The sequence below is a fragment of the Ovis canadensis genome, chromosome 11, assembly GCF_042477335.2.
Source record: "Ovis canadensis isolate MfBH-ARS-UI-01 breed Bighorn chromosome 11, ARS-UI_OviCan_v2, whole genome shotgun sequence".
Taxonomy (NCBI): domain Eukaryota; kingdom Metazoa; phylum Chordata; class Mammalia; order Artiodactyla; family Bovidae; genus Ovis; species Ovis canadensis.
The window spans coordinates 28228146-28513422 of NC_091255.1; the positions used below are offsets into that span (position 1 = coordinate 28228146).

General features: G+C 43.4%; 10 protein-coding genes, 2 long non-coding RNA genes, 1 other non-coding gene and 1 pseudogene across 21 annotated transcripts; 6 read left to right on the forward strand and 8 right to left on the reverse strand.

Annotated features, from left to right (window-relative positions):
- Positions 1 to 15932: 15932 nt before the first annotated feature.
- Positions 15933 to 143206, forward strand: NLK (nemo like kinase). 5 transcript variants are annotated; one of them, XM_069602949.1, is made up of 12 exons: positions 15933 to 15998; positions 17133 to 17570; positions 82217 to 82346; positions 91968 to 92023; positions 115376 to 115482; positions 116939 to 117024; positions 121273 to 121482; positions 125090 to 125191; positions 131359 to 131445; positions 138318 to 138516; positions 139438 to 139531; positions 141435 to 143206. In XM_069602949.1, the coding sequence occupies exons 2-12, from the start codon at positions 17146 to 17148 to the stop codon at positions 141487 to 141489; spliced, it is 1551 nt and encodes a 516-aa protein (XP_069459050.1). In that variant the 5' UTR covers positions 15933 to 15998; positions 17133 to 17145; the 3' UTR covers positions 141490 to 143206. The 5 variants fall into 5 exon arrangements, 3 of the variants coding, with proteins under 3 accessions (XP_069459050.1, XP_069459049.1, XP_069459051.1); XR_011259765.1 differs by lacking the exon at positions 15933 to 15998 and having other exon boundaries at positions 16670 to 17570; positions 141435 to 141561; positions 142451 to 143206; XR_011259766.1 differs by lacking the exon at positions 15933 to 15998 and having other exon boundaries at positions 16670 to 17570; positions 141435 to 141561; positions 142650 to 143206.
- Positions 108502 to 108574, forward strand: TRNAG-UCC (transfer RNA glycine (anticodon UCC)). Its single transcript has one exon. It is a non-coding gene; the product is annotated as a tRNA-Gly (tRNA).
- A 15568-nt stretch (positions 143207 to 158774) lies between the features above and the next one.
- On the reverse strand, positions 158775 to 170907 carry LOC138414883 (uncharacterized). Its single transcript, XR_011247009.1, has 2 exons — positions 169162 to 170907; positions 158775 to 159782 (listed from the first exon to the last, which is right to left on the reverse strand). It is a non-coding gene; the product is annotated as an uncharacterized lncRNA (long non-coding RNA).
- Positions 170908 to 171005: 98 nt separating this feature from the next.
- TMEM97 (transmembrane protein 97) lies at positions 171006 to 179489 on the forward strand. Its single transcript, XM_069602954.1, has 3 exons — positions 171006 to 171292; positions 177168 to 177312; positions 178164 to 179489. The coding sequence occupies exons 1-3, from the start codon at positions 171167 to 171169 to the stop codon at positions 178421 to 178423; spliced, it is 531 nt and encodes a 176-aa protein (XP_069459055.1). The 5' UTR covers positions 171006 to 171166; the 3' UTR covers positions 178424 to 179489.
- A 99-nt stretch (positions 179490 to 179588) lies between these two features.
- Positions 179589 to 186731, reverse strand: IFT20 (intraflagellar transport 20). 2 transcript variants are annotated; one of them, XM_069602955.1, is made up of 6 exons: positions 186473 to 186731; positions 183028 to 183257; positions 182740 to 182868; positions 181521 to 181606; positions 180453 to 180556; positions 179589 to 180008 (listed from the first exon to the last, which is right to left on the reverse strand). In XM_069602955.1, exons 2-6 carry the CDS (start codon positions 183095 to 183097, stop codon positions 179927 to 179929), a joined length of 471 nt encoding a protein of 156 aa, XP_069459056.1. In that variant the 5' UTR covers positions 183098 to 183257; positions 186473 to 186731; the 3' UTR covers positions 179589 to 179926. The 2 variants fall into 2 exon arrangements, with proteins under 2 accessions (XP_069459056.1, XP_069459057.1); XM_069602956.1 differs by lacking the exon at positions 183028 to 183257.
- A 79-nt stretch (positions 186732 to 186810) lies between these two features.
- On the forward strand, positions 186811 to 197156 carry TNFAIP1 (TNF alpha induced protein 1). Its single transcript, XM_069602952.1, has 7 exons — positions 186811 to 186965; positions 190268 to 190585; positions 191132 to 191301; positions 191930 to 192019; positions 192104 to 192156; positions 192934 to 193129; positions 194525 to 197156. The coding sequence occupies exons 2-7, from the start codon at positions 190381 to 190383 to the stop codon at positions 194759 to 194761; spliced, it is 951 nt and encodes a 316-aa protein (XP_069459053.1). The 5' UTR covers positions 186811 to 186965; positions 190268 to 190380; the 3' UTR covers positions 194762 to 197156.
- On the reverse strand, positions 189062 to 193646 carry LOC138447285 (uncharacterized). The gene is made up of 3 exons (XR_011259767.1): positions 192923 to 193646; positions 191260 to 191375; positions 189062 to 189231 (listed from the first exon to the last, which is right to left on the reverse strand). It is a non-coding gene; the product is annotated as an uncharacterized lncRNA (long non-coding RNA).
- A 1022-nt stretch (positions 197157 to 198178) lies between the features above and the next one.
- On the reverse strand, positions 198179 to 206100 carry POLDIP2 (DNA polymerase delta interacting protein 2). The gene is made up of 11 exons (XM_069602951.1): positions 205815 to 206100; positions 204402 to 204483; positions 203461 to 203558; positions 202672 to 202768; positions 202417 to 202492; positions 202077 to 202184; positions 201547 to 201683; positions 200743 to 200769; positions 200410 to 200535; positions 199386 to 199465; positions 198179 to 198637 (listed from the first exon to the last, which is right to left on the reverse strand). The coding sequence occupies exons 1-11, from the start codon at positions 205973 to 205975 to the stop codon at positions 198523 to 198525; spliced, it is 1107 nt and encodes a 368-aa protein (XP_069459052.1). The 5' UTR covers positions 205976 to 206100; the 3' UTR covers positions 198179 to 198522.
- Positions 206101 to 206106: 6 nt separating this feature from the next.
- TMEM199 (transmembrane protein 199) lies at positions 206107 to 211342 on the forward strand. Of its 2 annotated transcripts, none has more exons than XM_069602958.1 (6): positions 206107 to 206376; positions 208354 to 208427; positions 208749 to 208838; positions 209339 to 209381; positions 209594 to 209706; positions 210005 to 211342. In XM_069602958.1, the coding sequence occupies exons 1-6, from the start codon at positions 206175 to 206177 to the stop codon at positions 210098 to 210100; spliced, it is 618 nt and encodes a 205-aa protein (XP_069459059.1). In that variant the 5' UTR covers positions 206107 to 206174; the 3' UTR covers positions 210101 to 211342. The 2 variants fall into 2 exon arrangements, with proteins under 2 accessions (XP_069459059.1, XP_069459060.1); XM_069602959.1 differs by having other exon boundaries at positions 206117 to 206376; positions 209940 to 211342.
- Positions 211343 to 218326: 6984 nt separating this feature from the next.
- Positions 218327 to 219900, reverse strand: SEBOX (SEBOX homeobox). Its single transcript, XM_069542569.1, has 2 exons — positions 219622 to 219900; positions 218327 to 219454 (listed from the first exon to the last, which is right to left on the reverse strand). The coding sequence occupies exons 1-2, from the start codon at positions 219898 to 219900 to the stop codon at positions 219074 to 219076; spliced, it is 660 nt and encodes a 219-aa protein (XP_069398670.1). The 3' UTR covers positions 218327 to 219073.
- A 1417-nt stretch (positions 219901 to 221317) lies between these two features.
- VTN (vitronectin) lies at positions 221318 to 224494 on the reverse strand. The gene is made up of 8 exons (XM_069602960.1): positions 224080 to 224494; positions 223867 to 223986; positions 223467 to 223790; positions 223253 to 223392; positions 222832 to 222988; positions 222484 to 222636; positions 221731 to 222087; positions 221318 to 221513 (listed from the first exon to the last, which is right to left on the reverse strand). The coding sequence occupies exons 1-8, from the start codon at positions 224141 to 224143 to the stop codon at positions 221401 to 221403; spliced, it is 1428 nt and encodes a 475-aa protein (XP_069459061.1). The 5' UTR covers positions 224144 to 224494; the 3' UTR covers positions 221318 to 221400.
- A 2130-nt stretch (positions 224495 to 226624) lies between these two features.
- SARM1 (sterile alpha and TIR motif containing 1) lies at positions 226625 to 251671 on the forward strand. Its single transcript, XM_069602961.1, has 9 exons — positions 226625 to 227458; positions 236247 to 236865; positions 239437 to 239649; positions 239955 to 240046; positions 240130 to 240365; positions 242842 to 242944; positions 243020 to 243209; positions 248454 to 248575; positions 248665 to 251671. Exons 1-9 carry the CDS (start codon positions 226989 to 226991, stop codon positions 248804 to 248806), a joined length of 2187 nt encoding a protein of 728 aa, XP_069459062.1. The 5' UTR covers positions 226625 to 226988; the 3' UTR covers positions 248807 to 251671.
- Positions 241000 to 259258, reverse strand: SLC46A1 (solute carrier family 46 member 1). Of its 3 annotated transcripts, none has more exons than XR_011259769.1 (7): positions 258953 to 259258; positions 257019 to 257871; positions 255617 to 255700; positions 253709 to 253865; positions 253098 to 253193; positions 245202 to 245794; positions 241000 to 241837 (listed from the first exon to the last, which is right to left on the reverse strand). XR_011259769.1 is itself a non-coding variant. In XM_069602962.1 (5 exons), exons 1-5 carry the CDS (start codon positions 259178 to 259180, stop codon positions 253136 to 253138), a joined length of 1380 nt encoding a protein of 459 aa, XP_069459063.1. In that variant the 5' UTR covers positions 259181 to 259258; the 3' UTR covers positions 251132 to 253135. The 3 variants fall into 3 exon arrangements, 1 of the variants encoding a protein (XP_069459063.1); XR_011259768.1 differs by having other exon boundaries at positions 241000 to 243084; XM_069602962.1 differs by lacking the exons at positions 241000 to 241837; positions 245202 to 245794 and having other exon boundaries at positions 251132 to 253193.
- Positions 259259 to 270994: 11736 nt separating this feature from the next.
- On the reverse strand, positions 270995 to 271120 carry LOC138415536 (small nucleolar RNA SNORA70; annotated as a pseudogene).
- Between the last annotated feature and the right edge of the window lie 14157 nt (positions 271121 to 285277).

Below are 285277 nucleotides of genomic sequence, written 5' to 3' on the forward strand. Positions count from 1 at the left end.
ATATACTGTGTTCATGAGTTGGAAGACTCAGTGTTAAGATGTCAATTTTCCTCGAATTGATCTGTGAACTCGGTGAAATACCAATCAAAGTACTTGAAGGCTATATATATATATATATGTGTATATATATATATATATTTTTTTTTTTTTGGCTAGAATTTGACAAGGTGATTTCAAAATCTATGTGAACATGCAAATGTCCAAAAACAAACAAAATAATTTTGGAAAAAAAGAACCAAATTGGAAGATTCAAATTACCTGATTTCAAGATGTAAATTTAAATCTATGTTAATCAAGACAATATGGTATTGGCATAAGGACAGACACACAGTTCCATGAAACAGAATAGAGTTTTGAGAAATAGACCTATACATATTTGGTAAAATTATCTTTTAACAAAGGTACTAAGGTAATTCAATGGAAAAAAGATAATCTTTTCAACAAATGATGCTGGAACGACCAGCTATCCAAAGAAGGGGGACCACTCCCCCAAAAACCCTTGACCTTTACCTCACATCACATGCAAAAATAAACTCTAAGTGAATCATAGACTTAAATGTAAATAATAAAAATATAAGAAAAAATACTATGGCCCTAAGGTAGGCAAAAATCTTAAGATTATTGGCATCCAGAGAGGATGCCAAAACCCAAAGCATACAAGAAAAAAAAGGATGAACTGAACTTTATCAAAATTTAATACTACTATTCATCAAAAATGCTGTTAAGAAAAGTTGAAAGGAAATCTGTAGACTGGGGTAAAATATTCACAATACATATATACAACAAAAGACTTGTATACAGAATATATAAAGGATATCTACCCTCAACTTTTCAAATGGGCACTTCACCAAAAAAGTTATATACAAATAACCAATGAGAATATGAAAACATGTTTACCATCATTAGTAAGAAGGGAAATACAGATTAAGACCACTAGATGATATCACCATGCATCCATTAGAATGGCTAAAATTAAGATTATGGTCCCAAGTGTTGGTGAGGATGAGCAACTGGAACTGTCATTCTTTGTTGGTGAAAAAGTAAAATGTTACAATAACTTTGAAAATAGTTGACTGTGTCTTATAAAAGTAAACATACACTTACATTATGATCCAGCAGCCCTATTTCTAGGTCTTCACTCAACAGAATGTCTACACAAAAATCTATACACAGAAACTTTTGGCAGCTTTATTTATAATTGCCCAAAGCTGAAAATAACCCCAAAGTTCATCAGTTGATGAAATAAACTGATAAGCAAATTGTGTGATCCACCAATGCAATGGAATATTCCTCAATAATAATAATAATAAAAGGATCTACTCATACATGCAACAACATGGGTGAATCTCAAAAACAGTTTGAGTTATATGTGAGTAAGTTCTGTATAATTCAATTTATATGAAATTGTAAAGGCAAAACTAATCTACAGGGATGAGAAACAAAAAAAAAAGTGTTTTCTTGGGTCAAGGGTGGAAGGATTGACTGCAAGGGGACACAGATAGAAGTGTTCTGTATTTTGATTGGGGTAGCGATTACATGGTGTCACTATGTATGTTTGCCAAAATTCACTGAAGTTAAAATATTTATTGCATGTACACTACAGACCAATAATGGATATAAAAAGTAAAAATCTAAATTGGTTTTTGGAATTGAAACTTTTTATTAAGTCCTAAGTGTGACTTTGTGCCAGAGACTGTATAAAAAAGATTGCCTAGATGCTGTCTCAGGTTGTAAACAAGTGCTCTTTATTTGGAAATGATGACCTGTCTAGGCAAGTAAATAGAGGAGAAGTATCAGACCAAATAGAGGCATTTACTCTAAAATTTTATTTTTATTACTAGAAGACAACTTACAATCTTAAACATACCAGAAGCAATAGGTTTTGGAGGCAGAAGACAAGAGTTAAGTCATAGGGATGCCTGTAGAGGAAAAAGGCGAGGCCACAGGAAGCCCAATCAGTGCTCTAGGAAAGTCATTAGATGCCCCGATCACTTCAGTCATGGGAAAATTCATGAAAGGGCAGATTGAAAGATATGGTAGAGAGGACATTCACATTCTGGCAGCCTGGCGTTCAGAGTGGGTCACAGTAGGCTTTTTCTCACCTGGGAAAGTAAAAATAGAAACATTGTATGATGGATGGACCTACTTGCAGGCATCTATCCTAAAGAAATATTTGCATATGTGTAAGCAGCATGAATAGGAACACTTGTGGAAGCCTTGTTTATAGAAGATAAAAAAAGGTAACAACTTAAATGGGGAATGAGATAATAAAGTCAGGCACCCCTGCTCCACAGCAGACCTCATCAGTGCTCTATCCACCTGTGTTGTCATGTCCAGCTCTTTGTTACCCCTTGGACTGGGGCCCACCAGACTGCTCTGTCCATGGGATTTTTCAGGCAAGAATACTGGAGTGGGTTGACAATTTCCTCCTGCAGGGGATCTTTCTGACCCATGGATCGAACCCACGTCTCCTGCATTGCCAGGCAGATTCTTTACCACTGAGCCACTCTTTACCATAGAAGCCCACTCTGTCTGTAGAACCTGGGATTTATGGTGTTTCTGTTCTACCCTCAGACTTTCAACTGCTAGCACCTGCCCCAGTTGTCTAAGGACTTTGGCTGCCAGAGCACTCTCTGCCCAGGTGCATGACAAATCAAAAGTATGGAGAAATTAATCCCTATCTGAAAAGAGCCCTCAAAAAGTGAAAGTGAAGTCCCTCAGTCGTGTCCGACTCTTTGTGACCCCGTGGACTGTAGCCCACCAGGCTCCTCTGTCTATGGGATTACTCCAGGCAAGAGTACTGGAGTGGGTTGCCATTTCCTTCGCCAGGGGAGCTTCCCAACCCAGGGATCGAACCCAGGTCTCCCTCATTGCGGGCAGATGCTTTAACCTCTGAGCTACCAGGGAAGTAGCTAGTAAATGGGAGGTGATGGATAGATGCCCCAGCTCTCTTTGGTTAGAGGGTTCCACACCCAGGTCATACACCGATTCCCAGAGTTCCCCCTGGATTTGAACTCTGATTACCTACAGAGATCACTTGTTTGACACTTTTCACTGGCTTCTTTCCCTTCCTTGTCTCACTTCTCTATCCCTCTACCACTATTTTCTGAGATCACCTCTCACATAAAGTACTTGTGCTTAAATCCTTGTTTCAGGGTCTCCTTTTGAACACATGTTGAAAGAACAAAAGAGAACAATAAATAGATAATTATGAAAAGATATCCAAAACATATTGTTAAGTGAGAAAGCATGTCATAAAGACTAGATGTGTAGTATAATAGCACATATTTTTAATTTTTTTTAATTTCTTTTTTTATTTTATTATTGGGTCTTCTGGGTCTTCATTGCTACATGGGCTTTCCTCTAGCTGAGGAGAGCCAGGGCTACTCTCCAGTCACCATGTTCCGGCTTTTTATTGCAGTGGCATCTCTTGTGGAGCACGGGCTCTCGGTGTTCTCTTCAGTAGTTGGAGCACGTGGGCTCAGTAGCTGCGGCTGCTGGGCTTTAGAGCACAGGCTCAATAGTTGTGGCGCACGGACTTAGCCGCTCCTTGGATCTTCCAGATCAGAGACTGAACCTTCATCTTCTGCATTGGCAGGCAGATTCTTTACCACTGAGCCAGCAGGGAAGCCCAGCATGTATTTTTAAGACACACAAAAATAAAACCGTATATTTCTAATTGTGTCTGTGTGTGTATGTATGTGTGTGTGTGTGTAAATGTCCATAAAGTAGGCTAGTTGGCATGCACACTTAACTGAGAATAGTGGTGACCTCCGAGGAGAGTAGGACTAGACGACAGGGTTAAGGGAGAATTTTCTTAAATAGAAAACTGAAAAGTTTAAAACAAGAATCTATTTGTGAATTGCTTGTGTTTTTTAAAAATAAGATAAAAAATACTTCATAATGTGATGGATGAGTTCATTTCACTTCAGCTTAAGAACCAACTCTGGGCACTGGGGATGTGGAGAAAAATAGGAACATAGTCTCTGCCCTTAGGGAGCTCCCAGAGCATCAGACAAGTAAACATCTGTAATGCTGTGTGATAAGCACCATGATGGAAATAAGCAGAAGGGGCTATGGGAAGCCAGTGGGGCCCAGTCAGCTATCTCTAGAAGAAAACACCATTCCTGCCTTACCTCCCCTGTGGAGAGTTAGGAACACGTCAACTGAAATGACTAGGGTCCAGTCAGCACAGCTGAAAGGGAACAATTAAGAATTAAGCAAATCAAGTGCTTGCCACCCAGTCAGAATAAAGATGGTTTTAAAAGAAGATTTGTGACATCCCTGGAGGGAGAATTTCAGTGTTTCCAGCACCACTAGGAATCTCCAGTCAGACAATTACATTGGTGAAAGGACCTTGGGCCTTAGAGGGCCACCAGCCAGAGGTCCTACCAGCCTCCCCTCCACACCTCCACCCTGTGCCCTGAGACCATGCCCACTGAGCGACCTTCTGCCAATGATTTAGTTTCCTGTGGAACATTGCCTAGAGGAAGAAAATGTACTGACATGAGGAGGCAACTGTTACATTTGAGTTGTCACATTTTTTACTGAAAGATAGTCCTATGGGGTCACACAGAGTCGGACACGACTGAAATGACTTAGCAGCAGCAGCAGCAGTCAAGTGGCCTATTTCTTGCCTCTGGGTCTTTATTATGGGGCCCCTTAGCCTAGTGGTTCTAAGCTTGCTGCACACACATTAAAATCTCCTGGGAAGCTTTTAAAAATACTGATACCCAGGCCAGAGCCCATATCGGTTAAATGAGAGTGAACACCAGGCAGTGGTCAGCTGCCACGTGCCTTAGGAGGCACTCTTCCCAGGTCCACCTTCAGCAAACTCATTTTGGTAGCTTGAAACCAACCATGGTGGAAGTTTTTAACCATGAAAATGGGTTAAAAAAATCACTTTTTTCCCCCTCTTCCTTTCTCAGGACCTGAGTGGTAAACATTTACCACCACACCACTGAAGCTAGGCATCAGTAATTTTTAAAGATCCTCAGATGATTCCAATTTGCAGCAAGACTTGGAAATCAGTCTTAGTCTTTGCCTACGCAGTGCTCATTGTGGTTCTTGAAGAATTTGGTTTCACCTGCTATTCTAGGACCAGAGAAGGCAATGGCACCCCACTCCAGTACTCTTGCCTGGAAATTCCCATGGACGGAGGAGCCTGGTGGGCTGCAGTCCATGGGGTCGCTGAGAGTTGGACACGACTCAGTGACTTCAGTTTCACTTTTCACTTTCATGCATTGGAGAAGGAAATGGCAACCCACTCCAGTGTTCTTGCCTGGAGAATCCCAGGGACAGCAGAGCCTGGTGAGCTGCCATCTATGGGACTGCACAGTCAGACACGACTGAAGTGACTAGCAGCAGCAGCTACTCTAGGAATGGGTATTTAAGGCTGCAGCTCTCTTTCTAACCTGGGACCACTGCTTTAAGGGTTTTTTGTTGTTGTATAGTCGCTAAGTCGTGTCTGACTCTTTGCAACCCACCAGACTCCTCTGTCCATAGGATTTCCCTTGCAAGAATACTGGAGTGGGCTGCCATTTTCTTCTCCATGGAATCTTCCTGAACCAGGGATCAAACCTGCATCTTCTGCATTGCAAGTGGATTCTTTACTGTTGAGCCATCAGGAAAGCTCAGTTAAGGGCTTTTAGGGAGAACAACTTTTATTCTATTCTGGACACTGATCTCTGCAACTTGATATCTTGGGAGTGGGAAGGTGAAAGTTTTGTACAAGGCTCATTGTTGTCCTTTTAGTGAAAAGTATCTTGTCACATTTGGAGTCCAAGCTGAAAATGAATCCATAGGATATTTCCTATACAGCATTATGAAATATGCTTTATTTTATTGTATGTCCAGTGCATGTGAGTTATACTTTCATTTATTGATTTAAGAAGTCAAAATGACAAAAGGCACCTACAACTGCTAAACACTGCAATTTTATCACATAGTTTTAAACTTTTTAATAAAACTAATTTTAAGAGAAAATGTTCATCACTTAGTAACCTGGGAAGGAGAAAATTGTTGGACATTGCCTGGTTCTCTCGGCCAAGGACATGATTCAGGGCTAAGGTATGGTTCTCAGGTTTGGAGTTGGGATGAACATTTCACCTCAGGCCTAAAAGATGGAGAAGGGTAGGCTAAGTCACTTCAGTCATGTCCAACTCTGTGCAACCCCATAGACGGCAGCCCACCAGGCTCCTCCGTCCCTGGGATTCTCCAGGCAAGAACCCTGGAGGGGGTTGCCATTTCCTTCTCCAATGCATGAAAGTGAAAAGTGAAAGTGAAGTCGCTTTGTTGTATCCGACTCTTAGAGACCCCATGGACTGCAGCCTACCAGGCTCCTCCGTCCGTGGGATTTTCCAGGCAAGAGGACTGGAGTGGGGTGCCATTGCCTTCTCCGGGAGAGGGGTAAGATGAGGCCAAAGTTCTCAGATTCGTGCAAAGGGAGCAGGAGCTCTCTTGGGGTTTAAGCTATGTTGTTGACTTGAGTGGGAGCCTGGCTTTGGGGGAAAAAGGCCCAAAGCTTCAGGGGGCCTGGACAACACATGAACTTGGATTTGTCTGGCCTTACCTAGTCCTAGCTTCTTACCATGCCCCATTTCTCTGAAAAGCCCTGGAAATGGAGACACCAGGGGAAAAAAATTGATCAGTAACCAAAACATAGAAGTGGGAAGGAAGCTACCTGATCGAGCGGGTCATCTTTGTTGGGCACTGTGCTTGGTCTTTCATATGTTAATACATGGCTCTAGTTAATGCTCTCAATATCTCTTTGAAGTAGATATTATTTTCTATTTCAAAACAGATGAAGAAAACTAAAGCTCAAAAATGTTAACTGCCCAAAGTCGCATAGCCTCCTCAGACAACTCATGAGGGGAGCCAGTTCTTGGAAGAAAGGGAAGATCACCTCCCACTTCCTGCACATTCTATTCCTGCTTATGCATTCTGATGTCCTGCTTGCTTTTTTAGGCGTTAAGTGCTATCCTGCTGAGTCACTTCCGACTTCTTGTTCATCATGCTCAGCTCCTGAAAATGGAATGGGATGGAAAGGGCTGGATATTGTACTGTCTGGTGTTGCGTTTAAGGGGAACTGAGTGTCCGTCAGGCCAGCTCTCCATGGATGGAATGCTGGGGACGTGAACTGAGCAGTGCCTGAAGTATGTTTCTCATCTGACACATACGACACTTTGCCTTGGATTGTAATGCTAATAATAACCACTCCTCTTACTGCCACCCAAGAGGAGCCAGGCAAGCCCTGGGCTTGTGCTTTCCATGACTGTCTATTTGAATCATCACAACAGTTGGAGAAGTCAGGGTTCCTCTGTATTTTATGGGCAAGGAAATTCAGACTAAGACAGGTTAGGGAATTTGCCCTAGATCATACAGCTAGTAGGTGGCAGAGCAGGGATTCAAATTCATAATCTAGATCTGTGCTGTTTCATAAGATAACCACTAGCCACATGAGGCTGTGTGGGTGCACTCAGTTACTCAGTCGTGTCCAACTCTTTGTGACCCCATGGACTGCAGCCTGCCATGCTCCTCTGTCCATGGGATTCTCCAGCAAGAATAGTGGAGTACGTTGCCCTTTCCAGGGGATCTTCCCAATGCAGGGATCAAACCTGCGTCTCCTGCATTGGCAGGCAAATTCTTCATCTCTGCGCCACCTGGGAAGCCCCACATGAGTCTATAGAGCACTTGAAACGTGAGCAGTATGATAGAAGAAATCGAATTTTTAAATCAGTTGAGATGTGCTATTAATGCAAAATATGTACCAGATTTCAAAGACTTAGTATCTATATGAATATCTATATATACACTATCTTTTTTTACATTGATTATATATTTAACACAACAAATTTTGCATGTTATATAAAAATATTAAATTACAAATAGAATTAGTTTTTTAAACTTTTTAAAACTTAATTGTTATTGGAGTATAGTTGTTTTACAATGTTGTGCTAGTTTCTACAGTATAGCAAAGTGAATGAGCTATACGTATTATACACCCCCTTTTTTTGGATTTCCTTCCCATTTAAGTCATCACAGAGTACTGTCTTTTTAATGTGACTACTAGAACATTAAAAATTTTTTATGTTACTCTTATTATATTTCTACTGGACAGTGCTGACCTAAATGACCTAATGGTCACTAGACTAGTGATTTCCCAATACTTTTGATAAATTTTTGGAGCACAAATCTCCAATTTACATACTTTTATTTATAGATAATATACATGAACACTACTCTGTATATTATGTACATTATAAAACACTGACCAAATGGATGCTTTAAAAAGATGAAATAAAAAAGAGCAGAAATAGAAGTTGTACTAATTTCTTTCTGGAGCCCAGAAAGTGGTGCATTTTGTGCACCACTGAGAGCCTGCACACATCATTTTGGAAACTCTTGCATCAGACACTGAGAGCTCCTTCCTGAAAGAGACTATTAATTTGCATCTCCCTGGGGTTCCCTGGTTGCTCAGACAGTGAAGAATCTGACTGTGGTACAGGAGACCCAGGGTAAATCCCTGGGTCGGGAAGACCCCCTGAAAATGGAATGGCTACCCACTCCAGTATTCTTGCCTGCAGAATCCCAGTGACAGAGAAGATGAGGGGGCTACAATCCATGGAGTCACAAAGAGTCAGACACGACTGAATGATTAACACTTCACTGTTTATTTTTGTATTGTTGAACCTAGTACAATACCTAGATATAGTTGGTGTTCAGCAAATATTTGTGGCAGGAATAAATAGCTCTTCATATGCAATAACTTTCTGGTGGTTTGGATGTATTTCTTTATTTCACATGCACTGAGCCCTTTCTAGGTGCCAGGTGCTATACTAGAGAGTGAAAAGTAAACAAAGTTTCAGTCAGTCAGTCAGTTCAGTCCCGCAGTCGTGTCCGACTCTGCGACCCCATGAATTGCAGCACGCCAGGCCTCCCTGTCCATCACCAACTCCCAGAGTTCACTCAAACTCATGTTCATCGAGTCGGTGATTTCATCGAGTTGGTGATGCCATCCAGCCATTTCATCCTCTGTCGTCCCCTTCTCCTCCTGCCCCCAATCCCTCCCAGCATCAGAGTCTTTTCAGATGAGTCGACTCTTCGCATGAGGTGGCCAAAGTACTGGAGTTCAGCTTTAGCATCAGTCCTTCCATTGAACACCCAGGACTGGTCTCCTTTAGGATGGATTGGTTGGATCTCCTTGCAATCCAAGGGACTCTCAAGAGTCTTCTCCAGCATCTCAGTTCAAAGGCATCAATTCTTTGGCACTCAGCTTTCTTCACAGTCCAACTCTCACATCCATACATGACCACTGGAAAAACCATAGCCTTGACTAAATGGACATTTGTTGGCAAAGTAATATCTCTGCTTTTTAATATGCAGAGTATATTTTCCAGGAGAATCTCAGTATGCCTAGATTGTGTCATGATAACAGATTATCAGTCAGTTCAGTTCAGTTGCTCAGTCATGTCCAACTCTTTGCGACCCCATGAACTGCAGCATGCCAGGCCTCCCTGTCCATCACCAACTCCCAGAGTTCACTCAAACTCATGTCCATCGAGTCGGTGATACTATCCAGCCATGTCATCCTCTGTCGTCCCCTTCTCCTCCTGCCCCCAACCCCTCCCAGCATCAGTCTTTTCCAATGAGTCAGCTCTTCGCATGAAGTGGCCAAAGTACTGAAGTTTCAGCATCAGTCCTTCCAAAGAACACCTAGGACTGATCTCCTTTAGAATGGACTGGTTGGATCTCCTTGCAGTCGAAGAGACTCTCAAGAGTTTTCTCCAACACCTTAGGAAGACTCAAAAAAAAAAAAAAAAAAAGGAATATAGCCCCTTTGCTCTAGGCCAGTGCTTCTCAAACTTTAGTGTATATAAGAATCACCTGGAGTGCTTATTAAACAGATCCCTGGCGCCCCCACACCCCGAGATTCTGATTGAAAGAGAATGAACATATATTGTCAGGAACTTTAAAGTTAGTTAAATTGCCTAAATCATACAGCTAGTAAATAGCAGAGCTTGGATTGGCACCCACTTCTGCTCTCAGAAATGCACACAAATCTTTATTGCCTTCACCTTTTAGACACGGCTCAAGGAACCAGACTCAAGGAACACTGAGTGGAACAGAGAAGCTTCCTGTCCTGGTCAAACTCAGTAAACAATGAAAATTAAAAGAGTTCTCAAAATAAATAAACAGTTCTCAGTGCTATGAGGGATGTAGTGCCATGGAAATATTTAACAGAAACACGTATTCTACCATAGGGTTAGGGAAATCTTTTCAGAAAGAGAAGTGAAGACCAGAAGTATTAGTTAGAATGGGAGTGGGGAGTGTTTGGAGCTGATGGTATGCATGGAGGCAACAAACCATTTGAGAAACTGAAAGAAATGCAGAATGTCTGGAGTATATAAGCCTGTGAAGGGAGACGGGAAGCAGATTCAGCTGGGCTATTTAGACTTATTGACCTTTTCAAGGATAGGGGTGTGGTCAGACTTGTGTTTTTAAAAGATTGCAATGCTCTCAGTGGATGATGGATTAAAGGACAGCTACCATACTCACAGAAAACTAATTAATCTAATCACACTAGGACCACAGCCTTGTCTAACTCAATGAAACTAAGCCATGTCCACGGGACAACCCAAGATGGGCAGGTCATGGTGCAGAGGTCTGACAGAATGTGGTCCACTGGAGAAGGGAATGGCAAGCCACTTCAGTATTCTTGCCTTGAGAACCCCATGAACAGTATGAAAAGGCAAAATGATAGGATACTGAAAGAGGAACTCCCCAGGTCAGTAGGTGCCCAATATGCTACTGGAGATCAGTGGAGAAATAACTCCAGAAAGAATGAAGGGATGGAGCCAAAGCAAAAACAATACCCAGCTGTGGATGTGACTGGTGATAGAAGCAAGGTCCAATGCTGTAAAGAGCAATATTGCATAGGAACCTGGAATGTCAGTTCCATGAATTAAGGCAAACTGGAAATGGTCAAACAAGAGATGGCAAGGGTGAACATCGACATTCTAGGAATCAGCGAACTAAAATGGACTGGAATGGGTGAATTTAACTCAGATGACCATTATATCTACTACTGCGGTCAGGAATCCCTCAGAAGAAATGGAGTAGCCATCATGGTCAACAAAAGAGTCTGAAATGCAGTACTTGGATGCAATCTCAAAAACGACAGAATGATCTCTGTTCGTTTCCAAGGCAAACCATTCAATATCACAGTAATCCAAGTCTATGTCCCAACCAGTAATGCTGAAGAAACTGAAGTTGAACGGTTCTATGAAGACCTACAAGACCTTTTAGAACTAACACCCAAAAAGATGTCTTTTTCATTATAGGGGACTGGAATGCAAAAGTAGGAAGTCAAGAAATACCTGGAGTAACAGGCAAATTTGGCCTTGGAATGCGGAATGAAGCAGGGCAAAGACTAATAGAGTTTTGCCAAGAAAATGCACTGGTCATAGCAAACACCCTCTTCCAACAACACAAGAGAAGACTCTACACATGGACATCACCAGATGGTCAACACCGAAATCAGATTGAGTATATTCTTTGCAGCCAAAGATGGAGAAGCTCTATACAGTCAACAAAAACAAGACCAGGAGCTGACTGTGACTCAGATCATGAACTCCTTGTTATCAAATTCAGACTTAAATTAAAGAAAGCAGGGAAAACCGCTAGACCATTCAGGTATGACCTAAATCAAATCCCTTATGATTATACAGTGGAAGTGAAAAATAGATTTAAGGGCCTAGATCTGATAGACAGAGTGCCTAATGAACTATGGAATGAGGTTCATGACATTGTACAGGAGACAGGGATCAAGACCATCCCCATGGAAAAGAAATGCAAAAAAGCAAAATGGCTGTCTGGGGAGGCCTTACAAATAGCTGTGAAAAGAAGAGAGGTGAAAAGCAAAGGAGAAAAAGAAAGATATAAGCATCTGAATGCAGAGTTCTAAAGAATAGCAAGAAGAGATAAGAAAGCCTTCTTCAGTGATCAATGCAAAGAAATAGAGGAAAACAACAGAATGGGAAAGACTAGAGATCTCTTCAAGAAAATTAGAGATACCAAGGGAATATTTCATGCAAAGATGGGCTTGATAAAGGACAGAAATGGTATGGATCTAACAGAAGCAGAAGATATTAAGAAGAGGTGGCAAGAATACACAGGAGAACTGTACAAAAAAGATCTTCACGACCCGGATAATCACGATGGTGTGATCACTCATCTAGAGCCAGACATCTTGGAACGTGAAGTCAAGTGGGCCTTAGAAAGCATCACTATGAACAAAGCTAGTGGAGGTGATGGAATTCCACTTGAGCTAGTTCAAACCCTGAAAGATGATGCTGTGAAAGGGCTGCACTCACTATGCCAGCAAACTTGGAAAACTCAGCAGAGGCCACAGGACTGGAAAAGGTCATTTTTCATTCCAATCCCAAAGAAAGGCAATGCCAAAGAATGCTCAAACTACCGCACAATTGCACTCATCTCACATGCTAGTAAAGTAATGCTCAAAATTCTCCAAGCCAGGCTTCAGTAATATGTGAACCGTGAACATCCTGATGTTCAAGCTGGCTTTAGAAAAGGCAGAGGAACCAGAGATCAAACTGCCAACATCTGCTGGATCATGGAAAAAGCAAGAGAGTTCCAGAAAAACATCTATTTCTGCTTTATTGACTATGCCAAAGCCTTTGACTGTGTGGATCACAATCAACTGTGGAAAATTCTGAAAGAGTTGGGAATATCAGACCACCTAACCTGCCTCTTGAGAAATCTGTATGCAGGTCAGGAAGTAACAGTTAGAACTGGACATGGAACAACAGACTGGTTCCAAATAGGAAAAGGAGTACGTCAAGGCTGTATATTGTCACCCTACTTATTTAACTTATACGCAGAGTACATCATGAGAAATGCTGGACTGGAAGAAACACAAGCTGGAATCAAGATTGCTGGGAGAAATATCAATAACCTCAGATATGCAGATGACACCACCCTTATGGCAGAAAGTGAAGAGGAACTAAAAAGCCTCTTGATGAAAGTGAAAGAGGAGAGTGACAAAGTTGGCTTAAAGCTCAACATTCAGAAAACAAAGATCATGGTATCCAGTCCCATCACTTCATGGGAAATAGATGGGGAAACAGTGGAAACAGAGTCAGACTTTATTTTGGGGGGCTCCAAAATCACTGCAGATGGTGATTGCAGCCATGAAATTAAAAGACACTTACTCCTTGGAAGAAAAGTTATGACCAACCTAGATAGTATATTCAAAAGCACAGACATTACTTTGCCGACTAAGGTCCGTCTTGTCAAGGCTATGGTTTTTCCAGTAGTCATGTATGGATGTGAGAGTTGGACTGTGAAGAAAGCTGAGTGCTGAAGAATTGATGCTTTTGAACTGTTGTGTTGGAGAAGACTCTTGAGAGTCCGTTGGACTGCAAGGAGATCCAACCAGTCCGTTCTGAAGCAGATCAGCCCTGGGATTTCTTTGGAAGGACTGATGCTAAAGCTGAAACTCCAGTACTTTGGCCACCTCATGCGAAGAGTTGACTCATCTGATAAGACTCTGATGCTGGGAGGGATTGGGGGCAGGAGGAGAAGGGGACGACAGAGGATGAGATGGCTGGATGGCATCACTGACTCAATGGACGCGAGTCTGAGTGAACTCCGGGAGTTGGTGATGGACAGGGAGGCCTGGCGTGCTGAGATTCATGGGGTCGCAAAGAGTTGGACACGACTGAGCGACTGAACTGACTGATCCTATAGGCAGGGAAAGTGAAAGTTGCTCCGCTGTGTCTGACTCCTTGGGACCCAGGCCAGAGAATGGAGTGGGTACCCATTCCCTTTGGAGAAGGCAGTGGCACCCCACTCCAGTACTCTTGCCTGGAAAATCCCATGGATGGAGGAGCCTGGTAGGCTGCAGTCCATGGGGTCGCTAAGAGTCAGACACGACTGAGCGACTTCACACTCACTTTTCACTTTCATGCATTGGAGAAGGAAATGGCAACCCACTCCAGCGTTCTTGCCTGGAGAATCCCAGGGACGGAGGAGCCTGGTGGGCTGCTGTGTATGGGTCGCACAGAGTCAGACACGACTGACTTAGCAGCAGCAGTAGCAGCCATTCCCTTCTCCAGGGGATCTTCCCCAACCAGGGATGGAACCCAGGTTCCTGTGATCTCCCACATTGCAGGCAGAGTCTGTACTAGCTGAGCCACCTGGGAAGCCCTGTAGACAGGGAGTCATAATTAAAGATTCTAGTGGCGTGCATTTAGGTAATACCATGGTAACTGTGGGCTTCCCTGGTGGCTCAGATGGTAAAGTGTCTGCCTGCAATGCGGGAGACCTGGGTTCAATTCCTGGGTCGGGTAGATCCCCTGGAGAAGGAAATGGCAATCCACTCCAGCACTCTTGCCTGGAAAATCCCATGGCTGGAGGAGCCTGACAGGCTACAGTCTATGGGGTCGCAAAGAGTCAGACACCACTGAGCGACTTCACTTCACTTCACTTCATGGTAACTGCGGAGAAGGGTGTGTGTATGTATGTGTGTGTTTGATAGAAAGTGACACTGTTAGTCGCTCCATTGTGTCTGACTCTTTGCGACCCCATGAACTCTAGCCAGCCGGAGTTGAATTCTCAAGGCAAGAATACTGGAGTGGGTTGTCATTCCCCTCTCCAGGGGATCTTCCCGAGCCAGGGGTCAGACCTGAGTCTCCCGCATTGCGGGTACAGTCTTCACCATCTAAGCCACAAGGGAAGCCCGTGTGTTTAAGTGTTCAGAAGTGTTTAAGACTTGATGATTGATTAGAAGGGGAGGAGTGAGCAGGCAAGAGAGAAATCAATGATGATTTCCAGGGTTCTGAGTGCACAGTTTTAGTAAGGGTAAGGTTCTATAAGCTTATTATTTCCTAGTTTTAAAGAAAAGTAGATTTATGCAAGTGAGGTTATGTGAAAGTGAAAGGCTTATTTTAGTAAACTTTCAATGACTAGAATTTATTAGAAAGATGGGATAAAATTACAGTCTTTGTGGTTAGGTTTAATATTTTTGTTGTTTTAATTATATCTATAGGCCTATTGTTCCATGAGCGTGTTAGTTGTGAAAACTGGAAAAATGTCTTTTTGCCACTGAGGATTAGCCATGGAAGACCAGCTATAGGTTATGAACCATTAGTCTGAGTTTCTTTTGTGATTGCCCTGATGAGTAACCTTGATTGAGTGTCTGAAGCTCGACATCCCCTCTTGGCGCCACCTATTTCTCCACACCTGAAGTCTCTAAAAGGGATAGTAGATGGTTCCTATCAATGGATAATTTGGACTCCGCCTTCTTTCTCTAGGTCCCGCCCCCTTCTCTGAAACCACACCCCCTATCACTTGGCCCGCCCCTTGAGGAGGTCGTCGTTGATATGACAGCGATTCTCCACAATCCTGACCTATAGGAGATCGGAAGGGTGGGACCGAAATCAATTTCCTCTTTCATTTGTCAAATGAAATGTCTATCTGGTTCCAGTCTCATCCCACTTCCTCTTCAAGCCAATGATTGGTTGCTCTGTTCTTGCTCCCCAGCTCACGATTGGTTCTTTCGTTCCAACCCTCTCCTCCAGCTTTTGCAGGCGGGATTAGCACGCAGCTTCCTGCTCCTGCCAAAAAAATAAAAAGGAGAAAAAGAAAAGAGAGAGGCGAAAGAAAATGTCACGGAGATCTTTGGTGTTTAATTCGCTTTTGGCCTTGTCGGTCAGGCCCAACTCTGCCTTTTGATTGGTTTTTCTATCTGCCCATCCTGGGTCGGGGGCGGGATTTCCCCAGGAGACCCACATCTTGTCGCCACTGGCCGAACAGTGCGCCTGTCTGAAGCTGCCGGCCCAGGATTGGAGGCGGACGCGGACAGGTGGGCGTGGATTGGCTAGGGCAGCCGGTCAGTGTGAGGCGGGGGCGGGGCCTCGGCGGCTGGTTGCGCGTGTCCGCCACTGGCTCCGCTCTATCCGGCTTTGCTAGGGGAGGTGAGTCCGGCCGCGGCGGCACCGGCGGCTGAGGAGGCGGCGGCTGAGGAGAAAGCGGCCACAGCGGCTAAGGAGAAAGCGGCCGCGGGGACGGAAGCCGGGTGGGGGGGAGGGGGGGAGACGGAGCAGCCTTGAGCCCTGCGGGGGCCGTCGCGCGGGGGGACCCACCCGCTCTCCCCCCCAACCCTCCTCAGCAGAAGCGGCCGGCGGCGGGGGCAGGAGTCAGTCCGCTTCCGACTGCACCCCGCCCGCCTCCCGGGGGTCCCATTCTTTGGCCCCGGGACCCTAACCTCCTCCCGGGGCGGTTCCCTCTGTCTCGGCGTCCGAGTGCTGCCCACCTCTCTTTCATTCCTCCCCGCACCTCCTTACCTTCACTTTGCCCCGGTTCTCTTTCTCCTCTCTGTCCTGCCCTGTCGCCTCCTCTGCTCACTCTGTCCCTCTTGCCTCCTTCCCTGGCTCTTTTCTGTTCGGGAAAGTTTAGTGCCCACCCCCCCCAACCTCCAATCAGGTCAACCTGACGAGGAGTAGGGGGAGATGTAGGAAGGCCTGAGAGTTCGAGGGGGGGGGAAGCTGGTTTCCCTGAACATTTCCCCCCATCTTTTCACTTTGGGGTGGTGGAATTTTTTTCAGTTGCATTTTTGAGGAGGTGGTAGGTGTTTAGAAAAGGATGTTGGAATGGAAGGGGTAGATGAGTCAAGCCTCTTACAAGATTCCAAGGGTGGTGTGTTACCTGATCCTTTTCGCGTGTGGAGTTCAGGAGGTCGGGAGGTTTGGCCTTCATTCCCACATTCAAAGTTGGAACCTCCCCCGAATTAAGGATGGAGTTTTAGTATCCACTTGTGGCAGGAAACCTGGGGGGAAGGGGTCCCTTTTTCCTTTTTCTTTTTCTTTTATTTTTTTTTGGGGGGGCAACCCACACCCTTCCACACACGCTCACCCCCAACTTAAACACCAAGATCCTCTAACTTGTCTGGATTGACTGATGAAGACATAAAGCCAGTTCCGCTCCATGTTTTTTGGAGGTGGAGTGAGTGGTTTTTTCCTTCATTTTTAAATGGCCAAATGACAGCTTGACCCAGTTTGCTTTCCAATCAAAGGGCATTTTTTTTTTTGAATGTCTCTTTGTGGCGCAAGAGCCAACGCAAAAATGATGGCGGCTTACAATGGCGGTACATCTGCGGCAGCAGCAGGGCACCACCACCACCATCACCACCACCTTCCACACCTCCCTCCTCCTCACCTTCACCACCACCACCACCCTCAGCACCATCTTCATCCCGGGTCGGCTGCTGCGGTCCACCCCGTGCAGCAGCATACTTCCTCGGCAGCTGCGGCAGCCGCCGCCGCGGCCGCAGCTGCAGCCATGTTAAACCCTGGGCAACAGCAGCCTTACTTCCCATCACCGGCACCGGGTCAGGCTCCAGGACCAGCTGCAGCAGCCCCAGCTCAGGTACAGGCTGCCGCAGCTGCCACAGTTAAGGCGCACCATCATCAGCACTCGCATCATCCACAACAGCAGCTGGATATTGAGCCGGATAGACCTATTGGATATGGAGCCTTTGGTGTCGTCTGGTGAGTATCCAAGGAAGAGTGACGACTTCTGGTTTCTTCTCAAGGTTGCTGGGCAAGGCCTTTTCTCATGGTTTTTCTCCATGTCGACCCACGTGGAACAAGCTGCTCAACTCCACTATAGGAAGTCACCCTTCATTACCTGGTAAAAGAGGCCTGATGGCATTGGCTGTCTAGGCTTAAGCTTTGAAGTCCTGGCCAGTTTTGGTGGAGCACCCTCTGTTGAGGAACTCACAGAAGTTTGTTGTCTACCAGACTTACAGCGTAGAACCTAAGGAAGCCACTGAATGGAGAATCAGTAAATAGGTGAATGCATGGAACGCTTATCCCTCCACAGACCTTGGCCATCCCTTATGTTTGATTGAGTTTGAATCAGTTGCCCAACTGGAGCATATGTCACAACTGACCCAAACTGGATTCCTTACCATAGTCTGGTCATTGGGGTATACTTTCAACAACTATTTTGCTCTTTCTCTCTTTTCATTCCGTAATTTGTGATTGCGATCCCCAAAGGAAGATAGGGTTCATACTTGAACCAGTTAAGTCGTTTCATGAGTGAGTGGTTTATTTTAAACCTATAAAGCTACAGTTGGGAAGTATGTAGCTTTAGCCTTTTGATAAGAATGCATTAAATATAGCATCACACATGAGTACCACAATTGAGGTCAGTAGACTGTAACTATGCAGTGGCCCACATTCAGTGTAATGGTTTAGTGTCATTTAGTGGCTTGTGAGTTGCTCTTATCCCTTGGTTGGTTGCTGTAGTAGGGAGTGTACTCTTAAAACATGAAACTGCTCTATTTTGCTAGTGCTAGTATATATTTTTTTAAAGTCTGAGGGCTTCTTAAATGCAACATTTTGTCATTTTGTCTATTCTTTTTAGGAAGATTAGTAGTTTATAGTAAAATGTATTTATCATTGTAGCGTCCTGTTTCTATCAAAACTAGAGTGAACTGAGTTTTTAATCCCCAAGGAGTTTAAGTATTCTGGTGTGAATAGATGAATTGATGTTTTCAGTGCTTCAAAAATAGATTCCTTCAACTATACCCTGATTTAAAAAAAGATTCTTGTTAATGTCTAGAAAAGCCCCCATCACCTAGGGAAAATGAACTCTTTGGAACTAGCCTGGTAAGCGTCTCCTTTCATCATTGCTTTTCAGGCTGTAATTGATATGAATTTCATTTTTGCATTACATCTGGCCATCTTTATTTACATTTCAGATTTTATAAACTAGGCTACTAAGTGATCCGATCCATCTTTTTTTAACCTGGTAAAGTCCAGTGTCTTCCCAGTGAGCTCTCCAAGGAGGTTGCTGCTGCAGTCCTCTGTTCTCCAAGGTGTGTGGGATTCCTGGTGGGAAAGAGGGTAGCCGGCAATGGTGCCTCTTCAGTCTCTGCTCAGGGACCTGCCTGTTCTTGCCTTCCTGTCTTCCCTTCCACATCCTATCCTCAGGGACTACACGGTGAACTGCTGTTCCTTGTCTAACCCTGGAGGATTTCAAAGCTGAGGGGAAGAAAAAGATTGCAATTTTGTCATTGATTTACTGAGAATTTGTTTGGATTTTCTTCGACCTGGATGCTCTGTCATTTTAGTGCTTTGCATACAGTGCTAGGAACTGGAGATGTGCTGACAGGGAAATGGGTTGCAGGATTCTTGACTATGTTCTAAAGGTTTTATTTTCTCTTCATTTCTATCAACTGGTGATGGGGTTTGTAGAAGTTTTAACTTTAAGTTGGTGCTAAGGGAATTTCTTTTTTCTTTTTTTTTTTTTCAAGGGAAGGGAGATAAGGAACTGGAGTGCTGAAACATATCCCACCTAGTAGTGGTATTCTAAATTACCAGTACATGAAAATCCAAATGTTTCATTTGAATCCATTCTAGAGTCTTTCCTTGATTGACCCCTTCTACCACCCATGGAGTTCATTCCATGTACTTGAAGCACCTCCATTTGTGACTCTTCCACTGTGCACCACTGGTTTTGTACTTGCCCTGTCTGATCACATTTGTAAGCCCAATGAGGGTAGTGACTGGGCCTGCTAGAGTACTTTTTCTCTCCCCAGCACAGTGCTGTGGCATCTTTGTGCTTGGTTACTTGATCTGGTCAGATCCTTCTTTGTTCTTTAACCAAGTTTTTCTATTTAGCTGCATTGAATGTTTTTATCAGCTGTTACAGGTGAAATACAGTTCGGTATGAAAAAAAAGGAAAAGAGTTCCAGGTGTGTGTTTTAGTATGCAAATACTCTTCTATTTTTGTATTTACATATTTATAACTTGCTGTCTGAATTGCTTATTATATTTGAAATTTAATTGCTGTATGACCCAAGTAAGATTGTTAAAACTAGAAATTTGAATGACAGACCACAGTGAATTGCGCTAGTATTTTCAAACCCAAGCTAAAGATGTTAGTGAGCTTTTTTTACTTTTTAACTAACTGTGTGAAGATTTTTCTTTTTAATTTAGAAGGCACTTAATGACTCTGAAACAACTATTTTCTAAAGTGGTTAAAATAGAACATAAAAATATTCTCCTAATGACACATCATTTAATTCAAAGCACCATATAACTACTTGGGCATTATAAGATTCACTTAGGCTCAAATATGTCTAATGCATTTTGCAAGTATTTTCCTTCTGTCATGGCATATGAGGGGAAACTGTATGCGCTCTCGTTTCTTTTTCTGGACGTGTACCCAGTGGTACTAAACTGATAGCTAAGTGTTGCTTATAATTTTGAGGGATATTGTTGTTCCTCCATGTAGACAAGGAGAGATATTTGTAGAGGTGATGCAGCATTTTACCATTCTGATTTCTCACTGAACAGTTTAGTCTACCAGGCTTGATTTATCTTTCTGCCGAATATAACTATTGGAATAACTTATCAGTATTGGACAGTTGTGTAAAAGTAGTGAATTACCTATTAGCTTGCTGGTAAAGGTGGTGCTTTGACAGTTCAATTAAGGTTTCATTAACAACTGTCTGCTGTGCTTTATCTCAAAGTAAGGATTCCAGTTTACCTAGTAATATGATCATGGGGTAGCCTGAGATACATTCATTGCCAGCGATAGAATATTGTTTATGGGTTATCAAAAAGCATCGTATTTCATTTTACCTTCTTTATCAGATAACAAGGCTTCCAAATGCCCTTATGGATATTTTCACAATGCAAAACCAAAGCACAAAACAACTCACAGACAGAACCTCACTTTTTCTGTGAGAATAATGTCAGTACCTTTTTGTCTGTAGTTAACATTTGCCAGATGGAAAGTAAGTTAGGTTGTTCTTAAAGATGTAACACCTTTGGGACAAAGAGTGTTACAACATAAAGCCTTCAGGGGCTCATGAAGTGTATACTTTTGAGAATTGGAGGAAACTGACCACATGAGAAAGGTTTGAGAACTGCAGAACCCAAGCAGCTTTGACTGGCAGCCAAAAATATCAGACTGAATTAATGGTACACATTGCCACCTTGATGATAATCTGAGAAAGGCTTCTACTATATGAAATCAGCATTTTTTTACTTGTCTGGGATTGCATTCAGTTCGTTGCCTTTGTTCTCCAAGTTAAGCTGGAGAACTTTGAATTGTATTACTCTAATACTTTCAGCAGGTTACTTTTATATGAAGTTTGAAACTCAAGCATCACTGTAGTGATACTTAGTTACTTACTAGTTGTGTGATCGTGACATATTGTTTAACCTCTCTCTGTTACTCATCTATAAAGTAAGGATAATAATAGCTTTCATTTCATTCCATTGGTTTGAGGAGTAAATGAAGGTAATCCTTGTAAACCATTGAGTATACTGTGTAGCACACAGTAAGCACTCAATAAATGTTAGCCGTTTTTTATTGTGGTTATTATTGGTAGGGAAATCAAACTTTGTGTAAATGTGCATAGATGTGGCTTCACATATGGTCAGGTTAATCAGGTAAAATCAACATGCAGACTGTGAAATTCTCCAAGCAAGAATACTGGAGTGGGTAGCCATTCCTTTTTTCCAGGGGAGTCTTCCAGACCCAGGGATTGAACCCAGGTCTCCTGCACTGCAGGCAGGTTCTTTACCGTTTGAGCCACCAGAGAAACCCACTGTTTTTTAGAGGCATGACTTTAAATACCATAGTGTCCCCTTAGTTCTGCTGTATGCCAAGGGCTTGAATTTAGAGTTAGGGTTAAGTATTCTGTTCTCTCAATTAATTAAAAGCAACCATTTTTTTAAAAGCATAATATATATGTTTACATGGACTTGGTGGATGTTCTAGCCAGATCATCTGTACTCGTTTAGGCAGTATTATAGATTTCTATACCTGGAAGGAAATTAATTTTTTTTTTCTCAGAATGTAACAAATGAAGGACATCCTTGTTGTCAAAGTTCACCTTTAGTGGAAATTCATTTTACTTGAGTATGGATGAACAGGTGTGAATTGTTAAAGACGATCCCAGTGAGGTGGGGGAAATATGTGTGGTTTAATGAAAAATTATTCAGTGTAAATCCTTATGCGTGGCAGAGATTGTCTGGCTTCCTCATCTTGTGAAAATTAGAGGCATCATGTATTTTCTGATGTTTTCTCCAGTCCTCTTACTCCCCAAGTAGCAAACTAAAATTTGGAAAATTGGGGGATGCTTTGGGGATAATTTTAGGAAAATGCTGGCGTTAGTTGCATCAGAAAGAGTAGTAGACTAAAGTGTATTTTGTTATTAGCTGCCTTTTCCAGGTTAGGAATCTGTAGTTTTGAGAAGTTGCTCTATCAGCCAAGATTAACAGCCACAGCTGGATTCTTTGGGGGCGGGGGGGACCCTGCTTTGTGAAAAGAGCTTTGAAGAACCAGAGCCTGCACCATAAAAAGGAAACGGTTGCTCTTCTAGACATAACAAAGCATCCGTGTGAAACTAGAAATGTGGAAATCTATATTGTTAGTTTTAACTACAAACGAACTTACTTTTAGAAACTGCAGGTTCATGGTGATAAAGTCGAGGAGGCAGAGAGAGAATAAAAGGAACACAGTCTTAATGACAGTGAACTGGTTTCTTGGTCACTGAAAGTCCATAACCTGTAACATTGGAAGTCGTGTTATAGTTGGGCTCCTGGACAAGATTATGCAGATTTTATTCAAAAACAGAAAATGAAACAAAACCTAAACACAACAAAAGAAATTTGACTTATTCTTAGGGGAAATTTTTATGTTCTATTGACTATCAGCTTGGAAGAAAAATTTATTTTTTCCTAAAAAAAAATACATTTCAGAAGGAATTGCCTTTTCAAACAAGCTAAAACAACAGTCTCCCTCAGAACTACTTGCAACTTCTTATAGCTATCAGTTGTTACCACTGGTGTATGTCCTGAAAAAGAAATAGTGGTATATATAGTTCTCTTTTATATGCTATGCTAGGAGAATATTTGCAAAATACATTAACTGAATATTTGAGTTCTGGAATTTAACCCTCAAAGCCTAGGCAACTGTAGTGTTGTTCCTTATACAAAAGGCTGTCTTCTAATGGAATACTAGAGTATTTTATTATCTTCACAACTTGGAGCATTAGGGTTTCACTGACTTTTATATTTAGAATTGAGTGTCTATTCTTGGTGGTTTTTATTAGATTTGTTGCTGTCCTAGCATTTCAAGCATCAACTGTTTATATAATATGCCGATTTGATTTCTTTGATGCAAATTGTCAAGGCCAAAGAAACTTTTCCATTTGTCATCCAACCAAACAGAAAAAAGTCGTTGAGTAGTAGTTCTTGACATTATATTTGGGTTTTACTTGCGATTCCCTGTGCTTCCCTAATACTCAGGTGCATTATTTGTTGATTGGGTCATCTAATGCAGATCAACATTGATTTTCTAACTAAAATAGCTTGTCAGTTTGATCCTTTTGTTGCTTGGGGTTAACACACAGGGTGCCTGAGGCAACAGTTGTAATACTGTCAATAAGCCATGTGACAGACTGTCATAGACCTAGCTGATAGTTCTGAGGTACCTAGCTCAGAACTTCTTAAGAAAAAAATCTGACACTCTGGCATTATGAAAAGATGAACTCTCTCAGGAAACTGTAGTGAGTTCAGATTTAATAGTTAATTGTAGTGGTGTGAGTAGAGAGACTCTGTACAGGGATGTCTGCCTTTGATCATGATTGGTGATCTCTACCTAAACCCAGTTTCACATCTGTGTTTTGAATAAGTTTGACTAATTGAATCATACAGAAGGTTTTGGCATGGCTGGAGGTCACTGGTCTTGTCAACCTGCTACAGAGCAGCACTGTTGTAGGCTTTAATGAGGATATTTAGTTGTATAAATAATTTCACAAACTTCTTTCAAGTTTCTGCTGTGCTTGGGATATAAAGATGTTTAAGTCATGATATTGCCCTGAAGGTGTTTACAGTTAAAGAAACAGTATGAACTGATACATCCTTGCTCTCAAGAGAGTCTTGATGGAGAATTGAAACCAAATTTGAAACCGTCAAATAAAAATATAAGGATAGATTATTTTCACTTGTTCTTATAATACTCATTGACTGTGTGTTGACTGTTTGCCAGGCACTGTGCTGGATGATAAAGATTTAAAGGTGATTATGATCTAGTGGGGGAGAGAGATTTGTAAATGGTTAGTTACAATTCACTGCCGTAGGTGCAGCAATAGAGATACTCCCTAGGAATACATAGGAGGGATTTCTGTGCAAGGTATGGATGCTTCCTCGAAGAGATAAATACCTCAACAGAGTTTTAAGAATAAAAGTTTAAAAAAGAAGAGAGAGTCAACTAATGGGGAAGGGAATTATTGGTGGACAGGTCCTTATAAGGGAGACTTACAGGGCTGGGGCTGCTGAATATCCGTTGCAGTGCAGGTGACAGGAGATGAGGGTGGAGATGCAAGCTTGAGCTGAATCCTGAAGAGGTTGGAGTGTCCTGCTGAAGAGATAAGATACCATTGGTACAGGGGAGAGGGGAAAAAGAAAACTTTTTTTTTTTTAATTTAAAGACCCTTTACAACATACAGTACCTAAACAGATATGCAGCATATCTGTGGTATTAAAATTTCATTGAGGGGAGAGCAATTGGAGGGGAAAATGTCTGAAAACACTCCTGGGGGCAGGAAATAATGAAAAAGGTTGAAACATTAGGAATGGCAACCACTGAAAGTTTTTGAGTGAAAGAGTGACCATTCAGAGTGAATTTTTTTTTTTTCCAAGGCTATGTAAGTGGAAGTAGAGATAGCTGAGATCTGGGCCAAGGGAATGTTCTCAGTTGTAGGTGAAAGAAATTATTGGAGATGGAACTCTTAAGGGTAATCAGATAGGAAATATTAGTGATTGACAACCTGCACATGGGAGAAGATTGTTAGGAAGATGGTAGTAATCTTTGATGCAGATAAAGTCAAAGAAAATGAGGATGGAGAAAAGCCATTAAATTTTGCAAGTAGATCATAGGAGAGAATGTGTATGATTTTTTTTCCCCCCTCTGACATATATACATGTTTGATTCTAAAGAATGTCTCCAATATTAGCACTTTTATTGTTAATAAAATTCTCCCAAATTCCAAGTTGTTATTTCTAGTTTATTAAACCAGAGAATTTGATGTTTATCATGTTCAAGGTACCATTTCCTTGGCAAGATTATTTCTTTTTAATGACAAGGTAGTAAAGTACTAACTAAGGAGACAAGGTTCTGGTCCCTGCCTTGCTACCAACAGCTGTATGACATTGATTAAGTTATTTGACTTTTCTGAGTCTTGGTTTCCTTGTTTATAAAATCCTGCGTTGCCTCAATACACAGTTGATCCTTGAACAACAAGGGTTTGAACTGTATAGGTCTACTTAATATGAAGATTTTAAAAAATAAATATATTGGAAGCTTGAGATTTGTGACAGTTTGAAAAACTCCCAGAGGAAGCCTGTAGTTTAGAAATATCAAAAGAATTAAGTAAAAGGTATGTCATGAAGGTGTAAGATAGGTATAGATACTAGTCTTTCCTTATACAGGCTAAGGTGAATGATATTAATATAGAATTAATAGTGTATTAGTTTTCTTGTTGTTTTAACTTTGCTTTCAAATAATTACTGTACAGTATGCGCCACCCCCTTTCACTCATAGTTGGAGAAACAATATCAACCTAGCATCACAGGTAAGTGTCTTTTTAAAACGTGTGTTTCCAGCACTCATTTTGGTTAAACTAGTCTGCTATAAAGCTACCATTTTACTGCTTCTTTGTTATCAATGCGTGAATAGTTATTCCTGTAAATAAATGTTTCTTTTTCACATTGTCTTTTCATTTTGGATGTCTAATATTAGTGATACATATAATACCGACAGTGTTTTGTATCATATAAGACAATATTGATGAAGGTACTGACAGATGATTAATTTTGTAAATGGCACTACAAATATATTTTCTCTTCTTTATGATTTTCTTAACATTTTCTTTAATTTGCTTTGTTGTAAGAATTCAGTATATTGTATGTATAACATACAAAAAGTGCTAATCGATTTTTTAGATTATCAGTAAGGCTTCCTTTCAGTCATCCATAGGCTACTAGAAGTTAAGTCTAGGGGGAATCAGAAGTTAATACATAGATTTTTTACTGCACTGGGCAGGGATCAGCACCCTTAACCTTCACATTGTTCAAGGGCCAACTATATAATGCAAGCCACATAACACAGTGTTAAATTTTCTATGTTAAAAATGTAAAAAGAAACAAATGAAATTAATTTTAGTAATCTATTTTATTTAACTCAATATATCCAAAATATTATCATTTCAACATGTTACTACTATAAAAATCATTAGATATTTTACATTTTTTTCCATATAAAATGTACTAGACCCAGTGTGTATGTTAGCACTTAAACACTTCTCAGTTTGGACTGACCAAATTTCAAGTGTTCAGTAGCCCAGTGACTATTGACTGGCTTATTGACCAGCCCAGTTCTAGAGTGTCTTTAGCCTTTATTGAATTGTGTGCTCGTCTCTGAACCCGTCACTGTCAGTATGGATAAGGTTACTTTAAAGCAGTCAGGTCCACTCCTGGACTGGAGATGGAGTCAGTTATAAGTGGGATGGATGAATTCCAGCAACGAATGCTGGGAAAATAGTCATTAAATGAGCAAGAACACATTCATCTAACTTATGTCAGACTCAGAAGAACTTGACCCGGTCTGTCTATAGAGCAAAGTGGAGTAATGTTCTTTGTAGAGGTGTCCTGCCTGCCCTGAATTATTTGGAGTAATTTCCTTTTCTGAAGCCCTGTTTGCTTAAAGTAGCAGAAGGTAGAATTGGTACCTGATCCTTGTCATGTTTGCTTTCTTTGCCAGTTAGATCAGATATCCTCCATTGATTTCTTTTCTTTCCTCTCTCAGTGTTGTGGTTTTGTTATCTAAAGTTCTCAGTCTTGTTTTCAGTTTAAGTAATATAGAGCTCAGTATTGTCAGGCAGCAAACTTCTTACAGGTGAATGGACAACACAGATACTTTTTTGTTTATCCATTCCTTGACCTAAAATTCTTGCTCTGAGCTACAGAGAAAAGGTGAAGGGAGACTTTTGAACAAATAGATAAAATTAGTCATTTGACCCAGATTGCAGCTATTTTTTTTCTGCCTGTATAGATAAAAACCATCCTCCAATTTACATAAGCAGGTGATTTTTCTTACATGCTAATTTTCTTAATCTACCATGGCAGAGAGCTACAGATTTGCAAATTGTGTAAGTAAATTGAAATAAAGGTGACTTTATTTCACTTTATTATCTTACCAGTACAGAAGTACCCAAAGGGTGCAATTATCAGGTGATTGTCAGATTGCACATCTAAGCTAACAGGCAACCCAGTGCAAAGTTTTTTTTCTCACTTCTCTTCCTTCTCTTTTTAATTTTTAAAATAGGAAACTATTGATTTCTGTATTTACTTTGACAGAGCTAGACATTTAGTAACACAGATGTGAGGAAATTTGAGCTTTTATTAAAGGTAACCCAGAAACCGTAAAAATTGACAGGTGATGGTACTGGCCAGAAAAAGCATACTTGGTTTGGATTTGAATTGCCTAAGAATTAGGTGAGAACCTTCAGCTGCATTTAATTGGTGGCTTCCTTTGTGTTCCCTGTCCCAGGTTCTGCATGTTGATAGTATTTGAGGTTATTGTGAAGAGAACTGGGTGTGTACTAAGGCCAGTGTTCAAAATAAATATTGATGCATTCTTTTAGAAACCAAACCATGTTAATTACGACATGGTTTAAAATGGCATTTCAGTAAGACTGAAATTTTAGAAAGGTCCAACATTTGGTTTTAAGGGCTCTTTTCACAGATGATTCATGAGGACAAATTAATGTCAATCAATAGTGTCTTCTTTTATTAAGATATTCCAATTTTAACTTAGTAATTAATGCTACATATTTAATCCCTCAGATGTTATCATATTGTTTACCTTGTGATGTATGTGGAGATTAAATTATACTTCCTGTACCTTTGACGTAATGACTTAAAAATGAATCATAATTTTCAGCTAGCAAGTTAAAAGGTTGGCCAATCTTTTTATCCCAGTACTTAAATATTACTTCTTTGTAGGTTAAAGAAAAGTAGTTTAGATGAACTTTGAGAGCGAAAGGCAGTTAAAGAATGACCTGAGCAGAGCATTTAAGTACAAAAGGACAGGATGGTTAAATAGTTAAGAGGCTGTACTCTGATGACTGCCTGGATATAAATCTTAACTCTGCCCCTTATTAGTTGTGGGCAAATTATTTAACCTCTGGTTGTCGTGTGTAAAATGGAGATAGTAAATAATGGTATATCTGTTGCATAGGGTTGTGTGAGGATCCAGTGAATGAATGTATATGTAAAGTCTTAGAACTGTGCTTGGCACTTAGGTATACATTAGTTGTCATTATTATTACCAGTTTCAGTACGCGTGTTTATGCAGTACCTCCTTAAGTTTACTAACCTAGGGCAGGTAACCAACAGCTTTTCAATGATTATGATAGGTATCAAGTTAATGACTATACCAGAGATTTTTTTTCTGATTAACACCCAACTGTTTTCAAAAAATTCTTTCCAATTCTAGAATGCCTTCCAAAGGTAAAATTTCCTTTAGCACATAAGAGGAGGGTTTTTCCTTGCTTATCAACTCCCTCCTTTCACTCTACTATCAAAGTAATAATATGTTTGTTGTAGGAAACTTGGAGAATACAGAAAAGCTGTATTTAACCTGTAGCTCAGAGATAGCCACTAATAGTATTTTGGTATAATTTTTTTTCAATTTTTAAAATCTGGAATGTGTGCATTTATAATAATGTTAAAGTTTTAAAGTTTGAGATCATGATTATTACATGGTGTGCTTACAATTTGGTATCCTGTTTGTTTCACCAACATTACAAAGGTAGATTTTGGCCATATTTTTCCTCTTTGAGGGCTAGTTTTTCTTTCTCACAAGCCTAGAGCTCTGTCTGAACGGAATTACAGAGTTGGGAGATACTTTAGAATGCATCTAGTGTAACTGCCTCATTTTATGTGGGAAAATTGAGACGCAGAGAAGCTAAGAGGTTTGTTCAAGGTCATACAACTGGTAGGAGGCTGAGCCAGAACCTTTGCTCCTTTGCTGTTTTACCAGTAATACCTGTCCAAGTTAATGCCCATTGAAAGTGGAGGAGGTGTTCTTCTAAAAGCAAACAAACAAACAAAAAGGAAAACAAAAATCCTATAAATGAAACTAAGAACAATGCTTCTGAAAGAAAAAACGACGATATTGAGAATACTCTGTTGGGCAGTTTTTGTGTGCCAGTGACTAAGGTTTCTGGTAAAAGTTTAATGTTACGAGCTACAGGGCTTTTGAAAATAGCTCACTCTTCATGTATGTAATCATGTTCTGTATCTGCTTTGAGGCTATCATGCCTCTCCCCCTTTTATTTTTTGAAAAATTTTAAGCCTCAGAAAACTTGAAAGAATTGCACAGTGATACTCCCATAAACCTTTCTTCTAGATTAACATTTTGTGACTTTTTGCTTTATATACTTCAAGGCTGTTTTTACAGAACTTTCTGAGATTGGGTTTCGATTAAATTTAGACTTACAGTGTTAAGAAATTTATGGTCTCTGCATCAGCTCACTGTTCCATGTAATAAGTTTTGTAAGATCTCCAACTAGAGAAGGAACTGGAAGTTTTCAAGCTTGTGACTTTTTGGAATGCTATTTATTCTCTTAATACTTAAAACAAAATTCAGTGTGAATCAAATGTGCAACTGAAACATACCAGTCAAAACTAGGCTTCAGGCAGAATAGAAATATTCCATTCAGCAGAGTTTTTTCTTTTTTGTGGTATTTATCTCAAATTGAGAATTAAAGGGACATTTTCAAATTAAGAACCTAAGATCTGGTTTCACAGTTTTATGACAGGACATGATTGAGGATATTAGATTGTTGAAGCTAAATTTTAAGTTACTGTATTTTTTTTTTAAGGAAATTACCCTAATGCAGTCACATGAGCTGATGATGTTGTGATTTGTGTCACCCAATTCACTGCTCTGTATTTTTCAGTACCAAATAATTCCTTTGTTAAACTCATTTTCAGTAAATGAGCCATTGTTTCCCAAAGGGTAATGATTATTTCTATATATAGCACAAATCCCTAAGAGATAGATTTTAAAGTTTAAAATATTAACAGTTAGAAATGGTTGAAATCATCACTGTGTATATGAAAAGGGCGGCTGCTGTGTTTGCTCCTTGGGCTACAATATGAGATATTTTGTTAACCAGAAACCCCAGCTGGACAGCAAGTCTTTGAAAGTATTTTGGCTTATGTGCAAAAGTGAGTTGTTTTATTGCATCCACCCAATTTTTACATTGTATAGCTTCATAACATAAACACCTAGAAGGAGGTACTGGAGTCTAAATCTAGATGACCCGAGACAGGTAAGGAAGATACGTGCAACTGACACTGGTTTACTTGATGGCACTTGGTAGTAGTGTCTGCGGATAAACCACTGACTTCCTAAAGTACCTCAGCGGGAAGGACATTAAAATAGGGACACTGGTGTTTTAACTGGTGTAAGATACTGAAGATGTTATCAACGAGCATCAGGTTGTCTCTGTAGGTGGGCAGACTTTTTTTTTTAATTTTGATTTTCTTTTAAGTGAGAATCTGTTTCTGTCTCTCTTTCCCTCTCAGTATTAATCAAAGCAAATGCTTATAATCACTTAGGACACATTCTGTACCCACTAATCCACTAAAAATGATGTGAGCTTCAAAGGCTGGGGCCATGTCTCATTTGTGTCTCCAGAACCTATTGTGGTCATTGGTGGATACTTATTACGTGTTTGTTGTTGAATGTTGCTAATGCTAAGTTTGTACGTGATGGTGACTGTCAAAGAAGAGTAGTATCGCTGGCCCTTGCCATTTTGTGGATCCCTATTTCCTCATGAAATGAATTTTTATGAGAAAACAGTGATGTTTAGACTGTTTGATAGTAGTGATTTTTGTATTATGTTTGGATTTTTTTTTCTTAAGAGTAAAGAGCCCTAATCTAAAAATAATATACAATAACCAACTATTTACAAAAATAGCCCTTCATTTTTATAATCTACATTAAAGTAAGAATGCTGTTAAATTGTTTAGGAAAAATAACATTCTCAGTGCAGTACTGTCATCTTATGTTGAGAAATAGAAACTGTATCTCAAGTGTCACTTAATACATCAAAACATTCCAAAGCAGTCTGATGCTAGCACCACCCCCCCAAAAAATACTAAGCTCCTTATTCTGTTCTGTAACTTTATGAATAAATTGCAGATTAGTGTGTACTAGAGATCTTCTTAAAGTTAGTGAGAAAGAATGGCTTATTTCTGTGTTGTGCTGGTTTACGCTTAACAGCAGGGTCTCTGAAAAATTAAAAAGTTTGTAGGGCTTGCCAGTTCCTGTGGTCCTATAATGGCCGGTTTCAGGCTACCAAGCTGAAGTCACTAAATGCTGAATTGGAAAAACAGTAGCACATCATTGTGTGCTTTCACCATACAGATGAAGTCGATGTTAACCATGAGAACATAAATCATTCTGAAATAATTAGGAATTGTTATTTCTGAGTATTTATTACCTTTATTTTGATTATAACTTGTTTCCTTATTAGTTTATATAATTTAACTTTTTATAATTTTTCACAGTCAGCTTTGCAGAATTCCAGAAAATGTGACTGTCTCTCAGGAGCCAGTCTGAGCCAGCTCCAGTGAACCACTGATTTATTTCATGTGTGTGTTGGGGTGTTTAGCTGGTGGTGGGGAGTGAGGAGGTTGCATCTCTACTCATCAATAAAGTCCAAGTGGATTAAAAATTTAAATGGAAAAAAAGCCAAAAAGTGAGAAGAAAGTAATATATAATTATTTATCATATTGGAAAAGATGCATTGCCTTGATTTCAAAGCAAGAAAAAGAACATCAGGTTTGTCTGTGTAGAAATTTAAGATGTATGTTGGTAAAATACATTATTAAAAAAGTCTCAAAGAAAAGACAAAAAGACCCCCAGAAAAACGTCCCAGATTGAAAGCAACCTAAATGTCTATGAATGGTGAAGTGGTTAACTTTGAAAGATGCTCATAATTTATTACATGAAAATCAGTGTCAAAGATCATCCCCTTTAAAAAAAAATTCACTCCTATGTTCAAGGAAAGTCTGAAAAGATTTCTACCAACAATGGTCATTATAGTGAGGTGGCAGTAAAGTGGGTTTTCATTTTGGATTTTATAATAATAGGGCTTTAATGGTGGCTCAGACAGTAAAGAATCTGCCTGCAGTAGAGAAGACCTGGGCTCAATTCCTGGGTCAGGAAGATCCCCTGGAGAAGGGAATGGCAACCCACTCCAGTATTACTGCCTGGGAAATCCCATGGACAGAGTGGCCTGGCAGGCTGCAGCCCATGGGATCACAAAGAGTCAACCTTCTACTTAAAAGAAACACTAAGAATTTCTTTATTGTAAACATGAAGTACAATGATAGCATCCCTCTTTTTAGAGGAGGAAGCTATAGCTCAGAAAGGTCTAACTGACTTGTCTCGGTGTTCATAGCTAACAAAATGATAGAAAAGGCCTCACCCAGGCATGTGCTCTTTAAACAAACAAATGTAATATTGATATATATAAAAGATACATGATAGAAGTTAAAAGAATAATTAAAAAGTATACATGAACCCACAGCCTAGCCTAAGAAATAGAACATAAAATCAACCCTGTTGAGGCTGCCCTTAAAACATATCCACCCCATCGCTCTGCCTTACTTCCCCTGCCAAGGGGAAACCACTATTCTGGGTTTTGTGTTTATTATTACTTGCTTTTTTAAAAATGGCTTTCTTGAGATATAATTCACATTATGCAATTTGCCTACTTAAACTATACAATTTAATGTTTTTCTAAAGCATATTTACAGTAAATTAGACCATTTTTATCACCACTAAAAGAAACCTCATACCTATTAGCAAATTGCTTCCATTACCCCTTCCCCTGGCAACTGTTAACCTCTCTATCTCTCTAGATTTGCCTATTCTGGACATTTGAAGTTAAGTTCTTTATGTATTCTAGATACCAGTCCTTTATCAAATAGATGATTTGTAAATATATTCTCCTATTCTTTAACTTTCTTGATGGTGTCTTTTGAAGCATAGTTGTTTTTTTTTTTTAATTTTTATGAAGTCCAATTTATCTATTTGTCTTTTGCTCTTTCGGTGTCATATTTAAGAAGCTTTTGCATAATCCAGGATCATGAAGATTTATACTTCTGTTTTCTTCTAAGAGTTTTATAGTTCTAGCTCTTAAATAGTTAGGTCTGTGATCCATTTTGAGTTACTTTCTGTATGGTGTGAGGTAGGGAGTACAGCTTCATTGTTTTGCATGTGGGTATCTACTTGTCTCATTGCCATTTGTCGAAAAGACTAATTATTTCCTAATTGAATGACCTTGGCCCTCTTGTTGAAAATTAGTTGACCATAAGACGCTCCCAACTTTGGTTGTTTTAAGATTGTCTTGACTTACTCTAGGTCTCTACACTTTCATATGAATTTTAGGATCAGCTTGCCACTTGCTACAAAAGAGAGAGATGGCATTTTGTTGGGGATTACATTGAACTGTAAATCAGTTTGGGGAATTTTGTCATTTTAGCAATATTAAGTCTTCTAATCCAGAATACAGGATATTTTTCTGTTTGTTTAGATCTTCTTTAATTTCTTCAACAATTTTGCTTTCAGAATATGTTTTTATACTTTGTTCAATTTATTCTTCAGGTTTTTTTAATTATTGTTTTGAATGATATTGTAATTGCTTTCTTAATTTCATTTAATCTTGCCCTGCAACCTGGTTGAACAGGTTTTTGTTAGTGCTAATGGTTTATAAATGTATTTCTCATGATTTCCTATGTACAGTGTCATGTCATCTGCAGAGTTTTACTTTTTCTTTCCAGTTTTGCTGCTTTATTTTCTTGCCTGATTTCTAGGGCAAGAGTAGACTTCCCTGTTTGTTCCTGATCTTAAGGAGAACTCATTCAATCTTTCCCTGCTGAGTGTGTTAGCTGTCGGTTTTTCCAGACACTCCATATCAGATTGAGAAAGTTCTCTTTTATCCCTCATTTAATTGTTTTTTATCATAAATGGATGTTAAACATTAATTTAAAAAAATTTTTTTAGAATGTAGTTGATTTACAATGTCATGTTAGTTTCTCCTGTACTGCAGAGTATATCAATTATATATATATCCACTCTTTTTTAGATTCTTTTCCCATATAGGTCATTGTTGTGCTTAGTCGCTCAGTCATGTCCAACTCTTTGCAACCCCATGGACTGTAGCCCGCCAGGCTCCTCTGTCCATGGGGATTCTCCAGGCAAATCCACTGGAGTGGATTGCCATGCCCTCCTCCAGGGGAATCTTCCCAGCCCAGGGATTGAACCCAGGTCTCCCACATTGCAGGTAGATTCTTTATCTTCTGAGCCACCAGGGAAACCCATGAATATTAGAGTGAGCCTATCCCTTCTCCAGGCATTCTTCCCTACACAGGAATCGAACTGGGATCTCCTGCACTGCAGGCAGAGTCTTTACCAGCTGAGCTACCAGGAAAGCCCCATGTAGGTCATTACAGAATATTAAGAAGTGTTCCCTGTGCTATGCAGTAGGTCCTTATTAGTTATCTATTTTATGTATAATGAACATTAATTGATTTTTAAATATTGATTCAACCTCACTTTCCTGATAAGTCCCAGTTAATCACCTTTTATAATCTGCTTTAGCTTTTTGTTTGTTTTACATAGACTTCAGTTTTTAGGTTTTAGTTTAAAACCTAAACCTTGACTTTGACTGCAAAGTTAAACAGAAAGTACAGAGAGTTCCTATAAACTCACTGATCCTGCTCATGCACAGCCTCCTCCACTAAGAACATCCTGAACCAGAGTGATAACATTTGTTACAGTTGATGAACCCACATTGACACATCATATCCCCCAAAGTGTGTATTTTTTTACATTAGGTACTACTTACTCTTGGTAAGGTACTACTCTTGGTAGTACAGTAAATGGATTTTGACAAATGTATTCAGCATTGTAGTATCATACAGAATAGTTTCACTGCCCTAAAAATCCTCTATGCTGCATGCATTCATTATCCCTCCTTCCGAACCCCCAACAACTGCTGATCTTTTATTGCCTCCATAGTTTTCCTTTTTTGTGTTATGTAGTTAGAATCATGTGATATGAAGCCTTTTCAGACTGACTTCTTTCACTTCCTCATATGCAGGTAAGGTTCTTCGATGTCTATGGCTTGACAGCTCATTTCTTTGAGTGCTAAATAATATTCTGTTTAGTCCCTGCCCAAGGAACTAAAATCTCGCATACTGCAATAAATAAAGCACTTTGAATTCCATAAAAAAGGTACAAATAGAGAATGCGATATAAGCAAATTTGGTTCCTTTTCCTAATTAAAAAATATGACAAAGAATTGAGATGAATTTGTTTTATTCTTTGTCAGTATTTTAATGAATCTTTGAGGGAACTGATGATAAAAGTTTATGCAGAATCTTTATACTTTAGAGCATGTTGTCCCATTTATTCAGGCTCCTCAAGCCAGAGGAAACTTTGAACAGGGTTTAATATAAACATGGTTCTTTGCAGTATGCTTTTAAAGTTCTTCTCTCGCTAACTTTATTGTGTCCATGATAGATTCAAAGATATTTACATAAGTTTAACCACTTTATTTACATTACCAAATACAAATGATTCTTTTCTATTAAAATAAATGTTTTTCTCTTAATTTAAACTATAATTATTCTGAACCTGAGTTTTCTGAACCTGAGTTCTGAGAAATTTCATTTTAGGGAATAACCCCTGACTTTTAATACTGAGCACCTGCTGTTATTTAAAAGCTGCATCCTCAGATAACAACTAATTCTTAATAAACATGGCCTATAAGAGATGGTGGTAGAAATAGTTTTATATAGATTTCCCCAGTGGTTCCATCTGTTGAGAGTTGGATGTTTGAAGTACTAGTTTTTCCAGTTTTAGCATTTAACTGTTCTGTAATTCTATGGTATATTTATAGTTAGAAAATTGAAAAAAGACATTTTAAAAATAATGGTTTTGAATGATCCCGGAGATAATATTTCTGATGCCTTAGTTTTGATGAAAGTGGCACCAGCTAATTTGTATGAAATTTCTGTATCACTTGAGTTCCTAACCTATATGCGTGCATGGTTAGTCATGTTTGACTCTTTGCAATTCCCTGGACAGCAGCCTGCCAGGCTCCTCTGTCCATGGGTTTTTTTCAGGCAAGAGTACTGGAGTTGGGTTGCCATTTCCTCCTCCAGAGGATCTTCCCAACCCAGGGATCGAACCCAGGTCTCCTGCATTGGCAGGCGGATTCTTTACCACTGAGCCACCTGGGAGACTGTCCTAACTTAAATGAGAGTAGTTAAAGTTCAGGTGGCTTATGGGGGGTCTCTATACTTCATGTAACTATCTAATGAAGATCCATTCTTCCTCAAAACTAGAAAAGCTTCTTTCCTTAGAGGCTTTATTTTTTAGTTGTAGATGTAGAAGGGGCAGAAGGATCACTTACCCAGCACGCTCAGTTAATGCTCCAGTAGTTGATGATGCATTCTTTCAGTTTGGCTATACAGGGCATATTTTGGATTTCTCAACTTGTTTTAAAATTAATCTTTTAGAAAATAATCCCATGTAATTTAGTGGGGAAGATTTGAGGGGTAATGCCTATTGAAACTGCATAAATAAGAATAGGGTATTGAACTCCCAGAAAGAGAGAAAGAGAAAGAGATGGGGTGAGTTATTGGCATTTTTTTCTTAGAATCCCTGCAGTAATGACTCTCTAGTCTTCATTTAGTGGCTTAATTCTAAGTTTTATTGCCCTCTTGCCCTTTTGGTCAAAAGTTCTGTGTCTAATACTACTAACTTTATCTCATCTCCTTCCATTTGGTTCTCTTTCACAGAATGTATCTTTGTTAAGCTTCCTATGACACTTAGATCTTGGGGGTGGAGGGGTGAGGGTGACTGGGGATTCTTTAAGTGAATAGATTTTTAAAAAATCCTTACTTATTAGAAAGTGAAAAACTTGGAATTGTATAATGTTTTAGGTAGACATTTTAAATTTTATCAAAATGAACTATGGTATCTCTGGATAATGATGAAAAGTTTAATATTGGAGCCACATGTGTTGAATAATTAGCATAATAAACCATGGAATAAACACTTTTAGCAAAAATTGTTAAATTATGACACATTGATGACTGTTTTGTTAAGACAATAATCAATCCACCCCTTATCTTTTTTTTCTGTTACGTTGCCAGTTTTGTAACACAACTGGCACACTTTACACCCAAATAAACTTCATGGGTGAGTAATATTCGTATCTGATGCTAGCATACTTAAATTATAAAGCTTAATACAGTCTCCAAGAGAAAGTGATTTAAAATTGAAGATTTATATATGTATCCAGTTTTTTCCTGTCTAATCATTTTCTTATTTTGTTTCTCAGGGTTTGGGTTTTAAAAGCAAATCGGTTTATTGCATCTTTCTTAGTGAACTTCTTATTTTAAAACATTTCCTAAAATGCTTTCCTGAAAGAAGAGAGAATTTTACAGCCTGAAAGTCCTTTTATATTTTATCTATGTGTGTCTGTATAAAGAAAACTACTAATTCTTTTCTTCAGAGATGTTTGTAGAGTCCAACTCGTGGAAGATTTACCCCTTTACCCTCATAAAAGTTCAGTTAGTAATAGGGAACATCTTATTCCCTACTGTTTCTTCTGGAGCTTTTACGACAGAGAGGAAGTTAGTGAAAAGGAATCATGACAAAATGAAAAGCCCTGAGAAGTGCATTTGAAAACTAATATTTAATTAAGCTGAATCAAATGAGAAAAGAGTGTTCATTTACCCCTTGAAAGACTGCACCATGAGAAAGGTCAAGGCAGAATAATGTTTTAGCTCTTTGTATCTCAGTCTTCTCTTTGATATAGTAGGCATTATGATGGTACCTATCTCAGGTTCCTGCAAGAGTTTGAATGAGATAGTACATGTGAAAGACTGAGTATAGTACTTTGCCCATAGGAAACACTCAATAAATACTAGTTGTTTTTATTGTTGTCTATCAGCACTTAGCATCTTTGTTTTATGGAGGAAAACAGAGTGGTTATAGTACCTAGTCCAATTTGTGAGGCCAAGGAGGCTTCCCTAACACAGTTCTTACTTTGAAGAAGCTTGTACTTGAATCTTTGTAAACAAATTATGGTTAAGGTATACATACAAACAGGTCCAGGATGCTGACAGTGGGAAGATGTAGGTGGGTTACCCAGGGCCTCACTTTGTCCGATTCTAAGGGGATGGTTCTTAGAGCATTGTATTGTGAATGGTAGCTTGTGTCGTTATGCAGAGCATTTTTTGTAGTACGCCTAATTAGGGAAGTGACAACTAAGTTAAATTTTAATGGTGAAAAGTCAAAGGATGAAGGGGGAAGGAAAGCACGACAGAATTTCATGTACTAAGTCATAGGGACATAAGAGACCATAGTACTTTTGGGGACTCAGAATTAGTTTAAGTGAAAGATGAGCTAGATGAGAGAGTGATTACTAAGAAATGAGATTAAGAAGGACCTTGTTTGTATTTTAATATCTTCAGATTTTATTTGAATCTAGGAAGCTGTTGAGTAAGTTAAACTGATGATTAAAATGATCAGATTTCTTTTTATGAGGTGCAGAGGCAGTACTGAGGAGAATGGTTTGCAGTAGGAACAGAAGTTGGGAGAAGGCAATTGTAGTACGAGGTCAATACTTCTCGTGCAGACCGCAAACTTTATTACAAGACGGCAGTGATGAAAGTACCTTTCTCTTTACTTGCTTGAGGCTCATCCCTCGACATTCAGAAACTTTTATATGGCAGTTCAACATAGTACATGGTTTATAACTTTTGCTGGCCTTTCAGTGTTCTCGAGTCTTATACAGGTCAGTTTTTTCCTTCACTTCCCACAACAGCTATTTCAAATCTCTTTCACTCTTCTTAAGTTTCTACTCCATCTCTTCCTCACTTTCCGCAGATGGCACCATTCTGTTTCACAGGGAACATAAAACCAAAGGATGGAAGACTTCCTTTTCTGCCCACAGACAAATGTGTGTCAACATTATTCAGCTTCCTTCTACTTTTCTGTCCCTGGATCCTATAGTCTCTTCCAGTTTTTCCAGGGGCTTTGTTCCATGTATTATCTTCTCTCAGATTGTCAGTCATTGTCTCTTTGTAGTACTTTTCCCCACAGCCTATAAACTTGTTCAAAACTTACCCCGAAATTCAATCCTTACCGTCTTTCTAGATTACAAACCTAATCTTGTTTCTCTTCACAGCCAAGCTCCTTGAAAGGTTGGTCTTCAATTATTTTCTCTGCTTCTTCACTTCTCATTTACTCCCAGTCAACTCTAACTGCTCTGACAAGTAAATGACCAGTGAGCTGTTAAATATTAACTAGCAGCTAGGTACCAAATCCAGTGTGCATATTTCAGTCCTTAAGATTTATGTTGCATGGGTCAATAGTTTGTTCCTTTTTTCTGTTGGATAGTATTGCACTGTATTTATATAGCACAATTTTTTAATCCATTCTCATGTTAAAGAGGGACGTTTGGGTTTCCAGTTTTTGTCTATTATAAATGAAACTGCAGTGAACATTAGTAGGCAAATGTGTGTGGATGTATGCTTTCATTTCTCTTCAGAAAATGCTTAGGAGAAAGTACGGGGTCAAATAATAAGTGTATGTTTAACTTCATAAGAAATGCCAAACTATTTAACAAAGTGATTGCAATTCTGTGTTCCCGTAAGCAGTGTTTGAGAGTTCCAGTGGCTCCACGTGCTTATGAGCATTTGGTATTGTCTGCCACCACCCCTGTCTGGATAGACATCTTCTTTCAAATATGTGACTTACAAATATTTTCTCCTATAGTTCTTTTTTTTTTTTTTTAAATTCTCAACAGTGTCTTTTGTGCTATAGACATGATTTTGATGAAGCCAGTTGATCATTTTTTTCTTTTATGGATCATACTTTTCTCCCTGTTTCTTCAAGCATATTAAAAATATTTATTTCATGTTGTGCATCTGATAAATGAATTATCTGCGGTCTTTGTTGGTCTAATTCTATAATTTGCTCTTCATTGACTGTGACTCATAAGTGCTTGTTTCTTCCTGTGATTTTTTTTTTTTTTTAACTGTGAGCTCACTGTGAGCTCATGGTCTTTGAAACTTGTAATTTTTTGAGGCTATAAATCAGATTTTTTTTCAGAGATAATTTGATTGTCTAGGAGTACACCTATTTCTAAGTAAATATTTTACCTTAGTTGTTCAAGCCACACAACCATTTGGAAGTCTCTAGCCCCACAGCAGTGAAGACTATGGCTAAGAATTATAGTTGAGATATATTTCCATTTAACTGTTCTTCCATGAGCCAAAGCCAGTAAAGATTTTGATTCCCATCATCTCCCTCTGCAGAACGAGTTTTCTCCTGTTTTACCCGCTAAGGATGTAGCCTTTTGGGAAGTCTTGGTGTATTTATAGATGTGCTTTTAACCCAGTCTGTCTCTATGGTAGGACCCAAGGTGGCCTCCTGTCATCTCAGCAAGTAGCCCATTAAAACCTAAGACTTTTGTCCCCCAAGGATTGGCCAGTAACGTCAGAGAAAGCTTTGGCTATAGTGTTCCTCACTCTTGTGAATTTATGCTTTCTCCTTGTTTCTGCCTTCAGGAATTCCTTTGCTTTCCCCTCAAGGTTCCATAGTCATTTTGTAGCTCTTACGTACTTGTCCTACAATAGGAAAAAATAAAGGAGTCTATTGGAGAATCTAATTTTGTGAACACATATCCCTTCTGCCTAGCATTCTTTCTCATAATTGAAGATGTTCAGATGAGGAAAAGAATTAAGTAGTAGTTGGAAAAAGAGATGGGAGAGTAGAGAGTGGAGATTAGGGAATACAGACAGGTTGGCGAGAAGACCAGCTAGAGCAGAAGTGGGAATACAACAATTAGAGAAAGGCCCAGGTCAGAGAAGGCAAGAGGAAGTGCTGGTAACAGTGGACGGACAGCAAGCTGACTCGTGTTGCTCAAAGGAGCATGGCTCACATGTAAACATTCTTCTCATATCCACTTATACTGTAACATCTCCACAATCAGGATGTTTCTTACAGTCAGTCGTATCCCACAACTTAATAAGCAGCGTGCGTGGTTTTCCTTTTTGATGGTACATCAAATAATGGCACATTTACCATTGATGGCATCTTACAGTTAATGAAATATGGTATAATTTACATTGCTCATAAGGGGGAGTATTGGCTGTATTAGCCTGTGAGCCTACGTTATGTGATCTGGCAGATGAATCAGTTTTTTTTAAATGTTAAGAAACAGACTGAGCATTAAAGCTCATCCAGACAACTGACTCTTGATGTTGTTCCAGTAGAAGTCTCCTCTTTCTAAGGTGATTTATGTGAAACTAGCAGTTCCTTTTGTAAAAGGTCTGCCACTGAACTGGTTTGCAATTGCCAGAAATTGTGAATCAAATGTTAAGTAATTACTAGAAATGAAAGTAACTTTTCCCCATTTGCGTTAGTTATGGGGCTGTTTCCATGCAGCACCTAAATACATAGGCAAGAACAACTTTTGTATGGCAGCGTCTTAGCACTGCTTAAACAACAGCGTCTCTACAGTGTGTGACTCAAGTTCATCTCTGTTTTATATTCTTGAATCTCTTTGGAACTTTAAACAGAACTATCGTGCTTACAGATTTGTTTGACAAAATTGGGCAGTTGAGCGAAAATACCTTTGGTTTTCTGATTCTTTTTCTTTTTTACTGCTCTTAAGGGTCACAGCCAAATGTACAGCCTCCTTGGTTAAGAAATGTAGACTATTTTACCTGATGTTTTTTGTACACACCATCTTCTAGGCTCCCCCCATCCTTACTTCATAACTTTCCTATTTTTTTCCCCCTTTCCCAGACTCTTATTTCTTCTCTTTTTTTTTTTTAATCTTTTTCCTTTGATATTTCTCATTTGTTTTGGAATGGGGTGGATATAAATACAGACTAAAGCAATCAACAAACAAAATCTATCTTTTAAAAACTTTTTCTCAGGTAGCAATAACAACAAATTATTGTTATTATTTTAACTTATTTTTTAATTAAATATGTGTAGTATTTCCACATCTATATGTGGAAAGTTCATTTTTGTTTTCCTTCTTCATATGTGTCATAAATCAAGTGAGTTGTTTTGAGGAAAGAAGAATTTTGTTTTGCTGACATTTGTGATAGTTCCAGTGTTTGGGGGCTAAAAAGGATCGTGAGTCCTTTCAGGTTATTTCTGATTTAGAGACTGGGTTTTTAAAAAAAATGATAACTTAAAATTTGAATACTTTTAAAGTTAGTGTGATTCACTTAAATAATTAGGAGAGACCTATATTCTTTTCTAACAGAAAAGGGGCTTTTTTCCTTGGTATTCTGCCTGAGAATGGAAAAGATGCACAAAAATGAAGAGTACCCTCGTTTTTGTGCATCTGTGTATATGTGTTTTAAGCTGAAAGTTAAATACAGAGAACCTGTGGTTTATAGAGCAATGGAAGGAAAGAACTAGGGCTGAATAGGGTTGGTGGTCACTGCATTTTAGTTAAATATTTGTCCTGTATCTTACCAAATTGAGTCCAAAGTGGTACTTGAACTCACTCGTCATTGACATATTTTATTCTCTCTCCTTATTTCTTCTGCCTCCGAACTAAAAATGTAGCTTGAAAGAGTGAGGATTATAGTCAGAGATATACATAGAATTACACTGATTTAATGCCGTGTGTCATGCCTGCCCTTTCTCTGTTGTTTCCTCTTCTTGGTGCTTTCTTTTGTTAGCATTACACCCCCTTTCCTTCCTTTTCCTATTCTTACTTTGCTTTGCTTTGCACTTCTCTTTCTGAGATGAATTCTTTCTAACAAATAGAGTCACAGAAAATTCCAGTCTTTCTCTAGCATCTTATAATTTGGATTTATGAAACAGTTCTTACCAGGATGTTCTACCTTAAAGTGTACATTTGTTATTTAAACACTGAAAATAATAAGCAAATAAAATGGTATTAAATACAAACCTCCTTTCCCTTCCTTCCCCTGTTTGCCAGCCCTTGGGGACAAAAGTCATTCTGGTGAATTGTCTTGGAATACTTAAATTATAACTGCTTCTAAGCTTATTAGGCATCTGGCACTGTAAATTAATCTAAAACATTAATCTAGAGATTAAAATTGGGCGTCTTGATCGATTTGATGCAGAGAATACTGTTACATTAAACCTTGCATTAGTATGGAGAGGAGTAATAAGATAATGTTTGGAAACTTCACCTTCTTCTTGTCAGTGATGTGTTATTATTCATTCATACCAGAGATGATAAATGAATTCTAGATTTTCATGTTTTTTAACATTAACCTTACATTATGTTACTAGCACAGTTCTCTTCCTGTAAGCCTTGAAAGGAGATTATTTTTTAACAAATAGAGTCACAAAATTCCAGTCTTTCTCTAGCATCTTGTAATTTAGCTTTATGAAACAATTCTTACCAGGATGTTCTACCTTAAAGTGTGCATTTATTATTTAAACACTAAAAAGAATAAGCAGCTGAAGTGGTATTGAATGAAGCATATTAATACTTCTGTTCATTCAGTCAGCTAAAATTATGAAAGGAGTGCTTCAAGAGGTACTATTTTTTTTTCTCCTGTAAAACATATGTAATTATTTTTGGTGAAGATAGCTAAATGGAAGTTAACATCATTGTATACCCAACAGAAGAAAATTAAAATGTGTGTGTGTGTGTGACTTTTAAGAAAATGATCCATTAACTGTCATCTGATTCTGAAAGTATCCCTAATACCCCACCCCCAATCCCACAAAGCTAGGGCTGTGACCATCTGAAAGAAGTCATTATTTACGTTGAAATTTATCATTTAGTCTGGCTAGGGAAAATTATGGTTATTATCGGACCGTAGTACACTTATGAATGCAGGGTAAGTTCATGCTGCTAATGTTTTAATAGTAGAGAACCCCTGTGAGCAGCACTATGAGGAGAGTATCAAGTGTAGCATCTGCGGGTATGTTAATTCTTCTGTTAGTTTGAATTATTTCATAAACCATATTGGTAGATCAGCATAGTACATATCTTGCTCTATATTTTGGCAGTTTGTTGAAAACAGAAAACCAAGCATCCAAATGTTGGAACTAGTTTTTTTTTTTTTTTTTCATTTTATTTATGTTTTTAATTGTGTGCTTTTAATCAATGGACTTGATTCCTTGAAGTAATCAGTTTTTAGATCTGGATTTTTAAAGAAAAAGTGGTGATTATTACACTTGCTTGCTTGGGGCAGATAATTATCATACAACATTAAATGAATTTTAAAAATTAGAATATCGACCCTTCCCCCAAAAGTAATTAATATAAACCACAGAGAACAGGTGGGAAGTCTTTTCCATTCTGGGGCAAGATTGAATAAAGCTTACCTTTGAGCTTTATCCTAAAGCCTCTCTTGTTAACCCTTCACACAGACTGATGATGTATATATACTGTGAAAGCAAAGGCTTTTATGTTGATTTGAAAGTTTCTTGTTAACCGGGTTTAATTTGATACTGACATCTCCAAGCAAATTCTGAGTCCCTAAGCAAATTGCTTAGTCAAAGCTATGGCTTTTTCATTAGTCATATATGAATGTGAGAGTTGGACTGTGAAGAAGGCTGAGAAGAATTGATGCTTTCAAATTGTGCTGGAGAAGACTCTTGAGAGTCCCTGGGACTGCATGGAGATCAAACCAGTCAATCCTAAAGGAAATCAACCGTGGATATTCATTGGAAGGACTGATGCTGAAGCTCCAGTACTTTGGCCACCTGATGCAAAGAACTGACTCATTGGAAAAGACCCTGATGCTGAGAAGGATTGAAGACTGAAGGAGATGAGGGCAGCAGAGGATGAGATGGTTAGATAGCATAGCATCACCAACTCATTGAACATGAATTTGAGCAAACTCCAGGAGATAGGGAAGGACAGGGAAGCCTGACATGCTGCAGTTCATGGGGTCACGAAGAGTCGGACATGACTTGATGACTGAGCAACAGCAAAGCAAATCACCATTCAAGAGCATGTGTTAGGGATGCTTTTATATCCCTCATCACTGAAAGCTTGTCAGCCACGCAAGACGAAATGTCCCCCTTCCCCCAAAATTCATACATAGTGCATCTGCAATATATTATAATTGGCTTTTTTCTGAGAGCTCAGCCAAAGAAAATAGTTCTCTAAGCAGTCTTGTATTTTTTAAACAGTATTAGGTGTTAAAGGGTGCTAGCATATCAGATTAAAATTCACTTGGATTACCTGGATCGTAAGAAGATACTTTAGCAAAATGCATCTTTACAAGGCCAGATACCTAATTGTAAGTTTCTGCTAATATGTTCATCTAATTTTTATCAGTTCCTTTTGTGTGAGACTGGGATACCTCCCTATCTTTGCGAATAGGAAGCTGGGGAAAAGTATAGGTGGGGTGAAACGGGAAGCACAGTCCCCTGGGTTTCCTGTGGCTTTTCTTATTGCAGGATCAGTTTGGATTGTGAGATGAAATTGAAGAGCAGAATTTAATGTTGACCTCTACAGTTGATGGTCCAAAGGGGTTTATTTGTCTTTCCTAAAGCCTGTCAGTTTTTGAATTGAGTAGAGTGCTTTTGGCTGTAAAAGCTTTAAAAGGTAAACATTGAGGAAATAGCATGTTTGTAATGACTAAGTAACATAACATATGCAGGTGCACATTTCAGAGTTTTCTCATTTATCCTAAAAGTTACACCTAAATAGTCATCTAGAAGGAAATTTTTAACCATTAAGATGGGTTGTACTGTGTAATTAAATGCAGTGGTTTCTGTGGTGGCCCTTCCTAAAAGGATTTTGGTTGATCATGATAACTGTATGCAGAGAACTGTTTGAAATAATAGTCACATGGTTTAGAAATAAATGGAGGAAAAGAACATCTATATGTTGTATGTTAAATCTGCTTTTCCCCATTTAGATACTATCCTTTGTATTGTTTGATAAGAAAATTGTCTTGTGTTAGTAAGTCTAACATTTGTTTTCAGTATTGTGTGTACCAGTGAAGAGGCTTGATTTCTAGAGTCAGGTCTGAAAGTCTGAGTGGTATAAGTTGGGAACAGAAAGAACTCAGCCATTTAACTGCTAATCCAGAAAGAGGGGAGTGGTGTTAAAAGTCTTTCAGGCTCTGAACTGTCTAGGCTGTGACTTGTCAACAGGACTAAATGTTCTGTATCATTGCTCTTCATATCTTTTGCAGTATTGTGACTGCTACACAAAATTGATCAGAGTTCAAAAATGACTGATCAGAAATGTGTTGCTAGGAAAATTGCTTTATTTCAACTGTTTAAAATTTTAATTTATCTGATTCAGTAAGAAGTTCATGTTTTCTGGTTTTTTTATCCTTTGGCATATCCTCTTAGCAAGTTTCTGACTGATATTCTTGGAATAAATAAAGTTAACCTCAACCTGCAAAATGGGAGTTTTGAGTACTCCCTTCCCCCACCAAAAAAGGGGTATTTTCACAGCATCATTCACAAATAAATAAATACATTTAAACTTAAACGGTAGGGGGTAGTTTTTTTTTATCATGTTCTGAGCTTAGATATACTAATTTGGAATATATTTTTGTAATGTAAGATTTTTTTCACTAAACAAGTTCTTTTAATAGCTTTTAAAAGTCACTATAGTTTTTAAAAATTAATGTGGGTTTTTTTTCAAGATATTTATGGTTTAAGATTCAAAAGCTACAAAAGGGTTTATAAGATTTTTTCTTTTATCTGTCTCCCCAGTCACTCAGTTATACCCCTCTTAGAGGCAAAGAAAAACACATTACTAGTTTGCTTTTAAGGATCCTTCCTGGAAATCACACAATTCCATCTATATTTTATTGGACAAAATCAAATCACCTGACCACAGTAGCTGCAGAAAAGAAGGGAAATGTAGTCTTTCAGGTAAATAATGCTGCGTTGACCGTAAAGAAAGCTGAGTGCCGAAGAATTGATTCCTTTGAATTGTGGTGTTGGAGTTCCTTGGGCTGCAAGGAGATAAAACCAGTCAATCCTAAAGGAAATCAGTCCTGAATATTCATTGGAAGGACTGATGCTGAAGCTCCAATACTTTGGCCACCTGATGCAAAGAACTGACTCATTAGAAAAGACCCTGATGCTGGGAAAGATTGAAGGCAGGAGGGTGAGATGATCGGATGGCATCACTGACTCAGTGGACATGAGTTTGAATAAACTCCAGGAGTTTGTGATGGACAGAGAAGCCTGGTGTGCTGCAGTCCATGGGGCCGCGAAGAGTCGGACGCAACTGAGCAACTGAACTGAATTGAATTGCTGCCTTGAAGAAAAAGTGGTATATTTCTCAGGAAAAGGAGAATTACTATTACGTAAAAGTTACTACCCCATTTCTAGCATGCCTAAAACTTATAACTTCAAAAATTATCTGATTTGATTTTTTAACCTTGATTTAAGTATGTACCAAATGAGAGTTTGGGAAATTTGGAACAGAGCATTAACAATTGGTATTTGATTTAAACTTGGAAAGAAAGATTTGGTTATACCTTTTGTGTGTTTTATACTGTATCCTTAACATCAGTGTACTAGAGGAATGCTAATCATTCACCACTTATTGTTGTACAGAGGAATGTAAATTAGAAAAGAAAATCATTCATGGTCCCATGAATGGGACTGTTCCAGCTAATGAAAGTAGTTGGGGCTGTAGTAGGGAAACAGATGAGGTAAGGGCATGTAAACATATTTGGGGAACAGCTGTTGCCTAGTTTGGCAGTGAAAGTGAAAGTGAAGTCGCTCGGTTGTGTCTGACTCTTTGTGACCCCGTAGACTGTAACCTACCAGGCTCCTCCATCCATGGGATTCTCCAGGCAAGAATACTGGAGTGGGTTGCCATTTCCTTCTCCAAGTTTGGCAGTAGAATAGGATATTTGGAGAGAAGAGAGAAAACTAGAAACAGAGATTGGGCTTTGAATGTTAAGAAATTTGGATTTTATTCATTTTTGTTTTGTTTGCCTTAGGTGAATACTTTAGATGGTTAGACTGGATGATATCTAAGATTTTGTTTTAGTGCTATAATCTGTGATGAGGCCATGTCACGTCTGTGGTGTCAGCTCTAAGAGATTTAGTCATCAGTTCTCAGGTTTATAGCTTAATACAGTGGATGAAGTCATCAAGGAGAAAAGGTTAGAATACTTTAAGAATGCCCCACATCAAGGGGGTGATTACCTCTCTGTATTTCTCTCTTTTTTCTTATTTAATTTTAAGCAGTCTAGATGGTTTTTTTCTTAGTTTACTGAGATTTACTAGTTGCATCCTTGTGGTTTAACATGTTATTCTCCTGTGCTTTCTGTTCATTAGTAGTTGGATCTAGAGACTTTGATTTTTTTTCCCCCCCTTATTTCCATGGGTGGGCATGACTACTAGGTAGTGGTTTGTACTTAAGCAGGAGGCACATAATATGGGTTGACTCTCCTCTTGTGGTATTAGTAGGCATGGATGATTAAAGCTGAGACACATTTGATTTGTTAATGTTTACAAAATGGTAATATTCTAATTCTACCATTTCCTCTTCATTTATTAGCTGAAATACTGCTGTAAAGTAAAACTTCCTCTTCTCTTTGATTACCTATTCGTAGGTATAGATGGTATAGGTTTAAATGCGTGATTTGTCCCCATTATCTGTTTTCCGAATAATGAATTGGTTCACTGCCATCCTCCAACATTGGCCAATTAATATTATTAACTTACGGATTTATGGTAAATGAACCATGGTGATAGTGGTAAAGAACCCGCCTACAAATGTAGGATAAATTAAGAGACTTGGGTTCGATTCCTGGGTCGGGATTTCCTACCCTAAATTTGGAATCAGCCATTTATTCAAAGTCTCCTGGGCAGTAGAGATAGTCATTCTTTTTGGGTTGGTCATTGTTTCTAAGGCTTTTTGAGTGGACAGGCTTTTTAAGATAAAATAACACCAGGAGTTTATACTGATACTTCAAAATTAATTATTAAAATTCTGATCTTATACTTGTATCTCCCTTCTGACATTGACATATAATCTTCAATGGCATATGAAATGATAGAAGTAAAACATAAGTGTACAAAGTGATGGTTTAATATACGTTTACTTCGTGGAGGGCTTCCCTGGTAGCTCAACTGGTCAAGAATCCTCCTGCAATGCAGGAGACCCCAGTTTGATTCCTGGGTTGGGAATATCCCCTGGAGAAGGGATAGGCTACCTACTCCAGTATTCTTGAGCTTCCCTCGTTGCTCAGATGGTAAAGAATTCTGCAACATGAGAGACCTGGATTTGATCCCTGGGTTGGGAAGATCCCCTGGAGAAGGGCATGGCAACCCAGTCCAGTATTCTTGCCTGGAGAATCCCCATGCACAGAGGAGCCTGGCGGGCTGCAGTCCATGGGGTTCCAAAGAGTCAAGCATGACTGGGTGACTAAGCATAGCATAGCACATACTTTGTGGAAGGATTACGACAATTGAATTAACACGTCTATCACCTCATATATTTACTCTTTTTTTTTGCTGAAAATATTAAAGTTTTTTAGAAAATTTTAATTATATAATACAGTATTAACAACTGTAGTCCGCATTCTTCAGAATTATCTTACAACAGCAAGTTTGTAACTTTTTTAGAAAACAGGTTAAGATTACTGACATACAAAAAAACTACATATTTAAATTGTATAGTATGATAAGTTTGACATATGTTTACACTCAGGAAGCTATCACCTCAGTCAAGATTCTGAACATATTCATCACCACGAAAAGATTGCTTTACCTCTCTGTAATCTTTCCTGTCCATGCCTCCCTATCTCACCCACCCCACCTCCAGGCTTTTGATCACTATAAATTAGTTTGCATTTAGAAAACGTATTTACATAAAGTTGAATTTTATATAAATGAAGTCATAGAATGTACTATATTTCATATATTTATAGTCATATATTTTACTTACACATAGACTTTTTTTTGTTTTTTTCTTTGTTTTATATAGATATTTTAAATCCTGCACCACAGTGTTCTTATTTTGTTTTGTATGCTGATTATCTTTTAAGGAGATTTAAATAATACTAACAGATCTTTGTATTTACCTGTGTTATTATTCCTGTGCTCTTCATGCCTTTGAGTAGATCCAGGTTTTCATCTGGTTATCATTTTCCTTCTGCTTAAGGACTTCCTTTGTCCTTTCTTAGAGTGCAAGTCTTCTGATGATGAATTCTTTCAGCTTTTGCATGCCTGAAAATGTTTTTATTTCACCTTTGGTTTTGAAAGTTATTTTTGTTGGATGTGAAGTTCTAGGGTGACTTTTTTTCATTTAAGTACTTTTAAGATGATGTTCCAGTGTCGTCTTCATGTCGTCATTTTCATTGAGGAGTAGGCTGTAATCCTTACTTTTGTTCTTCTGTATGTAGTGTGTCTTTATTTTCTTACTGCTTTTAAGATTTTCTCTTTATCAATAGTTTTAAGCAGTTCTTCCCCCATCCCAGTTTTATTGAGATATAATTGGCATACAGGACTGTATAAGTTTAAGGTGTGCAGTGTGATAAAATTTTTTCCCCTATGATGAGAACTTTTAGGATCTCCTCTCTCAGCAGTGTTCAAACACATGATACATCAGGATTAACTGTAGTCATCATGTATGTTACATCCTCAGTATTTTATTTATTTGCAGTTTATGCCTTTTGACCATACTTGAATCCAGTTCCCCCATGCTCCTCTGGTTTTAAACAATTTTATTATCTGTCTTGATATCATTTTCTCCTACTTGGGGTTCAGTGAATTTCTCAGTTATGTGGGCTTACAGTTTATTCATATGATAGAATACTATGCTGCACATAAAATGAGTGAACTCTATCTAGATGGATTGACATGGATAAATTTTAAAAATAAGACTGATTATGGAGGAAAAGCAATTTGTATGTGAAAGCTTGGGCCAGTGTGATACCATTTATGTAAAATTTTAAGACAATAATTATATCTGTTTTTATGGAGATGGTCACATATATCAAAAATTTTAAGTATGAATATCAAGGATTCACAACAGAGTCAGGATGTTGGTTAACTCAGGGAGAAAGTAAGAGGCAGTCTTTTGATATATCTGTATAACATTTAATATTTTAACAAAAGTATCTGAAGCAGATGTGGCAAGCATTTTATCTGGGCAGTGAGTAGTGTCTAATTTCTGTTTATATTTGTGTCTAAAATATAAGGTCAGGATAGTTCTTACAGTTTCCGTGGCTTCCATTTTATTAAATATAAGTGCACCCATATAAATCTCATCCACATCATTAGCTACATTCTGGTAATCTACCAAATAAAATTATTCCCATAGATTTAAGACCTATTTCCAGTTAGTATTCTTTAAAAAGTAATGATCAAAGTTTTCATACCACTCTGTGAAATGAGTGTTTTGTGGGACCATTCTTTTTCCTCTTAGGAGACCCTTGTTGATTATCCTTGAGGTATCCCAAAGACACATTGCAAGTTTTATGGCATTTAATCCAAGTAAAATAGATCATACAGGGCAGTGTCCCCTTCTTAACCTTTTTTTTTTTTTTAAGTAATGCACTTGTTACATATCTTCCAAAATAAAAAGCCTTTGTCGTGCTAGGATCAGATTTTTTTCTCTTTTTGACAGCTAGCCTATCTTCTGTGCCCTGAATGTCATTTTATCATCTCTTGAAATATTGCCAGGTAGATGCCCCTTGTTGAACAAGACTTAGAACTCATTGTAACTAACAGTATACACATTTTTCTTAAATGTGCTGCCGAAGAACAAACCTCTTTGGATTGGTGACATACAGCACCTGCACAGCAGCTTTTCCTTCCTGTTTCTAAAGTACAGTATACCTCTATGAGGATCAGCTTTTTTTTTTTTGCTCTTATGCTTCTGGTCTTATTACATTAAGTTTGGTATGTTGTTTATAGCTTAAAAAAAAAAAAGAAGGAGGTGGGGAAGGGGAGGATGAAGGGGAAGAGAAGGCTTTCAGCATGTTTGTCTTGAAAAAAAGAAACTTAGATAATCGAAATGTAACATTTAATATGTTAATTTCAGAAAAATTTATGGATATACATGTTTCTTTACAACAAATGAAAACCAGACTAGAACATTTTCTTAGTGTGTGGTAATTCTTCTGTTTTGGTGATACTTACTTTTCTCTTTGGAGGAAACCATAGTTTGCAAAGGAATTTTCTTATTCACATTAACTACATCAATATTTTGGAACAGTATTTTAGGATTTATCTTTCCGTTAACTAAGGTTTTTGTATCCGCAGCTCACTGAACAATATTCTATAAAGCTTCTTTTTTTCTAACCTTGTGTACATTAGTAGAGCCGTCCCTTTCAACAAACACCTACTATGTAACAAGTGGTAGAGAGATAAAGGTGAAACAGGTTGTCCTGTCCTTGTGTAGAATCAGCTAAGAAACTAAATGATTTGATTTTTGTTATAAAATTTTCCTAATCTTGATTTCTGAGAAATGCTGTCTCCCAACTAGTAATAATAACTGGCTGGGAAGGGAGTTGGGGGGAGGTGGGAACATACAATAATGAAACAAAGGACTTTGATTTCTTTGAAATATTCTTGTGACCAAATGCTGGAAAAGTATACAGTGTGTTTCTTAAATATAGTTCTGGCTCTCAAATACATACATACTTAATGAAACCAAAATTGAGCACTCTTAAAGTAGGCTGATCTATATATAATAGCATTTCCAAAAGTAGAGCTTTTGTGGGCGGTCCCCATTAACTCTCCCTCCCTGTCCTCACTGCATATTCCCTTAACTTCCTCTATAAGCATATCAAGAGTGATTTATAAAAAAAAATTTTTTTGTGAAATGTGATTGTGATCAGAGGTGTCCTTAGAAGGTGTAGAGGAACAGCTTTGGAATTGCTGCCTCATAGACCTTCAGAGTTCAGAGAAAGCAGCCTGGTGTAGAAAACAGGACACATACTGTCTGAGTTTAACAGACTTTAATCCAGTCTCAGTACTGCCATTTATTCTCTGTGACCCAAGGCAAATTTCTTAACTTCTCTGTGCATCAGTTCTCCCTTTTGTAAAATGAAGGTAACAGTCTTCCCCATGAAAATTGCACATCAAAGGCTCTCACTATTCATTTATTTCATTTGTTCGGTTCATTTATTGATGTTGCACTAGACTCGTTAATGGTTCCTGCTAGTGTTAATAATTGATGAACGTTGTGCCAGGCCTTATTCAGCTGTCAGACTACCTAAGTCAGGATATGGTCTGCATTAAAACACATTAGAATTTTAACTTGACATCTCTAAAAAGAGAATGACAAGAAAGATTGAAAAAAAGTGACTATTGCTCAGTAACAAGGATAGCAGAAAGAAGCTGTAATATTTTTACTAGAACATGATAGATTCACAAGTTTTGCCAGTAGTAGTTATATCCTCATCAGATGATACTTAATAACCTCTGAACAAGTAAAATGATTTGTTTTTATTTATATGAAGTGAAATTAAGCTCTCTGAAAAGGCTATAATTTTCCACAAGTTTCTAGGATTTGCTATATAGGGAATGGTTAGATTCTTTCTTCAGATTTCTAAACAAATAACACCAGGAAAACAAATCCAAAAGTAGTTTGCAGCCTAAATAGTTTGAAAGTTGATGTCAAATTGTTCCTGTCCTGAATCTAAGAACAAGAACACATTTCAAAAAGGCTGCTTTTCTCTTTTGCACCTTTGAAATGACTGTCATGGGTATATTTATAAATTGTGCATAATTAACCCAGCTATAGCCACTTGTCCTTTGCTAGCTGAATTCAAGGCTTACATACCAGAAATGGAAGTAGTTTGGGAAGAAATATGGGGAGTTCACAAAGAAGCTACTGATTTGCATCCATGATAGTATATAATGGGAGTCATAAAGAGATTAAATATCTGAAAAAGATTATTTTAGACAGTGACATCTAGGGGTTTGCTGGAGGGGCAAATGACAATGTTTATGATCTGTGAGGGGATGGGAAGGAGAGACAAAAGCTGATATTTTTATACAGGTGAAAATGAGCATCTAGTAAAAGTTGGTGTAAGAGCTGAGTCTTTTGGATTATAAAAGTTCAACTCAATGAAAAAGATTTGTTGGTTCACATAACCACACCTCAGGATGGATAGAAGTAGAACTAGTCTTAGATACAAATGAAATTTTAGAGTTGAAAATGATCAGGATTCTTGTCTCCTTTCTCTTTCTCTTCATATTGTGATTAGTTTCTTGATTTGGTTTCTCTGTGTGGTAGAGGAAGCTCTCAGTACACACCCTTACAGCTCTTCTTTAATGAAAGAGGAAAAGGAACCTCTCCTAACTCTGCTTTTTCAGTTTCCTAAGTCTTTTTGGATGGTGGGGAATGTGATCTGCTATCAGAATAAGATGAGAAAGAACACTGGGAAGACACAAGTAACAGCCATCAGCCACCTCAAGTGGAAATTGTTGCTTTGTGCACCAAGAGAGGACTGTATTCATGGGAGAAGAGACTTGAGTTATATCTGGTGCTGTTAAATGTCACACTACACTGCTGTTACTGCCTCCAGGTCCTCGTTCTTCTGTTTTATCTCCCTCTCTCCCCTAGCATTACCTTCAAACTAGAAGGATAGTCAGCTTAGACACCTGGACCTTAGGAAAGAGTCTGCTGACCATTCTACATGGCAGTATATCCAATTCATTCCATTTCTAACACAGATTAGTAGCTTCTACTAGTGATGGGATTATTTAGTTTTTTCTTTCTTCCCCAGACTATAACTCACATAGTTAAAGAGATTTTAGAGTTCTTTGGAAAATGTGCATCTCTATCCAAGGCTCACTTCTAGAGACAAAGATCCTACTGCTATTTTGTAATTCCTTAATCTTCAAGGGCTTTATTATAAAGCAAGGTGTCCATAAAATTCACTTTATCAGGATGTTAAGTATCATATGATGCCAAATCTGCAGTTGAAATAAATATCATTGAAGTGATTATCCCGTAGGCTTTCCCTCCCCTCTACTTCCCCCTGGATTGCATCAATCCTTAAAGTTACATTTAAAAATTACATCAATAGTACAGCCAGATGGTATTCTGACACTCACTGTAAGTATTCTAGGATTTTCTAAAATAGCTGGCTCAAACAGAAAAGTCATCTCCCCTCAAGTATGTTCCTGTGCTTTTCTCTTCATTGTGTGCTGTAACTCTTGCTCTTAAAGTCATAAAACCAGAATGGAGAATTTACTTTCTGAAAATTTCCCTTGTTTCTCCACCTAAATCTCTCTCATAGATGAAACATAATTGCATATTCATGGTGATGCTTTACTTATTGCAGATATTCAAGCAGTTGTCAGCACAAGCATTCTTTTATAGGTAAGAATATATCAATACTTCTTCAGAAAAAGTTGAAAAAGCATGATAGCTGCTTAACTGGTTTCAGAAGAATCTAGTTTAAACAGCATTCTGTGACATGAACATGCTAGCCACTGTCCTAGAAACAAGGCTCAGAGAGCATTCTGAGCTTCACACCGACTCACTGAACATAGGCATTGTTTTTGAAGAGGATCACAAAATATGTAAGTCCATGATTCTACTGTGTAAAATTATAATTTCACATATGAGAAAAAAGTACAATATATAATAGTTTGCTTTTGGCCCTACTTTACATAATCAAGCCTAAAAAATGTGCTGTCCAATAACAGAACTGTTATTATTGTGCCTTACTTGGAATAGACTTGAGTTGTTCAAATGTTCTTAAATTTTAAAAAATCCTTCTACAGTATATCCTCAGATCTCTGGACCTAAGGAGATATAATCAAAGAAGTCCTGAAGGAGAACGTGTTGTTAACCATTGCATCTGGACTGAGAGGTTGCCTTAACTTTAATGTTAGAATCCTGACACCTAGGCATCAAAAGACAAACTTTCAGTGGGCCCCTGATATGTCAGTCAAAAGCCCCTCTAGATCTTGAAGACAGTTCTCTAGTTCCACACTCCCACCTCTATTTCCAAACAGCAGAGAGAGAAAAAAAATAAAGAAACATCTTTGTCTTCAATAAAGAAATGAGACGCTAATAAAAATTTACTTTTACGAATCACTAATGTCAGGAAAGGGCCTCCCAAGTGGCACTAGGGGTAAAGAGCTTCCCTGCCAATGCAGGAGACTTTAGAGACTCAGGTTTGATACCTAGGTCAAGAAGATCCCCTGGAGGAGGGCATGACAACCCACTCCAGTATTCTTGCCAGGAGAATCCCCCATGGACAGAGGACCCCGGTGGGCTACCGTCCATAGGGTCGCGAAGAGTCGGACATGACTGAAGCAACTTAGCACAGCACAATACAATGTCAGGAAAATAAGAAGTCCCTTACTATTGACAGATAAAGAAATCATTTCCTTTTCTGTTGGAAAATAAGAGGTGCATTCTTCTCCCAGTAGTAGCCTTGCAGAATGCATAAATGAGACAGTACGGGGTCTAAACAGTGTTAGGATGGCACCTTTCCCTTGTTTTATGCTTTGCTTTGTCTGGCTGTGTTATGTGTTGCAGCATGACATCCCCTCATCACCATCCACGGCCACACTTAACGATAGTTTTATTCTTTTTCCACCTGATAGAACTTTGCTTGAGCCAACTGCTTGTATTTCACTTTGGGTTGTTTTGTTTATTTTCCTTGTTTAATTTTTATTTTATGTTGGAGTATAGTTTATTTACAGTGTTACATTAGTTTCGGGTACAGTAAAGTGATTCAGTTATATCTATTCTTTTTCAGATTCCTTTCCCATATAAGTTATTCTAGAATACTGAGTAGAGTTCCCTGTGCTCTACAGTAGATCCTTATTATCCATATATAGTAGTGTGTATATGCTCATCCCAAACTCCTAATTTATCCCTCCACCCTCCACCTTTCCCCTTTGGGAACCAAAGCTTTCAAAGTCTGTGAGTCTGTTTCTGTTTTATAAATAAGTTTACTTGTATCATCTTCTTAGATTGCACATTGGGGAATTCTCTGGTGGTCCAGTGGTTAGGGCACTGCAAGGTGTGCCCCCCCCCCCCAAAAAAAAATTCCACATTGTATTTCACTTTGGTTTGGAATATATTAATAATTTAACTTAAAATTGAGGCACCAAAGTAAAAGGACCTTGCTACAAGTTATTTTTATCGCATAATTTCTGAAGGCAACTGTACATACACACAGAAATGCTTATATTGTGAAGATAGTTCAGATAGTTGGTTGATTATGGAAAAATTTAATGTGTAATATTTATACATTAGTTGTAATTATTAAGGTTTAATAAATGAGTTTCATTTCTTATGTATTTGTATATTTAAACTTGATTTGGCATTAAATGAATGAAATTCAAATCTTTCTTGACAGTCAAATTTATGTTTTCCATAGGTTATTTACTGTCTTTGAGTTACACTGAGTTGCAGGGCAGATTTGTTACACATGATACTATTTGTTAGGTAGAAATCCAAGCTGTGTTACCATTTTTATAAATTAATTATCCTTTCTTTGAATGCCTGAATATATACTGGAAGGTATGAACCTCATTGAATTGGGAAACATAAAGCAGACACAATAAATTATTAGGCTTTAATAACTATTAGTATATTGGTTTTTTTCTGTTTGAAATTACCTGTTAATAATAATTGAGGGACTATTAGACATCTTATTTCCTGATGCTGATGTGGTTATAATGACAGATGTTATACATTTACACTGTCTTCAAGTAAGATAATTGACTTTAAATTTTAGCAACTAGGAAACCATTGAGGATCTATCACCTGTTAGTTGTGATTCCTGCCTTTGTTACTCTCGTTGACAGATTGATAGTGAATGTTCCCTGGGTTTAAATTCACCAGGATTTAATAAGGATCTTATTGTTTCTCCCCCCTGCCCCCCGCCCCGCTTAAATGAATGTTTACATGGTATCCGCGACTAGCTGACAAAGCTTTCTTTCTTGGCACTTTGCATTTTCTGATTCTATAATTTTTTAAATCATTGACTGATTTTTAGTGTATTAGTCTTCCTTAGAACTAGAAATGACCTAATCCTGCACCTTGCAATTTTTCCTTAATAGATAAGGAACTGAGGCCCAAGTAATACAAACCTAAAAAGTGTGTACTAGAATCTTCTGCTACTCCTTTATCTTTTACAGAGCAAACTGTAAGTAAATTATTAAAATAACTAATTAAATGTGTGGATCGGAGCTCTTTTTAAATGAAATAGTTGCTCATATCAGATCTTTTGTGACAATACAGAGTAAAGTCCAAAGGTTCTTTTTTTCTTTTCATTAATCATCATAAGAATTAAATAGAAACTATAGTCTCATATGCCCACACTGGGGTAAAAGAGGACAGGAATGATTAGTTTTCTTCTAATGTCAGAAATCTGACTGTTGTGATAGTTTCTGAACCATAACTGACACAGGTAGAGGATAAACATTTTTGTGAAAGATACCAACATAGAAGCAATTAAGCGTATTTTTGTATATCAGTCAGGATATGTATATTATTGGGTACATCATTTTAATTGAATGGATGTCTTCTCATTTATCCGATCACCTGTTGTTGGACATACAAGACTTTTCCCAGTTATTTGTCGTCATTATGAAAAATTTTGTGGTACCATTCTTGTATATAGTCTTAGTTAATTTATCTGATTATTTCTTGGTTAAAAAAATTCCTGGAAATAGAATTACTGAGTCAAAAGGTCCACTTGTTTTTAAAGAATTTAGGTATACAATGCCAAATTACTCTTAGTGCTCTTCATCATAGGGTAATTTTTGCAAAGTCAGTTTCAGAAAAAATAATAGCTCCTAGTTTCAATACCAATTTTTGTACTAGTGGAGTACTGTATCTTTTGTTTTCTGATAGTGTGTTCTTAAAGTTAGTTTATGTACAATAAAATTCACTCATTTTAATGATAGAGTTTGATGAATTTTGTAATTATATTTGTGCAGCCACAATCAAGACGTTAGAATGGGTCTGTAACCTGAGGAGTTTTTCCCCGTTGCTTTGTGGTTGGTCCCCTCTCCCACGTGCAGCCTCAGGCAACCACTGGGCTTCGGCTGTCACTGTAGTCTTGTTTCTTCCAGAGTTTCAGCCAGGTGGACTCAAATAGTACATCATCTTTTGTGTTTGACTTCTTTGACTTAGCATAATGTTTTGAGATTCAACATGTTGTGTAATGTTTTGAGATTCAACATGTTGTTTATTAATATTTCATTTGTAATATTGAGTTGTATTATATATACTATGTATGTACTAAAATTTACCATTCATCACTTGATAGACATTTGGAGGGCACTGAATTTTTGGCTATTATGAATCATGCTGTTATGAATTTTTGTGTGCACGTCTTTATGTGGATATATATTTTCATTGTTCTCAGGTAAATACCTAGAAGTGGAGTTGTTCAGTCACGTGTTAAGTATACGCTTACTTATAAGACACTGCTGTACTGCTTTTCAAAATGTCTGTATATTCTACATTCCTACCAGCAATGTATGAGAGTTCAGGTGCTCCAAGTCCTCACCACCCCTCTTGTCAGTCCCTTTTCTTTTCCCACTCCCTTATGAGCTTGCATTTTATTGGAATAGAGAAACATATCCATAATCACAGTGTGATGTGGTTAGTGCTAAAAATGTCAGTCTTGTTACACTTTCACCATTCTAGTGCGAGTGTGTAGTAGACTCTCACTGTCGCTTTAATTTGCATTTCTTTGACTACGAATGTTGAATATTTTTTCTTGTGCACATTCCCCATCTGCATATCTTCTTTTATAAAGTATGCAGATCTTTTACCCATTTTAAATTGTTAATCTTATTACTATTGAAAGAAATATATGTATTCTGCATACAGGCCTTTCGTCAGGTCCCATTTAGTAACTTGCCTTTTCATTTTCTCAGCAGTGTCTTTAGAAGAGGAGAAACTTTTTGGTTTTGGTTTGTTTGTTTTTCTTTTCCAGTATGGTTTATTATTGCGGCCATTTTTGGAAAATACAATCTGCTACACTCTTCTTTTTCGAGAACATGGTTTATTCTGTTTGTTCAAGTTATCTTTTGTGTTTTTCAGTAAAATTTACATGTTTATCCATCTATAACCACTCATTATCTAGCCTCACCTTTATTAGATTTATTCCTGCATATCTTGAATCATTGAGGATCTATTTTATATGATTTTGACATTGAAAAAGGTTTTGTCCTTGCAAAGCAGATTAGTAGAACATTTCCAGTGTTATATAAATTTATTCTACCTTCCTATGTACTATAGTACCTCTTTAGAAGACTTTAAGAACAGCCATTTGAAAAGGCAAGTAGCACTTAAGAGAATTTAGAAGTTGTCATTCTGTTCTAAACAACCATGCTGAAGTAGAAGGAAGTTTTATTTTGTATCATTCTTGCAACTTTATATACAGTGTTAAAAATGTTGTGAGAGTGACAGGTCCTGTAGCTTTCTCTCCAGAAGTTTAGACATAGAGATTATGCATTGCATGCCTTTTTCCTTGAGTTCAAATCTTTCTGCACTCACTTTTTAAGGTTATGCTTTACTCTCTTTTCGGAAGTTTGAAACTGTTTTATGAAAACTTTTGTTTGAAAGTTAATTTGTATTCAGCCATATATTAACTTATTTAAAAGTCCTAGAGATTTAATTAAGGAAATTTTTGTGTATATTTGCAGATGATGTAATAATGGATTTGGAAATATGCTTACATTTAAAATTTTGTCTGTTTGTCACAGTGGTAGCAAACTAATGTCATTGAACTTTTGAAACTAAGTTCTGAATGAATACTTTAGAAAACAGGCAAAAAAATCTACTCTCTTCCTAAACTTACTAGTGTTCCAAGGGAGATACTTTTGGTTTTTTAAATTTATTTCTTTGGCTGCATTGGGTCTTCCTTGGGGCACGCAGAATCTTTAGTTGTGGCACACAGACTCTCTAGTTGTGGCACATGGTCTCTGGAGTGTGCGGGCTCACTCGTTGCAGCTTGGGGAGCTTAGTTGTTCCAAGGCCCATGGGATGTTAGTTCCCTGACCAGGAATTGAGCCCACGTCCGTTGCATTGCAAGACAGATTCTTAACCACTGGAGTAGTTGTAAAGCTGCTTTTCTAACTTCTTTCTGAGAGTAGGCCTTGGGTAGTTCTTATATCTCTGGTTTGTTTCTCCTGGGAATTTGTGTGACCTGATAACAAACTGCTATATATAAACAATCATTTTTACTTTATCAAAGTGGGGCCAGTCATTGGAAGACGGGGGCTAGGTTTTAGTTATCATTATTAGATGTTGTAAGTGGTAGTTTTCAGATAGACTTTTTTTGGCAAACGAACTTGACATTTCTCATCCTCCTGACTTTGATGGTTAGTTTCATCTTTCCTGAAGTGAAACTGACAACAAGCAGAGCAAGGCTCTCAAGGAGCAACTCAGGATTCATGCAGAAGTAATTTGCAGTTATTTGATAGGCAACGGTAGTAATAGTTTTGAAATCTTTTTACATGGACTCTCATAGTTTTAGGAAAGCCTTTCTTTTCCATGGGGTACCGTTTGGATATGAGTAGCAAAAGAAACTCTCTGAAAACAAACTCTCGTTGTCCTCCTTTTAAATTCATTTTACAGTTTTCTGTGGTCACCTTCTCTGACCTTCCACTACTAAAACTGTTGCACCATTGAATCCCAGTTCAGTTCCACTAGCCTTCTGTTCTTCAGGTGTTGTTTTTTTTTTAAGGTGTTCTCAGTAAAATGCCAGGCAGCAGACCATTGTCTTTTATTCAGCTACATTCTGCATGACTGTCTCTTAATTGCTATACTGAACCTTCACCTTGGTTCAAAGTTTTCTGTCTTAGCTGAATGGAAAGGAAATAGGTACCTCCTTTTACCCAATGCTGTCTTTCAAATTCATATCCCAGAGGAAGATTGAAAATCTTCCTACTATGTAATAATTTACACCTGATATTCTAGCTGTGGTGTAACAGGTGGCTTTCAAACATGGCTAATGACCTGTGGCGGAAGCAAATACATTCCTCTTTATCTGAGATTTTATAGTTTGTAATTGTATAATCTATGTATTATATATAAACTGGCAACATAAAACTTTAAAATCATTTTTTGGTCCAAAGGCTAGAATGCTTTCAGATCTAAACTTAGGATGGTGTTTTCTTCCCTTCTGCTGTCTTTTCAAGTAGGAGAAAATATGGATTACTTTTCAAAGGGTACAGATGTCATTTGCTGGTGAAAAATAGATTTGGGAAAAAGTAAGGAGTCAGTCATCAGTTACACCCCTGCCAGGTGTTTGGGCAGCCAGATCCTCCCCCTGCCCTCTCTTAAGTGAGTGATAAAGAAGACCTGGTGATTTACCGATCCATTGGCCATAGAAGAAAGCCCTTGTTATCTGTTACTAGCAACATATGATTCCACCCTCATTTCCCCAGGTGGATCTGGGGTAGACATTGATAGCTAATTATGATCACCCTGCTCATCTAGAGCCGGTTTGCTCCCTGCATCATGCCAGCAGGTTTTACTGCCCAGAGCCAAGGCTGAATTTAGCACTCTATTAGAATACCAAGATAGGAAAAACGTTAGTTTGCAATGTTGATGTTTCCGTGGGGATGATTTATTTCATTTCCTTTATTGCACTGTTTATCACAGTTAAAAACAAAAAATAGAGTATATTATAGTCTTTACATCTTTTTCAAATACAATATGTTTTCTAAAAATTATCCTGCATCTAAAACATCCATATTATGGTTGAAGAAGCTAGCATAAGATATGTCAAATTATGATTTGTGTACCTCATTATATCTATTTTATTGAAAACATACCTCAAATTACTTACTTCTTAAATTGTCTTAGTTTGGGAATTCCCTAGCAGTGCAGTGGTTAGTACTCTGTTTTTACTGCCAAGGGCGTGGGTGCAACCCCTGGTCGGGGAACTAAGATCCCACAAGCCACTCTGTGCGGCACCCCAAAAAAAATCTTAGTTTTTATAATATTTCTGCATATTCAGAGCTTATTATCCTCAACTAAATTGTTTGTTATGCAGTGTGCTTTATATGAACAAAAGTGTTTTCATGCACATTACTGTTTTAAAATCACTTTTAATTCATATATAATGGAAATACAAAAGCGGTTGTCTCCAAATTTCCTTTGTAAAATTGGGATGTCTTACACACCATTCTTACATGCCTGCAGATGCTTTCTAGGTTACATACAGGAAACAATGGGAAACAAAATCTGATAAATGCAAGAGCTATATACCAGAGTACTCAATTAGGACACAGCATCTCACCATTAAAATTTCAAATCTAATAAATCAAAAGTTGTTCTCAGTAACAATAAGATAAATTTTTGAGAGAATGAAATGAATAGTAGGCATATGTGCTTTAGTGTACAGATTTGAATACATGACTGAGCAACTGAACTGAATTTTTTAGTAAATACTTTCAGCATAAATTTAAATACAGCATCTTCAGATTATGGTACAATAAACTAAGAAGTAGCAAAGCATAGCAGGTTTTCAGCTAGATGAAAAGGAGAAATACTTACTACAAAAGGTTATGTACTACTTGGTAAACATAAAAAAACCCCTCACCAATTATTCAGCTCATGAGACTGGCAAAGCTAAACTTATTTGTTCAATTCTACCTGTTTATTTCGATAAGAAAAAAAAATTATGTATATAATAGTTAATCTCAAAAGGATCTATGAAAACAATAGAGCAATAAGGTAGACAAAATTAAGATAACTAGGGAAATGGATGAAAATGAAAGTGAAGTCCTTTAGTCATGTCTGGCTCTTTTCGGCCCCATGGATGATAGTCTACCAGACTTCTCTGTCCATAGGATTTCCAGCAAGAGTACCGGAGTGGGTTGCCATTTCCTTCTCCAAGGGATCTTCCTGACCCAGGGATCGAACCCAGGTCTCCCACATTGCAGGCAGATGCTTTACGCTCTGAGCCACCAGGGAAATGGATAGCGTTTATAAAACTTAGAAACTAGGCTTTAAAATTTTAGAACATTATACAGCTATATATTTTGAATAGCTCAATTGTAATAGGAAACACAGGATAAGTTATTAGGATCACTAGTGAGTATTTTATAACACATAATATCTACATTATATAAATAGCTACCAAACACTGAAGGCTACTAATTTATTTTGTGAGGCAGACAGATGCGGTGCCTGATAAGGACAGAATATAAAAATGAAGGCCAGTCTTCCAACAGGAACATGAAATGATGCTCAGCATCACTAATTTTTAGACAAATGCAAATCAGAACTACAGTGAGGTACCATCTCAAGCTGGTCAGAATGGCCATCATTAAAAAAAAAAAAAAAACACAAAAATCTACAAATAACGGATGCTGTAGAGAAAGGGGAATGCTCCTACATTGTTGGTGGGAAAATAAATTGATGCAGCCACTGTGGAAAACCGTACCATGATTCCTCAAAAAAAAACAAAAACAAAAAAGAGTTGCCGGATGATCCAGTGGTCCCACTCCTGGGCATATATCCAGACACAACTATAGTTCAAAAAGATGCATGTACCCACTATGTTCACAGCAGCACTATTTGCAGCAGCCAAGACATGGGCTTGTGTGTGCGTGTTCTTTCGCTTCAGTCATGTCCGACTCTTTTCAAGTCTATGGACTGTAGCCCATCAGGAGCCTCAGTCCATGGATTCTCCAGGCAAGAATACTGGATTGGGTTGCCACGTCCTCCTCCAAGGGATCTTCCCGACCCAGGAATCAAACCCACATCTCCTGCATTGCAGGTGGATTCTTTACGGCTGAGCCACCGGGGAAGCCCAGCCAAGGTATGGAAACAACCTAAGTGCCCATCAACAAATGAATGAATAAAGAAGATGTGGTCCATATATACAATGGAATACCATAGAAAGAATGAAATAATGCCATTTGCAGCAACATGAATGGACCTAGAGATTATAGTAAGTGAAGTAAGTCAGAAAGACAAATACCATATGATATCACTTATATGTGGAATCTGAAATATGACACAAATGAACATATATACAAAACAGAAACAGACCCACGGACACAGAGAACAGACTTGTGGTTGCTAAGAGGGAGGGTGGGTAAGTGAGGGATGGATTGGGAGTTCAGGATTACCTGATGCAAATTATTATATATGGAATGGATAAACAAGATCCTGCATCCAGCAGGGAATTAGGTTCAGTATTCTGTGATAAGCCATAGTGAAAAACAATATGGAAAACTGTGTGTATATACATATGTATAACTAACTCACTTGACTTTACAGCAGAAATTAACACAACATTGTAACTCTTAAAAAGCCCAGTCTTGATGAATGGAAAAAGTGTACTAAAATAATGTAAATAGAATGCATATCAAAAGGTATTCAACATTAAAAAAAATTACCAAGATCAAGTGAGATTTAGTATGGAAATTCATGATTGCTTTAGTGTAAGAAAAACTGTTACCTTAGTTCATTTCATTATTGGGAGAAGTGGTAAAACCAGTTAAACCAACATTCAGGGTATAATATTCTAGGCACTGAGCAGATACACTAAAACGTTTAGTAGAATCCTTGCTCTCAAGGATTTTATAACCTGATAACTTAAAAGTGAAAATTAGTGGAAATGATTACGCCTCCAAAATATTTTTAAGAGGTTCTAAAAATATAAAAATCACTCACTTTTGACAACTCTAAAATATATAAAGGAAATGTTTTCTTTATATTAAAAAGTTTTCCCTATGTATTTTGTCACTAAAACTTGACATCAGCCCAAATGGAAAAGAAGAGGCATCTTCCATTAAAAAACAAAACAAAAATCTTGTATCAATTGTCAGCCAGTTATGTGTTAAAAAAAAATGATGTAAAGATAAACATAGGAAGGAAATTAAATGATCACAATGCACGTAATAATTACATACCTAGAAAATTTAAAGAATTCAACAGCATAGTGATTGAATTTAGTGAAGTTACAGTTTTTCAATTAATGTATATTACTGTATTTTAACAATAGATTATATAACAATAAACATACACTTATTTACAATGTTACATACTAAATACTTTTTTGGCAATGCATTTCTAGTGTTTTTAAAAAACAACATTTACATAGTTACCACTGCAGATGGTAATTGCAGCCATGAAATTAAAAGATGCCTACTCCTTGAAAGTCAAGTTATGACCAACCTAGACAGCATATTAAAAAGCAGAGACATTACTTTGCCAACAAAGGTCCGTCTAGTCAAGACTATGGTTTTTCCAGTAGTCATGTATGGATGTGAGAGTTGGACTATAAAGAAAACTGAGCACTGAAGAATTGATGCTTTTGAACTGTGGTGTTGGAGAAGACTCTTGAGAGTCCCTTGGACTGCAAGGAGATCTAACCAGTCCATCCTAAAGGAAATCAGTCCTGGGTGTTCATTGGAAGGACTGATGTTGAAGCTGAAACACTCCAATACTTTGGCCACTCAATGCAAAGAGCTGACTCATTTGAAAAGACCCTGATGCTGGGAAAGATGGAAGGCAGGAGGCGAAGGGGACAACAGAGGATGGGATGGTTGGATGGCATCACTGACTCAATAGACATGCATCTGGATAAACTCTGGGAGTTGGTGATGGACAGGGAGGCCTGGCGTGCTACAGTCCATGGGGTCTCAAAGAGTTGGACACGACTGAGCAACTGAACTGAACATTATCTATTTTATGTATTCTCATATAAGAAGGATTATATACAGTATTCATCTTTCTTTGCAAGTTTACTTGGCCAGGTGAGGTAGAAATGTCCCCAGCAGCAGTAACAAAAATCAAAGCACTAGATGGAGTATGAGTTTCTTTCTAGATGACACCACCCATGACAGTCCCACAGGACCAGGACACAAAATCCCTTGCCCCCCCGAGTCATTTGAAACCTTCCCTATTTGGCAGTCATGAAGATCGGGGCACTAGATATGATACTTTCGCCTAGTGTGTATATGTGAACAACAAAACTTCAATGGCAAACATCAAAGAATTTAGAATAAATGAAGTCTTATACCCTGGCTCAGGGGAGGGCCAGATATACTAAGATCCCATGTTTCCCTGAGGTGTTTAGTTTTTAACCAAACAAGATACATATCTTATAAGATACATATACATACCTTGCCACCAGCAACATCAGTATCACGTAGAAGCTTGTTATAATTTGCAGAACCTCATTTCACCACCCCATACATAGCAAATCAGTCTTCACTCTAAGACTTTAAGAATCATGGGTAATTCTTATGCACCTTAAGTTACAAAAGCACTGTGATTAAAGCAGTAGTTCTTGAATCTGGGTAAAAGTCAAAGTCAGCTGGTATTCTTTGAATTGACATATGAAATCTATGTGGGTAAATGGAAAAACTGTATAAATATCAAGGGGGAAAAGTATGTAGCATGAAATCACAGTGGGGCCTAAAATATTGTAAACAGTATTCTGAGTTGATGATTTGTTTTAACAGTGTTAATGAGGCATAATTTACATGCTAAAACATTCATCCATCATGAGTATATAATTCTGTAATTTTTAGTAAATTTCCACAGTTATGCAATTTTGGAACATTTTCATCACCCCCCAAAGTTAACCATTTTGTAGTCAGTCACTCATTCCATTTCCCAACCCTGAGCAACCACTGATATCCTTTCTGTCTCTCTGAAAGTCTCATCCAAAAATTTCTTATAAGTGATATTCTATATTGTGTGGTCTTTTATGTTTGGCTTCTCCCGGTAGCATAATGCTTGAGGTTTAGCCATTTGAGTAGTAGTTTATAAGGAAGTGGCAACCGCTCCAGTATTCTTGCCTAGAGAATCCCATGGAGGGAAGAGCCTGGTAGGCTACAGTCCACGGGGTTGCAAAGAGTCGGACACGACTGAGCTACTTCTTTCACTTACAAGGAAGTAGTAGTTTGTTCCTTTTTATTCTGTTGTATAGATGTAGTATAGCTTGTTTATCCATTCACTAGTTGATGGATTTGACTCCAGTTTTTTAGGCTATAATACTGCTATGAATATTCACATAGAAATCTTTGTGTGAACATATATTTTCATTTCCCTTATGTAAATATATGAGTAGATTTGCTGGATCATATGGTAAGTTTATTTTATCTTTTTCAGAAACAACCAAACTGCTTTCCAAAGTGGATGCTTTCCAAAGTGGATTTTACATTTCCACCGGTCATATGTGAGGGTTCCAGTTTTGATTGGAATTACACTGAATCTGTAGATCACTATGGGAAGATTGCTATTTAACATTGAATTTCCCAATTCATGAATATGAAGTATTCTCTGTCTTTTTAAATCTTTTGTAATTTATTTCAGCAGTATTTTGTAGTTTGCAGTATGTACATCTTACATTTCTTTTGTCAAACTTCTTCAAGTATTTTATTCGATTCTGTTGTGAATGGAATTGTCTTCTTAATTTCATTTTCAGACTGTTTATTGCTGTCATGTAGAAAAAAATGGGTTTTGTATAACAATCTTGTATCCTGCAACCTTGATAAACCTGTTTGTTCAAGTACTGTTTTTGTGTATTTGTGTGGTGTTGGAGAAAACTCTTTGAGAGTCCCTTGGACTGCAAGGAGATCCAGCCAGTCCATTCTAAAGGAGATCAATCCTAGGTGTTCTTTGGAAGGAATGATGCTAAAGCTGAAACTCCAGTACTTTGGCCACCTCATGCGAAGAGTTGACTCATTGGAAAAGACTCTGATGCTGGGAGGGATTGGGGGCAGGAGGAGAAGGGGATGACAGAGGATGAGATGGCTGGATGACATCACTGACTCGATGGACATGAGTTTGAGTGAACTCTGGGAGTTGGTGATGGACAGGGAGGCCTGGCATGCTGCGAATCATGGGGTCGCAAAGAGTCGGACATGACTGAGCAACTGAACTGAGGATTTTTTACATAGAGGATCATGTCATCTGCAAATAAAACCAGTTTTACTTCTTCCTTTCCAATTCAGATGTTTTTGGTTTGTTTTTTTTTTTAAATGGAGGTGTGCTTTTTCCGCTGAGGAGAACCTCCAGTAAAATTCGGATAGACATGGCTGGAGCAGACATCTTTGCCTTATTCCTTGACCTTAGGGTGAAGCATTCAGTCTCATTTTGAAGAAAAGTATTAGCTCTGTTTTTCATGTGCCCTTTATCAGGTTGAAGAATTTTTCTGTATTTAGTCTGTTGAATGTTTGTTTTTATCATGAATAGAAATTGGATTTCATGTTACTGGATTGGATTTCCTACTTGTGGGCAAAATGATGTCTCTGCTAGGTTTGTCATAGTTTTCCTCAAAGGAGTAAGCATCACTTCTTTTAATTCTGTCTTTGAGAGTGGGTATTGAAACCTCCACTTCAGTTCAGTCGCTCAGTTGTGTCTGATTCTTTGGGACCCCATGGACTGCAGCACGCCAGGCCTCCCTGTCCATCACCAACTCCCGGAGTTTACTCAAACTCATGTCCATTGAGTCAGTGATGCCATCCAACCATCTCATCCTCTGTCGTCCCCTTCTTCTCTTGCCTTCAGTCTTTCCCAGCATCAGGGTCTTTTCCAGTGAGTCAGTTCTTTGCATCAGGTGGCCAAAGTATTGGAGTTTGAGCTTTATCATCAGTCCTTCCAATGAATATTCAGGACTGATTTCCTTTATGATGGACTGGATCTTCTTGCAGTCCAAGGGACTCTCAGGAGTCTTCTCCAACACCACAGTTCAAAAGCATCAGTTCTTTGGCACTCAGCTTTCTTCATAGCCCAACTCTCACATCCATACATGACTACTGGAAAAACCTTAGCTTTGACTAGACAGACCTTTGTTGGCAAAGTAATGTCTCTGCTTTTTAATATGCTGTCATAGTATTTCTTCAAAGAGTAAGCATCTTTTAATTTCATGACTGCAGTCACCATCTGCAGTGATTTTTGAGCCCCCCAAAATAAAGTCTATCACTGTTTCCATTGTTTCCCCATCTGTTTGTGGTGGGACCTGATGCCATGATCTTAGTTTTCTGAATGCTGAGTTTTAAGCCAACTTTTTCACTCTCCTCTTTCACTTTCATGACGAAGCTCTTTAATTCCTCTGCTTTCTGCCATAAGGGTGGTGTCATCTGCATATCTGAAGTTATTGATATTTCTCACAGCAATCTTGATTCCAGCTTGTGCTTCATCCAGCCTGGCACTTTGCATGATGTACTCTGCATTAAAGTTAAATGAGCAGGGTGACAGTACAGCCTTGATGTACTCCTTTCCCGATTTGGAACCAGTCTGTTCCATGTCCAGTTCTAACAGTTGCTTCTTGACCTGCATACAAATTTCTCAGGAGGCAGGTAAGGTGGTCCCATCTTTTGAAGAGTTTTCCACAGTTTGTTGTGATTCACACAGTCAAAGGCTTTGGTGTAATCAATAAAGCAGATGTTTTTCTGGAACTCTCTTGCTTTTTTGATGATACAGCAGATGTTGCCAATTTGATTTCTGTTTCCTCTGTCTTTTCTAAATCCAGCTTGAATATCTGGAAGTTCATAGTTCACATACTGTTAAAGCCTGGTTTGGAGAATTTTGAGCATTACTTTGCTAGCACGTGAGATGAGTGTAACTGTATGGTAATTTGAGCGTTCTTTGGCATTGCCTTTCTTTGGGATTGGAATGAAAACTGACCTTTGAGATTCCTGTGGCCACTGCTGAGTTTTCCAAGTTTTCTGGCTTGTTGAGTGGAGCACTTTTACAGCATCATCTTTTAGGATTTGAAATAGCTCAACTGGAATTCCATCAGCTCCACTAACTTTGTCCATAGTGCTGCTTCCAAATATGATTGATTGATTGATTGATTGATTGTATTTGCCTTTTTGCTATAGTATTTGTTGTCTACGTATCTCATGTTTCTTTTGTTGCTACAATCTTCCTTTATATCTTTTGTCTTAAGTTCATATTTCAAAAACGTATTGTGTTAACTGTTTTTCATTTCACTATTAACACTTGATTTTTTTTAATCCTCTTTTGGTTTTTTAGTTATTTTTTTTATGGATTGTTCCCGGAATTGCAGTATGCATCTTAATTGATGAACTGTCTGTATCAGATTAATACCCTTTTAATTCTAGTAAAATGCAACAACTTTGCTCCAGTATAGCTCAGTTTCCTCCCCGATTGTGCTATTATTATCATAGATATATTACATCTGTGTTTATTAAAACCAGCAGTTGTTCTGTTTATGCACATATTTGCTATTTTGCTGCCCCCCCCCCCCCCGCCACTACTACCACTGCAGTTAGTATTCCACTGCTATCTAGTCTCTATTATATCTGATGAAAAGTCAATCATTAATGGTCTTCGTTTTCTCGTTATTTTCTTTGTATTTCAATTATTAACCTTTGTCTTTAACTTGATCTGTGGTTGACTGTGAAGTGCCTGGGTACAGAACTCTTGTGTCTCTCCTACTTGGGAGTGTTTGAGCTTTGTATATTGTTCTTCATCAGATTTGGACATTTTGAAACCATTATTTCTTCCATTTTTCTTTTCCTGCCCCTTCCTCTCCCATTTTTTCATGGTACTCCCATTAGATGTATGTTGGTACACTCACTTTTACTGCATAGGTCTCTGAGTCTGTTCATTTTTTTTTCAAACTTTTTCCTCTCTTGAGACAAATAGTTCTTGAGATTGTGTAATTTCTATGGATCTGTCTTTTATGTTCACTATTTATTTTATTTTTTTCTTTCTTCTGCTATCTCAAATCTGCTTTGGGTCCATATAATAAGTTTTTCATTCCTAATATTGTACTTTTCAACTTTTAGAGTTTGATTTCGTTTTTTGTAACTTTCTATTTTTTTATTGAGATTTTGTCATTGTCATCATATTTTTCTTTAATTCTTTGAACATGTTTATAATTGCTTTTGAAATTTTTCTGAGTACAATATCTGGATCCACTCAGAAATAGTTTTCTTTTGGCTGCTTTTCCCTCTGAGTGGGTCACATTTTCCTCTGTGCGTGTGTGTGTGTGTGTGTGTGTGTTTTAACATGTAATTTCTTTTGTTAAAACTGGACATATTTGATAATACATTGTAACAATCCTGGCAGAGAAGGCAATGGCACCCCACTCCAGTACTCTTGCCTGGAAAATCCCATGGATGGAAGAGCCTGGAAGGCTGCAGTCCATGGGGTCGCTGAGGGTCAGACACGACTGAGTGACTTCACTTTCACTTTTCACTTTCACGCATTGGAGAAGAAAATGGCAACCCACTCCAGTGTTCTTGCCTGGAGAATCCCAGGGACAGGGCAGCCTGGTGGGCTGCCGTCTATGGGGTCGCACAGAGTCGGACACAACTGAAGCAACTTAGCAGCAGCAGCAGCAGCAGCAGCAACAACAATCCCGGATCTGATTTCTCTTTAGCCCTCCTCCCTCCTCTCTCTGAAGATTGTCATTATTGCTGTTATTATATTTGTTTGCTTAATATCTAAGTAACTTGACTTAATATGCCAGGTCTTTTTTTATTTTTCACCCTAGCCTTCTTGGGGTCCCATAGCTTAGCAGTCAGCAAAGTTAAAAGTTGTGCTCAAAACATTGTTCCAGTAAGGCTTCTACCCTATGCTGAGCATCTGTGAGTGTCTTAGGGTGCTTATCAGGTTTTCAAGTATGCCTCAGTTTTTACTTTCTGCTAAGCTTCCATTTTCCCCTTTATATGTAGGAAGCCACCTAGTCAGCCCTCGATAGGTAGCTTAGGACCTCTGCAGTCAACCTGCAGAGTTTACGAAGCCCCCTGTGACTCTCATTTCTAAAGTCTCATTAAATTTCTGGATTTCTGTTAGTCTGTACCTCTTCCCAACTGAGACAGCAGGCTCAGGCTAGCAGAGCGGTAAACTTTATCTGTTCTTTTCTAGCTGGGTTTAATCGTTTTACTGTCAGTGCCCCTGGGTGTGAGGTTTTGCCTTCCATTTCAGATTACTTCAGCAGTCGCAGACAGGGAAGCCGCTGGTTTCTATGGCCAGCCCTGCTCAGGTACAGCTGCTGCAGAGAGTGTCTTGGGGTGGGGGGTGGATAAGGAGTAACCCCAAACAGTAACACCTCTGACACCCTCTGTTCTTACCCAAAACTCCACATTTTTCAAAACACTTTCAAATTTGTCACTTGACTTTAGTTATTTTCTGGAGCCTGGTAATGGTTGTTTCTGGCACATTTGTCCAGTTTCGTAGTAGTTTTGTTAGAAGATTTGCTGATTTCTTCAGTTTGCCGCAGCTGGGAATCTTGCCTCCTGTTTTGTATTTGCAGTATTTTGGGGTTTGGTTATTTTTAAAAGGCCAACTAATTAGAAACCTGAAGCACATCTATATATTGTAGCTGCTTCAGCATTTTGCTTCACAATAGAAGTTAGGAGATTGTGATTAGATTAGGGGTGGGACTGTAGTTCTGCTATAATTCTGCTGACAGCATTCTGTGGAATGCTCCTTAATAGCATATTCTTGTGTAATGATGAAGAAAACGTTTGTGTTTTTTTTTAAAGCAAGCAAATTCTTTTGGAATTCTATCAAAACATAAGGAAGATATTATGTATACTCCTCTCTTCAGAATGAACCAGTGGCACAAAGAAAGGTACGACAGAATCTGTTGGGCTAGTGTAGATGTGTATCTTTATGGGGAGGGGGAAGGAAGAATCACTCTCTTTAAAAATTGCTCATTATATAGATTTCAATCTAAAATGCTTTTTTAATGCCCAGATTTAATTGGGAGGTTAGCCTTTACCTTTTTACTTATAACACACAGAAAGAATACTAAATAAAACATACAACTCAGTGATCTATCACAGAGCACACACCTCTAGCCAGCATCCATATGAGAAATAGGACATTGGCAGCACCCAGTCCTCTCTGCTCCACCCCCATCATTAAGTAACCCCCTTCAAGATAACCATTGTACTTACTTTTTTGGTAACCACTTCCTTTTTTAATAGTTTCTATTGCCTAAGTATGTATGCCTAAACCTTTAGAGTTTAACTTTGCTTATACTTTTTATATAGAAATCTTACTGTTCATTTGTGACTGTTTTCTTTGGCTCAGAATTGTGTTTGTGAGATTTGTCTGTGTTGCTGCATATAGCAGTAGTTCATTTCAGTTGCTGTAAAATATTCCATTATGTGAATGTACAACAATTTGTTTATCTGTTTTACTGTGCATGGGTATTTGAGTTATTTCCAGTTTTAAGGGTATTACAAATGTGGCTGCAAACACAAACACACTTGTTTGTGTTTTAGTGTATAGGTACACACATTCCTTTTGGGTGTATGCCTAAGAGTCAGATTGCTGGGTTCCAGTGTGGATTTATTTCCTTTTTAGTATATAAAGCCAACCTGATTCCCACAGTGATTCTATAAATTTACACTTCTACTAGCAATGTATTAGGATTGACATTGCATCACATCTTCACCAAACATTTGGTATTATCAGGCTTTTAAACATCAGCCATTTTGGTGGTTAAGTCATACTTTCTCTTTGGTTTTAATTTTCATTTCCCAAATGACTAATGAGGTTAAGCTCCTTTTCATGTTTATTAGCCATTTGAATTAATCCAGGGTTCTGTATGTAACTGGATAAGAGCCCTTTGTTCCTTTTTTGCTACCCTAGCCTTGCTCCTATGGAGGAGACAATGGCACCGCACCCCAGTACTCTTGCCTGGAAAATCCCATGGACAGAGGAGCCTGGTAGGCTGCAGGCCATGGGATCGCTAAGAGTCGGACACGACTGAGCGACTTCACTTTGACTTTTCACTTTCATGCATTGGAGAAGGAAATGGCAACCCACTCCAGTGTTCTTGCCTGGAGAATCCCAGGGACAGGGGAGCCTGGTGGGCTGCCGTCTATGGGATCGCACAGAGTCAGACACGACTAAAGCAACTTAGCAGCAACTTAAAGCCCTTTATTAGCAGAGTCTTAACATGGATCTAGTTGGAAAAACCAAAACATGGTTTGCAGACTCTGAACCTCAGTATTATAGAGCAATGTTTAGTTTTGAAGCTGAGAAGAACTTGCTTAAGACGGCTGTTCTGTCTGCATAGCCAGCTTTATGATAAGCCAAATGTCTATATATGGGAGAATCTGTTTCTGCGCCATATTTCTGTTTCATTGGACTATTAGACTGGCTAAATTACCATGGCTTTATAGTAAATCTTCATGTCTGGGAGAACAATTTTCCCTTCTCATTCTTTTCAAGAGTGTCTTTCCTTTTAGCTTTCCTTGGCATATTTTCATTTCCATAAAAACTTTTATACTAATTTGTCCAGTTGTACAAAATGAAAACCATTTTATGTTTTGAATTTCAACTTGAGTCTATAAATCAATTTGGGGAGAATTGAAATTTTCACAGTATTAAATAGCTTTCTAATTCATGAATATGGTATATCTCTTCATTATTTATGTCTTTAATTTCTCTCGATGTGTTTTCAGTACTTTTATGTAGAAATCTTGCATAACTTTTCTTTAATCCCAGTTTTGGCTATTTCTAGCATTATTATAAAATTTAAATATTTTTTCATTTTAATTTTTTATTTGGCAATTTTGCAAACATACTTTTTCTTTACTTATGAATAATTAGATCCCATTAACCAGGCTTCCAAGGTGGCTCAGTGGTAAAGAAACTGCCTGCCAGTGTAGGAGACATAGATTCGATCCCTGGGTCAGGAAGATCCCCTGGAAAAGGAAATGGCAACCCACTCCAATATTCTTGCCTGGGAAATCCCGTGGGCAGAGAAGCTTGGTGGGTTACAGTCCACAGGGTCCTAAAAGAGTAGAACTTGACACAGCGACTAAACAATGACAACTTACCACTCAGGTTCAGTAACTCTTAAGATTTGCTTCATTTCAACAGTCTTTATTGCTGAAGTATTTTAAAACAAATCTTAGATCTCATATCATTTCACTTATGTATATATAAGAATATGTGTCTCTAGAAGATAGGGAAATTTAATTTATAATCATAATTTTAAACCATATTCAGATTTTCCCTTTTATTCCAAAAAAGACTTTATTGTTGGTGTGTTCAGTTTGCTTTTAACTAATAGCACATTGAGACTTATAGTTTATGTTATTAAAATATTAGCTTAACCACTAAATGGTAAAGCATTCTCTTTGGCAATTAAAAACCAAACTTTTTCTGATGTGCACAATTTATTACAGTTTTTGACATTAGTAAAGCCATAATCCTATAAACATACCACATGAATAGAACTGTCCTTTTCTTTCATTTTATATCTTCTACACTTATAAAACTAATGTGTAACAAAAATTGCCATTCTTTAATTTAAAAATCTTTATAGTCATCATTGATCCTGTTACTGAATACATATCTTTCATGAAGTCATCAATGGGATTAAAAGTAAGTACATTTTTGTATGACATAGTTTTAGTTTTGGTTACCCTTTGTGACCTCCTCTTGCCCGAAGTTGTTAAAATGCAAGCAGGAGTTGCAGTTGTGAATTATTTTCCTTTGTGGCTTTGTACAGATACCTTTCCTTCATTGCAACTGGTTTCCTCCCCATACGATATTCACAGGTCTGTTTCTAGGAGAAATGGTAGCTAGTGGACCCTGAAAATTTCCTAGACTTGGCAGACTAGGATGTGTCATGATCACCCTCTAACATTGGAAAGACAATGTGGCAGCTTTTGTGCAGGCAGGTCAGACTCTTACAGAGGTATTTGACAGTGACTGAGAGGGAAAGAGTCTCTATGTCTTTTAGCATCTACAGTAAAGATGGAACTAATTCATGATCTCAGGCACCATAAAATATTCCCAAGACAATAATTTGCATTAGATAATTTTTCACCTATAGTTTAACTTATTCAGTGACTATTGGAATGGGGAGTTGATGAGGCCTTAAAGTTAGATCTTACAATAACAAGTATTTGAAAGTAAATATGACTGCTTGGTATTGGGTGGCTTCAGTTCAGTTCAGTTCAGTCGCTCAGTCGTGTCCGACTCTTTGCGACCCCATGAATTGCAGCAGCACGCCAGGCCTCCGTGTCCATCACCAACTCCTGGAGTTCACTCAAACTCATGTCCATCGAGTTGGTGATGCCATCCAGCCGTCTCATCCTCTGTCGTCCCCTTCTCCTCCTGCCCCCAATCCCTCCCAGCATCAGAGTCTTTTCCAATGAGTCAACTCTTCACATGAGGTGGCCAAAGTATTGGAGTTTCAGCTTTAGCATCAGTCCTTCCAAAGAACACCCAGGACTGATCTCCTTTAGAATGGACTGGTTGGATCTTCTTGCAGTCCAAGGGACTCTCAAGAGTCTTCTCCAACACCACAGTTCAAAAGCATCAATTCTTCGGCGCTCAGCCTTCTTCACAGTCCAACTCTCACATCCATACATGACCCCTGGAAAAACCATAGCCTTGACTAGATGGACCTTTGTTGGCAAAGTAGTGTCTCTGCTTGGATGGCTTGCCTATTCTTTATTCTTCCTCCCTTATTAGCACCCCTGGGTGTCTCACTATAGATCAGAATGGCTCAGCGCTCGCTCTCATCTGCTGGGATCATTGCTGTTTATACTTACTTAAGCAGAGTTAGAGGATGTTTAAGTTCCCCTTTAACTCTTTCTGTTAAATGTAGCTATTTTGCTTCTCCCAATCAGTAATATTAGGATATGAGAAAAAAGAATGAACTGTTTCACTGCTTGGTTTGGCTACTGTATAATACCTTTTTTCCTTGTAATTTTCAGATTAAAAAATTGGAGGATCGTTTATTTTATAAATATTTTGAATAAAATGAAAAAGTTGCTTTCTCATGTATAGAGCTAACTCAGCAAATACTAAATTTGGATAAACATTTTAAAAGAAAAACCAACAGCAGAAAAACCCAACTGATGGAACAGATTATCTAAATATGAAAGATGAGAAACCTTTTTAATGTGTTTTTGGGTGGGGGTCAGGAAAGCTTAGGAGATTTGTTCTTCTAAATACTATAGTTTTCAACTATATGTCAGAGTGCACACAGACTAGAGCTTGTTGAAGATCTGGTTAGAAAAACGAAAGAGTCATATAAATAATATTCCATATTCTTTAACCTGTAGTGTCCATGAACATATAATAAGTACTGAGGACAACTAAACATTTTCTAGCCTTATTTGTTGTCAAAAATTTTGTCTCATAGTTTTTGCTATTGTTTTCTCAACAGACTTCATCTAAATACAAGTAAAAATAACTTTTAAGGAAGTGAATCCCGTGAATGTGAAGGCAATAATCTAAACATTTAGAGTGTAGTTAGGAAGTTCTCCTGAAGAGAAGGGTTGGCTACCCTCTCCAGTATTCTTGCCTAGAGAATTCCATAGACAGAGTAGCCTGGTGGGCTGGAGTGTAGGGGGTTGCAAAGAGTCGAACACGGCTGAGTGACTAACACTTAGGAGGTTCTGTTACTGAGATGTGTATTGTATTGGTACAGTTGACATAGTAATTGTAGTATATAACAAAAAAATAGAGGATTGCTGATTACAAGTTAATGTGGCCAGAATTAGAAGAAAAATTTCTTAACCAAATTGAAGCATTCTCATTAAAAATTATTATTATTTTTGTTGGAGAGTTAAAAACCTGTATCAGAGCCATGAACTTTAAAACTGCTAAAATATATAGAGGGGAAAGATTCTTCACATAAAGTGAATGAGGAGCATTAATTTCTAGGAGATTCTTGCTGATTAGTTATACTAATTAAAAGATGTTGTAACGTAACATTCTAGTACCTGAAAAGTATCCCCAGCAGTAACTTTTACTCTTGTTTCATTTCAACCCTTCTGCTTGTCAGTAATACAAGCAGATTTGTGGCACTGGTCTCAGCTTTCTGGGATTAAGAAAACTCTACCACAAAACAACCACACCAGATCTAAAAGGCTTCCTGTTTTGGTAGTGGACTCTTTTGACTGACTGTATCTCTGTGAAGAATGGCTCATGGATTCTTCTGGCTGTTTAAAAAACAGTTGAACTTATATTCTAAGTTCAGAGAAGGATTGATGAACCCGAGAAGATATAAGAAAGGATTCTTTCTCACAACCCTTAAAACTTTGTTTTTCTTTTTCTCTTTTGAAAACTTCTAAGTGTTTACAGAATCAAACGTTAATTTAAAACTGAGGAAGTGCCTGTTAGTATAACTGGAATGCCTGTGAAGGTAAGCAGATGAAAGGACAGATGCACTGTTTTATTTAGAGCATGTAGTATTTTAGAGAAAGTAACTGGTCATAACTGAATTGTAGGGAGAAGGATAACTTCCTTTTTCTGAAAGGAGGAAAGTTGCCTAAATATTGTTCATTATCTCTATAGCAGGAGCTTCATTAACAAGTGCAGTCGAAATAACCAGGGTATTGCAGCAGCAGAGAAACTAAGCACAGCAAGCCATTCAGTAACAAAGAAAATAAAAGAATTCCTGTATAACAGGCTTCCACACTTATCTGTGTTCTGTGCTACTGTTTGTGCTGAACTAAAGCATCTGCTACCTCAAGTTAAGAGAGAACAAACTCAACGTGGTGTGAAATTACTGCACTGCCATTCACATTCATTAGAGTTATATTGTTACCAGCCACAGGCATGACTGGCTTTTGCATGAATAATAAAATAAAATGCTGCTTTTGAATTTTACCTTAAAACATCACCAGGAATGGTACTAACCTTGAGCCAAGAATGGGTTTATCTTAGAACAGCTTTCCTCACCATGGTAGGGTCAAGAAGTCAGTGAAGTCAGAAGTTGCAAAGAATTTTTGCTGCATGAGGCCTTTGGAAAGGGTATTGTGTTAAATCAGTTTACTCATTTTTTAAAATTAATATTGTGCAGGCTAGCTATTATTAGACATTAAAAATTACTAAAGTGCCATTTGGCAACATCGTAGTGATCATTGATTGAGGCAATAAAGCCGTCAATGGATGCTAAATGTAGTGGGTCAGAGTTTGATGAGGAGTATTTACAGTTAGACAGAAAGAAAAAATAACTTTACAATGTAGAAGCCTAAAGAACACTTCATCCGAATCATCACAGTTATCATCAGTCATGGGAAAAACTGACTTCATGTGCCTACTAAAGTTATGCACTGAGAAGACATCTGGGTCATTCCCGTTAAAAAATACATTCCCTAGTGGCTCAGATGGTAAAGAATCTGCCTGCAATGCAGGAGACCCCAGTTAGATCCCAGAGTCAGGAAGATCCCCTGGAGAAGGGAATGGCTTCCCACTCTCAGTATTCTTGCCTGGAGAATGCCATGGACAGAGGAGCCTGGTGACCTACAGCCCATGGGCTTGCAGAGTCGACACAATAGCAGCCAACAGCATCAACTTGAATCTGATCTTAAGAAAATGTCAGACCCAAATTGAGGAGTGGTCTACAGAATATGGCCTGTGCTCTTCCAAAATAGCAATGTCATAAGAGACAAATGCTCATTTATTGTCCTCCATTAAAGAAGACTCAAGAGGCAGTGACTACTATGCAGTGTGTGACCCAGAATTTCCTTTCCTTGCTGTTTCATTGACTTTTTATTTTCTGGTATCTAGGTACCAGATATTTAAATACAAAAAAAAATGTAATAGTCAATATAATATTATATTTGGTTTCCTTCGTATTTTGCTTTCCTGGATTATGTGGATTCTAAGCAGTGTTGTGGATTTTGCTTGGTGTTTTTTTAAACAACAGTCAAAAATGTTAGGTCTCTTAGTGTAGTTGACTTACATTTCAAGGTATTGAAGGGTTAAAAATGATAATACTTGTTTTACCAAATTTTCTGTCAGTGGGAGAAAGTAGAGTCCTCATGCTGTTTTAAAAATACTAGGATGCACCATTTAAGAGTAACGAGAACTCAGGAAATGAAGTAGCAATCACTAAGATAAATTTGTAAAGAAGTGATGATATTCATAAAGAAGTTTGGTATGATTTTTAGACAGTTAAATGAAAGGAATGCTTTATTTTCAGAAAAATAATTTGATGAGTGTCTTATTTCTTCCTGGACAAGAGGAAGAAATAAACTGAGTGATTGTAGTTAAGTAAATAATTAATTGAATAAAGATGGCTTCTAGAATTATATCTGTTGAAGAGCTTTGTCCTCAGTCCTGTTCTAAACTTTAATTAATAACTTAGATAAAGGCATTGGTGACATACAGACCAGATTTCAAAACGATAGAAATATGGGAAGAAGAACGACATCATTGAATGACTGAAAGAGAAAATGAAAGATAACAGTAGCCGAGAGTGATAATTATCTAGCAAAATAAATCTGACAGGAATGAATTCTACAAAGACAACCAGTCACCCATGATGGATAGAAGGCAAAAAAGCTTTAGATTAATTCATGGAAGCTCAGTTAGCCAAATGGCCAATTGGCCGTAATTACCAAAAACTTTGAATTAATATGTATCAGTTGGGTCCAGTCAGAAAAATAGAAAACATGTTAGAACTTCATACACAGGGAACTGTAATGTGAGGAATTGGCGATTTAGATGTTAGAAGGCAGAGAGAAAAGGCAGACACTGAGACACGGAGTTATTAAAGAGAGAGTAACTGCAGGAGGCAGCTATCATACCAAGAACTGAGAAACAAAAGGACAGACGTTATCATAACCAAGATGCCACACCCCTAAACTCCCACTCAGACTTAGGAGGGGACACGCTTGTGTCCTGAAATGTCCTAGAAACCGTATTACTAAAAGGTGTTCCTTTACATAAGAAATACTGCAGTTGTAGTCTCTACACTGAATTAAAAGTCACCACGTTTGGTTCTGAAAATAAAGCATAACACTAATTTGACTCCAGTCACGTTACTGTTCTATACTTTTCCCCTCATGTTTAAAATAGCTTTACCATTAATAGCCCTTCTACCTCAGATGTGTCACTAAATGACCTCTCCGGAAGATTAAAGTTTTTATAGAAATTTAGGGATTTAAAAAAAGGAGCAGCATGGCAAATGAGTTGGGTGAGCTAAACATTCTGTTTGGTTATACTTTTTTTAATTTTTCTCACTGATACCTTAAGCATTATTAAGTGGATTTAATATTGAGTGTTTCAATATATAGGTATCTGTCATAGGATGAAACGTTGAAGAGCAAAGTTTGGAATTGATTTCTCTGTCTTTTTTTCCTCTCCCCCTAAATATTGTGTCTTTAGGTCAGTAACAGATCCAAGAGATGGAAAGAGAGTAGCACTCAAAAAGATGCCCAACGTCTTCCAGAATCTGGTCTCTTGCAAAAGGGTCTTCCGGGAATTGAAGATGTTGTGTTTTTTTAAACATGATAATGTAAGTGAAGTTGGTGTTTGGGATAACTGTTAAGCATGTTTAATTATGTTAGTAAAGAGCACTTAAAAAGGGTACATTAAAACGGGTACGTTACCATATTAAGGGATTTGGAAACCTGAGACAAAATAGACCTTTTTTGTGAATGAGCAAATTTAAATGAATTCTAGGATTTATTGATTGACAGAAATATTAATTGATATAAAGCAAATGTTAAAACTTAGCTTGGGAACAGTACTAATACTCGATGTAAAAATAGAGTATAATATGTAGTCTGAGTGATTTAAATAGAAGTGACTGGCCCCTGGTTTTAAATGCCTTATTTTTATCTTTTAGTATTTTCAATCAGTTAAGTTAAAGATATAAGAAAACAGTTTTTCCTCTGAAAAAAAAAATACAGCTCTTAAAGATAATATGGGTTATCTTATTTATTGCTCTGCTTAGAGATGTCAGGACTCATGGGGAAAGAGAATCATAGTGGTTTGAGAGAGCTTCTCTTCAACTAATCCTGAATTAAAAGTCTGATATATGTAAAATTTACCTGGCAGATGTTAGTGTTAGACCGTTAATTTCATATGAAAAGAAAAACTGCCTGAAATTCTGCATTTGGTTTTCAACCTGTGCTGTTTTAATTGCTGAAATAAAAGTCAGGAAAATAATAATTGCTTGTGAATCTGACTGCTGGTTTGCACAGGAACTTTAAGAACTTTGGCCAAAGTATGAATCACACTTTAAGAGAAAAATTTATAGAAGTTTGAAGTATTTGGTAAAACTGGGAATATCAGACTTAAAATGTGTTTTTATTTGAAGCTCCTTGGTTTGACATATTTCATTTTACTGATTCCCCCACCCCCAATCCATTTTCCTTAAACTTTTTTAGAAAGTTATTGTTTTGTCGTTTATTCAGTTGGAACTGCTTAACAATGTGTGTGTTTGTTTCAGTAACTTTCAAAACATCATTCTGGTCGCTATTTCATGACTAGTTCCTGAAATTTTGGAAGTGATTTTAGATTGATGTCTAGTGCTTGCTTTGTTATTTATTTCTCAAATTTGCATTGTGAATACCAACCCATGTTGTATACACTGTCAGAGACTCAAGTAAAGGGATCCATGGGAAAGAAATATTTTGCAGGTGGCATCAGAAATTCACTTACTATAGGTTTCAATGGTTTATTATATTCAGACCTATCTTGGCTTCTTTCATAAAGGAGGGATGGTGTAATAGGCCACTGTCTGTATATATTGCTATCTTTGCTCATGACTCATTCCTACGGAGCAGCTAATTAAGTTACAGAGATAGTGTCAGAGTGAGTAATGTGAGAAAAGAAACTGCATTTTTGAAAATCACACATATTAACACACAGCAACAACTGTTCAGAAAAGAGTGCGTAGACTTCTTTGGGAATGTTCGAAAGTGAGGCAGATAGTTGGAGCTGAAGACATCATGGCACCACTATTTTATACATAATGAATTTATGCCGTGCTCTGAAATCTACAGAAGTATCTCTGGGCCAGCATACCTGGTATGTGTGGAATGCCAATCTAAGAGGCAACTGGTATTTGATGTAGTTAAGGCAACAGATGTTTATTAATTGTGTCCTGTGTACAGAGTGTAGTGCTAAGGTCATATGGAGAATACCAAAAAAAAAACAAAGAAAAGTTTGAAATATGGTCCTTTTTTAAAGGAAGTAGACCAGATGCTTGAGCATTTGTTACTGAGTGTCAGGAAGTATGTAGACGCTTTACGTATATTAATATGTAAAAATCTTGTCAGATAGGGCTTGCTATCCCTACTCTGCCGAGAAGGAAACCAAAGCTTAGAGTTAAGTAACTTGCCCAAGGTCAAGGTGGCACAAGATTGGAATTTAAATCTGTCTTGCTTCAGAGCCCATATTCATTACTTCAGTAAACATTTATTGTGCGCATCCTATATCCCTAAACTCCATCAGCTCCTAGGGGTTGCTACCCTCAGGGAGTTTAGTAATGTGATAAATACTCTGATAACAGTGCTGGGGGAGGACTACCTGCATGGTTAAACATTAACACAGGACACTCTGCTCTGTGCAGAGTGAAAAGCTGGGCAACCAAACCTCAAAGTATATTTGAATCACCAGGTAAGTCTTAAAAAATGCAAATTCATAGGTTTCATCCTAGACCTACTAAATTGTAATCTCTAGGGTTGAGATTACAGGTAGCAGTACTTTTTTTTTAAAGCTTCTCAGGTGAAAGATGACACATAAGTATTGTACTGTTAAGAAAAAGAGAGTAATTGTCCTGGTCTTAGACTCTCAAAGATGATTTTAACAGGGAGAAGGTAAACCTTAAGATGAGCCTTTTGAGATTAATATTTGATTGACTAGAAGAAGAAGAAAGGAATGTCATGATGAAAATGGCATTTAGAAAGATTCACCTGGCCGTTGCCGGAAGGTGGGGTTTTAATTTGAATGACTTTGTATGTGTCAGAGAATAGCTGCAGAGGCCTGGAAGACTTTGGATTTTCTTTTGAACAGAACCTTCAAAGTCAATGTATCATATTCATTGATTTCAGGTGATTTGACTGATTGAGATACACACACACACATTGTTTTTCCATTAAAGTTTGTTCATCTTATAGGATAAATTCACTGTGATATAGTAACTTAGTGTGCCAGAAATGGGTTTAACTTTCTAAAGATCGATGTTGTTCAGCAGTTTAGTAGCATCTCAGTAGTATCTAGTTAGAATTTGAGCTGTGCCTGTATATTCTCTACTTCACAGACATGGTTGTCATTTTAACAGCATGGAAGAGGGGTGAGTGAGGGTTTTTTCAGTCTTTGAGAACCTGATGAATGCTAGATACCCTCTTTTGGAAAAATACATATGCACACAATTTTTATTTCATTTTAGACATTAGCTAGTCCTCTAAAGCCCATCCAGAGCCTCCTTAAGACCCACTGGTTCCTGCCGTGAGCCCTTGTTATACAGTTCTTAGGTTTTTTTTGTCCTTAGGTAATAACACTAAGCACACAGTAGGTAGACAGTCTATTGAAGAGTAAGTGAGTAAGTGAAAGTGATAGGAAAAAGATACGAAATCTTGAAGTCTAGAATGATATCCTCAGTGATCTTTCTTGGAGTTACTTCTTTCCAACCTTTTAGTTCCGGAGTAGAGGAGGCCAAAGAGGAGGTAGAGAAAGCAAAGAAGAATCATTTGTTTTCCTTTGTATAGTCTGGCTAAACTCAAACAAGGCCTTTCTGGGTTCATAAGTAGGAAAAAGAATCATACCAATAGGACCCTTCTCTGAATGCCAACAAGCTGTTTGGCTACAGACATTATTAGTGCTAATGGTTCTGCTGCTAAGGAGTATGAAAGGGCAAAGGATAATTAGAATAGGTTACTTATCAGTGGATTTGGTTTTGTTTGTTCTGTGCCTGAATCTTGTGGTACTCTTGATGCATTTATAATAATACAGTAGCTTGTATTCATGGACTGAAATACTCACTGTGGTTAATATGCATGCTTTACCCAAGTTGAGCTATATATTCAAGGTAATCCCAGTGAGCATCCCAGCAAGGTTTTATGTGTGTGTGTGTGTGTGTGTGTGTTTGGAAATTGACAAACACTCTAAAGTTTATGGAAATGGAAAAGACCTAAACTAGTCAAGACAATCCTGAAGAAGTTAAACAAATTTGGAGATTCAGACATCCAGGTATTGAAACATATGAAGCTATAATAATCAAGGCAGTACAAGGATAGACAGATAAATGGAATAGAGTCTATAAACTGACATACACATATGTGTTCACCTGATTTATAAGATAGGTGCCACTGCAATCCAGAGGGGAGTGGATGGCAATTTCAGTATATCAAAATCAATCAGATACCCATTTGGAAAAATCTGGGTTTCCCTGGTGGGTCAGTGGTAAAGAATCCACCTGCCAATGTAGGAGACAAGGGTTTGATCCTTGGGTGGGGAAGATCCCCTGGAGAAGGAAATGGCAACCCACTCCAGTATTCTGGCCCGGGAAATCCCATGGACAAAGAAGCCTGATGGGCTATAGTCCATAGGGTCGCAAAAGATTCAGACACGACCTAACAACTGAACCGTAACAACAAGAACAATGAAAGAGGTCTACTTCATGACATATACATAAGTTAATTCAAAATGGATCAGAGACTTAAATGTGAAAGGTAAAATAACAAAGCTTCTGGAATGAAACACAGGAAAATGTCTTCACGACTTTGAGATAAGCAAAGATTTCTTAACTAGACAAGTAAAGCATTGACCATTTTTTTGAAAAATGTTCACTAGGACGCCATTGACATTAAAAATTGATGCTCATCAGAAGTTTAAGGGACTTCCCTGGTGGCTCAGATGGTAAAGAATCTGCCTGCAGTGCAGGAAACCTGGGTTCGATCCCTGGGTTGGGAAGATTCCCTGGAGGAGGGCATGGCAACTCACTCCAGTATTCTTGGACAGAATTCCATGGACAGAGGAGCCTGGCGGGCAAGGATCGCAAAGAGTTGGATGACTGAAGTGACTGTATGTGCAACACAGAAGTTTAAGAGAAAGAAAAGGACAGACCTCAGACATCATCCAGCAAAAAACTTGTTTCTAGAATTTATTATGTAATAGAACAATTTTTAAAATAAATGTTTAGCATTTGAGGAAAACCATTAGAAATAAATATTTTACTTGTTTTTTCAGACTGTAAATTCTGTATCCAAACATCATACATCTTATAAAGAGCTCCTCCAAATCAAAAATTTTTGCCCATCAGTAAAAGACTTAAGAATTTCACCAATAATAGGATAACCAAATGGCTAATAAGCCTGTGACAAATTGCTCAAAGTTATTAGTCATCAGGGGGATGTAAATTAAGATCAGTGAAATGTAAATTAAGATTAGTGAGATACTACTATATACCCACCAGAATGGCTGAAGTGAAAGACTGACAATACCCAGTGTGGACGAGAATGTGAATCAACTGAAGCTTATTGTTGCTGGTAAGAATGTAGATTTGTAAAACCACTTAGGAAAACTGGTTATTTGTTACCGAGTCCAAGCTTGCTCTGCTCCTCGCACTACAGATCAATGAATCAGAGACAAGGTGCTGAGGCAAGGAATACGAGTTTGTTAAGCCGACTGACCGAAAAGATGGCAAACTAATATCTCAAAGTAACCATCTTGTTGGGATCTAGATGCCAGATTCTTTTATAGAACCAGAGAGAAAAGTGCTGAGGAACTAAAGTCAAAAGGCAGAACAGAGAGGGAGAGCCAGTGAGGGAGTAAAGTAAAAAAGACCATCAGTCTTGTAAAACATCTGCTGGAATGGCCTGCCTGTGGAAGAGATGTGTTAATCTCTTGTAACCATTCACAGTGGGCAGAGCCAGATTATCTCTGTGAGCTGAACAAAGGCACTTTAGTTTAACAGTCAGGCAGAAGGCCAGGGTCCTCTGAGACAGGTCGTTGATGTATGATTATAACAACAACAGCAACGAACAACAAGTCAAAGAAACAGTCAACACGGAGTCAGAATTGGTTGCTCTCTGCCACAGTTTCTGCTAAAGCTGAATATACACCTGCACAGTGACCCAGCAGTTCTCCTCTTTGGTATACCCAAAGCAAATGATCGCACATATCTACCAAAGGACATGTACAGAAATGTTCATAGCAGCTTTATTCGTAATAACATGTAGAAACAACCACCAAGTTTGCCAGCAGTACTCTGGATAAATACTTTGTGTTATATTCCATTGATATGTTGGTATCCTACACAAAAATGAAAAGGATGAAGATTCATACATGGGTGAATCTCACAGGCATAACAGTAAATGGGAGAAACCATATACAAAGACTTGATTTTTTGATTCAATTTATGTAAAGTTCAAGGACAGGCAAAAGGAATCCATGGTGATGGAAGTGAGAATAGTGGTAACCTCTTAGCAGGTATGGGTTTTGACTAGAAAGGAGTAAGGGGACCTTCTGGGATGTTGAAAAATCCTTAATTTCTTAATCTAGCTTTTAACCATGGAATAAAAATTTATTGTTATATACTTTATGTGTATAAAAATTATTCAGATTATACACTGCAATCTGTATATTTTACTATATGTTACAGCTCAAAAAAATAACATTCTCTACCTTAAACAACTTAAAATCTATTGGGGGTAAGGGTAGGTGAGAAAATGGAGAGGTGGTGGGAGCTCCTTTGCTTAAATTTGGGATTAAATTAATTAAATTTGAATTCCACAAACAGTTACATTTTAGGACAGATTATTTACAGCAATTGTTTTATTGATAAAGGGTTAACTTAAACCCCACTAAGCCATTTACTAATGTAACCAATTTTAGTGAATCTTCTAACATCACAGAGGTTAAAATTCTGAAAAGCAGCCACCACAATGAGCTTTTGTCAAGCTCTTAAAAGATTTGAGAAATGTGCTGAGACACTGGTAATGACCACTATTTCAGGACGGAGCTTTAGTTCATTTTTTAATTAGACAAATCAGCTTGCTTTTTGTGTGTTTGAGATCCTCAGAGTCTTGAGTCTGGTATTTTGGGATACTTTGACTCTTTACAAGTGACCTCCTATTTACATCATAAGGTTAATCTCACATACTTTATTCCCATAAATAATAGAGGGGTTATAGAAGGACTTGGACTATTTAAATAGTGAGTCAGGCATTAAGTCTGGGGTTTGAAACTCTGCTAATGTTCCTTCTCACTTAACTCATTTACATCACTTCTGAGATTCCTGAATCATCTCTAAGCACTGTTTTTGCCACCTGGAAACACTGAATGCTGTCATCTGATAAACATTTGACGTAGAAAGAACAGGAATATAAGATACTGGGCATTTAAAAAATTCTAGACAGAGTTTAAAGTAGTATACCTTCAAAGCCAAGAATCACAGCTAAATGCTTTGGTGCAAATGTCTAACCCTATTTTATGGCTGTTGTACAGAAAGCCTCATTCTTCTCTATCAAGGTTTAAAATGTATGGTTGTCACTTTCCTTTAGATAACCTCTAATTATAGCAGATAGATTTGAAGTGTAAAATAGCTTTGTCTAATGGACGCTGTCACTAACTGCATTCTGTTTCCCCCCAAGACAGGATGTATGTTGTTCAGATACAGAGCTTAGAGTCCAAAAGATGTCAAGTAAAACACTAATTTCTAACTGCCTTCCTCAAAGCATCAAATATTCATGTTAAAAATTGTTCTGTCACATAATGAGAAATGAATTTATGTGAATTTGTGACACCAGCTAATTATAGGTGTTTAAAAATATAGAAATGAAGTAATTTATCTTTCATATGGTAAAAATTATTCTTTGAAGAAACTAGAAAATCTGTTATTTTCCATTTATACCAAGATTTCCAAGTATAAACATTTTAATTCAGAAAGGAAATATAGATATTCTTCATAAACTAAAGATACTCTTTATAAACATCTAAACTATTTTAAAACCTTTATACTTAACTGGTATTAAAGTGAGTGAAAGTGAAAGTCACTCAGTCGTGTCCAACTCTTTGGGACCCCATGGACAGTCCATGGAATTCTCCAGGCCAGAATACTGGAGTGGGTAAGCCTTTCCCTTCTCCAGAGGATCTTCCCAACCCAGGGATCAAACCCAGGTCTCCTGCATTGCAGGTGGTTCTTTACCAGCTGAGCCACAAAGGAAGCCCAAGAATACTGGAGTGGGTAGCCTATCCCTTCTCCAGCAGATCTTCCCGACCCAGGAATCAAACCGGGGTCTCCTGCGTTGCAGGCAGATTCTTTACCAACTGAGCTATGAGGGAAGCCCTAAGTGAGTGAAGGCTTTTTCGGTAAAGGAGGTTTCATTTAATGAAAAACTTAATAAAGTAACAAATTATTGGCTAAAAAATTAATAATAACCTTTAAAATGAACAAGGGACTTCCCTGGTGGCCCAGTGGCTAAGATTCTGTGCTCCCAATGCAGAAGGCCTGGCTCAATTCCTGGTCAGGGAACTAGAGCCCACATGCCACTGCTCGGAGTTCACATGCTAAAGATCGAAGATCCTGTGTACCACAACTAAGAGCCGACACAGCCAAATAAATAAAAATAGTAAAATGAACAAAATGTCTTCCATACATAAATCGCAAGGGGAAAAGAGAAAGAAATAGAGGAGAAATTTATAGGTAAAACTTGCTAGATATGCATCAACCATAATATGTAAATTATTTACATATTTTACATAATAGCTCCTAATTTAGATTAACACTTTTTTTTTCCCAAAAAAAAATAAGAAACTTAGAAATTTGAGCACTGGGTATTTAATGGTGTTGAAAAACATTAAATTTTCAGATTTGTTCATTGTATTTTTTAAAAGTTTTTAGCTTTTAGAGATGCTTACTGATGTACAGCTGATAATTTCTTCAAAATTATACAGGGAGATTGGAGGGTATAGATGAATGGAGAAAGGTCACATGTAGATAACTACTAAGGCCAAGTCTTGATTACATGAGTATTCTTTTATATCATTCTACCCACTTTTATATATTTGAAGTTCTCCATAATAAATTTTTTCTTGAAAAACTAAGCTAAATATCAGGAGATATGAACTTGTACTACTAAATAAATAAACTTGTACTAAATAAATAACAATTTATTTTCTGTTAAATACCTTATTCTGTATCCTTTGAGCTTGATATTTCTCATTAGCAAGATAGGTTTGAATTCTTAGGTGTGACATCATAGGTGGGGCTTAAAGGAGTTGGTAGACAGTTGGTAGGGGAAGAAGGCCTATTTGTTACATTTCTATGGCAGAAGTCACATTGGTAGTGTGCAGCTTTTATAAAGGACTTGAATTTCAGATACTTTAAAGTCTTTCTTTTTTCCACCCTAGTGACTTCCGTTTCTGTAACTTGGAATAAAATCCAAAACCCTTACCGTAATTTAGAGATTTTGTGATATAACTCCTGCCTTTGTCTTCTGTTTTATCCCAGTCTGTTTTCCTCCCACCCTCTGTGTTCCATAAGCACTGGCATTTCTGTTTCTAGAATCCTCCAGGTTCTTTCTTGCTTCAGTGCTTTCACACTGCCTGACCAAGTCGTATTCACCCTGCCATTCTTAGTGTTCCTTCAGGGAAGCTTTTTCTTCCACAGCTCTGTACTTTTTCCCTTCATGATAATAAATCAGCTCCGTTTTTGTTAACTATTTAATGCCTTCCTCTCCCCTGGTCAAGAGAGTGGGGTGGTTATTTTTATTCATCAGTTTTACTGAAGAGCCTCCCAAAGTGCCTACCAGATAAAATACACACAGTAAACATTTTTGAGCAGAGGAATAAAGGACGAATGGTAGATAGAGCTCTCAGGCTCTTAGAGCAAATCCTGTTTCTTTCCCGCATTCTTCTGTGCAGGTGTTCTGGTGGCATGTAGTATATCCCAGTTGCCTCTCTCCTATTGGTGTAGCTAAAGTTGTCTTTGATAGTAATTTTACAAAGCCTGTCTTAATGTTTCTGTGTTTCTTGATTGATAAATTTAGTTCATCTTAGTGGGCAATTATAATGAAGCCTGAAATCATTAATGAGTTAAGAGTACTTTTTTGCATTTATGTCGTATTTTGGTTCTTTTTTTTTTTTCCCTCTAAATTTTGCTTTTTTTTTTTTTTCCTTTCCCCAGGTACTCTCTGCCCTTGACATACTCCAACCTCCACACATTGACTATTTTGAAGAAATGTATCCTAACCAGGGAATGTGAAAGAAGGGAACAACTTTTTAATTAATTTGTTCCTCTAGCACCTTCTGGGGTTCATGCCTTGAAGTATATTAAATCTCATCCTTGCAGAAGTGGTTGAGTACCTAGAACCAGGTAATTTTGAAATCCCAAGTATCTGAAAAAGCTCAGCGTTATCAATATATCCTGAGTGGTGATACCACAAAACAAGACTTCTGAATAGATGTTTCACTTCATCCCCACATCCTTTTGAGATAGGTTATTGCTATTCCTTTTTTGCTGATGAAACCATTGAGGCAGCTTTGTTGTAACAGAATTTGGTAAAGTCCTTTGTCACTGTACAACTGCCAGTCAAGAAGATAATACTGATCTTTTTTTTTAACCACTTGGGTAAGGTGAAAATTAAAGAGAGCTCTTGAATACTATAATTCTTGGTGATACTTCAACCTACTAGTCCCTTATGGAACTCATCCCTCTGTGCAGTAAAGGGTTAACTCAGCGAATTTGGGGCGCCCTACTCCTACACATTCTCGAGAAATGACTGACCTTTGACCAGCTCCTGGCTGATAGAGTGTCTTTGTAAACCTCTTAGTATTCAGAAATGAGATCTTGGGCCAGGCAAGATGGTTCTGACATACTTTTTCTTTAAACGTATATAAACAATTAGGGGTTTCTCTGGTGGTCCATTGGTTAAAAGACAATGCAGGGGACACCGGTTCAGTCCGACATGCTGCAAGAAATCTTAAGGAGAAAGCTACATGAGGCAGAGTCCAAGAGAAACCAGACACAAAGTTCCAGTTGTGCTCTGCTAGTGAGGCTGCACAGATGGTGCTTAATTCTCCCAGCGGAAGTGTGTGGCAACAGGAGTGAAGTGTCGCCTATCGACCAGCAAAGCTCACCTCAGCGTTGGTGTCCAGGGTTTTTGCTGGAGGTCAGGGAGCCTTCAGGACTGACCTTAGCTACTCAGTCTCTAGCCCTCCTCCTTTCTCACCCAGAGGTTGAACTAATACAGCTGGCCCAGGGGCCCAGGTGAACGAAAACAGGTGTTCACCATAAATCACATTGTTAGCATAAGCCATCTGGTGTGGCCAAAGCATCAGGTATGCTAAGACATTCTTATGAGGCAGGATATTGCAAGAGTTCAAAGGTTATTTCTCAGGGGCCAGTCAGTCCTAAAGACTTATGGAATGTGTAAGTTTGGGGCAACCCAGAGCTGCTGTTAACCCTTTATTGCACTTAGGCCATCTGTGGGGAAAGAATGTTTTCATATAATTGGTGAATATGGGTATTTTTAATAAATATCAAGTATTTGCAGATTTTCTTCACTGAAAACGTAGCTAATTCATTATATTCTTGTCTGTTTTGTCTTATAGTTCAAGCATCAGTTCTTTATATCAGGCATTAATTTTTTATACTTGGGTTTGTTATTCCTTTAAAATGTTTACTATTATAAGGTAGGAATTCTCAATGCTTATTATTATTGTTCATAATTTGAGTCTGGGAGATCCTAGATTCATTATTATTTCAAATACTTTAAGAGCAACGGAAATTTAGCACCGTTACGGTTTAAAACCATGGGTGGCATAGGTGATATAATAGCTGTTGGTAGCTGATTTCAGCCATTTCATTAGCTAGCAGAATGTTTCTATGAAATTCCTTTCCCTAAAATTGTTCATGAATGTTTGTATTAAAAGCCTTTGTCATGAAATATTTGTGGAACCCTCTAGTACACCATTTACTTAAATGTTTTACTTTATTTACCTTTAGGTTAAAAGATTGACACCTGTGCTTTCACAGTTACTAGCTGGCTACAGATGGAAAAACCTTCAAACCTAAAACCTCGGCATTCTTTTTTCTGTTGTACAATTTTTAGCTATATGTAGAAGGATGCACAGAAAAAAAGGTGCTTTTCAGTGGTTGTGCCATTTGGGAAAAAAAAAAAATCCTGTTACCATAAAAAGAGTTAAACCAAAGCTGCCACAGGATTATAAAGACTTTTTTTTAATAAAGAAGACATGGTGAAGTTTGGGGTACAAAAATACTGAAATTACTTGTTTTAGAACAGCTAAATGGAAACATTTAGCTGCTAAATGGAAACGTAAGAAATGCCTTAGTTGCATTTGTGCTCTGCCTGATTTTTCTAATATCCTAAAGAGAACATTTTCTATGTCCAGTGCTTTTTAATACAAATAAATTTGTTGTAGCCAAAGCAAAAAAAAAAAAAAAATATTTCCCTCTGAAAAATAAGAAAACTTCTGCCTAAAACACAAAAGTATTGAATGGTTAATAGGATCTCAAGTTCCTATTTGATTTCAATGTAATACATTATCCATCTGTGCCAGCAGCTCCCTCTGTAGTAGCTCAGAATCATGGCATATACATTAAACATGGTTTTAGACAGTGCCTTTTTTTTTAAGTTGAAGGCTTTTGGAATATATATTTTGAATTTTAAATATGTGATCTTGGAATTGTGCTTTGAAGAAACTATTTTGGAGGCTCTGTTGTTTTAGGTAAGTTCTAAATACATATATTGCTAGGCATCTAATGGATGTCTGATATTTCATCGATGAAAGAGCCCATTTATGGAGTCAAAAATATGTATAAAGGGAAAGAAATAATCTTTAGTAATCTTAAACATAGAGTACCATATCATTACACTTTTTTCTAAGACTAGAAAATTGGGATGTTATAGTACATATGTAAGTTTCAGCAGGCAATATATTAAACCAGAAGATCTTTTTAAAGCTAATAGAATAGTTAACATCATTTTAGAATATCTGAGGTCTGTGAACATTTTGATGTAATCAAGTGTACAATAAGTGTCAACGTGTATATCATGCAGTTGCTGCTGCTGCTATGTTGCTTCAGTCATGTCCGACTCTGTGCGACCCCATAGACGGCAGCCCACCAGGCTCCCCCGTCCCTGGGATTCTCCAGGCGAGAACACTGCAGTTAATCATCCGTTTTTCACTAAAACTGTAATAAAATGACTATATCAGTGCCCACCAAAAATTTAGCTTGGGTTTTGAAAGACCATGCTTCTTTAAATAACTCCTTATGCAACTTTTAAAAAGACAGTATCTAGATTATAACTGTTTACAAACCTTCCTACAGAGTTCAGCAGATGAATCAGGTATGGAAAGAGCAATAAGTTCTACCCTGACCTCTGTATCTTTTAGCTTTTGTGTTTTCACAGTTTTAAAGTCTAATGTATCCACCAAAAAATATATTCTCTAATAATTAAGGAAAAATTATTTTTTAACTTGAAACACAGTCTTAACATTTTATGGAGAAGAATATGCATGGTATAAGTCTTCCGTGCTAGACAATTACAGCCTAAAACCAGTAGAAATGAGAAGTCTAATGGGATGACAGTGTGCTGCAGTTTGCCAGGACTCCTGGATTTTACCTGATGTCCTGGTATTAATAAGTTTCTCCTTTTACTTTCTGGAGTGTCCCTATTTGAATAATAGGTTTGGCTTGTGCAGGCAGTGTTTACACAGGAATTTCTTGTCACAAAGGCAGCAAGGGAACCTACATATCCACTTCAGCCAGTTAAAGTCTTTGGTAGGCAGTAATGTAATACTGTCGAATAAACTACTCCCAGATGCAGTGGTTTAATTGATAGTATTAGTAGACTGTATTTTATATACACAATATGTAATTCCCTAGTGCTGTGAAAGAGCTCTGTAACCCTCAGGGAACCTTAGGAGCCAGTAAAAAGCTAAGAACAAGCAAAATAAAATGTGTAAATGCAGATATAAGTGCACTCTTCCTGTAGCAAAAGTACCAGCAAGGACCGGAAATCTACATCTTAAGAATTTTGAAGATTTCCATATTGTTAAAATTTCCTCTTCATTTATTCTATAAACATAAGCATCAACTATGTTCCTAAAACCAGGATTTTTTTTTTTCTGTTTTGCTCACTGTGGTGTTCCCAGCACTTAGAACAGTACCTAACATATAGTAGGTGCTAAATAGATATTTGTTGAATAAGATAGTGTCTGACTTAACAGGTTTGTAATCTAGTGGATGATACAATCATATAAATAATATAGATTGTAAAGTACAGTGATAGAAAAAAATCTACATATCCTGAGAGCACTGAGGATCTGATTTTCACTCTTTCCCATTTTAGTTTCCAAGCTGATTACTTGAAAAGCATTTGATGTTTTTAAACAAAAACTTTCATTTACCCACCATCACCAGTTCTGGCTCCTTAGCACTGAAGCCTAAGACAGACACTTAGAAAGGCAAAACAGAGGAAAAGTTAGGTAGAACAATCCAAGAACAGCAAAATTCTTAACTTTAACCACCTTAGTCAATATCTCCTCAGCTTTATTTATTAATGTGGCCAAACATTAGCACTGTTATATATTTAACATTGTATTAATACTAATCCCTGTGGAGGTTATAGAGATAAATTGATGAAATGTTTAATTTTTTAAAATTTAGTGTGTCAGAAATTATTCTCAATACTTCACTCTCATTTTAAAGATGAAGAAACTATAGCTCAGAGAGGTAGATAACTTGATCAAGGGATTTGAATCCATGTTGACTGGTCTGGTGGGTCAAGAATGCTCTTAACTCACTACTGCCTCTTAATGTTTTCCCTCAAGAAAAATGTTCTCCTTCCAGTCAGTGGGGTGAGATAAGAACTAAAGAAATAACTATTATGTATGGTAGATTGTGTCAGAAGATTTAAAAGAAGAGATTGCCTCACACAGAAAAAACCATAAGAAGATTTCATGTAGGAAAAGACATTTTAGTTGAGTATTGATGGATGAGAAGGATTTGGATCTGTAACATTGAGGAGGATGGATATTCCAAATGGATGGAGTAAGTATAAGCATGTTCTAGGGAATGACTAGAGTTTAGAATGTGTGGATAGTGAGAAATTAAGCTAGTTGGAGCCAAGTCATGGAGGGCCTTGAAAGCTGAACTAAGGAAATTCATCTTTATTCAGTAGGCACTTTAGAATCCAGTGAAGGATTTTTGTGGTGAGGAATGACAGAATCAGAAGTGTATTCTGTAAACTTAACAAAGAGTTTCTGTTGGGGTGTTGAGAAAGTTCTAGAATCAGAAGTGGTGATAGTTGCATAACATTGTGAATGTGCTTAATACCATTGAATTAAGAGGTTTCTGAGCATAGCAGTGGGACCAGCCATAGTCTAGAGAAGGTAGGAGAAAAGGCAGCTTACTCCTCCACTTACCAGCTCTTTAAATGGAGACCATGTTACCCAAATCATGTTGATGCTGTTCATATAAATCCATTATACATGTTTTTTGATGGCCAAATTAACTAAATCTTAAAAATGTCAACACCTAATTCATTTGCTGTTAAACTTTAGAAAATGAGAATATATATTTTTTAGGTCTCAAATTCCAATGTTATTTTCATGCTGACGCATAAGCAGTGGAAAAAGCAGAATTCAAAGTCAGGTGTGAGAAGTTTAAAGATATTTTCCTTTGACTCTGCCTTGAGCTAATCACCCAAAATCTCTGCATCACTCATTCTCTGTACAGTGAGTTTTTAAACTTACGGTGGAGTCACAGTCCTGCATTTAAACTGAAACATATGCAACACAGTTTTTTAAATTTAACATGGTTAAAAGAGAGAATGTAGTTTGTGCCCAATTCCACTCTTTTACCTTCTTTTCCAGAATGAGTATGAGACAGAAACCAAGATGTACTGTACCCTCAGTTAGTTTCAGCTCCCATATGCTTCCCACAGTGAGAGCATTTCACCAAACTGAGTGTGACACTGGTGTTAAGAGAGGTGCTTTTATGTGGCATGACCCCTTAACACAAGCCGTCTGTTTCATATGGGGTTCAATCAAAGGAAACAGCACTCTGTTCCAATGCCAGAGAATACAATACTGTTGAATTAATGAGAGTTTGATATGTTGGTCTCCAACATGGTATCTTCCCAGGTGACTTTTTTTTTTGTGATACTTGGTGTTCATTTTATGCCTTAACTTTAGAACTTTACCCTCAGGAAAGAAGTACCAGCAGGTAGTATCAAGTATAGTGGCAATTGCTGTTACCCTTAAGGAGTTCATGGTTCAAAAGAGATGATTGACGATAGTGAAATAATTATAATACCAGAGCAATCAAGTTTACAATAGAGATGTTAACCACATTTTCTTATGTATGAAAACTTCCCTGCCCTCCATCCCTCTCCCACAAAAGAAGAGTTTGGAGGACTTACCTGGAACTTAAAATTTTCATAGAATAAAACATTTTCCTACATCAATTCATATGAGATCAATTGCATATTAGTAGGATAGATATGGGGCTTTCCTGATAGCTCAGCTGATAAAAAAATCTGCCTGCAGTGTGGGAGACCTGGATTCAATCCCTGGGTTGGAAAGACCGTCTGGAGAAGGGAATAGCTACCCACTCCAGTATTCTGGCCTAGAGAATTCCATGGACTGTATACTCCATGGGGTCACGAAGAGTCGGACATGACAGCAACTTTCACTTCTCTTCAGGATAGATATATTTTCCATATTTTTTCACAGAATTTTGGGCGGTTTCTGGTTTCTATTTGTGGGTCCATATAACCCTTTTTGTATAGCTATTCTAATGAAATAGCAGTATGGAACAGTGCTGAAGGTGGTACATCTAATTGCATGATAGAGTATTTGTTCCATAAATGTTAGAAAGTAAGTACTCTGAACAAGTGGATAAGGTACTCGTATCTTTTTTCCCAAAATTCATTAAAATATAATTTGATACATAGCAGATCTTATATCTTGACAGAGGAGGCAAATCCCTTTAAATGGACCATTGTTTTAGTTTTTGTCTCTTCCCAGTTGCCATAGAAAATACTCAGAAACAGACTTTTGATATACCTCTCAGATTATTCTAGATTTTTGTTCTCTGTGTGTTTTGAATCCTCTCTGCCCTATTCCTTTTAATAACTTAGCTTTTTAAAATCTTCAACCAAAAATGAATTTCACTGTGATGGGTGGCACTGGGCAGGTGTATTAAGGAAGCATCTGTAGCTTGGCATATTGAGAGGCTTGTCCTCCCTTCAGAATGCTGTTTGTGGTGGTTTATACTGCTGATAGCAATCTACTCTCAGGTTTTAATGACATCATTCTTGCACCTTTTCAATAGATCAGACTGGAGTAAGTTGCTCTCCAAGTCTGTTGGGTGAAGGACATTAGAAACCAGATCGTCTGGACATAGAAGTAAGGTTTTCAGACCCATTGCGAAAGGGTATGTGTGCTTAGTTGCTCAGTCGTGTCCGACTCTTTGCAACCCATGGACTGCAGCCCACCAGGCTTCTCTGTCCATGGGGATTCTCCAGGCAAAAATACTGGAGTGGATTGCCATGCCCTCTTCCAGAAGATCTTCTCAACCCAGGGATCGAAGCCAGGTCTCCTGCATTGTGGGTGGATTCTTTACCATCTGAGCCACCAGGGAAGCCTTAAGAAAGGGTGGCTAGGTCTAATTTGAGGACCCATTGGCAATAAGAAGCATGAGGCAGTTTATACGACTGATAATGTGCATCTTTATCCTCTGAAGGGGTTAAGTGGGGATTGAAGCATTTGTCCCTTCTCTTCATTAATTAAAAAAAAAAAAAATTGGAAAAGTAAAATGTTTCTCATTTTGGGGAGAGACTCTTCTCTCAAATATATATATTATGTCCAGAAAAAGTAGTGACTATTTCGGTCATTAATTCTGCTTCTGTTCCTTGCTCTTAATGTCTGGGTTTGTGTGTCTCTGCATTTATTTACTTTGGGGGCTATGATGACAAAAGATTAATAACCCCAGACTCTACTACCAACATTTGACAGATACAGAAACTTGCCTTTGCCTTCTGTAGGGCACTTTGAAAAGACAAGACTGAGGTTTGAAATAATATCACATATTCTAGGATGCTTTTTCTGTCATTGCATATGTGGTTATAGCTTGTGACAAGGACTCAGTGAACAGGATATAGAATGACAGCTTTCCAGTTTTCTTTTTTTGTTTTTTCTTTTTTCATATGGTAGAATTGACTCTTTTTTTTTAGTCAATTTAAAATTTCGAGTTAAAGGTGGTTTTAATTTTTTTGATTTTTGAAGTTCTATACAACAAATTAGTTACCTTGAAAAGAAGAGGAATTTGCCTTAGCCTGGGAAAGAGATTGTTATATTCAAGCATTTTAACACCATGACCTTTTATTCCATTGATTTCTATAGAGAAGCACAGGCATGCTTCAGAAAAGGTCAGTGATTCTAATTGAAGCACACACCAATTTTTTTCTAGTTGCAAAGGCGCCCATGCTTTTTGTTGCAAAAAAGATGATGAGATTTAGAGCTGACCATTTGTTACGAGAAAGCAATTTTCTCTGTGATGCATTGCTGTTTTTCTTTCACTTGGAAGGCATTGTTTGAAATCAACAATATCCAAAAACCAGATTTTTCCTTATTCATGCTATTTAATACCCCTCATTTTTATTTCTGAGGCCATTACATATCTGAGATCTCAATTGAAATTTCCCTCTGTGGACCTGATTTTTTTTTTTTTTTAGCTCTTTTAACTTTTATTTTTTATTTTTATTTATTTATTTTTATTTTTACTTTATTTTACTTTACAATACTGTATTGCTTTTGCCATACATTGACATGAATCTGCCACAGGTCCTGATTTTGAAAGAAAAAAATGTGAGGAAAATGATACCTATTAAGTCTCACATATTTATGGTTAAAAGATTTTCCTTCCAACAAGAATGGCAGGATTTCAGAATTAGTGCTTAACATGAGTTTAAACATGTTTTAACTGTCATTCTTGGACTTTTCATAGAGAATCTTTGGCTTTAGGAACCAAACTTGAGTATCTACATACTATAGTTTGTTAAACCAAAAATTCACTGTGTCCTTTTGGAAAAGTCACCTGATCTTCATATTTGTTCTAACTTATATTGCATGAAGACGGAAGACTTTTCTTTTTTAAATGGTTGTTAAATTGTTGGCCAACTTAATATTTAATATTGCAAGAGTTCTTTTTTATAATCTGGTTTAGTGTTGGTCTTTGTCCAGTATGAAGTGGAAGAAAGAATTGCCCACGTTTTAATATCTGAAGTCAGGGATTAAAATTGTGTTTTCAAAGCTTTCTGTCTATATTCATTCTGGAGGAAATAATTTGTGTTCTCCATTTTATTCTCCCAACTCAGCTAAACCAGCTAAATACCTTTACTTTGCTTTCGGAAAGCTTTTAACACATCATTAATAGTTTCTCACACAACTTCAGTTGCTCATTGCACATAGAACATTAAATGTGTTCTCAGACTTAAGTTAAGCAGGCATTTCAACCCACTGTAGTTCTGAACTTTAGATGGTGAGAGTTTTTGAACCTGATAGGGTAGTTTTTAACATAAGACCACATCACAGATTTTCACACGTATGCACACCTTGAGCTGTCCAGAATGATTAACTCTCTATTATTAAAGTGCTTATATAGTAGTGCTTTCTTATGACATTTGCATAACCTTTATCTATAGCAGTCATTTATTTGTAATAGTTTATAAACTCCCCTGGTTCTTACTGACTCTAGGAACTGGGTAATGAGTTTATTCTTACCTTTATTCTCTTTTGTCTGAGAGGTGGAAACAATCTAAGTCGTAGACTGATTGGCAGGCTCAAACATGGGATTATGGAAAATTGACCATCATTGCAGGATTATTATATTAGGAAATTGACAAGCAAGTATCTCCCTTTCTTCACCTTCAAAGCCTTGATGGCTCCTCCAATATCTGTTCTCGGTTAGAGCCTAAATAACAGCACTCTAAAATCAGTCCCATTCTCTGCTCCTTCTCCTTACCATGCTCTCATCATCTGTTAGTTCTGCCTGACAAGAGCGATCTTGACCTCAGTGACTGTCATGTCATAAAATGGGAACAAGCTCCCTATCTCCTGTTTATTTCAAAATCTTTTGATCAGTCCAGGGCCAACCTTGTCAGCATTCTTGCTAGCTTGAGGTAATAGAAAATCTATCATAGTGGCAAAGAGCATGGAACCAGACAACCTAGATTTGAATCCCGGCTTTGCCTTTTACTTGTGTTTTCTTGGACAAGTTACTTAACCTCTCTGTGCCTCAATTTCCTGGTTAATAAAATGAAAATATTTAGTAGTGCCATAAAGAAGGCTGAGTGCCGAAGAATTGATGCTTTTGAGCTGTGGTATTGGAGAAGACTCTTCAGAGTCCCTTGAACTGCAAGATCAAACCAGTCAATCCTAAAGGAAATCAATATTGAATATTCATTTGAAGGATTGATACTGAAGCTCCAATACTTTGGCCACCTGATGTGAAGAGCCAACTCATTGGAAAAGACGCTGATGCTGGGAAAGATTGAAAGCAGGAGGAGAAGGGGACGACAGAGGATGAGATGGTTGGATGGCATCACTTGACTCAATTGACATGAGTTTGAGCAAGCTCCAGGAGATGCAGAAGGACAGGGAAGCCTGGCATGCTGCAATCCATGGGGTTGCAAAGAGTTGGGCATGACTGAGCAAATGAGCAACAACCACCCCATAGAGTTATTTTGAGGAATAAATTGGGAAAGAGAGTTAGAACAGTACTTAACAAGTGCAAAAAAATAGTAAGGAAAGGCCTTATAGATGAAGTAGAACTTAGTGAAGTTGGAAGACAATAGAAACTCCTATGGACTTTGTGATGCAAAGTGCGCCAAGCCAGCTGTGAACAGATGGTATTAGCAAGTCCTCATCACAAATGGACTTTCGTAATGGCTGATCAGTAACTACCTAGCCCATTTATAGAGAGGTGTGTTTTTTTTAATGTTAACTGTTAATGAAGTGTGGGTTGTCAACCTCAGTACCTCATATTCTCTTACCTGGTCTCTTCTAGCTTTAGTTTTTTTTGCCATTTAGTTTTTTTTCAGATCTTTGAAACACTGTTTCAGGATGTATACAGAAAATCTATTCTGTATACATCTCGCCGGCACCTCCAAGCCTTCCATCCAGACTGCATCTACATTATAGCTTTCTTACTACTTTTTCCATTACCTTAACCAAACTCTTCTTATTAATTAGAAAGACATAATTTCCTCCTTCAACCTATCATCCCACAACCACTCACCTTGGGTCTTCCTGGTGGTGCAGTGACTAATACTCTGCACAAAGACCACTCCCCTGTGATGCCCTGAAGTAGGAGTCACATCTCCTGGTAGTAGCCCCCTCATGGCTACAGAAAGATTACTTTGGCCTTTTATATTTTAGGGTTTGCCCCATGGCTCAGTGGTAAAGAATCCACCTGCAATGCAGGAGCTGTGGGTTCAATTCCTGAGTGGGGAAGATCCCCTGGAGGAGGAAATGGAAACCCACTCCAGTATTCTTGCCTGGGAAATTCCACAGACAGAGGAGCCTTGTGGGCTACAATCCATAGGGTCACAAAGCGTTGGACACAACTCAGACGACTTAGCAGCAGTAGTATATGTGCAAATCCTGAGGTTGTTTTAAAAGAACTGTTTCAAGTTCCAACTCACAGTTGGAATTTTTTTCCCTCTGCTTTGAAGAGAGTTGCTATAGTAGGAACAACTTACTCACACCAGCTCTTTGAAACACCTGTGTTTCAGGTGACGCCAAAAACACTAAAGCTAGAATCTAGTCTTTCCACCTCTATTACAAAATAAATATACCTCTAAAACTTCCCAGCTGGTGGGGAATGAAATGCTGCCAGCCTTCCCAACTATTTGAGGGTAATAATGAATAACAACAAAGCCATACCTCATTTGAGCCCCTGAAAAGCCTCATAACCCCATTATCATTCTCTTGAACTGCTTAACCTTCTGGTTAACCTTCTGATTATTAGCCTCTTTAATCCAGGTGTGAGGATTTGGGGACGCTCTTAGGGCTATTTATTTGATCTTTTTGTCCTATTCCACTGTTCTGACTTTATTTTTTAAGGTTGGTAGACACCAGGGAGACGTGTTACATAGAGACCCAGAGGTTTCAGAAGTCACTAAATTTATCAGACCTGCCTTAATTGGAGGATATAGGGAAGCAGTGGGGCTTTTACCCACTTCATAGACCAGCTGAGTCTCCTGCTGCCAGCTCAGTTTATTTGAGAGCAATACTTCAGGGAACTTAATAAACCTGTAGCACACTAGCATGAATCTGAATTTTAACCAGAGTATAATTTATGTACTACTTATTAATACATCAGTTTGCTCTGTGTATAATATATAATGCCATTATTAAAAGTTAAGTGCACTGAATTGTTGGTGTAGGTTTAATAATTACATGTTTAATTAACAGTTTTCCTCTTACTGATACATCACTCAGAGGTGGCAAGAGAACCCAGATGGTTCAGTTCAGCTCAGTCATGTCCAACTATGCGACCCCATGAATCGCAGCACGCCAGGCCTCCCTGTCCATCACCAACTCCCAGAGTTCACTCAGACTCACGTCCATCGAGTCACTGATGCCATCCAGCCATCTCATCCTCTGTTGTCCCCTTCTCCTCCTGCCCCCAATCCCTCCCAGCATCAGAGTCTTTTCCAATGAGTCAACTCTTCGCATCAGGTGGCCAAAGTACTGGAGTTTCAGCTTCAGCATCATTCCTTCCAAAGAAATCCCAGGGCTGATCTCCTTTAGAATGGACTGGTTGGATCTCCTTGCAGTCCAAGGGACTCTCAAGAGTCTTCTCCAACAGCACAGTTCAAAAGCATCAATTCTTCAGTGCTCAGCTTCTTTCACAGTCCAACTCTCACATCCATACATAACCACTGGAAAAACCAGAACCTTGACTAGGCGGACCTTAGTCGGCAAAGGAATGTCTCTGCTTTTGAATATGCTATCTAGGTTGGTCATAAATTTTCTTCCAAGGAGTAAGCGTCTTTTAATTTCATGGCTGCAATCACCATCTGCAGTGACTTTGGAGCCCAAAAAAATAAAGTCTGACACTGTTTCCACTGTTTCCCCATCTATTTCCCATGAAGTGATGGGACCAGATGCCATGATCTTCATTTTCGGAATGTTGAGCTTTAAAAGCCAACTTTTTCACTCTCCACTTACACTTTCATCAAGAGGCTTTTTAGTTCCTCTTCACTTTCTGCCATAAGGGTGGTGTCATCTGCATATCCGAAGTTACTGATATTTCTCCTGGCAATCTTGATTCCGGCTTGTGCTTCTTCCAGCCCAGCGTTTCTCATGATGTACTCTGCATAGAAGTTAAATAAGCAGGGTGACAATATACAGCCTTGACGTACTCCTTTCCCTATTTGGAACCAGTCTGTTGTTCCATGTCCAGTTCTAACTGTTTCTTCCTGACCTGCATATAGGTTTCTCAAGAGGCAGGTCAGGTGGTCTGGTATTCCCATCTCTTTCAGAATTTTCCACAGTTTATTGTGATCCACACAGTCAAAGGCTTTGGCATAGTCAATAAAGCAGAAATAGATGTTTTTTTGGAACTCTCTTGCTTTTTCCATGATCCAGCGGATGTTGGCAATTTGATCTCTGGTTCCTCTGCCTTTTCTAAAACCAGCTTGAACATCTGGAAGTTCACGGTTCACGTATTGCTGAAGCCTGGCTTGAAGAATTTTGAGCATTACTTTACTAGTGTGTGAGATGAGTATAATTGTGCGGTAGTTTGAACATTCTTTGGCATTGCCTTTCTTTGGGATTGGAATGAAAACTGACCTTTTCCGGTCCTGTGGCCACTACTGAGTTTTCCAAATTTGCTGGCATATTGAGTGCAGCACTTTCACAGCATCATCTTTCAGGATTTGAAACAGCTCAACTGGAATTCCATTACCTCCACTAGCTTTGTTCGTAGTGATGCTTCCTAAGGCCCACTTGACTTCACATTCCAGGATGTCTGTCTCTAGGTGAGTGATCACACCATCGTGATTATCTGGGTCGTGAAGATCTTTTTTGTACAGTTCTTCTGTGTATTCTTGCCACCTCCTCTTAATATCTTTTGCTTCAGTTAGGTCCATACCATTTCTGTCCAGATGATAGATAATAGAATTAGGTTGAAGTGACGTTTTTCCAAAGGAAATATGATATGCACAAGCCTAGCAGAGTTTTGTTTCTTGTGTGTTGTTCTGGATATGTGGTATACTAACCAGTTAGGAGATGCCAATCTAATAGTTAATTTTTGCCACCCTGAGTTCAAGTCTGAGAAACTCCAGGTGACTAGAAGTTCTTTACCAAAACCAGGAGTCCCATGGGTAGAGGTCTCACAGCGATTAACACTTTTAATTGCTCCCTTGAGTTTCCAGTCCTTCCAGAACCAACCCTCTCTCAAAAGTAGTATGCAGTATGCCAAGAAAACTGCATGAGACCTGTTAATAAGAAGTGAATATAATTTTCCTTTTCAGCAGTGATATCCTTTTAGGATTCTGATCTTAAGATCAGTACCTTAAAGGAACTTTTTTAATTGGTTGCCTGTTTTGTTTTTTTCTTTTTTTCTTAACTTAGGTTCTTTTGGCTTTCCCTTGGGTAGGGACAGGGAAATGTTAGGAGGAGATAAGAATAAAGTTACATGTTCTTCCCATAACAGTGATGATGGTAGCAGCAGCTATGTGTCAGACATTTATATGTGATTCACATACAGCATCTGGACCCAGCAGTGTAGTAGATGTCATTGTGTTTCTTTTATAAATGCAAAAACAAACTCAAGAGAGGTTATTTAACTTGTCTGATGTTACCAAGCCAGTAAGTGACCAAGTCAAGATTCTAACCTGGTCTTTAATTCCAAAGCCTACACCACACTGTCTCCAACTACCAAATTCTGTTTTAACTCCTCATTCTAAAAAATCTCCCCTCTTCTCAAGTAGAATTATTTTGTTCACCTTTTTTGATGTTTCATCTATTGAAAGACAAAGCACAGGTTAAGAGCAAAAGCTGGGGTTTAGCACCAACTCTGCTGTGTACAAGCTATGACTTCTGGCTGCTTTCTTCACCTTTCTAACCCTCTTTGCTTATTTGTATAATGGGAATGTTAATAGGACTTAGAGTAATTATGAATAGATGAGACAAATTAACTTTAAGCTGGAGGTCTGACACATAGAAAACTAAATAGCAATTTTTTAAAATCAAGGTCCTGTGGCCATGTACATTAAAATCTTTTTGCTTCCTTCTTACTTTTTCTACCTGATTTTTACTTGTCAGTCTTAACACTTTTTCTAATCTCTTGAATGTTGCTTTGCATTCATTCATCTTTTTCCTCTGTTTTGTCATTGAGTTAGCGTGCTCTCTACACCCCTTGGTACCCAGTCAGTATTTATTGATGCTAATGATAATGGTTAAACAGTGATGGTGTTGGCACCAGTCCTGCAGCCTCTGAGACTGCCTGAGTAATCATGACTTCCTAAAAACAGAGACAGACTCAATCATCTTTCTCATAATTGAAGGTCAGAATTTGATGTCAGCATTTGTTTCTGTGGTGACTGTGTAGCTTTTTCTGTGGAATTACCTTTGACAGTTGGAGTAGCCGGGCTTTCTGGCGTGAGACTGATTGTCATGCATTCTTAAATTACTTTCTAAAGTAGATGCAGCATCATAAAGGTAGGTAAACAAATACTGATTGTGGTACAGATTTGTTTTTCTTGAATCGAGAGGTCAGGGGAGGCCTACCATTGAGGGGCAGTTGACGACCAGACTCTATCTACATTAGTTGCCTAGTTTTCTTCCCATAATCCTTTCTGGCATCAAAGAACATTGTACAAAACTGTGTTTAATCCTAAACATGCCCCTCTTTTCTCCAACTTCTGGTATCTCTAATATATTCCTACCTCATTTCTTTGATTCTCAGAAGATTTCTTATTTTTGCTTTTTCTGCTTCAAACTCTGTCCTCATAAACACATTTTATTCCACAGCAACCCTTTGTGGGTGTCCTGCATGATTGATACTTGGGCCCTATGCACTAACAACTCAGCTACTAACACTGATGGCCATTATTCTAAAGAATATCATGTTATTAAGGCTGAATTTTATAATTCATTAATGATAACATGCTTCCATAATTTAGAAATCCAGATTTTTTTTAATAACAAAAGGAAAGAAATAGAAAAAAGACTTAATTAAAAAAAGAAAAACTTTGTACAAGAAAAAGAAGATTGTAAGCAGAAGCAAAATTAATGCCCTGTCTGTGGCAGATTTCATTTAGTAGTAATTACATGTTACTATGTCTAATGTAATATAATATATAAACTTATATTTTTAGTTTAATCTCCCACTAAAACCTGTCCTATATTTCCAGCAATCTATAGTTCAGACTTGTTTTCTTCCTCATTTTCTTCTCAAGGAATACCACTACACAAAGTTAGCTGGGCTTCTTTTACACACACACACACACACGTTAATGTGCATATGCTAATTTTTTTTGTGTTTTCCTTGTCCATTTAAAGAAATAGAGAATATGAAGCTATTCAAGTAAGTGTGTATGGTTCGTTAGTATAGGAAAGTGTTAATTGAATTGTCAATTTTAGTTTTGTAGCTTAAGAAAGGTGAAATAAGAAGTTCCCTGACAGTCCAGTGGTTAGGACTCTGCTCTTCCAATGCAGGGGGCAAGGGTTCAATCCCCACTCAGGGAACTAAGATCCCACGTGCCACATGGCATGGCCAAAATACAAATTTTTTAAAAAAGGGAAAAAGATGTGTGAAAGGAATAAAATTTGAATGAAGTAACAGGGGAGAGAGAGTATGAGGTAGAAAAACTTGTGTCCATCATTTTTTTTTTAACCTTTGTGTTATTTTTCAGTTGCTGGCAAAAGGAGTATCATTATTTAGCTTGTCAACCTGACATTCGTTCACCCCCAACGTAGATCTGTTGCATGGGAGTGGTACGAGGTTGTTATGAGGATTAAATGAGGTGATCTGTATTAAGAGTAGCACATAGTAGGCTCAAGGGTGCTTTATTTGAGGTCTGACCTGTTAGTAACAGAACCAAGGTTACAGTTCAGGTACTAGAGGAAATGAGTAAGAGCGTGGCAGTTACTTCAGACACCTTTGGATTCAGTTCCTCCAGAATGAAAGCCTAAAACTCAAATAGAGAACAGTTCTTTAGAATAACCTAACTTGTGCTGTGAGAAATCAAGGAGATAATTCATAGCAAGTTCTTCCAAAGTGCCTCACATATAGAGGGAACTCAATAAATGTTCATTGCTTTTATTTTTGTTATTTCTTGGTTTTTTGTTTGTTTTTTTTTTTAATTCTTAAGGTAAACCATTTTAGGAAACCTAATGCATGACTTCCCTGGTGGCTCAGTGGCAAAGAATCCACCTGCCAATGCAGGAGTTGCAAGAGACACAGGTTCCATCCCTGGGTTGGGAAGATCCCTTGGAGTAGGAAATGGCAACCCACTCCAGTGTTCTTGCCTGAAAAATCCCATGGACAGAGGAGCCTGGGGGCTACAGTCCATGGGGTCTCAAAGAGTTGGATGCAACTGAGCACAATGCATGTTTGTGTGTTTTTATAGATATAGGTAAATTGCCAATTAGAATGTGCATCTAATGAGAAGTTCAGTATGAGCCAAGGAAACCTGGATGGTTTCTCACATGTTTCACTGATGGTGTAAATCTCTGCAGTTACTGGCATTTAGCAATTCTAATAATTTAGAGGTTTATCTTTTTAGAAGCATGTGTCTTGGTTGTGCTGCTTTGCTTCTCTTAACTCCTCTTGGCCCTGTGATGGCAGATCTGCCTTATTCAGTCCCAGAGCAGTGCCTAAGGGGCTTTATGAGATCAACAGCCATGACATTGTTGTGATCTTTGAGTGAATCTGTTGTAATTGCTTGTTTGATTATCCACTTGCCTTGGTGGGCTATGAACTCAATCTTGGCAGTGACGCTCTTACACTCCATCACATTTTCAGTGCCCAGAACGGAGCCCATGTCTGGCACATGCTGCTATTCTGGGTATTTGTTGGAGAACGAGGAGAGTGACTTCTCATTTTAAGACACATAGTGAGGGAGGGATTCTAAAAGCTCCACCAAGTAACCCAGTCCAGAATTTGATGTTTTTTGGAATCTGGTTTTTTCGAGGTGCAAAGTAGATCCGTCTTAGGAATTTCATTTTCTCTCTTGACAGTAAACAGAGTGAGGCAGAATTTCACAGAAAGGGTCCGACTTAGGGATCATTACAATCTAGGTGTGAATCCAAGCTCTGTGTCGGCAGCTGAACCTCTCCCAGCCTCGATGTGCTCATATCTTAATAGAAATAGTTACAAATTAGATATTGTATACAGGGATTAAATGAGGTGATAAAGTGGCACATAAGTAGCTTCAACAGGAAGTTAGCTTCCTTTCTTCTTTTCTTCTCATAGCACTTAATTAAAAGTAATTCAGCTTTTCTTTATTGTAAAGTAGTGTGCATGCTGTGTGACATGTGGTTAAGAAATGGGAATAGTAGGCAAGCAGGAAGTGGCTTTGTGGGATAGAGCATGCGCTGGGCTGGGAGTTGGGAAGCATAAGGTAGTAAGGCTTTTTGCAAACTTGGAATGTGACCTTGGGTAAATCCCATAACCTCTCTGTGACTAAGTTTGTGTTTCTGTTAACTGATGTTCTCCATTGACTAGTAATATTTGAGAAAGCAGTGAAGGGACTGTTTTCTACCCCGATATATATAAAGAAGTTTCTGAAATGTCAGTATTACAAAAAAAAAAAAAAAACACCTACACAAAATTAACTCTTTAAAACAACACAGATACACTTGTGCCTCTTGGGCACCTTCAGGTATCAAGAGCTGCTACCGTCCCCTGCCTTGCATTTCTAATTGTTAATTTGCATCATTCGTTTTTCTGAAGCAAATCAGTACATTTTGAAATCCATATTTCATGGAGCTACTTAACTAATTGCTGCAATCAGCAGCAATTTATTTTATAGCAGGGCTGTTCAAATCACTGTGAGGTTGGCATAGCATGCACAGTGTGTTTTTTACAACCGTATTTTTAATGATGAGTTTTAATAAGGGAGAGTGGTTAATCTGCTAATATTCTCCTGTAAGTCCTAACTTTGGTCCTGTGATTTACCTTTACCCAATGCTAACTTTAAAGGCCATAGCAGAGTCACTGACCCAGTGGGCACACCAGCTGTTGGAGAGGCTGTCCCATTTAGAAGGACAGAGAGAGGGAAAGAGCACCCTGTTTTTCTTACTTGGAGACCCTCATTAAATTACTCAGAAACAATAATCAGATAGCTGCTGTTCAAGTTAATGGCACCTCTGAGTCCCTGTCAAGAGAGCTTTATTTAATGTGTGACAGACCTGGAGTGGTGCAGGTGCCTTTTCAGGCCCTCATTTAATTTAAGCTGCTTTAGTTGGCATGGCAACTAGTTGAGACATCTGGGAGACATTATGTTGGGGATTGAGACTTTAGAGGATTTCTGCTAGAGCAAAGCAGAAACCTTATCATAAAGTGGTGTGTGTTGCTTCTAAATTTCTGCAGCTCTGTTGTTCAATCGCCAATTCAGGAATTGTATTTTTCCAGAGAAGTAAAATTTTTAAAGGTTGGCCTGGCCATTGGCTTGTTTTCTGAGAAGAAAAAATTTGCTTTATCCCTGAGGTGAAACATATTTCTTTCAACCCTGAAGACTTTATTTTGCTAAACTAAAGCTTGACAAAACTTATTCTGTGCAGAGTGGTTGTTGTGATTACTTTGTAAAAAGTATATTTTTAAAATTTCTCAGACTTTTATATTTAAAAGATATTAGAGGAAGGGAAATATCTCTGTACAAAGGTAAATGAAATTGTCAAGGTAGACTGGGCTATATGTGGTTTTCCCTGGACTTTCTGATTAAATTAAGAGATTATTAAACACTACCCTCATTTTTTTTTTAATGCTGACTGTCATCTTCTCAAGAAGCAGAGACATGAAAGTAACACTCGTTTAAACTCTCTTAAATATTATAACAGGAGATTAAATGAAAGGTTTTTTAAATTCACAGATCCTGAAGACAAGTAACATGATAATCTGGTCATTTGTGTTTAGCAGAGGGAGTACCTGCTGGTTTATATTTTGTAAGAAATTATGCACATAATGTGCTCTTAGTATAGAAGAGTTGACTTACTATTTGAAGTCATCCTTTATATTCATTTTGAACACCTTGTCTTTCAGGTTCATTTTGGTTTTGGGGGGCTTGTTTGTTTTGTTTTTGCTGTCTGTTAATACCTTGCTCTGTATTAGGTTGAACCATGTGAAATAATCATTTTTGTTGGTCAAAATGGTTGAACATTATCAGTTCAAATCCAGTAGGTCTAAGGTGGGAACAACACCCTGATCTGGAAGTACTTGTTTCATAATACTAGGTTAAATATAAGAGTGTTTTCTGAAATTAGTAATTATTTGTAAAATATCTGGTTAGAATAGTACCCATTCCAGCCAGACAATGTTTTCCTTTTCCCTTTTCTTTGAAAATGTAGTCACTGTTAGAAGAAAGCATATGATATTATTTCATGCTTATTCTCTGTTTTTGGCTTTTGTATCAGTTTTTTTCCTTTTATAAGTCAAAGCAAGATCTTTCAAGTGCCAGCACCATGAATTCAATCAACCCGATAACTTGAAAATTAAGATGTTTTCTCTCTGCTGTTTGTATGCATACCAGCTGTCACCAGTCACAGTAAAGATTCTGGCATTACAGCTTGGCACCTGTTTTGTAGATATGTGAAACAGAATAGAATGTAACCTGCTCTTTACTTCCATGCAAGAACTTTTCAATCCTGGCAGGAAGAAGAAAATTGTCAGTAAACTCAAAAGACATGACTGACATCCCATACAGATAAGTACTCTGTTTAGGAGTTTTCTTTTCCTGAGTAAAACCAGAAGATGACAATACGGGGATGTCAGTTGTGAAGTTTTTCTGTGTTTGCTCTGTAGTTCTGTTTTTCCCTGTGTAATGTTCCTTTGTTTTCATCCCTTGAGATTTCTGGAACCAACTCAAGAATATTAGAACCTCTGATTAAAGCTTAATGGTGCAAATAGAAAATTTTTTCCCCTATCTCTATCCTATGATTAAGATTTCCCAGTGGGGGAAAAAAACTTTTTAGTATATGTAAGAGGGTTAATATCCTTAATATGTAAGGCACTTCTATAAATAAAATTATCACCCCAGTAGAAAACTGAGTTAAAGAAAGAATTCTCTCTTCACTCCTCCTCTCTTTTTTCTCCTCTCATACTCACACATATATGTGGCCAATAAACATGTAAACAGTTTCCATCTGAAAACACGTTTGATAAAACACAGATCTTTATTGCTAAAATCCTTCCTACAGTCCCCAAGAATTCATACTAGAAGAGGCAGAAACCTCTACTGGCAGTAATGAGAACCCAGAAGCAGGTTACTTTTTGCTCAGAACATAAAAGCAGCTAAGGAATTGGAGCCATCAGGTATCTTAGAAAGTAGGGATGCACGTAGGTCTAAACCCAGAATTGCTTTCAGGCCTTCGTTAGAAGTAGTAAAGATGTTCAGCTGTCTTTTCCTGTCCCACAGGAGACCAAATAAAGCCTTATTCCCCAGTGACAGCAGGAGCTAAGCTATGGTGTCTTTGGCTCTTCCCCTGCTCTTACAGACTATCTTGGACATGTTATTTTGAGCCGTCAGTGAGTCATCCATTGGAGATGATGAGTAGACAGTTAAATATACAAGGCTGGAATTGAGGCAAGAAAATTACTAGAGATGTAAAGTTGGGAGTCGTCAGCATGGATGTTTATTTAAAGTCATGGGACTCTCTTCGATTACCCTAGAGAGTGAGTATCTGAAGAGAAGAGGACCAAGCCCTGGGGCATTTCAACAGTAAGTGGTTGGGAAGGATCACCAACAAAGGGAATGAGAGGAAACAAACAGAAAGGGAGAAGGAAAGTCAGAGCTGAATGTTCCACTAGCCATTTGGAGAAAATATCTCACAAAGGAAGGGTTGTCCAACTATGTATGTCAGCTGTTACCAATATTTCATTCTCCCTATGCCCAAGTTGTCCCTTTTCCTACTTGTTTGTGCTGAAACATTAAATTCAAAGTGTTTTTAAGTCCCCAAATAATCACTTACTACAAGAGACTTTTTAAAGCTCAGAAAGGTAAGATACAAAACCTGTCACTCTTTGAAAATGTAAGTTGTGTCCAGCACTTACCCTTCCAATGAGCATGCCAGTTTTGAAACAAGAGCCCCTGCCCCGGATCCTTTTAGTTTTTTATAGCTAATGGTGAGCACCCAAAGACTCCAGCCTCCATAATATCTTTCTCATAGAAAAATTTTAGGATCTGAGGAAATATGTAAGAAAGCAAACTAACTCTGCTGTTTTTTGTCTTGCCTTTCCCTGCTTTCAGGTGCACAGGGCTGGGGAAGAAGCCTTAGTGTTTTACTCAGAATGTGAAACTAACTTTTACAAGGTGTCAAAAGAATTTGTTTGGGTTATTTTTCTTGTTTATTCATTTGTCTTTATTAAGTTTTATTGGAATACAGTTGATTTACAGTGTTGTGTTAATTTCCGCTGTATAGTAAAGTGAATCATTCACAATATACCCACCCTTTTTAAGATTCTTTTCACATATAGAATGTGTCAAAAGAATTTAAATCATGTAAGAGCCTCCTAAACTCAAAGGCCCTCTTCTCTTGTCTGAAGAAAGCTTTTATATCATAAAACTTGCCTAAAATTTTAAGGAGTTGTTACTGAAGGCAGGGGTAAGTCACGAATCTGTCCTTTTCTAAATAAGCAAAAGACTGTGTCTTTACCAAGAGAGTTCCACATCTCCGTTATTCCCTGGGCCCTAGCCTTCGGTCATCTGCCTCATGTTAATTGTGCAAAACCCTGAGGATATACTGAGTACAAAGCACAGGAAGCTTAAAATTAAGTACGGGAGGTATACATGTATAAGAAGTTAAATAATAAAAGTTCAGTTGTGAAGACTGTAGAGACTGAGATACGAACTAACCATTGTGCGTGTCTTTCGGAGTACCATGCTTTACAAGGTAATTGAAGCCACTGTTAATGGATGGATTACACCTTTTGCTTTGGTACCATGGTGGCCTAGCATGAGACCAGCACTCTTTCTTGTTCGGATTCAGAGGACACTCCAGGAACATGTCTGAATAGACCCTGAGACTGCTGGTCTTCACATTTCTCCTGATCTGACTGTCTTTGAAGATATTTTCCCTTATTTTTCTCTTTTATAGTGCTAATTGTAGTCACTTGATTGTTAACTTCTAACTTTTTAAAATTTTGTTTTGGCAGTGTTTTCATCTTAGGAGGGCTGGAACCTATCACCTCTCTTCCTGCTGTCCTGAACCTTTCTTTCCTTAAAGCTTTTTCCAGCCTTAAAAAGAGAAGTTATTTATTTAGAGTTGGTACCTAATTTATAGGGTTTCGGGGCTGAATTCTCTGAACTCTCCTTAACTAAAAACCTCAAGATATGTTGTCACAGAACTGATGCAGAGTGACCTGCATAAAATTATCGTCTCTCCTCAACCACTCAGCTCAGATCATGTCAAAGTTTTTCTTTATCAGATTTTGCGAGGTAAGACTTTCTCTGTGAAGAAAAAGGTAGTGTCACTGTATAAATGAAATGTTTTGCTTTTCATTTGAACTAATCTGACCTTCCAAGGCTAACTTCTTACCCACAACTGTTTTTCTTCTGACCAAAGTATATTTAATACTCTCTATACTTGATGTTAAATAAGAAGCTTTTAAGGGTAGCCGAATGGTTCTTATTTTCAGTGATGGAAGAGAAGGTCCTATCTAATTCATTAGGTAGTCAAGGGGGTTAATCTCGGGGGGTACATAAGCAGGATGTTTTGCCACAAAGCTTCCACTGAATAGCCTTTAGTAGGAGTATGTGGCTGGCATCAGATGATTAACTGAAAAGGAACTGTGTTTCCTATGGATGACATACATTCTTTAAGCCGGCAGTAGGTGGGCCTAGTCTGAGAGTTGGCAGGCATGCCTGAGTTCCACTCTAGAAAAGCAAAATGAGTTTTAAAGTCAAAGCATGGAGAAGACTGACAGAAACAGCCAGCTCACTCACCCTCATTAAGGAGCTCTGATGTGATGGAGAAACAGTTTGGGCTGACATTGTTGGGGCTTCCTCCGGCCATCTGGTGTCCTTCAGAATTTTGGCATTACACCTGTTTAAAGCTGAAACAGTTTTCTTACCTAGTAAAATGTTTTCTCCCATAGGATTCAAAGAATTAAGACATTCCTTATAAAAATTGAAAAGCATCTGCCAAAGGAACTAAAACACATACACAGTGTCAAAACTAGAAAGTTCACCTTCTGTAGATTTGTTGATATTTGGGAGTGGGGGAGGTGGCAGAGGGAAGATACTGGATAGAGGATCTTTAACATTGTAGAAAATGTGATTTGCTTTCTTTTATTCAGAAGACTCAGCCTTGAAGCTGTGCCTTTTATCTAGCACTGCTAAAGCCCACAGACTTTATAAAGATATCAAAAATATTTTTAAAGTAATTAATTACCTTCCTGATTCTCAGTGGTAGAGAATACTACCAACAGACCTGGGCAAGTTTCTGAATTTTGTCTCATCAGTGAAAATCTGTCCTGGAAAAGGCTTGCTGTTGGTTAATGGGAACTATTTTGTGGCAGCAGCTCACAATAAGCTTGAGAGTATCCAGAATATCCAGAGCTCCAGGAGCCACACTTAGAAACTGTTCAAGGTTATTGGTCTGGTCAGCCTTAACTCCAGGGCTTGGAATGCTTATCTATACTTAAACCTAAATAATCTTTCAAATTATAGACATTATCTCTAGACTGTGCAAACCTTTGATGACATTTTATTTTACTGTAGCGAAATTACAGTTTTTTGAGGTAGGACTAAGTCAAGCTTTTAATAATGTTCACTATGCAGTTATTTAGAGAACAATTTAAAATCCTTTACTCTTGTTTCTATGGTTTTCCCCAAAATCATTGGTTGAGTAAAGGAATTAAATATCTGCAGTTAAATCTGTTTGTTATTTCAGGTTTGAAATATCTCCATTCAGCTGGCATTTTACATCGAGACATTAAGCCAGGGAATCTCCTTGTGAACAGCAACTGTGTTCTAAAGGTAGCTTTTCATTTTATTTAAACATCTAGGAAACAAGTGGAATGTCAGAGTGTGTTTAAGAACACATTTTTGTGAGAGAAATGGTTAAATTTATTCTCATCACTTTACCAGAAATAAAAGAACCCAGTGTTCTCCACCAATATCACTAGTCATGGACAAAACAGTAACTTAATTTGTAGTTTTGGCTCATGGTTTCTTCATGATATTTTGCACATATTTTGGAAACATTGGAATCGGAATTGCAGTGTGACTAGAAAGAAGACTAGAGAAGGTGATTTCTTTTCAGCTTGTTCCATTACAGAGAAAGTATACATCAGAAAAAAGATTGGAAGACCAGTAAGCATCTACTTACATGACAATCAAGTGTGGCTTTTAAGAAGACTGTATGTTTTTGCACAGCTGATGTTTTTATGTGCTGTTTGCCTGAGGCAGCAAAGTAGGGAAATAGAAGCATTTAAAAGTGAAAATACTAAGCCAGAAAAGGGTCAAAGGTACTTCTACAGTATGTAGTGGCCAATCCTCAGTTACCCCTCTGAAGGGGTATTGATTTCAGGGTTTATTATGGTTAGCAGCCCCCATATCTCAAGACATCAATTTCAGTTTTACTCTCGCCGCAGTACCACCCCCATAGTCTTTTCTTAGAGTGCCTCACAAATAGCAAAATCCACATGTGTGCATTGCCCTCTCCCTAACAGAAATCTTTTAACAGACCTCCTAAATAGTGAAGGGCCCACCATCTTTCCCCATTATAGAAATTAGAGGTAAGGGCCTTCCTAGAGCTGAGTCATCTCTGAGAAGGCAAATTAAAATTCCACTTATTTTATGAGCGGCTGCAGTATTATATGGTGCTTCAGTCTACAGTAAATATTCTTAACATTTCAATTGATATATTTGAAAAAGAAAAGAACTGTTTATAAACGTTGCCTACTATAAATGTAATCAACTGTCATTAGTACTTATCCTGTTGGCAGTTAAACTAAACCTTAAAACCAAGTATATAAATGAATTTCATTTTTTATTTTAAATGCTTTCTTTAAACTGTGGGCCAGTTTTCTTTAAAAACTAGTGTGTTAAACTGCTTTTGAATAAAAAAGAAAAAACTCCCTTCACTCTATATGTAAAGAACTCTGATCCTGTTTTAAGTCTAGAAAGATTAAAAACACCTATTTTTCATATTTTCCTTGAAAACATCTAATATTATACTTAATTCTTTTTGTTTCCACAGATAATTAATTGTCCCAAAAACCATTAAGTAAAAACTACCAAAGTAAATTTTCCTTTTATAGGTCATTGAGTTCACTGCTTTTCACTGTGAGACTTCCCTGGTGGTCCAGTGGCTAAGACTGAACTTTCAGTGCAGGGGGCCCAGGTTCAATCTGTAGTCAGGAAACTAGATCCCATTTGCCACAGCTAAGACCGACTGCAGCCCAATAAATTAATTAAAAAATAAATAAATAAAAAGAGTTGTGATCAGGCTTCCCGGGTGGCTCAGTGGTAAAGAATCCACCTGCCAATGCAGAAGACACGGGTTTGATCCCTGCTCTGGGAAGATCCCACATGCGATGGAGCAACTCAGACCGTATGCCACAACTGTTGAGCCTATACTCTAGAGCCCCGGAGCCACAACTTCTGAGCCCATGTGCCGCAACTGCTAAACCCCACACACCCTAGAGCCCGTGCTCTGCAACAAGAGAAACCAACGTAATGAAACCCATGCACCACAGCTAGAGAGTAGCCCTTGGTCACCTCAACTAGAGAAAAGCCCACACAGCAATGAAGTCCCCGCACAGCCAAAAATAAATAAATAGAGTAGTGGCAAGCTATTAAAACACAGTGTGATAAACATCTTCAGACCTTATCTCCATAACCCATTTTAATTCTTTTTTAAAAATAATCAAAAACCTTAGAGTCAGAAATTCTTTGACTTATGCAGACCAAGTCACTTATATGACAGTTTAAACCAGTTTCTGCTTATTTCAGTTTCTGGTTGGAAAACTTCACAAAGCATTTGTGTAGAGCCTGTCATGCTTGATGCCGTTAACTACTTGCAGTCCATTTTCTAAATTGTCTTTCATGGTATTGTAACCTCCACCTACATGAGAGAGTAACAAAGAAAATGTCATTTATGAATAAACAACATACAGATCAGAACAAATTGAAATTTTGCTCTGCTCCTTTAACTTGTCTTAGCAGCCTACTTTTAAAAGCCAGAGTAGATTGCCAATCTACTGATGCTAATTCTCTCTTCTCAAATGTAAAAATTTGTAGAAAATAATTATGACAAAACATTTTTAAAAATCATTTTGTTTACTGTTAGGCACAAAGCAGATAATTTTGCTGGAAATTGCAATATCTTTAGTTACCTGATCATGTAAGCTTCTTACTTTGGATTTAGCGTGTCTTCCAGATAAATTGCCAAAAAATGAATCCAGATCTTTTTTTTTTTTTTTAAACAAAAGGCCTGCTTTATAAGAGAAAACATTTTCTGTTGGTTAAGGTGGTGTTTTCTTTTGTTTTAATACCAGAGAAATAAAGTGGATTTTTAGTTTTCTTTGTTTTGTTTTAAAAGATAGCCTAAAAATTTTTGGTCAAGTAATAGAGTTTTAAAATATTATGTGTTATTTGAACACTGGTCTTTGGGAGGATTTGATAAACAACATATGCCTGTTTTCCTTTTTGGTATAGTTTTTCTGTGTGGTTGGAAAATGTACTTTCATTTTAAGTTTCAAAGATGTTGGTTTCATTCTGATTTGTCCCCACATACAGACATGCATTCATTTGATGTGACCAGACATAGTAGATTCAAGATAAAAAGATAAGATTGCCAAAAATTAGGGGTAAAATATGTTTTCTTTAAAGCAGTAGTTTTCCATTGCTTTTTTAAGCTACGAGATCCTTTTTTCAAATAAAATATGTTAGGACCTCAACTTAGAAGGCAGATAAGTATTATTTTGTCAGTTATATTAATAATATTGACTCAGACTTAATCAGTGAGAACACTGGAGCTTAGATGGTCATTCCTCTCTTATCTGTTCCTCAGTGCTCCCAGTTTCTGTTTTGGTTGCCTAGTATCAAGAAAGCCTCAATTCCTGAAAATAAGCAAAATTTGCTGGTGGTGGCACTGCTGCCGTTTACTAACAGCTCACCTTGCAGCCTCCAAAAACTTTTCACTTAAACAGAAAGGGCAAGACTTCGCTGGTGGTCCAGTGGTTAAGAATCTGCCTGCCAATGCAGGCATGGCTTCGATCCCTGGTCCCTGGTCCCGGAACTAAGATACCACGTGCTGCAGGGGAACCAAGCCCATGAGCTATAACTAGAGGAGAGAAAAAAGCCTGTGTGATGCAACAGAGACCCAGCACAGCCAAAAATAAACAGAAAGCATAAGATTCATTCCTAGGTTTGTAGGTGAATTAACCAGTCTTTCTCATTTACCGTCATGTTCTAGCATACTGCCTAAAATATAATAGGCATTCAGTTAATTAAATGTTTATGGCATGAAGAATTGAAGGGACCTGTTAGCATTAGTATTCTACAGTGTGCTACTTTTTGACAAATTCACATATTGGAATGTGGATTAATATTTTAAATATTTATAGATTCATATGAAATTTAGGTAAAATGTTCATGGAACTCCTGAAGTACCTCAGGATTCAGCAGGACTCTGAAACCCATAGCTTTGAAGAAATTTTACTGTGTATATTCCATAAAGATAGTGAACATATGGGAATTCCCTGGTGGTGTAAGTGGCTGGGGCTTGATGGCTTCACTGCCAAGGCCTGGGGTTCATCTCTGATCAGGGAGCAAAGATCCCACGAGCCATGCAGTGCAGCCAAAAACAAACAAAAAAATAGTGAACATAGTTAGCTCAGGAGGTCGTTTTCTTCCCTTATAATATCTTCCTCCATAAGCAGCCTTGAAAATAAATTAGCTTGGTTTCTTCATTAAACCTAAAAGTATACATTCAACTGCTTTTTGTTTGTTTCATTAATTACCAGTTAAAAACAAATGAAAGTGAAAAGCTTGTCTTTAAGATAATTCTGTATAGAAATAAGGAAGTTTGAGACTTTCTTCCCTCTCATCCAAATAATATCAAAATATACTGACACAATGTACTCCACCTGTATCATTGAAAACTTTGCAAAGTTCAGAGGTCTGTCAAGGTTTTAGTTTTTTATTATTTTGTTCTCCTATTCCACTTGTAAATATATTTGTCTATTTGACAACATTTTGATAATCTCTTCTGTTTAGATTTGTGATTTTGGATTGGCCAGAGTGGAAGAATTAGATGAATCCCGTCATATGACTCAGGAAGTTGTTACTCAGTATTATCGGGCTCCAGAAATCCTGATGGGCAGCCGCCATTACAGCAATGCTATTGACATCTGGTCTGTCGGATGTATCTTTGCAGAACTACTAGGACGAAGAATACTGTTTCAGGCACAGAGTCCCATTCAGCAGGTATGATTTCACTCTAGGCTTTAGGAACTTTCCATTCTATTACAGATTTAAAGGAAAGACCATCTTGTGCACACCTTGGGCTTATTCACTGTACTGTCTACATTGCTTTTAGCAAATTCAAGTTCTCTTAAAATTCAAAAAGTTAGGAAGATTACAGAGAGATTGATTTTGCAGCTTACGAGCCTATTAGAGGGAATGTTGGCTTTATTACATGCACTGATGCATGGCAGCAGACTCCGCTGTAACAGTTTGCACAGGTGTAATCTTCAGTGGTTCAAGAGCCTCTGTTCTTTCTAACTGAATGGATCTGACTTGAAAATGTATTTGGTGACTTAATGTACTTACACTTTGTGCTTAGAATATAAATTTTGAGTGTTGACTTCTTTAAATATGAACATTTAGAACCCTTTCCAACCTTTATTGGACTAAATTATTTAAATATGGCAGAGAATATCAGAAGCTGATTAAAATGTTGGAAACCATTTGTGGTACTTTAACTGTCTGCCTTTATAAACTAATTCGTTACCCACATTTTCTTTGGTCTAATTCTTAAGTATTTTTTATTCATAAAAATTTTAACAGTCTTGTTTGCATGAGAAGAATGTATCAATGGTGAGTCAGGCTGTACAATCCAATTGGTGGATTCAAATCCTCCTCTGCCACTTGCTATCAGTCAAATTCTGGGCAAGTTAAACTGCTCTGAGGATTGTTGTGCAGAACAAATGAGGTAGCAGAGCCAACACTAAGGCCTGGAGTCTGGTAAGCACTCCATAAATGTTAGCACTTATGGTGGTGGTGGTGGCAGTGTGCCAGGGTATGAGGGGTACAGCTATAAATAAGACAAAGCTTTCTGAAACTTTCATGTGAGACAGAAAATAAATAAGTATGGGGGGCTTCCCTGATGGTCCAGTGGTTAAGGCTCTGCACTTCCAGTGCAAGGGACATGGATTCGATCCCTGGCCGGGGAACTGAGATCCACATGCCTCAGAGCATCTAAGCCTGTGAGCCACAGCTGCTGAGCTCATGACCCACAACTAGAGAGCTTGTGCGCCACAGTGGAAGATCCCAGATGATACAAACTAAGACCTGACGTGTTCAAACAAATTTCTTTTCAAAGAAAATAAATATAATCCCAAGTAATGATAAGTACTATCAAAAAGAATTAAACCAGGTTAGGGAGAGAGAATGATGATGGAGCCAGAGCAGTGCTAAAAAGCCGTCTGAGGGAGTAACATTTGAGGAGGGACTCAAGTGAAATGAGGGAGCCAGATATCGGGAACAGATATTCCAGGCACAGGGACAGCCGGAAGGTGCCTGGATGCAGGCAACACCGGGAGCACGCCTGGGACAAAAGGGACAACCAGCATCAGAGAACCCTCTGAGGCAGGAAGAAGCGTGGGTGTATTGGAGTGATGGCTTGATTAAGGAAGAGTGTATAGGAGATGAGGTCACAGAAAAAGAGCCTGCCTGACTTTGGCAACCTGATAAGGACTTTGGGTTCTATTCGGTCCAAAGTGTGATGGAGAGCTGTCTGTTTTTGAGCAAGAGAGTGTTAAGATTTGATTGATCACATTTGAAAAGATCACCCTACCTACTGTGTATCTTTGTAAATAATTCATGCACTTGACGAAAAATGAAGCCATCTCCTTTATGCTCTGTCTACCAAGAGTTGTTAACTGATACATTAGAAACTGTATATGCTCTGATCAACATTTAAATTTATTTCTCTGCTATACATCCAGTCATTTTTGTTTAAGTCTACATCTTTTAAAATTGATGGTGGTGATAAAATTATCATATATAAATTTAATGTTGGGTTGTATTGATAATATCCACTTTATTACTCAATTTCTTTAGAAAGTAGAGTTTAACAGCCTTACCTATAAGATGACATGTCATATATGGACATAAGCTGCCATACAGAAGAGCTTAAGTAGGGACTTCCCTGGTGGCAGAGAGGGTAAGAATCCGCCTGCTAATGCAGGGGCCTCAAGTTTGATCACTGATCTGATCCAGGAAGACTCCACAGGCCTCGGAGCAACAGAGTCCACGCACCACGACTACTGAGCCCACAGTCTAGAACCCGAGAGCTCTAGCTGCTAAAGCCCGTGCACCTAGAGCCTGTGCTCTGCAACAAGGGAAGCCCGAGCCAGGGAGTAGCCCCGCTCTCCACGGCGGAGGAAAGCCCCCTGCACAGTGACAAAGACCCAGTGCTGAAAAGAACGTACAGAGGAGAATGTGAAGCAACCAGAACGGGATTCAAACACCTCATTTGCTAGAGAAATAACAGAGGTCTTGAGTTTTTCAGTCTGATGTAGCCACTGAAGGAGAACTCACATCTGTCAGTCACCGTTGTATTTTGGAGTGAGAAATCAAGATCTATAACGAAAACAGAGTCTAACTTATAAATGGAAGTATTAATAGATATTTGCTGAAGCATTTTCTCTTTGAGAAATAAATATCCTATGTGCTGTAGTATCAGCAGACTTCATTAAAATGTTTCTTATCCAAAGATCTGAGCCATTTTAATAATTTTATTTATTTTTGGCTGTGCTGGGTCTTCATTGCTGCCTGGGCTTTTTTCTAGTTTTGGCAAGCAGGGGCTTCTCTTTGGGGTGGCTTCTCTTGTTACAGAGCCCAGGCTCTAGGGCACAGACTCAACAGTTGTGGCACACAAACTTAGGTGTTTCAAGACATGTGGGATTTTCCCGAATCAGGGATAAAACCTGTGTCTCATGCATTAGCAGGCAGATTCTTTACCACTGAGCCATCAGGGAAGCCTGGATCTGACCCATTTTGGACAACTTTCTCAGTATTTCCACTTGTTTTCATGAACTGCTCGTTTCCTTTTGTGTTTATTAGAGGTCCAAACGTATCGCCAAGTCACTTTTCCCAGAAAGCTTTTGCACAGAGATATTTAATTCTGTGCAAAACAAGCCACTTGACAAACTCCATTATCCTGGAGGGCAGTGATACTGAGGGCCACCCCATGGTTTAGTTAAGTGCAGGAAATAGTGCTTTATATTTGGAAATCCCAGAACCAGGAGAAGTATTCTCTAGGTAAGAATTTTCCATCCTGGAAGAATTAGAATGAGATGTCATTGCTAATTGGGTTAGAATAATCATAGCACTTACAGAAAATTGTTAAGGCAGTTTGCTATCTACAAGGGCTTGTTTGTGAGAAGACCGTTTTTTGGTCTCTTTTATTGGGCCCAGCTGACTAGACGTGGCCTTACACAGTGTCACAGTTTCCTGGGCACCACAGCTTTCACCAGTGTAAAAGATTGTGTATGGCGTGAAGACACACAGCAGACACATGCAGACTTAAAAATTACTGTCACCTTGGAATGCCATGGTGGCCAAAACCATTTTCTTTATTTCTGTCATATACATCCCAAGTGAACATTTTCCTGTTTTGTTTCGTTTTGTTTTGTTTTTTATAGTCCACAAAGTGAAAATAGAGGCTCCTACCAGTTAATCTGGAACTTTCCTTAAGTTTTCTGCTCCCCTCCATATTTGGTCCTCATCTTTCAGGCTATGACACAAGAGTAATGAAAGGTTGTTTCCATGAGCTTACTAACCATCTGTATTTCCTGTTTGTTCATAGTTGGATTTGATCACAGATCTCTTGGGCACACCATCACTGGAAGCAATGAGGACGGCTTGTGAAGGCGCTAAGGCACACATACTCAGGGGTCCTCATAAACAGGTGAGACGAGTCAGGGGGGCCTTGTATTTGGTCACCATCTGTTTGGGCAGAGTTTCCCTCCCACAGAATAGCAAGATGAGAATTTTTAAACAAAAACATTACATGTAGGTTTTATTAATTTTTTTTTTTTATAATGTCATGGCCGTAGGTAAAATGTTAAAATATTTGTCAAACCCAATAGGATATAGTAATTCCCGGTGCTGTAGGAGAAAGTATTTTTGTAGCACCTTTGCTAGTAAATGACCTCTGGCTTTGGTCTCCTGGTTTTTGCCTTGTTGGAGACAAGTTACCGGGGATGGAGCCTTGACCTCCGTACCATAACCTCGTATATGTGTATCAAGCTGTCATTTTCACATACTAAGCTGAAATACCCAGTATCTCTTATTCCAGCGAGGAATGTGAAGCTATTTCTATTGCACTCTTTCCACTAACACAGAATTAGATGTGAATGTTATTAGAAAAGAAGTATGAAGAGAGATTGCCAGATTTGCACTGATCAATATTACTTGCAACCAGCCAAGTCACTGCTGAGAAAGATGAGATGGTTATTATCTCCACCCTGTTGATTGAGCAGCATTTTTTAGAAGCACTTTCCTAATCTCCATGGGAAAACAGCTTAATGATGTGAAGAGTGAGTAAGGGGAATACTTTTCCTAGGAACAACAAACCGAGACAGAAGGGAGAAGGCTTGACCAGGGAGCCTCGGCAACTCTTCCCTGGGCCTTCACCTTGCTTTCTTTTACGATGGGCATTGAGATGATCTGATTGATCGTTAGACGATCTGGTTGATGTAATTGATAGACCAAGTGACAGACCGAGTTTGGCAGTCCTCAGATTACCTGCCAGACATTTGATCAAGGCATTGCCTTTTCTTTGGAGTTCCCTGTCTATGATTCTGGTGTGAATCTGGAGCTTCCATTTTTACAGGCAAAAAAGGCAATGGGTAAAGCGTGTTATATTCTAAAACCAGCCTGAATTGTAGATTTACTACTGGAGATGGTGTTTTAAACAGCCTCCTGCTGGTCACATCTTTCTGAAATGATGGCGCTGACTCCCTTAGAAGAGCACAGTCTCAACCTAGAGGAAGGTTTATATTCAAAGAAAGATCTAACAAGATCTGTTATATTCAATTTACTGGCCAGTATCAGGGATATTAAACTAGTTTATCAATACCTGGCATGTATACCTACAAAGCAGATTTTTGAAACATTTTGTTTGTATATTTGCAAGTAAATACGGGTACATGTAAAATAAAAATTGTACAGACTTAGTCATTTTCAGCTACCTCCACATCATCCTAGTCTCCTCTGGATTAATTTGAGAATATCTTTCCAGACATTTTTCTATGCATTTACATATATTTGTACAAACAAATATATCCTATTGTTTGTTGGGATTTTTTTAAAAATACACATATACAGAAGGAAAACCTAATTGGCTATCTTCTTAAAGTCACAGGTTACTGCCTCAAATTAATATTCTTGTGTTGGTTGATTAATATACATCCTTCCAGGTGGTTTATCAGTCAGGATTCTTTCCACTGAAACTCAGTTAAAGTTGACTGAAGCCAAAAAGGATACTTAACTTAGGGCTCATGTAACTGAAAAGTCTTGAGCTACCACTGACTTTGGGCTCTGCTGGATTCAGGTAGTCAGATGATATTTCATACCAGAACTTTGCCTCTCTTCTGTTCTGTTTTCCTATATTTTGGCTTCATTTTCAGAACAGGCTTTCCCTCATGAGTTGGCCAAAATGGAGCCAACAGTCTAGGCCTACATTCTATTAGCATATCAATCCTTCAGGAAAGAGCTTTCACAACTAGATTCATAAAAATATTCGGAGGGTCTCTGATTCTGTTAGGAATGTACTTGGTCATGAGGAATGGAAAACCTTGCTTGTGTGTTAGTCGCTTAGTCGTGTCCAACTCTGTGCGACCCCATAGACTATAGCCTACTAGGCTCCTCTGTCTGTGGGATTCTCCAGGCAAGAATACTGGAGTGGGTTGCTGTTTTCTTCTCCAGGGGATCTTCTGACCCAGGGATTGAACCTGAGTCTCCTGCATTGCAGACAGATTCCTTACTATCTGAGCTACAGGGAAATCCCAAAAACCTTGCTTATAGTGGTTTAAAGAAATAGAAGTTTATTTTTTCCTCATATCAAAAAGTCCCAGAGATAGGCAGTCTGGTGATGGCATCGCAGCTCAATTATGTCATCGAGGATCTATTTTTTTTCTTTTTTCACCTTTGGCATGTGACTTCATACTCTCTTTCCTATTGCCTCGTAGTCACAAAATGACAATAGCTTGTCCACAACCATATCCATATTCAACACAAGAAAACGGAGCAAAGAGGGAGCACTAGCAGTATCTGCTCCTTTTCTCAGGAAAGCAAACGTTTACCCAGAAGCCTGCCTAGCAAACCTCTGCTTATGTGTTATTGTCCAGAACTGTATGGCATGTGGCCTCTCAGAAGGCAAGAAAGGCTTTAAAAAAAAAAAAGAAAGAAAAAAGTGTCTTTTCTATCCCAGTTAATAAAGGGTAGAGATAAAGGATAAAAGGGTTGGGAGGGTGCGTTAGGTTAGCCAGCCATTAACTGTTCCAACCTGTTTTACTGTGTACATCATCCTGGTAGCAGAGGTGGTGCTCAGGACATCATTTGATTGGCCAAGCCCTCTGCTCATCTTTGCAGTTGGGAGACTGAAATCAAGCCCCACTGAATCACTTGACCTGAGAGTGAGAAAGGAAGTTGGGTCCCTTAAGGTCAGGAAATAATGGGCAGACAAGAACACTGGTATTTTCTATATATTGACTCTTTTCTACAACTCATGACGTGAGTTTGAGTAGGCTCCGGGAGTTGGTGATGGATAGGGAAGTCTGGCATGCTGCAGTCCATGGGGTCACAAAGAGTCGGATGGACTGAATTGAACTACAACTCAAGATCTTGGATGAAGGGAATCTTAGCTGCCATGGCCCCGGAATCTTATTCAGATACTTGTTGAGGCTCTGCCGTGTTGATGGGATTGAGAAGTCTCCTACCAGCCCTTAGTCCCTTTGTTCATCTCATAAGGTTTAGAGCTTCATTTTTCCCCAGATTGTTCTCAGCTAATTGTGTCAGGTACAGGTGAAATATTTCCACTGAGGTGAAAATAGCTCCATCTCCTGTCAGGGACTTTATCTTCCGGTTAAGAGAATCAGAGTACTCTAGAGAGTTCACGCAGTCCAGACTTCTTATTTTTCGGATGGGGGTGTCTTTTGAATAACCCCAAAGTGCTTACTGTACTGCACGTGCACCGTGCAGTTCAGCTCATGCTGCCGACTGATGAGCACGGCTTCTCTGCTGCCAGGTAAAGACTATCAGGAATCTCCAACAGGCCTTGCACAGCCTGGCTGACTGCTGCGGTGACCACAGTCTGAAGTTGGCTCTTGATAACTGGCGTCTATCACCCAGGGCCTCTCGCTCGAGCCAGAGGCTAATCCTTGCTTCATTTCACTGGCAATTACTCATAGTCGTTACTGGAGCACTCTTCATAACCCTTCCTGTGCTCGTGACTCGGCACAGCACCCGCTCACTCCTACATGGCCTGAGTGACTTATAAACCTGAAGAACAACAGAAAATGGACCCATATATAATGGATCCATATATTTCAGAGGGAGAAAAGTAATGTGTGTGAGTACTGGGGGAATTGGCAGAACCTTTTTCCAAAGGAAATGTTTAAGGCATATTTCTAAGCATTCTGGGCTTCCTCATGGTTCAGCAGTAAAGAATCCACCCACAATGCAGGAGATGCAGGTCGAGAAGATCTCTAGAGCAGGGCATGGCCACCCACTCCAGTATTCTTGCCTGGAGAATCCCATGGACAGAGGAGCCTGTTGGGCTACACTCCGTGGGGTTGCAAAGAGTTGGACATGACTGAAGCAACTGAGCAGCAGCAGCTGAACTTCTACTTTTTCTTATTCAAATTGATTCTGTTGCACTTGAGGAGAAACATAAACTTCTTAGCATTGGCTCCACAGAGTGCAGAAAAAAAAAAGAAATGCAGCATTTGTAGTATTGCATCTTTCCTGTGGAGCCAAGGCTAAGTTATTGATAGTTATCGTTTGGGAAAGATACTGGCATGACTGAACTGACTCTTCTTTTTCTCTGGGCCTCTTTTTAACATCCATTTATAAACACAGAAAAGAAGAAAGCGTACCAAATTATTGTTAAGGCTGAAATGAAACTTAGGGTTATTTTTAATATATCTGTTGGGGTGTACTTCTATAAAGAAAAGTAATATTGGGGGAGGGTGGATTTGTAATATTTCAGGTAGCCTTAAACATCCACTCTCGATTTTCACAAATTCCCCATCCCATATGCATTTGTCCTCCAGTCATAAATTTTGCTTTCTAATTTATCTAAGATCCTCTATTCAGTGGCCTCTAGAACTGCTTGTTCATGTTTTCCTTGCCCACCAGAGAGGTGTTAATCATCTCTGTTGTCTCAGCATCTAGCCCAGGACCTGGCACTTCGTGGATGTCAGGATTAGCAGCGATGTTGGTAGGTAGGCAGGTCTGTACTGGAGTAGTCTAATGGATGAGAGAGCCAAAGCAAGTCACTTACCTGAGTCTAGTGATGGCAGAGTTCGAATTTGAAGCCACATTTTCTAGTACTTATTCCAGTATTTAGTATTCCCTTCCTTAAGCTATAACCTGCCTCCACCACAAAAATGGGATGAGGGGTAGATTCACTTTGAGAGTGGAAGGAAAAGAATTACTTATGGGAAGACATTTTGGTCAGTAAAAACTGACTGGAATTTGGCTGTCAGCCTACACAAATCAGTGAAAAAGAGGACAACTATTCAGTTAAACCAAGAATCAGAGTCTTTCAAGATTATCAAATGACTTCATTTTATACAATAAAAAAACTCTTATAGAAAATATGTGTAAGTTAAATCATAGGTTAAAACCTTTTCCCTACACTCTCCACAACCCCCCCTCCTTCTCTTGACTAACACAAATAATTTTAGAGCTGCCATAGGCTTGCATATTTACTCCTTGGTAAATGCACCCAGGAGTAGTAAACTGGTCTACAAATATCTGAATGCCAACTATATATGAGTTCTGTGAGCATAGTGCTTTTTATCTGTAGTAATCCTATCAAGTATTGTACAGTTAGAGCAAAACTTCAGAGATTGTTTAGTCCAGCCTCCTCTTTTTAGGGAACTGAGATTCAGACATGTTGATCTAGTTAGTGAAGTAGAACTCCCATCTCCTTTTATCTCCTGTTAACTCGTGATCCTAAAGAAACCATCTGTAAGGTGAATAATTACCCCCTGATGATTCTGAGGTGTCTTCTTGTTCTTGTTGGATTTTCCTATACGGCTTAACTGTTGCAAGAAGGCAGATGCATAGAATACTTGATGCTAGTAGTTGTCATAGCAGGATTCTAAGGCTGTGGTCAAGATACAAGGGGACCTTTCAGTGTTACTTGAGTGAGAGAGCAGTGACACCATTCATCTGCCAAGCAGCAAAATTACAGCTTTATAAGCTCTGTGGCTTCCAGGCTCATTAGAATCATCTCCCTGCCTCAGTGCAAAAGGGTTAGATATGGGTGTGTGGATATGCCTGCCACTTATTAATACAAAAGACAATAATTGAGTGAGTAATCAGTGCTAAAGGCAGTATGGCTGGAACCAGCAAAAGCAGTGTCATGCTTTCTTAGAAGACTGTAAATTCCTAAGTGTCCTAAAGCTCCTTCAGCGTTTTGGCAACTTTATGGTAATATTGACATAAGACATCGTTCACATGCTTACTTGCGCAGTTTACTTGCAAGTGGCTGAGGCTGTAAATCTTTTCTCCCATCCCTTGGCATGTTTGGTCTTCCCTTGCCAAAGCGTGTATAATATAAGGCTAATAGGGGTTTCGTATTTGCAGGATTACCTTTCAGTTTTCATAGGCTCTTTTGTGCTCTGACCTTCAATGGGTAATCATGCAATATAAAATATGCACTGAAAGTCAGTTGTTGCTTTTGAAGACTGGTTAATGAGGGGAAGACTCATCTCCTTTGAGTTGAGATTTCTCTGCACACATCTTTAGAGCTGGGTACTTAACTTGTCATAAATTGGCTGTATTCCACATCTACTTACACAAAGACTCGTTCACATATTTGAATTCTTTATTTTTTTGCAGCCATCTCTTCCTGTACTTTATACCCTGTCTAGCCAGGCTACACATGAAGCTGTTCATCTCCTTTGTAGGATGTTGGTCTTTGATCCAGTAAGTAGTGTTTGTTTTTATGTTATTTTAATGAATTAAAAATGTGTTCTAAGAAAAATATCCTGGCTTTGAATAGATGGGCAATGTAAATAATGACTTTTTAAAAGATAACTCATGTAATTGGGGCCTGAAGTTTATCATGCTCCCCCATGACAAAGAAGTTCCAGTAGTAACACACAATACTACGTGAAGAGAGATAAGGAAGGGCATCATCCTTATTTATCTCAATATTTGTAAAAGGAGTTTGACACCAGGCTAAATTAGGGGAAATTTTTTTAACATTATTTGAAAAAAAGTCTGCCCGTTGTATTGCATAAGGAAGTATTTACTCTGGGTTTTCAGTTCAGTCGCTCAGTTGTGTCCAGTTCTTTGCAACCCTGTGGACAGCATGCCAGGCTTCCCTGTCCTTCACCAACTCCCGGAGCTTGCTCAAACTCATGTCCTTCGAGTTGGTGATGCCATCCAGTCATCTTATCCTCTGTCATCCCCTTCTCCTCCTGCCTTCAGTCTTTCCCAGCATCAGGGTCTTTTCCAGTGAGTCAGTTCTTTGCATCAGGAGGCCAACGTATTGAAGCTTCAGCTTCAGCATCAGTCCTTCCAGTGAATATTCAGGGCCAATTTCCTTTAGGATGGACTGGTTGGATCTCCTTGCAGTCCAGGGGACTTTCAGGAGTCTTCTCCAACACCACAGTTCAGAAGCATCAATTCTCTGGCGCTCAGCTTTCTTTATGGTCCAGCTGTCATGTCCATACATGACTACTGGAAAAACCATAGCTTTGACTAGACAGACCTTTGTTGGTAAAGTAGTATCTCTGCACTTGAATATGCTGTCTAGGTTTATCATAACATTTCAAATGGTGGCTTTTCTAAATGCCATTTCTAGACTTGACTCCTCTGGGGCAAAGTTCAGTTCTTCATTTATTCATTCATCTGAAGAATGTTTATCACATCTGTGCCAGTAACTATTGTCAAAGAAGATTTTTTTTAATGAAAGCATTTAGAAAATTTTACTTACCAAGAGTACATGGAAGTCACCAAATACAAAACACAACAGATATTTAAAGGGAAAAAATACCCACAAAATTACCAGTTAGGTTTACACTGGTTTGTTCACAGTGAGAAACAGCAACTTTGTCACCTGATTATTAAATCTGCAAAGGTTAGAACAAAGATTAGGGATAAAAATGATTTGTTAGGGAGTCCAGGTCTATAGGAAACAGGGTTTTTTTATTTGAGGGACCAGAATGCTGGCAAGGTCATGCTCAAAATCCTCCAAGCCAGGCTTCAATAGTATGTGAACGAAGAACTTCCAGATGTCCAAGCTGGATTTAGAAAAGGCAGAGGAACCAGAGCTCAAATTGCCAACTTCTGCTGGATCATAGAAAAAGCATGAGAATTCCAAAAAAACATCTACTTTGCTTCGCTGACTACACTAAAGCCTTTGACTATGTGGATCACAACAAACTGGAAAATTCTTCAAGTGATGAGAATAGCAGACCACCTTACCTGCCTCCTGAGAAACCTGTATGCAGGCCAAGAAGCATCAGTTAGAACTGGACATGGAAGAGCAGACTGATTCCAGATTGGGAAAGGAGTACATAAAGGCTGTATATTGTCACCCTGCTTATTTAATTTACATGCAGAGTACATCATGCAAAATGCTGGACTGGATGAAGCACAAGCTGGAGTCAAGACTGCTGGGAGAGATATCAACAGCCTCAGATATGCAGATGACATGACCCTTACAGCAGAAAGTGAAGAGAAACTAAAAGAGCCTCTTGATGAAGGTGAAAGAGGAGGAGAGTGAAAAAGCTGCCTCAAAACTCAACATTCAAAAAACAAAGATCATGCCATCTGGTCCCATCACTTCATGGCAAATGCATGGGGAAACAATGGAAACAGTAAAAGACTTATTTTCTTGGGCTCCAAAATCACTGCAGATGGTGACTGGAGCCATGAAATTAAAAGATCCTTACTCCTTGGAAGGAAAGCTAAGACAAACGTGGACAGTGTACTAAAAAGCAGAGACATCATTTTACCAACAAAAGTCTGTCTAGTCAAAGCTATGTGTTTTCCAGTAGTCATGAATGGATTTAAGAGTTGGTCCATAAAGAAGGCTGAGCACCAGAGAACTGATACCTTTGATCCATGGTGTTGGAGAAGACTCTTGAGAGTCCCTTGGACTGCAAGGAAATCCAACCAGTCTCCTAAAGGAAATCAGTCCTGAATAATTATTGAAGGACTGATGCAGAAACTCCCAATACTTTGGCCACCTGATGTGAAGAACTGACTCATTGGAAAAGACCCTGATGCTGGGGAAGATTGAAGGCAGGAGGAGATGGGGACAACAGAGGATGAGATGGTTGGATAGCATCACCAATTCAATAGGCATGAATTTGAGCAAATTCTGGGAGATGGTGAAGGACAGGGAAGCCTGGCGTGCTGCAGTCCATGTGGTCGCAGAGAGTCAGGCACAACTAAGTGGCTGAACAAGAAGCAATCAGAGTGATCAAGTTACTTCTATGACATCTCCTGGTACAAAGTGGATGTTTTGTCTGGTGTTTTCCTTTTGTTTGTTTACTTTGGTATATGAGGTTCTTAGTGATCAGGGAGCAAGACAAAGTGGCAGTTCTTTTGCACAGTCCCTCCTTGTGGTCAAGTTCCTGCCATTAAGGACAGTTTCAGCCACATAACTTGCTGAATGAGCTGGTGATTTAGTGTCAGTAGTTTGATATTTTATTTGGCAAGTTTATCTGTATAGCTTTCACAGGAGATTTTGATTAATACATAAAGACCTTTTGTATGGTTAACAAAACAAGAGGCACATGAATTTCAGGTTTCAAAGGTAATTTCTGTCTGCCCATAGAGGATTTTCTAAAGGCCCTGAGGTTAAATTTATTTGTCAAGCATATGTTACTCTCTTTATTAGTTCTACTTAGATTAGGAATGAGGAACCATGTAATTCACCTGTCCCAGGTTTTACCTGCAGTTCTTGTAGCTGTAAGGTATCCTCTTTCTCTGAGCTCCCACGTTTATTAATGACCATGACCTGCTGAGAGCTCATAGTCTTTACAGCTCTAGGACCCTTTTCCTAAGCCACAGAGTGGATGCCACGCTCATTTCCCCAGAGGCCTTTCGGATATCAGTTCTGCATGTGAAATGTAGTCCTTATTCTTCAACAGTGGGATTGTCACACTTAATTAAATGAAACTTCTGGTGTGGTCATAGTTACAAATTAGATTTATGTACAAAAAGGAGGTTTGATTTATCTAGTAAGGAGGATAGGGTCTTACTGAATTTAGTTTATGAATGATTTATTAGGGATTCTTTTCTTTCTAGTTACAAGAGCTCCGTATCTAGCTTAAAGAATGTTTCATTCTGATTTTGTCCTGTTAAATTTGAGAGTTAATGATACATTAGAAAGAAATGAGATTTTTTTAAGCCATTAAAATAGAACATTAGCCATAATTAAATAAGTTTATTTAATCCATTTAGTCTGAAGTAGTTAATTCTTATTTTGTTGATCTTGGGTTAAGCAGTCTATTACCTCGCGTCTGCTCCTTGTGGCTGTCTGTAGTGATGATAAGCAGCTGTACCCATGAGTTTGAATCCCAGAGACAACAGTCAGGAGTACCTGATCACATTTCTTTACGGAGATCCTTGTCATGGTTCATATGGAAGACTCAACTCCTAATCTTTATCTTGTAGCAGGAGCCTTTAGGCAAATATAAGGAAAAAGCAGAAACAACCAGGGGATGATGAGATGAAAAGGTGCTGGTTCTTTTATTATAATAATACCAACAATACTGAAAAGGATGGAGTACAATAAATAATTTTAAAAGATGTGATTAACTATTACCTCAACATAGTGAAGACATTAAACAAATCTCCAGAGACCTTAATTTATCTAAAGACAACAAACCTTATAAGCAATATTTTAAAAGTACAACAATAATTATTAGGAATTTAGACAATTATTCACTTTTTTCTCTTGAACAAAAGCATATCTCTTAATACACACATCTTTCTTTCATCACACATTTCTTTTATGCTTTTTAAATACATATGTACTTTAATGCAAAGGTATTTGCCATCTTTTTTTTTAACTGTTTGTTGATGGCTGCTAAATAATATATTAATTAAGAGCCTGGGTATATTAAAATTATGTTGCCCATATATCCAAGACCACATATTAACTCAATATTAGTAAGGTCTTAATGTTAACTAAGAATTAGGAGTTTACATTTTAAGTTGACTCATTAAGTCTTTAGAATTTTTAGCATACAAAAAACTAATTTCTTTTAAGAAACACATTACCTATTATAATTTATCTAATTTAGTTGAACACATAATTTTTCCAGTAGGAAAAAAATTCAAAATGATTAGGCTTTTTATGAAGGGAAAAAACCTAAAATTTATATAAACCAGAATATAGTATTAGCATTATTTGTACATGACTGTAAAATCAGAAAGAAAACAGGTGGGTGTTTTTAAATTTTTATTAACTATTAACTCATACTGATTTGTCCAAAGAGTCATCTTGTATACAATTACTAAAACTTTTTAAGTTATGAGAAGTATTTTGCTTACTTTGTGGTCTAGGAATTAAGTAATAGTATTATTTTAACTCACAAAGCTTTTTTAATCTTTGAGTTACAACTTGAGCAAGAAAAAATTTATGAAGAGCCAAAATACTTCATTCATAGGGAAGAATAATGTTTTTATATCTTTCCATTTCTTTTTATAGTCTTTAACATGCTATTGTTTCTAAAAGCCAGTTGCAATAGGAGTTTGCTTCATTTGATTTTAAGAGATCTCATAATATGATGTATTAACTCCTCTCAGAAGTATACAAAGTATATCCATTTATATTTGTAAAATGGAAAATTTTATCACTCTTATTCAAAACTTAGAAGAGCCAATTTTGATAAAGCAACAGAATCTCATAAAAACAAGTATCCATACCTATTACAGATGTTGATCAAGAAACAAGATGTAATTATGACATAGAGGACATAATTATGTAACACCAGATACTTCAAAAAGAACATCACTATTAAATCTGAGAAGTTTTGTGATTTTTTTTTTTCACTTCAAAGAGACTTTAGTTTGTTTAGAGAAATGAAAATTGATCACTGCATGCTAGGGATTTGATTTACTTTTTGTTCAAAGGCTTTTCTTTTATAAACTCTCTGAGACACTTCAGAGGACCCAGGCCTAGTACACACAGAACATACAACATACAGAATGCCATCCATAGTTAGGAAAACACCAAAATCTCTCCAGGCATGCATCTGAAATTTAGGAAATACCAGAATCCCCAGACAGACAAGACTAACAGTGAAACCAGATTCCATCTGCTGGTTCACAGCTGACAGGGACCCAGTTTCTGACATCTGCCACCTGACAGAAATGACTTAATGGTTGTATGATAAAACCCAGATTCAGTCACTGCTGCTACCAGTTTGGACATGATCAGCCATGCTCACTCAGAAACAGAAATAGACTTGGCCAGTAACCAGTGAGCAAAAGCCAAAGAGCTCTCGACCCTGCACGTGAGCCGGGCTGGAGATGCTGTGGCCTCAGAAGGGTCCAGAACCAGGCAAGGTGCACTGTCCTGTATTTTTTGGTTCTGACAGTAGACCTTGATCCCAGTAGAGCCTCTGGGAATAGTTGGACTCATTTAGGAAAAAAGAAAAGGTTTAGTTGCTAAGCATGTTAGTGTGTCAGACTTCAGAAACGCTGTCACCAAATAACAAAACACAAGAAGCAGCAAAAGGAACAAAACCGGGTTGTAAAGTTCACATTCAACTCTTCTTGGTAGGTCAACAGCCGATTTCTCTTGTTACCGTATCCCAAAAGGTCATGACATGGCTTTTTAATATTAGCATAGCAAAAAATCAGAGATAATGTGTTTTTCTAGGGAATCCAGGTTTAGTGAAATACTTAACATTCCATTATTTGAGGGACCAGAATCAGTTGGAGGATCCAGTTATTTTGGGTTTGAATGCAAACGGTTTTCTCTTTTTTAGTTGTGTTATGTGAAGTGCTGGCAGACTGGAAGCAGGGCAAAGGGTCAGTTTGTGTTCTCCTCTCTACTACTGAGTCATCCTTAAATCCTTTAAAATCACTTTGTCTCAGTAGTACTGACATATCCACTGAGCTACAAGAAGGGACGGCTTTATTCTTTTTTCATGGAGAAGCAAGTTTAAAAGTTTATGGTGTATGTAACTGGAAACTAGTACATTCAGTATTCTGAAGTGCCAGAAAACCCCAGGCTGCTGATACTCACACTGGGATGGATATCAAAACATGGCATGCAGGCTATTAGCTGCTGCCTAACCCCAGCAGCTTTCAGTCAGGCTTTTGCTCAAGTTGATTTGGTGTCCAGGAGGATAAAAGTTTCAAACAGCTTTGTAAAATTGCCACCATGCTCACATCTAAGTGCTAAAACATATTTAGAAAATACAACTGTTACTTAAAATGTAAATGTATCCCTTCCAAAGCATTGCATATTTAAATGTCATGATATTTCTCATTTTTGACCCCACACACATCCATTTCAAGGTAGGAAACTTTTCAGGATTTTAGCAGAAAGTCATTTCTAAGTGCTTTCTGGCAGCGTGTGGTGGTTTATACCAGTAGCTTCTTGTCTTATGTCAAAAACTGCCTTTACTGCTATATTACCTGCCTCTAAATTCAATTATCCTCTTACCCTCAACCATCTGCAGTCACTCCTCTATGCAGGATGTGCCGCACGTAAATTAAGTGTAAAGTTGTATAAAGCAGCCACTGTGGCTCATGAAAGATCCTGTATGGACAGTTCTGTTTATCTGTAGTGTTGATGTGCTGGTCTCTCAATTTGATTTCAGTCCAAAAGAATATCCGCTAAGGATGCCTTAGCCCACCCCTACCTAGATGAAGGGCGACTACGATATCACACGTGTATGTGTAAATGTTGCTTTTCCACCTCTACTGGAAGAGTTTATACCAGTGACTTTGAGCCCGTCACCAACCCCAAATTCGATGACACTTTTGAGAAGAACCTCAGTTCTGTTCGACAGGTTAAAGGTGAGTGTTTTTTTGGCTTTCTGCCAGGTGGGATGACTCTAACATTTTCATAACTTATGTGACTGTGGAAAGCTGAGGTCTGGATGGTGATCAAAGCTCCTTTATATGTTTATTTTTAAAAACTTGCATATAGCCATTTGTCCAGAGTATATAAGCCAAGAAAGCTATGTGTGTTATAAAAACACTGATTTTATATCCAAGGGAAGGTCTGGCAGAGGAATGAACATTTTGTTCTTGTTTTTAGAGCTGACTTACTGTGACTCAATATATTTCATATGTATTCACTCAGTGTGAGTGCATGGAATGAAACATATTGGACTTTTTTATATAACATGCAAAGCTTTAAAAAGAATAAACAGCCACTGAGGGAATCATTCCTTAGATGATGACAAGAAGAGGATTTCTGATAGTCTAGTCATAAAATATCCTGACACAATCTTCTCTTGGGTTGGGGGTTAATGACATCCAAAATTCTGAGTGATTTTAAGTGTCTGCTCTAGGACATTTTAGAAAAGGATTGTCCCCAAAGTGACCAGCCTGAAACTATGTACCTAAATACCAACTCAGGTTTTTTAAGTGATTTTCAAAAAGGCAATAATTACCAGCAGTTTAGAAGAGTTCATGTATAATGCCAACCCAGTAGAGGCACGCTCAGATTTATACACTATTTTACACCTCCCACGGGTGGGATTTCCAGCCCCTGTAATGCCACTTTGGGAGGGTTGGCCTGCATTTAGCAGCACCTGTCGTCTTGGTTTCAGGAAAGTTCCATTGAATTCTGCCTGAGAGATGACGTGTGTGCTTGGTTTAACTAAACCACTAGGAAATGCCGTTCAGATGCTGACTAGAGTTAAGCCAAGAATCCACTGCTCCCAGGCCTGCAAATTGGCATGGGTTGTATGATGTTTGTTTTCTCCACAGAAATCATTCACCAGTTCATTTTGGAACAGCAGAAAGGAAACCGAGTGCCTCTCTGCATCAACCCTCAGTCCGCTGCTTTTAAGAGCTTTATTAGGTAACTGTGTAACTCGAACTTCCTTGTTAGAATTGAAAGGATGCCACTGTGAGTTTATTATTCAGCGTATTTCTTGTTTTATTTAGATTAGATAACATGAATAAAAGGTCCAACAGAAAGTTTCTGAGTTTTGGCTTTACTCAAAAGCACATGTAAAACGTGAACGTGCGTTTCCACTCTCACCTCAGTTCACTGTGGTTGCCTTGGCAGTTCCCCCCAGATGACCATTATGCTGCCTGCTCAAGTGCGTGGGCATCGTCCTTCTGCAGCAGCCACTGTCCTGGGGTTGGACGTGGTCACCTCAGTTCCCACTACCAGCCCCACCACCTTAATGATAACTGCAAGCAAGAAAATCATATTTTATAGGTGGACTGCTGATAGATCCTCTTTAGGAAAGAAGCCAACAGTCTGATTGGCTCAAGAGCTATAAGCCTCCTCTAGAACCTAGCAAGCCTCATGCTCTGTTTGTCCTTTCCTTCTTCATTTCTTTTCCCTGACTCCTTGGATCAATCATGGTCCAACAGGAGAAAGAAGCCTGCCTAGTAATACGAACAGGGAAAATTTAATAACAAGCATTAACTAGGAAAAGATGGCAAACCACTCAAAGGCCTGGAAGAGGATGCTGAGGAGTCCGAAGTAGCAAATGCAGAAAAGCAAGCACTCCCTCTGGACCAAGGGAGAGTGAACAGAGAGAAACTGAGAACTCAGAGGAAGCCCCTCCACCCCAGGCTAATAAGATTTGGACCTCTTTGGAGAGTAGCTAGCTGCCTCAGGAACACAGCATTGAGGGTGGTGAAGAAACTTTTCAAAAGGGGTGGGCTGAGCTGGTGCATCACATAGCCTGCTGGGAGCAGAGAAAGTTTGGGTAGACCGAAGCCCCCCCCCCACCCCCCCCAAAAAAAGGCACACCAGAACCTGGAAGGAAAGCAGCTTCCTAACGCCGTGGCCTTGCAGCGCCCCTCGAGCGCCCTCTGTTGACAAAGGCTCACATCAGGCCAGGCGGCAAAGGAAAAAGGTGCACAGGTCTGGCTGGGGTATCAGAGAGCAGCGTGTAGGGGTCTTTGACCTGAGAGGCCATGCTCTTCCTGCCCTTCTCCCACTCCTTTTTCCCCTCCTCCTCGCTTCTCTTTCCCTTCCCCTCACACTTCCTCCTTTTAAGTGGCCTGGATATAGTGTTGAAGGGGATTGAATTTACTGAACCAAGGTCAAGAATTTTTTAGTCATCTTTCATTCCTTCCATGTATGTTTCCATAGAAAGAAGGAATGAAGTTGCATTTTTACTTCTCTATGGTTTTAAATTACTGTTTTAAATTTTTCCCTAAGAGTCAGTGACCCAGTCAGGTGTTCTAATGCCTTTCAGGTGCAAGTTATTCATTATCCTGGGCCCCGAGGAAGCAGGGTGACACCAGCCGCCTCGATGCTGTAATCTTAGTTGGCAACATTAGACAGACCTGTGAAATAACCAACAAAACAGATCTGTGGATAACAAGTGCTAAATGATTATCAATTAAAACTTGATAAAAGAATGCTTATGAGGCTCATTCAAAATAGGTCCCCACTTAAAATCACCTTATTTTGAGAAGCTACTTTTACATAATTCTGTATCCTTTAAGATTATTTTCCCAGTTGATTATAGGTATTATTATTTATAATAGCTTCCATTCGTATTATGAAGTAGGCACCGTGGAAAGCACTTTACACAGACTATCTCACTTATTCACCCCCATATCCTCTGGAGGTGGATAGATAGATGCACCGCTAGAGAAGTGAAACAGGTAAAACTCCAGGAATGGACTTGACCCTTTGTTGTTGTTTTTTTAGAGGAAGAGGGGGAAACAGGCAGCAGTGAGCTGCCCTTTCGTGGTGCTCACAGCCGGCTCACCGTGTCTCTGTTCTCTTCCAGTTCCACTGTTGCTCAGCCGTCTGAGATGCCCCCATCTCCTCTGGTGTGGGAGTGACGGTGGAAGATAATGTACTACTGAAGATGTTATGTAGCTCTCCACTGGAGTCTGGGATTTGCAATTCTGGAGGTTAATCATGCTTGTACTGTAATTTTACTAATGAAGTTTTAAATTAACAACCACTACTTGTATGATAGGAATAATATTTAGAAATGTTACTAGACTTTTAATCTTGTAAAGTGGTTGTGCTTTTAGAAAAAATATTTTACCCAGAGTTGCACATGTTTTATGAATTTAGTGCAGCTGTTATGGCTCACCTCAGAACAAAAGAGAATTGAACCAAATTTGGGAGTTTGGGGTTTTTGTGTTTGTTTTTTCTTTTTTAAAAATATGAAGTGAGATTGTTCACACACACACGCAAAGGACAGTCATACATTTTGATATTTGAGCCATTCCTGAAAATTGGGGGTTTTCTAAAACAAAAGAATCTAGAAACCTTGCCTGCAACCAATCATGGAGCCACGTGAGCTGATCGTGGCTGCACCTGGGGGGTGGGGGAGGGGGGCATGCCACCTAATGATCAAGCCCTATAATTAGCTTCTCATTAGAGCCGTGACGGTGATGTGTGCTGTCTAAAATCCAATGTTGTGGGTAGAGAGAATGAGTTTGTGACTAGGAGAGACTAAACTTTTGTTTTCCTTACCCAGTATAAATATATATATATATATTTAATCTATTTTTATTAGAAGTTTTTCTGCTCTTTCTTACATAAAAGAATCCCCAAGCATGCATCGTTCATGTGTGTAAATAATTCATTTCTGGGCTAATTTCAAAAGAATCCCAACATTGCTGTATAGAGAGAGAACTAGCTTGCACATTTTAGGTCTGTGAAATTTTGTGAGACTTTTCCTGCACTGGACAGTAAAAAAAAAATAAAGATAAAAACAAATTTAAAAAAAATTTTAAGCCACAAAAAAAGGCACATAGGGAATTATGTCAAATGTGTTTGTGTCCTTAGGCAAAGCTGTGGGAGTCTTGAAGTGTCACAGTAGTAAATAACTTATTACTTTTTGACAAATTCTTTTTTCTGTTGGAACACTGAATCCTTCTGTGCATATGTATATATGAATACAAATTGAAGGCCTCTACCTCCTGGAGTTATACAACTTGGCTTGTTTACCTCCACATGCTGATGATGACTATTTTTTTTTTTTAAGTTCAATGTGGAGACTTGAAACTTGAATGTCCCTTCCAACTTTTATATTAAAAATAAAAAGACAAGAAAATTGAAGATCGTTTTTCACCTGTACAAGGAATACTAATGGATCGTCTTAAAATTGGTCTAGGAAAAACCTTGGTGTGTGTTATGGACAATTAACTGTTAAAGTTATTGTAAGTTATCTGTATTTAGCAGAGTATTTTCATCTTGAGTGATCTGAGCTGAATTTGAAGACTATTAATAAGTTATGTTTGGAAGTTTTAACTTCAATGAAGTAATTATTTGCTGTGAAAGAAACAAACATTGAATTACTAAACAAAGATGGTGCAATATCTTTGTTTTCTTTTTACGAGGCTCCTGAGAATCAACCCAACTGAAGCATTTCAATTCACTTGAATGAGAAACGTGTTTAGTATCAAAAGAGCCCAAGAAGACACTGGTGTGAAAGGTACAATCTCAGAGGTTGGTCAATTACCGTGGCACACTTACTGGTCACTTTGTACAATGTAGATTTGAAGTACAGTGGTGAAAACATTAAATGTGACATTTGAAAAAGATGTGTCAGCCGTTTTATTTCCTTTATTTTCTCTTCAGTATAACTCGCAGCCCGCATTTGCAAAGTTTTGAGACATTACCTATTTATATTTCCATTTCAATTTTTGAGGAAATTAGTTGAGTTTTTTTTTAACCTTCTCAGAGACTTTAGATTGCCAAAAACATAACTGAAAACTTATTAACTGATTTCAGAGATACTATTTATATGTAATTTGAACCTTAGAGTCAATCTAATCCAGTGGTTTTCGAACTTTTCTTAATCCTATTTTCTTGTGAAATCAAACTCCAATATAGTAGAGTCCATTATATTAAACAAACAAAAGTGGACTGCTCCAAAGCAGCAGACTGCTCAGGGGGCTTAACCTCTCCCTCCACTTCCTTTCTGCCTCCTGTCCCTGGCATCCCAGTGGTACTTCTGGCTAAAGAAGAAGTCTCAGCTGGGTGGTGATGTGATCAAGACTCAATGCCAGACTGCCTGTCTGGTACCAGCCTATGGTGTTAGACTGCCTAACTTCAGAATACTTCCCCTGAGGCTGGATACGGCAAGAATACGCTTGGGGTTGTAGATACCATGTGTACTTCTTCATAGGTAAGTATTAGAGAAAACTTGTTTGAGCTATTCCCACTAAAACCTGTTCATCTAACCAGGGGGGTTGTGCCTTATTCTTTAATTTAAAATTGTTGGTAATTGCAAAAATGTGCAGTGTGTACAGCCAGTAGTCAGTATGGACAGAAAGTCAGGGCTGGAAGCAGCTGCAGTTTGCAATTTAAGTTATAAGAAGCTGGAATATGAAGATAATCTCTTGAGCTAGCTCATAAGATTTGGATTTTCTTTTTCTGTATGCTAAGTAATTTTAAATATTATATTAAAATATATTAAAGAATAGGATGCATAACTTGCATGGGTTTTAAATTAAGACGGCTTGCGGTGTGGGCTGTTGTCTAGACAGCACAGCAGTAAGTGGACACGTTTAGTGTCTTCCCTGCAATGACTCTTCCACCTCTCCTTCCTCAGATCTTTCCTTGGCTTCTGAAACACAACTCTTTTTTCCTCTTAGGGGCCACAACTCTCCCTTACAGGCTCCTTCCTTTATCCTAACGTGTTGTGTTCTCTGGGCTAGGGATCAGTCCTGGGTTTTCATCCTAAACTCAAAGGTTCTTGACTTGGTCACTTGGTAGAATCACCTGAAGAACTTTCAGAAATTTCACGGCTGCACTCCAGAATCTGGAGGCGAGGTCAGGCATCAGTTTGTTGTAGTTTGGTTCTGTCTAAGTCCTTCCAGTGTGCAGCCAAGATCCATTGCTGGACACACTCTCCTTGTGACCTCATCTACCCTCCTGCCTTCGTTGACTGCAAGAGAATGACCCCAAATCTTATCTCTATACCCAGATTCTTTTAGGTAGCTACTAGAAATTTCTACTTGGGTATCTCATAGGCCCTCACCCATGTCAAAAATGAAATTAAGGGACTTCCCTGGAAGTCCAATGGCTAAGATCCCAATGCAGGGGGGCTTGGGTTCAGTCCCTGGTCAGGGAACTGTATCCCACATGCCACAACTAAGATGCAGTGCAGCCAAATAAGTTATTTATTTCTTATTGCCCCATTAGCTCTTTTTCCCACTTCCTTGACTAGCAAAATAGTTGAGGCTTAACAAGCTAGGGCCATCCTGAGCACTTCATGAGGAATTGTGGAAGGGAAGCGACTTGCTTGGGGGCAAGGGGGTCAGAGTCGTGCCCTGAGTCAGCCTATTCACATTCAGGAGGACCACTGCCAAGGGAGGGCCCCTGACAGCGCAGCAGCAGGCCTTTCTTTTTTGGCAGGTGAGATGGAAGTGGATGACTCCAGTTACCGTCCTCTGTCTGCTCCCTACCCCTCAACCCTGGGCTTCACCATCCACCCACTTAAGCCCAAAATCAGAGTCGTCCTCACTCCCCTCTCAGCTCCAGAATTCATGCACATTTTGCATTCCATTCTTTGATATAGTTTTATCTCTGTTTTAAATGACACGCCATTAAGGAAAAAAACAGTAAAAAATTCCAGTGAATAAGCTAGATGCTGTTCAGTCTTGTTTTCCATTTTGGGGCCAGGGCTGAACTGAAGGGACTGACGCTACTCACTGATTTAACACCTAGTCTTTGTCTCTCAGGTTTAAAATATTTTGAGAATCAAACACCTAAGCGATAACATTTTCTTGTGACCTTTGCCAGTGAGTGAACAATGCCCAGATACTTGGAAAGAAGTGGTAAATGACGTTTTCAGGTTGCTGTTGGTAGAATGTTTAACACAGAAATCTTCTTGCTAAGAGTTCAGTGTTTATCTTAAGCAGCCGACCTAACAGATTCAGTGTTCAGCCTCCTGCTGTCTCAGGGAAATACTCAAAGATCTCTAAGTAATAAAAATGGGTTTATTTTTACTTATGTTTTGATAGTACTCATTTTCACAGCTCTTCATCGCCACAGCCAACTGTTTTATCCATTTCTTAATTATAGCAATTACACTTTTTTTTTAATGAGTGGCTTTACCTTAGAGTTTCTGAGAATGCTTATCCTTGAGAAGAAAAATCTTAATAAAGACAATATTGTGATTTCTTTTTAAAAACTATATTGTGGGGGCTTCCCTGGTGAATCAGTGGTAAAGAATCTGCCTGCTACTGCAGGAGACACAGGTTTTGATCCCTGGTCCGGGAGGATCCCACATGCCCCAGAGCAGCTAAGCCCATGAGTCACAACTACTGGAGCCTGTGCACCTAGAACCCGTGCTCCACAACAGGAGAAGCAACAGCAATGAGAAGCCTGCCCACCGCAACTAGAGGAGCCTCTGCTTGCCTCCTGTCCTGTGCCTGCCCTGTCCTGTCCACTGGACTGCTGTGGAAGGTTGTTCCACATGAATACAGAGCTAAAGCTTTTAATTTGAGCCACTTCCTTATTATGAAAGCAAACAATGAGTAACTTGAATTTATTACCTCTTATCTATAGTTTTATTTCTTTGTCATGACTTTTCCATGAAGAAAAATAACTCAAGGTAGAACCAACTAACCAATTTCCCCCAGATAAGCCACTGCTCTTATGTGTAGTAGTAGTAGTACAGAATTTCTAAATCATTTTTCACTTTACTGCACGTGTTTTAAAAGCAAAATATTCAAAACACATTTTAAAAAACTAACCGTTTTTTTCCATCCGGGAGTTGATGGTGGACAGGGAGGCCTGGCGTGCTGGGATTCATGGGGTCGCCAAGAGTTGGACACACGACATCCTACAGATTGCAAATAAAGACCAGTAGAATGACCAGATAATTAACACCCATGCTTTTCCATCTAACTATCAAGAATCAGGTTAAGCTGAGTTTTGCAACTGGTCCTGTTCAGACCTTATTAAGTGCAGCAAAAATATTTGAACTTTTGTTTCAAGCAATGTAGATATTTACAAACAACTATACAGAAAACGTGGAGGTTCCTTAAGAAACTATAAATAGTTACCATATGATTCAGCAATCCCAATCCTGGGCATACATCCAGAAAAGACAAAAGCTCTAATTCACACAGATACAAGCACCCCAGTGTTCACAGCAGCTCTGTTTACAACAGCCAAGACATGGAAGCAACCTAAGTGGCCGTCAGATGAACGGATAAAGAAGATGTGCATATGCACAATGGGAAATTACTCAGAAGTGAAATACCATTCGCAGCAACATGGATGGACCTGCAGATTAGCATACAGTGAAGTCAGAAACAAATACGGTATCACTTATATGTAGAATCTGACAAAAAGCACAAATGTACAAAACACCGACACGGTAAGGAGAATGGGGGGAGGGATAAATTGGGAGTGAGCTATGAATAGATGTACATTACCATAGAACAAAAGATTTACTGTACTACACGGAACTATATTCAATATGTTCTAATAAACCATATATATGGATGCATGTATATAACTGAGTCACTTTGCTGTACACCTGAAACACTATTATAAATCAGCTATACATCACCAACAATAAAAAATTACATAAACACCCAGGATTTCTTGATGATATAACAAACATTAAGTAAATAGCTGAGCTTACAGAAAGGGGCGATTCGTTAAAGACCTAAAAGATCACGAGCCACTACTTCCCTAAGGCCTTTTGCCAACTGGTGAAAATAACAGCTAACACTAATAGTTAGTGTTTATTGACTGATTACTATATGCCAAACCAGGCAGTGGCACCCCACTCCAGTCCTCTTGCCTGGAAAATCCCATGGACGGGGGAGCCTGGTGGGCTGCAGTCCATGGGGTCGCTAAGAGTCAGACACGACTGAGCGACTTCACTTTCACTTTCCACTTTCATGCACTGGAGAAGGAAATGGCAAACCACTCCAGTGTTCTTTCCTGGAGAATCCCAGGGACTGGGGAACCTAGTGGGCTGCCCTCTACAGGGTCGCACAGAGTCGGACACGACTGAAGCGACTTAGCAGCAGCAGCAGACCCTGCTCCAAGTACTTTACAACAACCCTGTAACATGGGTACCATTAGCTCTATCTTTCAGAGAAAGACACAAAGAAGTCAAAATCTTGGCTAATAACAGCTACAAGGAAGACAACATAAGTGGCCTTGAGCAAGATACGGAATTAAAACAGGCTCCCACAAGTAGTTGAGACGTTAACAGGGCTTTACCTTCAGTAAGAGCTCTGTCGGGGGAAAAAATAATCCTACCTGCCACAGTGAAATGTGTCTGTTACAGCCTCAGCTTCTGGTGGGGAAAAAGTCCTCCACATAAATTTAAACCACAAATGTGCCCTTACATGTCATCAGATTTATGCTGCCATCAAGGCTTAGGAAACTCAAATCAAGATATTAACCTAAAATGCCCTCAGTTGGTAGTGCCCTGGGGTGTCTGGCAAAAGCAAACACAGATGCTCTTTTGAGGGAAATGCATCCTTAACTCGGGCTGCAGAGATTCTCATAGACAGAGCCCACCCAAACAGGAACTCACAACCCAAATTACAAAGCACAGAGAAATAAGCCACTATACGTAAGAGCGTCCCCAGTGGCTCAGCTGGTGAAGAATCCACCTCGAATGCGGGTTCAATCCCTGGGTTGGGAAGATTCCCTGAAGGAAGGCATGGCAACCCACTCGAATATTCTTGCCTGGAGAACCCCCGTGGACAGAGAAGTCTGGCGGGCTACATCCATGGGGTGGCAAAGAGTCAGACACAAGTGAGCTACTGAGCACAGCATGACTAAACACATTCATAAGAGACAATTACAGCCCAAGCACTTCAGATACTGGAAGTACTGGATGCAGAATACAAACTGATTATGCCTGAAGAATATCTAGAGGGTTTCCCTGGTGACTCAGTGGTAAGGAATCCGCATGCCAATGCAGGGACACGGGTTTGATCTCTGATCTGGGAAGACCCTACATGCCACGGAGTGACTAAGCCTGTACACCACGACTACTGGGCCTGCGCGCTAGAGCCGGGGAGCCGCAGCTGCTGAAGGCCACGCCCTAGAGCCTGCGCTCTGCAGCAAGAGAAGCCACAGTTAGAAGTCCACGCACTGAAACTAGGGAGGAGCCTCCACCTGCCACAACGAGAGAAGCCCACCCAGCAATGAAGACCCAGTACAGCCAAAATTAAATTTAAAACAAAGTCCTAATGAGGCGAGTGAGCCTAGAGCCTATTGTACAGAGTGACGTTAAGTCAGAAAGAGAAAAATATATATTAACGCATATAGGCAGAATCTAGAAAGATGGTACTGATGAACCTATTGGCAGGACAGCAATGGAGAAGAGACTTGTGGACACAGTGGGGGAAGGACGGATTGAGAGAACAGTGTGGAAACATACACATCACGGTATGTAAAATAGACAGCCAGTGGGAATTTGCTACCTGACACAGGGGGCTCAAATCAGGTACTCTGACAACCTAGAGCGGTGGGATGGGGTGGGGGGTCGGAGGGAGGGGACATATGTATACCTATGGCTGATTCACGTTGATGTAGGTAGGGCAGAAGCAAACAATATTGTAAAGCAATTATCCTCCAATTAAAAATAGATAAAAAAAATTTTTAATGAAGGTATCCAAAAGTCAATCAAGGACTAAAATCACTGAAATATCACCAGGCAAATCTGAAAGGAAATCAACTCACACAGATGAAAAATAAAGTCATTGAAAGTAAAAACAAACAGCAGATTGAACACAATGAAAGGAAAACTAAAACTTGTAAAAATTTACCCAGTATACACTGCCTCATATACAGCAGAAATAACAAAAATACACAGAAAATAATAAAAGATATTGACACGAGGGGTAGAGTGAAAAAGGTCTATATAAAATTAGAGTTCCAAAGATAAAAGGATGCAAGAGGGGCAATATTAAATAATAGCTGAAATTGTCTTACATTTGATCATAGTCAGGAATCACTGAATTTAGGAAGCACAGCAAATCATAAGCAGCATAGACAGTTCATGGCAGCTCTATTGACAACAGCAAGATATAGAAGCCACTAAAGTGTCTATCAGTTGGCAAACCAGGCAAAGCAAGCAGACTGGCCAAGGGAAACATAAAAGATGTGCCCCATAAAAGTGACTCACACTACCGCAGGGATGCCCATACATGCTCATTTGCCTCCTGATAAACACTTGGCTTCACTACTTTCCATCTCTATGTGGAAATTCATTTCTACATGGCTCACTGGCCCCTAGTGGTCTAGTAGCTAGGATTCTGCGCTCTCACTGCCATGGCTGGACTTCAATCTCTGCCCGGGAACCAAAATCCTGCTTCAAGCTGAGACCATCTGAGGTCAGTCTTAGCCTTGAGCACACGAGCATGTGCTGAGCCTGGTGAGCCTTCCTCCTAGCAAGTCTGCTCCTTCCCTTCCAGTAGTAGGTAGAAGAACCACTTCTTTTTGCCATTCTGGGCAAGGTCCTGGGGTTTCGCAGGCTGAGCCCCTGTCTATATCCCCACTCCCTGACAACAGCACCCAGAACACGCTGTTTGCCCTGCTGCCTGAGTGCCCCTCAATGTTCTCAGCAAAGAACTCGGGTTTTCCCGGCAGCATCTGCACCCACACAGAGAGCCTTCCCTGACCTCATGCCGCCTCCGCATGCTGGCCCCAGGTGTCAGACCGACCACCTGCCCATCTTATAAGGGACAGTAGTCTGCCCGTGGCATGGGCGGAGGGCACAGCCACAGCACTGGCTCCGTGGACGGCTGACCCATTGGGGGGCTGGACCACTCGCTCTCCTCCCCCCACACCTGACACACGGTCATGACAAGGTGACGCTGGCAGCCAGGTGCCCGGTCAGGAGGGGGCCCAGAGGCCAGCACCAGGCGCCAAATCGGACGTGCCTTTCCACCGGCCGTGGATACACAGGATGTTGGGACTTTGTGTCTAGAAAATAATCCGAGCCCACTAGAAGCGGAACCCCATGTGCAGGGTGAGAGCTCCCTCTGGACACAGGCTCGGAAGCTTGCGCACAGGTGCTGGCCACACCAGCGCTTCCTGCCCACTCCCTCCAGCCTCCCTGAGGGGCACGGCTGGACTGGCACTCCATGGGCTTCCCTCCAAGAGCCTGAGGAACCAATCCTGGGGACAAAAGTTGTCACTCCACCAACGCCCGTCAGCGCCTCTTTCCCAGTGACCAGGAGAAGGAAGGCTGGCGAAGCTTGAGGCCCAGCTTCAGCAAAGCTCGACCCACCCCCACCACGGGACCCCCCAAGCCTGCTCACTCCGGCCCACCAGCTGCACCTCCTGGTGCCCAAGTACCCCCCGCACGGACCCACATTCCTGGTGTGGACGTCCACATACACAAGCTGCCCCGTCATGTCCTCTTCCCACATGGGACGCCCCCTCCACCTCTGTCCTTCCTGACAACAGCCTGGACCTCGCACGTCCTGGGGAGGAAGGAGGCGGCCAGCCTGTCCTACCTGCCCCCTGGGGGTCCAGACACAGGGGTGGGGGGCTGCTGGGCCTTGGGGTCCAGATGATTCTGAGGTGGGATGAACCTGCCACTGCCCACTGGGGCTTCCCCATCTCCAATTCAGGAAACAGGAGGACCCGCCAAACCGAGCCCATCCCTGGGCTCCTCTGCAAAGTGCTTCAATTCCCTGATTCCCTCTGCCAACCCCGCAGATCCCCACAAGACCCCCACTACCCTGTTCTGAGCAACTCACTAGTCAATCCACACTGCCGTCATCCCTCGAACAGACCGGGAAGGTGCAGCTCTGAGAAGGCAAGTAACCTGTTCAGAAGCACAGACGTGGGGCCACCAGAGCAGGGACTGCACCCCCAACCCCCGACCAGGGCCCACTCCCGGCAGCTTCCACTTCCCGGTTCTGAGGGGACGAGCTCACAGAGCCTCCTCTTAGGGGGATTAGCTTCGCAAAACCTCCTCCTCAGTGGGACTCATGTTACAAGACCTTCTTTTAACAGGATTTGTCTTATAATCCTGTTTTGGGGGTCACCTGGGAGATTTGTCACCCAGAAGGGGGTTCAGCCTCATGTCATCAGGGAGGCTTTTTTGGGTCATGCTCAGCACTGTTTACCACTGCTCGTCCACTCCTAAGACCTAAGGAGACCCCCTGGGGCCCTAAGCCCCATGGCTCTGCCTGGGTGCCCACTCCCCTCCCTGGTCCCTCCCTCCAATGTCCCCTGCAGGGTCACCAGGAACTCTTAGCCACCTAGGGCAGGCTGGCCCCTCTGTCCTGGGTGGGGAGCTCCCCAGCGTCAGTGGAAAAAAACAAGAGGTAGCCGTGGGGCCTCCCTCATGCAGCTCAACAGCCAGCACGCACCTGCCGACCTCGTCGCTCTCGCCCAGGCCCAGGTGGGGGTTCAGGGACTTGCAGCCTCCCCTTGTTTCATCTCACCCCAGTGGTGTCCATGGAGGAGTTGCTAGGCAGCTCCGTGCCAGCTGCAAAGAGAGAACATTAGTTCACACACCCCTCCCAGGGCGTGGGGCTCTCTCAGGCAGGCACTTCCAGGATTTTGGAGCTCACCTGGGCAGGCACCCAGTAGCCCATGCGGCTCACGTGGGCAGACACATTCAAGAGCATAGGACTCACCTGGGCAGCCCATGATGCTCCCCTGGGGAGACTCCTCTCAGGGTTCGGGCCCACCTGCGCAGGCAGCCCAGCAGGGCTGAGCACACAGGAACCCCATGCAGAGCCCTGGTTGCAGAGCCCCTCCTGCCACACCTGTTGGTCAGAGCTGACCCTGAGCGCCTCAGAGAAGGACCTGAACAAACAGCAGCCCCTGGACATGTCAGTGACCCTGGGTGGCCTCCCTCCACTGGCTCTTCTAGAGGCTTCCACTGCACCCAGGCATCAGGCCTTGTCTCCGGCCCTCCTTGACCCCTCCTCGCCGTGACTCCTAGATCCTGGGCAGGCACCCAGCACCCCATGGGGCTCTCATGGGTAGCCCCCTCCAGGGCACAGGGTCCATCTGGGCAGGCACCTCAACAGAGCTCAGCACAGAGCCCTCACGGCAGAGGGTCCCAGCCCACCTGTTGGTCAGACCTGACCACGAGCACCTCAGAGCAGGATTTCAGCTAACAGCAGTTCCTGGACAGTCTGTGACCTGGGCTTCACTCTGTGCCACCTCCCTCCATTGGGTCTTCCAAAGGCTTCCACAGCACCCAGGGTACCAGGCCCCTGCCTCCACCCGCTACCTCGCCTCTCCTGACACTCAGATCCGTCTCAGGAGGAGAGGGTCTTCTTGAAATTGTCTCCCACTGGTGGGCCAGTTAAAATGATTAGCAAACAAGCCAGAGCTGCAGTCCCATATCCATCCTGACCCTGAGGACCTACACCTGTTTCTTGGACCTGGCTGGTGTAGCAAGCTCCATTTTTCTGCAACTATGAGCTGGTGGCTCAGTTTTAAAGAAGCCACCTGCAATGCAGGAGACCAGGGTTTGACCCCTGGGTTGGGAAGATCCCCTGGAGAAGGGAATAGTTACCCACTCCAGTATTCTTGCCTGGAGAATCCCATGGACAGGGGAGCCTGGTGGGCTACAATTCATTTGTAGTTTCTTAAGGAACCTCCACACTGTTTCCCATTTAGCTTATTAAAAAAAAAAATCTAATTACCTAAATCGCCTGTCTACATAGGACCTCAGTCATCTCCTAAAATGAGAGGACCATTTTATACAAACATAGTGGGTTGAATGGTGGCCCCAAAAGATGTGTCCCCTAGAGTGCATGAAGGGACGTTACCTGAAAAAAAGGTCTTTGCAGAATGAGTGACGGATCTGAGATTAAGGTCATCCCAGATCAGGGTGGAGGAAAGGACTTGGAAACACACCAGAGGCAGCATGCACGCAGAGCTGCAGGCTGCAGGGGATGGCCCTGGTCTGGGTGTTTCCATTCACCTATCTCCGCTATCCCTCCTTCCGTGGCTCCCACTGCCTTTTTTCTTGCTTCCTCACTTCTGTCTGGACAGAACTGACAGCAGCAGGTGACAGCTCCTCTTCGTTAGCAGGTGTCAGCCCAGCAACACCTGCAGAAAGTCCGGCAGAGGCCCGCTCAGACCGGGCCACACCCTCGGCCATGGCCCCTCCTGCCAAACTCCAGCCCCGGCCGGCCCCGCCCACCCGCAGCCGCTGGCAGGACAGGGGGCGTGGCCTGAGGAGCACCGGCATCTCTCGCAGCCTACTGTGTGTTAGCTCGCTCAGTCGTGTCCCACTCTGTGCGACCCCATGGACTACAGCCCGCCAGGCTCCTCCGTCCATGCGATTTCCCAGGCAAGAATACTGGAGTGGACTGCCATTTCCCTCTCCAGGGGATCTTCCCGACCCAGGAATTGACCCCGAGTCTCCCTCATTGCAGGCAGACTCTACGCGTGAGCCACCAGACGGAGGGGCTGGAGGGGGTTTCCAGACCTCGCTCCAGTACACCCGGGAAGGGCTGACTGGCTGAGTCAGACTGCCCATGTTAGCCAATTCTCGCCCATCAGGGCCTCCGGAAAAGTGAAAGTCGCTCAGTCGTGTGGGACTCTGCGACCCCACGGACTGTAGCCTACCAGGGAAGCCCTACAAATCCTGCCTTTCCTTTGTTAAATTTACCTCCAGTAATTTTGATGGAATTGTTTTCAGATTTTTCACTGCTAATATATAAATTACAACTGATTTTTGTATATTATTAATTATCCTAAAATCTGGATGAACTCATTAATTAGTCATAATAGTTTTTTAAACGTATTCCACTTAGGATCTTATAATAAAGTTTAATGTCCTCTGGAAAAACACTGTTATCAAATTTTTATATAGTTTTCATGTTTTTCTTGAGGGGAAATAATTAATTTCATTATTCTTGAGGCATAAAGAAAAGTTTTCACTTATTCTTTTAAATTGATGATGCCATTTAATAAGGAAAACTTTTATTTGGGGGCAGTTAGTCTTGGCTATCTGTGTCCTGGCAAAAACTTCTGAAAAAATGTCAAATCTACTGAAAAACAGAGGAAGCAGAGGTGGTCCAGTGGCTAAGATTCCAAGCTCCCGGTGCAAGTTGCCTGCTTTCCATCCCTGGTCAGAAAACTAGATCCCATGTGCTACAACTAAGAACTGGTGCGACCAAATAGATAAAGGAAGGAAGGAAATATGTGTAAATTAAGAAGTAGAAAGGGAAGAGTAAAAATCCATACATGCTTCATCTAGGCTCATCAGTTTTAAACCCTTACCACATTTGCTTTATTGCTTATATACTTTTTGCTAAAACATAACACTTCACTCCTAATGTATCTCCTAATAACATAATTACAATTATCATACTTAAGAAATTTAACAATTAGTATATTACCTAATGTGCAAGATATACTCAAATTTCTCCAGCTATCCCCCAAATTTTAAATTTTCATTTTTAGCTTTTACTTTTCCAATTCAGAATCTAGCCAGGATGTCTTTTTTTTTTTTTTTTTTTTAGCCAGGATGTCTTGGCACTTGGTTCTCGTGTCTTTTTAGCACCTTTAATATAGACGTGTCCTTCTGCCTTCTCTTTCATGGCATTTGGCATTTATGAAGGTGCAAGGCTAATTATCATGTAGAATTTTCCCTACAAAGATTTGGATTTTTGTGACTGTTTCCTCATGATTCAGTTCAGTTCAGTTCAGTCTCTCAGTAGTGACTGTTTGCGACCCCATGAATTGCAGCACGCCAGGCCTCCCTGTCCATCACCAACTCCTGGAGTTCACCCAAACTCATGTCCATCAAGTCCGTGATGCCATCCAGCCATCTCATCCTCTGTCATCCCCTTCTCCTGCCCACAATCCCTCCCAGCATCAGAGTCTTTTCCAATGAGTCAACTCTTCACATCAGGTGGCCAAAGTACTGGAGTTTCAGCTTTAGCATCATTCCTTCCAATGAACACCCAGGACTGATCTCCTTTAGGATGGACTGGTTGGATCTCCTTGCAGTCCAAGGGACTCTCAAGAGTCTTCTCCAACACCACACTTCAAAAGCATCAATTCTTCGGCACTCAGCTTTCTTCACAGTCCAACTCTCATATCCATACATGATCATTGGAAAAACCAGAGCCTTGACTAGACGGACCTTTGTTGGCAAAGTAATGTCTCTGCTTTTGAATATGCTATCTAGGTTGGTCATAACCTTCCTTCCAAGGAGTAAGAGTCTTTTAATTTCATGGCTGCAATCACCATCTGCAGTGATTTTGGAGCCCCCCCCCCCAAAATAAAGTCAGCCACTGTTTCCACTGTTTCCCCATCTATTTCCCATGAAGTGATGGGACCAGATCCTCATGATTAGATTTTGGTTAAACATTTCTGGAAAGATTTATTACAGAGATGATGTATTCCATCAAACCTGGAGACACAAATGTTTGTCACACTTTTGATGATACTAAATTTGATCACTTGATGAAAGTGGTGGTCGCCAGACTGCTCCGTGGTGAAGACACCTTTTCTCTTTGTAATTAAGTGATCTATGGAGAGAGATGCTGAGACCACATCTTGTTCCTCCGTAAATTGCATCCAGTGCCATCTATTGATGATCTCTGCCCCAGTTATTTATCACATTAGTGGTTGGATAATAGTGATCCCCTAACTCTATCCTTCCTTCTACACTATGCTTGCTTAATCTTTTGAGTCATGTCCAACTCTTTGTGACCCCATGGACTGTAGCCCGCCAGTCTCCTCTGTCCATGGGATTTCCCAGGCAAGAATACTACAATGGGTGGCCATTTCCTTCTCCACTTCTACACTATAGATTCAGACGTATAGTGAAGGACTCATCAGAATTTCTGAGTATGTGGACATACCTTCCAAAAAGATTCTGAAAATGCCCCTAACGGAGCTGTGGTAATGTTGCAGGAAAGGGGACCCTTTCCAGGGCCCAAAACTGGGCTGTTGTCTAACATTCGGAAATGAATTGTCCGAGGAGACACATGTGCTGACAAAGCAAGAGATTTTACTGGGAAAGGGAACCCAGGAGTACTGCTCTGCCATGTGGCTTGCAGTCTCAGGTTTTATGGTGATGGGATTCGTTTCTGGGTTATCTTTGGCCAATCATTCCAATTCAGAGTCTTTCCTGGTGGCGCACGCACTGCTCAGCCAAGATGGATGCTAGCAAGAGGGATTCTGGGAAGTGGACGGACATGCGGTGTCTCCTTTTGACCTTTCCCAAACTCCTCTGGTTGGTGGTGGCTTATTAGTTCCGTATTCCTTACCAGGATCTCCTGTCATAAAACAACTCATGCGAATGGTTACTAAAGGGCCTGGCCAGGGTGGGCGGTTTCAGTCAGTGTGCTTCCCCTAACAACTCTCTCTTGAGAGACTTTATACTCAAGATACTTCTTGGGAATTGGGGCTGAGGTCTCTTTCTTTTAACTTCTTTTTGTTGTGCATGGGCATAGGCCTGTCTAGTAGAGCAGAAGTCTCTTTTTACCTGATCTAATTCAAGGTATTTTTTTGCCTGAAACCAGCATTCACCCTTGTAATAACAGTAATTTAGTTCGAAACTGTTGGCCCCTTTCAGAGATGAAATAGACAGGGGCCAAACAGGAGACCTAACAGGATGGTCATCTCTGGTCCCCGGAAACAGAAGGCAACATTTGGGGTGAGGGTTGCAGGGTCTGTGACCCTTTTGGATTGGTTGGTGGTGAGGCAACAGAGCTGTGTTCCAGGAATCTTGTGTTCAGTCTGAAGTTTTCATCTTTTACCTGGGTGGGGGCTCCAGTTCCATAGAAGAACTCAAAGATATTATGTTATGTATATTTTTTTGAGTAGGAACCAAGACCCTATCTGGAGGCTGTACCAACCTTTGACTGTTTTTTCTGTTTCTGTATCCCCTCCCTTCCCTGATTAGCAATTGTTTGAATCCACCCTTTGGAACTCAGGGAAGGTCAAAGAGGCTAAAAGAAGCCTATATCCTACAGACAAAAAATGGAGAACACAGAACAGTTCTGTACTCCAGAGCCCCACAGAGTCCTGCTCAGTTTTAATTTAGGGAACTGGGCAACTATGGCTGTGATAACTTCCTATCAAAATGGGGCATAGGACTGCCCCAGCTTGGAGAATAGACACTGAATTGTAAGTATTCCTGAGTTCCAAGTCCTAGATCTGAGTCTTGTATAATTAAAATCCTAATCCCTTGGTCTGCCATTTTGGTGTAACAGACCCAATTAGAAGTAGCTGGAGGAGGGATGACTGGAATTTTAATAGACAAAATAAATCTCATTTATTTTTAGAATAATAGGCCTGAAACCCAGTCTGGACCTGGCACTTGGGGGAGACTTGTAGCCAGGTAGCCAGTTGCCTAGTTTTACAAAAAGTAAGGTTGCAGTTACTAGCTTTCAGCAGACATTGTTTTGAGAATGGTGGCATTTAAGCCTGACACAACTCAGAAAACTCAACTGTTAGCAATACAACGTCTAATCTGAAATTACACCATAGTGTCACCTAGTTATATTCCAGGATGTCTGAACCATACCCACTCTATTTTGACTTTTTAACTGTAAAATTTTTTTTAATAGCCAAAGTTGATGTCACCACTAATGACATCAGTGCTCCTCTAGGTATGAAAAGATGTAAGAATTGGAACTCATAAAATCTTTTCTTGACAGGATCTAACTATCGGAAGACCTGTTCTGCCGATTTTTTCCAGAGCACAGCGTGCCTCATTCTTAATTTTAACCCTGAACTCTTTTCAGGGGCATTGAAAGTCAGCAGTTGCAGTGGCCATGATTTAATCTTTGTAGACGTAGATGGCAAGTCTCAGTTTTCAGTTGGCAGAGCCCTTTTTTGTTCATAAACTTGACCATGATTTTGAGTGGGGCATTTCATGACCATTTTATCTCATGGTGCTGAGAATGTCCATTCTCAGGTTTGGCAAAGATTTTGTTGATAAGCCACTCAATGTGTTGTTACTGGACTAGGCCATAAAACAGTATCCAAAATTTTCTGGACCACCTGTCTTACTAGCCTCTTGGTCCAGGAAAATACCTCCTCTTGTTGCTTTTTTCATATATAGAGTTACACTGTTACCATCATTGATCTCATATGGAACTATATATTATTTTATCAGAGGCCTCAGTCATACATTTGGCAGTGTAAGAAATAGCAATTTTGTAAAACAGGTGAATGTTTTACAAATAATATATTTGTTATGTTACAAATAACATAGCCAGAAGTATTAGTAAAGTCACAAGTAAGACTTAAGAGCTTTCATTAGATATGGCCCAGTATATCTCAGGTCATCTAACTTAGACTGCTCTGTAGAATCTTTATCTTTTCTATAAGGCACATAGTCCAGTTTTTTAGTGTTCCTAGACTGATTATCTTACAGTTCAGTTCAGTCGCTCAGTCCTGTCCGACTCTTTGCGACCCCATGAATCGCAGCATGCCAGGCCTCCCTGTTCATCACCATCTCCTGGAGTTCACTCAGACTCACGTCCATCAAGTCCGTGATGCCATCCAGCCATCTCATCCTCGGTCGTCCCCTTCTCCTCCTGCCCCCAATCCCTCCCAGCATCAGAGTCTTTTGCAATGAGTCAACTCTTCGCATGAGGTGGCCAAATTACTGGAGTTTCAGCTTCAGCATCATTCCTTCCAAAGAAATCCCAGGGTTGAGCTCCTTCAGAATGGACTGGTTGGATCTCCTTGCAGTCCAAGGGACTCTCAAGAGTCTTCTCCAACACCACAGTTCAAAAGCATCAATTCTTCGGTGCTCAGCCTTCTTCACTTCTTAGCACTAAGCGCCGGCAGCGGCGAGCTGGCGCACTAAGCACGGCTGAGAGGAGCTACTCCAGGTCCGAGGTCAGGGGCAGCGGCCTAGAGTGCCAGGCTGCGACAGCGCGGGAACGGCCAAGAGGAGCTACCCCGCGTCCGAGGTCAGGGGTGGCGGCTGGGAGGAGACACCCCGCATCCGAGGTCAGGGGTGGCAGCTGGGAGGAGCCACCCACGCCCGAGGCCAGGGCCTGCGGCCAGGAGGAGCATCCCGAGGAGCGGTGGCTGCCCAGGCACAGGAGGGCCTAGAGGACCCACGTTGAAGGTCAGGAACGGCGGTGGTAAGGAGATACCCCTCATCCGTGGTAAGGAGATACCCCTCATCCAAGGTAAGGAGCAGCGGCTGTGCTTTGCTGGAGCAGCCCTGAAGAGATACCGCACGCCCAAGTTAAGGGAAACCCAAGTAAGATGGTAGGTGTTCCAAGAGGGCATCAGAGGGCAGACACACTGAAACCATGCTCACAGAAAACTAGTCAATCTAATCACACTAGGACCACAGCCTTGTCTAACTCAGTGAAACCAAGCCATGCCTGCGGGGCAACCCAAAATGGGCGGGTCATGGTGGAGAGGTCTGACAGGGCGTGGTCCACTGGAGAAGGGAATGGCAAACCACTTCAGTATTCTTGCCTTGAGAACCCCATGAACAGTGTGAAAAGGCAAAATGGTAGGATACCAAAAGAGGAACTCCCCAGGTCTGTAGGTGCCCAATATGCTACTGGAGGTCAGTGGAGAAATAACTCCAGAAAGAATGAAGGGATGGAGCCACAGCAAAAACAATACCCAGTTGTGGATGTGACTGGTGATAGAAGCAAGGTCCAATGCTGTAAAGAGCAATATTGCATAGGAACCTGGAATGTCAGGTCCATGAATCAAGGCAAATTGGAAGTGGTCAAACAAGAGATGGCAAGAGTGAACGTCGACATTCTAGGAATCAGCGAACTAAAATGGACTGGAATGACTGAATTTAACTCAGATGACCATTATATCCACTACTGTGGGCAGGAATCCCTCAGAAGAAATGGAGTAGCTATCATGGTCAACCAAAGAGTCCAAAATGCAGTACTTGGATGCAATCTCAAAAACGACAGAATGATCTCTGTTCGTCTCCAAGGCAAACCATTCAATATCACAGTTATCCAAGTCTATGCCCCAACCAGTGACGCTGAAGAAGCTGAAGTTGAACGGTTTTATGATTATCTTTAGTATGCTTTAATTGTTTTCAACACAGAGGAGACTTTAAACCTAAATTACCATATCCTGGTGTTATCTATATAAATCTATCTCATAATTGTGGGAGATTTTTGTTGTTGTTGTTGAAACTTTTCTTGTTGCTCTGATTGAGCTTGAGTAATAGAAGAAAGCTCAAATTCATGGCCAGAGTCAGAGAAGAGATTATTAATTGGCCCAATGAGGGGATCCCATCTAGTAATATCATAGTGACCTGAATATGACTATAATTTTTTTTAAGTAAAGTTTTTCAGGGCCAACCATTTAGAGTCTTGTAGAGAATTTTGCAAAGGTAACCCAGAACTAGACACAGATAATTGGCCACAAACCCAACAACTGGATTGATTTTTAAAACTAGCATAGGATCAGGCCTATGATAGAAAAGCACTTGATTTATATGCAAAGGTCTAAGAAGTCAAGGAAACATTACAAATGATCATACGAATCAGGTCCAGCATCTTGGGGAAGCTGTCTACCTCTGATGTCATTGTGTTCTCACCCTGGTATAGTGTAGTTTCTCCTCTGTTTGAGCATCCTTTTAAGTGAGATCGGGTCAGCTATCTTCTCTATAGACCAATCCAGTGTAGGGGCCTTTGAAAGTGAGAATTAGTCTAAGAGTTAATTTTTCTTTAGTTTCATTGTGCATGAGCTAGTTAAGAGTACCTGATAAAAAAGTCCTTCCATCCAGATTGGAGACAGTCCCTTAAACTATGTCTTTTTTCAGTCCTGGTTGCAGGTCATGAGGCATCTGATCTTCATCCAAAGATAGATTACTAAGATAAGCTTCAGAAACAAATTTAGGGTGTTCTTTAAGAATTTAATTAAATTTTACATTAATATCACATAACAGCAAAGATCTATCTAAGAAATGAGTTTTACTATATGCAGACCTCCATTAACAAACTGGGATTTAACATTTATTGAGACATCTTTTTCTCCCTAAAATTACCCTCATTTTTATCAAATATAACCAAATTAAGCCTAGTTTGTTTGCAAAATAGATCTGTTTTCACTAATTTTGGTCTGATGATTTATATAACCATAATTGATCATAGCGGAGAAAGCAATGGCACCCCACTCCAGTACTCTTGCCTGGAAAGTCCCATGGATGGAGGAGCCTGGTGGGCTGCAGTCCATGGGGTTGCTAAGAGTCGGACACGACTGAAGCGACTTAGCAGCAGCAGCAGCAGCAGCAGCAGCAGCAGCAGCAGCAGCAATTGATCATAGACTTTTTATTTTGCTGAAACATTTATGGAGTCTCAGACTGAACTTTTAAAATAAAACAGGGCTGGGAAACTCACACCAAAGGCTTATCACAGATTTTGCCTAACAACTCTAAGTGAATTTTTTCTTTTTTAAGGTCTCAAAATTTCTTGAGATTTTTTGTACCTGTTAGTGAGATAACCTTCCTAATTCATTTCATAAACTTACTAGAAACCTAAAAGTTTCCAATTTTTGGAGGAGTCAGAGAGAAAATATAATTGTTTCATTTATAATGTATAATTTTACCAAATATTGTCATAATTAGAGAGGAAGGTTTTCTCTACCCCTGGAAAACATAAGATTTAAACCCGTAATTTTTCAGACAGAAACCATAAAAGTTATAAGCATATTCTCTGGTTTATTCAGTCCTTTTGTTAACTTTTGTGAAGTCATCAGGTTTTCCATTAGAATACCAGGACATATCAGAATGTTAAGAACTCCATATAATTTCTAGGATATCTGTATTAGTAATTTTACCATACATTATAACATAAGTGGATTTATTACTCATTTGATAATCTTCTTCATGTAATTTAACCAACCAAATAAGCATAGTTTAATATCTCTCTTTGGGATGTTTCAGGGGGCCTCTGAAGTTAGCTAGAGGTCAAAAGAACTTTAAAAGAATTTGATTTAGGAAATTTTATCAAAAAGATAAAAGAGTTTAGAACATTTGGTCAGATTTAGTTGATGGGTGTATCATTTAGCTTGTTGATATGTCACAATGGGTATAAACACCAAGGCTCAAGGTCTAGTGAAAGTCAGCTCTGCCATCTTGGACCTATTTGGCTCTAACCAGTTTTCTGATGGCTGTGTCATTCCTAACAAAATCCATTTACCTAACTGATTGTAATCCAATTTTAGAAAATCCTGATCATGCAGAACTCTTTTTAGTATTTTTCATATCTTTTTTTTTTAACTGAAAACATACTTTTTACTTTCCTTTAGCAACCAAGAACTAACTTTTATATTAGCATTTTATAGATTGGTGAGCATAAATACCAGTGATAATTTCTAAAACCCTTGCTTTCTTAGAACATTTTAGGATGGCACCAAACATTATTTACTTATAGTCCCAAATCTCTTAGTTTCTCTATAAAAGGAAATTAGTGTTTATAGTAAATGTTTCAAAATCTTATTTTACTTGGAAATGGCCTAACTAGTCAATAGACTTCTAACACTTAGCACACTTAGCACAACCCTTAGGAATTCAAGTTATGCCAATCTGGAGAGACTATTTTAGACAGATATTTTTAAAGAATAATTTTTTTAATAGAATTTATATAAAAGCTCATGTCTCATTTACATTTTTTTAGAAGTTTTTTCACTCGAGGTAATTTTCTTGTTGACAAATTTGTAACAGATATGATAATATTTAACTTATATTAAACCGAGGTACAATGAAAATATTTTGCTTAATGTTAATTACTCTAAGACATGTCTATATTAGATAGGTCAACAAACATTAATATCAGGTATTTAACACTGAATATTTACCAGTTCACATGAACCTGGAATTAATTTAGAATTATTTGATTTGTAAGCACTTACCTTTTTTAAGCCAATTAAATAGAGCTCATTTACAAATTAATCTCAAAAATATTATCCAGAGATAAAAACACACTGAGACATATTTAGACAGACACAATGCAAGATCTAACTTCATTTTCTAAGTTTAGTCATTAATTAGATATTATAATATGAATTTTACTAGTTTATAAAAAACAGAATAAAACTTTTAAAGGCTTTTTCCCATTTTTCCTCAGTGTCAGGGGTTAGAGATGGTCTAGATAGGTGTTCCTGAGAGCCCTGGTCTCAAGGCATAGGGAAAGAAAATCAAATTCTAACAAAATGGTGGCAGGTCTAAACCAAGTGGTGGCCAGACAAAGCAAAATGGGCATCAAAAATCACAACACAGAACACACAGTTAAAACACACACATATAAACCTGGCAGTCCTCATCAGACACACCCATAAATACAAGAATACAGTCTCTCAGAAAACCTATGGAGACACAGAACTTCAGATTCAAGTACTAACACTTTAAGGAAAACATCTCAGTGTTATGCCGAGTTCGAGTTCCCGAAACTGAGAGAATAAGACGTCCACAGCAATGCAAAAGCATAAAGGGGTTTTATTTCTAGCTCGAGCCAGGGCTCCCGTCTCATCTAGCACAGTGGAGTCTTGACGAGAGCCCCGAGCCCTGGGTTACAGCAGTATTTATAGGTTTAGGACGAAGACAGAGAGTTGGCAAGGGCTTATTGGCTGCAGGAGTTTTCTGGTCTTTACTGATTGGCCAGTTATCATCCCTCTGATTGGCCAGAGTTATCATCCCCGGAAGCCCCGGAAGCATGACTCAGGGATTATTTTTGGCCTAGTGTACCTCTCTGAGCCTGTCATGGCTCTGGTGAGGTTGTAACACTCACGTCTTCAAAGACTTCAAAGGGAGGAAAGGAAGCCAGGTTGAAAGAAGGGGGAGGAAGCAGGAGAGGGGAGCAAAAGGGGTGGCCTTACAGACATCTGCCACCTGCAGATACCCAGGCGTTATGAGACTTTTCCCTGGGCCTCCAGAGAAGGGAGGACTGGAACTCAGCCCTACCAGAAATCAGACCAGAACAGAACCAGAATTCGAGTTCTCTGCCAAGAGGAGGTCATCAGTCTCCAATCCTCAGCTCAGGCCAGGGCCCTTCGACCAGATTCCTGCATCCAGGACCGGGGGACTAGAAAAAAGGGGGAGGATAGGAAGGGTTAAGGAGAGGAAAGAGAGAGAGAAGGGGAGAGAGGTTAATAAAGTCTCTTGTTCCTTACCGGTCGGGGCACCCTGGCCAGTTGTCTGTGTCAGGAGGAGACCAGGGACAAAAGGGTCCCAGTTGCAGTCATTGGGTCTGGTCCATTGGCAGGCAAGCTGGCCCGAGTACCCCGAGTGGTCAGGATGTCAGTCTCAGCGAAGAAGAGTCCCCGCCAGAGTTGCCATTTGTTGCAGGAAGGCGGACCCCTTCCAGGGCCCGAAACTGGGCTCTTGTCTAACGCTCGGAAATGAATTGTCCGAGGAGACACATGTGCTGACAAAGCAAGAGATTTTATTGGGAAAGGGCACCCGGACGGAGAGCAGTAGGGTAAGGGAACCCAGGAGAACTGCTCTGCCGCGTGGCTCACAGTCTCGGGTTTTATGGTGATGGGATTAGTTTCTGGGTTGTCTTTGGCCAATCATTCTAATTCAGAGTCTTTCCTGGTGGCACACGCATTGCTCAGCCAAGATGGATGCTAGTGAGAGGGACTCTGGGACGGACACACAGTGTCTCCTTTTGACCTTTCCCAAACTCTTCCGGTTGGTGGTGGCTTATTAGTTCCATATTTCTTACCAGGATCTCCTGTCATAAAACAACTCATGCGAATGGTTACTAAAGGGCCTGGCCAGGGTGGGCAGTTCCAGTCAGCGTGCTTCCCCTAAGAGTAAAGACTGTTCATGGACCCTGAACTCTCCTCTTCCTCCTTCCCTGGCACAAGGCCAGAGTATATCCTCAGGCCCCTGGTGGGAAGACGTGGGCATCTGTCTAAATCCTCTCTGATGGAATGTGACGGGAAGAGCTGTGTACACTTCCAGGACTTAGGGTGTGTGTACACTAGGCCTTAGGGTGACCCATACACCCCCTGATGCTTCCTTTCCTCACTCACTAGAACCCACAGCTACCCGGCCTTGACCACAAAGGCGGCAATGCCTTAGAGCAGGCGTCAGTAAACTACAACAGCCACAAGCCAAATCAGGCCCAATGCCTGGTTTCATAAATAAAGTTTTACTGGAACACAGCCAGGCTCACTCGTGTACACGTGGCCTATTGCTGTTCCTATACAACAAATGGCGGAGTTGAGTAGCTGAGACAGAGATGAGCCCAGAGACACTAAAATATGGTCTGTTTATAGCAAACATTTGCCAACCATTGTTCTTATGTATACAGTAGGCACTCCATAAGTGAAAAATATTAACTTTCATTAAATGGGCCCCACTACTTCCACCACCAAATGTACTTGAGACACACCTATCTTGATACTTCCAGCCCTTTCCTTTGTTAACTACTAAAGTACCAGAAATACATGATATAGTGACAAATACTAATATCTTGCTTCCAGCCTCCCCAGCTCCCAACCCCCACATCAGTCCACCCTGCACACACAGGGGCCAGAGGAATCCTCCTGGAACACTATTGTAATCCCACCTACCTGTATCCCTGCTGCCTTGATATCAAATCAAAAGACTTACTACACTTAGCTTGCCAGCCCCAGTAACCTCTCTCCCCCAAATCAAACTTAACCCCAGTCCTACCTGAGAGCCAGTGCTGGGACCAGGTGAGGTGAGTGAGACACCTCAGGCACACAATTTGGATGGGCACCCAGTCAGTCATCGGAACAGATAATATTTTAATGCAGTATTTTAAAAAAATCAACATGAACGCAAAAAGAGTTACAAACAACAAAAGACCGAAATTTTAAACAAGTCTTTCAGAATTAACCTCCACCTGCTCTGCATGAGTTTACAGTTTCTTTGACACAAAAAAGGAGGTAATCAGGGGCCAGCTGCCCTCTGCCCAGGTAAAACCCACGGATCTGCAGAGATCCTTCTGAATCTCACCCCCCAACTCCATAACCCAGCCTCCTTGCTCTGCTTCCAGTACTGACAGAATCTTAGCTCTTACTAATGGAAGACATAATGTTTTAGCTTTGAGGTGTGGAGCCCCCTGCTGACTCTAGAGCCAGGTCTAATCGCTCTCCATTAGCAGCAGAACCTCTTGACATTTGCTGTGTCTGTATCCTGCCATCAGTCGGCTGTTCTTACACCCAGTGATCCAACCCTTCACAGTTACACTGGGTGACCGTCTCTGTCTCAGTGGACAGAGGAGCCTCACTGTTACATGTAGTTCACTCAACAATGACCCCGGCTTTTAGTAAAAGAAAGATGCCGGTCGCACCGTCTTTGTGGTCCAGGAACCCAGACTCTAGCAGGAAAGGTGCAGACAGGTACTCAGATCGGTGAAAACAATCAGTGAAAAGAGCAAACTTGTCAGAGGCAGTGCTGCAGAGGCGCAGAGACAGCAGCGACCCCCACTCAGAGGCAGTCAGGGCAGGGGGCCATTGGGCCTTAAAACAACTAGGGATGGAGGCTGGGTTGGGGTGAAGAGGGTGGGAGCATTTTAAGGAGAGGGAAGAGTGAAACAAAAGCAGAGAGAGTGTCAACTATAAATTGGCACTTGCCATGGGCACTTGCCATCTACTTCTAAGGATTAAACCACGTGCTGCAATAGCTGATTTTCAACACCCATGACAAGAGTCCAGGGTGGAGAACAGAAAGGAGGCACTCTGTGCTGGGGAAGAGAAACTGGCAGGACAGGTCTTCAGATAAGATATTTTCAGGAGTCAACTTTATGAGCCCAATCCTTGTATCTCCTCCTCCTATCTAGTAAAGCACTAAAATTGTTCGTGGGGACGACTGTTCCTCATGACTAGCAAAAGCTTCACAAAACTAGAAGTAAGTTTCTGGAAAAATGTGTGTTTCATTGCATGTATTCCTCCTTCACCAATATCATATACAGACTGACCTGTCCCTCGCTGCCTCTTTGGAGCAGCTTCTCAGGAGCTATCTGAGGTGCTGTCTCCCAGGCTGCAGTCCTCATTTTGCATTTTCCAATAAAACTTAACTCACAGATCTCACACTGCGCATTTAAGGCGACAAGAGGAAAGGGACTTGCATAGTTGCTGCTCAGGAGGCAGGTGGCAGGTCTAGCTCGGACCTTCTCTAAGTGCCTTTTAGCTGGAGTTACAAGACTAGAATTCTTTTCCCACCACTGTGAGGGTCCATTGTCCAGCTAGCAGTGTTTGTCTTATCACAATATGAATAATTTCCAAAAGGTCATCACCTCTTCTCACTCACAACGGGGAAGCTGCTCAGAACTTTCTTTCTTTTTTTTTTTTAAGTCATTCTTTTACTCAACATTTGCTTTGGGTAAGAATCTGTTATTAGCTGTGTCCTCCTCCCCAGGGCCATTCACCTTCTATGCCTTCTCTGACCGTCTCAAGCTTTGGCACCCCTACTACAGGAATTCCAAGCTGAACACAGCAGCTGGACAGAAGTGCCTGGCCTTGAAAATCTTTATCTACAGATAAGAAGCTTGGCTGAGTGAGATGCTTTCAGAGGAACAGTGACTTTAACAGCTGCACACTTCCCACATTCCCTGGGCAAACCCCAGCTTAGGGACCCCCAACCCCCTTTCCCCAGCGAGCAGTTAGTCTGCATGGAGTACAGCTTAACAGGTGTTAGCCATTCCTGCCGGTGCGGGGGAGGGGGTCTGTGCAAGAGGGCTCCTGCCTGCCCCTAGAGGCCCCAGGAACGCCAGAACCTTGTGTTCTGATCATGTTTATCCCTTGTTCACCACCAAGGAAGGACCTCCCTGACAGCTCAGTTGGTAAAGAATCCGCCTGCAATTCAGGAGACGCCGGTTCGATTCCTGGGTCGGGAAGATCCCCTGGAGAAGGAATAGGCTACCCACTCCATTATTCTGGCCTGGAGATCCCATGGACACGATTGAGCGACTTTCACTTCACTTCACTTCACCACCAAGGAGGAAATCTCCACTCCTCTCCTGCTGTGCCCTCTCCTCCACCCAGTTCTGTTTCTCCTCCCCAGTAAACACCCACTCCTAACTAGAGCCCAAACCCCTCTACTATGGGGCTCACAAAGCCCTCCACACCCTCAGCCCTCACCTCCTGCAGTAACTGACACCTGGCTCCCCGCCCCTGAGATTTGGGCTCTCCCACAGCCCGACCCTGGAGAAGGCAATGGCACCTCACTCCAGTACTCTTGCCTGGAAAATCCCACGGACGGAGGAACCTGGTAGGCTGCAGTCCATGGGGTTGCTAAGAGTTGGACATGACTGAGTGACTTTACTTTCACTTTTCTCTTTCATGCATTGGAGAAGGAAATGGCAACCCACTCCAGTGTTCTTGCCTGGAGAATCCCAGGGATGAGGGAGCCTGGTGGGCTGCCATCTATGGGGTTGCACAGAGTTGGACACGACTAAAGCGACTTAGCAGCAGCACAGCCCACCCCGGCACAGGTTGTTCACTTTCTCACACTCACACATTCTCACACAGAGTTCAAGGTCAGGAGGTGGGGTCACCAGTTTCCCTACTCCCCAAGGCCACCTCCACACCATTTCCCCTCCGCTCTCTGAGGTTCAAGCCAGACCTCAGCCCATGCTCACCTCCTTCCTCGCCACTCCCCTTACACGCTGAGCCTATGGCCTTGGGCTCGCAGTGGCCTCTGTGGTCAATCCACCCCACGCTCTGGGCTCTCTGTTCCGTGATCTCCGAACACCTTCCCCTCCACTCCATTTCAGCCAGATTCCCTGGGGCAGAACCTCCTCCTGATACCCAGAACCCAGACATTGTACCACTTGTTCTGCTCGCCCATCCTTCAGGCCCATTCGTCCAGTTTCTCCCACCGCATTAGCAGTCATGCCTATGCAAAGCCTCAAATTCGTGCACTTCTCCAGTTTCTCCCAGTCTACCAGCCCCTTCTGGCCTTACATCACCCACTCCCTATCCTGTTCGAAGTGCGTGCTCCATCTCTTCAATCACTCTCTTGTTCAACTCCTCAACATCAACGCTGTCTTTCCTAACTTTCACCCCAACAGCCTTTTTCTGTGTAGCCCTCACAACGGAGCAAAGCACACAGCCTGGGAGAGGCCCCCAGATCAATGGCCACACATCTCAGCGGGGTCCTCGAAGCTGACCACCGTTTCTCTGTCCTCGTGCTCCACCCTGGGGAGCACACTGCACCTCTGACCTAACCCTGATCCATTCTCTCCAACTCCTGTCTGGACAACCTCTCCCCCGACCCAGAGACTTCAAGCATCTAGACACATGACAGTGCTCTGGTCTCTCTTCTCTGAAAAGAAGATAAATCAGTCTTCTCTTGAGCACATTTCCCTCCACCTCCTGCCCCGGCTTTCTCCTCCAGTTCGTAATCATATCTAAATCCCTACCTCCATTTCCTTACCTCCTGGCTCCTTGCCGGCCTGTCATCATCCGGCTCCTGCCTCCAACAACCACAGCTGCTCTCACAAGTCACAGGCGGGTACCACTTAGTGTTCGGAGACAGCAGAACCCCTCCCCCCCCTTCCCTGTGTTTCTGAGACATCACACTCTTGCTGTCTACCTGTATATCTCAGCCCCCTCCTCCCCTGACCCCTGAGGTCATCCAAGATCTCTCACAGGTCTTGTGCTCTCACAATTTCCACGTCCAACAAACACAGATGCCTCACAAATCCACATCTTCAGACGTGTTCACCTAACTGCCTCCTGGACTTTTCCACTCATGCTGCAGATTCTGCTCAGTAACAACATGGCCACAACCAAATTATCTTTCTCTTCGACTCACTTCTCTATGTCCCTCTTCTCAGTGATTGGGTGCCCCAACCTGTCCTGTTCCAGGGCAGACCCAGGTCCAGTATGTAATTAAAGATCAATATTCGCGCGGCCTGAAAACGAACCCTTGAGCCTCCCTTATTCTCCACAGCGAATCACCAAGATCTGGCAATTTTACCTCCTCCTATATCACCGTGCTTCTTTCTGAACTGAGGCTGGCTGCCTCCTACACCTCCTTCAGAAAGCTTCCGGTACCCTCAACTCCGGCAGGCCAGGGATCTTGCCCCCTGTTCCCAGGCCCGGGACTGCTGCCACGGCACGGACCACCACCACGCAATGTCCAGCCGGCCCTGGTGGGTGAGACCCCACTGCACTGGGCGCTCCATCCCCGTTAAGTCCCCACGGCCCGGCACAAAGGAGCCGCCCGGCAAGCACTAAACGGATGGAGTGAAGGAACGGAAGAGTAATAATGAGTGAAAGGGCCACGGAGGGGAAACGCCGCGAAGCCAAGCGCGCACGCGGCCGCGGAGAGAAGGCCGCCGGGTAGCGCTGCGGTGTGCGACCCGGACGCCCCGAGACGCCCCGAGACGCCCCGGACAGCCCCGCCCCCGCCTCACGCGGCGCTCCTCGCAACCAATGGGAACTGTCCCCGGGCCGCCTCTGCGGACGCTCCCGGCCCGCGCGCGGCTTCTCAGCCAATGGGAGCAGCCGGCGTCGCCCTCGCGGCGGGGCGGGACGGGGCGGGGCGCGGGGGCCCGGGACCTCTCAGGCGCGGCGCTTTCCCGACGTAGTGTTCCGGTGAGTGTCGTCTCGGCTCCCGCTCAGCCCAACCGACGGACGATGGGGACTCTGGGCGCCCGGCGCGGCCTGGAGTGGTTGCTGGGCTTCTACTTCCTCTCCCACATCCCCATCACCCTGCTCATGGACCTGCAGGGGGTTCTGCCACGCGATCTCTACCCCGTCGAGGTGAGGGCGCCTTCGGTCCCGGTCGCCGGGGTTGGGGTCCCTCGTCGCAGCGGTTGCCCCAGCGTCCCGACCATTACGTCGCCTCCTCGCCCACTTTCTCTCCCACTTTCCTTGGGTTCCGCCGGCGCTCTTTACCTCGACATCTTGGGCTTTTCTTTGTTTCTCCCGGCGGCTTCTCCCAGGCTTCAGGGGGGAAACACCTTGCCCCCTTTGAAGACAGTTCTCTCTCTCTTTTTTTTAAAGACTCTCATACCCCAGCTCTAGTCAGTTGTCCGTATTTGAGGGAAAGGGTCTGGATGAATGGGCTTCCCAGGTTGGCTCAGTGGGTAAAGAATCCGCCTGCCAGTGCAAGAGATGCAGGAGACATGGGTTTGATTCCTGGGTCGGGAAGGTCCTCTGGAGGAGGAAATGGCAATCCACTCCAGTATTCTCGCCTGGAAAATCCCAGGGACAGGGGAACTTGGTGGGCTACAGTCGCTGAGTCCGACGCCACTGGGCGCGCACACACACACAGAGTGGATGAACCAGTGTCTAAATTACATGTGGAATTGGTTTTAAAGTTGTGTTTCCTGGGAGGACTTTAAAAATACCGACTAATCCCAAAGAAATATCGTGCACGTAGAGTTAGATGCGTCTATAAAGAAATTGGCAGAGAATGTCTTAATTTCAAGATTAGGATCCTGCAACTTCAAAATCTCTGAAGTAAATTAAGGATACCTTGCAAATAGGGCCTTTTTAAAAATTGTGTTTGAATAGGAATGATCATCTGAGTAGAAATACAGGCAAAGGCCCCATTTCCTGGTTGTTGGAGAACACGCTTTAAACTTTGTTTTAAATGCTTTTGATTTTTTCAGATTAATTTTCATGCTGGACCCTATAACCTACTATCATGGAATTCCAGTCCTCAGTTCTACCCTTCTCCAGTTTGTCAGCAGAACTATAGGCAAGCCTGACTTGTCTACCTAAAGATGATTTTGCCTCTGTTTCTCCTTAAATGCTTTTTCTCTGCAAAGCGGGGGTTCTTAACCTGAGGCCCATGAACCCCTCATGGGGTATGCGGAATTGTGTATGTCCTGTGCTCTCCATAGCTTCCATCAACTTTTTCAGGGGTCTGACCCTACTAAAAAGGTTAAGAGCCACTGCTCAACAATATACCCCCACTCCAGTCTGGTTTGTTTCTAGCCCCAAGCGTAACTAGGAAGATCTCTGACCTTCCTTTTCCTGGGAAAAGTGTAGGCTGTGTGTGGCAAGACTTCATTGGACTGAAGTCTGGGGATTTGGTTCTTTTAAGAACCTCTTGAGCACCTTGCGCAAGTCAGGGCTCTTCAACTGTTAAGAGAGAGTTGAGTAAAATCACAAGCTCAAACATATACAAGGTGTATTAGTTTCTACTTGCTTCTGCAGCAAGTTACAAAAATAAAGTGGCTTAAAACAACACGAATTTGTTCTCTTTTAGTTTGGGAGGTCAGAAGTTTGCAATGAGTCTTGCAGGCCTGATTCCTTCTGAAAGTCTTGGTGGAAGATCTGTTCCTGGCCTCTTCCAGTTTCTGGTGGCTGCAGGTGTTCTTGGCTCGTGGCCACATCACATCAATCTCCGCCTCTGTCTTTACTTTGTTTTCTTTAGTTCAATCTCCCTCTGCCCGACGTTTGTAAGAACACTTGTCACTACATTTAGGGCTCACCAGATAACCAGGATGGTCTACCCATTTCATGATCCAGAACTTTAACCACATCTGCAAAGTCACTTTTGCCAAATGGGGTTACATTCATACATGCTAGTATGATTAAGATTATTCAGCCAGCCTACTGCCTAGGCCCAGGTGGTACATGATCTTGGCCAACAGAACTCAGGCAGGCTGCCTGTTTACGGTCTCACGTGTTATGAGTCCCTTTACTCCTGGCCAGTTACATTACTCCAGGTAGCTAGCCTTTCTGGACCGAACAGCTGTTAGTTTCTCTCTCTCTCTCTTGTTTAAATTGGATGTGGACTGTTTTTGAAGTCTTTATTGACTTTGTTACAGTACTGCTCCTGTTGCATAGATTTGGTTTTTTGGCCTAGAGGCATGTGAGGTCTTGGCTCCCTGTCCAGGGTTCAAACCCACATCCTCTGCATTGAAAGGCGAGGCCTTAACCACTGGACTGTGCCAGGGAAATCCCTTCCTTATCTTTTCTGAATGTGCCATTCCCACAAGACCTTGCTCACAAAATACAATTAAAATTTGTTCAAAATCATAAAGACCCCATTTAAACTTACATATTTGATTTGGTAAAGTTTTCTTAGCTTTATTTTTTTCAGTTGACTTATTGTCGAAGGTCAAGGGCCAAAGCAGGCCATATCTGACCAGAAAAACTCTGTGTCTCTATCTCTGATGTTATTTAAAGGCCTTAGCTGTACCGGGGTATCTCGGCTTTGAAGGCCTGTGTCTGTAATCACCTTTGTTGCTTTGGGGTGGGCAATGATGGATGTGTTTCTTCCATATGGGAAAATAATAATAATAAAAGCCTTGAGTTATTTTCAGATTCTCCTTGAAAAAGATGCCAAATTTTAACATCTGTTGTGTTTTTTCCTCCCTAAAGAAAAGAAATTTTCTCCTCGAACTAAAAAGCTTGTAGAGATCACATAATGGTTAGACTGAAATTTGCAAATATCTTTCTTGGTTTGAACCAGATCAACTCTTAGGAAAAAACTCTGTGAAACAGTAAGAATTCAGTTTGGATTAAGACTTGGAGAGGATGGAAGCATTTTGTGATATCATTTGCATCTGGGTACCATTGGAGATGGAGAAGGTGATGGCACCCCACTCCAGTACTCTTGCCTAGAAAATCCCATGGACGGAAGAGCCTGGTAGGCTGCAGTCCATGGGGTCACGAAGAGTCGGACATGACTGAGCGACTTCACTTTGACTTTTCACTTTCATGCACTGGAGAAGGAAATGGCAACGCCGTCTATGGGGTCGCACAGAATCGGACACGACTGAAGCGACTTCGCAGCAGCAGCAGCATTGCTTCTATTAAAATAAGGGAAAAACAGGTGAGCATCTAGGCCTGAAATCAGCCTGTGTGCTCATTCTAAGTTTAGAGGAGTGCAAGACCGTTCAGTAGCAGCTCTGGTCTAGAAATCCATGTGCGTAGGCCAGGTGAATATTTTAATGGGTAACAGTGGTAAGTTGAGTCAAACATGAGTCAGCTATGGAAACAGTTTTATTACCTTTTTGGGGAATAATCAATGACTAGTTGCATGCTGAGATTTAGTAAGATTAAACTGAATTCCAAGTCCTTATTAATTATTTTCAAGTAATCTTAGCATTTGCTGTGTGCTAGCCATTGTTCTAGTCAAGGCTATGGTTTTTCCAGTGGTCATGTATGGATGTGAGAGTTGGACTGTGAAGAAGGCTGAGCGCCGAAGAATTGATGCTTTTGAACTGTGATGTTGGAGAAGACTCTTGAGAGTCCCTTGGACTGCAAGGAGATCCAACCAGTCCATTCTGAAGGAGATCAACCCTGGGATTTCTTTGGAGGGAATGATGCTAAAGCTGAAACTCCGGTACTTTGGCCACCTCATGCGAAGAGTTGCAATGAGGTCTCATTGCAAAAGACTCTGATGCTGGGAGGGATTGGGGGCAGGAGGAGAAGGGGACGACTGAGGATGAGATGGCTGGATGGCATCACTGACTCGATGGACGTGCATCTGAGTGAACTCTGGAAGTTGGTGATGGACAGGGAGGCCTGGCGTGCTGCAATTCATGGGGTCGCAAAGAGTCGGACACGACTGAGCGACTCAACTGAACTGAACTGAGCCATTGTTCTAGGACTATAAGTATTAACTGCTTTTATCTTACCAACAATGAGGTAGGTACTATAATTAGGTAACCAGCTTAGTGAGATTTAAGTGCTTTGCTCAGGCACTCTGCCCCCAGCCAGGTACCATGCTCTTCGCTCTGCTTGGGGGTTAAGGGTGTTGACCCTCCAAACAGTTGAAAATCCACTTATAACTTACAGTCAGCCCTTGGTACTCACGCTCCTCCCTATCCTGATTCACCAGCCACTGACTGACCATGTAGCATTCACTGTTGAAAAAAATCCTTGTACACGTGTGTGCAGGTACACGTGTACCTGCACAGCTCAAACCCATGTTGTTCAAGGGTCAACTGTATTTTAAATTTTGCTATTATCATTCTGAACCTCTTAGAAATGACAAATTTCTTGTACAAATCTGCCTGGATTTATGAAATAAGTGGATCTGAGAGAATGAATACTAATTAAGTAGAAGGTGAAGTTCAAATGAATCAGAATGCCTTTAAATTTTGTTGTAAATCTTTTAAAATAGGTCTGTCCCTCCAATTTTTTTTTAATTAAATCTAGAAAGCAAAAGAGGATCTTACAAAAACATTTAGTCCAAGTTGCTTGTTTTATAGATGAGAAAACAGAGTCCAGGAGAGATGCAGGGATTTAACCTTGATGAATATTTCCTACCACATTACTATCCTGAAAAGTGCTTAGGAAGAAGCTAAGGATATTTCCATAAATTTAAGTTTCAAGTCAAATACAAATTCAAGATCACTTGGTCAATAAATTGGCTATCTAGCTGAGGCCCTTCTGTCATTAATTATACTAAGTGTGTGTTCCTGGATAAATATCCAGGAACAAATGCTTAAAGGTCACTCGCAGCAAAGAGGCCTCTTATTTCACAATAGTGAGTCTTTAGATTAAAAGTTAACAGGAAAAGTATCTTTGGATTTTCCACTGTAAGCCAGATTCCTAGCTTGGAAGTTGTCTTATAATATCAAGGCACCATCTCCAGAAGGTTGAATGCCACAGACCTTCAGTAGTCTCTCTGGGGAGAGCCCTAGGCTTTGGGCTAGGAGTACAAAAGGGGCAACCTCAGACCCCCTTGCTGCCTCCCCCACTCCCCCACATGGATCTGCCTCTTTCGTTTTGGCAGTGTTATCACGAAGGAGGGGCCCATGCTAGCACTGAGGCCACTCACAAAGCTATAGTCTGTTTCTCTACAAATATCCTACAGATCTCCCAAGAAAACCAAACAAAACCTTTTAAACTAGGGGAGTTAAGAATGAAGAGGAATTTGCGATTTGGGGATTATTTAAATTGTCTAAAACTGCATCTTCACAGAGGTTAGATTTACCTTCTTTCCGTCCACCCCCTACCCCGCCAAAAAAAAAAATTCATTTCTGTACTTGAGGAAATCTGGCCCTTGGAGGTTGGTGTGCAGTTGCCGTTGTGAAAAGACAAACCTCAGGATGGTTTTCATATCATTTCTTTATAAAGAAGGAGACTGTTAGCCAATACACCCTGTTTGTGTGTTCAGCAAACTAAGAGCCTACTAAGTGCCACTCAGTGTTGCTCTTGACAGGCAACACCTGGATGTATGTTATCACAGGTAAATTCTGGGCAGCACACAGGGGCTGGAAGAGCTGAGAAAAGCTGCTGGCGAAGGTACATTTGAGTTAGAGCTTGTGTGTGTGTGCTAAGTCACTTCAGTTGTGTCCGACTCCCATGGACTGTAGTCCACCAGGCTCCTCTGTCTATGGAATTCCCCAGGCAAGAATATTGGAGTATGTTGCCGTTTCCTACTCAGGAGATCTTCCTGACCCAGGGAGTGAACCCGTGTCTCTTACATCTCCTGCATTGGCAGGTGGGTTCTTTACCACTAGTGCCACCTGGGAGAGCTTGTGAGTTTTAATTAAATGACCATCTAGGCTGCACCACTGAAGCCAGCCGTGAGTGCTGCTGGCCCACCAGCTGTGACTCTGCTGCCCAGGGGGCTGGGTGATCAGAGGCACGTCCAGAGGGTTGGAGCTGCGGAAGCCAGTCCTCCCAGGTGGCTGTACTCACCGTATTCCTCATCTTTTCCCAGCTGAGAAACCTGCAGCAGTGGTATATCGAGGAGTTCAAAGACCCTCTGCTCCAGAACCCCCCGGTGTGGTTCAAGTCCTTCCTGTTCTGCGAGCTTGTGTTTCAGCTGCCTTTCTTTCCCATCGCAGCATATGCCTTCTTCAAAGGTAAATGGAGAAATCCCATTTTTGCTCTGGGACCAGGTCTCAGAAGTCTTTGGGGAAAGTTCCACCAAGGAAGGGGAATGGTCTCTGGAGGATGTGTGAGGGTGATACAGGAGTGGGAACGGTCAGGATCGATCTTGTGAAGGGACACCAGTGTGGCTCAGGATAGTGTCTAGGGTCAGTGCGGCTGCAGGACTGCCTCAGTCAACTGGAAATCTCGCACACATGCCACCTGAGGCTACTTTACCGACTGAACTTCTTCCCTTTTATTGTTTTCCTAGCATTTTTTGTTTTGGCTTTTATTTTTCTGCTTTGGGTAGTATACTGGCTTATAAGCAGTAGCAGCAAGTTATCCCTAAGTGGCCTGACTTCTCACTTAAAGATTCTTCCAGTGTCCCCATATGACTATTGTTTATAAAAAGAAGGTGGCCATACCAGTGTTCATTGTAAATAAACTTATACAGGTTATTTCCCACTGGAGCCCTCAAATCCATGTCTTGGCAGAATCTGTTGATTCTTCTTATCCATATGTACTTAGCAGAGAGATGCTGCTGGCAGAGCTGCCTGCGCCCCACCCACTGTATCTGAGACCAGCTGAGTTTACCTTCTAATGGCCATTCTACTGCCCCAGGGTTTTTCTGATTCCGACTCCACCCGTGTTCTTTGGCAGTCGGTGCTAGGGCCCCAGCTGTCACATAAGGACTGCACGTTGGACGCTATTTGTTTTCCATTTGTTTCCACTTGGAAAAGGAGGTAGAATGCCTGAACGGAAGGGAGCAGGGTGGAGGGTGTGGCGGGCTCCCAGGAGCCATGAGCAGGTCTCACCCGGCTCTTTCTCCCCTCGCTGACCTCAGGAGGCTGCAAGTGGATCCGCATCCCTGCCATCATCTACTCGGTTCACACCATGACAACTCTGATTCCCATCCTCTCTACGGTGCTACTCGACGATTTCTCCAAAGCCAGTCGTTTCAGAGGACAAGGACCTAAGACTTTCCAGGAACGACTATTCCTGATAGCTGTCTATATCCCCTACTTTCTCATCCCTCTTATACTTCTGCTTTTCATGGTGCGGAACCCCTATTACAAGTCTGAGGAGAAAAGAAAGAAAAAATGAAAGAAATGCCCCCAGGTCCAGGGGAGAGGTGACCACTGGGCAGTTTCCTGTTGGACCCAGTACCAGAACAGTGCTCAGAACCCATGCTTTCAGTAGAATCTGAACCATACCAGCAGTAACACACATGAGCAAGACCCTGGCAGGAGGCACACCAAACCCTCACCTTCCAAGGGCTTTGACACAGACTGACTGATCACCTGAGGACGGGCAGAGGGGTGTGGGCTAGGTGATAGGAAGTGGTGCCAAAGGTCTCCTCAGCGTGTCCCCAGGTGCCACTGCAAGATTACTCTAAGCAGAACCAGACCAGAAATTAGATAAACTTCCAAGAAACATGGCCTGCTTGGCATGTTCGTGAGTCATTCGGCTCACAGGATACATGTGACTAAAACTATGACTCATGAGTCTACAGAATATCACTGATGAGCAAAATTCAGTTTGAAATTACACCTCTCTACTATTCATTAAAAATTGTTTCCTTGCCCTTCCCCCTAGGTAGGCGTGAAGTATTCTGTAAGAGGTTATAAATTTAGTTTTAAGATTCAACCTTGGCATGACTTTCAGTTGGAAATGGGTCAAACTGGAAGGTATATTGTTTCTGTCCTAAAACCGGTCATCCCAGGAGAAGAGAATTTTTAAAGTCTCCTTGTTCATTCTCTTTCTAAACCTTAGTCTTCCGTTAGTTTTTACAGACCACATGGGTTCCTTTACTCTGAGGTCTGGTGTCTCAGGCCTGAGCTGGAGGAATGCTTCCTACTGGATAACTTCATCCTACCAAATAGTTTCATAATTGTTTGTCCTGTACCCAGTTGGGGTAGGGGTGGGGGGCTGGCCATGACAGGTCCAGTGTGTGCAGATAAGGGCTCTTTATTTGGTATCCTGATAGCTTTAAGTTCATACTCGAGGCCGACTCAGAAAGACTTGTGAACGCACAGGGAAAACGGTAGATGCTGGTCCTGGTTAATTCCCCCTTCTTGTCTATTTTGCTTACAAGCCCTAATGATCTGATTTTGGGGGAATATCATCTGACTCGTGTGTCTGGTCAAAATAAAGGTAGCTGCTGACCACTGCCTGGTTTTGTTTTGTGGACTAAGGGCTAGAGAGTCCAGGGTCCTTACAGTGGGTTAATGTATACTTCAAGGGCACGGAAAAGAGGTAGATCAAGCCATTTGAAAATAATAATTTATTGCTTTTCCTTCCAAAGCTTTGTGAATTCACAAAAAAAAAAGTTGACAGGCTGCTCAGTTCAGACTGAGAATGCAAGAGGTGAGAACCTGGACCACGATGGCCACTGGAGGTTCACCTGCAGATAAGCACTGACATCTGCAACAAACTCCCCCAGGTTTGGTAGTGCCTTCAGAGATGCTGCAGTTCTTCACACAGCTTCTCACATGACACATTTGGGTCATTGGTCAAGTCATGGAATGATAGAGGTTTTTTTGGTTTGGGGGTTGTGGGGGTTTTTTCCCTTTTTTTGCCCTCCTGCTAGAAAATGAAATTTTCAGTTCATTTCTGAAAAATAAATTGGTCAATAAACTCATTTTGTTCTGCTTCTACTTTACACAAAGCTTCATATTCAACCCGATACCTGAAAAACAAAATTGTTAGAAGCTCTCAAAATGGATGAAATAAACCATGAACTTAATTCTTCCAGAGAAGAACAGAAGTGACTTAGATGATTCCAAGAAATGGTGTGAGTTTAAAATGAAGTTAGTGAGGGCAAGAGAGGGAGAAATGAGGCAAAGCTCTGTCTAGGGCTACCCCTGAGAAGTCTGCAGCTCTGAGTAGCTCCCTCGCAGAGAGCCAGCCAGCTCCAGACACTCAAGTGTGTGTGTCCTCAAACTATGAGAGGCTGTCTGACTAACAAACTTTCTTCCCATCAAATTAATTTTATTTTTAAAATCTTCAAATCAGGATGATAAGACACTATTCCTGGGATAACAGTGATGAAGAGCAAGGGTAACAGGTGACCATTCAAGAGGAAAAACAGAATTGCAGTTGAGTAAAGAACTTGCTTTATGACAAAACTTACCTTTCAAGCTGCATTTTCTTTTCTGCTATTAGTGCCTGAAGTTGCTGCTGTTGGGCTTCTCTCTGTTTTGCTATAGATTTGAGCAAGTTCCGAGCACCAATGGCCTATAAAAACATGATATTGCCAAAGCAGGTCATGACTTCCTTAAAGTCCTCAACTGGAGAAGGAACCATGGGGCTATGGAGTGGGGAAAGGTCGAGCTTCAGAGTTTTAGGAGTAAGTCAGAAGAAGGCTTAACCTCCTGATCCCAAAGTGCCTGGTGAGAACAGAGCGGCAGCTCAGCATCTGCAGACCTAGGGATCTGCTGGGCCTGGCGCACAGTGGCCCATCTGGTGCACCATTCAGCCTTGTGTTCTTTGCTAAGTCATCTATACCCTGCGCGCCTTCATTTCTTCATTTATAAAATGAGGGTAAGTCCAGTTCAGTTGCTCAGTCGTAAATTAGGGAAAACCATCTATCATACTCATCATATCAGTGATGATGTGAAGACTGAAGGAAACAGTATACTGGCATGTAAGAGGTCAACAGTCGGTTAACTGGACCAGGACATTTTTAAATTGCAGTATAACTGACATATATTAGTTTCAGGTATGCAACACAATCATTCAATATTTGCACAGGCATTCTTATTTAAAAAGAACCCCCCATCACCTAGCCCTCCACACCAAAATAAATAAGGGGACTTCCTTGATGGTGCAGTGGTTAAGAATCTGCCTGCCAATGCAGGGGACATGGGTTCCGTTCCTGCTGCGAGAAGATCCCACAGGCAACAGGGCAACGAAGGCTGCGCACTGCGGCTGCTGCTACAGCCCCGAGCCTGCACACCTGAGAGCCTGTGCTCTGCGACGAGAAGCCGCCGCAGTGAGAGGCCGCTCACCACAGCAAAGAGCGGCCCCGGCTCGCCACAACTAGGCAGCCCACACAGCAGCAACGAAGACCCAGCACAGCCAGAATCTTTTTTTTTAAGAACCAGATTAAAAAACAAGGCAGGGCGGGGGGCGGGGGGGCAGAAGGATGAGAGACTAGTGAACCAGGCCAAAAGTTAGACGAAATACTTGCTGATCTTACCTTCATCTTCTCATTTTCTGCTTCCTTTGCAAGTTGATCAACAAGCTCAATTAAGCCACCAACTATTTTCTGAAACTGGCCAATTTCTTTTGTGGAAAGAAGAACAAAAACAAATGTTTTATTTTTCAGCCTTACCACTCTCCCTCAGCATTTCCTTGTGGCAAGAGGGCAGGGCTAACCGCCTCTTCTAATTTGTGTGAAAAGCCATTTGGTGTCTGACAGCCTTGATCTGAAACTAGAGAAGGGTGGCCGTCAGCCCAGAGCTGGGTTGGGGTATATTTGGATCTTGAGTCCCCACTGAACCAGCCAGAAGCTGTAGCTCAGGCTCTGAGGCTCCTGATGGGCGCACCTCCGGGATGGACTGCATCCTGCTGTCCTAGGAATGACAGGAAGCACAAAGGACTGACCTCACAAAAGGACCGCCTCAGGATATGAACGCTGCCTCTGGCAAGCCGCAGGTAAGACTAGATTTGACTTGATGGGGACTGGGGGCTTTCCACTTGTGACCAGAGCTAATAAAAAGCTCAAAGCATTTAAGGAGTTAATCTCATTTGTTCAGTGTCCCTGGGTATAGTGGAACCCGTGTTACCAAGGAGTAAACTAAGACCCAGAGGGTAGGACGACATACACAGAGTGTTCAGAAGACGTGTGAGAGGACCCACTACCTTCCGCCAGTCAAGCTCTCTCTAGAGCCTATGGACGCCCCAGAAGGCTCAGATACTGGCTACATCTGCTCTATATTTGCTGCTACTGGGCTTGTTTGGCTGCTGGGACAGGAGGCATCCTGGCTATCACTAGCTTAAAAAAAAAAAAAAAAAAGACCACTGAGTCTTTTGAACTGCCTCTCCAAACTCCAGGTGATCAACTCTCACTCCAAACAATGGAAAGTCTGCCACTGAGAACACTATTTCTCCCAAGAAATCAAATCCTAACTCTGTTTCCCACCCCCAAGTCATGGTTCTGAAGTTGAAGGTTCCTGGGATGGCCTACCTAAACAAACATCCTCCTGTCTCCACAACCGTGTTTGATTGGTGTCCTGGGACTACCTGAGAGCACAGAAGGGCACGCAGACAAGGTGGGTGGCACATGGGAATTCAGGAGGGCCAGGTTCAACCTCCTGGGAGACAGCAGCTCCATTTGGACAGGGCCCAGAGCTGCAGTCGGGATGGGGGCAAGGCACAAAGCTGTGTGGCACCATGTCCCCCCAGACGACACTCACTGTCCACAAAGTCCTTGCACTCTTCCTTGAGCTCTATGGTCTGCTGGGTAACCTCTGGGTCCAACACCCGCAGCTTGTTCAGCTCATCAAAGTGCAGCCCTGCTTCAGCCAGGATGTCCTTGGCCATGGCTGTAAAGAAACCAGCCCCAGTCCCCAGTCACTTCCCAGCCCCTCAAGGAGAAGCCAGCTTCCAGCCCAGCCCCACTCCTGGTCCCGGACACCAAGGCCAAAAGCCCAGATGTTCCAAAGGCTCCCCCTTCCCTCTGCCTCCGCCTCTCTGAGCCTCACCTGTTTGCCTTCCAGCTTCCCCAGAGAAGAGAGTTTCTCTGACAGGGTCAGCCAGGGAGAGGTGTGTCATAGGAGCAAGGGTCAGGAAAGAATAAAGTCCAGTTGCTTGTCACAGGCATCGTTCATTCAACACACATTCCTGGAGTGCCAACTACATGCCAGCACTGCTAGATGCTGGGGATAAAGCTGCGCGCAACATGGTGCCCGCCCTGGAGGAGCACAGAGTGTAGCTGGAGGGAGACAGACACGGACACTGCAAAATTACACTGTGTTACGTGCTTTCACAGAAATATCACTAAAGAGCTGGAGGAAAAGAGAACAGTTAACTCGGGGTGAGGGAGTGATGTGTGAACTAAGCTGGGAGCCATAAGCATATTTCTTTATCCCCAGTTATGTATCCAAAAGGACATAAAAGAGCTTTTCAAATATAGTGTTGGAACATGAAGTAAAAGAGAAAATTGGAGTGAATTAAAAATTAGGGTTAAAAATAAACACGGGAAAAAAAAAAACACACGAAGCCAGGGGTAAGAATATTACCCATAATGTATGCCACAGGCACACCTGCCTCAACTGGGACCCAAAGCTGGGTCAGTCTCTTTCTAGCAGAAAACACAAAAAGGAGTGAAATATCAGCGAGAACATGCCAAGTAAGGAGGTCAGGGAAAGGCATTCCAAGCAGAGGAAACAGCCTGGACAGGAGCACAAGGCCACTGGAAGGGCCTATTCCTGACTAGAAGTCGAAAGGACAGAGGATGGAGAGGGAAAGCCGGGTGGAGTCAGAGCAGAGATACCCTGTGGGCCAAGCTAATGTTTGTCTTTTTTTTCTGTAGATGAGAACCAGCAGAGTTATCGTCTCCCTTCCCAGGCCACCTCGCATTCCTGGTCCAAAGGATGCCTCAATTCTAGGAAGGAAACACTGAAAACTCACCCTCATTTTGGCTTAAACACACACACAAAATAAAAATAAGAGGGCACATGCCCTGTCTAAAAAGGGAGGCAATGCTACTGAGGTCTAGCTCTTGGCTGCTAAACCAACTTGGAAACCCCCAGTGTTCCAAAGGCTACCACAGCCTGGCCCTGCACCAGTCCTTCCCTCTCATCTTCCCCAGCCTCCCCTGTTTCCCTTCCCGATACGTTAGGGCAGTTCTGTTCTGAATGGGGTGACTCTGGAAGCAACTTGCCAGGGTAGGTATACCACAGAAAGAGCAAGGGTTAAAAAGAATCAAGTTCCACTGTTGCCAGAACTGACTTTCAAGAGGACCAAAAATCCAGATTTATGTATGCAATCTGACTTTTAAAGAACAGTATCTCCTTTAATTCAAAAATTTTAAGTTAAAAAAAAAACACACCCAAAACCCACATCCAACATTGTGTGGGCCAACTAACACATGTCTAGCTGTGTATGGCCCAGGGCCTTCGGTCTCACTGCAGTCCATTCAAGTAAGTCAACTAGCATCTTCCTTTTGAAACACTTTAATCATCCAGAGTTCCCTTGTAATTGGGCTTTTTAAAAAGATCTGTCTTCCTATTTGTCCTATTTACACATATAGTCTAAGTCAGGGGCCCCCAACCTCCGGGATCTAATGCCTGATGATCTGAGGTGGAGCCGATATAATAATAATAGAAATAAAGTGCACAATGAATGTAATGCACTTGAATCATCCCCAAATCATCACCCCCGCCCTGCCTCTGCCCCCTGACCATGGGAAAACTGTCTTCCATGAATCTGGTCCCTGGTGCCTAAAAGGTTGAAGACCGCTTGTCTAAGCATTTAGCACCTACCAGGTGAGTGGTAAAGAATCCACCTGCCAATGCAGGAGACACAGGTTCAATCCCTGGGTTGGGAAGATCCCCTCGAGGAGGAAATGGCAACCCACTCCAGTATTCTTGCCTAGAAAATTCCATGGACAGAGTAGCCTGACGGGCTACAGTCCAGGGGCCGCAAAAGAGTCAGACACAATTGAGCACACACACAAGTAACTAACCAGACAAACTGCTTCAAATAACCAGAGGGCACAAAGAGCTGCTTCAATTCACACTCCCTTCCCAGAGAGCTTGCATTTATTCACAAACATCTACTGTCCCGAGGATAGAGTAGTGAAGAAAATGCTTCAGTGCTTTCAGTTCCCGACCTCTGGGCAGGAAGTAAACAAATAATCACAAATTATGATAAAAGTATGAGGAAAAGCACACGGTGCTACATGAAGCTGTAGCAGAAGGATAAAATTCATGTGGACACAAAATTACCCCCCAAAACTGCAAACAAAAGTCTTCTGAAAAAGTGACACGCTGAGAACTAAAGGCTGTCCAGAAGTTTGTCAAGTGAAGGGAGGAGGAGGTATTTCTAGGCAGAAGGAAAAGCACCTGTGAAGATGCTGAGGCTATGAGAAATGGAACCTGTAACAAGAGCCAAGAGGCTAGTGTGGCTGAAAGGCTGAGCAAGGGATAAAGAGAAACGGGATGAGGTGAGATGGGAAGGCTAGGTAGTGCTGGATGGCGGAGGGCTCTGAAAGCTGCAGTAACGAGCCTGGATTTTCTCATAAGCGTTTAACCGACAGCCTGTGGATTCTCAGCAGAGTGGCATAGTCTATCTGACTATCTGCCCTTTAGAGAGATCACCAAGACCCAGGATAGAGAATGGGTTGGAGGAAGAAAGAGGAGGGAGCTACAACTATCTTGCTCATTGCTGTTACCCTAGCATCTAACATGATGCCTACACAGAAACTGGCACTCAGCAAATGTATGTGGTATGAATGACTGTGAAAACAGAGCAGGCTATTTCAGTAACCAAGGCTTGGAGCTGAAGAAGTGTTCCGATTTGAGATGTTTTGTAAGTCCAGTTGATAGGACTTAGCAAAGGATGACTGAGGCAGGGGTTTGGGGAGGAGTGAAAAAGAGTCAGGCAAGATTCCCGCGTACCTGGCCTGAGCCAGCTGCACGGCTGGAAGGGATAGTTGAATGAGAAGGGTCAGACCGGAGAAGAAGCGGAGAGGGTTCAAAGCCGACTACCGGATTCTCTCCCAACTCCCACCACACGCGCATCTGAGGAACACCGGACACAAGAGCCGGACTGAGCTCCAGTAAGAGAGGGTGACGCGTTCTCCTCCAAACCCACCCCGGGGGTCTCCCCGGAACCACGCTGGGCGATCCGAACAGGCTCCACCCGTGGGGTGTGGGGAAAATTAGGAAGACCTGGGTGTGGAGCTCGCGTCTTCACTACGTAAACTCCTTGAACTTAATCTGAGCCGCGGTTTCCTCCTAAGATAGTTGGGAGCAGCAGCGCGTAAAGCTCCAGGCCCTAGCCGGGGGTAAAACCGCTCCCAGAGCCTGGCGGAATTACCACGTTTCTTTCGCCCCGCGATTGCTTTTCCTCGGGGCACGGGCCTGTTAGGCTAATCTCACCCCGGGCTTGCCCCAAGCCCGCCAACCCGGGGTCACGGCCTACCTGTTCACCCAGCAGCGACAGCGCTGGCGACCCAGGCTAACGTCGGAAGTCAGCGCCTCTCTCCAGTCGGCTGCCGCCGACACCCTGCCCAGCAGCCTCAGCCGCTGCCACGGCGACAGAACCTGTTTACGTCAACGTCACTTCCCGACCCCGGAAGCACTTAGACCCATCAAGCCCGCAGGGCCTGCTGGGAAACAGAGGCCTGAGAGGAAGGATAACTGCCTACGAGACCCAGAGCCTTTGCGCCGGAAAGGCTGCCGGAAGTAGCTATGCTCTCAGCGCAAAATACTCTCAGGGGCCCCTCCCTCCGCCCTGATTGGATGCTGGGCCTGCCCTGCCTTCTAGTCTCAGGCTCCCGCCGGCTTGGGGCGGAGTCCTTGGGTGGAGGATGCGAGTTTCGGCCCGGGATTGCTGGAGCTCGAGCGGCCACAGTTCGGGGGCGGCACGGTGTCGACTTGCAATCCAGCTGAGAGGAGAGGCGCCACCGGGGAGGGTGAGAGCCTAGCCGGCCCATGTCCTAGGGGAAGGGATGGTTGGGTCCTGGGCTGAGCAAAGAGAGCCCCACGCGGTCTTGGGGAAAAGGCGTGGGACGGCGAAAGGGGGGTGGGGGTGGAGAGCTCAAATCCTCCCCTGGGGATGGGTGTCAGAACCGGTCTCTGTTTCTCAATAGTGAGGAGGGGTATGAATTGGGAAAGACTCTACACTGGCATGGAGAGGTTGGGTCTGGATAAATTTGCCCACACCTTTTGGATGTAGCAATAGAATTACACTTTGGATTTTCTGCTAGATCCGCCCTCTCTGACCAAGATCGGCTCCTCCCCTCGCCATCCCTGGTGTGACGAATTTCTGGGACCTTCTTTCCTTAGGACCCCACCTTCTAACACCGCCGTGATTGTTTGCCCTTTATTCCGCTTAGGTTCCCATTCGCTTTGCCTAGTGTGACACAGATAGGCCCCTAGCATCCCCAAATACCCACACACAAAGTCCGGAAGGAAGAGCTCTGAGGCTTTCAGTGGAAACTTCATTTTCACTGGAATTACCTTCTGGGGCGTCACCTGCCACAGGATTCCTGGAACCTATTGGCCTGGGCGGAATCTGAGCAACTGGAATCTCAGCTGACGTCATCCAGGGGCTCAAAGCAATTGCTTTGTTGGAAAAGAATAGATTAGTTTGGATTTGTCTTCCTTTGTTGGCAGCCGCCTAACCTTTGGTGAGCTCCTTTTCTTTGATCGTGGGGAAATTGGGGCTAGACACAAAATGCATAGAGAACTTGTTAAAACCTGTTAAGGGGTGGATTTATTCCTTCCGGGTGGGCAGTTTGGTAAAGTTATCTCATACCATTCAAGCTTAACTTACTGATTGGGCAGTCTGCTGGGGCGGGGCGCTCATCTCATCCATACTGGACAAACCACCAAAGGAGTTCAGTACTTCATACAGCACCTGTCCTGGCCTTTCCTTGGACATTCTTCCCAGGATGAACGGTCAGTCACTCAGTCATGTCCAACTTTGCAACCGCAGGGGCTGTAGCCCCCCAGACTCCTCTGTCCATGGGATTTCCCGGGGCAAGAACACTGGAGCAGGTTGCCATTTCCTTCTCCAGGGGATGATCCTGATCCAGGGATCGAACCTGCATTTCCTGTGTTTGCAGAAGGAAATGGCAACCCACTCCAGTACTCTTGCCTTGAAAATCCCATGGACAGAGGAGGTTGGTGCAGGCTACTATCCATGGGGTCACAAAGAGTCAGGCACGACCGAGCGACTTCACTTTCACTTCACTCTTTACCACTGGCGCCACCGGGGACCCACTTAAATCTTTTCGGGGACAGTTTCAGTCTAACAGATTGACGAATACTTACAAATGTGCATGGCATTGTCTTAAGCACTGTTTGGAGAGTGGAGTAGTAAATGTGGGAAAACCAGTGCACTTCTGGGTTACACTTAGAGGAGATAATGATGTAAACTTCAGCATGCTATGATGATGAAGTGAGGTCACTTCACTTTTTTTCTGACTCCCATTACCAGCACTGTAGTCCAAGCCTTCGTCGTCTCTTGCCTAGACTTCTGGTCTTCACACTTGCTCTCTTGCATTCATAGAGTCCATTCTCTACACAGTAGCCAGGGTGATCTTAGATCATATCGCTTCCCTGCTCTAAACCCTACAGTCGATCTTCACTGCAATTAATATAAAATCCAAACTCTTCAATATGATCTGCCGCTGCCTTCCCTGACTTCACATCCAGCCATCTTCCCCCTTCTTTCTTTGCACCAGCCACCTTGGCCTTATTTCTGCTTCTAAAACTTGCGTCTGACCAAGGAACTTTGCACCTACTCTTCCATCTGTCTGGAATGCTCTTAAGAGCTTAGCTGGAATGTCACCTTCCCAAAGAGCCTTACCCTGGCTCCCCATCTAAATGAGTCCCTCTTCCTAGTCACTCGCCTTATTAAGTACGTTTTTCACTTCTGAAATTGCCTCATTTTTTCATTTTCTTGTTGTATGTGTCTTCCCACTATGAGGTTAGCTTCACGGGACTGACTCTTTTGTTCTCATCTGTATCCCCAGCACCTGGCACAAAGCAGGGACACGATAAATACTCTTATTATTTTTATTCTTGTTAATGAACAAGAATATTCACTTTTTTTGAATTCCTGAAGTCAAGGACAGTATCATTTCATCTCTTCTTCCTGCTTAACTTGGTAGGCACTCAATATTTTATTGACAAAGGAGTTAAATGAAGTGATGATACATATGCGAATAGTACCTGGAACAGAGTAAACATGCAGAGAATGTTGGCTTTCTGTTTTCTCGCAGTGAATGAATTCTAGCAGTTCTTTAGATAGCCAAAACATGTAGAATCTAGATCACAAGGGGTGGTCTGACTATGTCTTCATCTGCTTTCCTTGCTTCTCCGTCCTGTAAACTCCTGTCAGTGTTTCAGTTTCCAAATTACCTAACTGTTCTTAGACTGATCATCTGGTTCTTTTTCCCCATTCTTGTTGGGCGGGAAGAGAGGAGGAGATAGGGCTGGGTCCCCTCTCAGGAAAAAAGCAGCAAAAATAGCCATCCTGTAGTTGTTCTAGCCTGAAAAATGGTGACAATTTCAGGAACTCAGGGCAGGGCTGATGCCAAAAAAGAGGAAGGTCAGGAAACCTCAGTGGGAACCAGGATAACCTCTGCCAGGAACACTGGCCAGCTCCCTCCAGCCTAGCTCAATCTGTGTTCTCCTGAAGTTGTTGTTACTTGCCTTCGTGAAGCCAGACTCTGGGTGGTGCTCAAAGGAAGCACTGGTGCAGGCTGCCCCGAGCCTGGAGTCATTAGAAAGGAAGTGCATCCTGTCCCTTGGACTCCTGGGAAACTCCTAAGCTGGCTAGATTCCCAGTAGGTTTGGCTGGAAATCTTGGATCCTGGGAACCTCGAGAGGAAAACAGCTGGAGTCTAACTGGTGGATCCCCAGGGTGAGGACTTCTGCTCTGCCTGGTCTATTCCTGGAGCTCTCTCTGATTAGCTCCAAGAGTTTGCTTGACCTCTTTGTCACCCAGAGGTGGGCCAAGTCTCAGGGAGACTGATGAGGTGACCAGCACTGGGTTCTGGAAAACTGTGCTCTCAGACCTGGTAACTGGTACCATGAAGAACATCAGGAATGTCTTTTTTGTCGTTGCCTAAGGCTCAGCTTGTCAGGGAGTCTTGGGCTCAGAAGGAGAGAATGACTGGCTGGTCAGTGTTTGTCTTCCTGTCCCCTCCCAGCTGCGGGCTCTCCTCCACTGACTCCTGTCTTCTCTCCCATGTCCTGCTCACAGCGCTGAGAGTATGAGGCTCTGGCCTCCACTGGCCACTCACTCGTGACCCTTCCACCACGGCGGAGCCTTCCAAGCCAACTTCCTGCCGTGTGGTGATCTACTTGCAGCGGGAGATGTCAGGGGATACCTGTCTGTGCCCAGCCTCGGGGGCCAAGCCCAAGCTCAGCGGCTTCAAGGGAGGAGGCCTGGGCAACAAATACGTCCAGCTCAATGTGGGCGGTTCCCTGTACTACACCACTGTGCGGGCACTAACCCGGCACGACACCATGCTCAAGGCCATGTTCAGTGGGCGCATGGAGGTGCTGACTGACAAAGAAGGTGAGGCGCGGGGGCTTGTTTGGCGGGATGGGGATGGGAGGTGGGAGAAGGAAGTGACCTCAGAGCACGGCCTAAGCCTGGCAGATCTGGAATCTAGATTCATTTTTCTTCTTCATCTAGTATGGGACTCCTTCACCTGGAGTTCTTGTGCAGCTTCAGAAATCTCTGAAACTGTACATGGAATGTTGTGTGTGTACATATTTTTCAGGGAGAAGAGCTGTACTTTTTAAATGTTCACACAGGACTAGATTCTCATAAGAACCATCACCAGAGTGCCTGAGCAGTGGGCAGAAAGCAGGCAGGGCTGGGTGGTTTCCATGTTGCCAGGAGGTGGGCCTGGAGGGCCTGTGTCATCTTGGTTTTGGGGAGGAGGGGTGAAGAGCAGCCATGGGCCTCAGAGCCAGAGGTTCCTCCTGTTACCCTGTGCTGTGGGCTCTGTGCTCCTTATCACCTGCCACCAGGCTCGCCAGGTGGCTTTTGCCTGCTGTCTGCCCTGAGGTACCTGGAGACAAACAGTAACCCTCGGGGGCCTGTCTGAATCCCTAGGCTGGATCCTCATAGACCGATGCGGGAAGCACTTTGGCACCATTCTGAATTACCTCCGAGACGACACAATCGTCCTCCCTCAAAACCGGCAAGAGATCAAGGAATTGATGGCTGAAGCAAAATATTACCTCATTCAGGGGCTGGTGAACATGTGCCAGTCTGCCCTGCAGGTGCGGAGGCAGAGGCAGGGCGGGTTGATGAGGGCGGGGTTGGCTCCCTCCTTCAGGGACGTAGGGTGCAGTTCCTGGAAGACCACATGGCACGTATGAGATGAGTCCAAACCTAGTTAGACACACCATGTTGCCCAGGCCAAGCAAGCTGGCAAAGTGAGTGAAAGTCACTCAGTTGTGTCTGATTCTTTGTGACCTCATGGACTGTACAGTCCATGGAATTCTCCAGGTCAGAATACTGGAGTGGGTAGCCTTTCCCTTCTCCAGGGTATCTTCCCAACTCAGGGATCAAACCCAGGTCTCCCACATTGCAGGCGGATTCTTTACCAGCTGAGCCACAAGGGAAGCCCCAGCAAGCTGGCAGCCAGTCAGTTTATAAGGTGACAGACTCAGGTGGAGTGACTAGACCCTGCTTCTAGTTTATATGCCTAGGTATCTGGAGTTTAGATTTCTGAAAGTGGGGATCTGCTTGCCAGTTGGCAGTTTCTTCTGCCAGGGGCCTCCTGTCTCTATCTGATGCCTCAACAAGCAGGGGGTAGCCATGGCAGAGGGGCTCTGACAGCTCCTGGGAAAAGCCTGGCAAACAGAAGATCTGGAAGAAAAAGATTGTTTGCTGTTTGTCACTCAGGACAAGAAGGACTCCTACCAGCCTGTGTGCAACATCCCCATCATCACTTCCCTGAAGGAAGAGGAAAGGCTCATCGAATCCTCCACCAGGGTAGGCTGGGACCTCCAAGGGGTCGCCAGGGGCGGCAGGCAGGGGGTGCCAGGTCCCTGGCCCTCACCTTCTCTCCCCTCACAGCCCGTTGTGAAGCTGCTGTACAACAGGAGCAACAACAAGTATTCCTACACCAGGTAGGGGGGCACCCTGGCAAGGGTGGGGGATGATGCCCAGGGAAGGGCTGGAGAAGCAGCTGGAAGGGCTGAGTGGACAAACTGGGCAGCAGACTCAAGGGAAGCCACCTGCACGCCTGGCACAGTTGGCATAAGTCTGGGTTTTGGGAGAAGAGAGCAGAAGGGGAATCAGGGCCAAGGCATTTGGAACCCAGTGCAGGGCCCTGGCCGGGATGGAGACAAGACTGAACATGAACATGTAACTGAACACGTGTCCGGCAGCGGGCCAGGGGTTTCCCCCACATTCTCTTACAGGGCTGGGAGGCCAAGAGGCTGGAACTCCTCTTGAGACAGCCCTTGTTCTTTGCATCCGGGCCAGTGGCCTCCTCGTCCCCCAGTGTCCTCTCAACAGGCCATAGCTAGGTACAGGCAGGAGGCTGCAGGCCCTCAGTGATTCCTGTCACCCCTGCAGCAAGGGAAGGAGGCCGACTGCCATCTCAACAGGTCCTCCTCCTCCTGTTAAGATGGCAGTCAGCCTCCTTCTTTTTGGGCCTGCTGAGAGGAGGCTCTCCCTCAGCTCTCTCTGTTGTAACTTAAGTCCAACTTACCTCCTTCCCCTCAGAGGCCCCCAGATTCACAGGGGAGCCCATGACCCTTTCTCACCATCCCTCTGGCGTCCTGACTTTCCCTCATTTTGTGAGCACGATGGGGGAGGGGAGGGCAGGGGAGAGCCCAGCCTGCACCACCCCTGTGCTGGGATCTCACTCCCAGGCCGGTGGGTTCTCACCGGTTTTTCAGCAACTCTGATGACCACCTGCTGAAAAACATTGAGCTGTTCGACAAGCTCTCCCTGCGCTTCAACGGTCGCGTGCTCTTCATCAAGGACGTCATTGGCGATGAGATCTGCTGCTGGTCCTTCTATGGGCAGGGTCGGAAGCTGGCAGAGGTGTGCTGCACCTCCATCGTGTATGCCACCGAGAAGAAGCAGACCAAGGTACGGGGCTTCCGCCTGCCTGCGTGCGGCTGACCCTTTCACTGCCCGGCGCGCATCCTGCTGTGTTTCCCACACCCACCGCAGTGGTGTTGCTCAAGGACAAAAGCCAATGCAGGGAGTTTAGGGAATGCACAGAATTCTGCTCTGGTCAGCTGAGAGGCAGGCCTGTTGACCAGCGGGGTAACTGCAGTTGGCCCAATTCAGATCGGAATTCTGGTCTGGTAAGACATTTGGATAGGACATTTAGACCTTCTGGGCCTCAGTTTCCTCATTTGAAGATCTGAGAATGAAAGTATGAATTTAACAGAACTGTTATGAAAATGAGACAGTTCTGAGGAGAAGCAGTGCAGGGCAGCAGAAATAGCTCTAGCCCTTGGTGGTTGGGCATTCCTGGTCAGTCAGCTTGCCTCTGCAGTGACAGCACACTGCCAGGCACAAGGGATTTGATAGGAGATAATAAATTCAATTTTTATAATCTGTAAAACGGAGACTAGGGCTGTTAGAAATTTAATTCTACATATACACACACATATATATTATATATATATACATATATTCTATATATATACACACACATATATATATAAATATATAAAGATCTTCAGGCTTCCCAGATGGCACCAGTGGCAATACAGGAGACACAAGTGATGCAAGTCCGATCCCTGGGTTGGGAAGATCCCCTAGAGGAGGAAATGGCAACCCACTCCAATATTCTTGCCTAGAGAATCCCATGCACACAGGAGCCTGCTGGGCTGCAGCCATGGGGTCGCAAGGAATCGGACATGACTGAGCGCACGTGCACAACAAACCCAACTAACTCTCCCCAGGCTGCCAGCAGACGGTGCCTCCTGGAGAACAGCTGCCCCCCGTGTTTAGGAGACGACAGACTGCTAGGGTGGAAGGGCAGCTTGTCTCGGGGGAGAGCTGTGTGCATGTGAAGGGCTCAAAGCAAGTAGGTTTTTTTGTTTTCTGTGTGCCCAGCTCTCTGCTCAACACTTGACAATCTTCATATAACATTCACAACAGTCTCTGAGGTCAGTGTTAACATTTGGAAACTTAGGCACCACAAAGTTAAATCTGAGACCCCACAGCTAGTAACTGGGGGAGCTGTGTTTGTACCTAGGCCTGACCACAGAGCTAAGGCCCTGACCTCACCACATACTAGTCCACTGTTCTGGGATTGGGTGGGGCAGGGTACTAGTCTTCTGCATCTTTATGTCCATAGAATACATCTCCTCATGCCTCCTTCAGAGGAAGACCTCCGCCCGCCCTCGCAAGACAGAAAGTCAAGTCTCTTGAGAGACTTCTGGAGGCCTCATGGAGTTAGCAGGGCCAAGGGCCCTGACGTGCTGTACCCTCTTTGGGATGAAACCTCATGCTGTTTTCTCGTCCCAGGTGGAATTCCCAGAGGCCCGAATCTATGAGGAGACACTCAACGTCTTACTCTATGAGACCCCCCGAGTCCCTGACAACTCCCTCTTGGAGGCCACAAGCCGGAACCGCAGCCAGGCTTCCCCCAGTGAAGATGAGGAAACCCTGGAACTGCGGGACCGTGTCCGCCGCATCCACGTCAAGCGCTACAGCACTTACGATGACCGGCAGCTCGGCCACCAATCCTCCCATCGCGACTGACGAGACCCTCCTGGAGTCAAGGCACGGGACGCCCCATCGCCCCTCTTGTGGAGCCCTGCCCCCTCGACCGCCCCACTCTGCTGCTGGCTGGGTCTCTGCCCCAGCACCCAGAGGCACGACAGGACCTGCCTGGGAGGTCAGAGGGCCTGAGCAGCGGAGGGCTCGTGTTTCTCTGCCCAGCTCCCTAAGCACTTCAGGAGGACTGGCCCGTTTGCTCAGCTCCTCCCTTTCTGCCCGTGGGCTGAATGGACCCATCCACCTCCCACTAGGAGCATTCCCCTCTGCCCTTGGCTGAGCGAGCCTTTGCTCTGCTGAAGGCTACTTTAGGCCTCAGGGGAGGCCCACGGGGACCGAGTCTCTCTGAGGAAGGTGGCTTCTGGTGCTGTGGAGGCCCAGTTTCTTACAGGAGGTGGGGCTCCTTTTTTCCTAAGCACAGGCTTGATGAGTTACGTTTTTAACAAATAATCTAGGAAATGATTAGTTTTTAGTTTTAGTTGAATAATGAGGGGACTGGGTATCTCTGCTACCACTCCAGGGTTCCAAGATCCACGGTAAAGCAGAACCCTTGGCCCTTTTGATACCTTTGGGATCTGTTTCTTTAAAGCACTTTGTACTTTTATTCAGGAGATTTGTAATCTGCCCTGACCCACGTCATCTTCTGATCTAATTCCCCTTTCCCTGTAGAGTCAATCTAAGGGAGGGGAAAGAAGCAATAAAAAAACTGACCAGCTCTAGCTTTGCCACAGTGGCCAAGCAGCCAACCCAAAGAGCACTGACGGGGTGAGTTTGTGTAAGTTAGGACCTGTGGTCCTAATAACACCCCTATAAGAAAGGATAGTTTACCCCCGCATCTTCAGAGTCACATAAGCACTGACTCTTAGGGTCTTACATGACTGTTCTCTTTGATTCTCTCGCCCTTGGCTCTGAGACAAGCTGTCCTCACTTACTGTAAGCCCAGAGGGCCGTTGCGGTGGCGGGGGGCAGGAGCTGCAGCAGGAAGGCTGGAGCCCATGGGCCCCACACCCACCTGCCCATCATCCAAGGACAGCAAACACAGCCCCGCATTCCCCGGGGGCCCCGCTGAGGTGGTTATGCTTGGTCATCCATCCCCCCGCCCCCATCCATGCTCTTGGTTTTGGGGATGGTGGTTCTGCCCAGTGGTGAGTCCCTGAACACAGAAGGATGTGTGTAGCCTAAGAGCCTTGAAAGGGTTCTTCGTTTCTTTCTTGCTGGGTAAATTTGGCTCTAGAGATGCCGCACCCTTGGGTAAGGGTGCAAGTTCCTCTTCATGGCTTCAGTTTTCATTCCCTTCTGTTTGGCTTGGCCCGCGGGCAGCTGCTTATCTGAATTCTTTTCTAAAGGAATGCCACCAGGAGGGAGCTGTTCAGCCAACCTAACAAACCAGCATTGCACTCAGCAGTACCCACTCAGTCAGGAAAGGACATAGCTGATCAAGTTCATGTCTCTTGACTACTATGACTATAGCTAAGTGGCTGCTTATAGTTGAGCCTATGGGCAAATGCCAGGCCGGGGTTAGTAGACACAAAGACCTGTGCTAGGGCAAGAGAAAGGTGACTCTAATCAGGCATTTTACGCTAGTCATATTCTTGAATGCATAAAGACTTTCAGGTGAGGCACCTTGATGGTCAGCTATAAACGGTTCTTCAAGCCTTCACTGGAGTAACAAGATGAAGACAAATCCATTTCTTTGGCCAGATTCCAACTCTGGGTTTCCCACAGCAACTGGAATGCTTCTGCTTGAGGCCACCAGTCTGTTTCCTCAGCTGCCTTCCCGAAGCCCTTTAATACTCAAAGTCCCAGCTCCCCACTGAGGTATTTTAATGCTTGTCCCTTAACCTCCCCAGTCCCTGGGCCTCTTCACTGCTGGGACTTTGAGATCCTCAGCTGTCTCAGTGGTGAGCAGTCTTTTCTTTCTGAGACAGCACAACAGTCTGGGACTCTGGGCACTTATCTCCTCCGGTTGAAAATATCTCTTTGATTTTAAAATACTAACATTGAACTCACTGACGTCATCTTAGCTTTTAAAATCAGACTGTGTTGTAAGGGTTTGGGGAATTTTGAGTTTCCCAACCCCATTCAGAAAACAGCTCTTGGCTGTGTGAATTTTTCAATTCTGAGCAGCCCTGGGGAATGTACACAAAAAGTGTGGATGAAGGCTAAACCTTGTCAGTTTCTAAGAAAACTGGAAGCCTGCTGTTAATCACATGGCCCAGCATTATTAGGTTCTGATCTCTTACCTGACCAGGGTCTGCTGAAGGATGGCACAGGTCCTGGCATGAAAGAACTTCTTTTATCATGTAACTACAATTCTCTGTTGCTCAGCATAGGTGATGGAAACAAACACTAATTTCTAATAAAACTGTGTTACACTGCAGTGGTTCAGAGCCATGCTTACAGGGAGTAGAGCTTGGTCACTCACTGCTGTGTGGACATAATTCATGTATTTCTGTTCACCACCTGACTACATTCTCACTGGGGCCTATGCCCCATTGCACTCAGTTGCCCTGCAACCCAGGCTCCCCCTGGTGGAGGATTAGTGGAACTCAGTCAGTCATGTCTGACTTTTTACGACCCCACAGACTATACAGTCCATGGAATTCTCCAGGCCAGAATACTGGAGTGGGTAGCCTTTCCCTTCTCTAGGGGATCTTCCCAACCCAGGGATCGAACCCAGGTCTCCCGTATAGCAGGTGGATTCTTTACCAGCTGAGCCACAAGGGAAGCCCAAGAATACCGGAGTGGGTAGCCTATCCCTTCTTCAGCAGATCTTCCCGACCCAGGAATTGTACCAGGGTCTCCTGCATTGCAGGTGGATTCTTTGCCAGCTGAGCTAAGGTGGAGGATTAAGGACAACACTATAAAGGGCTGGAACTGAAATTTAATATTAACTCAAGAAAACGACCTCTTTAACAATCACTACGGTAGTCAGGGAGCAAGCAAGAATCCTAAGAATCAGGGCAAAAATGCAGCACATTTTTATCTCTGGCTCTTGGAGATCTTCAAGAAGCTCAGAAAGTAGCTTGGCTTAGTCACTGTCCATACCTAACGCTCCCTGGCAGAGTTTCTGCACTTCTGAACTGGAGGCCTGACAGACTGGTGCCCGTGGCTGGCAGGCCCACTGCTCCAGGAAACCCAACAGGCTTGCCTCACTCCTTTGACCTTGCTGCTGCCCTCCAGCTCTGCACTTGGCAGAGGATAAAGAAAACAGAGTCCAGTCCATCCCCCGCCTCACTGGCTGAGTGACCTGGGAGACATCAGGCAAACCCCTGCCCCACCATGGAGACCCTAGCTCTGAAGGGGCAGCTTCCTGGAAGGGCAGTTAAGGACAGTAACCAAGGGGCCCCGCCAGGTCAGAAAAGGAGCCTAAGACCCCGGGGGGCAGAGATGGGAAGGGTGGCCAAGCGTACACTGGTTTATTGCCCAAAACTCACATTCTGAACAACTGTGTGACAGGCTAGGGGACCCCCACACCTAAGGCAGCTGAACACAAGAGCTCCTGATGGAAAGGTTTACTGGAACACATCGTAGGCAGGGCTTACGGGGAAGGCCAGCCTTGGAGGAGGCCCACATGGGTCTTCTGGAAAAGAGTTATAATCCACCCGCCAAAGTAAGAACCCCGCAATCAAATGGCACAAACGATTAAGATACCCACTGTGGCCATTACAGAGTTCTGCAGCAACTCTCATGGGATGTGAACTGTTGTTTGGGGCGGAGCCTGGGTGCTCAGGGGCTCTGCTGGCCTACCAGTGAAGGCCTGAGGGCGGTGTCTTCTCGTCTTTATTGCTTTCCAGGGAGAAGGGAGGGATCCGGACGTCAAAGTGGGAACCATCAGGCCTCTCGAAGCGGAAAGTGCCCCTGGGAGTCAGAGAGAAACTGGTTTAGAGGTCTGGAGAGCCCTGTGCCCTCAGCACCACAACTGAGGCAGAATAAAGCAGGCCCGGGCTCTTCTGCCTGGCTCATGCCAGGGTAACACTGATCCAGGGGCCCAAGCCATCCTGGCCCTCCATGAAAAGAAGAAATGAAGTTGTCCTGAATTCAGCCCTTCGATGCACCCTGCATAAGCCACCCAACTATGCTTTCAGGATACAGAGTGAAACACCAAGGGAAAAAACCAACTCATCGGCAGCTCTGTAGCAAAAAGTCACCAGACCGCTTTGACCTAAGTCCTCATCCCACAGGGGCCTTCCCAGATGGCACAGTGGTAAAGAATCCGCCTGCCAATGCAGGAGATGCAAGAGACACAGTTTGATCCTTGACTGGGGAATATCCCCTGGAGAAAGAAATCTCCAGTATTCTTGCCTGGAAAATTCTATGGACAGAAGAGCCTGTCAGGGTATAGTCCATGGAACTGCAATTAGACATGACTGAGCAACTGAGCACGCATGCACGCACGCACACATGCACGCACACACACTCTCATTCCACAAAATCACAGAGAACTGGGAAAGTCATGAATCAGGCAAGACTCACACAACAGTGAACGGCAGATACAGCTCCACCTCAGGACTTCACTGGGTCCAGAGTGAACTGCATGCTATGAGCTCTTACTTTCTGACCCGCAGTGTCCATGGACCTAAGCTGCCCCCACACCCACTTAACTCACCACATGTGCCCACTGGAGGCCTGCAGGGAGACGTGGCTGCTGTACTGGAAGGCGGGCTGCTCCTTGGATAACACTGGTTCCTATGAGGGTTCAGGCAAAATAGGTCAGACCAGACAAGCTCCCTGTACCCCAGGGCCACATGCTGACCATCACCGAGTCAGGACCAGATGCCCTCTCATGCCTCCCACCGTAACGGCCAGCCAGCACCTCCTCTCACAGCACCACCATTAACCTGGGCCTTTTACTCTGGCCCTGGGGAAGATAATCTCAGACTAAACATCTGAGGTTTCCAGACAAAGATGCCAAGATCTCTGCAAATATCCCTTTCAGAGTCCATTCACTAAGTGCCTTATGATCAGCAAACACCTGCTAACTTAAGTCCTGGTAATCATAAGGTAATAGATGTTATCCTAAAAAACTGAGATTCTGGTTAAATAACCTGGCCAAAGTTATGCAGCAAGTAAACAACACAGTGGGCATCTGAAAAGAGATGAGCTCCAAAGCCCTGTTCTTTCTATCCCACGCTGCCTCCCCAAGTCCCTGCTAACGTGTATAACTGCTTACTGAATGTGGCCTTCTCTTGCCTTTATTTCTCAGGAGAGTGGGTGGGGTAGTGCAGGAATTGCAAAATCAGATCTCTTCAAGGGCCACCAGAGGATGTACGTGTGTGAAGAGGCAGAGGAAGGGCAACTGGGAGTGGTGGGGGCTGTGTGCCACACCCAAAGGCTTCCCAATTCAGATTTTTAAACAGGGTGGCCACCAATGTCACTTACTTGGCTCCAAATCCAGGACCTGCTGCTATGAGTTATAAGAACCATGGGCTAGTTACATAACAGTCTCAGTGTCACCATCTGTGAAATGGGTTATAAGACGCCTCCCTCACAGTGAGCTTTCTCACTCTCAACAGTCCTGTGCTTTCATACACTGAGCCCGTCCCTAACCACAGAGGAGGCGACCATGCCTTAAGCTCCCAGGCCTGCTGGGTGAGACCAGAAACCAAGATCATCAGCCCAAAGATGCTCACCCTGCCCACAACCCCTCGGCCTCGCACTGTCTCCAAGGTGCCGGACAGACTGAATATCCTCCAGTGTCGCTCCCGGAGCTGAACCACGTCACTGTCGAGGTTCTCCAAGCGGATGCAATAGCGCCACTGTGGGAGCAGGGGAGAGACTTCATGTCTGAGAAGGAACAGAGCCTGGGCTCGCCCCCCGGGGATTCTGAGAGCAAAGGGCAACAAAGGCCAGTACCTGCACTGCACGGGTCTCATCTCCCACCCCAGAGGTAAAGCCCCCACCTCCCAACCTGCCCCCACAGGCACGCCTCCGGAGCTCCCCTCCGCCCGAGATTAGACACTCACCCAGTAGACGTGGGAATTCTGGGCTTCCTAGGGAAAAACAAACACAAAGAATTTCAGTCCCCAAGGGCAGAAATTCCAATCAACATCTCTCCAGTGGAGCAGATGTATTCCAGGACGGATGCAAAGACAGGACAAAGCCACAAGTATCTTGATGACGTGCTAACTATGGCCAACATGCCCAGAGGGAGGCAGGCTCCCTGGGCCCTTCCCTGGCCTCCTTCCTCCTCATCCTATCAAGATCACAGAGCTGGATGAGAACAGAAAACAGAGGAGAGGGCCCTTCCCTCTCACCACTCTCCCCATCAGACGCTGCCCCTTCACCCACCACTGCTGCCCAGGCTGCTGTCTTCTCCTCTGCCTTCCCACATCCCAGCAAGATAACAACACTTGGAAAGCTGTAGGCTGGCCTCCCCCACTATCGTGAGCTCCTGAAAGGCAGGTACAGTCTTTCAGTTTTGTCTCCCTAAGACCCAGGTTACAGCCAAGCAAGAAACAGCTCAATAAATTTATAAAATGTGGGAAGAGGAACCTATGGTGATTTAAATAAGTATGTGTATGTTCTTCATAATCATGGCTCCCTTTGAGCCAGAAGAGGAGAGAGTCAACCTGGAGGCCTCCTTCCTGGGATCTGAGAGTTTCTTTGCTCTAGGTCTTGGTGTCAGCTCTTGCCAAGAGGGTGCTCGACCCCAACCAATACATGCAGCACTGGAAACCAGAACCTCAGGCACATGGTTTAAATGTGGGGACACCACACAGAACCTGGGGGCCCGGCCCTGAGGGAAGGTATCAAGGCTCGGCACCTACCCTCATGCCCATGTAGAAGGGGATAACGGTGACACGGATATTCTCCGTTGTTTCCCGGTGGACATCAGAGAGCTCCAGCCAGGGGTGATTCTTCTCCTGCCAGGCCCGTAGTGTCTCCCGAGCCACAAAAGGGGGTGCTGGGGCAAGAAATGACTGGTTAGACCAGGCCAGCGGCCAACTGTTCCTCTTATAAAATCCTTCCCAGTGATGGTCAAGGTATATAAGACACGTGAGCAAAAGCAGCACAGGCTGGAAGAAGGCACAGGGCTGCCTACCAAGAATAAGCCCCAAGGAGGAATATGACGTCAGGGGAAGAGAAGTGGCCTGGGAGTTAGGAGCCCTGGCTCTCAGATCTCACTCTGCCACTACCTAGCAACCTTGAGTTGCTCTCATCATCCCTGAGCCATCTACCTGACAGGTCTAAAGGGAGGTTAAATCAAGTTGTAGAAACAGCTCTGAAACTGCTTCTGTGACACTGTCTTTGAAGAAAGGGCCCTCCCATTCCAGCTTCCCTTTATGACAGAGGGTACCTTTTGTCTGGTCATACAGAAGAAATCTTTCAAAGAGCTCATGCTGGATAGGAACCTGATCAGTGGAGGTGTAGGGGAGGATGTCTTCATGGCTGACATAATCCAGGCCTGGCAGAGAGAGAGAGACAGAAAACTCATGGAGGAATGGGGAAGAGTGGGGCTGAAAAGAAACTCAATTTCTGGGCCTTGTCCCAGGGTGGGACAACCCTCGCACCAAGGCTCTCAGCATCTACACACCCTCCAAAGCAGATTCAAGGACAGCAGAAAGGCACTGGAATTCTCTTCCTGAGACACACCAGACCCCTCACCGATGGGCACCACTCAGACGGTCATAACTCACCTGGGATGGCATAGAGGGCCCGGCTGTCGTCGTGATTAGCCAAGAAAGTCACAGCTTCTGTCTGAGATCTCTGAGACTAAGGCAAGAAGCAAGTCATAGGTTTGCTCGGTCACTATCCAGTCCTGAGGACTTGGGGCCCAGTGCAGTATGGAACTGTTGGATCCCTCTCCTTCTCTTAGTCCCCATCAGGATCTTAGTCCCATCAGGCCTTCCCTATGGAAAAGAACCCCAGGCACAGCCACCTTGCTTACTTACTATATGTGGACAGTCTCGGGCATCAATCAGCACCTGGTAGTAAGTGTGAGTTTTGCCTTTCACCTCCTTCGAGCCATGGCCGGCAGGGTTCTCTGCTCTATGGGGCAGGAGGAAAAGCCGAAGATCAACCTGAGAAACAGAAGCGGGGCCTGCCCCAGCTCCCTACCACCCCCTCACCAAACAGACCAGTGCCTGAACTGAAGGGGCTTAGCAGCAGCTGGGCAGATGTTCAGCATGCCCTGGCCCGACGCTCCCCAGTCAGGAGCAAGCAATGGAGTGTGGTGAAGAGTCATCGTTTATCTTACTTTCTGGATGCCTCTTTAAAAAAGGGTCCAAGCTGAGAAAATCATACTGCTGCTTCAGTCCCTGGAGCCCAGAGCACCCCACTCTTCTCACATCCCAGGGGCTCTCTGTGATCACTTAATGGAGCTGGGCCTTTTCTTTTTTTAAAGTACTCTAGTGATGGTAAGAGATGAGGAGAAAGATTCTAACTGAACAATCAAGAAATCAAGAAGCCTAGTTCCCCAAATGCCCTCTAGGGTACTTATAATGCAAACTAAGAATGCCTGGGGTGAGCATCCTGGGGAGGTCCGAAGGGACCCTTTGACTTAAGACTCAGAACTCAGCACTTTTGTCTCCATGGGCATCAGTGTCAAGGGAGTGTTTTGGGACTGTTCCTAAGGTCCAGAAGGATGCTGTCTTGACCGCTGGGACTCCAATTACGTATGTCTACCATGGGTCAGGCCTCCTCCATAGGATACTGCGAGGCACAATGAGAGGGAAACTCACTTTTCTGGGGCTGCAGAAGCCACATCCCGGTCATAAAGTCTGGCCTGCCAGGGAAACAGGACGACACCTCGGTAGCCAAAAACACTGTGAAGGAAAAGCTGGGAGAAGAGAGGCTTCAGTGAGTCTGCAGTCAAGCAGGTACATCCAGGTGGCGCCCAGACCACTAAGTGGCACAGGTGGTGGCAATTCCAGCACAAGGTCTTGCTATTCTTTCCCTTGGACTCTGAGATCCACCCAGACCAACTGTGGAGCACGTTTACTGTCCCTTTACCTGGCTGACTTCTACTGAGCCATCAGGCCATAGCCGAGGCCTCAAGGAAGCCTTCCCTTCCCTCCCTTCCACTTAGCACGGTGTACAGCTGTGAACCACGTGCATACTGTAATTCTTTTCTTAGACTGTCAACTCCATGAAGGAACTGCTTTCTGATTTAATACCAATGCATAAAGCCCACTCTATTGTAGGCATACAGGGGAAAAAAGCTGAATAAACAAAAAGTCCTCCTTATCTAAAAGAGGCCTAAATCTATCTCAGTAGATCTGGCATAAAACTGACTCAGAAAAAGAGCCTCACACCCAGAGCTTAATTCACTGCACTCAATTCAACTAGAACAAAGCATCAAAAAGCAGGCCCTCCACTGGCTTCTCACCAACCACTATGTTAGATGACTCTTTAGCAATAGGACTTTCTTCTCAATATAGTTCAAACCATCTCTGTCCACACTAACTTGGAAACAAAAACCGATGACACATGAAGTGCATTCAAATTCAGGAAAACAGGAACAAAAAACCATCTTAACAACAACAACAACAAAACTTTTGATTCTGGTCTGGCACCAAACACCAAGGCAGAAAATCATAATGTTCAGGCCTGTGGCCAAATTTCACCCTTTCAGAAGCAGAGCACACCCTGAAAACAAAAGATGATGCCACCCAGCACTCACCTGTCCAGTCTCATATTTTCCATTCTGTTTTGGCACCTCGAACACACCAACTGTCTCCAAAACTTTGCCCTCTGGTCGGTTTCTAATTAGGATGGAAAAGGAACAAGGAACTGAAAAGCTAAGAAGTGAAGGGTACTAATCCATCAGAAAAAGCTACTAGGATACTGGGGGGGCCGGGGCCAGGACAGCAGAGAAGGGTTGCGGCAGTGGGGCCAGCTGAAGCAGGGAAGGGTCCTGCCAAGCCACCCCTCCACAGAGATTCTGCTGCTCCTCCTGAGGACCAGCCGCAGATGCCTCCTTGGTTTCCATGATATCTGACAGCTCCCAAATCACTTTCTTCTCTCTTGACTCTTAGCATTCCTCTATCATGCCCTCAGACCCTGCTTCATCATATCCCTTGCCTCCATTTCTTCCCTGACCCATCCTCCTGACCTCCCACAGCAGTGAATGCCTTTCCTATCTTGTATTTCAGTTATTTGTGTCACTGTCTTATCTCCATTAGAGACTGTAAGTTCCCTGGGAGCAATGTTTGTGTCTGATTAGCCTCTGCTCCCTCTCAGAGCCTAGGGTATAAGGGGTGCTCAAAAGAAAACTTTTGTGTCATCATACCATGTCCAAATCCACCTCTAAACTGCAGTCCTCATCCTGGCATTGCACCAATGTTATTCTCTCAATCTAGTTTTTGTTCAGGTTTACATCAGTTTACAGAGGAGTCTTAAATTGCAAATAGCTATCATCTCTCCCCCATGTCCGTGTCTCATCTCAGCCACTAAAAGGTCAGCTCTCACAGTGACTTCTGGACCAGACTGCTTTTTCTGGGAGCCCTTCAAAGCACCGTTTTCTTACTATTGTGGAGAGGTGAACTCCATGTCTCCTTCCACTTGGTTCACCTGTCCCAATTTGATCTCTCTGGTCCCATCCCTAGGCACATGGTTCATACCATCCCCGTGGCCTCAAACCCCCTTCCTCAAGTCACATAAAGAGAGGATGTGCCCCCAAGGTCACACTGAAGCCTGGGACCCACGCAGGGCGCAGACTCGGGTCCTGTTTCCCACTTGCAGCATCTTTCCGAGGGAGGCCTTGACCCTCAGTCACGGGCTGGGGGTTCAAATTAAAAGCCCTAGCACTTAACTGAAGGACTTCCCACTAACACCGGCGCTCGGATGCCCGCATTCGAGGAAGTAGGCTTTGCTCCGAGAGGGTTACTAGTTCCCCCTCGGAGCCAGTCCGGCACAATCCAGGACTCTGGGCCGCGCTCCCTTCCTCGCTCCTGGCACGCGTCCCAGGCAGCGCAGGTCGGCTCTCGGCCGGAACTCTCCCGGGTCGAACTCCTATCACCCTCTGCCGCTGGGCCCTCTGGCCTGGGACACGGTCCTTAGACTCCGGGCCCGACCCCCGCGCTCCGTCCCTCACCGGGACGAGAGGTGCCTCAGCGTCGTCGTGGTCGCCACGGGAGGGAAGGCCCCAGCTCCACCCGCCGCACAGAACGGCCTCGGCCCCCGGGTCCCAGTCAGCGACCGGGACCACCATCGACTGCCCACGGTCAGGGCCCGCCGGGCCACACAGCCCGCCATGTCTAGCCCGAGCGCCCGCTGGGCTCTGACACACCGCCCGACCCGCGGCCGGGCGGCGTTCCGCCCCCGCCCCACACTGCCCCGCGCCGTTGCCCCGCCCCCTCGGCTCTCTGCCCCGCCCCGCGAACTTCGCGCTTCTTCCGGCGCAGGCGGACGGAAGTCTCGGTTCTAGGTCACCTGACCGTAAAGTCGGGTAGTAATGGCGTCTTGCTTGTTAGCTGGCGAGCGATTTGTACGCGCTCTGGGTCCTGGTGGGGAGCTGGAGCCAGAGCAACTGCCCGGGAAGCTGCGAGCAGAGCTTGAGGCCGCGCTAGGGAAGAAGCACAAGGGCGGCAATCGCCCGGCTCGCCTGGTTTCTTTCCGCCTGATCCGGGATCTGCATCAGTACTTGAGAGAAAGGGGTGAGCCCCAGTCTCCGGTTCAGAGTCGCCTCATTTTTTTCCCAGAGTTTAGGCCCTTTCTAAGGTGTTTTTTCCTGAGGAGGTGTATCTGTTGCTGAACCAAACTCGCGGCTTCTTTCATGACTTCCAGCAAAGCCAATATACTGAGGCAGGGTTGTGGTGAAGGAAAGTACAGTATTTAATGCAGGGTGCCAAGCAAGGGAACGGGAAACAAGGCTCAAATCCACTCTCGCTTGGAATTTGAGTTAAGGAACTTTGGTTTAAAGGAGAAGAACAAAGGCTAGGAATAATTGTCGTAATTGTGGTTTCAGGAGTCAGAATGTCTCTGATTTACGATTCTCAGGTCAAGTGGTCCTTGGCTCCGGTGTCTGTTAGCTCACTTTGCCCTGGAGAAGCAACCAGAGTTTTCACATTAATGATGATATTTATAACACTACATTAAAGATGTTATCAACAATAGCAGTTTTAGTCATCAGACTCTGGTTCATTAGTATTCTGTTAACACAAGATAGAAGTTAGAGGGGACAGGGAAAGGAATAAAGTTTTAGATAGATTAATCCTAAGGTCAGTAAGGAAATTCAGTTTTAGGGGGACTGAATTTCGAATCCATCACTCTTTCACCCATGGAATGATAATCTGGCCAACCCAAGAGTAACCTCATAAATCCTGGGGAACCAACCCACTCTGTTCCTAATTTCCATGGGAATTTTTCGTGGATGACAAAATTTACTTGTGCAGTTTCTGTTCTCTTGAGTCTCATCTTTACATCTAGGCCCACGTGACCCTTGAGGAAGTCCAAATTCCAACTCAATAGCACAGCACAGGTTCAGTTTCTTTCTTTTAAGCCCCATTTTAAAAAAGGAACATAGTGAGCTCGCCCTGTGTGTGAATCTAGATTTCTTTCCATCTTAAAAGCAAGAGTGGTCACATCTGATACAGTTGGTTGTTTTTTGTTTTTGGATATAGAATGATGGGAAGTTCTGTTGAAATATCTGGACTGGGAGTGACATCTGAATTATAGTCCTAACTCTGCTACTGACTCTTTGTAGAGGAGTCATTTCTCTTCCTTGAGCCTCTGTTCGCTTATATGTAAAGGGGTCCAGTAAGACAAACTGGCATGTAAGGTCTTTTGCCAGAATTAACAGCCTGCCCAGAAATGTGAGGGGTAGATTACTCAATTATTAGAACTAAAAAGGACCTTAGAGTTCATCTAGCACAGTGTCCTCTAAGTATTCACCATCACTAGGCCTTAAACCTATTTAGGGCAAGTTCTTTTGTGGCCACAGAAATGACCTAACTTAAAGGCAAATATGGAGAAGGCAATGGCATCCCACTGCCGTACTCTTGCCTGGAAAATCCCATGGACAGAGGAGCCTAGTAGGCTGCAGTCCATGGGGTCGCTAAGAGTCGGACACGACTGAGCGACTTCACTTTCACTTTTCACTTCCATGCATTGGAGAAGGAAATGGCACTCCAGTGTCACTGGCACCCACTCCAGTGTTCTTGCCTGGAGAATTCCAGGGACGGGGGAGCCTAATGGGCTGCTGTCTATGGGGTCACACAGAGTCAGACACGACTGAAGCGACTCAGCAGCAAAGGCAAATATAAATGACCTACTTGTTACTAGCTGTGACATTGGTTGGGTAATCGAGCCAACAATTAAAGTCACTGTGTAGCACTAGGATATACTTATGTATATGGGAATATCTTAGTTTCTTTCCAGTGGAAAATGATCTTGCAGGTGAACTGAGATAAGAGTAGCCATGTTTTATTTTGGTAGAAAGAATTAGCGGGCTGGTGACTTCTTTGGCAGTCCAGTGGTTAAGATGCCGTGCTTTCAATGCAGAGGGTGTGGGTTTGAACCCTAGTTGGGGAACTAACTTCCTACATACCTCATGGCACTGCCAAAAAAAAAAGAGTTGACGGGCTAGATCCTTCTCTGATCCTTCAACCTCACCTCTATGCATTTTTCCTCAGGTTCCAAACTATACCTTCATGAGCTCCTAGAAGGCAGTGAAATCTATCTCCCAGAGGTTGTGAAGCCTCCTCGGGTACGTAAGGGATATATTTGTGAGAATGGATGTTGACTCAGTTGGGTTTATTCATTTTATTTCCAAGTTTATGAATCTTGGGCCTCAAAAATTGTTCTTTGAATCCTTGAGAGCTGGGGTGGAGGAAACCAGATATTGTCCTCCCAGTTTGACAGCTTGAAAAACTGATAACCAAAAAAAAAAAAAAGTTTCCAAAGCACTGGAGGCAGGACTGGTGCCTGGGTCTTCTTAGCAGTACTTTGCCCCCTGAAACCAGTGATTGTGTTGTGTCTTCTAGCAAGCTGGAAATATCATTCTTCTTGTTTGTTTTTTCTGCCTCAGAACCCAGAGCTAGTTGCTCGTCTGGAAAAGATTAAGATACAGCTGGCCAATGAGGAATATAAGCGGATCACCCGCAATGTCACCTGTCAGGTAAGAGCCCACTCTTCAATATATGGACCCTGTAGTCCCTGAAAGCAGGGCCCTGCACTGGGAAGACAAGCGGATGAAAGAAAAAATGTGGAAACCTGGTTTGTATACTATTAATATTAAGGGACTGTAGAAGCTCTGTGCTGCGTACAAGCCAAATACAGTTCCCATCCTATTTACTGAGACTGTCGGCTCAGATGGTGACTGATTTTTAAAGGTTGTAGAGGTGGAGATGAGCCTGGAGCCATTCTTTTGGCAGAGCACCCTACTTTTCTCTGGCATGCACCTGGCCCAGAGGAGGAGAGGGATACACGGGTACTGGAAATATATGTCTCTTCTCTGAAATGCTTGATCCAGAGTAGAATCCAACTGGTCCTAGACAAAATCCGGGGAGAAGACAGAACTAGTGTGTTGGCTAATAAAGAGGGCTGAGCCCAGACTGACAAATGAATGCTCTCTGGGCTGCTTCCATTCTGAAACCCTTTGTTTTTTCTTTTTCCAAGGATCCAAGGCATGGCGGAACTCTCAGTGACCTGGGAAAGCAAGGTGAGGTACTAGGAAATCAGGCTGCGAAAGCCTCTCACTGGGATGGGTCAGCCGTGGTCCTCCTTCCCACTCCATTGCTCAGGATTTAAGCCTGAGCTGTTCAGGCTTGCTGTTTGAGGGAAGCCTGGCTGATGGGGGAGGCAGCTGTGAGATAAAAGGGCCTCATGGAGGATGTTGACCTAAAAGTTTCTTGCCCGGGCTCCTCCCCAAAGTGAGGTCAGTGAAGGCTCTGGTCATCACCATCTTCAACTTCATTGTCACGGTGGCGGCTGCCTTCGTCTGCACTTACCTTGGAAGCCAGTATATCTTCACAGAAATGACCTCGGTGAGTAGGTTCTGGGCAGGGCAGGGTGCCCTAGTTGGGAGTGTTGGTGGGATAGGGAGGAGGTACACGAAAATGCTTTGAACAGGTTATGTATTTATGTGATAAACAAAGGGGGCATTTGATCTGTCCAGCAGTCATGGAGGTAGATAATAACCTCAGGAGAATCAGGATCCGGTTTTCTTCCCTTCCCCCCAACTTATGGGCTGGGTTGAGGTCCTCTCCATCCTTGTTAGGTACTAGAGGCTCCAGAGCTGGAAGCTGGTCTGCATCCCATAAGCCTGATTCTCTCCCTTCCCAGCGAGTACTGGCTGCCTTGATCGTGGCCTCTGTGGTGGGTCTGGCCGAGCTATATGTCATGGTGCGGGCGATGGAAGGCGAGTTGGGAGAACTGTAACTGTGCTTCCTCATCGAAGTCTGGAGACTCCAGGGTCTCAGCTGCCAGTTGCTGATTCTCAGTCAGTGATTCGTACTCAGCCAAGCCAAGGCCACGTGCTCTTCCTACAGGACAGCCCCATCCTGTCAGTTAACAGAGGGGGCTGTAGAGGAGACTCAGACAACAACAGGAAAGAACTGGTCTGTCCGTACATTTTCCCGAAGCCAGTGCCCATCTGCCTTCTACTGTCCATTCTGGGCGTTGCTGGGGCTGGTTTTTTCCCCCACTGGAATCAAAGAGAATCCAGGCCTTTCCAGAAGTAGACCATACTGCCTTGAACTTGCCCAGGTGCACAAGTCAGTGTTTGTCCTTGCTCCACATATCATGATGCAGACCTGTAATTTATATCAGAAGACTCCAATAAAGCAGAGGGATTCGCTTTCTCTAGTTTGTGCTGGAAGAGGAACTGATCAGAGGACATCAACTAAGAGAAAGCCAGTTGGTACAGGATGGTGCAATTGTACTCAAAGCAACTTTTTGGAATCTTAGTTTCTGCCTTCATCTTTTTCCTTCTGCTGGCCTTGTTCAGATTTTCTATGTTTCTGCCGGTCTTCACTATTCATCAGCCCTCCTTCAACTTCCCACCTTCCGGTCACCCTTTGCTCTGCTTCCAAAAATGAAAAAAGTTCAGATAGCAAAGCAGTATGTCTGCTTTTAATTGCAAAACCCCTTGTACTTGTTTGTATTTGTAAGGAGAGTATGTGTACTGTGAATTGTCTCAGCTAATGAAGGGAGAGATTCTTTGTAGACTGGTGACTGTTTTTAGATTGAACTGTATGTGTAATTTATATGAGTATACACATAATAAAAATATATGGTATGTGTACATATTGTTATACGTAAGCCTGTTACAGGTTATTTTATGCGGATTCTTGAACATATTTGGGTAAGTGCAAAAAATAGTATGTAAAATTGTTTTACATGATTGCTTTTGGTCTTCAGAACTATTCCAGAGGTTAGACAAGGAAGCAGTTTTAGGTCCCTTTTCCGGAAGACAAAACTGAGGCTGAGAAAGGTCAAATGACCCTCAGCAGTCCTTTTTCTGTTAAAAGGAGCCAAAGACTCCTAGGTTATCTTGAAGTCTCTGTGTAATGTTACATTTTTAAGAACTTAGATTAGTGGTGTGTTGATGGAATCTGTATAAGACTTTTAGAAATTACAGTGGCATTATTATTTATACAGTAAATATTTATCAAATCAGCATATTCTTTTGTTTGTTTGTTTGTTTGTTTTTAACTTTGGCCATGCCACACAGCATGCGAGATCTTAGTTCCCTGACCAGGGATTGAACCCGAGGTCCCTACAGTGGAAGTGTAGCATCCTAACCACTGAGCTGCCAGGGAATTCCCTCCAGGGTGTTCTTATTTCAAATCTTATGACAACAGAGAAGTCCAAAGGCTTCCATAGTTGTGAGACTTAATTCAGGTCTGCTCCTAATGGTAGACTCTTTATTTCTGTTTGTTCAGTGTATGAGCTCCTAAGGTCTTTTTTTCCCCCAGGACACTCTTCTGTTTTAGAAATTATACACTCACTGACTCAATAGACGTTTCCTCCACAGTATTGCCAGTTTCTTGAATTACAGCAAGTCAGCCTCTAAGGACAATATTCTACACGAGAGAGAAGGAGGGTTTAGGCCCTTCTGTTACACCACAGATCATTTTGTTGAGAAATCAGGATTTCTGTTGTTGACTGGAAGAAATATCAACTTGAAAAAAAAATACAGGTGGCATTTTACAGTGTTTTTAGCAATCCTGACTGTTTAAGATTGAGTTAAAAAGCTACAGTGAATCACTCTTTGCTCCTGATGAGCAAAGCCAAGTCAGATTTTTAGAATTCAGGTAGATATCATCTCTTTTCAAGTGCCTGAGTCTTGCAAGTGGAAAGAGTTTTAACCTTCAGACTAATATCTATGCTACGTGCTTAAAAAATCTATTTAAATTATTTGTTTTGGTCTGTACTCCATTCTCCTCCTTTGACAATATCTCTGGGGTATATGGGCAGAGAACAGTAAGAAAAATAAGGGGAAAAAATCTACAGATTTTATCCTAATACATATAAATCAGAACAGAGAACCAGAGAATTTTAAAATGCTACAGAAACTTAGAGAAGTTAATTTTCCCAGCCAAGTAGTTCACAAAGACACTAATATTCCAGAGGATCATCTGACTTGTCCCAAGGCTACAGAGCTTCAGTCAGTTCATTTCAGTCGCTCAGTCGTGTCCGACTCTTTGCGACCCCATGAATCGCAGCACACCAGGCCTCCCTGTCCATCATCAACTCCAGGAGTTCACTCAGACTCACGTCCATCGAGTCAGTGATGCCATCCAGCCATCTCATCCTCTGTCGTCCCCTTCTCCTCCTGCTTCCAATCTCTCCCAGCATCAGAGTCTTTTCCAGTGAGTCAACTCTTCATATGAGGTGGCCAAAGTACTGGAGTTTCAGCTTTAGCATCATTCCTTCCAAAGAACACCCAGGCCTGATCTTCTTCAGAATGGACTTAGTTATAGCCAAAGCTCCAACCCCTGGCTCTTGGCTCTCATGTCATGTCTCTTTCCACATAATGCTATTCAGTCTCTTAACATTAGAAAATTGGTCAAGTGAAAGTACGTTTGAAGTACTAACATGGAGTGGGAACTTATTCTCACCTTGTACTTAATAACTGTTAGCTGCTGCTTCTCTCCCTGACCTTCATGAGTCTTGAGGTTGAAGTTTTCATTGTGTCTGATGCAGTTCCTAATTTTCTGTTTTCTCTCTCGCTTCTTTTCCTTCATACTTAAAATGCTTGAGGGAAGAGTGGCGAACACTGCCTGTATTTGTGTAGGGTCTCTATTAAGCTTTGGTATTAGGGAGCCTGACAACACATGTGCCTTCAGACAGACTTTTGGGGGTTAGGCTGATCATCACTTTGCTTAATAGATACCCTACACAAATACAGGCAGTATTCGCCACTCTTCCCTCAAGCATTTGGGAAACTCTGCAGTGGCCACAGGACTGGAAAAGATCAGTTTTCATTCCAATCCCAAAGAAAGGCAATGCCAAAGAATGTTCAAACTACTGCACAATTGCACTCATCTCACACGCTAGCAAACTAGTGCTCAAAATTCTCCAAGCTGGCCTTCAACAGTATCTGAACTGTGAACTTCCAGATGTTCAAGCTGGTTTTAGAAAAGGCAGAGGAACCAGAGATCAAATTGCCAACATCCATTGAATTATCAAAAAAGCAAGAGAGTTCCAGGAAAACATCTACTGCTTTATTGACTACACCAAAGCCTTTTTGTGGATCACAACAAACTGGAAAATTCTTAAGAGATGGGAATACCAGACCACCTTACCTGCCTCCTGAGAAATCTGTATGCAGGTCAAGAAGCAACAGTTAGAACTGGACATGGAACAGACTGGTTCCAAATCGGGAAAGGAGTATGTATGTCAAAGCTGTATATTGTCACCCTGCTTATTTAACTCATAAGCAGAGTACATCATGCAAAATGCCGGGCTGGATGAAACACAAGCTGGAATCAAGATTTGCCAGGGTCCAGCCCCGGTGGATCCAGGGAATTCCAAGGTGGGGACGGAGTCGGCGTCTTTGGAAAAATACATATTTAATCACAGATATAGAGAGATTAGAAATGGATAGCGTAGTAGGAAGATTAGTGGAGAAAAAGAGGCTGAATAACTTGGATTACGTGGAATAGCATCCATGCTCCAGATGGGAATTCAGCCAGAAAAACGGGAGCAAGAAAGAAGCAACATGGGGGAATCAGTCTTTCCGGAAAATGATCCGATTTCTTTATTTTGGGGTTTGCTTATATACCTTTTGTTACACATAGGGATGAATACAGAGTCACGCGGGAGTCAGCAGTCCTGACCTTTATCAAAATCAGGTGCTTCACATAAGGTACATCATCTTCTGGCCATGAGTGAGACCTGCTGACATTTTATGATCCTTTCTTTCTGATAACCAAAAAACTTACTTCTTCCAAGGGTGTTTTTTTCTTAAACCAGTCACCACCCTCCAAATAAAGTTACATTCCTATAGGATGAGGGTGTAGTGAGTTACAATCAAGAAAGGAATTTATTTAACCCAAGGTTAACATGATTAGTCTTAAAGGTTAATACTTATTTCTTCCTATATGCTAGTTATATTCATTATAAGGGTAGGGAACATGGAGATTTAGCAGCAAACATCAGCCCAACAAATGAAAATCCTTTCACCAATGCTCCCCTTAAGATCTATTTAGTTTTAAGATATGATAAATTTACATTTTTACATAGCAAGGACACAGTGATTTATAACAAAGTACAGTGATCTATTACAAAAGAGAAAATCCATTAACTCAAAAAGTCTAGTATTGCTAACATCAAACTACTATATTTTCTTTGCTATATTCCAAATACATTGATTAATATATTCCCAGGTGCCTAAGGATATGGAGGCCTGACTGAACAAGAAGAAAAAGCCCTATGCTAATTAGGACTCTCAAAATACTCCAAAACTCTCTGTGCTGTTTATAGTTAAGAGGTAGTAAACAATCATGTGGCAGGAGTATGGATAATCCTGTCACACAAGCTAGTCTGTCAGCAGAGAGGTTTGACCTAAGACATCCTTGTCCCACCCAGAGCAGGGAATTAGCAGCAATTATTGACACAACAAATGAAGAACCCTTCACCAATATAATTCCTAACCAACCCACTATACTAATAATTTCTAATTCCCCAAAAGAATTTGCCTTTAGTAAGTCTAAAACATCTCATGCCTCTCAGATTGGGAGGCTGTAAACAATCACGTGTGGCAGGACGAACCTATACAGGTGGGCTAGATAACCTTCAGAGGAGTCCGTAAGCTGAAACACTCTTGTCACGCCCAAGAATTTTTATTGCCTTGGAGCTGCACATTTACTCCTTCTCCAAGAAAAACGGTTATGGAGGAGAGCCCCCCGTAAAGTCAGAGGTGTAGGTGAGAGCATAAAACAGACTCTGGTTTTGGGGTTATGTGCTCGGGAACAGGGGGTTTCCTGAGGCTTGATCACGCCTTTGCGTATGCCAAGCCTCGTTCTCATGACCTTGGCCACGGGCGGAGTTCCTCACGCTGGCTCCCGGCAAAGATTGCCTGGAGAAATATCAATAACTTCAGATATGCAGATGACACCACCCTTATGGCAGAAAGTGAAGAACTAAAGAGCCTCTTGATGAAAGTGAAAGAGGAAATTGAAAAAGTTGGTTTAAAACTCAACATTCAGAAAACGAAGATCATGGCATCCAGTCCCATCACTTCATGGCAAATAGATGGGGAAACAATGGAAACAGTGAGAGACTTTTATTTTCTTGGGCTCCAAAATCACCGCAGATGGTGACTGCAGCCATGAAATTAAGACGCTTGCTCCTTGGAAGAAAAGCTGTGACCAACCTAGACAACATATTAAAAAGCGGAGACATTGCTTTACTGACAATTGTCCTTCTAGTCAAAGCTATGGTTTTTCCAGTAGTTATGTATGGATGTGAGAGTTGGACTGTAAGGAAAGCTGAGCGCCAAAGAATTGATGCTTTTGAACTGTGATGTTGGAGAAGACTCTTGAGAGTCCCTTGGACTGCAAGGAGATCCAACCAGTCCATCCTAAAGGAGATCAGTCTGGGTGTTCATGGTAGGACTGATGTTGAAGCTGAAACTCCAATACTTTGACCACGTGATGCAAAGAACTGACTCCTTGGAAAAGACCCTGATGCTGAGAAAGATTGAAGGCAGGAAGAGAAGGGGACAACAGAGAATGAGATGGTTGGATGGCATCACTAACTCAATGGACATGAGTTTGAGTAAGCTCTGGGAGTTGGTGAAGGACAGGGAAGCTTGGTGTGCTGCAGTCCATGGGGTTGCAAAGAGTCGGACATGACTGAGCAACTGAACTGACCTGAAAACTTAACTATTCAGTAAGATTCCCACCAAAAATAAATAGATATAAAAATAAAAACTACCCACAAAAAAAGTGATTGATTCATATGTCAGAGATCTTTGAAATACATGCCAATGTTCATCTCAATTATGTCTAATAATCAAATCCTATATTGGACACAAATATTAGTATGATTAAGTAGATTATAGCAATAGATACATTTTTAAAGTATTATACAAAATATTGTCCAAAATAAGTTGCTATACAACCCTGGAATATTTAAAAAATTAGCTGTACTGAACACTGAAACTTTTTTGGAGAGTCACATCTGTCTTTTTTTTTTTTTTTCTGCATCAGGACTTAGTTGACACATGCGGAATCTAGTTCCCTGACCAGGAATGGAATCCAGGTCCCCTGCTTTGGGAATGTGCAGTCTTAGCCACTGGACCACCAGGGAAGTCCCCACAGCTGTACTTACCTGTGCTAAACTCCATGGCCAGAGTCCCCACATATCCTCAAGCTTTCACAGTCTCCACGTAACTGGATTCAGGTTGGGAGACTTCCAGATTTTAGATACAGAGCAGACCTTTTTCTTTTTTTCTTGGCTGTTCAGCTTTCAGGATCTTAGTTCCCCAACCAGGGATCCAACCTGGGCCCAAGTCAGTGAAACCAGCAAGTCCTAGCCACTGGACCGCCAGAGAATTCCCATGGAGCTGGATTTCTTAAACAGCTTCTGACCCAGTGCAATTTCTCAGGATGCAATTGGAGTCAATCCCCACATACTCCTTCTTGGGAAGGCGTCCTCACTTGATTCCAGCCCCTACTCACAAGCCAACAGACTGCTGTGGCATTGAGTAATTTGTGTGTGTGTTAGTCACTCAGTCATGTGTTTGTGACCCCATGGACTGTAGCCTGCCAGGCTTCTCTGTCCATGAGGATTCTCCAGGTGAGAATACTGGAGTGGGTTCCCATTCTCTTCTTCAGAGGATCTTCCCAACCCAGAGATCAACCCTGAGTCTCCTGCACTGCAGGCAGATTCTTTACCCCTGAGCCACCAGGAGCTCCTTTATGGGCCAATCAGGCTTCTCAGGTCGCTCAATGGTAAAGAATTAGCCTGCCAAAGCAATAGATGTGGGCTCGATTCCTGGGTCGGGAAGATCCCCTGGAGAGGATATGGTAACCCACTCCAGTATTCTTGCCTGGAGAATCCCACGGACAGAGGAGCCTGGGGGGCTGTACCCCTTGGGGTCGCAAAGAGTCAATGACTGAGCATGCGCACACACACGCATGCATGGGCCACTGTACTGGCTTCTAGAGCGAGAGCAGCCAAAGCCTTACGTGCCTGCTGAGGAAAGGGCCATGGTACAGCAAGGGCAGAACCAGAAACAGGAATCGAGTGGCCTTTCCTCTGCTTCTCACCCCATTTTGGGAACTCTGCTCTCAGCCACTCCCTCTGTCTCACCCTACCGTGCTTTCTCCAGTGCAGTCTGGGTCCAGGGCTTCCTGGGGAGCAAGGGGAGTCCTTGCCAGAAGCCCAGAGAAACAAGAAGCTTGAGACCTGTCCAGTTTCTCATGTCCCACGGTACGGATCATGCTAAGTCCCTTCAGTCGTGTCCAACTCTTTGTGACCCTGTAGACTGCAGCCCGCCAGAGTCCTCTGTCCATGGGATTCCCCAAGCAAGAATACTGGAATGGGTTGCTCTGCCCTCCAAGGGATCGAACCTAGGTCTCTTACATCTCCTCCATTGGCAGGTGGATTCTTCACCACTAGCGCCACCTGGGAAGCCCACCTGGGAAGGAGGGAGAACTAGCGTCCATTGAGAGCTTTTATTAAGACAGTGTGTCACGCACCACATGAAGCCCTTCACCTACATTATTGCTTTTTGTTCCCAAAACAGGAAATGAGTATTACCATCCCCATTTTTTCAGGCTTCTAGACTTCCAGAGAGTTTCAAGACTACATAGCAGCTAGGATTTGAATCTAGCACAGACCAATCGCAAACTCCAAGCTCCAGAAGCTGAGCAGCTCCAGAAGCGCAGGGAGCTGGAGTGTCCTGGAACAGGTGGGCGCAGGAGCAAGGGGTGCAGCTGAGGCTCCCTTCTCTCCAGGGTCTGTCAGCCAGAGCCCTAATCCCTTCGATTAACCCTCCTCCCTCTAACTAATCCCGGCAGAAGCCTGAGTAATACCTCCCACCCCGAATCTGCGTGGAACCTGGCCCTATTTAGGGATTAGGTGATGGAGATAAATTTCAAAAGCAAACGGCCCCCATCCCAATTCATTTGCAGCACAGAACAATCCAGATTAAGGTACAGAGTTGGGGTTTTATTTGAAGATTAGTTGGTATTACAGATGACAATGATACCAAAACCCAACACTGCCGACATGCACGCTCCTCCCCCCCACATCCTGAGTCTGTCAGGTTGTCTCTGCAGCCCCGGGTCAGAGGGCAGCCAGTCTCATATTTGTGAAAATTAAATCAGCATAAGCCCTGGGTTCCTAGTTCTACTTTATGACTTTAATATCACTCCCTCTTCAGATCCATGGCTCTGATTAATTTGTCCAGGTGGCAGGAGGACAGGGGAGGGGGGCCCTGAACTATAAAACGACTGGTCCCTGCAGTCTAAAATTAGGATCAGCCCTCTCCCAGCTTACTTAACAGTCAGGTAATGGCTTAAAGGGCCCTTGGGTACAGGGTGGTGGCCCATTGTCCTTTGGAGGGAGGAGGTATTGTCAGCTGGGATGAGAAGAATTGGGAAACTGGCAGAAGTGGAAAACATGGGCTTCTATCTCATCCCTCTGTGCCAAGATGATGGGTGGGGAGCATGTTAGGTAGCAGGAGCCAGGCCCCCATCACACCATAGAATCCATATCTAGGCTGGTCTGGAGGACAGTGGAAGGGAGGGATCCCTGAGCTAATACTTTCATCCCGTAAGAAAACTCCCTTGTGTAAAAGGAGGGTTCAGGAGATCCACTTCCGGTGTGTTCAGTCCTAAGGAGCAGAGTGGGCTACAGGAGCCAAGTAGGGGTCTTGCAAGTCCCAGACCTAGGTTAGGAATGGTCCAGGTTGGTGACTATGGCCGAGGCATAGATGAGGTCAGACAGAATGCCCAGTGAGGTCTGGGGAGCAGCTCGCTCAGAAGAGAGGTGGGCCCCGGAAGGCCCAGCTGGTGCCCAGGGGGCTGCAGCTTTAGCCCCCACCCAGCCCTGCCCTGGACCCAAGCCAGGAGCTGGGCAGGAAGCGTGTCGACACACAGAGGCACACTGAGCTGTGCTGTTGGAGGGTGGAGGCTGGCCAAGGGTCCAGGGCTCTGGGGACCGCTGGATGGTGTCTGGAAGAGAACAGGATCTCTGGGGAGGCTCAGGCCTGGGGCTTAGGCCTCCTGGCTTTCTATTCTTGAGTCTCTTGGCTCTGCGGTTCTGGAACCACACCTGGTAAGGAAAGAAGGAGCCTCTTCTGGTTCCAGCATCCCCTCCCGCGAGGTACAGGGAAAGCAGAATCTGGAGGCAGGATACCCGGAGAGAACGGATTGTGGGTCAAGCTTAGAAACTCTCTGTGCAGGTGCACCCCCGTCCTGAGGGGGATGATCACAGCTCACCTGTATCTTGGCCTCAGGAAGAGAGGTGACCCGGGCCAGGTGCTCACGGGTGCCGATGTCGGGGTAGGGCCGTGCTGCAAACACTCGCTCCAGCTCCAGCAGCTGCCCTCTGCTGAAGGTGGTCCTCTTTCTCCGGTGGGGACCCAACCCACTGGCATGGCCTGCAGGCCACAGTGGGGAGGTCAAGCCAGGACTCCCTGTGAGAGCCTCTACCCCAGTCCCAAAGCCCCCAGTAGACCCTGAAGCCCCTGCTCCCCACCCCTCTTCAGACTGCCCCATCACACCTTCCCCACGTCCTCCCCCTGCCCACCCTTTCCCACCAGATCACCTGCCGGAGATGCACCCACTGGGCTTGTCATGGAGCCGGCAGAGTGAGGAGCCAGACGGCCATGCCAAGGCTGTGCCCACACCAGTCCCCTCCAAGTGTGGGGTTTTATCCTGCTCAGAGGCCTGGCCCCGCCTCCAGGAGGTGGGGAATCCCGGAGGAAAAGGAGCCTCGTGGGAATATGGGTGGGGCAACCCGGCTCCTCCGGGGCTTCACCAAAGAAGCTGGCCTCATCGCCCCATCCTCACACTTCAAACTCTGGCAGTCTATGTCTGAAATCCTGTACTTTATGAAAATCCTCCCATGGTTCCATCCAGAAAGGCAGGGATGCTCCCAGGGCTGCAGCTGCCCCTCCTGGGGTCTGCGGGGCCGGCTGCCTTCAGGCAAGACTGGGTGGAGTCCTTTCCCACGACTGAGATGGGGCTGAGGAAGCTAGACAGGATGTGGAGGACGATGGGGACAGCAGATGAGCGGGAGTCACCCTCCCCTCAGCAGGACGGGGAGCAGATGTCACTACCAGGTCACCCTCGGGTCTGCTTTAGAGCTTGGCCTGCTCCCCTGGCCCCCTAAGAGCCCAAATGGACTTCCTAGAGTCCAGGAACGTGGAACCAGAGGAGGTTCCACAGGTACATTTCGGGGGGGGGTGTAGTTTAAGAAAGATGTTATTACAGTGTTCTCGTCCTTTGAAGTCTTCTGGGCCACTTTTCCACAAGAGATGGGTGCATTTGAATTTCCTTTTGGTCCCTGCTCTTCCCTGTGTCTCCTGCCTCAGTGCCCTGCACCCCAGACCCAAGACAGAGATCTCAAAACCCCATCATCATAGGGATAGGTTTGTGGGAGCACAGTGATCACCTTCCAGGATGGGCAGAAAAGCTAAGCCGCAGCCCACTACCTCCTGACCCCCTGCCCCTTCTAAGATCTGGGTCAGTGACAAGAAGCAAAACAAGCCCCAGGCTGGATAGGGTGGCTTGGTGACTCCTGTCATCCTTAAGAGGGGTTCAAGTCCCCGCTTAGCTGCTAGTGGGTTGTTGGGGACTGCTTGGTGCGGGAGGAAGGCTTGCACTCATGAGGCTCTCCCAACAGGTTTTCCAGCTCACTGAGAGTGCCTGAGCCCAACACAGGCTGGACACAAGGAGGATCTTCTCTGTTCTCTCCTCCAAGCCATCCTGACTGCCCGACTTCCCCTTCTTTACCCAGGCAAACCCCTGCCTCCTGCCTCTCTGCCTTGGTCAGGCCCAGGAGTCCTTTTTTTTTTTCTTTTGGCCACACCACGTGGCACATGGGATTTTACATCCCCGACCAGGAACTGAACCCGTGCCCGTTTCTTAACCACTGGACTGCCAGGGAAGTCTCAGGACAGTAGTCTTAAACTCAGGGTCAAGGGATCTTTATTGAGCTGGAAGGAGGATGCTGGAGTAGGGAGCAGCAGAGGCCAGCTGTCTGGACTCAGGCTGCTATGCATGGCCAGGGACTGGGCAGCCCAGCCAGTACTGGGCAATGGAGCGTGGGTAGGGAGGGATCACAGAGTCCACCCGCCGCGTGCGAAGGTTCACTCGGTAGTACTTGTCTGCAAGAGAGGTTGGGAGATGGGGTGTGAGACACAGCCTGCCCATCCTGCCCTAAGAAGACCTGGGTATCTCCTGGAAGGGTGAGTGAACATCCACCAGGCACCCGAGGACTCTGGCCTGCCTCGTCACCACTCAAGGGCTGTGGTCAGCCCCAGGGACCAGGGACAGCAGGAATGACCCAGCCAGACCAGCTACAGGGCGGGCAGGGGCTCCCACCTTCTGAGAAGAAGTAGACACTCTGGATGGGCTCACAGGTTGCAGGCACAAGCCAGTCCATCTCGTAGTTATCATAGTTGTCAGCTCCCAGGCCCAGCTCCTCGCTGGAGAACCAGGACAGCCAGGTGGACCGAAATCGCCGGTAGGGGTTCTGGCTGCGGCCGCGGCCGCGGCCTCGGCCACGGCTTCGGAGCGAGCGGTAACGTTTGCGATGGCGCCGCGCAGACTTAGTCATCTTGGCCCGGGGGGAGCTGGGAGCTGAGCCTGAGATGTAGATGTGGCCGGCCATGGCCGCATCCAGTTTTCCCGGCAGACCAAACCAGTCGCGGCTGATGAGCTGGGGCTGTCCAGCACCACCTGCAGTGAGGAAGAAGTGAATGCAGAGCCTCGGTGGCCAAGGATGAGCTGTCTGCCTTGTCCAAGAACAGCCATCAGGCTAGTGGCAGGGCCCCCCATCCCGGCCTTTCCCCTGGCTTCCCTCCACCGTAGCCCTCCCTGGTTGCCCCAGTCACAGCCCCTCCTTCTGCTGGCTGTGCTAGGCAAAGTCCAAAGTGTGGGGTCCAGGTGGAGGCAAGCCTCCTCCCACCAATGTCAACAGAAGCAAAGTCTGGCCTGAGCAACCTGAGCAAACAGCTTTTGATCGATTGCTGCACAATTGCAGCCTCTCAGGCTGGCCCAGCCCTCCCTCTACCTGGGGGCTCCCAGCCCCCTGCACCGGGAAGCAAGACTCACGCTCCCGCCCTCCCTCCGTACCAAAGGAACCGCCCCAGAAGAGAAGTCGGAAGATGTCCTCCCAGCTGTCCCGCTGCATCAGGGCAAAGTGTTTAAATGCGGCCGGCTGGGAGCTGCCTTCACACTCCTCTTGACTGGGCTGCTGCTGGAACACATATTCCCAGTAGTGGTTGCCTGGGGAGGGGTGGCCATGAGCAAGACGAAAGCCCCAAGACTGTGGGAGTTGGGAGCTCCGGTGGGGGTTGGGAGTAGGGGAGGTGGGGTGTGGAGGGGAGGTGGGGGATAAACACAGGCTCATCCCAAGTGAAGTGTGGAAGAAACCCAAGACTGCTCCACTGTCTCCACACCCTCCCGCCCACCCCTGAGTACCCTTGAAGAAGTAGACTCGCTCCCTGCCGTTGTAGCTGTGAGCGGGGAGGGCCAAGGCTGCGTCCACGTCATCCGGAATACCCTTGAAGCCATCCGAAATGTTTCGGGGGAAGTCAGGTTCCAGGACACCATCCTCAAAGCGCCAGTACAGACTACCCTAAGGGGTTGGGGAGGAGAAGAGGGTAGGCAGGCAGTTGGCTGTGCACAGAGGTGCAGAATCCCCCACTCAAGGTGGGCAGCTCTAGTTCCAGGCTTGTTGCTCAGAAGCTGGAGCCTTGGGCTTTTGTGTGCTCACAGAGCCCCAGCCAGGGACCACAGGCCCAAATCCAGCCTTCTTGCCCACGCTGGTCCTGGGCAAGGCTGCTCTCAACCTCTACCCAGATACTCTCAACCCTGACCCACAGCCCCCTGGGCCTGGCACCTTGAAGAGGTACGTCTTTCCCTGACAGTTGAACCGGGTGAAGGCGGCATCAATGGGCCCCTCAATGCCCCAGACATCTCGGATGAGTTTGGGGTATCCAGGCCTCACTGCCTTTTCATCCAGCTCATAGCAGTACAGCCCTGGAGGGAGGGATATTGTGTGAGGGGGGATGCCCTGGGACAGACCCCTACCCCCAAGTCCCCCCTTGAGTCACCTCGGAAGGCAAAGAGGGAACCATTCTTGAGGTCGGTGAAGGCATCAAAGGGTTTCCCACTGCACGTTTCCTCCTCTGCTGGGGACTCAGAGGTCCCTAGGTCACTGGTCCCCAGCCCAGGGTCTGAGTCTCCCCGCCCAGGTGATGGGGCCTCTTTCTCAGGGTTGAGAACCGGTGCCTGGACAGGAATCTCGGCCTGCAGAACAGGGGCCAGGGTGGGGCTCTCGGACTGTGCTTCCACGCTGCGGTTGACCGTCTGCACCTCGCCGTAGTCATAGGTCCCGTACTCATCTTCTGGCAGATGGAACACATCCCCACGAGTCACTGCGGGCAGAGAGCGTGGCAGTGAGTCTCCAGCTGCACCGGGGACCCCAGGCCCACCCAGCCGCTCTGCACGCACCTTGGGGCTTGCACTCGGCCATGAAGTCGGCACAGCAGCTCTGGTAGTAAGAACAGAGCTCGTCACACTGACACTTCCTGGTGGCGTTGAAGCCCTCGGTGCAGCGGCCCTTGCAGGACTCTGTGAGGAGCCAGTGTCAGCTGGCACAGCCAAGCCCAGGCTACCCTTTCCCACCCTACCTTGACCCCAATGGCCAACAACACCCTCCCGCACCTTGGTCAGCCACAACAACCCACGCCAGCAGGGCCAGCATCAGAAGGGGCCTTAGGGATGTCATGGCAGGGCCTCCGGCCTCGAGCCTGGTGAACTAGGTTCCCGTGGTCTCTGCTTTGATGCCTGAGAAAAGGAGGAAGCGGAGAGACACGGAGTGGAAGTGGGGGAACCAGAGAAGAGGAGCTCCCTTTTCTACTGCTCTGTTTGCTCCACCTCCAGCCCAGCCCCCAGTGCCCCGACCCCAGAGGTTATGCAGCAAAGGGTCATGTTCCTAGAACTGTGGGTCTGGGACAGCTACGAACAGGATCCTTGCCAAGTTCAGGGACCTCTCTGAAGAGGACTAGCGCAGTGAGCCTGGAGTGCAGAAAGAAGTCCCACTCTGCTGATCCACTGGCCGTGTGACCTTGGGCAAACTGCTTTACCCGCCTTAGTTCTCTTTTTAGGCAAATGAGACTAATCATATTTGCCTCATAGGGTGTTGGGAGCTAAAGCCGACAAGAAGTCCAACTCCTGGAGCAGCTCCAACTTCATTCTACTGCAGTAGTTATTGATCTGTGATCTGTTTGACGAAGCACACTCCTGGCTGGGTAGTTCACTCACCCCATGTGTATTTAAGACAGTGGAAGAGGGGGTAGGAGCTGGGGAATTTTTTTTTTTAATCATAAAAGAACAAAGTTTTCATTTCTGGGTTCATCTCTAGGGTACATTGATTTCCCCAGGCCGGTCTTCTCAGCACAGTCCTTTGGGTGAATATTAACCCTTTGGAGTGGATAAGATTCCTGCTGCTGCTGCTGCTAGATCGCTTCATTCATGTCCGACTCTGTGCGACCCCATAGATGGCAGCCCACCAGGTTCCACTGTCCCTGGGATTCTCCAGGCAAGGACATTGGAGTGGGTTGCCATTGCCTTCTCCAATGCATGAAAGTGAAAAGTGAAAGTGAAGTCGCTCAGTTGTGTCTGACTCTTCAGACCCCAAGGACTGCAGCCCACCAGGCTCCTCCGTCCATGGGATTTTCTAGGCAAGAGTACTGGAGTGGGGTGCCATTGCCTGAGTCCTTTACTAATTTACTGCTTCTCAGCAGTAAATTTCCATTCTCCAACCTCATCCTTTCCCATAGGTAACAATTTTGATCCTGTTCCCCACACTTTTTGGCTCTAGTGAGAAATAAGATCCCTCTACCCAGAAAATGTTCACTTGGCACAGTATGCCTGATTTCATGCCCACTTTGAGGGGTCTGTGGACCTCCTCAAGTTTTCCCACCACCTGGAGGAAGTTGTTCTCAGAGATTTCACTGATTTTTTTCTGTTCTGTAATAGATGGGAAAACAGTGGAAACAGTGGCTGACTTCATTTTTCTGGGCTCCAAAATCACTGCAGATGGTGATTGCAGCCATGAAATGAAAAGACACTTACTCCTTGGAAGGAAAGTTATGACCAACCTAGATAGCATATTAAAAAGCAGAGACATTTCTTTGTCAACAAAGATCCATCTAATCAAGGCTATGGTTTTTCCAGTGGTCATGTAGGGATGTGAGAGTTGGACTGTGAAGAAAGCTGAGCACCGAAGAATTGATGCTTTTGAACTGTGGTGTTGGAGAAGACTCTTGAGAGTCCCTTGGACTGCAAGGAGATCCAACCAATCCATCCTAAAGGAGATCAGTCCTGGGTGTTCATTGGAAGGACTGATGTTGAAGCTGAAACTCCAATGTGACTCGTTGGAAAAGACCCTGATGCTGGGAAAGATTGAGGGCAGAAGGTGAAGGGGATGGCAGAGGATGAGATAGTCGGATGGTATCACCGACTCAATGGACATGGGTTTGGGTGGACTCTGGGAGTTGGTGATGGACAGGGAGGCTTGGCGTGCTGTGGTTCATGGGGTCACAAAGAGTCGGACACGACTGAGCGACTGAACTGAACTAAGTCAGAGGGGAAAAGACCCTGATGCTGGGAAAGATTGAAAGCAGGAGAAAGGGTGACAGAGGATGAGATGATTAGATAGCATCAACAACTCAGTGGACGTAAACTTGAGCATACTCTGGGAGATGGCGGAGGACAGAGGCATCTGGCATGCTGCAGTCCATGGGGTTGCAAAGATCCTCACACTTAGCAATTGAACAACAACAAATCAGAGGGGAGTGTGCCTTTGGGCAATCTTCTCTATGGACCTCAGTCTGTTTGGCTGTTAAATGGGAGCACTAATTCCTACCTGGTAGGCATGATGAAGACTTAACTGAGAAACAAGCGTAAGTTATCTCAAGAAATGTTATTATGATTGCATTAGCCGTTAGTAGGGCAAGGGCACACTTAGCCTTGTTCCCCTCACAGTCTAGTGTCATTCCAGCGTAAAACGGGCGACAGAGGATGAGATGGTTAGATAGCATCACCGACTGAGTGGACATAAATTTGAGTCTACTCCGCCCCTCCACCTCTGAACCCCGTAGAGGGGGTAGAGAACACGACGGCGAGGCTTGGCCAGGATGTGGAAGTGACTGGGGAAGACTTGCGGGTGGGGCTACGCAGGCGGCAGGGGAGGAGCCCCGGAAGACTCAGAGGAGGGGTGTCGGCTCGCGGTCCGCCGCTTCTCAGGGGTGGGGCTGCTGCAGAGCATCTCAGCGAACCTAACAGGAACTGGAGCCACTCTTTGTTCTAGTTGCTGCTTCCTAAACCCTCCCGCGCCTGGGTCCAATTTCCTAGCCTTTCCCGCTCTCTCCTCCCGCCTGTCCCCGACAGCTGGGCCCTGCGTCCCCCACCACAACCTCTTAGTCCCAGATCCTGCTTTCACCCTTTCCCCAAACTTCTGTTCGGTGCCCTTGCCTGGTCCCCTTCTCTCCACCCTCCCTCCTGCATCTCGGTCGCCCCGCCGGGCCCCGCCCCTCCAGACAGGGGATGTTCCCCGCAGCCCCGCGCCCATGGTCCTGACGCTGCTGCTCTCCGCCTACAAGCTCTGCCGTTTCTTCGCCATGTCGGGCCCACGGCCGGACGCCGAGCGGCTAGCGGTGCCGGGGCCGGACGGGGGTGCCGGCGCGAGCCAATGGTGGGTGGCGGGCAGCCGCAGGCCCCGCGCTGTATCGCCGGGGGGAAGCACCGAGGTGCAGGACGCCCTGGAGCGCGCACTGCCCGAGCTGCAGCAGGCGCTCTCGGCGCTGAAGCAGGCAGGCAGCGTGCGGGCCTTGGGAGCCAGCCTAACTGAAATTTTCCAGCTTGTGGAGGAGGCCTGGCTGCTACCGGCCATGGGCCGCGAGGTAGCCCAAGGCCTGTGCGACGCTATCCGCCTGGAAGGTGGCCTGGACCTGCTGCTACACCTGCTCCAGGCGCCGGAGCTGGAGACGCGCGTGCAGGCTGCCCGCCTGTTGGAGCAGATCCTGGTGGCCGAGAACCGGTGAGGGGGCCGGGCTGGGGCGGAGGGCGCCACGGGATGTGGGGTCGCCTGGGTCTCCAGTGCTTTGCGCTGTGCCTTTCCTGCCTCAACTCACAAATCCTTGCATTATATCCCTGTTGAGAACCAGCGTGTCCATTTTACAGATGAGGAAACTGAGCCTTGGAAGAGTTTAATGACTTGTACAGCAGTCACAGAGTGAACTAATGGTGCAGTCAGCATTCACTCCCAGAGCTGGTGGGGTGAGGAATGAGACAGGGAGAGAGGAATGGAGTAGTAGGTCGTGAATCTGTCCCTGGTTCTGAGGATGGAAATGGGATCCTCTGAACCCACAGTCCTTCTCCCCTTGGACTGGGTATCCTTTTGTATAACCTTCACTCTGCCATACCATCTCCCTCCCACTAAGAGAGGAGGACACATTGCTCAGAAAACAGGAGGGGGGATACCTTTCCTCTCTTCCCAGGCTGAAATGAGCGCTAACCTAAGGAGAAGGAAATGGCAAGCCACTCCAGTATTCTTGCCTGGAGAATCCCAGGGATGGCGGAGCCTGGTGGGCTGCTGTCTATGGGGTCGCACAGAGTCAGACATGACTGAATCGACTTAGCAGCAGCAGCAAGATTACTTGCTGCCTTCATGTCACCCCTAATCCACTTCCTGCTTTCTCTTTCATTTTGTTTCATGTCACAGGGGCAGACATAATCTCATACTCTGCCTGCTAATGGGGAACAGGAGGTTTTCAGTTGAGAGGATGGGTGGGGGAAGGGGGGGCTGAAGTGTGGAGCTAGGCAGCTGCATCTTCCCCACACGAACCAAGATATAGCAGGCGGGGTCCAACTGAAGCCTGGTGGCCCCTCTCTCCTGTCTTTCAGAATCTCTCCTGGAATATGAGGATCCCAACCCACTTTCTCTCCCCTCTCATGCCGGAGCAGACTAGACTTTCACACTCCAGTCTCACACTGAATTCTCAGACCCCTCACGTTTAGAAGGGTTTTGGAAGGGTCGCTGTCCGTTTATGAAGCTCTCACAAGTGTGATGGACATGGATAACGGGCATTTTCAAAAAGGAAAGATAGCCTTGTGGTTGGTGGAAATGATACAACTGTCAAAAATGCATGAATAAAACAGTTTAAGTTGGAAGACCAAGTTAGGGTTGTTCAGTAAGTCATTAATCTTCCTGATGGAGATGGGCTGTGAATGTGAAGGGCTAGCAAATGGAGCAGGCTCTCATTGGATGTGATGGGCCAGGGCCCAAGGGTGTGTCCTGTATGTAGGATGGGGCAGCTCTAACCTGAACTCTTAGAGAAAGGGTGCAACAGCCAACCCCCTAAGAAAAGGAAGCCTTCAAGATGCAAATAGCACTATTTTTCAAAGTTGAAAGCAATCCTCATCTGGTTCGGAATTACTGAAAGAGGAGTCACACTAACCATGTCTCTGGTTCCAAGAAATAACATGCTGGTTGGCATCACTTCAGGACCAAGGACAGAACCCACTGAGGCAGGTTCTGATCAAAAGATCAAAATCGTCACAGAGAAAGGCAGAATTTCCCCCACTCCTACTTGGAGAGGAGGCTGAAAGGGCAAGGCGGGAAAGAGTGTGGTGACACACTGAGAATTTGTGTTTATGAAATCTTTTCCTTCCTCCACCAACCAGCTTCCTCTTAAAGGAGGTTCTTCCATCGGTGTATCCACTCCTTTTGCCGTTCTCTTTCCTGCAGCTCTCTTCTCCCCGGGGTGCTGCCACACTTACTGCCTGGGGGCTTAGGTCACAGGTTCATTGACCCTGAAATACCAGGAGAAGCCCTACAGGGTAAGGCCCTCTGAGCCTGGTCCCACCACACTCTCACTGCTAGTCCTCTAAATTCACGACCTGGGGACTTCCCCAGGGGTCCAGCGGTTAAAAATCCACCTGGCAATTCAGGGCATGCAGGTTTGATCCCTGTCTGAGAACTAAGATCTCACATGCCTCAGAGCTACTGGATCCCCTGTCCCGCATGCTGCAACGAAGACCTGACACAGCCAAATAAATAAAATCACAGCCTGCCCCCTTCAGAAGACCATATGGGGCAAATGACTTTTCCAAGAATACACAGTGAATGAGGGGAGGGGGTGTGTTTTAACAAAGAAAGAAAGGGGAAAAAAATTATTGCACTTAAATTCGATGGAAAGTACAAAAAAGGTATACACTTAAAAGTTCTGTCTATCCAGGCCCCTTCCCTGGAGGCAAATTGGAGAAATGAGTTTCTTGTGTGTCTTTCCTGAGAGAGTCTGTACATATATAAGCACTTGCATATATGTGTGTATTATCAGTATATATACAGGCTTGTCTATGTGTATATGTGTGTAGTTTACCCTTCCTTTCAAGTTGTGATTTGAACCTAGACTTCTAAGGCCTCTAAGGCTACAGAAGAATTGGGAATTGAGTGACTAATTCTTATAATAAGTGCAGAGTTCAACTCTATAAAGATGCCAAGTGCATAGAGAAAGCTGAGGGCTGAGGTTCAAGAAATGAAAACTTAGGAGTTCTCTAGTGGCCTAGTGGTTAGGATCCTGGGCTTTCATTGCCGTGACCTGAGTGCAGTCCCTGGTTGGGGAGCTGAGAGCTTGCAAGCTGCATGACAAGAAAAAAGAAAACAGCATTATCACAAATTCAATAAAGACTTTAAATATGATCCTCATCAAAAAGTAAAATACAGTCCTTATAGAATTCCTAAAAAAAAAAGAATAAAGTTCTCTCTCTGAATTGTTGCTTTTTAACATGCCCTTCCCTTCACTGAGCCTCAGGAATGAGGGTGTTGTTGGATTAGAGATTTCTTAAGCAATTCCTGCCTTGAGAACCCCATGAACAGTATGAAAAAGCAAAATGATAGGATACTGAAAGAGGAACTTCCCAGGTCAGGAGGTGCCCAACATGCTACTGGAGATCAGTGGAGAAATAACTCTAGAAAGAATGAAGGGATGGAGCCAAAGCAAAAACAATACCCAGCTGTGGATGTGACTGGTGATAGAAGCAAGGTCCAATGCTGTAAAGAGCAGTATTGCGTAGGAACCTGGAATGTCAGGTCCATGAATCAAAGCAAATTGGAAGTGATCAGACAGGAGATGGCAAGAGTGAACGTCAACATTCTAGGAATCAGCGAACTAAAATGGACTGGAATGGGTGAATTTAACTCAGATGACCATTACATCTACTACTGCGGGGAGGAACCCCTCAGAAGAAATGGAGTAGCCATCACCGTCAACAAGAGTCTGAAATGCAGTACTTGGATGCAATCTCAAAAACGACAGAATAATCTCTGTTCGTTTCCAAGGCAAACCATTCAATATCACAGTAATCCAAGTCTATGCCCCAACCAGTAATGCTGAAGAAGCTGAAGTTGAACGGTTCTATGAAGACCTACAAGACCTTTTAGAACTAACACCCAAAAAAGATGTCCTTTTCATTATAGGGGACTGGAATGCAAAAGTAGGGAGTCAAGAAATACCTGGAGTAACAGGCAAATTTGGCCTTGGAATGCAGAACGAAGCAGGGCAAAGACTAATAGAGTTTTGCCAAGAAAATGCACTGGTCATAGCAAACACCCTCTTCCAACAACACAAGAGAAGACTCTACACATGGACATCACCAGATAGTCAACACCGAAATCAGATTGAGTATATTCTTTGCAGCCAAAGATGGAGAAGCTCTATACAGTCAACAAAAACAAGACCAGGAGCTGACTGTGGCTCACATCATGAACTCCTTATTACCAAATTCAGACTCAAATTGAAGTAGGGAAAACTGCTAGACCGTTCAGGTATGACCTAAATCAAATCCCTTATGATTATACAGTGGAAGCGAGAAATAGATTTAAGGGTCTAGATCTGATAGATAGAGTGCCTGATGAACTATAGAATGAGGTTCGTGACATTGTACAGGAGACAGGGATCAAGACCATCCCCATGGAAAAGAAATGCAAAAAAGCAAAATGGCTGTCTGGGGAGGCCTTACAAATAGCTGTGAAAAGAAGAGAGGTGAAAAGCAAAGGAGAAAAGGAAAGATATAAGCATCTGAATGCAGAGTTCCAAAGAATAGCAAGAAGAGATAAGAAAGCCTTCTTCAGTGATCATTGCAAAGAAATGGAGGAAAAGAACAGAATGGGAAAGACTAGAGATCTCTTCAAGAAAATTAGAGATACCAAGGGAACATTTCATGCAAAGATGGGCTCGATAAAGGACAGAAATGGTATGGACCTAACAGAAGCAGAAGATATTAAGAAGAGGTGGCAAGAATACACAGGAGAACTGTACAAAAAAGATCTTCATGACCCGGATAATCACGATGGTGTGATCACTCATCTAGAGCCAGACATCTTGGAATGTGAAGTCAAGTGGGCCTTAGAAAGCATCACTACGAACAAAGCTAGTGGAGGTGATGGAATTCCAGTTGAGCTATTTCAAATCCTGAAAGTTGATGCTATGAAAGTGCTGCACTCAATATGCCAGCAAATTTGCAAAACTCAGCAGTGGCCACAGGACTGGAAAAGGTCAGTTTTCATTCCAATCCCAAAGAAGGGAAATGCCAAAGAATGCTCAAACTACCGCACAATTGCACTCATCTCACATGCTAGTAAAGTAATGCTCAAAATTCTCCAAGCCAGGCTTCGGAATACATGAACCGTGAACTTCCAGATGTTCAAGCTGGTTTTAGAAAAGGCAGAGGAACCAGAGATCAAATTGCCAACATCCATTGAATTATCAAAAAAGCAAGAGAGTTCCAGAAAAACATCTATTTCTGCTTTATTGACTATGCCAAAGCCTTTGATCGTGTGGATCACAATAAACTGTGGAAAATTCTGAAAGAGATGGGAATACCAGACCATCTGACCTGCCTCTTGAGAAATCTATATGCAGGTCAGGAAGCAACAGTTAGAACTGGACATGGAACAACAGACTGGTTCCAAATAGGAAAAGGAGCATGTCAAGGCTGTATATTGTTACCCTGCTTATTTAACTTCTATGCAAAGTACATCATGAGAAACGCTGGACTGGAAGAAACACAAGCTGGAATTAAGATTGCCGGGAGAAATATCAATAACCTCAGATACGCAGATGACACCACCCTTATGGCAGAAAGTGAAGAGGAACTAAAAAGCCTCTTTATGAAAGTAAAAGAGGAGAGTGAAAAAGTCAGCTTAAAACTCAACATTCAGAAAACAAAGATCATGGCATCTGGTCCCATCACTTCATGGGAAATAGATGGGGAAATATTGGAAACAGTGTCAGACTTTATTTTTTGGGGGTCCAAAATCACTGCAGATGATGACTGCAGCCATGAAATTAAAAGACCCTTACTCCTTGGAAGAAAAGTTATGACCAACTTAGATAGCATATTCAAAAGCAGAGACATTACTTTGCCGACTAACGTCCGTCTAGTCAAGGCTATGGTTTTTCCAGTGGTCATGTATGGATGTGAGAGTTGGACTGTGAAGGCTGAGCGCTGAAGAATTGATGCTTTTGAACTGTGGTGTTGGAGAAGACTCTTGAGAGTCCCTTGGACTGCAAGGAGATCCAACCAGTCCATTCTGAAGGAGATCAGCCCTGGGATTTTTTTGGAAGGAATGATGCTAAAGCTGAAACTCCAGTACTTTGGCCACTTCATGCGAAGAGTTGACTCATTGGAAAAGATTCTGATGCTGGGAGGGATTGGGGGCAGGAGGAGAAGGGGACGACAGAGGATGAGATGGCTGGATGGCATCACTGACACAATGGACATGAGTCTGAGTGAACTCCGGGAGTTGGTGATGGACAGGGAGGCCTGGTGTGCTGCGATTGATGCAGTCGCAAAGAGTTGGACATGACTGAGAGACTGAACTGAACTGAACTGAAGCAATTCCTGGCTCTGATAAACTTGGAGTATATATAGTCAGATTGTTCTGGAAGCACAAAGTGCAGATGAAGGATCTTGAGGCCTGAAGACAAACAGATGTGAATTTAAATCCCAGCTGTGCCTCCCACCAGCTGTGTAACCCTGGGCATGCCATGTAACCTCTCTGAGCTTTGGCTTTCTCATTGGTTAAAGGAACAACTGTAGTGCTGACTGCCCGAGTGGATGATTGGAACCCATCTGTTCCTTTGGGCTGCAGAGAAGCTCAGTGATCAGATCAGCAAAGTTGTCCTGGCCTCAGGCCATGTTCTGGGCTCAGCTGGGCCCTGCAGTGGACTCAGAGTCACAAGCACTGTGGTCGCTGTGGTGCTCCCTGGGCAAGGAATTGATGGCTGGCTGGGCCTGTAAGTCTTTGAGGGGCATCACTGGTGGAAGTCAGGAAGACAGGACACTTTCACCTCTGCTGGAGTGTGGCAACTCTCCTGCCTGCTCTCCTGGCCTCCAAGCTCTCTCCCATTGACTGTCTTCCCCATAACAGCCAGAATGAGTTTCCTAAAATCCGTGTGTTACCAGGTCACTCCCCTTCTTGAAAACCTTTCAGTGGCTCCCCATTTGCTGTCAGAATGAAGTTCAGGGGCTTCCCTGGTGGTCTAGTGGTTAAGAATCTGCCTTGCAATGCAGGGGACACTGGTTCTGTCCCTGGTCTGGGAAGATTCCATATGCCTCGTTTTCAACTAAGTCCCAGTACCACAACTTCTGAAGCATGTGCGCCTGGAGCTCCACAAGAGAAGCCACCACAGCAAGAAGTCCATACACCACAACTAGAAAGTAGATCCCGCTTGTCACACTAGAGAAAAAGCCTGTGTGCAGCGAGAAAAGACCCAACACAATCTAAAATACAAATAAATACATGAACAAAAAATTTTTTAGAAAAATGAAGTCCGAATGTTTTGAGCTGGCTCAAAAGACCCCCAGAACTCTTTCCTCCCTCTTCCCTTCAAACTTCCAACTCAACCACTTGAAGTAACTCCTGCTTTTTGCCCCTTTCATGGGTGTAGAGTGATAGCTGTTTTAATGTTTATTTCTCTGATTACTAGTGAATTAGAGCATCTCTTTAGTTGCTTGTTAATGTTCTGAATTTCCTTTTGTAATTCCCCGATTGTATCTTTCACCCCTTTTCTGGTGGATTTACTGCCTTTTGTATGTTGATTTGAATATTTATTTATATATCCTTTCTACATATGAATCCTTTATTGATTTTATATCTTTCCTTGTTGGTTTTAGACACTGCAAATATCTCTGATCTTCTTTCTCTTCCTGGAAAATGCCGTGCTCATCCGGCTTTGGGGCTTTTGTTCTCGCTGTTCTCTCTGCTTTTTATATTTATCTTCCAGATACTTGCAAGCAGGGGTCTCTGGACATTTAACTCTCAGATGTCACCTCCCTAAACATATCCCTCTGCCCAGGCACTCTCCATTATGTCACCTGGTTTTGCTATCATTTTGATCAGATAACTGTTATTCTGTTCACACATTGTTGACTTTACCATTTGTCTCCATATTAGCTGTGTATAAACTCCAGTCTCTCTTTGTCACTGTTTAACTTCACCCCCTAGTGCTGTGCCTGGCACACGTAAGTCCTCAATAAAAGATCTGTTAAATGAATAAATAAATACACTCCAGTCACAGAGCACAGAGTGACGAGAAATTGAAAGGCAAGTCCAAGAATAGGGTCCTTCAAGTGACACTTCAAATGATAAAGAGTTAACATTTATGGAGTCTTTTCCATGAGTCAGGTACTGTGCCAAGCACTTTACATGGATTATTACATTGGTTCTCATAATAATCGTAGGGGTAGGAATTGCTTCTATCTTGTTTATGAGATGAGGAAAAGAATGAAGGAAGGTACACAAGGTCGCACAACTAGTAGACAATAGAGAAGTTACCAGGACCCAGGGGATCTGCTCTAGAGCTAGGATTTTTTAAACTATTTTATTTAGTTTTTTGGCTCAGCTGGGTCTTAGTTGCAGCATGCAGGATCTTCAGTCTTCCTTGCAGCATGTGGAATCTTTGGTCTTGGCATGTTAACTCAGTTGCAGCAAGTGGGATCCAGTTCCCTGACCAGGGATCGAACCCCAGCCCCCTGCATTGGGAGTGTGGAGTCTTAGCCACTGGACCACCACAGAAGTCCCTAGAGCTAGAATTCTTAAACCACCCCACATACTGCTACTCCAGGAAAATGTGTCCTGGAGGCAATGGATGCGACCAGGATGCATGCTAGCATGCAATGCTTACTGATGCATATACGCATTCAGTCATGTCCGACTCTTTGTGACCCTATGGACTGTAGCTGGCCAGGCGCCTCTATCCATGGGATTCTCCAGACAAGAATACTGGAGTGGGTTACCATGTCCTCCTCTAGGGGATCAAACCAACCCAGGGGTTGAACCTGAGTCTTTTTCGTCTCCTGCATTGGCAGACAGGTTCTTTACCACTAGCGCCACCTGGAAAGCCGGTGGCCAGGATGGAGTATCCTTACAATCAGAGAAGTCTGGTTCTCCATAGTGGCTCAGTAGGTAAAGAATGCACTTGTAATGCTGGAGACCCAGGTTGGGATGATCCTCTGGAGGAGGGCATGGCAAGCCACTCCAGTATCCTTGCCTGGAGAATCCCATGGAATGGACAAAGGAGCCTGGTGGGCTGCAGTCCATGGGGTCGCAAAGAGTCGGACACGACCGAGAGACTAAGCATACAGCACCAGAGCAGGAAGTGAAGGAGGTGAGGGAGGCAGGGAGGCCCAGACTCATGTCCTATTTGACACTATAACGAGGCCCAGAGGGGATAACTGATGAGGCCGTGACCCCTGTGAGGTTAAGACAAGCACCCCAGGCCTCAGCAACTCCACTTCTCCCTCGTGTTTTCTCTCGGCAGGGACCGCGTGGCGCGCATTGGGCTGGGCGTGATCCTGAACCTGGCAAAGGAGCGTGAGCCGGTGGAGCTGGAGCGCAGTATGGCTGGCATCTTGGAGCACATGTTCAAGCATTCGGAGGAGACGTGCCAGAAGCTGGTGACAGCCGGCGGCCTGGACGCGGTGCTGTATTGGTGCCGCCGCACGGACCAGGCGCTGCTCCGTCATTGCGCTCTGGCGCTAGCCAACTGTGCGCTGCACGGGGGCCAGGCGGTGCAGCGGCGCATGGTGGAGAAGCGTGCCGCCGAGTGGCTCTTCCCGCTCGCCTTCTCCAAGGAGGACGAGATGCTGCGCCTGCACGCCTGCCTGGCCGTGGCCGTGCTGGCCACCAACAAGGAGGTGGAGCGCGAGGTGGAGCACTCCGGCACGCTGGACCTCGTGGAGCCGCTCGTGGCCTCTCTGGATCCCGGGCACTTCGCCCGCTGCATGGTGGACGCCAGTGACACCAGCCAGGGCCGTGCCCCTGACGACCTGCAGCGTCTTGTGCAGCTGCTCGACTCTTCGCGCTTGGAGGTGCAGTGCGTCGGGGCTTTCTATCTCTGTGCGGAGGCAGCCATCAAGAGTCGGCAGGGCAAGACCAAGGTGGGTGCGGGTGGAGGGTGGAGTGGGGATGGGGGATTAGACAGATCTGGGAAGGCTTCCTGGAAGAAATGGCATTAAACTGGGACTTGAAGTATAAATAAGGGTTAGGTGAAATAAGGAGAAAGATTAGAGACTAGTCATTGTGGCCTTGAAGGCAAGACCAAGGTTTTACACAGAGGACACCAGCATTTGACAAAGACCTTCCTGACAGCTGCAAAGAGTTGGTGTTGCCAAGGGCGAGGCTGGAGGCCAGGGGGTCAGATAGGAGGCCGTGCAGGAGGCACTTGGGATGGTGCAGGTCTGGGGCATGGTAGGAGAGGCAGAGAGAGCAGACAGATTTCAGAGGTGCTGCTGCTGCTGCTAAGTCACTTCAGTTGTGTCCGACTGTGTGACCCCATAGACGGCAGCCCACCAAGCTCCCCTGTCCCTGGGATTCTCCAGGCAAGAACACTGGAGTGGGTTGCCATTTCCTTCTCCAATGCATGAAAGTGAAAGTGAAGTCGCTCAGTCGTGTCCAACACTCGGGGACCCCATGGACTGTAGCCTACCAGGCTCCTCTGCCCATGGGATTTTCCAGGCAAGAGTACTGGAGTGGGTTGCCATTGCCTTCTCCGTCCAGAGGTACTGAAGAGATAGAATTAAGACTTGCTGGGTGGCTGGATGAAGAAGAGGAAGCATCAGAGGTTGGCTCCTGGCTTTGGACACAGCCTGCCCAGTGGGTGGTGGCAGCAGGTACTGAAATAAGGTGAACTCAGTGAGACAGAGTAGGCAGGAAGTGAATTCATTGGAACACCTGGAGTTTGAAGTGTCTCAGAAATGACCAGCTGGGGCACTCCAGTGGGCCATTTTGTCATTTGGCTCTGGAGTTTAGGAAGGAGATGGAGTATAGAGACAGTTTTGGGGCAGGACATCTGTGTGTCAGCCAGATAACTCCACTTGAGTCCCAAGGGGTTCCCAGTCTCAGGGCCTGATCCACAGCCTTTGCCCTCTACTTTAACTTGCTGTGTGACCTTGGGTACCTGGCTTCCCCTCTCTGGGCCTTTTAAAAGTTTTGGCTAAAACTCATGGCAAGCAGCACTTCCCTGACCAGGGATTGAACCTACATCCCTGTAGTGGAAGCCTGAAGTCTTAACCACTTGACTGCAGGGAAGTCTTGGGCCTTTATTTGTCTCATGTTTGTCCTCTGGAAAATTGAAGGAGTAGACCACAGCAGCTGTTTTTACCCTGGATGTGAGACTACTAATAGTTAAATTATCAAAAGTTTTTAGGATTTGTTTTTTAAATATTACAGAAGATAAAGAGTCTGCCCGCAATGCAGGAGACCCAGGTTTGATCCCTGGGTCAGGAAGATCCCCTGGAGAAGGAAATGGCAACCCACTCCAGTATTCTTGCCTGGAAAATTCCATGAATGGAGGAGCCTGGCAGGGTACAGTCCATTGGGTCGCAGAGTTGGACACAACTGAGCGACTTTTACTTTCACATAATGTCACTCTCCTTCCTTTGTATTCCTCTGGAGGTTTGGGGGGTTAGTGACCCCTGGTGCACAGAGAATGGTGCATGTTGCATGGACAGACTCTGTCTGTATGACAGTGGTCATCTGGGGCTGGACAGGCGGCATCAGAGGAATGTGTCTCACAGGTGATTGCCACCCATTGTGTGTGTTCCCATAGATCCAGAAGAGATCATTGTGTTAGGGGTCTCTGAGGCCTCTACCAAGGTCTGGTGTTCCAGGAGCTTCTGATTCTCCTCTCTGCACCCAGCGTGGGGCCATGGGAGGACTGGTGTTACAAAGCAGGCCATTCTGCTTTGGGAGGAGAGATTTAAAGGGAAGCACAGAGTGAGGACCCCAAGGAGGGGGTCTGGGCAAAAGCCAAGACCACCAACTCTGGCACCTCTTTCCCAGCAAGGCCAAGTGAGAACTGTCTAATAAAGACACAGTGAGTGCCCTGCAGTGTGCCAATTATGGGACCCCAGGGATGATTAAGACATGACCTCAGCTTCCAGTCCAGTGGAAGTCGCACTATCAGTTAACAACAATGGCATTTAGAGTGTGGCACAAGGTCTAATTGGACGTGTGGGCCCAGCTGTGAGGGAATCAAAACAGGCTGCATGGCGGAGGTGCCAACCAATCTGGATCCAATAGATCAGTAGGATTCCCACAAGCAGGCTGGAAAATCTAAGGGTCTGAAAATAGCACAGCTGAGGCCCAGAGGAGGGAGAGCCTCCATGGGTGGGTGGTTTGGTGAAAGGGGATGGAAGGAGGAGGGATTAGTGGGCGGGAGGGGGGTGAGGGGCTGCCTGGTGCCCAAGCTGGCAGCCATATTGAGATCTAGCCTTTATCCCAGGGCAGCAGCAGTTGTAGATGGGAGACATGAGGGGGACCTGGTGAATAGCTGAGGGAGCTTCAGGAGGGGGAATTCACAGTACCCAGTGATTCATTGGATGAAGGCAAGGCAAGCGGAAACAGTGTGGTTACAGCGGGGAGAAGAGGGGAGGGGAGGGACCAGGCATGTTCCGGGTGGCTGGTGATTTGGTGCATCCAAGACCTCCTCTCCCCACACTTTTCCCCAGGTATTCAGCGACATAGGTGCCATCCAGAGCCTGAAACGCCTCGTCTCCTACTCCACTAATGGCACCACGTCGGCGCTGGCCAAGCGAGCGCTGCGCCTGCTGGGCGAGGAGGTGCCGCGGCGCATCCTGCCCAGCGTGCCCAGCTGGAAGGAAGCCGAGGTCCAGACGTGGCTGCAGCAGATCGGCTTCTCCCAGTACTGCGAGAATTTCCGGGTAGAGCTGCACGGGGTCGCCGGCTGGCAGTCGGAGCAAGCGCATCCCCGAGGGCCGCGTGGCCGCTAGGGGCGCCCTGCACACAGGCGACAGCGCCCCATCCCGGCACCGCTCGCCTGAGGCAACCGGGGTGGCCTTCTCGGGGTGGGGAGCCTGTACTCAGCCATTTCCTGAGTCTTGACGGTTCTCATCTGGGTCCCATCCACCTCCCTCAGCGCCATCTCCAGCTCCCTCCCCATGATCTTGTGCTGGGTGGGGTCCCCAGGCTGAGGAGGGGGGCCTCTCACATCTGACCCGTCCTCCAGAAGCAGCAAGTAGATGGAGACCTGCTTCTGCGGCTCACCGACGAGGAACTCCAGACCGACCTGGACATGAAGTCAGGCATCACCCGCAAGAGGTACAGAGCCTCCAGCCCGCTTGTTTTAACCCCCCTTCGCTCCCCGGTCAAGACCTCAGCATCCTCTCCTCCCCTGGGTGCAGGTTCCGCCGGGAGCTCACGGAGCTCAAGACCTTCGCCAACTACGCAACGTGCGACCGCAGCAACTTGGCTGACTGGCTGGGCAGCCTGGACCCGCGCTTCCGCCAATACACCTACGGCCTGGTCAGCTGCGGCCTGGACCGCTCGCTGCTGCACCGCGTGTCCGAGCAGCAGCTCCTGGAGGACTGTGGCATCGGCCTGGGCGTGCACCGCGCCCGCATCCTCACAGCCGCCAGAGGTGAGCCTGCCCACCTGGGCCCCCACCCCTGCCCCAGCTTCGGCCCCAGCGCCAGCCCTGGAGGGATGAGGGGAGACGCCCCGCGGGGACTTGGAGCCTCACTGCAGACTGATGGATTGATTGACTGAGCATGTCGGCTGTGCCACACACGCTCTGAGGATGCAAAGATGAGTATGTTGCACTTTGGCTTCCCTGGTAGTTCGCGGCGTCAAGAATATGCCTGCAACGTAGGAGACCCGGGTTTGATTCCTGAGTCGGGAATATCCCCTGGAGAAGGGACTGGCTACCCACTCCAGTATTCTTGCCTGGAGAATTCCATGGACAGAGGAGCCTGGTGGGCTACAGTCCATGGGGTCACAAAAAACGGACTCGGCTGAGTGGCTAACATGCACTTTGCCCTCAAGAAGTTCCCAGTCTAAGCAGTTGTGTTTCTCATAGCCCCAGGCTAGAAGCAACCTGAATGACCATCACGGGTGGCATTCGCATAGGAAGGAAACTGAGACAGCAATGGAAATGAATGAGCTCCACCCACAGTGTGCACAAATCTCATAAACATAATCAACGCAAGCTTGACATAAGAAGTATACAGTATGACTTTTCTACTCTAAAATCTATAGTATTAAGAGCTGACTGATTGGATGATACAATTTTTTTAAATGCAAATGAGTGATTACTGTGAAATAACAAAACAAACCAAGTTCCCAGTCTGAGGTGGGTAGGAGGGTGGGAGGAAGGCAGATATATGAACAAGCACGTGAGGGCAGCGGGTAGCATGCCTAGGACTCCAGTGGGAGCCTAGAGGAAGCACCAGCTATCCTGTGCGCCCAGGCCTGGGCTGTGGAGACGTGGGGTGGGCTGCCCGGGTCTTGCAGGCTGTACTGGGGGTGGCAGAGGGGATGGTGGTAGCAGGAAGAGGGGTCCAGGTGGAGGGAGCAGTGTGAACAAGTGCGGAGGTAAGACTGCCTGGGGGCTGCATACAGGGGATGCGGGTGGGAAGGCAAGGGGCTTATCCTATTACCCGACAGCTTACAAAGTGTGGGTGCTTTAGGGAGGTCAGGGTGAATTCTAGGGTTCTAGCAGCCCTCTTGATTTATTAATTTAATTTACTATATAGCTAATGTATATCACCAATTGCTATAGACCAGGTCCTGATGAAGCTTTTAAAATGTTATTTTTGGCTGTGCTGGGTCTTCCCTGCTGCCCGCGGATTTTCTCTAGTTTAGTTGCGGTGAGCTGGCTAGTCTTCATTGCGGTGCTCAGGTTTCTCATCATGGTGACTTCTCTTGTTGCCAAGCACAGGCCCTCGCGGGCGCAGGCTGCAGTAGTTGCGGCACACCGGCTCGGCAGTCGTGTCTCAAGGCGCCAGGGCATTAGTTGCTCCGCGGCATGGGGAATCTTCCCAGCACAGGGATTGAATCCATGTTCCCTGCACTGGCAGGCAAATTCTTCTTCACTGCGCCACCAAGGAAGCCCTTGATTGAGTGTTAAATAGATATTATTCCATCTCTACATCCATTTTGTGCCATGGGTGTTAAATTTTTAAGTCAGCTTGTAAAGAATAAAAGAGGTATACTTTAAAAGTGTCCAGTTTGAACAGTTTCGAATGCCTACCCCTGTGTAACCACTATCTGAATTAAAGATAAAGAACATTTCCATCGTAGGTGTTAATTTTACAGATAATGAAACTAAGATTTAAATACATTTTCTAAGGTTATTAGAGTCATTAAATGACAACTGGGGTTTCAATCTCTGCCTTGCTACCTCATAAACAGACGACATTGTGAGTGTTGTCTGACTAGTATAAGAAGATTGATTATTTTCATTCAGCCATTCATTCACTAAGTATGCACTAAGCTCGCACAGGGGACAGGGACTGGGCTTTGGCTCCATTCTTTTGCTTGAACCAAAGCAGATTAATTTCTATCATTTTTACACTGCAGCTCCCAATACATCCCTGAGATTTAATTTTTTAAAAACAAGAGGGTGCTTCAGCAAAAATAGCTTACCAACACCTTCTGTAGGGAGTAGGAACTCGTGCACAGTTTTTAAGCGGGGGCAGTGACACACTCGAAATTGGATTATTTATTTACTTATTCATTTTTGACTGGACTGGGTCTTCACTGCTGCGTGGGCTTTCTCTAGTTGCGGTGAGTGGGGCTATTCTTCGTTGCAGTGCACAGGCTTCTCATTAAGGTGGCTTCTCTTGTTGCAGAGCACGGGCTCAGTAGTTGTGGCTCTCAAGGCTCAGTTGCCCTACAGCATCTGGGATCTTCCCAGACCAGAGATTGAACCCGTGTCCCCTGCATCGGCCAACAGCTTCTTAACCATTGGACCACCAGGGAAGCCCTCTCTATTTTGGGAGCAAGCCACTCTGCCTGGGATGGGCCGAGAGGGCTGGGTGTGCAGGGGCTGATGTACCTCGTGGTGAATGATGGGAAAGGCCCACCGTCACCAAGCCGTCTCTTGTCTGCTTCAGAAATGCTACATTCCCCGCTGCCCTGCACCAGTGGCAAGCCCGGCGGGGACACTCCAGACGTCTTCATCAGCTACCGGCGGAATACAGGCTCCCAGCTGGCCAGGTGAGGGGGGCGGGCCGGCAGGCAGCCTGGGGCCTCGGGGTGAGGTCCCGGCAGTGACCCTGGTCCTTCTGGCAGCCTCCTGAAGGTGCACCTGCAGCTGCACGGCTTCAGTGTCTTCATCGACGTGGAGAAGCTAGAAGCTGGCAAGTTCAAGGACAAGCTCATCCAGAGTATCATGGAGGCCCGCAACTTTGTGCTGGTTTTGTCGGCTGGGGCTCTAGACAGGTGCATGCAAGACGACGGCTGCAAGGACTGGGTGCACAAGGCAAGTGCCGGCCTCGGCGGCCCCAGAGCTGGCCTGTGGCCCAGGCTCAGCTTCCCCTCTCAGCCTTTTAGTTTATGTTTTATTTTATTTTTATATGTTTCTGCTATTTTCGGTGTATTTTTTTAAATTGGGGGATAATTGCTTTACAATATTGTGTTGGTTGCTGCTGTACACCATGAATCGGTCTGAGTTATATATGTATGTCACCTCTCTCCTGAGTGTCCCACCCATCCCACCCCTCTCGGTCATCACAGAGTGCCAGGGTGGGCTCTCTGTGTTACATAGCAGCTTCCCACTAGTGGTCTATTCTCTTTCTTGTCTGCATATGCCAGCAACTTCCATGGCCCAGCTGGAAGTCAGGAGCCACCGCTGTGACTGTACTAGGACTGTAGCAACTTACTTAGCTCACCGAGCCCCAGTTTTCTCATCTACAAAATGAGGATAACTTACCTGTCCTGTTCACCTCATAGAACTGTTGTGAGGGTCAGAGAGGGAACAACATGCTTTGAAAAATAACCTCTGTGAGGGAAGGGAGGCAGGGAAGCATAGTGATAGGCACAGTGGAAAAGTTAAGAATGCAAAGCTGTGAGTTTAAATCCTGGGTCTGGCTTTGGGCAAGTGACTTAATTCCTGAGTTTCATGTTTATTACTGAAATTATAGTACCTACCTCCCTAGGGTAGTGTTATAAGGATTAAAAGAGCTAAAATTTGTGAAGTGCCTAGCAGAATGCCTGGCACATAATTGCTGTATAATGGCAGCAATTATTATTGTTAATATAATTATTGTGAGTATTACTACTGCGTAATTTCCCCATTGTATCCTGAGTGCGTAACACATAGTAAAACTTATTGAGTACTTGTAGAATGGATGGATGATGGATGGATGGGTATCACATCTGTAGATTATTAATCATTACTCATTAGTCAGCAGAAACTGGGACCAGGGCTAAGGGAAGAAGTAGTCATATGGATAGAGGCCTTGTCCTGAAGTAGCGAAGGAGACAAGAATATGCCCAGAATGACTAGATCATATATAAATTGGCGTCAGTGTAAAGTCAGGTAGGTGAAATTCTTACTTGCTATAAGAACATGAAGAACAGAAAGAGCATCAAGGGCTGGAAAATCAGAGACTTCATGGAAGAAGCAGAACTTGAGGAGTCTAAAGAATTTATGTCAGTGGAAGAGAAGGCATCAGAGGCAGGGAAACAGCATGAGCAAAAAACAAAGGTAGGCATGAGAAAAGTGCCGAAAACCTACATTATTACTGGTATTGCCTTCTCATTTTACAGATGAAGAAACTGAGGCTCAGAGAAGTAGAATAATTTTTCTAATGGCCACCCTGCTGGGGCAGAAATCAGAATTGGGCTTTGAACTCTTGTCTCTCTGACTCCAAAGCCCATGCACTTTCTTCAGATGTAGCTTTGTCCTATGACTCAGATCTGAGGGGTGGATTCAGCTGACACCAGAGTGACTGTCTGCATCTCTTCCCAACTCCAGGGTGTAGGAGCGGCTGAACACTGGGTTTGGTTTGGGGAGGGGATTCTGGGTCAGAGAGACACCCTGGAGAATCACAGCTTAGCGTAGGTGGCAGGCAGCCTTCTGAGAGAAAAAGAGGAGCATTGTGAGCTCCATGACAGCACAAACCTTGCCTTGTTCGTGATGCCTGATGCCTAAAACCATGCATGGGACAAAGTAGGCTCTGGCAGACTTTATAGAATAATTGAGCCAGTGATCAAACAGATGATTCTGATAAGCTGAGATGAGCGGGAGAATGGACGTCCTCCCTGAAGTCTCCCTTGACGCTGTTTCCATTCTCCACGTTCTTATAGCAAGTAAGAATTTTACCCACCTGACTTTACACTGACACCAATTTTTATATGATCTAGTCATTCTGGGCATACTCTTGTCTCCTTGGCTGCTTTAGAACAAGACCTCTATCCATATCTACTAGGTTTATTAGGTCAGAAGACTCAACTCAGTTTTCATTCTTACCTGGCTGTTTGATCTTGAGCAAGTCATTTCTTGGCCAGCCTCTGAATCTGTGGAGTGAGCACAGATCTCTGTCTTTGCTTCTGTTTAATGGATGAAACAAACGTCTGAAGGTTCCCCAATAAATTGCTGCAGGGCCAGAATTCACCCAGGTGATCAGCAGAGAGGCAGACAACTTGGCTGAAATAGCCTTGGACTTGGAATCAGAATGCTTGAGTCTCGGCTCACATGTGTATGACTTGGGAGCAAATCGCTTTGCTGGGCTTCCTTCTTCTCAGTTGTAATATGGAGAGGTTCCCCAGAAGCCAGTCGGGGTTGAAGTTAGAGATTCCTTCCCCAGGAAGGCTCTGTTCCACAAGGATGTTTGATATCCCTCACTGTTCCAGCTGACTGCAAGGAGGGGAGAGCAGGCAGGTGGTGGGAGCCTTCGCCTTGGACCAGTCCCAAAGGCTCCATCATCCCTCCTTGGTTGGTTTTAGTGCTTAATTGCTTCTGGTTTTGAAACTACTTTCCCCGAAGCCACACTTTTAGCGGGTAATCAATATGGAAAACCACAAGTGAACTGCACTCAAAAAGTCCAATCTCTGGGGTTTCCCCTTGAAAGGAAAAAACACTCAGTAAGCACTTACCCGAGCACCCATTAATAGCAACATCCTCAGAATAACCTGATGAGGTAAGTTTTATTATCCCCACTTACAGAGGAGGAAATGATAACACTTGTTATTTATTAAGCACGCACTGCATGCTAATTGCTAGTCTAACACTTGCCGTGGGATAGCAGTTATTCCTCCCAACAACCCTACAAGATAGGAACCATCATTACCCCTATTTTAGAAATTAGAAAACAGGCTTTGAGAGCCTGTTGTTTTTGCCTCACATAACAGAGCCTGTGTCAGAGAACCCAGGTGTGAACACAGATCTGATGATTCAAAAGTGCAACCCCCAAATGTTGGACTATTTTATTCATTCATACAGCCCCTCAGCTGTTAAATATTTAGCAAAGGCAGGCTGTGGGCAGGGCTTTGTGAAAGATCGGGAGATACAAGGGGAGTGAAACCTGGACACTGTCCCCGCCTTTATGTCTGGTGGAGAAGACAGATAAGTAAATTTCTCACTTGTGAATTTAAATTTCCAACTGTAGCAAGTGCTGCAGAGCCTATGAAAGCCTGTAAGAGGAGCATCTGATCTGGTCAGGGAAAGTGAGGGAAGACTTCTCTAAGAAACCTGATTGAGCTCAGACCAGAAACATGAGTTGGTATTAGCTAGGTGAGAGGGCAGGGAAGAATGTTCTAGACAGAGGAAGAAGCATGTACGAAAAGGCCCTGTGCAGGGAGGGAAGATGGAAAATCTAAGAGGCTGCGAGGTCTTTTGTGGCTGAGGAGACAGTGCCGAGTGGAGTTTGAGGAGTAAGTTGTGGACAACCACACAGAGCCTTGAACCCTATTCCAAGAGCCATGTGAAGCCATGAATTCAAAGTAGGGGGTGACATGATAAGATTTGCATTTTGCAAAGAGCTGCCAGGTGAAGGGGCAACCTGGAGGATGAATGAGAGGAGGCTAGAATGGATGAGAAGAGACCTGGAGGGGCTTAATGCTAATACGGGGTTGGAGCAGGGCAGTGGTAGGGGTGGAGGTGCAGAAAAATGAAGGGATTTGAGAAATAAGTAAGGACCACAATTGGCAGGGCTCAGGACGGATTAGTTTGGATACAGGGGGTGGGATGTGCTTCTTGATACTAAAATTTGTTCGGGATTTTTTTTCCCATACCAACAACTAGTTCTCCACTCCGCCACACAGCTGGCTGTCCCACAGTTCAATTCAGTTCCGACGCTCACTACCCACCTAGAATGAGCGTCAGATGCCATGGTTTAGCGGCAGCCCCTGAACATGCTGGCACCAGAGATCGGTTTCGTGAAAGACAACTTTTCCACAGGCCAGGGAAGGGGATGTGCACTTAATTGTTGCATCAGCGCCACCTCAGATCATCAGGCATTAGATCCCGGAGGTTACAGACCTCTAGTTTAAGGGGTCAGCCTCACAAGTCTGCCCTCACCTCAGATCCAGTCCCGAGTCCCAGGCCATCTGCACTGCTTGTCCGTCTCGGCTACAAATTCAAGGCGTTCCCATGACCACCCCTCTCAGGTTCAATAATTTGCTAGAATGATGTGCGTGCATGCACACTAAGTCGCTTTGGTGGTGTCCAACTCTTTGCAACCCCATGGACCGTAGCCTGCCAGGCTTCTCTGTCCGTGGGATTCTCCAGGCAAGAATACTGGAGTGGGTTGCCATGCCCTCCTCCAGGGGATCTTTCGGATCCAGGGATCGGACCCTCATCTCTTATGTCTCCTGCGTTGGCAGGCGGGTTCTCTACCGCTAGTGTGACCTGGGATGATGTGCAGAATTCAGGAGAGAACTATTACTGGTTTATTATTAATATAAAAGATACAATTCAGGAACATTTAAATGCAAGAGATGCACAGGGCAAGGTAAGCAGGGGAAGCATGGAGCTTCCATGCCCTTCCATGCCCTCTCTGGGCCACTCTCTCTGCACCTAGATGTGTTCACCAACCTACCTGGTCAGTCCTTAAGGGTTTTATGGAGGTTTCATTATGTAGGCACGATTGAGTCACTAGTGACGTCTCCATCCAGCCCCTTTTCCCTCATCCTGGAGCTGTTGGGGGCAGAGGAGCTGAGACTGAAAGTTCCAACCTTCTAATCACAGCTTCCTCTTCCTGGCCACGAGCCCCCATCCTGAAGCTATCTAGGCACAGATCCCCATCCCCAGGTCATCTGAGAGGGCTTTAGGAGCTCTGCACCAAGAATATATATATATATATATATATATTTGGTGGTGTTTAGTCATTAAACTCTTTTGCAACCCCATGGACTGTGGCCCACCAGGCTCCTGTGTCCATAGGATTTCCCAAGTAAGAATATTGGAGTGGATTGCCATATCCTTTTCAATGGGATCTTCCCAACCCGGGGATCGAGCCCGTGTCTCCTGCATTGGCAGGGAGATTCTTTACCACTGAGCCATCTAGGAAGCATCTACTAATATGTATTTACACACACACACACATATCTATAGATAGATAGATAGATGTGTGTGTGTGTATATTTATTATAGTCAAGGTGGACTTCAGGGCCAGCATCCAACCCTGGGCTCAGCCTTGGGCTACTGGCCCTCCCAGTGCCTGCCTGGCTTTAGGGCCCCCAGATGGGTCCCCAGTGCCGTCCTCTTCTCTTCTTTCTCTAGGAGATCGCGACTGCCTTGAAGTACCGCAAGAACATCGTGCCTGTCATTGACAGCTTCGAGTGGCCAGAGCCCCAGGCCCTGCCGGAGGACATGCAGGCTGTGCTCAACTTCAATGCCATCAAGTGAGGAGGGGGCGGGGCGGGTTGCACAGGCCCCCGGCCCGCAGCACCCTCTGCCCAGCCCTCTGACCCAGCTGCCTGTGTGCCCACAGGTGGTCCCACGAGTACCAGGAGGCCACCATCGAGAAGATCATCCGCTTCCTGCAGGGCCGCTCCTCCCGGGACTCGTCTGCTGGCTCCGACACCAGTTTGGAGGGCACTGCACCCCCTGGGCCCCATCTAACCAGCCCCTAGCCCCCATTTCCGCCATGCCCCCCATTTCCATCATCCTCCCCACCCCAGTGGAACAGCCCCTCAAACTGGCCTCCCTGGGCTGACGCAGCCTGGGCTCTTCTCAGGAAATGGCTAACTCCCCTGCCCTCATGGTCCACCTCAAACCCAACGTCCTCAGTATCTGCAAAGAGAAGGGAAGCCAGGCCCTGGGGGTGCTAAGACCTCCCCCAGGCCCTTGCCCTCAGTTCCTGTCTTGAGTGTGGAAGGGTCACTGCTCAGCTCTGAGGAGGTTCTGGAGGAGGAGGGTTTGCTGTGTGTTAACCGTTCCTGCCCTGCCAACAGCCGGCTTGCGTGGAGTGAAGGCAGGCAAACTCCAGCAGGGGTTAGTGCCTTGGCCACCCTTCTCCACCAAGCAAGGGCTTGGGCCCGGGAGCCAGCCAGGGATGAGAGGCCAGCCATGGTCTCCACTGAGAGTGTGCCTGGCCCCTGCGCTCACCACTTCCTACCGCCTGTGGCCTTGCCTCATAACCACTTAGTGCCCGTAGCTAGCCTGACCTGACCCCAGGTCCCCTCCCAGCCTTCCTAATGTGCAGCCTCCTTTGCCACACCTGGGGTCAGGGTGACAGCGAGCTGGCCCTCACTCAGGCTGGTCAGCAGCTGTGGCCTGTGCTCACGGGTGCAATGGGAGCTCCTGCTTGGGCCTGAGCAGGGGAGGCTGCATCTCAGAGTGCAGCTAGCCAACCTATTATGCCTTGGTGCTGTGTGCCAGGCCTCTGCCCAGCCTGGCTCAGCCCCCCATCCACCCACCAAAGGCTGCTCACCACCCACTGACTCAGGGAAGTGGAGTGAGGCAGCTCCGTGGGGCAGCAGCAGTAGCCTGGGCAGAACCTGTAGCTCCCCCAGGTGTGAACCCACTGCCCCCCAGGAGGGGAGAGGCAGGGCAGGTGAGGAGAGGCAAGATCCTGAAGAAGGGGGGATTTTGTTAAAATTCCATTCAGGACACCTGGGGTGGGGCCCGAGTTCCTGCATTCCTCATGAACTCCCCGGTAGGCTAAAGCTGGTGACCAAGGAATGACACTCAGTACCTTAGGCAGCCAGGCTCTAAGTCCTCACAGATGTCAATCATTTCCCTGACACTTCACCCCCTGGCCTCTAATCACCAGGGCAACCTTACCTGGTATCATCTCTGTCTGACAGAGAAGGAACTGAATGATGTGCCCAGTGTCCCAAGTCACCAGAGACGCAGACCAGGCCTCCTGGCATCCCGTCCATGGCCAGGGGCCCTGCTCTCTTGAGAATTATCCAGGAGGCTGCATCCCGGGCGGGGCTGTTGCTCTACAGAACGGCCGGCTTCCCTCTTGCCCCCAGGACTCTAGCCATGGGGGACAGGCTTTCACAACAGACACCTGACCCAGAGGCTGTAAAGAAATAACCGAGCAGAAGTGTCCCTCGGCCCCTTTCTCCACCAGGGGTAGAGAGTATCTCCTGCCAATAAATGCAGGCTCCAGCTAATGGGCTCGGCGGGCACCGGCCCAGCCCCTCCCCTCCCAAGGGCAGTGGGTTCACAACTGGCTCAGGTCCCAGAGCTGCCTCCCACAGATGCAAGCTAGGCCCCTCAGAGCTCCCCAGCCACATCTGCACAGTCAAAGGTCTCGCCCCAGGCTTGGAACTCCTTCCTTCCACTCCCCTCCCTGCCAGACACACTAGCCAGTCCTCTGAGTGCCCTTCACCCTTTCTCCTTCATGCTTCATGAATGCCCACCAGTGTCAGGCCCTGGACAGGACGGTACGGAGGCAGACCGGATGTTGCCCCCAAGAGCAGAGGCAGTAACAATATAATGTGATGAGTCTCCTCCAGAGAAGGCCTTGTCTTCTTGTTCCCCATCAGTTCCACTCTCTCGGGAGGCCCCTCACCAGCAGTACTCTGAGAGGTTGCCCAGCACACCCTCTACTGCCTGCCTCCTCTCTCTGGGGAATCAGAGCCCAGCCTCCAGGCCCTGCTGGAGCAGCTGAAATAAAAACCCTCGCTCTGCCAGGCCAGTGCATTCAGGGGCCTGCCTCCCTCGCCATAACCAACCACTGCCCCAATCGCAGCCAGGGCGGGCACCTTGGCCCTCACCATCCACCTAGGCCTGGCCTCACAGAGCCTCTCCTGAGACAGAGGGCTGAGAAACAGCCTTCCCCCACCCCCAGCCTGCTCTGACATTGTTTTGAAGGGTCAGAGTTTTCTGCTTGGATGGGCTGTAACTGCTACCCCCACTATGGGGCTGAGTCAGCCTCACCCCATCCCACCCCTCTCCGAGACCAAGACCTTGCTCATGACCAAGAAACACTCAAAAGTCAAAAGTCCAGCTCCAACTCATTTAGCCTTCCTGGGGCCCCACAAATAGAGGCATTCTATTTTAGAATGTATGAGGTAGGAAGGATCTAAGAACAATATTTAATCTAGTGTTTCCTAACTTGTCGAATCATGACCAACAATTGGGGGGTGTCGCTGAGCTAGCCCTTCACAGAAGGCCACATACGAGTCAGAGGCAGTACCTGGAGTAGATCCCAGGCCTGAGGTCAACCCAGAGCCTTTTTGCCTACATCCACACCGCTGGGCCAGGAGAGGGGCCTCTCCTCACTTGATCTCACGACAGGGGACAGTGACATGGGAATCTGGTAACAGGCCACAACTGACCTTGGTTTGCCTTGGGCCACCCCCATTTTACCTGCGTGATTTCTAACCAGGAAACTGGCTGGCAGAGCACGTGAGAGAGAATGAGGGCGGGAATACCAGCAGGGGACTATGCCCTGTGGCCAATTCTGTTTTGAAGAGTCAGGTGTTAATCTGATTTGCTTGGAGGTTTATGGTCCTCATCAAAGCCAGTGCCTTAAGACCCAATCTGATTCTGCCTTTCAATTTCAGGCTTCCCTAACGCCCTAGAAATGGGCCTCACATTCTCTGGGACTTGGGCCTCCTGAACCATATGGGGAGGCTGGGCCCATCTCCAGGTTCCTGTTGACCTATAGGTACCAAGGGAGGGTGTCAGCACATGGCCCTGCTGAAATGCCTAGAGATGGGGGGTGTTAGAGAGCTGAGTGGTAGCAAAAATTGATTCTGCTTGGGCTGGTGTAGCCAGGAAGACTGGGACAGGTGCCTTCAGGGAGTGGATCTCTGACCCTGAGGAATGAGCAGCCAGGGCTCTGCCCAGAGCTTCTCCACTGGCCTGATGCAAGCGTGCCAGCGCTTTGCCTCCCAGAAGCTCAGAAGACAATGGGCAGTCAGATGAGGACTGAGCCAGCTGTGCCCAGTACCAATCTCATGGCAACTCTGGGGGCTCCTGTCCCTTCCAGAAGCTGCTGCTGTCTGGTCTATGGTGGGCAAACTGGGAAAACAAGGCCCCATAGCCTAATGCCATGGGGGAGCCAGGAAGTTCATTTCAGAGTGGTTATACTAATTTACGAAGAAAGCTGAGTGCCGAAGAATTGATGCTTTTGAACTATGGTATTGGAGAAGACTCTTGAGAGTCCCTTGGACTGCAAGGAGATCCAACCAGTCCATCCTAAAGGAGATCGGTCCTGGGATTTCTTTGGAAGGACTGATGCTAAAGCTGAAACTCTAGTACTTTGGCCACTTCATGCGAAGAGTTGACTCATTGGAAAAGACTCTGATGCTGGAAGGGATTGGGGGCAGGAGGAGGGGACGACAGAGGATGAGATGGCTGGATGGCATCACGGACTCGATGGACGTGAGTCTGAGTGAACTCCAGGAGTTGGTGATGGACAGGGAGGCCTGGTGTGCTGCAGTTCATGGGGCTGCAAAGAGTCTGACACGACTGAGCAACTGAACTGAACTGATGATGATTGGCACTGCTAAGCCCAGCAGATTAATTCCCACCCAGAAACAGCAGCATTCTCCCTCCAGGGGACACCAAGTCCCTCCCCCAAAGGTACCATATTCATCACTAAGGAGTGATGAATTGAACACTCTGAGCTGCCCAGTTTGTGCTGGAAGCAGAGGTGCCAGCCCTCAGGCTTCAACTGGTCCCTCCGTCAGGACCTCTCCCCTCCCCTGGAGGGTTCTGTGTGATTCATGGCCTAAAGGGTAAACAGACCCCTGTTCCAAACAGGGGCTCCCCCACCACCTGCCCTGAGTAGATGACAATTCAAGATCTGGGAGTCATACGCTGGCACTGCTGTGGATGAGGCAGGGGCCTTGGTCCAGGTTGACCATTCTGTCCAAGGTGAACATGGCCCTTTGGGGGGATTTGCCGCTATGCTAAGGGCTGGGATCCAGATGCATCTCCTTCCAGTTGGTCAGCACTCACGTTGCTCCTCTTGCCCTCTGTCCTTGGGTCCAGGCAGATCAGGGGCTCTGGGAAAACTCCTGGAATTCAGGGCAATGATTATCCCTTTCCAGTATCCTGTGAGAGACCAGAGAGAAGGTTCAGACTTAACATGGGGGGGACCCTCACCTCCTGGAGGAGTGACATGGGCTTTATTGGGTGGGCTGGTCCAGGTAACCCTCCCTCCCCAAGCTAAGAGGTGGAAGACAAAACAGAGGGCTCGGGGAAAGAGAAGCAAGTGGGTCAGGTGAGCATGGGGCCCAGCCACAGCTATCCCAGGAAGCTGTCCAGGCTTCCCTTTAGCACATTTCTGCCATGGTTGTTGCATCTGTAAAATGGGAATGGAGAGGGGCGAGGGGATCTGAGTGTGAGAACACAGCCTTGCCAAGCAGCACTGTGAGCGTGTCCCTTCCCCTACTGGCCTCTGCCTTGCCCCTGGAGAACCGCTCCCAGAGAATTAGGCAACCATCTGCAAGGGGAGAGAGACACCCACAGGGGAAGAGCTCCAGAAACGAGGAGGTGGGGAGGAGGAGGAAGAGGAGCCCTTTAGGTAATCGGCTCCATTCTGACCGTGAGTCACAGCCCTGTATTACCCCATCAGGATGGCCGGGATGAAGAGCAGTCCAGCTCCCAGGAGGAAGGGGAAGCCCTTCATGAGGTTCAGGGTGGCTGGGTAGAGCGAGTTGAAGATGCCGGAGGCCATCAGCATGGCCAAGCCATTCACACAGGCCAGAGCAGAAAAGAGAGCGCCTGTGAAGAAATAAATACCACACAGCAATTTGAAAGACCTAAATGCAAATGCTGGCACTACTACCCAACAGCTGTGTGATCGGGGGCAAGCCACTTCACCTGGGTCTGACCTTTCCCACCTATAAACCCTACATCATGTGTTGTGTGTGATAAGGCTTCAGTGAGGTCATACATGGAGAGCACCTGTGCTATAAAATAAACAGCTGTTGTTAAATCTATTACAAGGACATGTGATGTCTTCTCAAAGAAGCCTGATAAAGTCTGATAAAATCATGTGGGGTTTATCCCCTTTGGGATCATCACCTGTTTAGGATAAATTTCTGGGTTAATTCTCAGTTTCAACACTTATTAGCTGTGTGATCACCGAATAAGTCATTTATCTTTCTGGGTTTCTGTCCCCCTTCTGTTAAACAAGGACATTACCTTTCGTGGATTGTTAGGAATGCTGGAAACATTATATACACAGGTAAAGCAGCTATGCCAGGGCCTGCCCTCCTAGAGGCAGTCAGTTAGCAAAGGCTGTTCCTTTCTCCTGTTCCTCTTAGCATCTCTGGGCACAGTGAAGGAGCTAGAAAAAGGCTTATTGAGTGAAGGAATGGAAACAACAGAATGGTTGTGAATGAATGGTTCTGGAGACAACAGAACCCACGATGGGATACATGACATGAAAATCTCTGCCATCGCCAGAACCTCTTTCCCGAGTAGAAGGGAAAAGGAGGATAAGCCAGATGTTTTCTGACTGTGATCTAAAGACCCAGTGACCTGAGACACTACTCTTTATAGATATGCCAACAGAACACAAATTGCAAAGCTCGCTCAACCCTGGGCTTCCCTGGTGACTCGGATGGTAAAGAATCTGCCTGCAGTGTGGGAGACTCGGGTTGGATTCCTGGGTCAGGAAGATTCCCTGGGAGAAGGGAATGGCAACCCACTCATACTATTGCCTGGAGAGCTTCAAGGGCAAAGGAGCCTGGTGGGCTACAGTCCAGGGGGTCGCACACAACTGAGTCAGATACAACTGAGTGATTAACACTTTCATTTCACTTTTGCTTTGAAGCTCAACCTAACAGAAGTTGAGATTAAACTATCAGACTGTCAAAGCTCGAAGGGCCTCCAGATGTCACCAAGAGCAATTCACGTGTGTTACAGATGAGGAAACAGGCCCAGAGAGGGAAAGGGACCTAACCAAGATCACACAGCCGGTGTGACAGAACCAGGACTAAAAACACAGATCCTAAGCACTGGTGCTCTTAAAAACACACCAGGTGTGCTACCTAGGTCCACCACTTCCTGAGTGATCTTAGGTGAATCAACTGAACACTCTGGGCCTTTGTTTCATCTGCCGTGCAGAAACAATGAAACCTAAGTCACCAAGTTGTTTTGTCTCATTCGAGCTTGGACACTGTGACCCCAGGAAAGCAGGGGCCTGGGCATGGTCACGTCCATTTTGCAGATGGAAAAGCTGAATTCTGGAAAGGGTAAATCCTCTGCTGGGCTTGAAAACATAAGCCCAGCAAAAGAACATAATCACATGCAGCTGACTGCAAATTCCAACTCTGATTTGGTTGGGAAATGCAAATCCCTGTGGTCCTCTGGCAGCCCTGGGTGCTTGGACAGCAACGCAGTTGTCTTAGCTACTTTTCCAGGGTGGGAGGAAGGAAGGTAAGCTCCTCCCAGCCCATGGCTGCCCTCGGCCCAGTTTAGGCAACACTGGCCTGAGGAACCAGACGCGGGCTGACCCTGATACTCACCCTGCTCCGATTGCCTCACCAGTCTAGATAGCTTGGCCCGGATGATAGGGGTGACGACCAACGACAGGAAAAGGAGCCCGTACCCTGGGGAGAAAGAAGGAAAGATCGAGAGAATGGGCTGGGGAGGGGGTGCCCCAGTGAGATGCAGCAGAGCTCTTGTGTCCACGCCATGAGGGACGCAGGTTAGACGCTGGAAGAACTTCCCTGATGAGGAAGCAGACCATGAGGGCGCACAGTAAGCACACAGGAAATGCGAGTCCTTTTCACTGGACATTTAGTGACTCACAGGCTTACACTGTTTCCTTAGGGACTGTTTCTCTTGCTTGTGCAACTGTCACCTCCTCAGCAAAACTGCAAACTGTTCAAGGACAGTGGAGCCTCCAAAGTGGGCACACGACGAGGCCCCGCCCCCAGAGCCCCTGAAGATGACAGGCACCCCCAAAGCCCTGAGCAATGACAGTGCCTTCATCACCTCTGCAGCCCTGAAGGCGCTGAGCCCAGCACATGGAAGATGTGCATGGAGGATGATGTGTGTAGAAGGAAAGGTGCCTGGCCCTCATCAGCTGCACTGTCCAGAGGAGCAGCCACATTAAGAAGTCTGTGATTACTGGGACTTCCCTGGTGGCCCAGTGGTTGAGAAGCCACCTTCCAATGCAGGGGACCAAGGTTCGATCCCTGGTTGGGGAACTAAGATGCCACATGGCTCGGGGCAACTAAGCCTGCATGCTGCAACTAGAGAGGGCCAAGTGCTGCAGCAACTGAGGCCTCGAACAGCAACTGAGCCCATGTGCAGCAACAAGAGAAAGCCCGTGTGCCTCCATGCCAAACATTAAAAAAAATCTTTGTTTTAAACTGTGATTACTAAGTGGCTGACTGTACACATTTTCAGGCTCTATTAAATCTGTTCATTCAGGAAAGTGAACTTCCTCATTTTCAGCTGTCCCCTCCAACCAAAAAAAAATGAAAAGAACTAACACAAGCAGGAATCTGATAGCTGTGGTCTGAGAAGGCTGGCTTTTTAAAAGAAACCCAAGGTCCCGTGACCCTTATCAGAGAAGTGAGCATTAAGGCATTAACAGCATGGACTTTGCTTAAAAGCACCAGGGGAGGGAGGAGTGAAGCAATTAGCGTACAAGCGATACTATTGTCTTTGGCTCTATCTTACAATATTTATGGTTGGTAATGTGAATTAATTACTTTGGCTACTGAAGGTCTATCTTTTCTGTATAACAGGTGGGTTTTTTTTTTTTTTTTTTAATGACATTTCTTAGTCACTTGTCCTCCAGTGCAGGCTAGGGCCACAGTGATGTTTCCAAAGACATGGGCATGAACTGCACTTGGGGACAGCACGTGGCCACCCAGTAATTCTGAAACAAACTGTCGCTGAACCCATACACTTTACCTGTAAACATGAGGGGTGTGATGGTAGCAAATGCGAAGACCATCATCCCCAGGATATTGAAGACCAGGCCGATCTCAGCCACCCAGGTGTCGGCCAGGCAGTACTGCAGAAGCCGCAGGCCCAGCAGACTGGTGAGGTATGGGAGCTGCTGAGCTGCGGAACCGTAGCTGATCAGCCGAGAGTCCCAGCAGAGGGGTGCACTCAGCTCATAGAGGGTCAGGATGTCCTGGGCCCCAAGGTGCACTGTGATCATCACGAAGATGGCCACTGAGTACAGGGCTAAGTGCTTCCTGGACTTCTCCAGGGCCTGGGTCACATAGAGCTGGATGATGGATCGGTGGTGACGGAGTGTGAAGAGACGGGTAGGTGTCCGCTCCTTCACTGTCTCACCAAAGCAGAATGCTGCATAGAGAGTCATGACGGTCAGCAAGGCCAAGGCGAGCCAGAAGGGGTTGACATAAACCTGCTCCTGGAGCAAGGAGCCACCAGTGAAGCTCGCCAGCATTCCCGCCACCCCAATGCATGCTTCCAACAGGGCCATTCGGATAGTACGGGTGCGGCTGGAGCTGACATCAGCTACGGAGGCAAAGCCAGCGGCCAGGAGCCCACTGAAATCGCCAAGGAGGGCACAAAGGATGCGGCCCAGTACCAAGTAGCCGACGTGGAGGTGCAGCTGAACCACAAAGATGGACAGCACAGTCTGGAGCAGCAGGCCGAGGGAGGCCAGCACCAGCAGCGGGCGGCGGCCCACACAGTCACTCCAGGCGCCCAGCAGGGTGGACGAGAAGAGTCCCACCAGGAAGCCGCCCACGTTCATGTAGAGGGTCCAGTGGGAGGTAAGTGTCTCCACTTCCTGTGGGGGCAAGAGTTGTATTATGGGGACGGGGAGAGCTATCCCTCCCTCTGGGCTGCCCACCCCCCACACTGTCACCAACCTGGGAGATATAGGGATCTGGACTTTCTCTGAAGCCCTAAACCTCAAGAGAATTTTAGTATCGATGCTGGAGAGGGTATGGGAAATTTGTAAGATCCATTCCTTACTTTTACCACTGTGAATGAAAAATGCTGCTGCTATATCAGGGTTCAATCCCTGAGTTGGAAAGATCCCCTAGAGAAGGAAATGGCAACCCACTCCAGTATTCTTGCCTGGGAAATCCCATGGATGGAGGAGCCTGGTGGGCTACAGTCCATGGGGTTGCAGAGTCAGATACGACTGAGTGACTAACACTTATCATTTGTAATGTTTTGATGTTCCTCCAACCTGGTTTTTATCACAAAACTCCTATATATCCTGGCTCCTCCCTTATCTCTCAGGAGCAGTCCTTTGGAGCTGAGAGACAGCCCCCAGGGCTTGAGTCCTCAGAAAGTTAGCTAAATAAGACAATTTTAAGGGCTTCCCTGGTGGCTCAGTGGTAAATAATCCACCTGCCAGTGCAGGAGACACAGGTTCGGTTCCCGGTCGGGGAAGATTCCACCCGCTGCAGGCCAACCAAGCCTGTGTGCCACAACTACTGAGCTGTGCTCTAGAGCCCCTGTCCCCAAACAAGGGAAGCCGCCTCAGTGAGAAGGCCCAGGACTCTGCATCTAGAGAGTAGCCTCCGCTTGACACAACTGGAGAAAAGTCGGGGCAACCATGAAGACCCAGCATAGCCGAAAATAAAGTTGAAAAAACTCTCATCTTTTTAAGTTGTGCATTTTGTTTTTTCAGAAATACCCCCTTGTTAACCCTCAAAGCTCGCTTTATCTGCATCAGCTTTAAGCATCTCGACACCAACTTCTCAGGCTCCAACTTTTGCTCCCGCCCCGCCCACCACCCAAGATCCTAACCCCCGCGGCCGTCCCCAGTCTTTACCCAGGGCCCGCCCCTGCCACGCTTCTCGCTTCTCCGCAGCCCCCCCCCCCCGCCGCCCCACGTCCACGCGCGCGGCCCCTACCTGCGCGATGGGGTTCACGCTGTGGTTGCTGCAGCTGCCCCTGTGACGGGTGCCGTTGTAGCCAAGGTCTGCACTGAAACGGTGCCACAGGTACTGCGTGGTGACCGGGCCCTGCAGGACCAAGGCGAAGTTGGCGAGGAAGACGAGTGGCTCCACGCAGCCGCGGCACAGCACGGACCGGGTGGGCCAGGCGCGGGGCTCGCCCGGGGAGTTCGCGCGCCCCTCCATGCTTGCGGGTTCCTTGCAGAGTTGGGGCAAGGCAGAAGGTTCATGTTTCTGCGCCTGCGCTCAGCGTCGTTTTTTGTTTTTTTTTTTAGTGGGCGGGACGGAGCCAGGACTGGTGAGCCCCTCCTTCCTCTCAGCCCCTCCCTCTCTGGGCTAGGAAGGGCAGGCGGGCCCCCCCACCTCGAAACCCCTGACTTACAAGTGACCTCGCCTGCAAACTGTGCCAAGATATCGCCTGGCACTCCTTCCCAGGCCCCGAAAACCCCATAACAGTAGGAGAATATCAATAATTAACATTCATTGATCACTTATGTGCTGGGCGCTGTACTAAACTCCACGTGGGTTAATCTCCCAACTTTATAAGCTAGTTATTGTTAAGGATCCCAGTTTACCCATAAAGAGACAAGAACAATCGGGCATTCAAAGCCGAGCTGGAAAAACACACGACTTCTGATGTCTGTGCTGATGTTCTGCCCTGCGACAGAGCGACTCGGTGGATAAAAGTGCAGCCTCCAGTTCTACTGGCTTAATTCCATCACCCAGGTTCTGGGCATGCCACTTGGCTCTTGGGGCCTCCGTTTCGTCATCTTTAAAAGGATGGTGCTAATAGAATGTGACTCAAAGCGTTGCTCGGGAAGCACAATGTCTGATATATTGTAAATGCTATTATTGTAATGAATAGACTGTCACTTGTTCCCCTTCTGCCCACAGAATCTTTTTCCTGGGAAGCTAATCTGTTTCTGGGGCTGGGTCATGGCTCTGCAGTGCCCTTGGAGGAGCAGAGGAGGAGGAGGAGGAGGAGGAGGAAGAGGAGATGGTGGAGGGCCTGGGAGGCCCTTAAGTGTGGCCCTACTTTGGTGCTCCTACTACAGAAATAGGGGCAGAAGGCTGTTGGATCTCTATCTGGCCCTGTTTTATTGACTGTAAAAGAGAATAGTACTACTTGACTTTCTTCCTTATCAGTGCATTTGTTGAATGCCCCTTGTATGTCGGGGACTGTGGACAGGAGAGGTCCTGGAAACACTGCAATGTAAAGAGAAAAAAAAAAAATGTTGCCTGCCATTCCAGTTCTGTAGGGATCAAGCCATTAGCAGCTACAGTCACTCACCATCCACCCTAGGGCAGTATACTGAAGGGCCTTCTGTGCTTTGAACCCCAGCCCCAGATAGTTGAGATCATTTAGGGAAAAATCTCAGTGATTCCAGATTCTTGTGTCTTCCCATACATTGAAGAGTTGTTGTTGTGTCAGTAAGTCATGTCTGACTCTGCGAGTACTCAGATCACCCTGTTCTTTGTGGTTTGCTGTTAATTTTCTTATGTTTGACTGTTTCTTTACCTGTTTTTTTTTTTTTTTTGGCTACACCTCGAAGGATGTAGAACTTCCCTGCATCCTCTGCAGTGGAAACCAGGAGTCTTAACCACTGAATCACCAGGGAAGTCCCTCAACTAGATGTTTTTCTTTCCATTGGGTGACTGATTAGTGGCTAGTGGCCTTATAGAACTGGAATGGCAGGCAATATATATATATATTTTTTAACACTATTGTGATAGGATACTGAAGCTGGGAGGGATTGGGGGCAGGAGGAGAAGGGAACCACAGAGGATGAGATGGCTGGATGGCATCACTGACTCGATGGACGTGAGTCTGAGTGAACTCCGGGAGTTGGTGATGGACAAGGGAGGCCTGGCGTGCTGCGATTCATGGGGTCACAGAGAGTCGGGCGCGACTGAGCAACTGAACTGAACTGATTGTGTTTCCAGAACTCCTCCCTCCCCACCCCACCCAACTCCCTAGTATAGTCCTGGACATACAGAAAAACTCACATACATCCTGGTTTCTCCGCTGCCTCTTCAGAACAATTTCTTAGAGCTCAGTAAGAAACTGAATAAACCCAACTCACAGTTCTAATGTTGTGCGTTTTTTTCAAGTTGACAGCAATGAGGAAACAAAGCCCTTACTGGGGAGAGGGGTGGTGTGGGCTGTAGTTTCTAGAATGGTGGGGGAGAGACATCAAATAGTCCTACTAATCCATGCAAGATTTCAACTGCAGAAAGTGCTTTAGAGGAGACAAGCTGTGGAGCTCTAAGGGCACAAATTCAGGAGCCTGGCCAGGTCTGGAAGGAGCTAAACCAGGAAAGGCTACCTTCCCTGACAACAGGGCAGCTGACTGGATTTCTAAAGGCAAGCCTTGTGCCATAACCCATAAGCCTAATTCTTGGGGTGATGGGGGCTCCATTTCTGGCCATCATGGCTATGTGTGAGCTTGTTGCTGGCTTATTAATTTTCACCTACCTTCCCTGAGCCAAAAGGAGCCCCAGGCTGAGACAAGGTAGATGCTAGCTAGATATGGTAGACTGAAGGATGCCTGCACCCCCAACAGCCATCACCATCCTCAGCTCTTCCTGAAGTGAAATGAAAGTCACTCAGTTGTGTCTGACTCTTTGTGACCCCGTGGACTATACAGTCAATGGAATTCTCCAGCCAGAATACTGGGGTGGGTAGCTGTTTCCTTCTCCAGGGGATCTTCCCGACCCAGGGATCGAACCCAGGTCTCCCACATTGCAGGCAGATTCTTTACCAGCTGAGCCACAAGGGAAGCCCAAGAATACTGGTGTGGGTAGCCTATCCCTTCTCCAGCAAATCTTCCCAACCCAAGTCTTCCTAGAGATAGGAAATAGTACGTGAAACATACAAGCCCCTAGGTTGGTTCCCTCCCCTTTCTACTGCTTTCGGAGGGACCGTAGTCTTGAAGCAGGATTTTGTTTTCCTGTCCAGGGATAGCCAGTCCACCAGAGGTGGAGACTAGAAGCAAAGTTCTGTGATTCTTACCCCAGTTGGAAGCAAAAATGTTTCAAGGAGGCAAACGCTGCAAAACACATACAAAGCGTATTATTAGAGACACAGCACAAAGTATGGGAGGGCACACAAAGAAACAGCTTATTTATGTCAGAAGCCGGGCAGGAATACAGATGTCTGGAATAAGGAGTGCAGTAAGCGGAGCTTTACGCCCCTTATATCAGACAGTCCTTCCAGGTGAGTGTGTGCATGTGTGTGTTCAGTCATGTCTGACTCTTTGTGACCCTGTGGACTATAGCCTCCCAGGCTCCTCTGACCATGGAATTTTCCAGGCAAGAATACTGGAGTGGGCAGCCATTTCCTACTCCAGGGGATCTTCCCAACACAGGGATCAAACCCAAGCCCCTGTCTCCTGCATTAGCTGGCAGATTCTTTAGCACGAGCACCACCTGGGAAGCCGGGTCTTTGTTCACGTTTAGTCGAATGTCTTATTTCTTTTTTCACACCTGACTGGTCCTTGGACTCTCCCCAACATGCATGCACAACTTTTTGCTAGGATGGATCCCGCCACAGAAGCCTGTGGATACATTTCCACGCTTATTATGGGGTGAGGCTTCCTCTCTTTTGGACCCCCAAGAAGCCTTCCTGCACATGTGCAGACAGGAATGTCTTCCTTGACCTGAGAAGTGGGTACCTTATCTCCTAACTTTAGCAGAGCTCAGCTTTTGCCACCTCCTTTGTCCTTGGGAGTGTCTGGGTGAGAACAAAACTTCTATTTTACTCCACTTGACAAACACCAGCTCTCTAGCCCAGGGGCCCATCTATCTCCTGCCTGCACGAAAACTTGGCCCAGTTAGGTAAGCTGCAGTGAGGAAAGGGTGGTGTCCAGCTGAAATCTCTCTTTTTTAAAATTAAATTAATTTTTTAAAAAATTTTATTTTGGCTGTGCTGGGTCTTTGTTGCAGTGCACAGGATTTCTCTAGTTGTGGAGAGCAGGGGCTACTCTTTGTCATGGTTCAAGAGTTTCTCATTGCAGTGGCTTCTCTTGTTGAGCACAGGCTGTAGGGTACACGGGCTTCAGCAGCTGTGGCTCGAGGGCTCCAGAGCTCAGAATCAGCATTTGTGGTACACAGGCTTAGTTGCCCCAAGGTAGGTGGAATCTTCCTGGACTAGGGATCGAACCGCTGTCCCCCACATTAGCAGGCAGATTCTTCACCACTGAGTCATCAGAGAAGTCCACACTACATTTTCTTTCTTTTTTTTTTTAATGTTGCTCCCTGCACCAAGGGGGATCTTAGCTCTCTGACCAGGGATGGAACTCGTGCCTCCTGCATTGGGAGCAGGGAGTCTTAAGCACTGGAACACCAGGGAAGTCGTCAGCTGAAATCTTAGAATCGTTTCCAGATAAAGAACTAAGGCTGAAAGGCGGAGGGCCAAGGTCCATCTCTGGAAATGGGACAGGGTGTGGCTTGTCCCGGAGCTGGAGCCCTCAGTCCCCACTTGGGGAGAGGCCCCTTCTCTGATGAAATAACATTATTTTTAAGTCAGGGCAAGAACATTTTTAAACATAAAATTCTCTCTCTGCCCATTTGAGCCACTACCCCTTGCCCTTTACTGTGCATTAAGAAGCTGTGTAAGATGTTAACTAGATCCCCTTAGAAGACCCAGCAATGCCTGTTCAACCCCTACCTCCTCCAGAAAAAAAAGTACTTTTCTCCTGACACCAGCAAGGTAACTCCTTAGGAGACCTTTCTTTCTCAGTCCTGTAAAGGGGTCACACTAACCCACGACTAGCCCTCCTGTACTATGTAAACTGTCAGTATTTTGATGTAACATTTTGTCTCAAAAATTTATATAAAGGTAGGACAATCTTCAGAGCTTTCTGAAAGACCATCTCCCAGGTTGTACTCCTCAGATTTGTTTTCTTTTCTTCTTTCTCTTTTGTATTTTTAATTCTTTTAATATAAACATGCATTTTAGTCATGGAAAATAAAAAATTTTTAAATCTGATGATGTTCTTCTACTTTTTATTTTTTATTTTTTAAGTAGTAGACTTTTAAAGGTGTAAGCTTGTGGAATTTTAGTTCCCCGACCAGGGATTGAACCTGGGCCCTCTGAAGTGAAAGCATGGAGTCCTAACTACTGGACCACCAGGGAATTCCTCCCCTTGGAATTCTGGAGACATCAACAGGACCTGGCTTTCCTTGAACCAGGCACTGTGTGAGAGCATTACGTATTATCTTAGTCAATCCTCACCACAACCTTATGAAGTAGGCACTGTTATTTTTACAGATGACATTATCTATGGCTTAGAGAGATACAGGAAAAATCCTTCCTACTCTGGGCATAGCTTACATCCATTCCAGTGTTTGCTGGATTCCAAGCCTTGGTAAATCTTAGTCCTGTACCAGGACTACCCTTCCCACCTTGCTTAGCCCTAGTAAACTCCTGTTCATCCTTCAAGACCCACCTCTGCACCACACTTCTAGGCAGAATTAGTAACTGCCCAGCACTCCAGCACTCTTGCCTGGAAAATCCTATGGACGGAGGAGCCTGGTAGGCTCCCATGGGGTTGCTAAGAGTCGGATACGACTGAGCGGCTTCACTTTCACTTTTCACTTTCATGCATTGGAAAAGGAAATGGCAACCCACTCCAGTGCTCTTGCCTGGAGAATCCCAGGGACAGGGGAGCCTGGTGTGCTGCCGTCTATGGGGTCTCACAGAGTCAGACACGACTGAAGTGACTTAGCAGCAGCAGCAGCAGCATATGCTTCCACAAGGCTGTTTTCATGCTTCTAACCCTGTTTTAGACTTCACCTAGTTATAAATATGTGTTCATGGGTTTGTCTCCTCCCAAACTCTACCCACATCTTACGGGCAGGGCTATTACTTACTCATCTCTGTATCTCCTAGCAATGGGCCTGGCATGCAATAAGATGAAAAGCCATACACACTACCACATACAAAACAGATGATCAACAATCAACTATGCAGTACAGGAAACTCTACTCAACCTTCTGTAATAACCTATGCGGGAAAAGAATCTGAAAAAGAAGGAATCTGTATATATCTATCTATCACTAAATCACTTTACTGTACACCTGAAACCAACGCAACATTGTGAATCAACTCTACTCCAATATAAAATTAAGTTAAAAAACATTTTTAAAAGATGAAATGGTAAATAGGTTCGATGGCCTGCACCAACGCCAGACAATTGATTGCAGCTGCCTGGATTGCTACATCGAGATGAACACTTTCTTTGGCTTGTGGGAAGGAGTCATGTGATCCATTAATTCTGTCTGCCCTGGCCTCAGGAATAAACATCTCTAATGACAGGGTTGTCTAGACCTGGCCTGGCTGCTCTGTAACTTTTGTGGGGAAGCTTTGGAAAAGCCCGGGGAAGCTACAGTGGCTTCTTCACTCCCAGTCAAAGAACCTTGTCTCACAACCAACCACTATGAGAGAGACAATAGCCAACAAGAGTTCCTCATCCAGACAGCAGTCTTGTCATGACTTCCACTCAAAGCCTGTGCTTGCTTTTCACGGCTGGCCAACCACAGCTTCAGGAGAGCTGTTCTTGTTTTCAGATATTACAAGGGAGGGAGAAGCGAGCATGAGGGTAAAGACATTTCCTGTTTCTGGTTGTTGCTTCTCCCATGGCAACTCTGAGCTTTGTGTGACTGTGTCCAGATAACCACGGATGGTGGTTGCTCTTAAACCGAGCTTGAAGACGGGGAGGAATTTTATCAAAAAGAAGTGAGGCTGTCCCATCTGAAAGCACCAGCTGAGCCTTAGAGCAGAATGCTGGCCAGGATCCAGGGAAGTGCAAAGCTGCGGACATAGCTCCCTAATCACCTACCCTACAGGGGAGGCTCCTTACAACCTGAAGCTTGCAGGATCCCAGTTCCCCATACAAGGATTGAACCCGGACCATGGAGTGAAAGCCCAGAATCCTAACCCCTAGGCCAGCAGGGAGCCCCGCCCCCCTGGGTTGGTCTCGTTTTAAACACTTTGTCCTTGGCAGAACGCTTCTCATCCTTCCATCCCTCCATCCATTCACTTAGCATCTTACTGCTTGCCAGGCTCACTGCCAGGTGCTAGGGTGACAGATAAGTGTTTACACAATCCTCTTCCTCAGGGCATTCCCTCAAACAGCACCACCTATTCCAAATCACAATAATAGAAGTATGCAGCTACAGAAATCTGTTCAAAGTGTCTTCATGAGGAGGTCAAAGGATTCACAGCAGAGAAGCTGAATTTTGAAGCATGAGATGGTGAAACAACGTCATCAGGCAAACAGAGAGAAGAAATAGAGAAGGGTTTTCTGTGCCCTGGGAAAGGCAGGTCCGTGGATAGCACAGTTAAATAGCATCATGTTGTGTGTCTTAAAATGTTTTCATTCTTTCAATGTAAATGTTTAAAATATGGTATAAAAATCTGTCTTGTTTGTAGAGATGTGGATGGACCTAGACACTGTCATTCACAGTGAAGGAAGTCAGAAAGATAAGAACAAACATCGTATATTAATGCATATATGTGGAATCTAAAGAGGTGGTATAGATGATCTTATTTGCAAAACAGAAATAGACACAGACGTAGAGAACAAACACATGCACACGAAGGGAGGGAAAGAGGGAGGGTGGGATGAACTGGGAGGTTGGGAATGACGTATATACAGTATTGATACTATGCATAAAATAGTTAACTATTCAGAACCTATGGTATAGTTCAGGGAACCCTACTCAGTGTTCTGTGATGATCTAAATGGGAAAGAAATCCAAAAGGGGGGATATATGTATATGTGAGGGCCTCCCCAATGGCTCAGCAGGTAAAGAATCCGCCTGCATTGCAGGAGACATAGGAGACTCAGGTTCCATCCCTGGGTTGGGAAGATGCCCTGGAGGAGGGCATGGCAACCCACTCCAGTATTCTTGCCTGGAGAATCCCATGGACAGGGGAGCCTCGCAGGCTGCAGGACACAACTGAGCCACCACACACACTCACATGTGTATGTAAAACGGACTCACATAAAGCCACTATACTCCAATAAAAATTAATTTTAAAAAACAAAGAGAAAAAATTAAATTTGAAAACCTGTCTTGGGAATTTCCTGGTGGTCCAGTGGTCAGGACTCCATGTTTTCACTGCCATGGTGTGGGTTTGATCCCTGATTGGGGAACTAAGATCCCACAGGCTGCAAGACACTGCCAAGAAAACAAAAGAAAACAAAATATCTTCTCTTATCCTCATGACAAGTCTGTGAGAGAACTACTGTTATCCTTATTCTACAGATGAGGACATTGGAGAGGTTACATGATTTGCCCAAAGACACTCAGAGTAGCAGAGTCAGTGTTTGAGTTGGCTTCGGTTTAACTCCAAAGGCTGCAGTTGCCACAGTCTCTGTGGTGGGTCGGTGGTCGTTTAGTTGCTAAGTTGTATGCGACTCTTACGACCCCATGGACCGTAGCCTGCCAGGCTCCTCTGTCCATGGGATTCTCCAGGCAAGAATACTGGAGTGGGTTGCCATTTCTTTCTCCAGGGAATCTTCCCAACCCAGGAAATGAACCTGGGTCTCCTGCATTACAGGCAGATTCTTTACCAACTGAGGTACAAGGGAAGTTCACGGACATATAGCCTGTGGGCTGGATATATGGCCCACATTTGTGTTTTGTTTGAGCGGTACAATGTTTTTTAAAAAACTAGTTGGCTCACATAGTATCTTGTAAATTTTGAATTAGTTTCCAACTAACTTTCACATGAAAATCCAGATTTCTAGATTTTCTCAAAAACTCAGGGACTTCCCTGGTGGTCCAGTGGTTAAGAATCTGCCTGCCAACGTAGGGGACACGGGTCCTAACCCTGGTCCAGGAAGATTCCACATGTCACAGGGCAACAAAGCCCATGTGCCACAACTAGTGGAGCCTGCAAGCCTCAGTTACTGGACCCAGGCGCTCCAGAGCCCGTGCTCCACACCAAGAGGAGCCGCCGCAGTGAGAAGCCCATTCACCGCAACTAGCTCACTGCAACTAGTTGCCCACATGTAGCAGTGAAAACCCAGCACAGCCAAAAAAAGATTTTTAATTTTAAATTAAATATAAAAATAAAAAACAACACAAGATTTAAAAAAAGAAAGAAAACTCAAAACTGTGACAACATTTACGTAAGCCTATTGCCTGGTTGAAGCTAGAATGGGACTGTCCTCTGTTTTGAGGCAGGGCGTGTGTTCTCCAGTTCACCACTCCCCCACCATCACTTTCACTCACATAAAAAACACCTGGCCTTGTAGGCCCGCAAGCTTGCAGCCCTTTTACTGGGCTCTGCCATTGTGTGGAAACAGGATTCCAAAGTATCCCAGAGTTTCTACAGAGCTTGTACTGATGCTTTCTGAACATAAAGCAGATGGAATCACTGTGATACTATGCCACACGGCTGTAACAAGGGTCTGAAAAGCATTGTTTCCACCTATACATTTTTAAAAAAATACTCCATAGTTGCTTTTCAACGTTGTATTAGTTTCTGTTCTGAATCATGTTTTCATGCTCTGAAACAACAGGTTTCAGGCCTGTGTATACATATATCCCCTCCCTCTTGGCCCTCCCTCCTACTCCACTTCTCTAGGTCATCACGAATACGGAGCTGGGCTCCCTGTCAGCAGGTTCTCACTAGCTATCTATTTTATACAGGGTAGTGTATGTATGGACTCTCCTCGTGACTCAGAGGTGAAGGAATTAGCCTCCAATGCAGGAGACGCAGTTTCGATCCCCGGGTTGGGAATATCCCCTGGAGAAGGAAATGGCAACCCGCTGTAGTATTTCTTGCCTGGAAATCCCATGGACAGAGGAACCTGGCAGGCTACAGTCCATGGGGTCCTAAAAGAGTTGGACATGATTTAGCGACTGCACAATGACAATGTATCTATGTAAATCCTAATCTCCCAGCTTGTCCCCTGTCCCCTCTCCCCCCACTGCCCTGGGTCCACATGTCTGTATCTCAATTCCTGCCCTGGAAATAGGTTCATTAGCTGTAAGCCCAGTGGGCTTCCCAGGTGGCGCTAGTGGTAAAGAACTCACCTACCAATCAGGTAGATGTAAGGGACACAGGTTCAATCCCTGGGTCGGAAAGATCCCCTGGAGGAGGGCATGGCAACCCGCTCCAGTATTCTTGCCTGGAGAATCCCATGGACAGGGAAGCCTGGTGGGTTTCAGTCCACAGCATCCCAAAGAGTCGGACACGATAGAAGCGACTTTGTGTATGCATGCAAGGCCACCATAATCCAGTACTGCTACACCTTACAGCAACAGGGAGAGTGTGAGGCCAGAGAGGTTGGCAGGGGCCAGATGATGCCCCTGAGGAGTCCAATTTTGATCTTACTGGGTTCGAGGTATCTGTGTGACATCCCGGTGGAGGAGGGCCCTGATGGGCAGCTGCACACAGAGCTCGTGAGGAACAGAGGGGCTGGAGTCATCATCCCCTGATAGAGTCAGGGGTGGGGTACAGACCCTCCTGAGAAGACAAGTGACAAGGAGCCTGGGCAGGAGGCTATGAGGAGCACAACAGTTCAGATGGACAGAGGAAGAAGGAGTGGACAGAGAGGGAGAAAGAGGAGAAGACGAGTGCTGAGAAAGCCAAGAGAGAAGAATTTGCAGGCAACATTGGTGACACGTGGGATATTAAAGAGAAATCAAGGCAACTGGGGGTCAGCGCTGGGCACCCCAGAAGTTTCAGCCAGTGAGACAAGGCCAGGGAAGTCTAGAAATCAAATCACAATGGGTTAAGGACGGACTGGCGAGGCATTTAATACCAGGAAATGAGGCAAAGGTGGCCCTTGATAAACTCACCCCTGGAGAGTGTAGCAAGCAAGACGCAGCACATCTGGGGTGAGACTGGCTCCTCTCTCAGAGGCGGGACTGAAGTTCAGGGATGGGCAGGGCTGATATCAGAGACCAGCGTAATCTCAGGGAAGCGTATCTGAGGCTGAAACCCAGTCAGGGGTAGAGAGAAAGCAAAAGCTGCAACCCCAGCTAACCCTGGCCAGGCTCGGTGTTGACAGCAGCAAACGCGCTCTCCCATCCCCCATAGCGTAACCTGTCGAGGCAGCCAGTGCCCTCCAAGGTCCGAGGGCTGACGTCTCAGACTTACACTCCAGGGCTCCTAGGTCGGCTGTCAAAGGCTAGGCTGGGGCACTTTTCAGCCCTGCCAAACCCACACTTCAGGCTGTCTCACTAGCCTTCTCCATTTTTAATTTTTATTTATTTATTTATTTTTTACTTTTTTGGCTGTGCTGATTCTTTGTTGCTGTGCGTGGACTTTCTCTAGTTGTGGCGAGCAGAGCCTACTACGCAGTTGCAGTGCTCAGGTTTCATTGTGGCTGCTTCTCTTGTTGCAGAACACGGGCGCTAGGGCACAGGTTTCAGTAGCTGTGGCGCACAGGCTTTAGTTGCTTTGCAGCATGTGAGATCTTCCCGGACCAGGGACTGAACCCATGTTCCCTGCACTGGCAGGCAGATTCTTAACCACTGGACCACCAAGGGAGTCCTCTATGCAATTATTTTTGTCATTTAATTGCTATTTGCCCCTTCCTGCCCCCACCGCCTTTTTTTGGACAGGAAAGTAGGATTTATTGGTGGGTATATGTAAGGAGGGGACAGCATCAAGGCTCTCATGAGTACAGGGCCTTCTATTTATCCCAAGGGCCATGACTCGGGATGTATCTGACCCCACAGCCATCAGGGATAAGCCACTTTTCTGCCTACATGTTTTCAAATTCATCCACATTGAACTTAATACATCCCCGCTTCTTGGAGGTGTGGATCTTCTGGTGGCCAGGGAACTTGAACTTGGCCCTGAAGAGAGCCTCAATCACATGCTCCTTGTTCTGCACCTTGGTGCGGATGGACATTATTATTGGCCAACGTGGAGCCTGGCTGCTGTGCCCTGGGGCTTTGAAAAGATGCCGTGGACACGTCTGGGGCCTGGGACTGGGGACAGCATGCCAGTAATAAATGTCCACTGGAAAGGTCTGTCTCCAAGGTCCCTTAGGGCAACCTGTATAGCAACAGGCTGCATATACTATCAAGGAGGCTGCTGTTTGTAGCCACTACACCCTGGGCCCTCATGGGTACCCTAATCTTATAAGACTGAGTGGGAAAAGGGAAAACACTGAGCTGACCCTGTTGTGGTGTCAGATAAAAGACAGAATGGCACCAGGCCCCTGAAAGCAATGGGTTTGGGCCACAGGCAAGTACTCGTTGCCCTGAGAGTGAGTGACAGGTGTTCAGCAGTGAAGGAAAGGGGCAAATTTAAAGAAGGCTTGTGGCTCATACAACTCCACATCAAAAAAACAAACAATCCAACTGAAAAATGGGCAGAATCTCTGAAAAGCCATTTTCCCACAGTAGACATATAGATGGGCAGCAGGCACATGAAAAGATGCTCCGCATCACTAATCACCAGGGAAATTCAAGTCAGAACCACAGTGAGCTATCACCTCACACCTGTCAGGATAACTATTATAAAAAGACAACAGATAAAAAGTGTGGGTGAGGGCATGGAGAAGAGGGAACCCTCGTACACCATTGATGGGCACGTGAATTGGCACAGCCACTATGGAAAACAGTATAGAGGTTCCTCATTAAATTAAAAATAGAACTACCATACAATCCAGCCATTCTACTCCTGAGTATTTATCTGAAGAGCAAAAACACTAATTAGAAATGCGGCCACTCTTGCCTTCTGAGATGGCCCACATTCTGCCTGTGGAGTGTGTTTCTCTCTAAATAAGTCCACTTCTTATCTATCACTTTGTTTCTCACTAAGTTCTCTCTGTGATGAGACATCAAGAACCTGAGCTTCATTAAGTCCTGACTCCAGCCTTCATGACCTTCCCTGAGTTCCAAAGTAGCTAATCAGGAGAGGAGTAGCCAAGAAACCACCTGAGGCAAAATTCCAGGGACTAGAGAAGCTCATCCAGAGAAGGCAATGGCACCCCGCTCCAGTACTCTTGCCTGGAAAATCCCATGGGCGGAGGAGCCTGGTAGGCTGAGGTCCGTAGGGTCCCTTAGAGTCGGACATGACTGAGCGACGTCACTTTCACTTTTCACTTTCATGCATTGGAGAAGGAAATGGCAACCCACTCCAGTGTTCTTGCCTGGAGAATCCCAGGGACGGGGGAGCCTGGTGGGCTGCCGTCTATGGGGTCGCACAGAGTCGGACACGACTGAAGCGACTTAGCAGCAGCAACAGCAGCAAGTGCCAGTGATGTAATGTACAACATGATCAATATAATGGACACTGCTGTATGTTATATATGGAAGCTGTTAAAAGAGTAAATCAGAGTTCTCATCACAAGGAGAAATTTTTTTCTATTTTTTAAATTTTGTCTCTATATGACAGATGTTCACTAAACTTACTGAGGTAAACATTTCATGATGTATTTAAGTCAAATCACTGTGCTGGGCACCTTAGGCTTATACAGTGCTGTATGGCAGTTCAGTTCAGTTCAGTTGCTCAGTCATGTCCAGCTCTTTGTAATGCCATGGACTGCAGGCTTCCCTGTCCATCACCAACCCCCGGAGCTTGCTCAGACTCACGTCCATTGAGTCAGTGATGCCATCCAACTATCTCACCCTCTGAGATATGATGGCAATTATATCTTGATAAAACTGGAAGAAAAAAAAATAAAGAACCCTTGTGGACTGATGAGACTATATATCCAGGGGTGTGTCTAAAGCATGAAGAAATGAAAATAAAATAAAACATGAAGAAATAGTTAGTGTTAGTTACTTAGCTGTGTCCAACTCTATGCAACCCCATGGACTGCCAGGCTCCTCTGTCCATGGGATTTTCCAGGCAAGACTACTGGCGTTGCCACTCCCTTCTCCAAGGACTCTTCCCAACCCAGGGATACAACCTGCGTCTCCTATGTCTCCTGCATTGGCAGGCGGGTTCTTTACCACTAGCACTGCCTGGGAAGACCATGAAGAAATAGAATGCCTTTAAAAGGATGGGTTAGAATCAAAACATCTACCCGGAGCACAGCATAAATCACCTTAGGATCGCTGGTATGAACTGGAGTGCAAATGATGAATACCAACATAGGATTCTTGCAGGAATTCTAATTCCTCAGGCCAACACCATGACATCATCCTTTCTTTTTGATATATATCTAAATCTCCTTTCAGATAAAAACTTTGCCTGTGCACTACAATTCCTCATGTTTTGAAAATGTACATTTGAATATTTTTTAAATACATATTTTCTTTTCTTTATCTCTATTTCCTCTGTTTTCAAAGTGTAAACCTGAATCAGAGAGCTCCTGGGTGTTCCCCATGAATAATAGAGAACCTGTAAAAATTGGCATAAGCAGTCAGCCAGCTTCTGGATAGTGGGATATCCTCCAGTCTTTCTGATATGCAATTTTTTTTTTTAGGAAAGGGCAAAAGTGACCCATTTTACAGTGACCCATATTACAGTGACCCAAATGCAAGAAATATTAGTAGTTAATGGTTAATGAATATTCACCATGTGACAAGCACAGCAGTATCTCAACTAATCCTTATAAAACCTTACAAGGTGGTTATTACTGTTCTCCTTTACAGAGGGGAAGACTGAGTGCTTCCCAGGTGGCGCAGAGGTAAAGAATCTGCCTGCCAATGCAGGAGATTCAAGAGACTTGGGTTCAATCCCGGTTGGGAAGATCCCTAGAGGAGATACACTCCAGTATTCTTGCCTGGAAAATTCCACGAACAGAGGGGCCTCGTGGGCTAGAGTCCGTGGGGTTGCAAAGAGTCAGACATGACTGAGCGACTATGCACACACATTAAGGGGAAAACTGAAGCATTTAAGGATTGAGTAACTTATCTGAAGTCCTGTGTAACTGAGTCAAAGACATCACTGGAACCCTATTTGCCTGCGTCCAGGACTAGACTGCTCATTCCTGCCCTCTGCCGCCTCCTGGGTCTATGGATCTGTTTGCAGACAGCCAGCTCATTAGAGTCCTTTCTCAAACAAAGAAGTGACTATTCAATTTCCTCTTGAAAATTTTCAAGGAAGTTCACTAAAACCCATTCACATCACAATCTTCTACTCAATCTTCTATAAAGTCCCTGTTGAGAAATCAGTCTCAGCAAGCCCTCATTCCCAAGCGTAAATGAATTTCCCCTGTCTCCTCAGTAGGATGAGAAAATGAAAATGGGGTGATAAGAAATTAGCCTAGGAACTTAATTTTCATTGCTGATAGGGTTTAATCCATCTTAACTTTTTTATGATTATGAACTTGATCAAATCACACAAAATAGAATAGCACAATGAACCGTGCCCACCCCCTATGGACTCATTGCTTAGATTCAACAATTATCAAAATCCTGCCACGGATTCAACCACTTTTTTTCCTTGGCTGAAGTATTTAAAAACAAATTCCAGACATTATGCTGTTCTGTCATTTCACCCCCTATTTTCCACTTCTAAAATATATAGACATTTTCTCACTTAAGTCCAATGTTATTTCATACTGTAAAATATAACAATTCTTTGATATGATCCAATACTGGGTATTCAATAAGTGCTTCCAAAAGATGTCTTTTTATTACTGATGTGCTTGAATCAAACTTCAAACAAGACCACACAATGTATTTTAAGGGCACATCACAGCTTTTAAATCTCTTTTGTTTGGAACAGTCTCTCTGTTCCCTACCTTCCCCCTCATCTGTTTTTTCCTCCTCTTCATGTCATTGCTGCTGCTGCTAAGTCACTTCAGTCGTGTCTGACTCTGTGCGACCCCATAGACGGCAGCTCACCAGGCTCCCCTGTCCCTGGGATTCTCCAGGCAAGAATACTGGAGTGGGTTGCCATTTCCTTCTCCAATGCATGAAAGTGAAACGTGGAAGTGAAATCGCGCAATCGTGTTGGACTCTTCACGACCCCATGGACTGTAACCAGGCTCCTCTCTCCATGGGATTCTCCAGGCAGGAGTACTGGAGTGGGTGCCATTTTCTCCTCCCTTCATGTCATTGACTTGTCGAAAAAACAATGTTTAATGTTTCTAAAAAAAAAAAATCATGTATAAATGGAATAATACTGAGTTCTAAAAAAACTCATACATGTTTATATAATAAATAGGAATTTTATAGCATTCATGAGTTCTGCGAATGGACTCTACCATATCACATGTAAATCTATTTATGTACTTTTGTATCCTTACTTCTGCACTATGTAAGAAATAAGACGCTTCTTGAAGTGGAAAAATGTGTCATATGAAGAGTGGTCCAGGGACTTGCCTGGTGGTACAGTGGTTAAGTCTCTGCACTGCCAATACAGGGGCCATGGGTTCAATCCCTAGTCGGGGAACTAAGGTCCCATGTGCTGTGCAGTGTGGCCAAAAGATTAAAAACAAACAAAAAATAAATAAAAAACATTCCCCCCCCCCAGCCCCGAAAAAAAAGAATGGCCCAAGATAGGATGAGGGAGACATCCAGGAAATGGAGATCAAAGGGAAAGATGAAATTTGATAAATGTTTTAAAAATTAGTTTCTATTGGAATGTAGTTGCTTTACAATGTTGGGTTAATTTCAGGTGTACAGCAAACTGAATCAGTTATACATATACATATATTTGCTCTTTTTAAAGATTGGTTCCAATCTTAAAAAATCTTAAAAAGAATCTACTGTTTTAGATTCTTTTCCCATATAGGTCATTACAGAGTATTGACTATAATTCCTTGTGCTATATAGTAGGTTCTTATTGAAATCTGGTAATTTATCCACTCTCGGGTGAGAGGCATTGAACTGGGTAGCCATAAGCCTTCACTTCACAGGCAACATGGAGACCTCATTGGACAAGAGTCCTTGTCAGCAAGTTGCTCAGAGTCTTCATAAATAACCTTGCAGTCTACGCATACACAAGCCTTCAGCCTCCATCTCCCTTGGTGACCCCTGATGACCCTTCCACCTCCAGGGCCCTTGATGAATGGGGTGGAAGCATCTGTTGACAGGTACAACTACTCTGGTCCCTCTCTAAGGATTTGTTTAGATTTTCTGAAGTTTGATTCCCTATGAGGAGGTAACATGTAGCTATCTGGAACCATGAGACAGTCCTGTATGGTCTCAGTTACTGCATGTCAGCCTCTGAAAACCAGACACCGTCCGGGCATCCTGACAAGGTGGCATCTGGCTGCCCAAGATTTTGCTGCTGGGCCTGGATGGCTCTCAGACTGGCTGCCACCCTCACCACTAAACATCTTGCCTGGCGAACGAGGCCTCCCGGGACCTCTTCTTTTCCTCTCCTCTCCCTTATTCTGCCGCCCCGACGAGCCACCCCAGCGATTTATTTCCTGACCCCACTGCCACTCCACCAGCCCAAGCTCCGTCTCTCCTCAGGCTATTCCAGCTAACTCCTAATTTGTCTTTTATACTCTTTTGTCTTCATCTGCTTCCAAACCTTTTTCCATAGCAACCTTTGAAAAATCTTACTGGGTCACTTCCCTACTTAAAAACCTTCAAGAGTTCCCTTGGCTTGACATCAGAGGCTCTTTCTGATCTGGTGCCAGCTCCTTCACACTCAGCCCCACTCCACATAAGACTCTCTGCCCGCTTCCCATAGTACCCTGGCACCTGCTACTGCCCTCGGCTAGAAAGTCTCTCTCCCATGCCCACCACTCCCTCCCTGCTTTTTTCCTGGAGTAACTTCTTACACATCCTTCACATTGAAAAAGACTCTGATGCTAGGCAAGACTGAAGGCAGGAGGAGAAGGGAGTGACAGAGGATGAGATGGTCACGTGGCATCACTGACTCAATGGACACAAGTTTGAGTAAACTCCAGGAAGTGGAGTTTACTTCTGCAAGAATACTCCTTGCAGTGAAGGACAGCAAGCCTGGCATGCTGCAGTCCATGGGGTCACAAAGAGTAGGACACGACTGAGCGACTGAACACAACTGAACTGGCACATCCTTCTAGAATCACCTTAGATACTCCCTCCTCCAAGAAGCCCACTTCCCATCTGAAGCAGGCACGGCCACAGAGCTGTGCTCCCCTCAAAAGAGTACTAGCGTCTTTCCTTATCTAGCAGTGTCTGACATGCCAGGAATAAATCTCAGATGATTGATTAAGTGATGTTTTAAGATAGCATGCCTTTTCGGCTTCAGGCTGAACACCTCGGCTCCTACAATAATTCCTCCTTTGGTGGCATTTCCACATTTCTCCCCATAGTGACCTGTCTTGCAGGAACAGATTACTTTGCAGGATGGTGCAGGAGCATCCCTGGTCCCCTTAATTAAACCATAATTGCGGGTGGGGTGGGAGTGGTAAAGAACCTGCCTGCCAATGCAGGAGACATAAGAGATGCAGGTTCCATCCCTGGGTCGGGAAGATCCCCTGGAGGAGGTCACAGCAATCCACTCCAGTATTCTTGCCTGGAGAACCCCATGGACAGAGGAGCCTAGCAGCTACAGTCCATAGTGTCGCACAGAGTCAGACACGACTGAAGCGGCTTAGCATACACATACACACGCACACGGGAAGGGCACGCTCACTGCCTTGCTGGCTCCTACTGTATTGTTCCGGGAATCCCCAAGTTTCCACCTCAAACTCTGCTCCTGGGTCCACCATCTGGCCCATGTGCAGGTGGTTTGGGACCCCTGGTCAGGCCCATACAAGTAGCCCTTACATGTGATGTCATCTTGTGAGATTCAGCCCATTTGTGTCTCTTAACACTCTCTAGTTGCAAGGAAAAGAAACAAATTCTGGCTTTTTAAAAAGGATTTGTTTAGGATTTCTCTGGTGGTCCAGTGGCTAAGAATCCGCCTTGCAATGCAGGGAACGTGGCTTGGATCCCTGGTCAGGGAATTAAGATCCCACGTGCCATGGGGCAACTGAGCCCGTGAACCACAACTAGAGAGCCTGTGCACCTCAACAAAAGATCCTGCATGATGAAACAAAGACCCTGCATGCTGCCGCTGAGATCGACACAGCCAAATAAATAAATTTTCTTTTTTTAAGGATTTGTTTAAAGATCTTGGAGGGGTAACTCTCAGGAGACAAACAGTGCTGAACAACAGGTCACAGTTAGGACAGGAAATGGGACCATTCTGGGAATCCAGGCAGCAGGAACCATCAGACACACTTTATTGGACATTGCTGCCAGGAGAAAGCAGCTGTAACCCTGTTCCATCACTCTCAAGATCCTGGTCCCCAAGAAATGGAGAGGTTGGCTGGGCTGCCGGGTCACATGCTCACCTTTCAATCTGGGAGAGGAATCTTGTTTCTCCCAAGGCTGCGTGCAGTGGGGCATGTAGAGAAATATGCTCTTACCAGAAGGTGAGTTGATGGCCAGTCGGAAGAAGACATTGACCTCAATCCAGCTACAACCTGGATAGATTCTGGAGATACAGGAAGCTGGATGGAGAAGATTCCGTGTGGTTTTCAAAGGATTATCTTCGGTCCAGTTCCAGCAGGGTCTCCCCAAGGCTCTCTTTTGAACGGCATAGCACTGGAGCGGGTGTTACTGAGAACAGCCAGACAGCCAGTGTGCTGTAGGGCTCTAGTCTGTTCAGAGCAGACCCCACTGAGGGACAGGATAGGATTTAAGGAGTATGCACAGGCTCAGTGACCACCACCCTGAGGGTAACACCAGGGACCAGGCTCCAGCAGCAAGATTGATTCCAATTTCTGTGGCCTGGGAAATTCTTGGCTTCCTGGCCGCTGGGAGCCTTAGCTGCCCACGTCTTCCTTTTCTCCTTGCATCCTGCTCCTAGTGAACTTTCTCTCTAGACCTGTCCCAAGCTCTCTCAGTTGCTTCCTGGTGGCCATGTCCTAGTATGACAGTACTTTCCAGTCTCTGACAAAGTCCCCAACCTGAGGATAGAAACCTCACCCAACGTCTTGAAAGTGAACCCAAGCATATTTTTCAAACAAAGAACTGTCAAGAGAAAAGGTTCTTTTCAGTGGGTGGATTTATGTAACGACAGGCTTTATAAAGGTATGCACAAGAACAATTACCTCTAGCAAGCCAATTCTAAGTCATGACCCCAGGACTCTCCTAGAATCTTGCAAGTAAGTGTCAGACCACAGCCTCAGCAAACCTCCCAGAGACCAGCCCTCTTGGTTCTGTGATTCTTTCCACTGAGGAGAAAAGTACACAGTCGGAAGCATTAGCCTGTCAACACTTCACATCCCCTTTTACCAGGAACTTCTTCTCAGCACAGACTTCATTTCCCCAGGCTTCCTTGATCACAAGACCTCTTATCCCCTCCAGGCTTGAGTGCCAGCATTTCTTCTCCAGATCTCATCAGCTTTCAATCCATCACCTACTATTTTCAACCTCCGTGTAATTAGTGTTCCTATTCTCAAAGAAGAGGAAAAGAAGTGAGAGAGCATGAGGGGATTATTGAGAGGACAGTACCTCCAGTTGACCTTCAAGCTAGACCAGGACAATCAGAAGCTCCTCACACTCTCTCTCCCCTGTGCCTGGAATATGCATCCAACTGGCCTTTCTAGAAGCTTCCCTCTCCCCCTTCTAGAAGGTGCCCCAAGGACACAGCCTTAAGATAGATGTTTTGAGACCATTTGGTTAGTATATATGACTGAGCCCAGATAAGGCCTCTATATAAATTTTAAAGATGCTGGTGGAGATCTACTCCTCTTGCAGTCACCCAAAACAAGCCTGGTACATAAGTTCTGGTGATTTTAAACCTGTCACCGAGCCATCTGGAGTGGCTGCTTCTTTTATTTGGTCTTTCCTTGCCCTGCATGTACAGGGGTCAGTTTGCAAACCAACAGTGGGATCAGTCACTCTATTAAACACTTAACAATATTATCACACTACCATGTGCAAAATAGATAGCTAGTAGGAAGCTGTTGTGTAGCACAGGGGGCTCTGTGATGACCTAGATGGGTGGGATGGGGGTTAGGTGGAAGGGAGGCTCAAGAGGCAGCTATATGTATATGAATACGTATAGCTCATTCACTTTGTTGTACAGCAGAAACCGACATAATATTATAGAGCAATTATATTCCAACTAAAAGAAAGACAAAAAAAACCAATATTATCTCGTTGAGACCTCTAAATATTCCCATTTTACAAATGGAGCCGGTGCAGGAACTCCAGAGCCATCAAGAGGCAGGGGAAATTGAAAAAAAAAAAAGAGGCAGGGGTTATTAACAAGTGGGGATTAGGGGCTATGGGAAGATGACCACACCCCCTGAACCAGTCTTGGGCCAGAAATCCTTCTCTGGGAAAGTCATTCTTCTGAAACTTTAAAGCTTTGGGGCTGAGAATTCTCACTGCAAATAGTCATTAATTAAGGATTCATTGACCAGAATGTTTTATCAACTGAGTCCTCTGCATGTGTGTGTGTGTGTGTGTGTGTGTAGAAGAATATTTACAACAAAGTCTTTAAATAAAGGATTTTTACTTCCTTCTGTCATGCAAACACTTGCAATCTGTCAGGAAGGATTTAATTTTTTAATGTATTTATTTTTAACTGAAGGATATTTGCTTTACAAAGGTTTCTGCCATACTTCAGCTCAAATCAGCCATAGGTGTATATACGTCTCCTCCCTCTTGAACCTCCCTCCCACCTCTCACCCCATAAGGATTTAACTTTTTCATTAAACTTTTTCATTTAAGATCATTGTAGAGTCACATGCAGTTGTGAGAAATGTACTATCTGTGTATTCTTTTATATCTTTTGCTAACTTTCTAATTAGATGTTTTAAATGTAGTTTTTACTATTCCTTTCTATTTTAGATATTAGTCCTTTGCTGGATAGGTGGTTTGCAAGAGATTTTTTTTTTCTCGGTCTGTCACTTATTCTTCATCCTCTTAACAGGGTCTTTCAGAACAAAAGTTTTCATTTCGACGAAGTCTGACTTAGCAATTTTTGCTTTCATGGATGGTGTGTTTGGTATCAGATCAAAGAACTCTGCCTAGGCCAACTCCTGAAGTTTTCGTCCCACTTTTCCCCTAAGAGTTGCCCAGTTTTCATTTTCTATTTTAGTCCAGGATCTGTTTTGAGTTAATTTTTGTTTGAGATGTGAGGTTTAGGTTGAGGTTTTTTGTTTTTGTTTTTGTTGTTTTGCTTTTGGATATCCAATTGCTCCAGGATCATTTGCTGAAAACTTGTTCTTCTCCGCTGAATTACTTTTGCTCCTTTAAAAAAAAAATCAGCTGGAGAAATCCCCTGGCAGTCAAGTGGTTAGGACTCCATGCTTTCACTGAGGGCCCAGGTCCAGTACTTGGTTGGGAAATGAAGGTCCAACAAGCTGTCTGGTAAGGCCAAAAAAAAAAAAAAAACAAGGATCATTTGGGCATATTTGTGTGGGTCTACTTCTGGATTCTCTATTCTGTTCCATTGATCTACAGGTTTATTCCTCCACCAATACTAGTTTTTGTTTTGGTTACATCATGTTGCTTTTGGAGCCTTAGTTTCCTGACCAAGGATTGAAGCCAGGTGTGAAAGCGCAGCATCTGAACCAATGGGCTGCCAGGGAATCCCCCACCAATTGTAGTCTTGATTAATCTAACTATAACCCTTGAGGTTGTTGATATTTCTCCCTGCAATCTTGATTCCACCTTGTGCTTCATCCAGCCTGGCATTTCGCATGATGTACTCTGCATATAAGTTAAATAAGCAAGGTGACAATATATAGTCTTGACATACTCCTTTCCCAATTTGGAACCAGTCCATTGTTCCATGTCCGGTTCTAACTGTTGCTTCTTGATCTGCATACAGATTTCTCAGGAGGCAGGTTAGGTGGTCTGGTATTCCCGTCTCTTGAAGAATTTTCCACAGTTTATTGTGATCCACACAGTCAAAGTCTTTGCCATATTCAACAAGGAAGAAGTAGATGTTTTTCTGGAATGAAACAGGGCTGGATGAAACACAAGCTGAATCAAGATTGTCAGGAGAAATATCAATAACCTCAGATATGCAGATGACACCACCCTTACGGTAGAAAGTGAAGAGGAATTAAAGAGCCTCTTGATTAAAGTGAAAGAGGAGAGTGAAAAAGCTGGCTTAAAACTCAACATTAAAAAAGCTAAGATCATGGCATCCAGTCCCATCACTTCGTGGCAAATAGATGGGGAAACTATGGAAACAGTGACAGACTTTATTTTCTTGGGCTCCAAAATCACTGCAGATGGTGACTGCAGCCTTGAAATTAAAAGACACTTGCTCCTTGGAAGAAAAACTATGACCAACCTAGACAGCATATTAAAAAGCAGAGACATTATTTTACCAACAAAGGTCCATCTAATCAAAGCTATGATTTTTATAGCAGTCACATATGGGTGTGAGAGTTGGACCATAAAGAAAGCTGAGTGTCGAAGAATTGATGCTTTTGAGCTGTGGTGTTGGAGAAGACTCTTGTGAGTCCCTTGGACTGCAAGGAGATCCAACCAGTCCATCCTAAAGGAAATCAGTCCTGGGTGTTCATTGGAAGGACTGATGTTGAAGCTGAAGCTCCAACACTTTGGCCACCTCATGCAAAGAACTGACTGACTCATTGGAAAAGACCCTGATGCTGGGAAAGATTGAAGGCAAGAGGATGAGATGGTTGGATGGCATCACTGATTCAATGGACAAGAGTTTGAGCAAGCTCCAGAAGTTGGTGATGGACAGGGAATCTTGGTGTGCTGCAGTCCATGAGGTTGCAAAGAGTCAGACACAACTGAGCAGCTGAACTGAACTGAAAACTCTTGAAATTGGGTAGACTTGTACGTGCCACTGTAGTATTCTTTTCAGAATTGTTTTTAGGTATTCTTACTCCTTTGCCTTTACACGCAAATCTTAGAATAACCCTGTATATATCTACAAAAACTCCTGCTATGATTTTGATAGGGGTTGTATTACATCTGTATGTTAATTTGGGGAGAATCAATATCTTTATGATGTTGAGTCTTCCAATATGTAAACACCCCATGCCTCTCCATTTATTTAGATCTTCTCTGATTTCTTTCTTAAGCATTTTTTAGTTTTCAACATACAAGTGATGTATATACTTTGTTAGGTTTGTACTTCAGTATTTTTTTATTTGAGTGCTTATAAACAGCATTTTATTTTAAATTTCAGTGTACTGATGTATTAATGAATGCATATTCTCTAGTTCTATAGGTTTCCTCTTTCTTTCCTTTCTTCTTTCTTTCTTTTTGTGAATCTCTTTGGAATTTCTTTCTATATAGGCAATCATGTTATCTGCAAATAGGTATGGTTTTATCTTCCTTGCTGATCTGCATGCCTTCCAATCTCCTTGTCTTGTCTTACTGGTCTGACTGGAACTTCCAGTACTTGAAGAAAGTGGTGAGAGTAGATAGACAGTCTTTGTCTTGTTCCCAAACTTAGGAGGAAAACATTCACTCTTTCACCACCAAGTATGTTAGCTGTAGGGTTTTTGTAGGTGGTCTTTATCAAGATGAGGAAGTGCCTCTTTATTCCTATTTTTCTGAGAGTTTTTAATCATGAAAAAGATTAAATTTTCTCAAATGCTTTTTCTGCATTGACTGATACAATCATGTGACTTTTCTCCTTTCACTTGTTTATATGATGGAGTGCATTGTTTAGTTTTCAAGTATTGAAACAGTCTTGCATGACTAAAATAAACTCCTCTTGGACATGGTGTGTAATTCTTTCTTTTTATATGTTGCTGAATTTTATTTGCATCTTTTTTCATATTTATGTGGCCTGTTGGTCTGTAGCTTACTCTTTCGGTCCTGTCTTTGTCTGGTTTTGGTATGAGAGTAATATTAGCTGCATAAAATGAATTGAGAAGTCTTCCCTCCTCTTTTTTTTCTGGAAGCGATTGTAGGATCGTGTTACTGCTTCTTTATATGTAGGTTTCCCCCGCTATCTGGAGGCAGAGTGTTCCTATGAAACCTTTCCTACGCTGAAATAGGGTAAAGCAAAGTAGCACACGTCTTGCTTCTTTAGGACACCTGTGCTAACAGATGCACAAAAAGCTGAGATAAAGCACAGATGCTCACGGGCACAGGTCCAAGCTGTAGCGGCTGAATGCTGAGATGCTGAGCGTGGCTCCCAGGGAAGAAGCTTGGGTGCTACTGCTGCTGTCCGGGGGCGTGTGCTGCCTCTGTAACCCTTGCTGCAAGACAAATGCTGGACACTAGTTTCATTTTTAGCATCTTTTTGTAAAAGTGAAAATTCTCTTCAGATTTCTTTTGCTTATTGAAAACAGGTATTAACATAGGTCTTTCATAAAAGGAAATGGCGAACTTCCCTGGTGGTCCAGTGGTTAAGAATCCACCTGCCCCCTCCCCCACCCCAGAAAAGAATCCAGTTGCCAATGCAGCGGAAGTGAATTCAATCACTGGTCAGGGAGTTAACATCCCATGTGCCTCCCCGCTAAGAAACCAAAACATAAAACAAAAGCAACATTGTAACAAATGCAATAAAGACATTAAAAGAGGTCCACATCAAAAATTTAAAAAAAAAACAACTTTAGGGACTTCTCTAGTGGTTCAGTGGTTAGGAATCTACCTTCCAGTGCAGGGGTAAGGGTTCGACCTCTGGTCAGGGAACTAAGACCCCACATGCCGCAGAGCAACTGAGCCCCCACGCCACAACTAGAGTCCACACCCTGCAGCAAAAGATCCTGCACGACACAGCTGAGACCCCATGCAGCCAGATGATAAGCACTTTGAGACACGTGTAGCCCAGTGTTCATCTCGGCACTGTTTATAATAGCCAGGACATGGAAGCAACCTAGATGTCCATCAGCAGACGAATGGTTAAGAAAGCTGTGGTACATATACACAATGGAGTATTGCTCAGCCATTAAAAAGAATACATTTGAATCAGTTCTAATGAGGTGGATGAAACTGGAGCCGATTATACAGAGTGAAGTAAGCCAGAAAGAAAAACACCAATACAGTATACTAACACATACGTATGGAATTTAGAAAGATGGTAACGATAACCCTGTATGCGAGACAGCAAAAGAGACACAGATGTATAGAACAGTCTTTTGGACTCTGTGGGAGAGGGAGAGGGTGGGATGATTTGGGAGAATGACATTGAAACATGTATAATATCATGTAAGAAACGAATCACCAGTCTAGGTTCGATGCAGGATACAGGATGCTTGGGGCTGGTGCACTGGGATGACCCAGAGAGATGGTATGGGGAGGGAAGTGGGAGGAGGGTTCAGGATTGGGAACTCATGTACACCCGTGGTGGATTCATGTTGATGTATGGCAAAACCAATACAGTATTGTAAAGTAAAATAAAGTAAAAAAAAAATTTTTTTTTTTTTTTTTCAAAAAAAAGAAAATGGTATATAGTAAACTTTCAGT

Excerpts from the sequence above, each read along its gene's own strand:
- SEBOX (XM_069542569.1), bottom strand. The coding sequence starts at position 219,900 with ATGGGGCAGTCTGAAGAGGGGTGGGGAGCAGGGGCTTCAGGGTCTACT. Across the intron at positions 219,455-219,621 it reads TTCCTGAGGCCAAGATACAG|GTGTGGTTCCAGAACCGCAG; the intron begins GTGAGCTGTGAT and ends TTTCCTTACCAG.
- POLDIP2 (XM_069602951.1), bottom strand. The coding sequence starts at position 205,975 with ATGGCGGGCTGTGTGGCCCGGCGGGCCCTGACCGTGGGCAGTCGATGG. Across the intron at positions 202,493-202,671 it reads CCCGAGACTGTCCACATATA|TCTCAGAGATCTCAGACAGA; the intron begins GTAAGTAAGCAA and ends TTCTTGCCTTAG. Across the intron at positions 198,638-199,385 it reads GCCTCCAGTGGGCACATGTG|GGGCACTTTCCGCTTCGAGA; the intron begins GTGAGTTAAGTG and ends TCTGACTCCCAG.
- NLK (XM_069602948.1), top strand. The coding sequence starts at position 17,113 with ATGTCTCTTTGTGGCGCAAGAGCCAACGCAAAAATGATGGCGGCTTAC. Across the intron at positions 121,483-125,089 it reads CACAGAGTCCCATTCAGCAG|TTGGATTTGATCACAGATCT; the intron begins GTATGATTTCAC and ends GTTTGTTCATAG. Across the intron at positions 125,192-131,358 it reads TCAGGGGTCCTCATAAACAG|CCATCTCTTCCTGTACTTTA; the intron begins GTGAGACGAGTC and ends ATTTTTTTGCAG.
- SARM1 (XM_069602961.1), top strand. The coding sequence starts at position 226,989 with ATGGTCCTGACGCTGCTGCTCTCCGCCTACAAGCTCTGCCGTTTCTTC. Across the intron at positions 236,866-239,436 it reads GTCGGCAGGGCAAGACCAAG|GTATTCAGCGACATAGGTGC; the intron begins GTGGGTGCGGGT and ends ACTTTTCCCCAG. Across the intron at positions 240,047-240,129 it reads TCAGGCATCACCCGCAAGAG|GTTCCGCCGGGAGCTCACGG; the intron begins GTACAGAGCCTC and ends CCCTGGGTGCAG.
- TNFAIP1 (XM_069602952.1), top strand. The coding sequence starts at position 190,381 with ATGTCAGGGGATACCTGTCTGTGCCCAGCCTCGGGGGCCAAGCCCAAG. Across the intron at positions 191,302-191,929 it reads TGTGCCAGTCTGCCCTGCAG|GACAAGAAGGACTCCTACCA; the intron begins GTGCGGAGGCAG and ends TTTGTCACTCAG. Across the intron at positions 192,157-192,933 it reads AACAAGTATTCCTACACCAG|CAACTCTGATGACCACCTGC; the intron begins GTAGGGGGGCAC and ends CCGGTTTTTCAG.
- SLC46A1 (XM_069602962.1), bottom strand. The coding sequence starts at position 259,180 with ATGGAGGGGCGCGCGAACTCCCCGGGCGAGCCCCGCGCCTGGCCCACC. Across the intron at positions 257,872-258,952 it reads GCGTGAACCCCATCGCGCAG|GAAGTGGAGACACTTACCTC; the intron begins GTAGGGGCCGCG and ends TTGCCCCCACAG. Across the intron at positions 253,194-253,708 it reads ATCCCGGCCATCCTGATGGG|GATACTGGAAAGGGATAATC; the intron begins GTAATACAGGGC and ends GGTCTCTCACAG.
- VTN (XM_069602960.1), bottom strand. The coding sequence starts at position 224,143 with ATGACATCCCTAAGGCCCCTTCTGATGCTGGCCCTGCTGGCGTGGGTT. Across the intron at positions 222,989-223,252 it reads GAAAGACGTACCTCTTCAAG|GGTAGTCTGTACTGGCGCTT; the intron begins GTGCCAGGCCCA and ends CCAACCCCTTAG. Across the intron at positions 222,637-222,831 it reads GCGAGTCTACTTCTTCAAGG|GCAACCACTACTGGGAATAT; the intron begins GTACTCAGGGGT and ends ACCCCTCCCCAG.
- TMEM199 (XM_069602958.1), top strand. The coding sequence starts at position 206,175 with ATGGCGTCTTGCTTGTTAGCTGGCGAGCGATTTGTACGCGCTCTGGGT. Across the intron at positions 209,382-209,593 it reads CAGTGACCTGGGAAAGCAAG|TGAGGTCAGTGAAGGCTCTG; the intron begins GTGAGGTACTAG and ends TCCTCCCCAAAG. Across the intron at positions 209,707-210,004 it reads TCTTCACAGAAATGACCTCG|CGAGTACTGGCTGCCTTGAT; the intron begins GTGAGTAGGTTC and ends CTCCCTTCCCAG.
- IFT20 (XM_069602955.1), bottom strand. The coding sequence starts at position 183,097 with ATGACACACCTCTCCCTGGCTGACCCTGTCAGAGAAACTCTCTTCTCT. Across the intron at positions 181,607-182,739 it reads GTGCAAGGACTTTGTGGACA|AAATTGGCCAGTTTCAGAAA; the intron begins GTGAGTGTCGTC and ends TTTCCACAAAAG. Across the intron at positions 180,557-181,520 it reads CAGAAAATGAGAAGATGAAG|GCCATTGGTGCTCGGAACTT; the intron begins GTAAGATCAGCA and ends ATGTTTTTATAG.
- TMEM97 (XM_069602954.1), top strand. The coding sequence starts at position 171,167 with ATGGGGACTCTGGGCGCCCGGCGCGGCCTGGAGTGGTTGCTGGGCTTC. Across the intron at positions 171,293-177,167 it reads GCGATCTCTACCCCGTCGAG|CTGAGAAACCTGCAGCAGTG; the intron begins GTGAGGGCGCCT and ends ATCTTTTCCCAG. Across the intron at positions 177,313-178,163 it reads AGCATATGCCTTCTTCAAAG|GAGGCTGCAAGTGGATCCGC; the intron begins GTAAATGGAGAA and ends CGCTGACCTCAG.